Source organism: Pagrus major, chromosome 13, assembly GCF_040436345.1.
Source record: "Pagrus major chromosome 13, Pma_NU_1.0".
In the NCBI taxonomy this organism is placed as follows: Eukaryota; Metazoa; Chordata; class Actinopteri; order Spariformes; family Sparidae; genus Pagrus; species Pagrus major.
The window spans coordinates 6,648,468-6,907,929 of record NC_133227.1 but is presented as its reverse complement, the minus strand read 5'-3'; the positions used below and the strand labels follow the sequence as shown (position 1 = coordinate 6,907,929).

At 40.3% G+C, this 259,462-nt stretch overlaps 11 protein-coding genes across 13 annotated transcripts; 6 read left to right on the top strand and 5 right to left on the bottom strand.

The window, feature by feature from the left end:
• Positions 1-48,003: 48,003 nt before the first annotated feature.
• Positions 48,004-71,913, bottom strand: cxxc5a (CXXC finger protein 5a). 2 transcript variants are annotated; one of them, XM_073480144.1, is made up of 4 exons: positions 71,827-71,913; positions 71,619-71,682; positions 61,073-62,061; positions 48,004-49,095 (listed from the first exon to the last, which is right to left on the bottom strand). In XM_073480144.1, exons 3-4 carry the CDS (start codon positions 61,853-61,855, stop codon positions 49,051-49,053), a joined length of 828 nt encoding a protein of 275 aa, XP_073336245.1. In that variant the 5' UTR covers positions 61,856-62,061; positions 71,619-71,682; positions 71,827-71,913; the 3' UTR covers positions 48,004-49,050. The 2 variants fall into 2 exon arrangements, with proteins under 2 accessions (XP_073336245.1, XP_073336246.1); XM_073480145.1 differs by lacking the exons at positions 71,619-71,682; positions 71,827-71,913 and having other exon boundaries at positions 48,004-49,092; positions 61,073-61,953.
• A 10,717-nt stretch (positions 71,914-82,630) lies between these two features.
• On the top strand, positions 82,631-111,319 carry ppp3ca (protein phosphatase 3, catalytic subunit, alpha isozyme). The gene is made up of 14 exons (XM_073479713.1): positions 82,631-82,682; positions 90,563-90,763; positions 94,666-94,790; positions 94,917-95,028; positions 95,936-96,081; positions 96,183-96,322; positions 104,213-104,290; positions 104,431-104,525; positions 105,715-105,840; positions 106,319-106,396; positions 106,828-106,912; positions 107,102-107,199; positions 108,725-108,775; positions 111,141-111,319. Exons 1-14 carry the CDS (start codon positions 82,631-82,633, stop codon positions 111,317-111,319), a joined length of 1,566 nt encoding a protein of 521 aa, XP_073335814.1.
• Positions 111,320-115,218: 3,899 nt separating this feature from the next.
• dnajc18 (DnaJ (Hsp40) homolog, subfamily C, member 18) lies at positions 115,219-121,837 on the top strand. The gene is made up of 8 exons (XM_073479650.1): positions 115,219-115,722; positions 116,540-116,708; positions 116,938-117,083; positions 117,796-118,002; positions 118,214-118,326; positions 118,677-118,786; positions 118,904-119,076; positions 120,015-121,837. Exons 1-8 carry the CDS (start codon positions 115,596-115,598, stop codon positions 120,137-120,139), a joined length of 1,170 nt encoding a protein of 389 aa, XP_073335751.1. The 5' UTR covers positions 115,219-115,595; the 3' UTR covers positions 120,140-121,837.
• Positions 121,838-123,828: 1,991 nt separating this feature from the next.
• Positions 123,829-132,904, bottom strand: brd8a (bromodomain containing 8a). Its single transcript, XM_073479490.1, has 20 exons — positions 132,870-132,904; positions 132,317-132,413; positions 131,727-131,796; positions 131,546-131,595; positions 131,272-131,436; positions 131,095-131,175; positions 130,916-130,980; positions 130,170-130,315; positions 129,789-129,980; positions 129,478-129,568; positions 128,992-129,141; positions 128,524-128,630; positions 127,461-127,950; positions 127,298-127,341; positions 126,894-127,162; positions 126,612-126,704; positions 126,433-126,501; positions 125,661-125,943; positions 124,106-124,150; positions 123,829-123,888 (listed from the first exon to the last, which is right to left on the bottom strand). The coding sequence occupies exons 1-20, from the start codon at positions 132,886-132,888 to the stop codon at positions 123,829-123,831; spliced, it is 2,586 nt and encodes an 861-aa protein (XP_073335591.1). The 5' UTR covers positions 132,889-132,904.
• Positions 132,905-137,547: 4,643 nt separating this feature from the next.
• gng8 (guanine nucleotide binding protein (G protein), gamma 8) lies at positions 137,548-138,246 on the top strand. The gene is made up of 2 exons (XM_073479491.1): positions 137,548-137,631; positions 138,118-138,246. Exons 1-2 carry the CDS (start codon positions 137,548-137,550, stop codon positions 138,244-138,246), a joined length of 213 nt encoding a protein of 70 aa, XP_073335592.1.
• A 1,057-nt stretch (positions 138,247-139,303) lies between these two features.
• Positions 139,304-143,430, top strand: tmem45b (transmembrane protein 45B). The gene is made up of 6 exons (XM_073479660.1): positions 139,304-139,393; positions 140,701-140,898; positions 140,992-141,204; positions 141,418-141,602; positions 141,908-142,050; positions 143,192-143,430. Exons 2-6 carry the CDS (start codon positions 140,709-140,711, stop codon positions 143,301-143,303), a joined length of 843 nt encoding a protein of 280 aa, XP_073335761.1. The 5' UTR covers positions 139,304-139,393; positions 140,701-140,708; the 3' UTR covers positions 143,304-143,430.
• Positions 143,431-143,508: 78 nt separating this feature from the next.
• Positions 143,509-153,413, bottom strand: nfrkb (nuclear factor related to kappaB binding protein). 2 transcript variants are annotated; one of them, XM_073479658.1, is made up of 26 exons: positions 153,328-153,413; positions 152,776-152,928; positions 152,468-152,669; positions 152,235-152,362; positions 151,989-152,160; positions 151,598-151,702; positions 151,445-151,518; positions 151,288-151,369; positions 150,986-151,181; positions 150,785-150,896; positions 150,567-150,693; positions 150,392-150,469; positions 150,232-150,308; positions 149,767-149,813; positions 149,188-149,248; positions 148,909-149,083; positions 148,684-148,790; positions 148,388-148,511; positions 147,726-147,805; positions 147,408-147,604; positions 147,029-147,299; positions 146,768-146,947; positions 145,878-146,609; positions 144,811-144,917; positions 144,483-144,618; positions 143,509-144,251 (listed from the first exon to the last, which is right to left on the bottom strand). In XM_073479658.1, the coding sequence occupies exons 2-26, from the start codon at positions 152,899-152,901 to the stop codon at positions 144,111-144,113; spliced, it is 3,837 nt and encodes a 1,278-aa protein (XP_073335759.1). In that variant the 5' UTR covers positions 152,902-152,928; positions 153,328-153,413; the 3' UTR covers positions 143,509-144,110. The 2 variants fall into 2 exon arrangements, with proteins under 2 accessions (XP_073335759.1, XP_073335760.1); XM_073479659.1 differs by lacking the exon at positions 153,328-153,413 and adding an exon at positions 153,117-153,242.
• A 1,239-nt stretch (positions 153,414-154,652) lies between these two features.
• LOC141006892 (ryanodine receptor 1-like) lies at positions 154,653-203,916 on the top strand. Its single transcript, XM_073479187.1, has 108 exons — positions 154,653-154,711; positions 158,630-158,749; positions 158,847-158,945; positions 159,539-159,613; positions 159,747-159,825; positions 159,907-160,019; positions 160,106-160,205; positions 160,291-160,387; positions 160,752-160,826; positions 160,913-161,069; positions 161,171-161,335; positions 161,444-161,565; positions 161,666-161,852; positions 161,978-162,113; positions 162,251-162,346; positions 162,674-162,792; positions 162,949-163,082; positions 163,209-163,450; positions 163,578-163,770; positions 163,878-164,094; positions 164,174-164,278; positions 164,381-164,484; positions 164,572-164,655; positions 164,772-164,931; positions 165,038-165,180; positions 165,242-165,261; positions 165,343-165,533; positions 165,622-165,796; positions 165,911-166,119; positions 166,231-166,589; positions 166,681-166,810; positions 167,014-167,174; positions 167,502-167,664; positions 167,757-167,843; positions 167,932-168,158; positions 168,264-168,702; positions 168,778-168,976; positions 169,091-169,191; positions 169,243-169,359; positions 169,459-169,659; positions 169,814-169,925; positions 170,039-170,182; positions 170,605-170,878; positions 170,981-171,095; positions 171,259-171,391; positions 171,483-171,577; positions 171,654-171,789; positions 171,901-172,087; positions 172,196-172,307; positions 172,417-172,537; positions 172,717-172,886; positions 172,988-173,208; positions 173,296-173,386; positions 173,491-173,631; positions 173,717-173,880; positions 173,980-174,058; positions 174,292-174,381; positions 174,466-174,606; positions 174,690-174,767; positions 174,857-174,932; positions 175,016-175,139; positions 175,480-175,595; positions 175,712-175,779; positions 175,872-175,993; positions 176,148-176,197; positions 176,381-176,441; positions 176,998-177,124; positions 177,223-177,334; positions 177,434-177,515; positions 177,622-177,752; positions 177,842-178,162; positions 178,252-178,492; positions 178,638-178,725; positions 178,824-178,916; positions 179,372-179,386; positions 182,464-182,634; positions 182,759-182,818; positions 182,933-183,067; positions 183,350-183,462; positions 183,576-183,672; positions 183,763-183,872; positions 183,983-184,034; positions 184,132-184,206; positions 187,510-187,609; positions 187,717-187,796; positions 187,880-187,956; positions 188,077-188,150; positions 192,287-192,367; positions 192,469-192,557; positions 192,901-193,029; positions 193,108-193,212; positions 197,633-197,714; positions 197,817-199,138; positions 199,303-199,385; positions 199,854-200,013; positions 200,119-200,205; positions 200,418-200,687; positions 200,816-200,946; positions 201,052-201,094; positions 201,174-201,307; positions 201,388-201,448; positions 201,567-201,713; positions 201,800-201,934; positions 202,024-202,180; positions 202,766-202,830; positions 202,913-203,013; positions 203,088-203,139; positions 203,277-203,916. Exons 1-108 carry the CDS (start codon positions 154,664-154,666, stop codon positions 203,370-203,372), a joined length of 15,054 nt encoding a protein of 5,017 aa, XP_073335288.1. The 5' UTR covers positions 154,653-154,663; the 3' UTR covers positions 203,373-203,916.
• Positions 203,917-212,562: 8,646 nt separating this feature from the next.
• On the top strand, positions 212,563-221,647 carry sms (spermine synthase). The gene is made up of 11 exons (XM_073480106.1): positions 212,563-212,715; positions 214,471-214,591; positions 215,181-215,268; positions 215,778-215,842; positions 215,941-216,116; positions 216,200-216,354; positions 216,469-216,558; positions 218,207-218,321; positions 218,411-218,490; positions 218,904-219,019; positions 220,102-221,647. Exons 1-11 carry the CDS (start codon positions 212,670-212,672, stop codon positions 220,130-220,132), a joined length of 1,083 nt encoding a protein of 360 aa, XP_073336207.1. The 5' UTR covers positions 212,563-212,669; the 3' UTR covers positions 220,133-221,647.
• Positions 221,648-223,900: 2,253 nt separating this feature from the next.
• Positions 223,901-240,509, bottom strand: LOC141007289 (uncharacterized). The gene is made up of 25 exons (XM_073479635.1): positions 240,504-240,509; positions 239,507-239,581; positions 238,772-238,798; positions 238,448-238,563; positions 236,496-236,569; positions 235,296-235,366; positions 235,159-235,196; positions 234,446-235,048; positions 232,499-232,629; positions 232,331-232,409; positions 230,543-230,670; positions 230,398-230,452; positions 229,753-230,237; positions 229,462-229,663; positions 229,117-229,273; positions 228,600-228,764; positions 228,309-228,431; positions 228,141-228,186; positions 227,949-228,052; positions 227,705-227,829; positions 226,537-226,908; positions 226,161-226,444; positions 224,533-224,634; positions 224,228-224,371; positions 223,901-224,013 (listed from the first exon to the last, which is right to left on the bottom strand). The coding sequence occupies exons 1-25, from the start codon at positions 240,507-240,509 to the stop codon at positions 223,910-223,912; spliced, it is 3,816 nt and encodes a 1,271-aa protein (XP_073335736.1). The 3' UTR covers positions 223,901-223,909.
• Positions 240,510-242,462: 1,953 nt separating this feature from the next.
• gabrr3a (gamma-aminobutyric acid type A receptor subunit rho3a) lies at positions 242,463-252,744 on the bottom strand. Its single transcript, XM_073479810.1, has 9 exons — positions 252,602-252,744; positions 251,845-251,957; positions 247,972-248,039; positions 247,657-247,880; positions 246,529-246,611; positions 245,673-245,810; positions 243,848-244,000; positions 242,909-243,102; positions 242,463-242,765 (listed from the first exon to the last, which is right to left on the bottom strand). The coding sequence occupies exons 1-9, from the start codon at positions 252,742-252,744 to the stop codon at positions 242,463-242,465; spliced, it is 1,419 nt and encodes a 472-aa protein (XP_073335911.1).
• Between the last annotated feature and the right edge of the window lie 6,718 nt (positions 252,745-259,462).

Below are 259,462 nucleotides of genomic sequence, written 5' to 3'. Positions count from 1 at the left end.
TCATGAAGAAAGTGGTCAGTATGCTGATTCGTTGATATTTCTGAACTAATCATTTTTAATGATTCATTAATATACTAGTATGTTCTCAGTAATTCATCGTTATCAATTATTAAGTCCTCAGTTCAAAGTTATACCGAGATAACTCGTTTATGATTCATTCATTATCAAGTTGTTCCTGATTCAGCTTTTCAAATGGGACTATTGTCAGTACCTCCTTGTGCCAATTGTCAAGTGAGCGATGTCCTTAGAAAAAAAATGTAGAAGAGTTTTTCTTGCTATTCAAGAGTATTCCTATCAATTTAGTTATATGGGTGTGGGGTGCACTGTCCACTTAAGCTGCCAAAATAGAGGTGATAGCTTCGTGTTATAACCGTTCAAGGTAACCACCTAATTTTTCTCTCCTACAGAATTTTGCGTCTTTGCATATTTCCAACGTGTGAATATGTGTCCATTTCTGAATTGGCATTTAATACATTTAGGAGCGACCAAGACAAAGCCTGCCCCTTAATAATGCTCCATAATGAAGCCTCTGTAATATTTGAAATTGTGTCTCTCTATCAGTATCACAACTCAGAATAGTATGTGGATCTTCTCTAACTGATATGTCCAGCTGCAGCACATAGACCTGCATGCTTCACCAGGGCCAGTGTAAAATTTGGATTTGAATTTCAGCAGCGCTACACATCCACCCCCAGTTTTGTTATTACTGTGCTCACACATTTTCTTGCTTAATTTTGAGTCGTGCTCTCCAAGCTTGCAAATGAAATTTAAATGTTTGCTGATGCTAAAATTGTGAGGCACATTTTCACATCGGTATCAATGATTTCCATTGCAGATCGCGGTTACCTTGGCTAATGTTTGGCAGCTGGCTAATCTGTTTAAAGAAAACCTCCACTGTAACAAATCAGCCCACTGGGGTGAATAAAAGCAACACTCCTACATTATATAAGTTGACGCACCACTCGGTGATTAATGATGAAGTGAGAAATGTCCTCTGCTGCTAGGCAGTATCTTCATTAACAAAATTTAGACAACAAGTAGTGTTTGCCAGTCATTTATCTGGCAGAATAAAGTCCATTTTGTGGGTGTGGGTGTTGAAGCAAGAGAAGCAGCTGTGTCAAAGGAGCAATATGTCAGATAAAAGTAATTCAGCCTGGTAATTCAAGATGAGAGCGTTTATGTAATTGCAAAATGATACATTTCCTACCTGTGGCTCTCTTTTAAAAGGCAATGAGATGGAAAGTGAGATCTATATACACACATAAACATGCACATGTGCACACAAATGTTCAGAAAGTACAGAGAGTACTGTGGTGTTTCTTTGCACAACAATGGCAACAGAGGACCTGTAAGGCAATACTCTGTTAGAGTACAATAGGGTTCAGCAGTCACTGTGTTCAAGGTACACTGTGTAAGTGTGTGTGTCCTAGTGTGGGTTATGTTACAACATTCAATTGTGTAGCCATTTCAGAGAAGTTCGGAGGACAGTGATTCATCACGTCTCTTTCTTTTCTCAACAGGCTGCATTCGCAGACACACGCTGTGCCGTCATCATCACTGTATTTTTCTTTTTTGGCAAACTTTTAGTTAAGTTAAAGTATCATTGCCAGATACTGTTTTTGTTCAACCTAAGTGGGTAAATACACCTGGAACCAGAGGTGCCCCCACTTGACCCTGAGATCAAATCCTCACAGAGATCCCTCTGTTATGTTTACTGGTAAAACAAAAAAAAAAGGGGGAAAAAAAGTGCTTGTAATTTTTGACATACAGTCAGCAGGGAAGAAAAGCCAGGCACATAAACACGTGTACTGTTTATGATCAGATTTACTGTCGGCTACTCATCCAGGAGACATGCAACAAAAACACATCATGAAACATTTAAGCTTCCATACTGTACACACACACTGTAGGTGCTTGTGCAACACACTGCAAAATGCTGAAGCACACAACTGCGCGATGCCGCCTCTGTTTCCCAATGAGCCCAACAATGGCTGGGGCTGTTCTCTGATGCGCAGAGACATCGTCGAGCAGTTTCCAGGAGATATCTGTGGCGAGTCCCTTGGTATGCCCCCCCACCCCACACCCTACCCTCCTCCTCCCCACACACTTCTCCTCTTCATCCACAGAGCCTGGCCACTGCTGTCGTCAGGGCCCTCCGACGGGAGATAAAAAAAAAAAAGAAAGAAAAAAAGAGAGGCTGTTGTCGTCTCCTTGCAGGAGAGATGGACGCCTGTTTCTCTCCTCTTCTTTTTTTTTACTGCCTCACTCGCTTCACACCCACAGAAGGGGAAGTGAAGGGGGAAGAGAGGATGGAAAACAACAGTGTGAAGAAAAGAAAGAGAAAGAAAGAAAGCTATACTGCGTGCTGTGGCGTTCCACCACACCGCCAATACCCCCCCTCCACACACACACACACACTCTCTCTCTACTCTTCCTCCACCACCACCACCAGCGCCATCCACAGCACCCCCAGTAGAGAGAGAAAGAGCGAGAGAGGAGAGAAGAGAGGGGGGCCGGGGCCATGTGATACGCAGAGCATGCGGGCACAGCTTCACCCCCAGGCAGAATGAACGGGGGCCTGCTGTGTCTCTCCTGCATGATTAATCTGGCTGAGGGGCAGGAGGACTGCCACAGCCCTGCCTGCATTAACTCCCTACTCTCCAGGTCCGCATGAACACACACACACGCACATACACACACACACGCACGCACACACACACACACTCTCACACACCAGCAGTGGAGGCATGGTCAGACACAGGTTGATATAGTGCTTCGTGTTGTTGAAGAACAGTGACTGGCACTGAAGTGGATTCCTATCGAGGATATCAGATTCTGGCCCCATTAAGTTTAACTGTATACTTGTCTTTTGCCAAGGGCGCCGTCTCACTGTCGTTCAGGCACTGACACGACACTAATCCTTCTGCATGTCGCCAAACTGTAAAGAGCACCATGGTGTGAGGCCGCTCGATAGTGTTGGTTTCTAGGTAGTTCTGGGTTTCTGTGACTCATCCTCCCATGTGACCTCTGTCTCCCAGGCAACATTGTGGATGTTTGCTGGTGCTGGTCTCATCTTTTGTGTAATTCATACGAGGCAGATGGTCCAGGAAATGTGGCTTACTCTTCAAAATTCTCCCAGACAAAGAGTATTTGGCATGTGATGGTCAAATTTTCAAATCACCGTGACAGCTTCTGAGGATCGCACAGCAGGCCTGTCATATTGTCTCACAGTATTACACTCAGCTAATGTAGACATGATACCGGAAAACAATGTATACTGTAACCCTGTACCCTCCCACGGCTACTGGCAGGATAGACCGTCCTGGAACATCTGAGCTGTAAAGCAGGAAGTGTTGTGAGGACCGGCTATTGTGCAACAGCGGAGGAGACCAAGCATCAAAAGGCAGGCATAGGGTTAACATCCTGCAGTCCGCTCCACATTAACTGGAAAGGAATGAAGTGTCAAGCATGTTTTCGCCACAGCGAGACGGTCAAAAACCCTAGCCACCCTCCTCCTCCTCCTACTCCTCCTCCTCCTCCCACCAACCAGTCACCCCTCAAACCTTCTCCCCCACATCACCCACACGCCTCCCACTCCCAACAACCTCCCACAGCCATGACCAAATTATTTTCCAGCCTCCCGAGATTTGCCTTGCCAGACAAAAATCTGCAGCGCAGTCCTGATTCAGTGCGCAAGCACACTCAGCCTTCCCCTCTTCTCCTGAAGCCACAAAATCAGTCTTCTTTTCTACCAACTTGGCCTCTTCGTGTCCTTGCTTGACAAATAAACAAGTTGCCTTTCCGTGTGTTTACTTTCTTAAATTGAACAGTGGCTTGTCGAAGTGCTATTGTGCCGGAGTTACATGAATCTAAACGCAGGTATGCTGCTAACACAGGTGTCCAGGTTGGACGGGGCTGAATGAAAAGTGTTGAATGAGCAACAGTGACGAGCACAAGACAGAGGAAGAGGACGGACACTCAGTGATTGAGCGAATAAGTGAAAAGGGGGGAGCGGAATGAGAGTGAGGAGAGAGACAGAACGAGGGAGGGAGAGAGAAAATAAGCCCCACCAGTGAGCAGGCCACACAGCCCTGCCAAACTGCTTGAAAAAAAGCCCCCTCTGTTTTATTTATAGTGCGCTGTATCCATGGCAACCAGAGAGGTCAGGCAAGCTGGGCCTGCGCTTCACCCTGCTCTGGGGATTAGGATTTCACAGAGGTTCTCAGATGTGAGGAAGGTGGGCTAGAGCGGCTCGCTGCTCGCCAACGCAAGCCCTCCTGCCTTTTGGTGAAGTCTGGGCCCTCGGAGGGAGGAGAGGGGGAGCAGCAGAGAGTCATGGGAATACTGTGGGAACGGTGGTTTGTGGCGATGGGGCTGGGGAGGAAGGGGACTGGCACGGAGGGGAAATGCATGTTAGCAGTCGCATGCAGAGGCTGTTTTGATTAGGTACCGTCTGTCACACGAAGGCTCGCTGGAGTTTATTTTGTTTTTTTGGTTGGTTTCTTTGAGTTGAAGTTCCAAAAAGGTTGTGCGAGGTCATGGGAAAGTTTCTTTTTTGGCAAGTTACATTAAACTGTTATATACATTAGATTAATGTTACTGGTAATACGTGAATATATAAGTGGAAGTGAATGAAACTGAGTTGTTTTCTTTGCCCTGTTCTCACTATCACTTTGCCAAGCCGTTTCTAAGAATTGAAGCTAATTTACCCCCTTCCTTTTTAAAAAAAAAAAAAAAAAATTGTGGGTTTCTTATTTTCATCCCAAGGAACACTCCTTCCAAAACAGCTAAGCCAGTTGGAATGAAGAACTGGGATGAGAGAAGCAGAGAGAGCGAGCGAGTGAGTTACAGAAGAGATGAGGGAAAAGCTGATTGCCCTCCAGGAAATGCATGGTGTGACTACAGCAGAGACCTCCAGATTCCTCCTGGGGCAGAGGACGTGCGTTGCTAGGAGAATACTCTTTCAGGGAGCATGTGTGAAAGGACCTTAAGAGCCATGGAGAGAAAAAAAACCTGTAGTCCATCATCATCGGGGACTAGTAATGACTTCCCCTGTCTCTAGGGGGCACCATCAGCACCTGAGTCACAGGACCAACTGAGCCAGCTTTCCCTCACTGGAACTGTGACCAATCCAACATTGGTGGCTGCCAGGAATAGGCACATGATCGTTGTAGCTGCCTCCGAGGTGATCAGTTTGTCCTCCTTAGAGCCGAGGATGGTTTATGAGGGGGGTGGAGGACAAGGCGAGGCAAGGCGTTCAAGTCGCTAGAAAAGCTAGCCAAGTTTGCGCAGCGCCAGTCGTCAGCAGCTGGTTTTAGATGGTGAAGAGTTTCTGCTTTGGAGTGAAACAAACCAAAATAAAGTGAGTTGGAAAAGTTTTGAGGTTCAGTACAAAGCATGTTGTTCCAGAGACTCAACATGGAGACAAAGCAGGAATATCAACGCCGAGTTCAGAGATCAGGGAACAACGATAGCACCAGATTACAGAAAAATGTTCCCACACATACCTGGGCATAAGTGTCCACACAGAGAGGTAGATAACAGAGAGTGGCAGATAAGGGGGTTATTTATTCAATAAAAATAACCATTCAGTTGAGTGAAGACCTTGATATGTGAAGCTCCACCACTTTAAACTTTAAACCACCACAAAACTCATTTTTGCCAACTACTGAAATTACTCGGTTATTGTGTGTATTTTTTATTGTCAATCTATGAATTGGGAGCTTGGAGTTGTTAGACCTGTAGCTCAAGGAAAATGCCCCCCTGAAACACCATTCAATTATATATAATGGTCCATCATACTTCTTTAACTCAGACGGAGATGAGTGGTTAACCTCAGAACCTGGATCCAAGTTTGAAATGTGATGTATACATTTCCTTTGATTGTTCAATACTTCAGACTTTTTGCGGCATAATAACCTAAATCAGATTTAGTGGAAACTGACACAGGATGTGGAGGATGAATATTTTAATACTTTGGGGACTAAAGGTGAAGAAATCTCTTTTATCACCTATTTGTGTTTGGCCCTTGCCAGTGTTGTCATGCTCAATATAAAATGATATTACAGTGGCCAGTGTAAGGTATGTTCATCCTATTTCAGCCTGGCACTATACTAATCTGTCTCTGCAGCATACTGTAGCAATGCAGATGCAATATAGTGTCTCTGTGAGCAATAAGAAGACTATATGCTATAGGTTGTAATGATATTAACACTCAACCAGGTTCACGGGAACTGAGTTATGCTGCACATTACTGCAAATGGTTTTCGGGGGAGTCTGTCTGTGTGTCCTTCAGTCCTGCAACCAGAGCACCCAGGATCAAGCCCCTCTATTGACTCACAGCCCACCTGCTCCAGGCTGCTGTTCTGCAGCTGACCCTGCAGTCTGACCTCCCTGTGCAAGACAATTTTAATCCACCACATTTATTTATTTATTTATTTATTTAAGATGCAGAAAATAAATGATGTGATTTAATTTTTTCTGTTTCTGTTGTGAACAGCTGTTGGTGTTTATTCCTGGGAATGATCCTCTGTGTTGCACAGGAACTGATTCGTTACCAGAAGCAACAGCAGCAGGTTCTTTGAAATCAATAGAAGAAGAACTCAGCAGTTAGCATGAGCACTAATGGACGCCTCGGTGAACGGAAAGAAAAGAAACTTAAATTCAATGGAAAAAGAGTTTCTCAGATATTCTTTCAAAAGCCAATCAGCAGGAAAGACCTTGCAAAGCATTGTGTGTACAAAGAACAAGGGTGTTTTATTATATGTTTCTACTGGTGTCTACTCTGCTGATCCATCAAGGCTCAGAAATATTGTTAACAGAGTGACAGCGCTTTTATGTGTGAGTGCTCAGCAGCACGGGGAGATGAGGCAGTGGTTTGGGGGTCTGAGGGGCAACAAGGTGATGCAGATCTAATTACTGGAATACACATAAGGTTCTTTTGTGCACCAAGTCTTTCTGATAAGTGGAGCCCCTCATATCTACTCTTACTGAACATGCATAGCTCTGTGGAAGCAACTTGATACAGATAGAGCTAGCAGCGCTGCACCGGTTCGACAGCATTCACCTTACTTCATTTAAAACCCAATAGTTCTCTTCACTTACGGATTTGTTCTTCTACCCACACCAACTTTTCGAAACTATTTGAATATCTGTGATCTCCAGGCTACTTCTTTCTTTAAAGTTTTGATTTTTTGTTCGATCTTTTTCATTTATTTATTTATTTTTATTGGTTCATGCTCAGGAAAGGATTGATTTAAAAGAGTTTTTTTAAACTCGTAATTAATTTCACACATGCATATGGGGGACTAATATTTGGAAATAAAGTAGAGGCGAGTACAGGGCTTAAAAATGTGCTTAAAAACTTTTTAAAAAAATTCCTCTTCATATTCCTCTATTTCTTATTTTTTTAATTTTTTTTTATTTTTAATTTTTATTTTAACCAGCTGACTGTTCTGTGTTGTGTTGTATATCTGTTAAGTGTTGTTTTGTGTTGTGTACAACTGCTCCATGTGCCTTGCCTTGAATTCCCCCCCAGGGACAAATAAAGTTTTTTGAAATTGAAATTGAAATTGAAAAATAGCTTATTAGTATTGTTTTGTATTGTTTCAGCATTGTTCATAATTCATTAGATTACATTTCTACAATATGTTTACCTGGTAATTATTATTTATGTGTTCATATATGTTTCATGTTTATATTTACTTATATAGTTTGCACTAGAATTTTCAATCCAGTTTTGTATCATCCAGTTATTTATGTAACTGTTATCTAGTTGTTTATATAGAAATACTTGGATTTTATTCAATACCACTCCTTGACAAATAAATCTATTGATTTAATAATATAGGAAAATGTATTTGTATGTCTATAGTACAATAATTTACTCTTTTGTTCAGTTGGGTTGCAAGTTTTTTTCTATTTAAAATAAGACATCTTGTGACTGCACGACTTTAGAGTGAAATGTCCCCTTTCTGTGTTTTGGCCACACTCCTCCCTGTTTTTCCTTCTGTCCGTCTCTCTCATTGGTATTGTCCAACCGTTCTGTTGATGTCTCTCTCTGTTTTGCTCATTTTTCTTTTTCCCTTCCCAGCACAGGGGGTTTGGGGACTTGTGTTGGTCTGTGGAGGCAGGCTGCAGCCAGGGCTGTGAGGGGCTCAACTTGGTTCTGCTCTGGTTCTGGTGCTGGCTGACCAGCAGGCCCCCGCGGCTCAGGCCCAACTCCAGGACGGGCAGTAGTGGAACGGACAAAGGACTTCATTCTCTATGGGGGGGAAGAGGAGGGGAGGATGGTTGGATGAAGGGGTGCGTTAGGAGATGAGGAAAGCGAGAGAGGGAGGAGGATGGGGGGGCTGGCGAACCAAGCGCAAGGGGTCTTATCCTCCCGGCTCAAACACATGCCACCAGCTGCTGCCCCCTTCCTGTGCTTTCATTAAAAAGCCTCCCTGTGCTCCGCGGGGTAATCCACATGCTTTACTGAAAAAGTGTGAGGTAAATACAGTATGTCTATCCATTTCTCTGCCTCCACCATCTCTGCTTTGCCATCTCTTCTCCTCCGCTGCTCCCTCTTTCTATCTTTCTATGATGTGCTCTGCTGGGCAGTGGAGAGGAGTCCATTCTCTGCATATGTGTGTGTGTGTGTGTGTGTGTGTGTGTGTGTGTGTGTGTGTGTGTGTGTGTGTGTGTGTGTGTGCGTGTGTGTGTGTGTGCGTTTGTGTGTGTGTGTGTGTACCTGTACGTGCGCCCATGGAGTCTGTCAGACTCTCAGCGTTTCCAGCAGTCAGCCCAGAGCCAAGGCAAGCATTGCCAGAGGGAGTGCCTGCAATGTAGGGCGCCCAGCAAGCTGGACGCAGGCAGAATATCAACGCCACACGGCAGACACTCCTCCCAGCAGCCCACCTGCTGACTTACGTGATCCAAATGTGAGGAGGAGGAGGAGGAGGGGGGTGGGTTTAGGTGGGGAGAAGGTAGTGGGGGAGGATAGGCTGCAGGAAATTGCCAGGTAGTTTCCAGACCCACTTCCCTGTGTTGCGCCCAATTAATCAGGGCTACATCTGTGTTGGATGGACCTCTACCCCAAGGGGAGGGGGTGGAGCACAGACGTTTGTGTTTTTGTCTGTATATGCACACACACTTTGTGTGTGTGTGTGCATGTGAGTGTGTGTGTTCATGCTACCTGTGAGAGTGTGTGTTAGAGTGAGTGAAGAGGGGTTTTTGTGTGTTTTGTGAGTATTTGCCGGCGAAGATGGGAGGAGGTTGTTGATGCAGGGCTTATTCCAGCCTCACAGTCAAAACTACAGTCACGGACATCCTTCTCTGCTCCACCGTCCTTCTCCTCCTGGTTTCAGTGTCAGCGAACCCGCTCCCCGACCTAACACATTCAAACACACACACACACACACAAACACACACACACACAAACACACACACAACCTTCTCCGCTTTGCTGGGCCTCGCCAGGAGAAGGATCATTTTTCAGCACCTGTGTAGCTCAGTGCCTGTATGTTTACTTCCTGAAGCTTCTGGCACACCTGGACCTGAGCTACCCCTCCTTCTTTCATCTCTGCTCTCCAGCTTTTCCCCCCTTCTCCCCTGTTTGGCTGTTATGTCTCCAGTCTCTTTCCAGGTCTATTCATATGAATAACAAATGAAATTGAATAATGTGAGGCCAGTCAGTGTGTAAGTTTCCACAGAGAAAACAGCAGCCTCTGCTCGTTTCGCTCATACGTACTTGTGTCTGATCGGATGCACAAATCTGTTAACGTTACAGTTTTAGTTTGACTATCCGTACAGCCTGTCAATATCGTATGTCCTGACATCTCTCACCTTCTGAATGCGGCGTGAGAAGGATCGAAAAGGTTTGATTTGAAGAGTGTATATCATTTCACAGCAGTCTTTGGTAAGACAGTGTCTGCACTTTCTGTAATTCAGCGCTCTAAATCAATTGATTAAATCAGGCTTTTCAGTTGGAGAAAATCTTTGGACTTCACACAATAAAACTACGAGGACATGTCCTATCGTGTCTTGGTGCGTATTAATACAAGTGTGTGTGTGTGTGTGTGTGTGTGTGTGTGTGTGTGTGTGTGTGTGTGTGTGTGTGTGTGTAGCTCACAATCCTGTGTGGAGGCCTGGCATAGTGTGGTGCAGTGCAGAGTGGAGAGGAGAGACAGCTGCCCTGACAGATGCCGGGAGGCAGGACCCCACTGGGAAGCAGAGGGAGGGAGCTGGCACTGTCTCACCCCAGCGGAAACACCATAGGCTGCAGAGGAAGTGGGCAGGGGGACAAACCAGGGGCTCAGTGTGTGTGTGTCTGTATGAGTCTCTGTGTGTGTGTGTGTGTGTGTTTGTGGGAGAAAGAGAGAGAGCTACTTTGAGAGGTCCTTAGCAGTTGGTCATGTATGTATGTATTTATATGTCTGATGCACACACACAGAGCAGTATACAGCATACAGCAAGTCCAACCAATCAGGCAAGCTACGCCCTCCATGCTGTGCCCATATTAGCCCAACCTCCACTGATAATGTGTAGGATCAACAGACTCATGGGCTGATCCACAGCCATGCTCAACAGTGGAAAACACGAAGTAATGAATCTTTGTTCAAATATGTTTTCATTGCATTTTGATTAAGTTTTCCAGTTCTGCAGTTTAATTTGATGTCTCTAAAATGGCATACATCACAAAATGGCATACATTGAAACTATTGCCCCCTGAAACACTATACTACCCATAAAACTATTTTTGTATTGTACTGTCTTATTGTAATAATATATACTAGCCCTGTGCCGTCTCAGTCCCAAACTCCTTCTCTAGCGGTGTCTTCACCAACACTTCCCTGGTTCCGGAGCTCCCAGTCCGCACCGCTAGCTGCATGGCTAACTGAGCTAAGTAGCTAATGACAGCAACTATTGGCAATAGTTAGCAGTTACTCTGGGGATATGTTCAACCCTATTTGTTTGGAGTATGAATTCGACAGGTGGCAATTTTTTGTATATTGCACCTTTAACCTTTTATAAATTATTATAAACATCAGTTGCAACTTCACAACAAACAATTGCTTAATATATAGTTATAATAAATAACTATTAAATAATGTGTAATTAACTATTAATTTGCCATTTGTGAATGATGGCTTTTATAAAGTGTTACCTGATATACTGTATGTCTTGACAGGGAGTTGAAAGGACAAGGTTATCAAACTGGAAGAGAAAAGTGATTTGTTCAAAATGAGAATGAGACCAGATGATCATGATTGTATGCATTATAAAACTTATTGGGTTAAGACTGTGGTTTGGCTTCGTGAAACGGGCAGTATGTCAGGTCAGGATGTGTGCAGAATATAAAGGTTAAACTATTAATTAAACCTGGTATGGCTCCGTTAACCTTGTTTTCAACCCATATTTTTATACCAAGCTTTCTTACAATTACAATGCATATAAAATGGTGTTACAATACATAGAAAGCATTTTGGGGTACACATAAACATCAGTAAGTAACAGAACAAACAGGATGACAACAAGAGAGTCAACATTATAACACAATCAGCACGGTGTTCATATTATATAAATAATATCAGTGTAATTAAATAAAAAAAATCTTTGAGCAACAAATAAAAGCCTCCTCATACTTCTTCTTTTACTTCCATAAATGTCTGAATGAACTGAAAGTGACACTTTTGCACATACTTAGCAAGCCTCAGATTTGAAGCAGCAGTCCTGGAATTTACATTTCACCACTGTTATGGATGACGTGAGATCATGCCTTCTTCAAAATGACATAAAAAATGCACCACGGCCTGATCTGTAGTCTGCTTACTAGCCAGTACACCAGCACACTGTTCATATCTGGTCCATACAGCAGTGGTTGGTAAATCATACATGTCCTTATGTATGCATCCTATACTGTACTTTTAATGCTTTTAGTAAATATTACTTTTCTTTTAATTTGACCATGTTTTGCGTTGCATTGTGATAACGACTGATATCTCTTAATAAATGTCTCTGGCTGTGGAGCTTGTAATCTGTGCTGTATTGTTACTCCAGAATACGCTTCAGATGTTCTTTACTGTCAGGCTGCACAGGTTTACACTTGAGTTGTATGTGGTTTCTAGCAGGATGACAGACATGCCACAACAATTTACTATAAATAACACAATGACACAATGTAAATTTGTTACAATTCAAGTCCTACCAATTGCATGCAGAGGGCATCAATACAACTTAAGACACACAGATCGTATCAATCTCAAGAGAACAAAGTGGTCAGCCAACTATGAACCAAGAAAGCTTCCCTCTGTCTGTTAATTGGTTAATGGCTAGTTCAGTGGTGCACATGATGGTTAAGGTTACAAAATGTGAAATTTGACGGGAAGTAGGGACACTGTGGAGAACAAACAAATATTTTAAGCCAAAACACAATGTTTTACTAACCCTAACCAAGTGTTTTTTGTGCCAAAACCTAACCGGGTTAAGGTTAAGCACAGCATTGTGACAACATAAAGTTGAAAATTAAGACTAAAGAAATTTTTAAAGTTACAACATTTCTATGGTTTGCAGAAATGTACATAACCAACATTTATTCTGAGTCTATTTGAGTTACGTGACCTGCCTGATCTACCAAGAGGTTTAGCAGTTCAGCAGTTTAGCATCATGAATATTCTAATTTCAGAGTTTTTAATGAGACATGTCATGTGTAATTGGTATATTAGGCGTATATATTTTCTAATTCAAGTATGGATATTGTCAAATTCACAATGTAAATAGATCATATGTTATCTAGACACAATCCACCTATTACAGTGTACAATGAGAAGACATGAAGAATGTGTGGAAAGCAGCTGCACACACCGATCTATAGCCACAGCTGATACTTTTGATCCGGTCAAACGAGATCTTTAGCGTGGTGCAGTAGCATTACATAGTCACAGTGGTAAGTGTAACCACGGCCCATAACGTTCATCAAGTTGTTTTTAAAAAAGTTGTGAAAAGAGTTGACTATAGCCAGACAGCAGCAGGTGGCCGCTCTGGTCTGAGCGGTGGAGGCAGTAGCACGGCATGTGGGCAGCTGCCTACTCAGTGTCACTGACCAAAGACCCTGAGTACTTTGAACAAAGTACAAAGCATTGATTCAAGTCTTTACCTTTAGTCTTTGATTAAATCAATTCACAAGATCCAAAAGAAAATCAAACACCTGATAAAAAAACTTAACACCTTTAAAAGAATTGTTGTTGTCACTGCTTTGTTTTATCTTATTATCTCAATGAATTATTTACACATAATTTCACCTCCTGCTCAAAATAACTATTAATAACTATGGAGTGTTCTCCTTTGCAAGAACTGAAAGTTACAGGAAACAGCTGTTTTGGTGTGATGTGTGTATATGCCTATCTAGAGGTGTGTTTGTGGGTCTGTACGAACTCTTTAGGGTGTGTGTGTGTGTGTGCGTGCGTGTGTGTTGCTGGAGGCCTGGTTTGCATGCAGTGTGCAGAAGACTAATGCAGCTGCAGGGCCTGCACAGTAGGAAGTGTTGCCATGGTGAGCCGGGCTTTCGGGACCGGGGGAGACCATCCTCGTAGTCCACATGGTCGTTGCAGCTGTCTTTGCTATGTACATTCTAAGTATTCTGCATCAAAATATGAATTATACTACAATAAAAAACGTTGATTAAGTCCATGCGACACTGTGACAGCTGTAGCGGTAATGGCTACGTCAAACTGAGCTTCCTCCTTCCTGCCTGTCTCAGACACAGCAGCTGACAGAGGAAGAAGTCCTCGGAGATCATGTCCACTGGGACCAGTGCCACAGAGGCACAGCCCACAGAGAGCCACAGTGACACTGTCCAAGCACAATGTGTCTGTTATAGTCATCCATGTGTGACGAGCTAAGGAAGGGTGATCTTATGAGGTTTTTGTTTCTCAGAGGGGCGTCAAAGAGAAGGCAGTGTGTTGGACAAATATGTGCAAACACTTGAAGGAATAAAAGAAGATTTTAGGGGAATGCACTTGTTAGCTGTACTGCTGAGAGTTAAATGAGAATATCGACACCGCTCTGTATGTAGCTGGAGTCAGACGCCTGTTAGCTTAGCTTAGCACTAATGCTGGAAAAGGCAAGCCAGGCTCGGCACCTTTTAAAGCTCAGTAATTATGCTAAGTCTAGTGAGTTAGATGTAATGTGTGCAATTTGTCATATGTGGATAGAGCTAGCTGTTTCTCCTAGTGTCCAGTCTTTGTGCTAAGCTAACCGGCTCACCCATTTTAACCAAGACATGCGGGTGGCATCAATCTGCTTATAACTCGTAGAATTAAATAGTTGAAGTTTGTTGTTTTAAAGCTAAATTCAGAAATATCGAGATACTCTTTCAACATTACCTTCATTATTGTATTAAGTGAGTCTTCACCTTCTTAAGACACCACAATATTCTCAACCTGGTTCAGGTCAAGAGCTCTGAGGTCTCATTCTGGGCCACGAAAACAACCCAGGGATGTGAAGGAAGGCAGGTGAAAAGGGAGCTTCACTATATAGACGTGATGAAATAAAAGCGTGCATAATTATCTCCATCTCAGCTGGTGACACAAAAGGCCTATGTTTAGCAATTTCTCAGCTGGAAGAAAACACATGCTGTGGGCCTGAGAGGACTCTGTTACTACGTGAATATGTGAACACACGTCTATATACGACTATCTCAGACTCTATTTGGGTTTTTCCTCACTGACAAAGCAACACCTCCTGGCTTTGTATTTGTTTTTAATAAAGAACTTTCGGTTATTTCTTTTTTGAATTGGCATTTCGTCTTTAAACACCTTCATAAGACGTTAAATTGGTGCTGATATTTCAAACTTGGTTTCCTGTTTGATTGTTCCCACCCACATAATAAAATTACATTTCTCCTTACTCAGCAGCTATTATTGTTGTATCAGTTTTAATATCATGTATATTATTTAGTCGTGGCTCTCAGGACTCTTGTTGTTGAAAACTTTTTCACATTTGTTATGTGAAAAGGAAAAAGTGCCTCAGTAGTATTAGAACATCAAAGAAGGTATGTATCTGTAGTCTATTGCTGTAAAGGATGAAATAACTAAGAAGTGGTGTTATTTTACAACATAGTTTTCTGATCACAATATGCAATACAATTAGTAGTCAGTAGTACTATAACTGAATACCAAAATGACTTCTTCATTAAATTTCTCACCTCTGAGCTCCCCATCTGGACCTTTGTGGTCATAAAGTAAAATCCTGAATGATGAATGCAGCAGCTCACAGGAAAATGAGCAAGGAACATGCTGAAAATCCTCTCGGCACAAGGCGCAGAACGCTTGTCTGCAAGTGTTTCTCTTTGGGCCTGTCAAATTCAATATTTTATAATAATAATCTAAATGTGACAAGTAACTGATTTAATTAACTAATGTTGTAGCGGCTTAAAAGATACGAGATTGGACAGAAATACAGCACTCAAGTAAAGAACAAGTAGGCCGAAAACAGTTACGGAAAATAAAGATTTTAAAGACATCTCTACTTCTGTTTTCCTCAGTTATTAAAGGACCTGAGGCCAATGAGGCCAAGATGTATGGAAGATTTAAAATGCCCAACAAAAAACAAACAAACAAAAAAAACGAAATAAAGTGAAATAAAAGATACATCATTCTATGTATTTACTTTTTATATATGAATTCACTGTCATAATGAAAAATTCATGCAGTAACTATTATAGTGAATTGATTTCAATGTTTTCATAATATTATGGCACAATGCAATCATACAATAGAAATACATATGACAAAATGTTCTCTATTTCTCTTTGTCAGCAGAATCAGAGAACACGTTAGGGCTCACTGTAGCTCTGACTGAAAAAGAGGGTAGCAAATGGGAAAGTATTTCGAACTTTGACTAAATAGGTTCACTTACTAGCCTTTTCTGAAGCATTCAGCCACAATGCATAGCCTTTATCATTAGACGGAGTTGGCTCAGTTGTCCTTACATCACATGTCTGGACTGTATTGTGGATTGTTTCTTGTCAGCAGTGCCAGATGACCTTCTAACCACGAGTTGATGTCGAGTGTGGAAATTACTGAAGATGTTACAGTCTGACTGTAGGAGAAAGTGTAGGTGCGGTGTTAATGTGAGACTGCACCCTCACCCAGCCTTTTCTCTGACGTTCAACCTGCAATCCTCGCTGGCACCCACCTCAGTTCAACAGTGCGTGTGTCAGACTCAGACATGGTATGACAAAGACGCTGAGCACATGACATTATCACAATTTCAGGTGAGATTTGGCCATTCTGGCAAGATTTCAAAACATGACTCATGCTGACTCACTCCCTGGTCTCTTTATTGAGTCATTGCCTGCAGAGGTTTTAGTCTAGTGTGCTGTCGAAATCTACGATGAAGTTGCATAATCTCTTCTGAAACTCAACTTAAAAAAACAAATGCCCTAAACTTACATTTTATTGGGAAAAAATACATATTTTAATCCTAGTTCAGGTTATTTGATTCAGGGCAAAACAGACTTTAGTCAATTTGTCCCTTGAGTTTCATGTCTCGGGCGTTTCAAGTCTATTAACAATTCAAATCAAGCATCACCAATCGGATCTTATACCTTATATACATAAATAGTGACTGTGAGGTTTGGCTTATGGGTCATAGACCATAGACATCCTATTAAAGAGGTGATTTTTAAATAGCAGGTCTGATTTCAGGGGCAATTAAAATGTATTTGTCATAACCTATAATTAACCCTTCCTAAGTCCCACCCAATTTTGGTCTGTGCTCCAATAACAGTTGAGCAGGCAGATGAACTTCCCCATTTCCTATTAAATGTATGTGCCATGTGCTGTGATCGTCTGTGTTGAGAAGTTAAGAAAATGGTTAGATTGTACCTCAATACCAAGTGGGAGGCGATGTGTTTTTCCCGTCCCCAAAACCGAAGACAAATTTTGTCCGATGTAAAGAGTAGATGAGGCTGTGCTGTAGACCTCACCATCGCCTGAACATCAAAACCATCACCAAGGACACCTACATCTGTTCAAAGGTATCATTACGATGTAAAGTCACAAGATTGTCACAGACACATCAAACTGTATACAGACACATCTTAGGTTAGCTAATATCAGCAAAATGTTATAATATATGGCTTGAGACAGCCCAGCAGCTGGGATACAATGAAGACGGTAATCTATCTGATATAACTGCTAATTATAGTTCTATATTTATTATTTATAAAAATTATGTTTTTTTGTAGAACATTTTTTATGTTTTCAAATAAAGTTCTTACATAATGCCCCTTTAACCATCTGTGTGTCGTGTCTTTCTCAAATATATTTCTTAGAATTTGTATTTTGTGGTTTTCTAATAGTAAATAGAGTCACTCTTCATTTTAAATACGATTTATAAACCAGAGTTAATGGCCAGGATACAGAGAGGAGGGCTGCACCCTCATGCAGTGACATGTGGTCCTGAGTGACAGCAGGTAGCATGTCAAAGGCAGGAAAAAAAATGAGCAGGGACCTTGTTTATTTATATGGTCCCACACGCATGCACACACACACACACACACACACACACACTTCTGTCCGCATAAAATCATGGTAACCTATTAAGTCTGTCTCTGTGAACAGAACTGTATGAAATCCTCAAATGACACACCGCTCCCCACAGTGATATTTTTGGTGACCACTGTCTCGTATGTGACCACCGTCCACTCAGGATGCTGTGTATCTAGAGCTGTGACACATGAAAGGATGTGAAGCTCTGAGGTGATGTGAAGTGCTTGAGCAACTGGCTAGCACCCAAGTCTTGAGTTTTCTCATGCGTAAAAGTCAACATGGCATTACTGCTACCACTGGCAAAATCCTACACAGTGCAGTTGGACTGGAGCAGGTAATGGCTGAGAGCTCTTCTTCACTGAGGTGCTCACATAACAGGAAAAAGGAAATAAAAAGGATTGGGGGATTTGTTTTTTTTTTCTTGTCTAAAAATGCAGCTTTATGACATGCCAAATGAGACATTTTTTAATATAAATTCTGTCTTGAGAAACTCCCATTATAGAATATAATCGTGTTCAAACTGACTGCCCTGACTGACTGAGCTCTGATGGAAGCTGGAGCTGAGTCTGCATATTTTTGAACACATCTGGATCGACCTTTAGACATTTTTTCTGTCAGTCTTGTCTCACCATTTTGGCCTTGTTATTTTTCATGTTTGTCGCGGATTTTAAGGTAAAATATGTATCACACTTTGTAAAGACATATAATCCAATTCTACCGGAGCTGCTGATATTATATTTTATCGTGTCGGATGAGCAGTGATGATGATGATGATGATGAGGGAAACAAGAAAAATACTTTACAAACATGAGCACAGAGCTAAGATTCAAAATATGCATTGCACCCCAATGCGGACCAATAATAATTCAGCACAAAACATTTTACGCTAATTTGAATTGGAAACAAAGCGTACATTTGTCCCCCTTGAAATCGCAGAAATGTCATACACCCCGCTGCAAGCATCAAGCTATTGAGACTTAATGCTGTCAATTGTGATGTAAAGTTGTCCATTGTTGTATAAAGGTGCATACTATGATGTATGGCCATTTGTTTGTGCATTAGCATATTGGATATTTTATAAGAACAAGTACATTTCTTTGTTTTTGTCTCCGGACAGAATGAAATATAGCCATCATGAGCCGGCACAAAGGAACAATACAAACAAAACAAATATTAATCAATTCTAGAAAGAAAAAAAAAGGACTTCCTTCCACAATGATTTGTTGTTTTGTGATGTTCAGGAAGCCTTTTTGTTCACTTCAACTCAGTGGTGGGTTGAAGTCACTGATTGAACATTTCATTTTCTCAAATGTCTCCAATTAATTCAGTCTGCCGTTTGGATGGAAGCAGGACGTTCGCCTAGAACATGTGGGGAGGCACAGAGAGGCTATGAAAACTGTTGACAACATTAATGTTACGTGTCCACAGGATCTGTCAATTACACGCTTCCCATTCAATGTTCATGTAAGCAGCCTTCACGCTATGTTTATAGAGATGGGGCTTTACGTTTCCTGCTCCTTATTTGCCTAAAGTTGAGGTTGAGGCTACTTTGTGCTAATCAGGTGCGTCCAAAACGACTCACCGCCTTTGGAAACCAACGAAAAACTATGAAAACTAGCCGTTGTTCTAAAAAAGCGAAAGACTTAGCAGCTGTGTCACTTATTTCTCTCTTAAAATGTTTTCAGGTGTGTTTTTGCTATCTCTGACCAAATTGTTGCATTGGGGGTAATGTAGTTGCCAAATTTTGACAAGAAAGAGGAATGCGTGGAAGAAAAGTTTCTTTCGTTAGGCAGTTGATAATTTCCTTAAAGGACTGTCCAACGTGCACAATCGGATGTCGCCATGTTGGTGCTGTTGCTGGAACATCATAATTAATGTTGCTCCATTAATCCCTCCAGGATCACTGCAACTGACCTTGATCATGTTTTTGTAATGTCACTGGGGAAAAGACAGGAAGAATGTTGTCCTTTCAAACAGGTGTTTAACTTCTTGAACGGGTGTATTTCCACCCAAACGTTTTCCTCAACCCAACCAAGTATTTCTCTTGTTGCCTAAACCTAACCAAACACAGACAGAAGACAGAAGAAAGGGAAAATAATATGTGAATTTAGTGTAAAAAGTAATATGTGAAGAGTTTAACACGCAAAGAGTCTTACACGTAACCCATTCAGCCTTGATGGCTCGCTGCAGGTGCGGGCTTTGCTGCTTTATCCTAAGTTGAAATGATGTTCCTGGAGCAACACCAACATGAGTCACAAAGCTATGACATCACAACAGTGTGATTGGTCAGTTGCAATGACGGTCCTGGAAAAAATGTTTTAGGAACAACACCAACAACAGCAGGGATCAGATAGTCCGTCCAACATGACTCCAATAACAGTTTTACGTATTAGCATCTTTTCATACTGCGATGATCACACAATTTTACAGTTTGATGACAATGATGTTTAGACACTGACCAACATTGTCAATCCGTATCTTGCCGTCGGGTATGCGTGTGTATATATACACATTCCCGAATGTTGTGTGAGAGGACAGACTGCAGCAAAAGTACTGTAGGGACATTCACACACACATCTCCTCCCTGCACTCCTGGGGGAGGATCCATTCCCTTCCAAACACACACCATCGCCTGAGGGGCAGAGTGACCGCTCAAGCAGTGCCTGCCTCAACACACACACACACACACACACACACACACACACACACTCACTCCCACACACATACACTAGAGGCACGTTCATGTAATGCCGTTGCAACATTCGAGCCAATTGATTAGAGGATACTGAATGCCAAATGGACTGACCACCTATTAATGATTAGCAGCTAAGCGAGCTGCGTGACGCTGCTCTCCAAACAAAGGGTGAATTTAGCTCAACTGCTGCACAAGATCACACTTTTTTTTTTATAACATTTGAATACAATACACTTATTCATCCATCATTTATCCATTTCAAAGTCAGACCACTTGTTCCTGCTGTCTATATTGCTTTTGTGAGCAGAGCTGACAGCATCATTAGCTCTTAGAAAACAGAAATCAGCCCTTACTGTAAGAGCCCGTGCACAAGCACTCTCTTTACTCTCTTTACTCATTTGCCTTGCTGTTTATATCTTTGTCTTGCTCTCACTTTGTAATTCTACTCTCTCTTTCCTCTGCCTCTCTCTTCTCTTTTTATATTATGGTGTACACCTCCTCCATTTCTGCCTCATCCTCACTGGCTTCTTCCCTACAGTCTCCCACTCTTTGCGGGCCTTGTGCCTGACACCTTCCCCAGCCCTTTGACATGCTCCACTTCATGTTACGACCATCGCACGCCACCCCGCTGCCTTTTGTGAGCGTGTGTTTATGCGTGCGTACACATCTATAGATGCATACGACCGTGGTTTTTGCGCAGGAGGTGAAGAAGAGAGAATGAACAAGGAGGGAGAGTTTACGCATTTAGCCCGAGTTTGTTAATAATTAATGTGTCACAGGTTTGCAAAATTGCCTCCCGCTCCCTCCGCTCAATCCTCCCTTCTTCCTCTCCCCCTCTGGCTTTCCTTTCTCTCGTTCACTCTGTCTTCTCTCCACCTCCCTCGTGGCGTGGGCTACCTCACCCTCTCCGTCTCAATCTTTCCCCAAACACAATGCTCAGTCTGGTGCTGCTGCTGCTGCTGCTGCATGCTCGAAAGGAAGAAGAAATGCTAATATAGTTGAGGGGGAAACAGGCAACAAGCGTCCAGCCAAGATGCCCACCATGGCTCCATCTTCCTGACCAACAGTGTGGGCAGTCCTGGTGACAGTGTGCTGCCATAACAACAGGGAGATGTCAAGCTCACAGAGAAATTTGGTACCAGTGTCAGTGGAAATTTAAGGTGCTTTCAGAGGCTCAAATATCTGTGTTGCAGAACCTGCTGATGAGCAGCGTGTAGCCTTCCAGTTAGATTTACACATGAAACAAACCACTCATTCGTCTAAAATTTAAAAGCCTACCATCACGACTAAATGAAAGACATTATGGTCATGTCTCTGCCTCTCTCTCCTCTCACTGCAGTGCCCGTCACTATGCCAGCCGTCTAATGCTTCAGGGTGCTGGACTGCGCAGGCGGCAGGTGACACGGATTTCAATAAAAGGGATTATAGATGTGGGGACTGCAGAGAGGAAAAACAACACATTCATGTACGCATTTGGGGCAAAAGCATGCCTGTGAATACGCAGAAGGCACAGTAGATTATAAACATTTTATTTTATTGTGCACAAAGTGATTTAAATTGAGGAGAACGATGATGAAGCTGTACATTTCTCAGTTATTACACATCCTGGTTTAAAAGTGCAAACAATAAACAGTATGAGAGGTAAAAGTCTTGACACATCCTAAAAAATACATCCTCTAAGGACCTTTCTGTGGACAACTAAAAGGTCATATGGATAATATTTTTATGTAGACAAATCATTTAAAAAAACAAAAAAAACATCTACAGAGCTTGTAGAAAGCTGCAGAATAAAGATATCCTTTCCTGAAAACATTATTATGATTGTGAATCAATAATTTACGATTCACTTACGATAGTGAGCATTAGCAACGTTAGCATCACCTAGCTAACATTTGAAACCTTAGCCGATATTAAAAACACCAACATTCTCCCAGTGCTCTGAGTTACCAGTCCAGGCGGTGTCAGCTAATACGACTGCTAGCTGCATGGTTAACTGAGCTTACTTGCTAATGGCAGCTATAGGTAGCGGCTATGTTTGGAGTTATTTAACCCAGTCACCAGATATACAGTGCTGTAGGGGTGTTTAATCATTTTTAATTATATCGTAATTATAGTGGAAGCCAAACTATTAATTTATGTGTTTAAATATATACTGTCAAAAACACTCATTACACCTTAAAGTGGCCGAGGCCATTATTTAGTTTGTGCTCTAATTATGTTTGGACACATAGAGGCCAAGCGACAGCAATTTAAATGAAGAGACTCTCAAGCTTTCCTTGAAACCCTTTACAGTGTGTTCACTGCCAGGTGCTGGACTTATGGGTCTCAGTAGGTGGACAGAGGACCGCAGTGTGACCTGCTCAGGACAGCTGCTGACATAATGAGGCCAGTAAACAAGCATCTGTCTCCCCCACTGAAAGGAGGACCCACTCAGACCAGGTCATTGCTCTTCCCTTCTCCCTCATTGTTAGGGATGCTGCAAATGGTCAAACTGGTGACAATAAAAATAAAGAAGATAAGGTTACAGGCCTCTCCTTGTTGTAAAGTTACTGTGGATGTTTGTGATATTCTTAATAACCACTTATACAAGGAGGAGTTTCTTATGTTCTTTTTCAGTACAGATCTGCTCCATATGTATATAATTATGTCTTGTTTATTTCCACCTGGGATGTCTGGGTGGTCACAGCGTGCTTGTCATTGTTAAACAGAAACTTCTTAGACGTTCCTGAGTTTGAAGACTATAAAATAAACAAAAAACAATTGTCATCCTGCCACTGGATCACAGAAGATAATATTCGATATTAAGGCTCAAGTAATACATCTGCCAAAACTGAAATCATATTGGGCATCCGTGCACTGCATTGTGGATGAAAAATTAGTGACAAAGCTGGGTTTGAGTCTTTCGATGTATTGTCATTGTTTTATAAATACAAAAAGCTGTTTCCATTTACTATGAGTCTGTATGTTGGTATGAATTCATGACTCAGTGAGCCAGCTGGCTAGTTTTTAAATGTCAACTTTCCATGACGATTACAGTATCTGTTTATTGTATGAGTGAAAACAGGTTTTTATTTTTTATGCTAGTACATTTTTATGGCAGTATTAGTTGTTCACATCATGGCTTTCATGAAGAAACTACTAGCCCTTCCTTGCACGGTGGCCAGAGTGGATGGATATTTGGAAGCCATTTTGAAGGACTTAAGCTGGGATACCATGCCCCAGCTAGCACGCGGTCGATCCCCAAAGCCTCCTCCACAATTCCATTTGATCATTATCTTTGTGTGCTTTTGTCATTTCGAGAGTTGGCATCATAAATACAAAATGGCGGAGGGATAACAAGATGCACCAAGTACCTCTGGAATAACTGTGAAATCCTCTTATTCTCAAAAAAACCTAGACCGGTGAAAAATATTTTTCAACTCAGTAAGATGTTTGACATTAATCCAGATGTTACTCTTTTTTTTCATATATATTTGTTTCTGTGTCCACTCCAGTGGACGCTATGTGCCAAAGGGTATGTTCTTCCTATTACGATCTGCCCTATTTATGTTTTATTTAAAATAAGGATATCATTTACACTTTATTTATTTACACAGCTGTCACGTTTTATCTAAATATACTGTAGGCTCAATATGCAGTATATGCACTTAAGCGCATAATGTCCACTGGAATGGACAGATGTATTTTCAATCACAGAAAATTCATGTGATTTTTTTTTTATTATTATTGAAATCTGGTAGGAAGTATTTCTAACATCTCTTATTTAGTTGAAAAATATTGTTTTTACTTGTCTGTTTTTCTGAGAATAAAAGGATTTAACAGTTATTCCTGATTCACTTTTCATACCATTGATGCAACATAAACAAAGGTTACCTTGTGATTTAAATATTAAAACATGAAAAGGATCAACTTTAAAATGTTCAAATGTGCCAAATAGATAAATAGTAGTTTTGTTGTCCTTGATGTTTTATGACAATTTTGTCATATTTCATTGAAAAGAAAATTAGTTGTAAAAAAACAACAAACAAAAAAACAAACTTGTGATTAACTCGTAACTTCTTTCAGTCCTGTATTGCCTTTCTGCATTACCATTTGCATTCAACCATACATCTAAATAATTTTATTTAAAAAAATAAATCATAAAGACATAGAAATATAAATGACAGTGTCTCCCTTGCCTATATTATCAGCAGGCGCTGTCACTGCCACTGGAAGCATCCCACAGTACGAACCGCACAGCTGTTTGTTTTGCTTTAAAAAGATCATTTTTCGCTGCACCTGCAAGCCTTTGCATCACCGCAGCACCGCCCTGCTCAACAGAAGTGAGTCAGCGGGTGGGAAGGGGAGTGGATATTTTTAAAACTTTGACATATGATCTTGAAAGAAGGTGACGCCGCATCATGAGATCTAATTTTGATTTCCAAATGATTCACATAAAAGGAGGCCGAACGGGGGAGATTCATTGCTCCATGAGACAAGAAAAGGGGGTTGAGGTTGCTGGTGAGTGAGGGGAAGGAGAACTGTTGAGTCTTTTCCTGTAGTATGACTCATTGTTGGCAACCTGACTCTCCACTCTGATTGCCTTGTTGAGCTGGCTTTTGGCTTGGTGGCATTCTCTCTATATCCTCTCCTGAGCGCCTGCTCCGTGATATTCATGAGGTTTCTGAGCTCCCCGCTCATCCTCGATGCAGCACTGTTGAGAGTCATCTTTGGAATATATCAATTATCATCAAATATTATAACTTCCCTCTAAAATTTCAGCCTAGATTGACAGTCAGAGGCAAACAGAGTTACTGTTTTGCCTCAGAAACAACACTTTTATCCTGAGAATGACAAGAAACATGCAGATTTAGTCATTAGACGTACTGTATATGTACATATACTTCAGAATGAGTTTTATCAGTGGAAGGTAGGTGAGCCATATTTGCTGTGCAATGGCATATAAATGTGACTTTACAATGCAAAGAAGAGCGATGATGAGGAGCAGGTGGACTGAGAGCTTTGGAAATATAAAGCACTCATGGAAAACAACCTTAGTACAAAAATCTAGATCGCAGACTGAATTTTGGGAGGGTGGGGTGTTACAGGAGCAGCATTTATAGGTGTAGGGTAGAAGAGTAGGGGCTGGGTGGAGAGCTAACCACAGAAGCAGGAGAGGGAAGCAGAGCGTAGAGTACGAGCGGCGTGCAGGGCTGGAGCATCGCCTGGAGGTATGTGGGGGTGCGGTTCCCTCGGCAGCTCTGTGCGCCTGCACCAGGGTTTACAATCCATTACCAACGACCACAGGCTGCCAGTGGATGGAGCGATGCACAGACATCGACAACACAGAAAGCAGCAAGGTCTGTCGGCCTGCATTTAAACCAAAATGTGATTATGCATTTGTTTGTTAGATCATTACTGGGTGTAGATAAGAAATGTGATGGCCTCTAAACATGCAGCATTGTTCAGCATTAGTGGAACATATCTCATTGACTTTTCTTTTTTACCATTTCTTAATCTTTTTGAATCAATCTGATAGTAACCGTGGAGCCTTTGTTGTTTTGCTTCTGTGGGATACATATTATATTTAAGCTTGAAACTACATGAGGCCTTCACTGCAGTAAATGAATTAAAAACTCTATTGAAGAACCAAAATCTTTATCTTTAACCTTTATCCTCACATCATATATATGTAGCTGAAGATCACTTTAATTAGTAAGAGTTTGTTAAAATTGATTCACAAATGAATTAAAGGATGTGTAAGATCTGTATTCATGCTACTACTGTATAACATTAAAGGGGCAATTTGTAAGATATGGCCATATTTTGTGTTTAAAGCATCCAGAAATAAACTGACAGTATCGACAGAGTGTGAAGAAACAACAGTGTTGGAGTTATGTCAAAAACGTCTATGTACTGTGTTGCAGAGATATCTACTGAAGTTAACATGCTAACTAGCTAACCCCAGCCCTTCCGGTGTCTAAATACCACTTTGTGCCACAAGAGGCAATCGTCTGACAGCCCGAGGTCTCGCTCATAACAAACTCCAGGGCCACTGGCTCCGCGGCCATGCGCTAATGAGCTAATGGTAGCTAGCAACAGCCGATTCTAGTGAGCAAAGAACAGCCGTCAAGTGACGGTTACTCTGGTGATTTGCTGCCCCCTATGTTTTTTGGAGCTACATTCGAATTCTGGATATATTTCACAAAACCTTAATCAATAGATGTAAAGTCAAAGTTAAGTTTTTTTGAATGGGTTTTGGGTACATAATAAGGTACATGGTTACCACACACTTAAGATGTTTACACGTTTTGTGTCACAACATAAAATACATCAAAAATGTCCCACAATTGAATGATAAAGTGCTTACATGTCTTAAAAATAGCAGTTGTTAACATGTGATTAACACAAAAACGTGCTTGATAAATGTCTTATAAAGCATGACATTATTTGTTAACAGTGAAATAACTATTAACTAAACTTCAAGTTTTCATTTTCCTTATCTGTATATCATTCTCAGAAAGCATCTGTTGTGTTGGCAAGTGATTTATTTGTTTAAATTATTGATTTCGTCAGTGGACACACAAAACTAGCTAACTTTGACACACCACCATCACTAACTGTTTTGCACTTTAACGTATTGGGAGTGGGCACATGCTAAAGGCTAAAATAGTGGCTGTATTTTTCTTATCGTCAACAAGTCCCATCAAAAGAGCAAAACCAACAATGAATGTATCCTACCAGTGTTGGATGACATGCGCCCTCATTAACTCGAACATGACCACTAGATTACTTTCAGTCGATCTCTCATACACCGTCCTGCTACGCTGCCATAAATACTCCCGAGCACCAAAGCTGTGGCTGAAAATAGTCCCCAACAAACAAGCTATTTACCCTGGTTTAAAAAACGTCTGCTCAGAACTACAGAGTCCAGCTGCTTTAGGAAATGGTTGAGCTGTTTTTTTAAAAATGAAACTATATATTTGCACATTTATGCTTTTGTAGGAACCAATGAGCCTTGGGCTGAGAGCCACAAACTGACTGTTGAAGTCAAGTATTGAGAGAAAGGCTGAACCATCGTTGGTTTTGGTCTTGTCATTGAAATATTGACAGTATATCGCCAACCTTATCCTTTGAGACTATCACTGAACCTTAGTCAGCCTGGAAGTACAAACAGTAGGTTGCATAAGAAAGAATGGTGAGTGAAAAACCATGCAGAGCCTGTATGCAGGGAGCAATACACCAGTATTCATTCACAAAATTAACATTTTAAGTTTAAAGTAGAAGAAAACAAATCAGTGGTTGTAAACGTGTGTGTGTGGGTGTGTGTGTGTGTGTGGGTGCAGAAAGCGTTAGGTTAGAAAAGCTTGGGGCAATCTTAAGGTGTTTTCTTCCAAAAAAGAAAGAAGCTTTTTGGTAAACAACTCTGCCAGCTTGAGCCACAAATACCATCATGATCCCATGTACAGTACAACTGTCTCTTTATTTTCAACATTCAAACTAAAATTGAAAAATTAATGAAAACGATTCAAAATTGAAATCTCTTTTGTAGTGTTTCTGCATCATTCACAGTGTATAAATGCAATAAGCAAAACGCCTCGGAGTGTTCGTAAAAATGCAGCGCCACTATTCATGCCTTGTCATGTAAACTAGCCAGTGTTATTCTACTTGTCAGTACAAAATGGAGAAAATGGAAGTGAGCCGTGTTGAACAGACAAGCACGACACCAGACGATGTTAAAAGTAATGTATGGAAGCATTTTGAATTTGAAGTTTTGCAGTAAAATCACAACAACAAATCTGAAGCCACATTAAGTACTGGAGGCATCAGGAAAGTGCAGAACAAGGTAACGGGCGAGGCGACGTCAAGTCCATTTGAATTCAAAGATAGTGTCACTATAAGTTTATCGTCACTTTACAAAACAGGATTGCACAATCCTGCAAGTTCAAACTTTAAAGTTCAGGTAACAGATTAAAATGGTTGATAGTTCAGATTTTTCAGGTCAAATAAAAATAATCTATGATGATAAATCCAATGCTGAATGTCTTCTGTGATTATTTATCAATTTTTCAGTGCTCAAAACAGAGTTAATGTTGTTAAAATGACAGTTAGTTAGCCGTACACTGACAATCCCATAATGACTCGGGTTGTGCCTGATTGTGAGCCTTTAAAAGGCTGTACAATTTGGACTACTGCTGTAATTAACTGTAATAAACTTGATCTTCTCTGCTTTGATTACTCACGATGTAGCATTACAGGCTTCCATTAAAAGTCAGGTGCCGTAAAACAGTTCATGAGCATTATTATTAACTATTGCAGGAGCGTCGGAGAGATAATAACATTTGTTAGTTGCAAACGAACGTTTAAACATGAGTCTGTTCAAAGTAGGCAATACAATAGAACAAAGTATAAAAAAGTAGAACTAGGAAGAAGTCTACAGGAAAATTAAATTATATTTACAAGGAAGATATACGATTATGACATTAATACATTCATAAATAGTACATATATGCATATGTGCATAAGTATATATACACATACACAAAACATATATGCTGTATGTGCAGTATCGGTGTAAGAATCCGTATTAAAATTTTGTTCCAGTTTGATTCTACAATCTGTCTTATTTTCGATCTATATTGATATTCACGATTAATCATTATTGTGTCAGTTTCTATATCATCTGAATTTTGTAAGATGTGATTACCCAGCATGCTAGCAGCTCATTGAAGCTGTGTGAAGCACAGGAGTACTAATGCTAATGCATGCTGACAATAAAAACACCGGGTTCATCATCGTAATTAAGCATGTTAGCATGCTAACATTTTCTAATTAGCACTCAACTCAAAGCAGGCTACAGCTGAGGCTGATGGGAGTGTTGTTCATTTTGCAGTCACCACAGTCAGTAGGATTCATCCTCTGGGGGACCATGAATGTCTGTGCAAAATTTAATTGCAATCCATTCAATAGTTGCTGAGATATTTCAGTCTGGACCAAAGTGGTGTACTGACATTGTTCATCCCAAGAGCCAGGCTGCAAACATGGCTAAAAAATCATGATCCTCCTGTCCCTCCTGATCGTGTTCTTGCTATCATAATAAATTGAACAACCTGGTTCTTAGCAAACAAGAGACAAAAAGCCACAATTGCCATGGGATGCTAGTTTTACACCTCAGCTACAATTACTGTTACCATCGCCAAACAAAAAACCTTTACAGGTCTTCTTTCTTCATTCTTCAGAGGGGCCGAGAGAGAGTTGCACAGACTCCAGGAGAAGGTCAAAGATGCATCGCAGTGTTTTCCCATTTGACCGAGACCTGGAAAAATAAGTCAGATAGAGACAGTGGAAGCAACATAAAACAGAGCAGAGAATGATGAAACCCGGATGGGGACACGAAAGCGGCAGGGTGGGGGGCATCTCATCGAGGCATAATTGGCAGTCTTTGTCAAAGGGGGCCTTTGATTTAACAGGCGGGTCTGGTGACTAAACCACTGGAGTGCAAACAGTGAGGAAAGAGCTGCGGCCGATCTGGAGTCTTCTGGCCGGCCACCCCTCCCCCTCCGTCTCTGTAGACAACTGGCTCACAGCCTGTTTGCCTGACTGCTTGCCCCCAAGCCACAGTGCATACCTCACACCGCCGTGGACAGAGCACACTGCTGCACACTTAACACAGAGCCATTATCAATTCTTCAGCATATTAACAGTTCATCTCATTCAATGACGGCCGGGAAAACTGCTGAATAAAAGTTCTCCTGCTATTTTTAGAGACAAACTATAAATCTTTGGGTATCTCAGAAGGCATATACAATGAATTTATTTTGTATAATTTTTCTTGTTGTTTTACCAGTTAGCTGCTGCCACTTCACATCGCTATATTGTGTCCTCACTACATAGTGTACAGAGATGATCATTGACAGTTGTCTTACAGGTTAATGATGATTTGTAGGTGTTGCATGTCAACAGTAGTGTAAGCAGCAGTGTTATAACAGGGTTGACAAATGAAAATAATGTAATCATAATCATAAACAAAAATGCTGGTGTTACTTCATGGTTTTACTGTAGTGCATGTGTCCATGTAGTGTTCATCATACAACATCAGTTGTTTCAGCCAGTGGCTAGTAGGTTTAGCTGGTAGCATGGTACAGCCAGGTGTTATTGTCCCAGTTTTAGGTTACGTTAGCAGCTCAGCGAGTTGTGGGCAGTTTGCAGTTTTTTTTTCTAAATTAGCACATAACATTACACAACATCTGAGAAATTGTTACAGAAACCTGGCTTTTTTTTAATGACAGCTGTGTTCCACTCAGAAATGGTGGGGGCCGCAAAATTGCATAAAATATAAATTACTACACAATGTTGCTTTAACTATTGACATAACATGATGCAGATACTGTAGACCTCATCATGTCAAACACCAAAACAAAAGAAAATGACTATTTGTTTGATACAATTTGATGTCTGGAGTTAATCAAGTTTGATACATGCATAGTATTCATAGTAACTGAAACAGTCAACAAGCAACAAAAAGTACGTATGCAGCATTTCAAGACAATATGGTGCACAAGAATCTCCATGTCTGATACACTCCAGTCCAAATGGGACAGATATGCTGTTAACTATTGGAGGAGAGATTTAAAAATAAACATAAATCAATACAGACGTCTTCTCACATTAAGACAAGGTCCACTTTTATCTAAAAAAAGAGTGCTGTGTACCAGGTATCTCTAATAATAAGTCCAGACACCCACCATCGAGGGTTATGAACAGATGTCTATAGGTTGCATCACCTCAGCATCTAAAACAGAAAAAACTAAACAGAATCTAACGCTTTCCTCTCAGTTTTCTCAGGGATCAATGCATCCTGTTCAAAACTGTTGATCATACATCACTGACAACTGCACACTGAGACTTGTGGAAGGAAGTTCTGAAACCACCCACAGGTTATAGAGTCTCGGCCAATAAATAACAACCTGAGACGTAGACGGAAATGATAGGCTGCACCTGAACTGACCAAGTGAAGTTAGAGAACCTGAGCTTCAGTATATTTAACCCTTTTACATAACAATCAGGTTGTATATGTCAAGCCTTACTGGTCTCTATATTTTCCCAATATGTGTGCGCTTTGCCACATAAACATTATACTGTGTACTTATGTGTTAAAACCAGTTTGCCATTATTTAGTCCCGGAGTGAAAGAGGTGCTCGTGCTCTAGTAATAAGGGAGCTAAAAGGTGGAACAGAGGAAGGGTGGTGGTGATGGGGGGTGGCAGGGCGTGAGGCTGCGTCAAAGCTATGATTAGCGCCGACCAAGCTACGCTCTTATTGATTGGCACAGCGGAGACACTGGGCTGCCTTCCACCACACTCTAATGAGAAGCCCTGACCTCCACTAGTCAGCAAGGTCACCAAAGCCTACTGTAATTGCACTTTCCCTAATGGCGTCTGTCACGCACGCACTCCAACCCCAGTAATGACAATTACCATAATGTCACTGGGCTCCACTGGGGCCTTCCAACCATCCGTCACTTTGGGAGATAGGATGTTGGTCAACCGCTGCCAGAGATTCAAGGGGTGTAACGGCGAATTTAACAGCATCTGAACTTTAGTTTCTATTATTCATTATGGTGTTTAGATCATTTTCATACTGTGTTTGTCTTTTGAGTTGAAGCCTGAATAGGGTTGCCTCCTTTCACTTGTTTCCAATTGTTCTGATTGAATGTAATCTTGCACCCACACATTAGTCAAGCACCTCTCTTCCATTTTTCCCACAATAAACATATTTTGATAACAAAGCTGACTATCTAGTGCAGAAACACCACTAATAAAGTCTCTAAAGAGGCTCACGCATCACTGGTTTTCACAGTAATTCAAGCCTCTCCAGATTGTTTGACCATTTTTTTTTTTTGAACGGACATAAAAGTAAGATGGACGGTGGTCAAAGGATCACAGTCATGGTGCTCAAACTGACTGGATGCATTAACTAATGTGCACAATTTGATGCTCATTTGGCAAGTAAGGGACTCGAAGCAGTGGCTGCAGCAGATCCGACACCTGCATTTTACCACTGCGGTGAGTAAAGTTGCTGCATCCGTGGCAAAGGTGGGTTCAAGAGTGGGTCGGGAGGTGGAGATAAGTAGGGGCGGTCTGATGTGATAATTCCCTTTAATGGGTCAGTGTCAGCTATTAAGAGAGAGCGAGGGAGCGATGCCAGGGAGGAAGACACTAGACTGTGTGAGTTGTGTTTCTGCCTTATCTTGTTACCGTTCCTGGAAATATAGGTGAAATTACCGTGAACACCTATCCCAGTCTGGCCCGAAGTAGATTCAAAGCTGCTGTTGAACCATTTGGAGTACAGGCATGGTTTTGAGAGGTAATATGCTGAGTTTTTCTTCTTTTTTTTTCTTCCACAAGCTCTCAGAAGCTCTGTAAGTGCTTCTGGTATTAATCTGTAGCAGTTAGGGTGGGGGTTGCATAATTTACAAGTTTATGGCTTTAAAAATGTAATAAACTATATAGTGCTGGATTTGATTTTCAACTTTTTTTCAAATGTTTGCTGGTTATTTCACAAATCAACATGTAAAGATTTGAAATCTGCATTTTCACCTTTGATTTGTTTTTGTCTTCATGCAGTTGCAAGCAATAACTGTTTTAAATACTTTGGTGCCTTCAGGTATAACCCAGTATCCCCAGGAATAACATGCATACTGGACCATTCTACACCTTTATGATTTACTTTCAATGCCAACATTCAGTACCAATGCCTCTCGTCTAACCCCTACCATAACCGAGTGTCTTTGTAGCTTGACCTCAACTATACAGTTGCCATGCCAAGAAACTGCAGAAAGTGAGACATTTAAAAACCAAACAAACCTGGCATTGAATGTAAAAAGCCTCTTCACTCAATGTGGCAGGGCTAAATAAACAAAAAGAGAGAAGAGAGTCTGTAAAAGAGTCTGAAGCTGATATTTGAAGGTGTTTTTTAATCAACTCAATCGCCAGTATAAATGTTGACAATGTACGTTTATGCAAACCGTGTGTATGTGGAAACTTGAGAATCTTTACATTACTTTAGGTTAAGGGAACAGTATTTTGAAATCTGCATTTTGTGCGATTCGGCACAAATCTGACTTCTGAGTGCAACACCACTGTTGCAATTACAAATCTCAGGTCTGTAACAATTTGTCACATGTAATGTAGGTGCTGACTACAAACAAAACTCTTTACATCATAACAATGTTATGTGTTGAAAACTTGTATGTTGAAGTAAACATGTATGTAACGCTGTGATCCTACCCTCTCACTGAAGTTACATAGTGCAGAAACAAGTGATGGGGGGGCGGAGTGGCTGAGACTGACACCATTCACTCTATTACAAGACACTGTGCCATCAACATGATTCTGAAGCTGTTATTTTAAGGTAAAAAAGTTATCAATATATACTGTTGATGACTTCACAGGCATTTGAAAAGTAGTTGTTTCCATGGTATTTGCAGTTGGGGGGGTTGTACTGTAAGTTTGTCATTTCATCATATTTACACCATCAGTCTGTATGTGTGCCTCAGTGAGTGTCAGACTGGGAGGTGATTGGCCCCCAAAGAGTTGTGAAATAGATCTGAGGTTATTGAGTGTGATTGTCACAGTTTTTCATTCACCTGATAAACCTCACACATGGTTTCCGACAGCATGGCACCTCTGTTGTTCATGTACAGTCGTCTCTCCTCTCATGCTGTTGTTTTCTTACTCTACTCTTCATGATCCTCTGCTAATTAAAGCCAATGAATGGATTTTGGAGCTAAAGATAGTTACTTTCACTTAGCATTATTGAGAAGCCAATATTTTGTCAAAATAGAGTTTTTAGTACAGTTTGTTTGTTTGTTTATTCCCACTTGATTTCCTCAGTAAGAATATTGGGTTTCCAGTAGAACAATGCCAAATGGCTCTGTGGGTGTTTTTTAATGGTCTACTGTGTTTGGCTTGTGTTTGCTATTCAGTTACTGTTGAAAAATCAATGTTTCTTTTCCATTTTTTCCTAATGTGCCGTACCATGCATCATGGTCACTCAGTCTGTTTTCATGAGAAATGGGTTTTGGTTCAAATGTGAAGCTGTTATTTAAGTTGCTCTAGCGTTAAGTCTTAAAGGCCTTTACAGTCTCTGAGGAACAATGATGGGCCTGATGGTCTCGCCATAATCTGTTACCCTCCTCTTCTGTTTCTTTTTGGTAACAAAGAGTGTGAGTTGTTTTGTTGATCAGTGGGGAAAACTGCTCCGATAATCATGGAATAGCAACAGATGTCACACCGCCATTATTCCGCAGCAATTTTGGTCTAATAACAGCTGCACGGCTAGCGCTAATGATGTCTTTCATGAAATTATGTGACAAATTTCTTTAGATAACGTGACCAAAGTATTAAGACTGCAGCAAGGATTGCATATTAGTGGGCCAGTCGAGTAAACACATTATAGTCTCCACCTCTGGTCCCTGCTCATGTATGGAGACACGAATCCTCATCGCATGCCGACATACAGAATTAGTTTGTTTTGAAGGTAAGACGACATCATATTTTTAAGGTTTCAGTATGCTTTGCTGTGCATTGTGGGATATGTTATGTTAATAAGATGTTAACCTAATCTTACACACGTTCTTACTCATGTCTAGTAGTCTGTGAAAGCATCTCATGGGTAAAACAGTGGTTAGTTAAAGGTTAATAAACTATTTTTGTAAGGAGGAGCGCCCTTTCTACGAGGACGAACCCATTTAATATAACGAGTGCTGATAGAGTTATATTTGGGCATTAAAGGCTCTGCTTCTCATGTTTCACTGAAGCCAAATTCAAGTGTGCTAAGGGACTGTATGATAAAAAAAAAAATATGACTGAGGGGAGGGTGATGTCTTTTTAATTTTTGCTCAAGGGACGTTAGTCTATATTTGTCAGGAGAGCAGAAAAGGGTCTTTTAACTTTTTCTCATCCCAGAAGGCAGCAGCAAGTCTTTATTAAAATACAGATAGTGGCTGGATTTGAACTATTTTGTTATATTTTCTATAATTATATTATTTTCAGATATTACGGGAGAGTATTGCAGTCAAGGGAAAATAATAATGCTGTGGCAGGCCTTGCTTTTTTTATAAAATGATATTTAAAGCAGCCACAAAGAACTTTAATCGTAGTTTATTCAGGCAGTTTTTCATCCCCTGTGGACAAAAGCGGTATGAGCTCCACCCCCCTCTAGTAAAGACTTTTATCTGGCTAGGCCGACACGTGCTCGCTCCCGACTTGTCAAATTTGGCATTTTTGCCTGTGGCCCTAAGCTTCAAACTATGACGCTCTTCCTACCCCTCAAGTGTCAGTGTTGCACATGAATGGCTCCATTGGAAAGTTAGCAACAATACATAATATGCAACGTCTGGTAACACTGTCAAAATAAAACATGCTGACAAACAGTTTGCTTAGTATGACAGATTATGACTTTCAGACTGTCTTAACTTTGTCAAACGATTGTGGTTTGGTTAGGTTTAGGCAAAAAAAGCTTGGTTAGGGTTAGTAAAAGTTCACAATTTGGGTTAATGTAACTAGTTACATAAGTGACTAACCTCATTCTCATAAAGTTCGTAACATTGGTTATGTCAATTATGTACGCTCACTTCCTTATGTTACATAAGTATGAACGTGAATGACCCTCCCAACCACCACAGCAAACCCCTAACTTGGACGTTCTCGCTCTTTGTACTACTGCACAAGAGGGGCGCTTCAAAAAGTGATGCTACAGGCATAGCTACAGGGTCAAACTTAGAAGTGTTGGGCCACTGACCAGGCTGCAGTATTTGAGCGAAAACAAGCTGGCTAGGCTCACATTTGATTTGAAAGTGGGTGAAATAGAAAAACAATGTATTTTTAACACTATTTTTCTTTTTTAAACAGCTGTTTTTAGGATATACGTCAATAAGGTAATGTATCTGTGGCTATAGCTATAACGGCATATACCTGTAATATGACGACAGTGAAACAAGATAAACTTTGTTTTAGTGTCGTACCACCAGACTACAGAGCAGCTTCTTTCCTAAGGCGGTGAGACTCCGACATAAAAAATAGATTTCATATTTTAAGGAATAATTTTCACACAGTCGCTGAAGAAATGTATTGGCTCAAACCTTCACAGATTACACAGAGGAAGTATTGACATCTACCTGATGACAGTTAACTGGACACAGCCACCGACACGTTAGGAGGAGATTGATTCTGTGTAAAACCAGAACCAGTGCAGACAGAGTGAGGCTGCAGGAGAGCCTCACAAACACCAATCATCATCATCACCACCATCATCATCATCATCATCACCATCAGTAGCAGCAGCAGCAGCGTCAGTGTGAATATGCTGCAGGAACGAGTGTGAGCCAGTTTTCCGTTAACAGACAGACTTATTGTCAGTCTGATTGTAACTTGCGTGTGCTCATGGGTCAGCTGATGGCGTGCATGACTGAGTGTCTCTCATGAACTGCTGCATGCTCCACTATGTCAGAGTTTAGACTTTTTAGACTTAATCTAGCCCCATCTACAGGTGAATCAGACGGAGTTCTGTAGCCTAAACCTGGAAAACTATCAATTAAAATAATGATATCATTGATGCAGCCGGCATAGCTTAAGAGTTTAGTGGAAATGTACTTCATAGTAGCGTGAGTCGCAGTTTCTCTCTGAGATGAATGGGCGTTTTTGTTTCTTTTAGCTAATGAAAAGGCTGAAACGACATTTCTGCAGACAATAGGCCACCACAGCCGCACGCATACCCGATGAGGGCCTAAGGTTTATGCCGTTTGGCAGAAAACGTGCGCTCTGCCCCTCAGATTTACTGCTGTGTCTCTAATTTCAGCAGGTTCACGCATTTAAGCGAGAGCCAGGGTCATAAAAAAAACAGGAAGGTAGAAAGAAAAAGTAAAAAAAGAGAAGGCCTGGGTAGGTGGTAGCTAAATCAGTAAGAGCACAAAGAGGCAGGCGTCTGAGAGGTATTGACCCTCCATTGATCGTCAGAAGCTGCGTGGAGGTATTGACCAGATAGAGGAGAGACCCAGGGAGGCAGCACACAGCTCCACCGCCGAGAGAGAGGGAAAAAAACTGAGAAAAACAACCATATACACTGCCTACTCTGACCTTGTGGGCCATCGCTGTCCTACAGCCCACACCACTCTACCCCCACCTCACACACACAGCTATGTGTGTGCGTGTGTGTGTGTGTGTGTGTAAGACAGAGACCCCTGCAGAGAACTATGCAGAAAGCAGCTTTATCTCATTGAGGCCATTTCCTATCATGCCTCTTCCGAAGCTTGCACTGTAGAGCCGGTAAACACTGCGGCAGTTAAACCGTTCACAGGGCCTTCAGCTACACACACACATTGATCCCAGACACCTCCATATGTAAAGTATGGCATCTAAAATCTTTAAAATATTTGTTATGACCCTGCCTTTATAAATTATAACAGAGTAGAGGCATGTTTCCAAGCTGTGACCAAAAGACTTTTTTCCGAAACGAAGCATATTTTATACAACATAGTTCAGTGCAAACACTAATTCAGAGATGACAACAGGTGAAGCAGCCATTTTCCCGGAGAAAAGGTGGTGCTCATGCAGTAATTGGCAAGCAAACACTGGTGGCAGAGAGTTGGATCATTGATGGCAGCATGGTTGATTGCGGAGGTGGAGGTGGGGGGTTGTTGTCTCGTGACAAAGAGGAAGCAAAGAGAAGACACAGAGCGAGGGACAGAAGGTGAATGCAGGATTTTGCCACTAATGCTGGTCAATAAGCAAGCATTATTTATTTGTATACATGCATGAATGTGTATCAGCACCATGCAGACATACAGGAAACTGAGCTTGCAGCTCCCTAAACCCAGGAAAGTCATGGGGTAAAAAGCACGGGGAGAGGAGGGGGGGTCATTAAAGTGAAAACCAGGAGCCACATGGGAGGCAGAATTTTAAATGACTCCCCTTGTAGCAAGACCAGCCCAACAGAAGGACTAAACCCCTCTCCCTCCGTCTCTCTCTATCCATCTCGCTCTCTCCCTCGCAGAGATGCAATTAATTCGGATAGAGCGTGCCAAGTGTGCAGAGATAGAGCGAGCGGGATGCGCCCTCGCACATGCCGGAGGGAGGACAGTTTCGCATTCCCCAGAACAAATACAGATTTGGGGGCTTTCGGTCCAGCACGTCGTGACCAAACTTCATCTCATCATTTCCACCTTGTCTCTCAGAGTTTTTTCATCCAGCACTCAATCCTTCAGCAGCACCCGACAGAAAAAAAAAGAAATCCCAATTCCTCCTGCACTGCTGCAGTAACACCACCCAAACTTTTTAACACCTACCACACTCACAAGCCAATCAGTTAAAATTCTGCATTAACCCAGATTTCACTCTGAGAGTGTGGAATTGGAAAGTACTCGTGTTTTTTCGATCCTCTCCTCCAAAACACTGTTACCCAGCTGTTGATGTTTCTCAAGGCCAGGATCGTCGGACTGCAGGTGGGAGTGCCAGGGGTTGGGGATGGTGTGGTGGAGTGTGAGTCATGTCATGGTACACAAAGCACGTACCATGCAAAGTGCAGCAGGGAGTGTAGCTCAGGGCCAGGGAGGCCATCGATACCAGGGAAATTGATCGTAATCAACCAAGTTACAGAGGCTGAGCAGGGATTGGCCGACGACTATCTTTCCCCTCTTCTCCTCCTACTCCCTCCTCCTCCTGCTCCCCCTCCTCTGGTTTTTCCTTCGCCTTCTTCCTCCATCTTATACTGTGTTTCCTGATGCAGTTTTCATCCAGGGTGAAGAAAAAAACTGTTAGTAAGCATTTAAAAAAGCAGACTGGGATGTAAATACCTCAGAACATGCAGTGGCAGATGTGTATGCTTTGCTCATCCAGACACAATTCTACACAAGTTGCTATGTTTTTTAGTTCTGTTGCTTCATTTTGTTGATTACAACGTGTGTCACATCCCCTCTGTCTGCTTGATCAAAACAAATCAAAGAGGAACCACACAGGAAGGGAAACTGCTCTTGAAAATCGTCCGCATCTTCTCTGCTGCGGCTTCGCTATAATTTCTCATTTGAAGACAGTGGCATACCTGGCAGTGCAGCTGCACCGTTCAAAACGCTGGCCCAATTATAGCATAACACCTAGCCTTATGGTTTCCATGGCTGCGCGATGCATTTTCCCGCGGGACGCACCGTGGAGAAACGAGTGTCTTATCAACCATCACCCTGGTAATAACACTCCCTCCAGCCTTTGCCGCATGTGTCAGACCTTAACGAGAACCCTGGGTGAAATCTCTCTCCCAGTCCAGCCACAGCCATTGATTTGGACTTAATCTGTTCCCACGTGTCCTCGTGGGTGTGTTTGTGTGTGTGTGTGTGTGTGTGTGAGAGAGAGAGAGAGAGAGAGGGAGAATAAGAGAGAAAGTCAGGGAGAGTATGCATGGTTTTGTGTCTGAAAGTGTGTGTGTTTATGTTTGTGTATGATTTAGTGCATGAGTGAGTTTTAAACCTTGTTTCTTGTTCCATTCATTGTATTCATTCATGTGTGTAAGTCTGAGCATATGTGTGTGTGTGTGTGTGTGTGTGTGTGTGTGTGTGTGTGTGTGTGCATGTGTGTATGTGAGTGTGAGTGTGTATCTTTGCCTCATAATTGAACAATGGGTATTATATTTTCATGTCATATTATAGGATGCTGTTGTTTGATTCGTGCTGTGCTGAATAACAAATCAGTGGAGAACTTAATACTAACATGTCATTGTTTTGCCTTTTAAACTTTAAGTCTATGTGCAGAGTGTTACCAAACTAAACTAGAAGAGACGTCTATACTCAGGAGGTTGAAAATTATTTACTGAGATCCATTTAGTTTCACTGCAGACTCAGACTCGATGGCTCTTGTAGTCCAAGGCTGGAGCTCTTGGCGGTGTGTACTGCAGGGGTACATCTCAGTCTGCCTGAGTGTACAAACAAATACATATTAAACCAGCTCTTTAAACCCTATTCAGTGATGACCTCGTCCTCCCGGTTAGCCCGAGGCGGTATACAGCCCTGTCATGTGCCTGGTATCCATATTTGCAGGTCTTGTTTATTATAAATTTCACAGTTCACTTAATTTCAATACATTTTTATGAGTTAAGATACACATTGTAATGGATTGTGCATTAAAGATCCCCTCCAGACATGTATTAAGACGTATATACAATAAGTCTGCCAAGAACAATAATGTGTATCTGATGTATTTTTTGTGTAAAAAAAAAACAACTAATTAAAATACTTAAAAGGCCTCTACTCCTTCTACCTCATTGAAGAGTTTACAATACATATGAATATGCAAAGATTTGTTGAAGTATTTAAGTTAAAAGGATCACCAGAAAATGAAAATTCAGTCATTATCTACTCACGCTTTCTGCTGATGGAAAGTCTGGTGAAGTCCGCAAAAACATTTCATTTCCTAAACAACTGAAGCAGATGGGAAAAAAGCAATAAAAGAAACCTTAAATGGCTCCATACAGTTCATCCAATGTAATCTAAGTCTCCTGTGTTAAAACAAGTCCCCATCTGCTTCAGTTGTTACGCAGAATGGTGCAAACTTGATTTGCTGTGAAGCTGCTGGACTACGAAACTTTCAATCGGCATGAGGGTGAGTAGATGATGACTGTTTTTTTCATTTTTGGGTGAACTGTTCCTTTAACCGCTAGACACAAGTCCATTCTCAGTGTGTGTGTCACTGGAGGCTTCTAGTTTGTGCATCACTCTTGTGTTTGCTGAATACTGGACCAGGATTGGCTACCAAACTATTTGTGATGTCACAAATCGTGCTTGTAGCCCCGCCTCTTAACAGCAGATTTTCAGTGAGCACAGACAAAATTTACACTTTGAGCAACGAACGTGAAAACATTCTTCAGGTGTCAAACTCTGCACGGACATCATTCTGCACAGTGAAGCTCAAACATTCAACTGTAGGAGCAAGAAGAAAAACACACTGTAAAGTTGAGGGGGGCTTTAAAACCCTCATCACTGTGGCTGTTATTCACAGTGTGTTACATGTAAAGTCTGTTGTTGTCCAGCTCTATTAAAGCTAAATCTATTGTCCATTTTTATAATGGACAAGGCCGTTTCAGGGGGTCTTCGGTCTCTCAATTAGCCAACTAAATCATTTCATTTTGGAAGTTTCAACATTCACTACAATTCTAACAATGTTATTAAACTGAATCATTTTGATTGCATTCGATTTTTAAATAGTCTAAATTATGTTTTACTGGTAAAAAAAAAAAAAAAAAATGGCTTAAAGGACCCTCTGAGCGAGGTCACTTGTAAATCGTCCATAATTTCCTTTTTGTTGAACATGCCCTCAGACATCCCTACAGCACTGCTGCTTATCAATAATGTATTCAAATACTAGAAACTGATGGAGAAGGAAGTCCGTAACTTTTATTTCACTTGTGAATTTTTAGCATGTGAGATGATCCAACGGTCAATTATTAACTTCCTTAAGATGTCATTTACACTGTTGTGTTGTGTGAAAATGGAATAGCATTAACAAAAGTGTTCAGGGTCAGTGTCTTTAGTATCACTTTGAATGAAAGCACACATCCGATCACAGAAATATCTTTTACTGACGATACCAAAGCCAGGTTTTTAATCTAACATTTCCTGTCACTGAGCATATCATGTATTTCTTTCTTAGATTATAAAGATGGGGTTTATTTGTCCATAAACCTGTGTAAAGGAATGAAGGTCAATCAATACAATGTGGCATATTCAGCAAAGGAAGTCTTTCAGCTCCTCACAGCAGCTTCTTGTACTGTAATAATTTGGATAGAGCAGGCAGCATGGTTTTTCCTTTTTGTGTGTGTTTTACAGTTAATCGTCACCACTTAGAACTAGCAGTTAAAAATACTGAAACTGAACAGCTCTCCACTGAAGTCAGATTGTCACCCGCTCATATTTTTAATGGGGTTTCGGCAAAAATACCCACAAAAAGCTCTTTCCTGTTTCCATCTATTTAGCGTTTCAGGTTAAAAAGGTACAACTGATCTTCAAATGAGAGCTCGGCATGACTCGAACACTTGTGACTCAAATATGGTTTTAGATATATTGTGCGTTCATTAAGGCAGCATTTGAAAATGATTTTGATATCCATTTTATATTATACATTTACTCTGCAGCAGGAAGTACTATAAGCACAATCTCTGCAGGTACAGTACACTCTAGTTGTACTATTGAGATGCTCTCACAACTAAAATAACTAAAACAATGACACGGATGGTTTCTTAAAACAACAGCTCAGGCAAAAATAGTGAGCATGTGTTAAGCATGTGTCAACACCGTGCTACTATTTGAAAGAAAGGTGAGCACAGTGAGTAGAGTAAACGCAGGTGTCAGCGTTTATAATAAGCGAGTGAAATCAACATGTTTGTAGTAATATACAAGCAGCTGAAAGATATTTTGTCTCAACCAAATATACCTGTGTGGAGGGATGCGTGGGTGGGAAAGTAAACATTTTATTCATTCATCCCTGTAGTGTGAGTTATCCTTTGCTATTAAGCACATTTTCCTCAAGATGAAGCTGTTCTCACTGGAAAATGTTTTTTTTTCAATATGAAATCAGATGTTAGGCTATATGTTTCTGCTATACTGTATACAACATGACATGTGTGATATGTTACATCATAGTGAAACCACACTCATACATGTAGCCTAAAATTAACCAACTTTAAAACTGCACTTAAGTAATCAGACGACAAATACAAATGTGTAGTGAGTCTAGTGTATTGAAAAAATGGCCAAATTAATCATTAAGAATGTATGAAGGGAAGACAGAAAAACTATTTAACTCTATGAGAACTTATAATTATTTTTACCAAATTAAATTTACGCAATGAACCATAAACAATGTGCTGTTGCTTCCTTCGTTCACTCTTGTCCTTTACCCTACTTTGACATGCAGATGAATGACAGCAGTGAAGAAACAAATTTCAGCACAGTTTCAACAAATTCCAGCTTGTTGTTAATTTCACACAATAGAGGTGGCTGATGGCACAAATGAGACCTGTTCTTTTATTCATCCTGTGCAGCGTATGACAAGTTTCTAATGTGACCAACATCTGTCTTCATTTCCGCAAAGCAAAAATACCTGCTGGAGTTTCTTTCTAATAAAAACGCTATTATTCCTTTGAAAGGCCTCGAATCCATTCTGTCTGGTGAGTTATGAGCTTTAATACAGGTCATTTCAGGTTAGTAGAAGCACAGTCCGCTTCTCTTTGAACAGTCTTGTTGTAACAAAAACAAAAGGTGGAAAAACATATCTAAGTTTGCCAAGCAGCATTGAAGCAACAGCTGGGTGACAGCCTCCTCTCTAGTATCAGTTAAAAGGTCCTATTTATAAGAAACATTTTTCAGCCTCGTTCCCAACTCGTCAATTACTGATGTTTTGGGATTGTAGGTCAGGTCGGCCGCCATCCCAGAGCATCATTATTTGACAAGCTGGGAATGAGAAATCGGAGCTTAAATGTGTCTAACGTGAGCCACAGTCAGTCAGCTGTGCTCTTGAGTGCTGAAGAGTGTCGTGACTGTCTGGGTAAATATTGTATAATCATAATCACTATCCGAGTTCTTACATGTCATACATATATACTGTGCACTCAGCTATCAAATCAGCTGAATAGAGAATGCACCAATTTCAGAAGATCGATACTTAACAGGAGTATTGGCTGCATTGATTTTTCTGTGGTTCAGCATACCAGCTGTCATCATGCACACAAGTGGGGCATTCTGGGAAAGTGGAACGTCACCTAGCAGTTAGATGATTGGTCATTTCCTGATGATATGGAAACTTGAAAGTGGATTCCACAGATTTATGAGTCTAGTATTACTATTATTATAGTCAGTCAGTCAGTTTTTGTCATGATTGAACTTATAGTACATACAGTATAGTGCTAAAACATGTATGAGTATAATATGTGTTATCAATAACCCACATAGTACCTAGTTACTACTAATCTATTTCTTTAGTTAGATAGTGACAAACTGTATTCTGGGTTTTTATACAGGGGTTAATGCTAAATTATATAACGTTTTTGTTATTTCATTGAAACTGAGAAAGATTTCAATCTGGCTACCTTTGTTGCTACAACATTTAGCATCGCAACCATCACCATGTTTTCCTAGTGTACATCTTTGAGCAATTAGATAACTTGAAGGTACATTTTGGGTAAATTGGAGTGATGTGGTAAACACTTTGTACCAGTAAACCAATTCAGTTGAACATTTTTTTTAATTGGCAGACTATGATATCAGTTGAAAATACTAATTTTAATACAGTTACATCATATATGACCTTTGTTTGTGCTGCTCTAACTACTTTGTAGAACACGTCCTGAGACAGATGAATCACGTGAGACAAACTTTTTCCCTCATAGAGAAATAAACGTGGTCTCCTCAGACAGCTGCAATGCATTCACTATTTAATAACTGTGTCATAGAGAAAAATACAGTCTAGTCTTTGCACATGCAGTTTGACACTAGTCACACATTACGTTCCTCACTGTGACCTGACTTTTAATGGTCATCCAGTAAAACCAGGGTTGCCGCTGACTCTTCAGCTCTCCGGCCTGTGTACTCACTTGCAAAGCTCGTGTTTCTCTTCCCGTTAGTCGCGTTTTACAAGCAACATTCCTCCCTCCTCAACAATTGGACTGCATCAGCTCCTGCTATCTCCCCGTTGGAAGAAGGTGGCGAGCGAGCTGAGAAGGGGCCAGCCTGTGCAGGGGCATTTGGATGGGGGAAGGGCATGTCTGCTGGCAATGAGGGTGAGTAGATCAGTGCTGCTCAGTGTCTGTGAGGCGGTGATAAGATTCCAGGATTTTCCCAGTGTGACAGGCCTGCTCACCAAGCCGTACACCCTTCTGCATGAAGACAACCGCCACAACGTGACCCCCCCCACACACACACACACACACACACACACACACACCCCAACCCCTCCCCAACCCCTGGGCTGCTGCTGCTACACCTCAGCAGGCAGGAGCCACAGTCACCTGCAGCTCCACCCAAAACCTCCTCACTCAAACTGAAAAATCTTAATCCGACCAATTTCTCAGTCTCAGGTGTAAAATGTGAAATAAAAGTACATGAATGAATTTCTACTTTCCAGTCGTATGCTTCCACACTATTCACCGGTCGTGCTTGTCTCTTTCTTTCTCTCTGGCTCACTTCTCTTTCTTTATCTCTGCCTCCTCAGTCCCCCCCTCCCCACTCCCTCTCCCTTGGATGGCAGGTCAGGCAGTGAGCTGTGCGGGCTCAGAGGAGGTAAGGACGCCGCGGTGCACATTAATAATGAAAGGCCTCAGCCACCCCCCCCACCCAGACACACACACACACACACACTCACACACTCACACACTCACGCACACACTCCCCCCATCGCCATGGCGATGGCACTAGCCCAGCACTGTCACCGGGGGGGAAGCTGGGAATATAGCTACACTCTCCAACCCTCCGCTCGCCAAGCTGATCACGAGCTCGTACACAAGCCCACCATACTGGGCCTTCCACTGTGGATATTCACTAATTAAAAACACTCAGCACCACGGCTGCGGCAGAAATCTGCATCTACTTCCCCACCTGGATATGAAAGAGTGACTATGTAGCTGTGAAAAAAAAAAGAAAAAAAATCACTGAGAATCATCACTTAGCAGGAAATGGAAATTCACTCTAGTGTCACAGACCCGAGGCATTAGAATCAGTAATTACACTAAGACCCATGCGAGATTGACCACATTTTGGAAAGCTTTTTAAATCAGCACTGCTTTCACTTATCCACGTCCTTATCCCAAACTTCACTCCCTTCTAGACATCCAGGCTTGATCGAGGCTTCTTCAGGATAGCCTTAATGCAAGCTCAGCGCGTGGCAATGTCAGAAAACACACGCAAACGCGTGAAACAAAAAAGAAAATTATGAAAAGATCTTCATAGATTTGACAACACGTGCAGCATTTAGAGAGAAGGAAATACAGAAACACTGCAAGTAGCAGAGACAGACAGAAACTGTTTGCAGGAGTGATGCACACGGCTGGGACACATTATGGTTTGTGACTCATGAAGTTATTAAAGTCGGCTATCTGTAAGTAGTTTTTTCGGTAGGACAACAAGCTGGTCCATTGCTGTGTGCAAATACCCAGACTACAATACTATTAAGTATGCCAGAAACTAGTCTCTTCCCTTTCAGGTGGACCACCGCAGGATCTCACTTTAGAAAAAACATGTATGGTAGTGAATGGGGAGAGACAAATTGACTTATTTAACAGATCATTTTTTAACTCAGAAAGTTTGTCATAAAAATGATCAAGTATAGGAGTGTAAAAGTATGTAATCTGAAAGACTACGCACCCAACGGTCATGAAAGTGACGTCTAGTTTAACGATCACCAAAAACCTGTAACTGAAACCTTGAAGAGTCCGTCCCAAAATAAGCTAGCTCAAAAACTGACTTACTGACTCTCCTTACGCTAAACTGCAGTTATCAGTGTGACCAGACTTGTTGTGATTTTCACCTTTTTAATACTTTTCCTGTGCCGAGGTGACAGCCATGTTGGTGTTGGTGACGTACGTTGAGCGAGATGATGTAGATCCCAGAGTGGTTTCACACAAGACGAAAGTGTATTTTGTGATCTTTGTGACAAACTATGACTTTCTTGGCTTGCAAAATTATCATTTCAGTTGAAAAACATTATATGTGACACAATGGAAATTGGATCAAAAATGTGTTTGTCTCTCCCCACTGTCAACTGTACAATGATTTTCAAATATAAGGCTCCATGGGACACCTCAGAGGGGTTGGGACTGTGTCTCTGTAGTCTGTCAAATTCCCAAAACACCAGGATGTACTTTATTCAGTTGAATTTATCATTGCATACTTTTGTCTTTCTACTTCATATTTCGTGCTATGGACTGTGACAGATGTTTGAGAAAGAGGGTCAAAGTTCAGGCTGCAATGTTGGATGAAGTAGTATGTCTCAGTACACACTTTGTAAGGGCAGCTGCAATACAAACTAAAAGTACAAAGAAAAAGTATACAAATAATAAATTGGAATGCAGCCCCAGCACTGTTTGGGTGTGTTCATCACTTTTTAGTGTCCCAGTTGTAATCTGCAGCATTTTTCTATTTGGCTCTGTTTTATCTGTTAGCAGTTTTTTCTAAAGATGTTTTTCTTAATTTGCTTGTGTTTTCCCAAGTTGCAGTGTGTTGAGCTCTCAGGACCAGTATACTTGTATAGTGCATAGTTCTGACAACAAATATTACCTATTAATGATTTTCTGCTTGTGTTTTCCAACTGTAAATGTCGTGGAGTAGGCGGAGTGTCACAACGATCTTGGAGAGGAGTTTAAAATCATTAAGGAAAAACAACATTTGGGAGGTTTTTTTCAGGAGGTTTCATGCATTTTTGAAGAAACACCGCAACCAAATTTGTTCTTATTCAAACATCTTTTAAATCATTTTGGTTACATTTTAGCATAGCAAGGCTCCATCAGTCAGTCCACTATAGGAAGATGTTACATAGGCAGTGAGAGAATTATCTCAGTCAAACCAACATCACGGCCCGATTCACTTTCAATGAGTCCTGTTTGTGTCGGAATCAATGATATTTTCCTACATCATCCAATTATAAAAGAAAAGGGATTTTTTTTCTTTTTCAATTCATCAAAAAACTTGTACTGAAAGTTTTTGTTTTTGTCAAACCAGCTGTTTTAAAAAAGAACATGCAAATAGACAAGTAGACAAACATCAGAATTGTAAATTTTGACACGAATACATGCATTCCTTTTTATTCACAAAACCAGTCCAATTTTCTAAACGAATACAAAGATTGGTTATTTTTAAAAGCTGTAGCTACCCAGCAACATAACAAAATCATGAAAATAGAACAAATAAACAAACAAATAAAAAAAAAAAAATGTAATCTTGTCTCAGTGCGTTCAGTAGGGTAGACTCAGAGCAAGTGCTGTCTCTTAATGCTATTGCCCTGAGCATTATTGGCACATGCTCAGTCGGGCCACAGTAACATAAGGCTGCCAGTTTCACTAAAGGAACAGTTTGGAAATGCAGAGGAGGGCTGATTGAGGAGATTACAGTAGTGACGGCTCTGGCGAACAGCGTCTTCAACCCAGTGAAGAGTCTCTGGTGATCTGCCCAATAACATGACTGTTTCGTTCAGATCTGAGATCCGTGGCGTCAAGATCTTTCGAAGATTTGACCACCGATCTGTCTGAAAAACTATCCTCCTTCCAACGAAATGAATCATAAAGTAGACGAGGGTTTTTAAGTAACATGATGGTGAAGAATTACAATAATGTTTGCCATTAGCCACTAGTTTTGAAATATAGCTGTAAATTTACATTCTCTACACAAGTACTGTATCTTTCCACACATGAACAACATTAACACCAAACACAGAAATTAGTTGATTGTCCACACTCAGTCCGTCATTTCTGTTTCTGGCAATGAACAGTTCCATGTTTAAGCGACAGAAAAAAACCTGCTGGAAAAAGGACAAAAGGTACCAAAATGGAAACATAGAAAAGGGAATGAAAATTGCCATAGATGCTTTTCTTTACGCTTCATTTTTGGTTCAAGGAATAAGTAGGTGCATCCATTACCCGATTGATTTTTTTTTTTACTTGTTGCTGTTGTTCTGTTTTGTTTTTTTGTTGTGTTTTTTTCTATCGTTTTTAAGTGTTGCTTGTTTTGTTTATTAGCCAGTGTCTGTTTCCGGAGACAATCCAGGAGTTGGCATTGCACTTGATGGCAGAGCTTTGGGTAGGGAGTGGAGGAGGAGTCCTACTGGAACCACCGGAACGCTGCTCCTGTAGGAAGCATCACCTTCTTGGAGAAACAGAAGACAGGGAGGGAGGGGAGGGGAGGGGGTGGGGGAGGACGGGAGAGAGAGAAGAGGAGGTTGGAGTTGTTAATGAAAAGCAGCACATTTTTATAAGTGTTTGCAAATATAATCCAAATCAACTGCTTCGCTGAGAAGCTACAATTTCTTCACACCTTTACAGAGACGCAGACTTGTTGTTGCCTTTCCACATTTTCTGTTCTGTCCTCAATTTAAGGCTGCGGCTAATGATCATTGTCATTAGCAATTAATCCATAAATTGTTGGGGATTTTCTTTTTAGTTCATTGCTTCATGTACAAAATGTTAAAGTGAAAATTTGAAGAATAAAGTGTGAGTTCATTCATTCATTTAGTCTCTAATGGTTACATGAAAGCCTTTACAGTTGTGCCACAAATTGAGCCGTCTTTTTCCAGAGAGGTTTCATAAAAGATGGCAGAAAAACCCACGGTGAACACAAGGCTTACAGGGAACTCCACAGCACTGTGTCGGTGCTGCATCCATTGTCATTCTGCTATGGGGAGGAGAAAAACTTTCACCTTTTTAGCTGTTCCGAAAAATGAAAGGACGTTTGCTGCCTTTTCAACATTACTAGTTAATGTTAATTAGCTTTGAACTGGAGAGAAAAACACTTCATAAATACTGGCATCTTTTAAGGTGGAACATTTTCTTGCAATGTTACTCAAAGCATGAGCTGACGTCGTCAATCAACCAGCACAATTCAGTTTGTTTCTTGTTTGTTTGATTGTTTTTGTTGAGTTTTTTGTTAATGGCTCTCTTTAAAGACAGATGCTCTAGTGATGATCGGATCCTCAAGTGGTTAAAAAGTGGTTGATGGAGGGGCGGGCACTCACAAATAGGGGGGCCACTGGGATGACTAACAATTACATCAAGGGGCCATGGCCCCCCATTGGGTGCTGTCACTTGCCATTTTCAACTAGAAAACAGTAACAGGCAGCCTGCCATTGGTTTCTGATAGAGGCTGATAGGGAATCGATCTAACGCTGATGGTGTCATTATTCTATAGACGTTACATTGTGCAATCAATGTAATGGTTACAGCAAAAGACACTGTGTAGCAGAATTACACAACAGACAAAAGCAGAAAATCTTTACATTTTAAAGGTGGAACCAGTGAATGTTTAGTATTTTTAGTTGACAAATTACTTAAATGATTCATGTCCAGCAACTAATCAATTAAACAGCTAAACTCTATTCCACTCTTTATCCTTTAATGAGTAGTATGTGAGAAATCTCTACACCCCTCCTCTCCCCTCAGCACCACCACAGGAGCGGGCTTCAGTCCTGGCTTCACATAAAACCCGATATGCCACATTTATTATTTAACCACCACACGCATGGCTCTCCCACACCATCACCAGTGATTATGCCGCTCTCCCCTCCCTCCGCCCTCTCGCACCGTGGCTATCTGTGTGTCTGATTGCACCGAGCAGGATCGGCACACATGCATGCAGCTGCAGGGCTCAGCAGCGGCCTGCCAGTCAGGAGATAGAGAGCCGCCCCGGTCCCCGGAGCTGCAGCACGGCTGGCGTCCTGCAAAGTGCAACTCGATTCTGCAGCGGTGCCTGGAGCGAGGCAGGAGGAGCTCGGCAAACATTTATGCACCCACACACACTCTCACACCAAACCAATATGTATTCAAGTACAGTCACACACCTCCACACACGGTGGCACGTTAACAGACACTCACAATACACCCCCGAAATCACACCAAACAGCGAGACTGTTAAAATAAAATTTCGCATACAGATTCAGATACACTTTTTCCAGCAGTTATCGACAGCAGAAGGTTTAATCAGGAATCATCATGCTGTGAGTGCGAATACAAACACACACACTCAGGCATACAATCCCAACTATCTGATGGAAAAGGAAAGAGAAGAGGCACTGTATGTCACATCTGCATATTTGTATTGCTTTTAAAAAGTTTACAATTCAGTCTAAATTCTAATGAAGAAATAACGCATCACGTGAACACAATCAGACTTCATTCTGTGCGTCTCTCCAGCACAGCAGTGAAATTATGAGTTTTTCAACAAAGGCAGCTCAGAGGCGGAGGGCCCATTAGTTTCGAGAAGTTTGTTTGAAACCAAAAACAATAGCAGCCCTAATTACTTTTCAGACCCACTTAAACCATTCCTCTACCATTGAATCAGCAGTGCAGTGCTCTTTTGAATGCTATTGTTCATATCTGGACATGAAACTGAGTGGCGGCAGGGTTCGTGCTCCGCAGGTTTCATTCACTTTCATTTTGAAAGTTAACTCCCGCTGACACAAATGAAACATTTTTGCTCGGGTAAAAAGACTTCAAACAAGGTAATTACTCCGGTGATCTCAGCCAAATATAGCCCACACTGTGCTTTATTTGTTAAATTGACTCAATCAGGAATAATCTGACAGCATAGACACTGAATGCCACGGCGCTGCTCATTGCCCACATATGCATGTGCCAGTTCACATCAAACTCTCACATCTATTCCTCAAAGATGGAGCTAATGTTTCTTGATGGATGTTTCTGGTGCTGCTTTTCCTCCTCCTCTAAAGTTACTAATAAATACACACGAACTGAAGCTTTACTGTATGCACACATGATTCTTTTTGGCTTACATGAATATTAATAAGAACCACAAACCTAGAAGTTAACAGCCAACATATTGCCAACATATTTTCATGGTCTGTGTGTTAAGTATCGTGAGCCCGTCATCCATCTCTGATGACCTTTCTGCAGCAGCAGCACTCAGCTGTTAAGAAGACAGTCAGAGGACAGCAACATCTGGCGCTTCCACAGATGTCAAAAACCTGGTAAGGGCTGGACTGACCATGACGTAATGTGTGGGAGGAAAAAAAAGGAAACAACACATCCCTCTCGACCGAACCGTAAATGCTGTTTTTCCTCATTATCAAACATGAGCAATCAATGAAAAAATGGCAGCAGTTCAGGAATAGAAAAACCCTTCCTGATTGCACAGGTTCAAACAGATGGGATGTGTGGGCGTGAAGTGGCCAATCACTAAAATCGATGGATGTGTTTTTTCAAACAGGGCAAGCACATTTGTCTTAGTATAGCACAATTCGTGTGCAACATACCAGGAAAGTAGAGGAAGGAAACATCCTTCATTTTTCAGACTAACAGCTCCTTAAATGAGCTATAACCACCCTGACTTATGGCAGCCCTTCACAGTACATTACATGTTGTTATGTGTTACTGATGCAAAGGCCACCGCCGAGCGTTCTTGCTATTGTTTCCACGGCTTCATCATCAACAGTTGTTACATTACATTGTGAGAATTCCCTCATGGACACCCACATGAGAAACACAAACTGACACAATGAACGCAAAGAATCTCCACATGCAGCAGCGCATGTGGGATGTAACGCTGTCTGCTGCTCACACGGAGCAGAGAAGTTAACTTTTGAAACAACTGAATCAAAACACCGATGACCTCCAGCTGGCATAAACACTCGCTGCTTGTCTGGCTGAATGTGAAGCATCTCCCTCAGCCATTTGATTCATATGCAGATATATCGATACGATTTCTCTTACTGGACCAACATATACATCTCATAGCCGGGGCAGGAACATTAACATTCACAATCTCAGTTATTAGTTCAACCCATGAGTGTTATAGTTAATTACACATGCTCTGGTTACTGCTGTGAATAAGACTGCAACTAATGATTATAATTATATTTGTTGATTCTCTTTTGGTGATCAGCTCATCGTTGCAGCTGTGGTTGTAAATATGCCGGACCTGATGCCATTTAATGACTGTATTTACATATTGACAGTATTAGTGAGTGATGGACCACATATTAAACTACATTTTGAAGTAGCTTGCTCGCAATTCAACTACATTCATATTTGCATAGTGATTTAAGTAGTTAAATTACAATTTAACCATTTTTTGTGTGGTTAACAACTGAAACTACAATTTGGGGCCATTAAAGGAAGCAGGGAACGATTGCTTCTCAACTGAATTTAGTAAATTCAATTGAGTAGCCTTTCCTTTCTGCCCAGTCGGCAAAATATGTTGGCAGTTAACATTTCTGCTTTCCTGTTGGCAGGTGAAGGAATGGTGGTGGGGGTACGGGCGAGAAGGCTGCTAAGCCAGTGACCACTGTTTTGAGACTGTGTTTTAACATTTGTAAGTGTGAAACCAGTGGATATTTTTATGGAGACCTCAGAAAATTTACAGCCATGTTTGCGTCAAAACGAACATTTTTGACAAGACATCAGGACGTCTCTAGCCATGTTTCCCTAAACCCAACTGAATGTTTTTTGTGTCAAAACCTAACTTGACCATCAGCACACCATTTTTACAATACTAAATTGAAAATTAACCTAAAGAATCGTAAAGAAATGAATAAGTAAAGTCTCAACATATCAGTGGTTTGCAGGAACATACATTGCCAACATTTATTCTGGTGACTGGTTTTTATGTTCTGACTTTGAAAAAGTCTTTTCCTTCAGTCAACACACGCTAAAAAACAACCCTCTACTAACTTATGCACAATTAAAAAACATGATCTCAAACCTCCCTGTTTAATTGTGTAACTGGTTTGGATGAATATTCTTTATCTTGTTGTGTTTTGTTCTATTTATTTTTAACTTGTCTGTAACTTGACATCATTGTAAATGAGGGCAATGGCAATGGTTCCTTAACTATAAATAAATTTGAGTTGAATTGAATTTTGTAAGATGTGTGCATCAAAATCTACATTTTATTTTAGAGAACCCTAGCTACAGAAGTTACATACTGTACATTTAACCAAATTAGAAATCTTTCTCCACTCCAGTGGAACATCAGCAAAGTAATTGGTAGCCTGAAAGCTTCAAGATTTCAAAGTAGCTCCCCTGCACTGCAGCCACTGACATGTTGTTATATGTATTATATCACAGATGTCTGAATGACAAGTTTTACATGCTGGTCTTTTGACCTAAGTCATCTCTTACTGGGTGAACATTAACCTGTTCTCTGTCACTCTTTGAGTAAAAGGTCGTTTTATTAATCCAGGCACCAGCCCTACAGTACGACACCTCAGCTGTCTCACTTTCTGTCTGCCTTAGCCTTCTCTGTCCACTCCAACTTGTCCCTCTGTCTGCCCAGCAACTTGCCCACACATCCATGTGTCTCGGTGTCAGTCTGCATGCCTGTCAGTTTGCATGAGCCTCTTGTGTCCTTGCTGTCTGGTGTACGGTGTCTGGGAGGCGGGAAAGACCACAAGGGAATATACTGCTCCCATATCAACGTCTGATACTGGCAAAGTGGCCCCCGATGGACAACACTAGTATGCTCAGGTGTCTGATGACAAAGAAGCAGGGTCTTTGACACAAACAATGGTTTTCATTACAAAATATATTATTCAATAAGCAGACAAAGACAAAAACTCACCTCCTGTTTGAGCTATTTTCTACCCACCTCACTGGTACAGTACATCCTGAGCGTACAGTGACATACAAGTAAAAACAAGGTACACTACAACTTCCTAACCCCGACTCTCCTTCTCTCAGTGCTGAACAGCATCGCTGAGACTGACACCACTGGAGGGTATTCAGACATCGAGCAGAAAGGAACTGCCTTCCCACTTACTTCTCTCAAATGTAGCATTCCCAGAATAAATCCAGACATCTTCAGCCAGTGAGCTATGAGGTGGCAAAGGCCTCAGCATGCTAACTCCCCCTCACTTGCCAATTTTACGCTCCTCTTTGAGCTGCCATGAGCTTTCAATGGAAACCGTCAACACCCTTAAAATAAGCACACTGCTGCTGGACTGCACTTGTGTACCAACGCGTATACGCTCGCAGGCTCGTGCAGGCACACACCGACATAACGTTCAACACAAATGCAGTAAAAACAAAGTCCATCATCCAGTCTTTTGACTCAAAACACTCAAAAAAATCTGAAAAACCGACTGCAAGACACATGTTAAATAAGACGTCATGCCCCTTTAGAGATTGCAAAGACGGGGATGTGCCGCTCTGTCTTTGATTGGAGGGGAGTGTGACACTCGGGGGCTGTTTGAGCTACAGCTGAGGCTCACCGCACTTACACCATCGTCTGCACAGGTGCTGCACAAGTCGACCTGAATATGCATTAAAGGGGAGCAGGTTTTTCTCCGACAGAAGCCTCGTTCAAAGACAATGGATGACGGTATTACATCATCTACTCATTATTGACATTTCGGATTTACTGCTGACTCTCTGCTCCTCCTGACGCAGCACATCCTCCATGAATCTCACCCTCTGACATTTAGCTTGTACTGATGACATCACGCTCACCGACAGCGCGGCCCAGGCTGTATTCTCTGATCTAATCACCTGCTGAACAAGAGCTGTTGACTTAATAACAGAGCCATTTGAGACAACTACTAGACTGCTAATGGGAAATGTATGAGTGCACGAGGACAAATAAAAAGGCAGGCGAAATTGAAAGTGTTGTACTACTGTCAGAGCTGCGTACAAGGGGAAAAGTTGATACTGTTGTACTGTAGAAAATCACATCTGGAGCAAAGAGGTAACAGGTTGCAGACCTCTGTGATCATTTCCTGATTGAATGAGAATAGCGGTCTCATTTGGAGTTAAAGGGGCTCTATGTAGTTCTGGAGCAGAAATTCAAACTCAGAATTTTAATATTTACAATATTAATGAGGTAATAATACAAACTCTGAAATATTTATTTTTGCAATAACTGAATAAATAAGCTGTTCTCAGAGGAAAATAAGGTCCCCAGAACACTGTTTGAAGCTAGAAAGGTGGCAGGGTCCGCCACATATAAACAAAGTAAAACAGTATGAAGTTGTGTTGTCCTTTAAGGTCAGTTTGTTTATTCAGTCATAAAAGAAGAAGAGAGTTTGTTTATTTAGCTTGTTTAGGCATAAAAAATGAAGATCTTTTTCTTCTGACTAAAATGTAGTTCCCCAAAACTACATAGTGCACCTTTAAAGGGGCAGATCACCCCAAAATCAAAAATACATATATGTCCTCTTACCTGTAGTACGATTTATCCACGCAGATCGTTTTGGTGTGAGTTGCCGAGTTTTGCCGATGTCTGCCTTATCTTGAATGTAACAGAGCTAGATGGCACTCGGCTTGTGGTGCTCAAAGCGCCAAAATATACATTTGAAAAAACTCAACAGCAATGTCTCTTTCCAGAAATCATGACCTGGTTACTCAAGATAATCAATAGACCTTGTTGTGAGCATGAGGGGACTATTTTTTTTCTGTATCACCGCAACCAGGGAAGCATGCAAGCTAACTAAGGTCGCTAACATTACAGCTCAGCTGAGAAGAAGGGTATTAATGTTTACATCTCACGCTGGCACGAGCACGAGCCTCTTGTCCATGAGTAGATGCATGCTATCGTCTGCGTGGTGACACGGGTGGCGGGTGTAGTTCGGTAGAAATAAAATAGTTCCTACACGAAACTTCTCACAACAAGGTCTGTGGATTATCTTGAGTAACCTCATCATGAGACATTGCTTGCACCACAAGCTAATTCCATTATACTCCAGAGAAGGCAGACATCTCTGCGACCTATATCTCCAAACCTCGGTAATGCACACCAAAACAATATAGATGGATAAATTGCTCTACAGGTAAGAGAAAGATATGTATTTTTGGTTTTTGGTTGAACTTTCCCTTTAAAGCCCATTTATTATCAAGATGTATTTTGTTAAGCTGCTTCTAGTCATTCTTAAAATATGAAATTTATAGTGTCAAGATGAACTGCATCATACGATAAATATGTCCAAAATGTGCTTTAAGGAACATGAATATAACCAATCGGTTTATAAAGCGACATCAGAGGAATATTCCAGGGATTATCGTGTCACAAAGATTTTTTTTTTCATACAGAGGGTTGTCACATGATTGAGCCTATGGTTTGATTCATGCTCTCTGTGTGGGTAGATGTGCAGAAGCTGCACACCTTGGCACAAATGTTTCTTGCCTCTCCCATTGCGATCTCATGCCAAAGACCTTCAGCACGTCTGCGACACTGAAGAAGACACTTTCAGCTCTCTAAAATAGACGCTCGGGTTTGTTCATGTAATGTCACATTTCATCTGCACAAGGCACCTGTTGTTTTGGTAATTAATGAGACCCCGACCATTAATGTATTCACATTTCCATTTGACGAATGGGCCAACTTTAGTGCAACATAATCCGCATTTTGACAAAGTGAAAAACATTAAAAATTGATGCTGAGTCTGATGGACTAGTTCAGGAAATGTTTAAATCTGAGAGCTGTTTACTAGGAATAATGTAGAGAAGTGTGGCCTGCTCAGCAAGCACCAACTTTTAAAAACACTGATATTATCCTTTAATAATATTCATTAGTCAAACTGTACAAGTAAATTAAGTTTCCAGCAGAGATTAGCCTTCTCATTTCTGGTCTGAAAAGGGAAATTACTTGACAGACACGTTAAATAAATTAGAGAAAAATGCGTGCAAGGTAATTACAGCACATACAATTACTAATGTCAATAATCAGACTGCTATTATACTTGGTACTTGGAGGCTTGGCAGGTTTATGGTACCCTGGAGTTTCTTTCATATGAGGTGGCCACTGGCAACATCGGCAGACTGTGACGTTACGAGCAGCATGATGACCTATATCAACATCAACATTCATGAATATTCAAGCCCCCTCGGGTTTGGCATCACTGGTGTGAACGACTGGTATTAGGCTAACTGCCATGACAACATCAAATGCAAGTCATAAATTAGAATTAAATTCCTTTCTGTTACAGACATTGTGTCGTACCACCTACATAGCAAGCTGACACATTTCATCGTTTTCCTGAATCATCAACAGAGACAAATGAAGCCTCTCATTAATTTGCAGCTGAACAATACGGCGCTGAAAAGCGGCATGCCGATATTCAGACGCACCAATTTTATTCTCAACTTGTGAGGAAGTGGCTCAAGACTAACGTTTAATTAATTCTTCAGTTCCACACTATCAGATGTCAATGCCATGGATCCTGAATGTTTTAACTTATATACTGTAATACAAATGATATACACCTTATATAGTTGCCAACCATGAGACCTCGAAAATAAGTCTGAAGTCTGGGGGTCCCTCTACAGTGCAGAAAAAAAGGTTCTTTGTTTCCTGCATTCTGGTGACTTTTAAAGAATGAAAATATTAAAATAAAAGGTCTAAGTAACCTACGCTGCAACAACCTTTTGATGTGAAATACTTAAAAATTTTACTTTTGTTATTCTTATAGTATTATATGCCCCACTGGCGTGAATTGTATGATTCTCTGGCATGAACTAATATTCATCAGCTCTCATTTATTCATTCATTTTTTTAGAGAGTTTGTGCACATCACTGCCGTATATTTATCAGCCTCTCAGTGGTGAATGATGTCGGTGCGACCCTTGTAATCAGCAGAAAAAGGAGAATCCAAAAGGGGAAAAAGGTGCGGAAATCTGTTATAAATTGGGCAAAATACAGGAGGACAATGAAAGACGAGAGTCTGGCAGGATAACCGAGAGGACTGGCAAGTACATTTCTTATCTATTTAGCACTGCAACCAACAAGTATTTTCATCATTGATTAAATGCTCATCACAGCCAGCAAGTATTTGACATTTTTGCTTAAAAGATGACTGAGACGAATAATGATTTGTCACAATAGTTGCCAATTAATTTCCTTTCGATCAGCTAATCGATTGATCTGCTAATCTCTGCAGCTCTACATTATTTTTTTTTTAGTGTATTACATTTTTGAATGTGCTTTTCTTTGTGCTCCATGCAGCCGTTGGTTTCCATTTGTTTATGGTGAGCATTGCCAAAGTACAAATAATTGTTTTGTGATCATACACAGAATTTTCACACAAGTATGTGCTTACAACTCAATGCAAACTTGACTCAGACATGATCTTCACTGCGATGATTTACACAAGCCAATAAGCCCTCCACATTAAACATCTAAATATTTGCTTTCTCAAAACGACACAGCACTTCCTGATGTGACACCTCTATTGACAGGAGGACATTATTTGCCTGTGCCTTCAAAAACCGTAACAAATTACTGTTTAAAAATAATAAATCTGTTTCATGACATGGCAGTGATTATAATGAAGGTTTGGGTAGGTTTATTCACAAAAACTATTTGGTTTGGTTGGGGGAACTTAATGGTTTGAGTTAAAATTACTTCCTCATAAAACGTTTGGGGGCATAATATGGTTGGGGAAAGATGGTGGTCATGGTTAAAAGAAAATCTGCTTTCTCAGCCAAGCAATTTATCTCTACCTCCTACCTATACAGAATCGCTGTAGAATAGCGTCACCTACTTTGCTCCTAATGTCAAGTCACAATTCCTACAGCTGCTGGAGGGCTTTGTCAAGTGAATGTAAACATTTGTCATTTGGGGGCTTTTGCTGACACAGATTTTCATGTAGACCAAGGTGATTGGTCATTGAGAAAAAACATTTTAAAAAAGCAAACACTGGGGTATGTTTTTTAAAAGGGTCAATTAATTATATTCAGGCCTACTTACAAGATGATTTGTAGTAAATGGGCTAAAAAAGGGTTAGGGTTATGCACAAACATGAGAATATGTGCAGTTATTTTCTCATGTTGGTTGTTATTTCGGTTTGAGTTTGGGAACGCTTAAGTTAAAGAAGAGAGGAGAAAACAGAATTGAACCTGTGGCAAAAACATGGTATTGTCCAGTCCAATTTAAAGCTCCATGAACATCTATTCACTGAGCTGTCACACTGTACTGTGTTTGTATCACTCAAAATTCTCCAATAACCAACTTTCCCTTTAAGGAGCCCTTCACTATGGATGGCCAAAGTCAGCACATGGGCATGGAACAACCAACATTTCAGCCTACAAACTAGGGGCCAAGCTGTCACCCTCAATCAACATCACAAAGAGAAAGAAGTAAAGCCATTAGCAGCTTGAAGCGCATATCCAGTTTGTGTCAATTAGACCAGAGGCCTCTTCACTGGTTCATGTTCACACTGTGTTACATATTTATCAATTGATTACGTAATGCCAAAGTGACACTATTACCCATTGATCACAAAAGTTTATTTCCTTTGAGATGGAACATCTGCTGGAATTGATTCATGATTGGTCGCTCTGTCATCACAGCCGGGGTTAGTTAGGCTGCCGAGTGTGACGGAGGTAGCAGACAGGAAGTTTGTGGAAGGCCATTTAGTTGAGCAGGAGTGTCACCGGAGAGAAGGACAGCGGCAGCAAAAAGCGGGTCGGCACATGTGCCACACTGACACCTGGTGCTCCAGATGACAGCTCTGTGGCCAGATGGACCTTGTTACGCGCGCACACACATACACAAAAATACCCACGCGTGTACACCTACACACAAACACACACTGTACACATATTCACAATTACTGCCACTCTGCCTCGACATACATTTTTACATCACTGCCCGATTACAACATATGCACAAGGAAGCGTGAGGAGGATGTACATGTGCTCCACTGAAGGGAACACATAATAGAAAAAAAATGTAAACATCTTGTTTTGGCGAGTGAATTAGCCCTCCAATTGAAAGATTGGGGGTTTTCACAGTTCTGCTGGACAGATTAAAGAGACCCCATGGTGCATGCTTACCCTACACAAACCCACCACACTCCACACCACCTGTCATTTCCCTGCTTGTGGAGCACCATCCCACCAAAAAGCCCCCCTGTACTACTGTCCTTAAAGGGAAATAACATTCAGTTTGAAATGTTTGCACATCTCTCTGGTATTTATTAAACAGTTTTCCAGTTCTTTGCTGTCGATCAACTCCAGATTTAAGATCCCAAAAAGTCAAATCTATAGCTTATTTGTCTGGTTTCTCACCTGGAGGTAGCTGCATTGAAGCCGTGTTGCAACACTTCAAATCGAAACCCTTAAGCTTATGTTTTGGGAGTGACCCACTAAGCACTGACACATCATAACCACCACCCTCTTACCTCCAGAGCAGCAGAGGGCTTCTTCTTCAGTTCCTCACATTTGCGAAACTTGCAGATCTGGTGGCCCGTTTTGCGATTCCGGCAGCTGCTGCATTGCTCGCAGTTAATCCGCCGTCGGCAGGGTGGGCACATGCCGCAACGTTTTCGCTTCTTTTTACCGGAGTTGATAGCAGAGGCCAGCTCGCTTTGCGCCGGGTACTCGGCCAGGCCGGCCATGTGTAGCGCGCTGTCCGCCAGAAACACTCCAGCCGGCGTCATGATGAAAAGCCCCGGGTTGAAGGGGAAACCACCCCCTACTCCATATGGGAAGTCAACGGGACCACCTACGGCGTCCGTGACAGACGTACCCTCCAAATCGCTAGCCCCCGAGCCTGCGTCTCCACCGCCAACTCCCACTCCCATGCCCCCAGGCAGGAGCATGTGCTCCATACCGGCCCGCTTTAACAGTGCTGCTGCCTGGGCAAAGTGCAGCAGGCCATTCTGTCCCTCCAGAACCTGTTCTAGGGTCCGGTCCAACTTGGCTGCTGTCAGTGCTGAGACAGTGGGCTGGGGCTGCGGGGGTGGCTGAGGCTTGGCCGATTGGCTCTTAGTCTCATTGTTGTTCGTGTGTCCATTGGTGGTGGCAGAGGAGACCGCTGTGTACTGGGAGAGGGTACGGGAGTTCTTAAGGCTCTTACTGAGGGGCTCGCTGATGATGCCACTGCGGTTCCGGCGCTCTATAACAGGAGAGTCCGGTTTGCAGCTACTCCGCTCCTGGTCCTCTGTCCGGCCCCCCTCCGACATGGTCCAGAGCGTACGTGCCTGGGTTGGGGATGAGGGTGGAAAGGGGGCAGGGGTGAGCGAGGAGGGGGTCTCGGTCCGTTCTGTGCCCCGGAGAGAGAGTGGTGCCTCACCTCGATGGAGCAATCAACCAGCCGACAACAGGCAGGCCCCAGAGCCTTCTGCCCGCACTACAGCTCAGCCCTCATCCACGGTCTTCCATCTGGAAACTTTAAACAGGGAGAGAAGAGAGGTCAATTACTGATCACTGATCACAAAACTCAGCAATCAAGATAATTTTTTCCAGTTTTATTCAGTTTTGGGTCAAATCGAGGCCTTTGTTTTTGTTTTTTGGTGTCTAGGGCTCAACAGAAACAGATTGAACACAGCACCTTTTAAGTTGATATGGGAACTTGTTTACACATCCAGCAGTTATGGAGCAGCTTTATGAATTCAAGACATGTTTCTGGTCATCTGATGAACCTAAGTCCAGCATTCACTGCATGTGTTTTAGCTCCGTTTTTGGTCTCCACCAGCTGCTGAGGTAAGTATCTGGCTTTTCAGCTGCTAAATTCCCCACTACGTTCCCCAGCTAGTCATTTACTAGTGTTTGGTGCTGGGCAGTTACAAAATGAGGTCATATTTATTCGGATATATGTCAAAGTATTCAAACAATTGAGTTAAACACCAAAAGACAGTACCTGTATTCAGATAGTTTCTACCACAGAAAAACAATTAAAACTTTAATTATTCCTCTAATTCTTCACACATCAACCCACAACTCAAACTGACCGGTGAGGAAACACCTGCTTCCCTGGAGCTTCTCTGATTGGTTGGCAAAGAAAAGACATTGGGAAGCTCGGGCAGTCAGGAGCCTCATCTTGTTATTTAAGTCCAAGAAAAGCAAATTCATTGTGTTGTATTTCGGACAAAGTGTGTTTTGGTAAACTGAACAGTATCCTGACTAAAAAGTACTTGTTTTATATCCTCAACTAAAATACTCCGAGTCCTAACGTCTGCTACAGGCATATGCACATTTCACACTTCACACTTAAATATTCAAAAATAGAAACATGTGATTTTGTGAGCAAGATTATCATAAACACAAACATAGCTTTTGGTGTAAGCTGTTTTATACAGAAGTCCATGTCTTGATCTGTTACCTTATTACCTGTGAGGTAATTGTACCCAGGTGGACCCTGGACCTCTTTGACATATCACTCTGCTGCATCTATGTGATTATTACTATATATTTTAAAGTGAGGTTTATCATGGTTTAAATCTATTCCATCAGGATTTATCTGTAATATTGTCCATTTTAAACACATTAAGCACTATTTTGAGACCAATCTTATTTGGAGTGAATGCTTTAAAAATAAACTGTACTGCCCTGACTGCAGTTTAGCAATGTTGCTTTCATTGACGAACAATTACATGCTCATTGATCTGAGTGTACAACCTTGATATGCAATAAGCAATATCAGACTTTCCCACACAACAATCTGAGAAGCTGCTGAAAATGTAGCCAAAAGCCCAGAGACAGAACAAAGGAAGTTGATTTTCTCTCCATTAATTTGTGAATTTTTTTTGACTGCTGTAATTTTTCTGTGTCAAACTTGTCCTGGAATTATTTTTTATTCTATTAGTTTTAAAGAGCAAACCTGTTGAGCAATGTAATTAGGCAAATGTTTTGATCAAACGGAGTGGTGGCGCTTATGAAGAGGGTTCACAAGGTTAGTAATGGGAGACTCTCCACTGGACAGAGATGCGTGCACCCACGGGCGTTTTAGCGTAAGATTCCTGTGACTGCTCATCTATGAAAAGAAAAACTATGCCGCTATTCTCCTGACCTGTCCATGTTCACAAACAAGCCTACCACCTCCCACAGAAAAGCTGAGGAAATGGCCGGGCCAGTCCTTATAAGGGAAACAAAGGGAAAGGGAGGGGAAGAGGATGGAGGGGGGGGGGGGGGGGGGTGTCTGTGCAGTGTGTGGAAATTGGAAGGCCAGAATTAGTGGGAGGTAAAGCTTCAAAGGCAAGAGCACAGCCCCCACATTCTCACCAGCTCAGGGGGATGTGGCGCCAGCGAACCAGAGCCAGCTCCGCAGCCCCTCAGCCCTATAGTTTCAGTTTCTCCGTCTACAGCACTGACCAGGGTCCGGTTTCCTGAAACCATCTCAAACTAACTGCATCTCTGCTCAGCTGTGGTTGGACGCATAATGACACTGCAGAGTGATGCATGAGGGACTTGAAAAATGATGTACTTAGTGGTCAGTCATGAATATAATGTTGTCAAAGGAGAATTTTAGTCAGATTTGATTTTATTGTACCTACTTGTACAACAAAACTATGTTTTGATTTATCATAGCCTGGGAGAATATCCAGTTCTGATCCAACTGCTTCATCAATGCTCTAAATACAGTAAATGTGCGAAAAGACTTCAAGTATTCCACCTAATTAATCAACTGGCATGTTATCAATAGCTAAAATAAATTAGTCCTCAAGTTGGCTACAAACTGCAAACAGTTGCAGAAATATCACTGATCGGCTGTAACATAATAATTCAGGGGAAAAGAAGGTTTTAAAAAAAGGTAAGTCCTTTAAATGCGCTGAAAGTGTTGATGATCTTGACAGTATAGATGTGACACAATACTTTCTTATACCGCTGACTTGCTTTGCGTCAGTCCCAGCAACACCTACTGTGCATGACGATAATGCAGTGACACACACACACACACACACACAAACACGCTCCTGGTTTCTTCAGTCAAATATTAATAATTTGACAAATAACTGGGATTTTCAGGTAAGTTCTATTTTCATTTGTATTGTACCTGAACACATTCGTGTGACAAGCATGACTGTGTTATGTAAACTGATAGTATGTTTATGGAAAACAAGCAGATAAATATGGTACTATGTAAACACACACAGAGTCTAAGTATTTAATGACCAACGGATATTCTATGATGTTGAAATGTTTCAACTAATTTTAATCATTTTATATTCACGTAGAGAGTGATTGTTGTGTATGTATTAAGTACACAAATCATATACTTAAAGGGTAAATTCATCCAAAAATGAAAATTGAGTCATAATCTAATTATCTAACCCTCATTCCGATGAAAAGTCCGGTGAAGTTTTGTAGTCCATAAAACATTTCTTGAGCTTCACAGCAGAACAGCGTTGCAGCATTCTCCTCAACAACTGAAGCAGGTGGGGACTTGATGAAAAATGTCCCCATCTGCAAAAAAGAAAAAAAAAAACGAATGCAAAAAAAACTCCATACAGCTTGTCAAGTAGCTCCGCGATCCTAAATTGATTTGAAAAGACAATAACACCCTTAACATGTGGTCAAGCTCGTCTGTCCACTTAAGATGGGGTGCATCGGCTTTGAAAAAGGTTGTAAATCACATCTTTTCACATCAATTTAGGATCTCAGGGCTTCTGGAGTCTGGGATTATGCCAGACAAGCTGTACGGAGCTATTTAATGTTGGGTTTTTTTGGTTGTTTTTGATCTATCCCCATCTACTTCAGTTGTTTGGGAGAATGCTGCAACACTGTCTTGCCGTGAAGCTCCAGAAATGACTACACTTTCATTTTTGGGTGAACTGTTCCTTTAAGTAATGCTTAATTAATGCATGACTCATGGTGATTTAAGGCATGAATTAATGCAGTATCTATCATGAATTCCTGTTGCTAACCATTCACAAATGGTAATGACTTGCTGTGTATGTATGCTATTATGTAATTAGATCATCGAACATTAATTCAGAGTTACTTCATACACTAACTGATGTGCTTCAAGTTAGCTAGATTTCAGTAAATGACTTGATGATCTAGTGATGATCTATGAAGTGTGAACTAATCACATAAAGTCATATTAATGAATAATAAATAACTCATCATGAGCCATACATTAGTTTAGCATTTCTTAAATATATGATTTGAACTCATTATAAAGTTTTACCTTTCATTTCCACGCATGACAAACACAAACCAAACCACTCTGAGATGATCAGCTGATGTACGCAGATTTGTATTTGACATGCATACAGGTTGTCTTTGGTCAAACCTGGCATTGTTGCTTTGGTGCTCACACACCGTGTAACAAATAAAAGCAGACACCTATTTTAGCCTCACACTCACCCTCCTCCGCCTTCCATCCCCCTGACCTATCAGTCACACTGTTTCCATCATCATCAACCCTGAGTATGGCGTATAGTCTTTGGCTAATCACGCTCTTAACTTCCAGCGTCATGGCTCTTCAGATCCCTTCACCACATCATTTACAGCAGAGGTTTTTGTCCTCATGTGAACTGTCTCCTGAAACACAACTGGCTCTGCTACAGAGGGTGTCAATGCCATACAGCTGAAACCAGATATTTAGTGTTAATTTGTCCTTTCAGCACGTTTACTCATTTTCCTGTGATGTTACAGACTTAATGCTGTGGTTCATATTAACATCTTACACCTCGGGTTTCTGTGAATTGCCCTGACAAGAGCACCTTAACAACTAGTCACATATTAAAGCTTGTGAGAGACACATCATTTCTCGCACCTCGAGCTGTCTCAGCACAAAAATAGGTGTAAATTTCAGCTATGCTGGATATTTCCCAGAGTCCTTCTTGTTTTTTTGTTAATCTATCCACAGACAACATGCTGCTGCACAGGATTAGCGGACGTAGATAAAGATCTGGATATAAATGGTCTGAATTATCAATACAGTCCAGCGACTACGTGCGTGAAGCCTTTCTCAGATCGACCAATGAGCTCAGCCGAGCACCTGCAATCACTAAAGTAATTGGTGGCCTCTTGTTTCGGTAAATTCAAAACTGCAGCAGGAACAGTAATGGTGCATTAGTGAGACTTTTTGTTGCTTTGACACCTGACCTTCATTATGAGCGTCTGCTTTGTTATTTTTTTTAACACTTTTTTTTACACTACAACCTGAGTGCTGGACAATTACTTTAGTTTAGAGGGTCAATAAAATCCTTTAGCTTGTAGCCCGACAAAATATTGACCAGCCTGAGGAGGTATAACACCATGTTCTTGATGTGATTATAAATGTTGCAGTTCATTCAATAAAGACACTCAGTGGAAATCTTGACATTAATTCGAGCCTGTTCTGTTCAGCGGCGCTCAGTAACTCTGTCACTTTGTGGACACTTTGTCAACAACAGCTGATCTGCAGAAGCTGTGAATTTCAAAGCATAATGTTCGAATGTGGTTAGCAGAATGGTGATATACGATATTAATATTCAAACAACTAATAGCTTATAATTGAGTATGGGTTCACATATACTGTAGCTGCTGTTCCAGTGAGCATTTATAAGAAATTTTATCCAAACAGCCTCATGAAGTGAAAATACGCAGAGTGCCACGTGAGTGTGAAATGTGGTGGATTTATCCAGGATATTTCAGCTCTACAGAATATTGATCTTTTCATAGAAATTCAGCTTTTGCTGTCCCCCTATTGGCTACTTGACCACGTTGCCAGAAAATAGTTTCACCCCGACCTGTGTAGATGTTTGTTTGTATCTAATCATTTACACGATATTAATTGAAAAGTTCAACATTTACGCTCAACGTGACAATATCGATACTGACGTCTGTGCGCTAAATATGAAGCTTCAGCCAGGAAACGTTTAGCTTAGCTTAGAATAAAGGCTGGAAACAGGGGGAAACTGTTAGCCTTTCTCTGTCCAAAAAGTAAAATGATCCACCTACTAGCAGCTCTACAGCTTTAGAGCTGAAGTCCCTTTCACACATCCAGACATCAATCGTAGGAGCTTTATGTGTGAGTGCAAAAGTCTGAATCAGTTGGCCCGGACTTCAGTCTGCCAGCTATAGTACAAAGTCTGACTGAGTGCATGTGTGAATACAGCAGGACATCATTGATATCACCTCAAAATCACTCATCTCTACAGATGAGTTCTCGTCCTCCTGATTGCTCTACCCAGGCACCACCCTCCACCTAAACCAAACGGAGTATTTCCAGTAGGTTAGAGCGTGTCTGACACTGACAATCTCCTGCTATGTGCTACGTTGTCTGGAGTTCATACGTGAGAGCGGCTTAATTAACACGTTATACCTTGTTTTTTAAATCCATAAGTGTAATAACAACAATTTGCCGTTTAACACAGAGTTATCCATCCATCATCTATAACCGCTTAACCTTTACTGGTCCGCAATCAAGGCTGACATTAGGAATGAGGCGTGCGACACCCTGAGCAGAGGGTAAATAATCATTTACGCTTAGATTCACACCTACGGGCACTTTGGAGTCACAAATTAACCTGCGTGTCTTTGGACCGTAGAAACCCACACAGACACAAGGAGAACATAAAAACTCCACACACAGGTGCCAGGCAACAGTCCTAGCTACTGCATCACAGAGTCACATTTAACATGAGGCGACGTGTTGAATTATTTCTTAGGCAGGACCAGATGCAGGTGAACCAGTGTAGACTCCATTAAGATTCTGGTCCGAGATAGTAATGGCGATTGTCTTTTTTGCTGGTTGCTAGCCAGCAGTATCTTCATACTGAGCGTGCAGACATGTGAGCGGTATCAGTGTTTGCACGTAACTCGACACTTTCTTACAGCCCACTATTCTCAAACTCTGGTACGAGTACTGCTGGTGGTACGCGGAGGAATCCCAGATATGTTTTTTTAAAATGAAAAAACTTAATTTAAAAACACAAGTTAAAAGTATCAAAATACTGTAGAATTTCGAGTCAGAATACTTAAACTGAAATGTAATCTGAAATACGTTTTGTCTCCTGTGCATACATATGTCATGGGCTACTCATCCATGATTAACTAAACTCAAACTGTGATGGCAAGACAGTAAGTGGAGCTAAAATGAAAGGTTCAAAAACACTACAAACATGGCTGCAAATGGGAGCTAATGGGAAGAGAGGTGCGGCACAGGATGAGAATATTTCGAGCAGCCCTGATGCAACTGATAATGATGACAGTGAATCGAACAAGGGAGCTAGTGGCTACAGCACCCGCTAACTTCAGCAGCAAACGGTGCAGAACAGTAAATGAAGCTGAAGAGAGCAGGTAGTTGGTCTGGTTTGATTGGTCATGATGGAGGTACATGGAGAGCCTAATATCTTCTGAGGTGGTACACGGTGTGAAAAGTTTGAGAAACACTACTTCAAGCCGTGTTACGAGTGCCTGAAGCAAAGCTGGTCGTAACACCTAAACAGTGCTTCAAAACAGTTCAAAAATGGTTCAAAAACCCCCAAAACAAACAAACACGTTCAATCTGAAACCGTTGGTGAGTTAAATCATACTCAGTATGGATTACACGGTACATTCACAGCAATACGAATGATAGGTACAGCCACAGTGCTGCTGGATGAATGCTGTCAGCACAATGATACTTGTGTGAGCATGAACAGCTCGTTTAACATTCACATGCAGCTCTCAGCTTGTAATAACTTTTCACAGTTACCTCGTATGGACATTTTTTTCCACTGAAGTGCCTGATTTTATACCAATTGTTGAGCTAGGATGCAAAAAAAACAGACGTGTGTATAAAAATAAATGTCAGTCTGCAATATATCAACAGCTGACTGATGGATGAACGGTTGGTCGGTTCAGTCATTGACTAGTTTGATCAATAGGTGATGGAGGAAAGCATTTAGGGCCAGAGTGTGTTTATAGTTCCCATTGTTTTGGAGCTGTAGTCCAACATGATATTATGATGTGAATCATATCATAATCAAAATACCAGAAATTTGGGATCACACATTGACTTGGACCCAGAGAACGAGCTACGACCATTAATTAAAGGCTAACTTCACCAATTACACACATTAAAATGTTTTTTGTGGCTCCAGAGGAAGCTGCATGTAATCTGATAAATTGCTTCCACTGATGTCACTCAATAGCTAAATTGCATTGTGGGTGATGTAGATGTGTTTTTTTTGTTTTCATGTTTTTGAATAGCAGTCCTGTTGGACTATGGACAATTTGAAGACAAATGATGACAAAATCAATACAGCAGCACCAGAGATATTGCCGTTTTTATTCCACGCATTCGTCTTTCTTTTCAAAAACTGCCTACATTACCCACAATGCAAATTAGCCTCTGAGTGACATCACTGGAGGCAATTGATTAGATTACTCGCAGCTTCCTCTGGAGCCACAAAACACTTCACACTACTTTTTTCACGTATGCAGTCCTACTCCACAAGACCTGTAAACACACTTTAATGCGTCAAATATGTGGAGTTACCCTTTAATTCAGTTTGGGACTGTGGTGTGTGTGAATGATGAATTCATGGTTCAATCCTGATTTATTAAAACATTTTTTTTAATAAATAAACAAATGTCCCAACTAAAAGCACAGACCCGCGTGTCACTGGACAATGAACCTGAAGTAACTCTTGAATAACTTTCCTCCACTGACGTCACTGCACGCGCAGGTGCCAGGTAATCTCAGTCAGCTTTTTAACGGTGGTAGTGGTGGTGGGGGGGGTCTATCTATCTATCCATCTAATTTCCTGCAGGGGCTATGAGGCGAGCTGTGGAGCAGCTGACTGCACCTCTGGAGAACACTTAATGCATTAGTCCAGGCGATGCACGATGCAAACACAGCGCCCCCAACCATCACCACCACCACCACCACCACCACCCCGGTGCAGACGCGCTGTCTCCGTACTTGTCTACGGTGAGCTCCACATTCTCCATTCCTCCCACCTCCTGTCGACTGACGCGCGCACACGGACACGCACGCACGGACGCAGAGGAAGTTAAAAAGCCCGGTGACAATAATTAGACTCACGGCTTCATCCATTGTCCATAGCCTGCTGGGTCTTATTCCCCCTAATTAGGGCTATGCACACAAAAAGTTCGGGGAGAAAAACAAGCCCGCCGCGCATACTGTGACTCCAAATTATTCGCAAACATATGGAGCACTTGGAGCTGAGACACTGGCGGTGGCGGATTGCAGGAGGAGGAGGAGGGGGGGCTGTAAATCTCCGGGCTGCGCGGTGAAAGCTACCTGGCAACTTTCTAATGATGAGAGAGGGGGGGGGACGACACAGATGAAGAAAAATAAGAAGACATTTGGAATAAAAGGGAGATCAGCCCTTCATCCGTCTTTACGCGGGTGGGAAAACTGATGATCTATTCTGTAGTTTGCGTTTTTTAAGGGTGAAATAAAAGTTTCGATCAGGCGGGGTGACGATCACGCAGAGTCTGTTGTCAAATGTACGCGTGATCCGGCTCTAATGCGCGTCGATCATGTCTTTCATTAACTGGAAGCGTCAAGTTTAGTGCGCATCATTAACAGCTGATTCACAATAAACCATCGGGGCTGTCGCTTCAGCCGATCCGTATCAGCGCTCGCGGCGACTTGCCCATTAAATCAAGAGAAATGAAGAAAAAAGCTGAGAAAAGATCATCCGATCACCACACACTCATTCAACCTTTGTTAGTCATTTTCTTTTTTTCTCTTTTTCAACAGTACAAGCGGATCAAAATAGCTGTCTTTTGTCTGGACTCGGTGATCTATGAGCAGGGAGCCTATCTGCGGTACCAGCATATGGTCTGCAGTCGCGCATTGGAGGGGAAGAGCCCCGGCTCAACCCCGCTATAACTTGATCCTATAAGAAAGATGACATCCCAACTTTCGGCAGACTTCAACAAAGTATGAACCCCACCAGCACCACCACCCCATCACACGCACACCTCCCCCCCCTCCCTCCCTCCCCCTCCATGTATCTGCATATTTGCAAACACGGGCCCGTTTTTATTCGCACCTACCAAAGCGGATCCGAGCAGAGGGGAGGGCTCCCACAGTCCGAGCGGTCCGTCTCTCTCTCTCAGCCTGCCGTGCAGAATGGTGACAGAAGAAGAAAAAAAAGAAAAAGGGCAGAGGGGGGGAGAAAAAAGCTTATTCTCCGACAACACAATCCTGCAGAGTGTCTGCCTGTTAGTGACAAACGTGGAAAGAAAAAAAAAAAATATTCACCCTCAGTTATTTGGGAAAAAGCGTACTTTCTCTGAGGCTGAACGCGTGGGTTCCCCCAGCTTTCTCGGTCCTCGCAATCCCACCTCTACATCCCCGCTTGCAGAGAGGAACATGCAAACACATTTCATAGATTTTTGGAGCTTCGCGGAAAAACCGAAGTGGACTTCTGTGCGGCGCGCGCGCTCCAGCTGAGGCAGTAATAATAAAGGCGCGAGGGAGGCCGTCGGGTTCAGTGTGACTTCAGGACAGCTGAGGGTGGGGGGGGAGGGCTGGTGTTTCACAATAAAACTGATGGAGGTGTTATTAGTTGCGTGCTTCTTCAATCACGTGGTTATTTAATTGATTCAAAATAACTTGCTGTCTTTTGATTTTTTTTTTCATTTCTCACTCGGGTTGTTGAAGCGAGTTAAACGCTGCCCGGATGAGCGGTGATCTCTCGTCTTGTGACTGGGATTTAAACATGAATAAAAAGCTTTAAAACAAATAGAGCGACGTGTGTGTTTTAATGTGGCACCTCTCAGACCAAACGAGATGAACTCGGTCCACCCCGTGCGTGTATTTCTGGCGAGCGGAGGTTATCCACAATGCAAGGCGACAGACGTGAGTCTCATCCCGCGCTCGCTCCTCCTCTCCCTCAGCCCTCAGAGTCCACTCCACCTCTTTCGGCCGGCCTGTCTGCTGGCAGGCGGCCAACCCAAGTGTGTGGAAATGACACCGCCAGGGCGGCAGAGATTTTCCTTCATTTCTCTCCTTCCCGATCGCAGACTGGCTGACATTGGCTAGAAAGTGGAGCAGCTCGTCAGGGACAATCAATGCGAATCGATCGAGCTGTGCGGTTGAGGCTCCAGAGCTGGAAAATATCGCGGCAGCTGAAGAGAGAGAGGGGGGGGAGAGAGAGAGAGAGAGAGACAGAGAGAGAGAGAGGAGGGGGTGCTCGACCAACTCTGTCAGTAGCCAACCAACCTCCCTGCAAACAAATATGCTCTGGCTCTCATAAACATGACACTCACTTAGTAAATACTAAAGTTAAAAAGCCCCCAAATGTGTCAATACGCACGGGAGCTGTGCGCCAAACACCCGAGAAATCCACCCTAAAACAAGCGATTTCGTATTTTTTTCACTGAGTGTAATTAATTTACATTTAGAATAATGATTATAATAATGTTTCACTTGTTTCTAAGTTTTCTCACTTGTCTCAAGAAACTTATCTCACCAATCAGATTCTTTTCTTTTTTTAAGCTGGAAAAACCTGGTTGCAATATTTCACAGCTTCATAATGGCCGTGTTATGACTGAACGATGAGGCAGAGCATCATTAAAGCCAAAATGTGTGACAGCACACATCATCCATATTCATGTGTTTTAAGTTATTACTTATGTCTTTTTTTTTGGGGGGGGGGGGGGGGGGGGGGGGGGATACTTTCAATCCATTATGAACTATTTGAGTGAATGTGATTAATTCTGTCCTAAAATTGTAAGAAAATGTCTTCAGATGACATTTATTCTCAACGCCAAGTAATAATGTTCTCTAACTTTCCTTCCATCAGTCAAAATGAAAGAGTGGGTGTCATCATTAAAATATGGGTATCTTATTTTGGAGTGTAACTCCTTAGCTACACAGTTTGTGTTTAAAATCCAAATTAAACCCGCCCCATGATGTGTTTGGCTGTGGGTTACTTTAACACCTCCACAGAGCTGTTCCACTTCAGGAACATGTGAAAATGTTATTTTTCCTCGTAGGCTTCTTCTTACCATATGAGACCTTTTCTGTTGTATAACACCTGTTGCACTGTTTTTTTGCTGTTGTTTTTTTTGTTTTGTAAAATCACCACCTGACTGGTATTGTCACAAACAGGAAGTGATTGTCACGGGTTTGTTGCAAAAGAAGAAGAATTGCAACATGGTCAGATGATTCAAAAATGAGCCAAAGGGGAACGAAATAAGTGAAAGTGTCCTCAGAGGTTTGTTAAATCTCATTATCAGTCCAATGAATTTCCATTGTTGGGCGAAAAATCCTCAATACCCAAGTAAGAAATATGCTCGCTTATATATGTTATAGAAGTAAATATGCATAAAATATAGAAGATAAATGTAATCGGCAGATCAAAAAGTAGCTGTAAACACATTCAGGCTACACATCACTTGGATATGATGTGATGGTAGCAAAAGCAATGTCCCCTTGTGTGTTTCCTGTGTCACATCTGTGTTGGCTTTTTTGTTTGTCTGTTTGCTTGTTTGTTTGTTTTACTTGTAAACTGATCCCTTCGGTCTCAGATTAGAGGACTTTTCAGAACAGGCCCACCAAAATAAGCAACAGGGGTCGGGGTGTGAATGTGATCAAACAACACATTTCCAAGTGGAGAGAGAATAAACGCGATGCAGCAGAGATTATGTTTTTTTCTTCAGCGCATCGGGCAAAAATGTTGATATTATATCTGCAAAACTTTCGGTGATGACGATCCTTTTTTCCTCGTCTGCATGGATGAGGTTCCGTGGTGAATGTTGGTGGTTAGATAAAGTTGAAAAACTGGTATTTAAGTCAAATACCAAGATGCACCTTAAGTACCTGTGATTCTTGCATTTGGGACTTTAACTGCCATTAAGTTGCATTTATGACAATGAATCATATGAGACGATCACAACTACAATTGTAGCTTCAGTTTGAAAGATAAAGGGTGTATTTAATTAATATATAAATGTGTTAAAGGCAGAGTTCATATGATGTTATCCAGAACTCTTCTATTCTGTTCACTGCTCTCTTTGAAGCATTAGGTCGCCCCAACACTGCATGAATCCTGGGGAAAAAATGGCCGCTCTCTTTGCCTCTTTTCTTTTCTTCAAGCGTTTTTCATCGCTTGGTCTGTTTGATAGTATGAGCCATCACCGGGATTGCTGAAATTGGTAGCTTTCCCTGTTCTGCCATTGCTGGTGTAGGTATCAAAACAGGAGGATCCTGCTCTCTGCACGTCTCCCGAGCAGACAGGACCGCCTCTCTATGGAGTTCTCTGTCCTGATTGGATAAAGTGGGCAGGGATACCAGAAATGTTCTTTTCTCTAATACTGCATGAGCAAGAGGAGGAAGAGAGACGTGGGTTACTGACAAACACCCTGTAACAGTGATTACTGTCAGATTATAGAGCTGTTTGATAATTATTTTAATAAAAACATATTTGACTTACAGCAGCTTTAATGGGAGCGTCATTCATTTTGCAGATATTCAAAGTATTTGACTGATTGACATTATGAAAAGATCACAAAGATATTTATTTAGTATTCAGGGCATCAATGTGTGTACCAAATGTTAGTGGGAATCCGTCCAGTAGACACTGAAAGCCACCTCATGGTGGCGCTAGAGTATTTGATATGTAATACAGGTTTTGGGACATTGATATCAATATTAAGTTAGCACTCACTTTGTGTAAACATATGGATAAAGAAGCCTTTGCTGCAACCCCACCATCGGCCTATCTATCTATCTATCTATCTATCTATCTATCTATCTATCTATCTATCTATCTATCTATCTATCTTTATTCTTTTGTTCTTTCTCTCAGCTGATTTATTTTACATTTTGCTTCTACATTTCCTGAATGCTTCCTCGCAGGATTATAGTTTTCACCGTCATTACGTAGTCACATGGAATGATGTCACACCAGCAGGAATCATTTTGCCTCCATAAAACCAACCTTGACCACATTCTTTGGCTCTTTTGTCACGTTCAGTGAGTCCTTCCTTTTGACCTTCTAAAGTCCTCTGTCTCTGGTTTGAAGCGGACGAATATTACATTGTCGCCTGCAATCGTACGTGTCTTTCATGGGTTGAATAGAGGGTCAAATAGAAAAAGCACGTGAGAGCAGGGGAGTCATGCATGGATAGATGGGTAGGAGGAAGCAGCAAGCTGTGACTCTTGGACATGTTCTGGTGGGTGCACTGAACCCCGGAGGCTGCAGCCACACTCAGCTCTTTGTTGTTTTCGTTCTGCACAGGGAGGCAGGGTACTTTCCTGAGCTGGGGAGGAGGATTAGCGTTGCACGGCCTCCATCCCCAGCTGCACACATGACCAGCGCCGTAGGAAAGCCCCCGTAGACGGCCCAAAAAGAGGTACGTAAGGGATGATGGGAGCAGGGCGAGACGTGAACATCAGCCTTCTCCAGCACTGAGGAATGTTGCAAGGCCTGTAAACTCTCCAAATGATCACTGCAACACACTTTCACTTTCCTCGCTCCGCCAGTTGTTTCTACAGCCTGTCAGCTTGCAGATTTTATATTTGCTCTCAGCTCAGCAGCACAAACACAGAGACGTTCATTACTTTTCCTTGACATCATCAGACCACCCCCAAATGTACAGTAGCTCTATGTATCAGCTATAAAACCATGATTATTAGTTATGATCTATTCAGTTTTTCATCTCGTTGCTGAGCCCTTAAGCCACGGGGAACTACTATTGAATTATATCATGTATAATAAAATCACATCTACTGGCAACAAACAAGGTGCTCGCTCTCTCCTATTGGCTCGTCTTCGGTGCCAGGTGATGTCACTTCCCATTGAATACCACAGATCATCTGTCACCAAAGATTTACCAGCTGTTGGAGCAGCGGTGTTCCAGTTGCTGTTTCTTCTCACAACTTCCAGGAAGTCACTACCCAGAGAGAGAAACTGTTCCAGCGCATAAAAACCGCAACATGTTGTTTTTGTGTGTCACTTTCTGTACGGATTAGACAAACAAGATACAATGAGGGAGCTTAAAAGGGGCAGTTAGACTTATTTCTGAGCCTCAGAGTGAGCCAGGTTAGATGTTTCCACCACCCTTCTCATTTCTTCCTGCTGCTTCCTTCATGCTAAACTAAGCTGAATGCCTCCAGGCTCATATCTGAGAGTGGCGTCAATCATCTCGAGCTAAGTGAATAAGAGTATTTCCCAAAATGTCCAACAACAAAAAAAAACATCCTTTAACAAAATCAGTGAATCCAGAAGCAATTGTTAGTACAATTATCTTGCCAATTTGTATGTGTGTATTTAAAAATACTGTACTTACCAAAGTAATGCTATTCTACGGAAGCCCTGATGGCAAGTGAGAATTTATTTTTGTGATCCATTTTCGAGTGTGAATCGGAGTCTAAATTGTTTTCTCTCTAACTTGTTGAGAACAGGAGAAAACAAATGGTTTTGCCAGCCAGGATATTCTTTCCATGTTCCTTATTATATATATATATATATTCATCTGTGAAAACACATGAATTTTTTGTTCTGGGAGAAATTTTTATTTTTCATTTTTGAAACGGAGAGGAAAAAACATTTTTCTCCAGGAAAATATACAATTCTTTTACACTTAGTTTCACACAGGAAAAAACAAATGTCTCTCCGGAAATTTATTTTCACATTCGCACATGAAAAAAACAAAAAAAACATTTCCCTGTTGTTTTTTTTTGTTAGTTTTTTTTTTTTTTTTTTACTTGTTTTCACAGATGGAACTTGATGAAAAATGATTCTTGCAAAACCTTTTTTTTCTCCACCAGTTGTCAAGTTATAAACACAGGAGAGGAAACAATTTCGATCAGACTTGGATGGATCACTCTGTAAAAAAAATAAAATAAAATAAAAAATCCTCACTTGCCACTCAGGTCTTCTGTACTATTCTTATGCTTTCTGCCATTAGACAGCACATAAGAAATGCACATAAGCACACAAGATTAATGTATCCATGCTCAACACACTTGTGAACTGTTTCTATTATGAGCCAAGACATTTAGCTTATGATGTAATTGAATCGTACACAACAGGGCTTGTGATTTAATTAATGGTCTGTGCTGTTGACGGGACTGCGACTAAGAAACTGTGAGTTAATTATGTGGGAACTTGAGGCTGGATAAGCTTCAGTGTAAAACGTTGGAATAGACCATTTCTTAGTGCCATTTTCTCCTACCGTGGTGCCAGCGCAGCATGCCAGCAACAACAGTATTTAAAGGAGGGGTCAACAAATGCAGCTGCCAACAGGTCATTGCCACTACTGCAACACTGCACACTTGAGAACCACTTGTTTTTTTTCAAGTAAATCTCATTTAAAATTTGGTGTGCACACTTTGCCTCTGTACACGTGACATGCGCCTCCAAGAACATGTCACTTGAAAGCAATGCAAGGCTAAATCAGAGTTGGCAGTTAGTCCTTTTTGTGTGTTATACATAATAAAATGTGGCCCAAGAATATTGGTCATTTTGGTTTCTGTACAGGACTGAGAACCAGAGCACAAGCACGAAATCCAGTGCAGTTTCCCTCTACTTTCATCACCACCCTCTGGTTTATCTCTCCCAGCAGTATTGGCAACTTCAAGGACACACCATGCGCACCTAGGAAGGGTATTGGACACTCTGCTATCAATTGAGTCTCTAAAGTGTGAGAGATTCTGTCGTGTGTTTTCCCATCTCACTGAACAGGCCCGAGTCAGTCACGCCTTGTGTGAGCCTCACAGCTCCACACTGCAGAAACCGGCTGCCTGATGAGCAACACTGGCTCCATTACTCGAGATTTATTACTCATCCTGCCACTAATCACATGCTCAGCCTCATCTGTCAGGAAGCAAGGGGCTCTATTGTCTTGAATGACAGTACGAGGACAAAAAAGCACGACAAAATCACATCAACAACAGTTTAGCTTGCACCGCCAAATAAGTAGTGTCACTGCTTTCTCAAATTATCATGCCTCGAAATGTTAAGAAGCAAACACTGCCCCTTCTGTGGAAGTACCAGCCAGCCAGCTGTTGCTGTTGTTGCGGTTAAATTCAGGGTTAGGGCCCCATCTAGTGGCTAGTCTTCACAGAAGCGTCAGGAAAAAAAAAACTCTTAGTGATTGTTTCAGCAGTATAAAACTCAATGCTTCTTCCTCTTCTTGAGAGCTTTAAAAGTAAGATAGGGTAATGGTTCTCTCACACCCTGTTGCATTCAATGATGTCCTACTTGTGAAACGAGCATTTATATGTTTGTAATGAATGTTTTGTTTGTGAAAGTTTTACAAACATCAGCTGCAACTTTTTAATAAACATTTGCTTAATAAATGGTTTATAAGCATTTCATTGTTTAATAACAGTACAATAACTATCAACTTAAGTTTAATTAACTATAAATTGACCATTTATTACTGATGGTTATTGTTATGTTGTATTGCTATCCATTACAACAGTGTTATTGACGCAGTCAGACCAGTAATAATTCTACTTTATGTTTATTATTTAGGTGGTGGTGGTGTTGTACTGGTGTGCATTATATTAAAATATTCTGCCCCTCTCATGTATGTAAAGGGGGGTGGACATAATATCAGGAACATCTCTCAATATAATGCAGTCCAGTTCAACACCACGGCAAACTACAAACTCAATAACGATGTTAAATCAATGCCTGTCTGACAGTGTCCATCAAACCTGAACATTACTATTACTACTGTTTTAGTCAGGTCATATTAAAGTGCTCAAAACATAGTGTATACATTTTAGGCTGTAAAAGGCCTAATCTGAAAATCAATGTTTCAATTAGAGGTACAGTAATATATAAGAATCCATCCGTCATTAAGTACCGTATCCATTATACATCCATCTTTAGTGAGCATTGTTTTGTTTGTAGTACTGCTCTGTATATGTATGAAGCCCATGTCCGCCAGTTAAAGGAGAAACACATGATGAAAACTTAAAGTTGATGTGCTTATAAGACAAAAAAAATCTGAAATTGAGGGTCAAAAATTAGATAAGAAGTTGAATTTATGAGATAAAAGTCAGTATTATGGGATAATAAGTCATGCTTATGATATAAAAAGTTTAAAGTACAAGATAAAAAAGTCAAAACTGTGAGATAAAAATCCCAATCATGGCATAAAAAGATTTATCTCATAATTTCGACCTTATATCTGAAACTATGACTTTGAATCTCATAAGTTGAGCTTTTTGTCTCAAAATTATGACACTTTTTTTTTTAAATTAAGGCTAAGTTGTTGTTGTTTTTTCATTAACAAAATCAGACCTGCTATTCTGCAGCTCTATTGCTGATCACCTTGGGTAAACATCTAGTGCCAGATTGCATTTTTATTGTATTGTATACGTTTTCTCCCAAAGGTGTGAAACATTTTATCTTTGGGATTTGTTGCTTGGGAGTGTTTGGTTAAACTGAACTGAACTAAACACAGTGTACAATGTTCACATTGTGCCTGAACACCACCAATGTTATACTAACTGTAGTAAAGCTAACCACACTGTGTTACTAAACAGATACCAAACTAGAACCGGAATTAACTTGTGTAATATTTTTGTCCATGTGATGTCCTGCACGGTGTGTTATCAACTCACCATCTTAATTTTTTTTTTTAAATGGATGGCGCGAGCGAAAACTCAAATTCAAATAAGCTTTATTTGCATTAATTTTCAAGCTATTGACAAAGTTTATCTACATAATATATTATGAAACTAAACACACGATGGAAAGATAGCAAATATACTTTAAACACACAAATTCTTTCACAGATGTTACACTCTGTATTCCTATAAAACGCAGCTGAGGTCCTGTTGGACTTTTAGAAAAGGAAGAAGAAAACTAAGAACAGGGGGGAAGCAAAAGGAAAGCAAGCAAGAATGCAATGCAACTAAAAACACTGTCCAACATTACAACTTTTTCAGAGCTGTTAACAAGAGCAGCATTGTGACCAAAGGCTTTATTGCCAGGAGCAATAATGAAGAAGCCACAGAGAAACACTGAAATGAGTCATTGTCATGTTTTGGACCAGAGGTCATGACTGTAGCTGATAGTGGTGATTAATGTTATGATGATAAAGACTCTGAAAAAAAAAGGTGAAAAGAGCAGAGAGGAAGCATTATCACCTCTATTGGTGGTCAGTAGAAACTGCAGCAGACACAGAGCTCTGGGTACATTTACACATTCATTACAATGAACTGTGGACTCTTAGTGGAGACAGATTGCCTTAAAATACCATGTAAGCCTTGAGTTGTGTTTTTTAGCAGTTTTTTTTAGCCTGCCAATTTTTACTTTGTTTCTCACAGTGATATGATGTTTCTAACCAGTGTTCATTTGTCAAAATACAAATAAATTAAAGGTTATGGCTGTAGTTTGTGTAAAGGTTCTGCATAGATGTGTTGGTATCACTGGCTCACAAAAGATGAACAAAGAACAAAAAAGGTACAGAGCTGTCTCTGCCTCATGGTTGGCTGAATGAAGAATGCCATGAGACCTGTCAGCCATTTGTTTGCAGTCAACACAACAACTAGTATTTTGGGTTGTAGATGGCTACCAATGTTTGTGAATTCTTAATTTTGTTCATATGCATCCAGTGGAGGACATTGAAGAGATGAGACAAAAAGTCATGATTATGAGATTTAAAAAGTCATAGTTATAAGATAAAGAGTTATCATTATGAGATAAAAAGTCATGACTGTGACATAGAAAGTCATAATTATGAGACAATCAATTATTAAATAAAAAGTCAAATTATGAGATAAAAGGTCATGATTATGAGATTAAAAGGCATAATTATTAAATAAAAAGTCATAATTACCAAATAAAGTCATGATTATGAGATAGAAAGTCAATTATTGAATAAAAAGTAATGATTATCATATAATAAAGTCATAATTATAAGATAAAAAGTAATGATTATGAGACAAAAAGGTAATTATTATATAAAAAGTCATTATTATTAAATAAAAAGTCATAATTATGAGACAAAAAGTCATAATTATGAGACAAAATGGTAATTATTATATAAAAAGTATCATTTGGACATTAAAAAAGGCAGACTTATGAAAAAGAAAGTCATTATTGTGATAGAAAGTCAACCTTTATCTTCTTAATGCAACGTCTTCATCTCATAATTATGACGTTTTTATATCATATTTCTACTTTTTCATTTCATAACTATGATTTATTATATCATAATTCTGACCTTTCTTTTTAAATCGAATAATTATCCCTTTTTTATAATGTCGACATTTTATCTTATAATGACTTATCATGGGATTTTTTTGTTTGTTTGTTTGTTTTTTTGTTTATCAAATCCAAGTTTTCATCGTTTGGCAGAAATGGTCCTCCATATATTGACATCTCCTAAAACTAAAATGACATCACTTCATCTCTGAAGCTAACAGTTCATGAACGTGTGCGCTTGTGTTGCCAGTTTGATCGCCTCAGTTTGCACGAACATGACGCTTTTGTCGCCACCAAGTGAAATCTTCTGCTGTCATCGCAACGATCCGACTGCCTCTAATGTCCACGTGCACGTGCGCGCGCGTACCCCCAACGAACCTGTCCGGTCATCGCGAACGTTCCACGTGAGGCCCGCGCGCTCTCATCTTCGGGCGTACCAAAAAATTTCGAGAATACCGAAACATGGCGCGCCGTGCGTGCGTGGGGGCAACCCCGTCTCAGCCTCCATCTGATGGCAGCATCAGGCAGTCCCGTGAAACATTTGCGTGGGAGTTCCCTTCACCGCCATGTCGGGATAGTGCACATCTCTCCCTCCCTCCCCTCTCTCTCTCTCTCTCTCTCTCTCTCTCTTCTCTCTCCGTGCATCCTCCCCCACATTAACAGCTTAGCACAGCAGCAGCAGCAGCAGCAGCTCCTACAGCATCCAGCATCCATCCATCCCTGCCTGCCTGGGGAGCAGCAGTCCTACCCGGCGCAGCACCGACGCACGGAGGGGGCGCATCATCTAAGTGATGCCACAGCATCAGTCGCGTTTCGCCCACAAATCCTGCGAGTAGATCCTAAAAGGAGGGAGAGAAATCGCTTCAGCATCGAAGACATCAACTGCCCATGAAGATGTCTAACGCTGACATCTTAAACGCCACCGAGCGGATGGTGAAATGTAAGTTAAGCCTGCATTTTGCGCTCGGTTACGGCTGTTTGGGTATTACATAACGTGTCAAGTGTTCAGCTCCTTGTGCTCCGGCAGAATGTGGCCTTTGTGTTCATGTCGTGCATTAATGGTGTGTATGCGGCCATCAAGTTGTGTTCGTGCTGATGGTAGTGGGCTGCTGCTGCTGCTGCTGTTGGAGCTTTGATGTTGATAAACAATCCGGTTTTCTTTGCTGCACAGCCCCCACGAAGAGCTGGGCAACAGAGCTCAGAGGCAGAAGATGTTTTTTTTTTTCTTTTCTTGTTATTATTGCACACATGTATTCATATTTTAATCTCTGCTGTCACGATTTGACTGTATCTTGGCATCAGCTCGGGTAGGCATGACAGGGGAGATGAGGAGGGGGGGAAAAAACAGCTGAATTGCCGAGCTGGTGGTGGAAGCTGGGGCAGTGATGCAGCAGGATTTCACAGGCTGTGACAAGGGGCCAGTGGAAGAGGAGGGATGAGGGCATGAAATTGACATTTAATGGGGTGTATTTCTCCAGGAGTGAGTCATGTTTTAATTTAATTGGGGGGAAAAAAAAGAAAAACAACAAAAACACAAGTCTTTAAGGAATCCCAAAAGCGGCATCAGTAGATGTTGGAGGTGCAGGCTGCTCTGTCAGAGAATTACTGAGGATCCAACTTGGATCGATGGAGGATGATGAAGTGCTCACGGTTGTGCCATAACTCGTTCAGCCCTGCTCATTTGGACCGTGGATCAGCTCACAGTCGGCAGCACTGTGCCTGAATATATTCACGTTCAGTGTGTTATCGTAATGGCCAGGCAGCTCAGTCAGCATTAACAACTTGTCCTTTAGGCTACAGAGTTGTAGAAACACGGAGTAATGTGCACTGTGAGATACACTCATGTGACAATGACTCCAGGCACAGCTAATATCCTCTATGTGTGTGATGGTACAATAGATAAAGCTTTATTTATGAGGGTCTGGATGCTGTAAGAAGGTGCTTTATCAGAAAGGGACCTTAAAGGGGCACTATGTAGAAGAAATGGAGAAGAAATTTAAACTCAGAATTTATATATTACCAATATTAATGAGGCAATAAAACAAACAAGCTGTTCTCAGAGGTCAATTAGGTCTCCAGAACACTGTTTGAAGCTAGAGAGGTGGCAGGGTCCGCCACTTATAAATAAAGTAAAACAGTGGACTGAAATTTCTTCCCCAAAACTACATACTGCACCTTTAACCTCAATTTTCTCAGACTCATGTTTACTGGAGCACTTCATCATCAATGCAACATAACAAATTATTAAATAATTTCCGAAGACAAACTGATATTGAAGTGCATCAAATAAAACTGTGTATCCCAAATTCTAAAAAAAAACCTGACACATCTCATTATATTTGCCCTCTTAGTGCATTTGGGCTTATTGTCTACCTCATTGTACCAGGACGTTACCGTATATCCAAAACGGTCCATAAAACCGCTGCACAGTAAGTCATGTGTCAAGCGTCATGTCCATAATAAGAGTGAGACATTGTTATTCAACCCAGTATCATAGCAGTTTGTGAAATAGTGATGAAATATAGGGTTTGTGTACATGGACACAAATTGTCCCTTTAAAATTGAATTAGAAAATTTTTGTCCATGTTCATGAATCCAAAAGATGTAATTCAGTCACTATTCCACATAGCCGAAATGACAAAGTGAATCCTACAGATTACATTTTGCGACTGTTTCGCAAACTACAAATATCTTTTTCGGACCTTAAAAGGTCCTGGTGCTGGAAGCCGGTCATTTGTCCGTTTTGTAGCTGACTTCATTCCTAAACTAAGGTTAGAGAGAGGCAATCAATAACAAGTATAAAAAGTCACATCCTGTGGACTGTCGTGGAAAGTCAAACCTGAGTCCCTCATAAAGAAATCCACAGTTCAGCAGTATTAAACAAACGTCCGCAGGCTTTATAGGCAACCGAGATAGAAGGGGGAGGTCTCATTTTTCACGTCTCTGAAAAATCCGCTCACATATGGCCAATAAAAAAGTGATTAATACATGTAAATTGCTACAAATTATTATATAGAGCCCCTTTAACTCAACTCTAGCACTGCTAGTGTAATATTTAGTGAAGGAAACACATGAAGAAACAAAGATAGTCACGCCGAGAGTCATCAATTGTTTTGTATTTCACAAACTGCCATGACACTGTGTTGAGTTATTTGGTCTTGTATGTTTGAACAAGATCTCACAGCCTACAGTACAGTAGATAAAGCTATTGTGGTTATTCTTTTGGCAAAGCTTTACTGACATCCAGGAACTCAAAAATATACCAAACAAAAGGTTCATATCAACTAAAATGAAGCGCGGCCAAGAATTCTGAGTCAGGTTTCTGCTTTTGTAACATGGTCACGTAACATTTAGGATTTAGGGTGTGAAACACTCCAAGCAGTTCTCCCATGTTGAGTTAAATCATATGTTTTTGTTTCTTTACCTTTCTAAAAATGAGTCTCATGTGTGTCTTTAAATTCCCATTCATCTGATCTTTTCATAACACCCTCATTTGCCTTGTTGGTCAAATGTTGTCACTGTTGTGTCGAGAAAGGCTTGACATTGCTTGACTAACATGAATTTTCTTTTTGTCACTCTCCTGTTCCTGTATTCCGCTTTGAAAAAGTAGTAAAAGCCTATTTTTTTCCAATCCCCACAAGGCTGAGAAGTGGAAAAGATATGAGATGCAAGAAACGTGAATCATGCATCCTTCAGGTGATCAAAGGACACTATCAAGACAAACTGTGATTTTGATGAGTGGAGACTGACATTTCTTGCAGTTGTGGCGTGCGGTGCTTGTATCAGACTACAGAGTCGCTGATACTACCAGCTACTCCAAGTTATTTTTATCACTGGATACATATCTCAAACCTGAACCTCAGCAAGTTTCTCACCCGTTCTCTCCTTAACATGTTTTAACCTGACAGAACATATCTTAAGAGATATAATAACTGCTGCTCTGTGCATTTTGTTTTCCAAAGCACTGTCACCGCTGTGTGGGCATCAAGAGGCATATTCAGGTCAGTTATTTCAGGGAAGAGGCCTTTAGTACACCTGTGAACTGTCTTACCTTATTAGAAAATGAATTTCTTCACATTATGACTTTGATATTCATATTTGTCCTGATTTCACAGACACAGCCGCTGCAATCTGAAAGAAATGCAGTACACAGATCTGTAACAGCATCATCCATTGTTTGAAGTCATAAAAACTGCTTCTTTAAATAAGTAATTATGCAACAATATGAGATATAATACATCGGTTTTAAAGTCAGCAGGCCTGACTGGAAGGCTTAAACATCAGCTCCAGATTTGAAATATGCAAACTGATTCCAACAAGACTTATGTTGACATTAATAATTTACCAAATGTGACGATGGAGCAATATTCGGCAGCATACATCTGATTTTATCTACATGTTTCAAACGTCACATTTTAGCTGGTGGAGCTTCAGGGTGTGCGTGAGGAAAAAGCGACGAGACTCTCGTGGCATTATGTTAAAAGCTTGACATTTGGGTCTGTGTATGTTAATTGGACCTCTTATAAATGCATACTGTCTAGTTAGCCCAATCAGATGAAGCCACTCAGCGTTTCCAGACTGAACTCAGGGTCGCTCATTAGCAACAAAAAACCTGCCACAAGCTTTATTTTTTTTTTCGAGCTTGCAGAATGGAGAAACTGCTCTTATGGAAAACGTGTTGTGGCGTAATAAGGTGTCCATTATAGACTCAGACTGATTCTTCTCAATAGAGCAGGAACATTTTGACGTGTGTCTACTGCATGAGCGATTCCAACAGCATTTATGTGAACCTCCAATGCAAATTGCAGTTTTCCATGGCAGCACTGGCTGTACTCCAACAGTCAGCTGCTGCTGCTGCCGCTGCTGCTGCTGCTGCTGCTGTTGCCCGGCAACATACAGTATTTCATAGTTCAACTCTGCTCGGGTGCCGAGCAGAAGTCAGCTTTTCATCTCATTTCATCTCACCATACATCTATATGAGTGTGCTGGTATGTCTGCGTCTACACGTTTGTGTCTCTGAAATGCATCGTCGCAGATCATTTGTTGAGTATCTGGGTTGCTTTTTTTGTTTTTCTTTGTTATTATTGAGTTTGATTCTTTGTTGCTCTGAAAAAAAGCAAAGTGTAATGGTGCTATGTCCTTGTCAAAGCATCTGCATGTTGCTCCATTTCAGATCATTTTACTGCTAAAGAAGGTGCCGGCAGATTGAAACAAAAAAATAGGAGTTTTGTGTGTCAAAAAGTAAAGTCATTTACGGAAACTGTTCATTTTAGCACCATGTCACATGTTTAAATTAAGGATCCTACACCTGTGTGTTTAGGTAAATGCCCTCCTGTTTGAAGATACTTTTTCTTGAGTGTTATTATAGCTCATGATCTCATTCACTTCCTCTCAATTCAGCCAAATATTGCCCTGTGAAGGTGATTCATCACTGCATTTAACGTATTTTGCAAAGTTGCATCATGGTGCAGTCAGGCTGCCAGCATACTGTTTACGTTAATGTCAGGAATCAAAGACATAACATTGCAAATTCAAACTAAAGCTTGAGTGGTGACCATGCTGAGTGTGTGCTAGCTGGTAAAGTGTCAAAGCACACATCGCCATCACAGATACACACTGCACACTGTGACAAATTTTTAGTCCCATTGAATTCACTTGCTGGGGCTCGCCTCATTATCCCAGGAGCAGCGACTTTGAGATTTCTCCAGTCAAACATTCATTATTAAAGAGCATGTTGATCATGTTCAGTTTAAGCCTCAGCTTTGAGACTCTTCCTTTGTCATCTCTTCGTTTGGCACAGCTGAGTGGCCCTGTTTGCTATGCACTGCAAAAATCTGGCAAGCCTTCCCTTACTCCTAGATATACTACTGCTGACAGCTTGTGTTATGTGTACATATGTGCAGGGATAGAAAGAGTACTAGAATGTTTCACTCAAATAAAAGTACTGTTACTTTAAATGAACCTCATTTAGGTAAAAGTAAAAATACTTGTCTAAAAATGGTGTCAGATAAAAAGTAAAGAGTAGGTCATTATTAAAAGGGGTTATATATGATGATGTGATTTGTCATATGATAGAATTGTCACACTAAAGATGCCGATAAGGCTACAAATTAAAGTGCATTTTATCATATGGACAAGTTTATGGGTGTGAGCCCTGATATGCACAACTAGAATGGCACTCAGTAGAGTGCATACCTTCGCCAAGCCCCAACAGTCCCCTTTAATTCAGTCAAGCCTAATCCAATATCAAATAAAAAGTACCAGCCACTGAAAAATGTCAGATTGTTTTTTTTCTTTTTAGCAAAATCTGTGCATTTTTACCCTACAAAATAACGAAAATGTGGAAAAACTCTGTATCTTGCAATGTTAAAGTAAGTGAGAAAAATGTTCTTTATCAGCACCAAAAGTTAATGGGGTCTATTTTGGACTGAGACCCATCCTCCATCCAAGTTTTGTGGAAATCCGTTCAGTAGTTTTTGTGTAATCCTGCTGACAAACCAACCAACCAACAAACGGACATGCAGCTAAAAAACATAACCTTCATGGCAAAGGTAATAAATTCCTTTTCTATTATGGATATGTATGTATGTGTATATGTAGCTTGTGCATAAAACTGATTACCAATTAATACAAAGAATTCCTCACATGAATTAATTAGAAAAGATGACAAAATGTAGATAATTAAAAATGGCCAACAATCAATAAGAAGAGCTTTGGACACCTTGGCAGGTGCAACAATTTCAGGCGACATAAATTAAATAACCTGCTTCGTAAACATCAGTATAAAGCATCCAAAAGGCAATCAACACAGAGATATAAAGACAGTTCAAACCCGACAGCAGCTACAGCTAAGTTTACACCGTGTAGTCACACACACACACGTTGCTATGCTCTAGGAGGCAGCAGTTGTTGACATCCTCCTCTGTTGAGTGAATTAGTTTGTTGTTTTACTCACCCGTCTGAACATCATTCTGCAAATCTCAATCGTCTCATTTATTCTCAGTTGTAATATAATCAGTCCACTCTGCCTCTGTGCCCCACTGCACTCCTCCGATTTAAAAAGGTTTTGAGCTAAATGAGAGTCACCGCTATGGCAGGGATTGTCACAAACAGACATGAGGCTTCAAACACCTCAACGAAGGTAGAACTTCTTAAGCAAACGTTGAAGTAACCATGGGAGGATCCACCATGAGCATATTAGCATTTAGTAGGTAAACCCTGGCCTGGCTGATTACAAGGGTTGATAGTCCGAGCGGTATCAGTGTTTTTTTGGCCGATTGACAATAAAATAGATTAATTTAGAAAATGTGCTCCTTTGGCTCTCATGCAGCATTTTCTCTGTCTATAGTCACGGCCACATACAACACTATCTGATTGATTACATGTCACAAGTAGCAGCCTATCAGCACTGAATAATCTGCAGAGTAACTAGTAACTAATTGAATTAATGTAGTGGAGTGGGGGCATTGAGTAGCAGGAAATTAAAATACTCAAAGATTTTCAGTTTTACTAGAAAATATCAGTTATCAGTGTCCTTGATTACAAATAATCGATATCCTATCGGGGCCATTAGTTGATCCCTATCCATCATGCACCTGTTGATTATGCAACAACATGTGTGTTTGTTGTAATCCATGTATGTAATCCATTACCTGCACCCCTTCATATGCAAGTGTGTGCTTGTGTCAAGCCATTCCAGTGAATTCTTCAACTGGACCTCATGTGACTTCTTTCTTCTTTTCATCTGAATTATTCACAGCTCCGACACTTAGAAAGAGTTTTCTGTGTTAAGCCAGATGATCTGTAGATTAATGTTAATACACGGAGCCACGAAAGCTTTTGGTGACAGCACACACACACACACACAGATCAGCATCAGATCTAATGAATAACCTTTGCTGCCACGGAAGTAATGATCTGTGGTTGGATTTCACAGTTTCACAGCCAGTCTGTTGGGTAGGTGACTGGTGCATTTTAATGGCCATGGGCTTTAGCAAGCTAGAGAGAGTGCTGGATGAACAGAGTGCTTAGATGTTTGCTGAGTTTTATCCAGCGCTCAGAAATACTTAGCAAGTAACCACACATCTGTACTAGAAAAACTGTTATTAACTGACTTTGGACTTTTCGTGTGTCAGTCTGTTCCATCTGCCTGATGTACTGATCTTGCCTACTGCCGCTTACACATATTAAAGGTAGAGCCGACGATCATAGCAGGGATTTGAGAGCCTTTTATTTCAGTGTAGAGAATTTAGCCACGCAGTATTTAATTGTTTGCTTTACAAATATGCATTACTGACATATGGGAATATAACAATATGTATGCAACATATTTAAAACACACTGCAGAAACAATCTGCGTGTGAGTGATTTGCACCAGGGGGGGAAGAAAAACTCATTTGTGAACATAAATGTCTGTGAAGAATAATGGTGTTTGACATTCCTATGTCCTGTTTAATTCAAATCAGCAAATGGCTTCTCATACTTTATTGTCCCTCTGTATATCAAGCAATGCTATGTTTATAAAGATGGTTTTCATGCCAAAGATGTACACACACTCAACAAAGATGGACGGAGGCAGCAACAGCAGCAGCAACAGCAGCAGCAGCACAGTACTGCCTGCGGGCAAAGCATGGATGGGGTTTTCTCAAATAGGATTTCCACATGAATTCCTTCATGATATGTTGTCTTTGCCACTGTTCTCTCAAAACATTGCAAAAATAGTCGAGAATTAATTGTAGCCATAGTAACTGTGATGTCCACCCCCCCAACCACACACAACACTACGTTTAAATGTACCGTGTGCCTGTGCTCTGTCCTCAGCTGTCCCCTTCCCTCTGAGCCACCGACTCACATTGAAGGAAGTGTTTGACTGCGAAGGGAAACCCCGGGTGGACCTCCTGAAGGCCCACCTCACCAAGGAGGGCCGCGTAGAGGAAGCTGTGGCACTTCGAATCGTCAGTGAGGGAGCAGCTATCCTGCGCCAGGAGAAAACTATACTGGATATCGAGGCACCAGTCACAGGTAAACTCAACTTGTTAGAGACACCTGGCGCTTGACATTAAGATGTATTGTGTTACAAAGCCATCTGCTGAAGTTAGCATGCTAACCACGTAGCCTTAGCCCATCCTGGTCCTGTGCACTCCCCTGGTCCCCAAGTTCCCAGTCCGAACCGCTAGCTGCATGGCTAACTGAGCTAACGGCACTACAGTTAGCAGCAGTTAGCGGTTACCCTGGTGGTATGCTGAACCCTATTTGTTTTGAGTATGAATTTGACAGGCGGCCAATTCTTGCATGCTGCACCTTTAATGATGGCTGCATTACATTCAGTTGAGACAGTTTCAGGCCTGAAAAAGGCTTTAAGGAGCATGTAGAAGAGAGGATGACAGTGTGGAAAGAAGCATACGACTAAAGAGGGGATGAGAGGATGAAGACTGGTAATGCTGCTGTTTGTACCTGTAGTACAGAAATAAACAAGGCACCTTACTGGAGCACAAGCAGAGATGAAAGACAGATAATAGGAATCTACATGAATGTATTCTTACTGCAGGAAACTGTCACTTTCAGGTTGAATCATCATTATCTTGTCAAGTGAAATAGGCCAAGGATATTTCAGAAACACCAGATCTTTCATTAAAAGGCCTCTCATCCAAGACTAAATCACCGGTCTGTTGTTGGTGGGGCTTTTCAAGTAATGTACTTTAGACTACCGCTCTGCTTTGACTCTGAAGAGAGCATCATTGGGTCTTTCTTTCAAATACATGCTGGCTCAAAGTAATCCTGCTCAACACATGTAACTGAGTGAAAGCATCAGTGTAAACAGCAGTAGCATGTGGCTCAGGGTTTAAAAGCTATGGTTGTTCAGTTGAAAAAAAGGCGTAACATCTTTGAGTAAAGCAGCAGCATGAACACACTATACATCAATATAAAAGGCATCAAACAAAGAAAACAAAGAAAAATATGAAGTGCTAAAAGCATCTGCACCTGTCAGCAGATTGTTTCTCCTTCTGATCCACTACAGTGTGTCCTAGTTACGTAAACATGTCTGAACCGGACACAAAATGTGTTCATATAACAGGTGAGAGTAGGTAAGTAATCAAGTAACGTATTGAAAACACTATTGTGGAGCTGTTGATATCAAAACTCAGGTATCATATTGGCAATAGTATCAAAAAATTCAAATGGGATGCCCTGGCAGTTTTTGGGGTGTGTCGACCATGGTTCAATTTAAGACATAGACTCTCTCCTGTGTTTCTGGTCTCTATGTCTGTCATAACTGTGGTTATTAACAAAAAAATTCGAATGATACCTCATCCTTAGTGCTGAATAGTGCTGGGTTATCTGGCCAAGAAATAATATCTCAATCTAATTAATTGCAATCGCGATCCAAGATCTAAACTGAGCTTGTTTTTCTCAATTTTGAAATGCCTGTAGACTATCGGCAGACTTGAAATGAAGAAATGAAATGAAATGAAGTTCTCCATTTGCACCATTAATTCACAATATAGTTTGCCAACGGCCCATCAGCAGGCCGTTCGCCTCATTCGCATGACAATACAAAGAGGTTAGGCACTGTACACAACTTCTCAGTTTAAATGAGAACGCATGCCATATGTCCTTAGAAAACTCAGATTCTTGTGATTCGATTATACAAACCATTTGGATAAGATAAGATTTAGACAAGATAAAACCACATCAGGCACGTTCAAACAAACAAACAGAACGTAGAAAGTTTTGGCACCTCACAAATGAAGCATCTGGGTGTTTCAGTAGTGAATCAAAATCCAACAAAAACAGTCTTCTCTTATTCCAGTGGTCCAGTAGATCAATTTTAGGAAAAGGCTTTTCATCCAAAACACAATATTCCATGCATCTGTGTTGGCAGATGCATTTATCTGTCAAAAAACTCATTTCACTGCAAAACCCATTATGGTTCTTTGGTTCAAGTTCCTCATCTAACTCGTCACTGTCTATAACTTGCTCTGCTTTATTTACAACACGTCACCCAAGGAAAAGCCATGTGAAGTAATTTGTCCAATCAGCATAGCCATCGACTTGGTAACATCACTCTGTTGGTTTGTTCATGTAGCGTGGATCTGCCAGTTAATGAGGTCATGTGAACCTAGATCTAGTACCTAGATCTCTACGTTTCACCTGAAAACGACACTGAAAAGTAGATTACCCACCCTTAGTTCATGGTATCCATCAACAAAGTAGGTCAAGTACAGTATATAGGGCAGACAAATTGAGTCCTTCATCCCATTGATGGATATTTTTTTTTCATCCAGGTTAACCTAAAACTGTGGGGCATTAAAAATAAATTAGACTGTATTAATTGTCTTCCTTGTAACCAAGTACGGTGTTTAACCGACACAAAGGTGACAAATGGATGAAATTGCACATGACTTGAGGAGAAGGCTCTTCATCTTGACTGGCTTTAGGAAAATGGAGGCTTTATGTATTAAGCATGAAATATGGATGATGAACTGAGTATTGTGTGCGGGCATTTGCAAGTGTGGAGGTCTGTTTTCTGTCTTTGTGAGCTCGAGTTGTGTTTGAACGTCTCTACAGCTGTGTGTGTGTGTGTAGTCATATATTATGTTATGTTATTAGTTATGCACTCGTGAATCTTTACTTGCATGGATGTGTTCTACGGGTGTTTGTGTGTGTGTGCGCGCGTAGGTATGTGTGCATGTGTGCGTTTGATTGCTTTAGTCACACAAGCAGTCTCCCACTCACATTGCTCTAAGCTTTGAGTGGGTGAAGGCCACTGTGGAGCTGATAGGGGAGACAGAAAAGAGAGAGGAGATGGAGGATGAGTAGGAGAGAAGGAGACAGAGGAAGATGATAATGAAAAATTGAAGGCAGTGAGGAAATGAGATGTAGGTTTGCACTCCAGCGCCATAGTGTTCGCTGCGAAAAAAGTGTGCGGCTCCCTGGGGGCTTGAGCTTTCTCTACCCCTTCGAGATGAGAGCTTCTCGTTTTTCTGCGAAGGACAGAGGCCTCTCAGCCATAGAAATACCTCAACACAACGATGACCTGAGGACAAGAGAATTTGAAACCATTATGTTCTCAAATTCAAGCGTTTAAACTATGTAAATACAGGCAGTATAGCTGTAATTGCAGATTAAATATATATTCTTGCTGCAGGAATATGCATCTGCAGGAGTATTGTTTTCATAACTCACTGCCTCCTCTGCCGCTTTACTGACTGATAAAAGTGCGTAATCAATGTGAGACGATAGCTAATGCGTTCCAAGATTGCGTTTCATCCAATGTCATTGGTCAATACTACAAGAAAAAAATAGAATTGCTTCTGATACTGAAATCTTGTCCATTTCCTACATCTTTTGCATTCATATACAGATATGTGTCAGTTAAGATTATTCTTTATGTAATAGTTGACAGATTGTGGGACCCAGAGTGATAATGAAGAGATGTGGACATGAATATAGCTCGATGGTTCTTACTAGCATACATGCTCTGTTTCGTTGTGTTTGCACCATATTGTTATTTAAGGTGGTGCTTATGGTTACATAACATCTATATTTCATTCATTATACTTCATTATTAATGTGACTCCTCTGATATCTTAATAGCAGCAACAGCAATCAACACACCGCAAACTTTATAAAATATGAATTATTGAGACAGTTGAAATACAGATATGAACACAAACTGTAGCATCTCCATGCAGATGCACTGCCCACCTGTCCGTCTATTTATAAAGCTAACCTGTTAGCAGAAAGAAAAGATGCACACCTCTGATACGTCTACTACAGTGCTGCCACGAGATCCTGTTCTCTGCTGTCTCTTTTGCCTTCTGTCTTCAAAAATTGTTCTAAAAAACAAAACGATGCAGACAAAGATATTCTATTACGTTCTTTGATTCCATAACGTTTGCTGTACTTTGGTTGTTTTCCAGTGTGTGGTGACATCCATGGGCAATTCTTTGATCTTATGAAGCTGTTTGAAGTGGGAGGATCACCAGCCACAACACGGTACCTGTTCCTCGGGGACTACGTTGACCGTGGCTACTTCAGTATTGAGGTAAAAGCATCAGAATGTCTTTTAAGTAATTCATGGGGGAAACAAACCACAGATGGCTGATTTATACTGAATTGTGAAGGTTTTATCGCACTGAATAACACTTTATTCGTGTCTTTGTTCCCACAGTGTGTTTTATACCTCTGGTCGCTGAAAATCCTCTATCCAAAGACACTATTTTTACTTCGTGGAAATCATGAATGTAGACATTTGACAGAATATTTCACCTTCAAACAAGAATGTGAGTAGCTCTCTGTGTTTATCATCGTTTTAATTTTTGTTCTCTTTGTCTTGCTAATGTCATGTGTAGCCTGTAGCACTTTATGTACTTTATGTAGATTACAATTAAAGCACCTGTCTGTAAAGACTGTTCATTCTGTACGACAGCCCAAACAAAGGGGATGATTTTCTGTGAACAGTTAAAAATGTATAGCTGAAAGCAAAACACAGGTACTATGCCTGTTCATGTGCACACATAATAATTTAATAAAATGATTTCATATTAATATTTGATTACTTTTAAGCATAATTATTCATATATAATCATTTTTATTATGGTACATAATGTGTCTCAAAAGAACATTCAGAAGCTACTGTCTACTTACGAAAGTACTACTTTTGTAATGTTGTGTTGTTTAACTTATATGAACAATAATTATCATAATAATAATTACAATAAAGGTGCAATATGTAAGAATTTCAATTTAACACTTCAAAATTTTAATGATCCACAATATATGAGGAAATTACAGAGTCGACATTATGCCAAAGACATCTAGCAGTGTATTGTGTTGCAGAGATATCTATTGAAGTAAGCATGCTAATCAGCTAGCCCCTAGCCATTTTGGACATTAAGAGGTGATAGTCTCATAATATATGGCACCTTCCATACATAAGATACAGCTCAAAGGGTTTTACAGTATAGCATTAAAAAATACAAAAAAGAACAAAATATCCAATAAAAGGCAGAGAAGTAAAAGTAGTAATAAAGAAATGTAAACATACTACATGAACTAAAAGCTTGCCTCAATAAGTAGGTTGTCAGTTGGTACAAATCAACGTGTCATATTCATTTTAGATGTAAACGTACTTGTTCAGTCACACTAACACTTCTTTATTTCATTGATTGCATGTCTGTCTTCTGTCAGGTAAAATCAAGTACTCAGAGCAGGTGTATGACTCATGTATGGATGCATTTGACTGCCTTCCCCTGGCTGCACTCATGAACCAACAGTTTCTATGTGTCCACGGTGGACTCTCACCTGAAATACACACCTTAGACGACATTAAAAAGGTAATAACGTGCTGTCTCAGCTATTCCAGGTCTGACTGTTCATTGGTTGTTTGTGTTTGGGGCCCTTTTCTAGACTTACATTTCTGCTTTTTTATGTTAAGTTGGATCGGTTCAAGGAGCCACCAGCTTTCGGACCCATGTGCGACCTGCTGTGGGCTGATCCTCTGGAGGATTTTGGCAACGAAAAAACCCAGGAATATTTCAGCCACAACACGGTGCGAGGCTGCTCCTACTTCTACAGGTGAGCTGTTTCCTCTTCTTCCCTGCAGCAACTCCAGTCCTTTGGGTTATTACAATTTGAACACTGTTGTTGCCCATACTGAGATACGTGAAAATGTAACCGCTTTGAAATCCAGATTTACTAAATGATACAGTGCTGTGTTGCTTTAAATGCACCAGTAGTCTGAAACTTTGTGTTTTTGCCATCTTGCACATGATATACTTCCTTTAGCTTGACCCATCCCATACGCTAATGTAATATATGTACATATAAGAAATACCCATATACTGTATGAAATATATGTACAAACCATATCTGAAACCTCGTAGAAATTGGAACAATTTCATGTATTGACATATGTGTCCAACCCATACAAATGAATATGTTTATGTATTTAAATGACATATATGTCACAAATGTAATTATTTATGCATATGTATACATGTTTAATATACAAACCATACATATATGCATAGAATATTATTTACATATATATGAAAAATTCATCTTATATATTCTTTTAATATGTAAATATACATATTTTGCTATGGGTGTTTCTTATACTGTATGTTATAAACTATCTTTACATTTATGAATAACATATGTATGTACATATATATATATATATATATATATATATATATATATATATATATATATATATATATATATATATATATTTCTGTATGGGATGTGGCTCATTGAAGGTCTGTAATTAGGGGCACTATGTAGTTTTTGGAGAAGAAATTTTAACTCAGAATTTGAATATTTACAATATTAATGAGGTAGTAACACAAATTCAGAAATATTCATCTTTTCCATAAGTGAATAAACAAGCTGTTCTCAGAGGAAAATAAGGTCCCCAGAACACTGTTTGAAGCTAGAAAGGTGGCAGGGTCCGCCACATATAAACAATGTAAAACAGTATGAAATTGTGTTGTCCTTTAAGGTCAGTTTGTTTTTTCAGTTTATTCTGTCATGAAAACGAAGAAAGTTTGTTTATCTAGTTTGTTTAGGCATAAATAAATCAATAAAGATAAATCCTGGCTCATATATGGAAAAGCAAAAAAAGTAAACCCATGTTGGTTGATGTTGAACTTGTCACGCCTCTTCTCTTCTGGAAGAAAGGTAATGACATGCATCAGAGGACAACAACCCGAGTATCAGTGTTGATGAGATCTAATTTAATCTTTCAAGAGAGTTGCAGGAGAACAGGGTGAAATCTGAGTGTTACACAGAAGACTCGCACTGAATTGTTTTAATGTCAAAAATGGTTGTCGAGATTATACATTTTTAATAGATAGCAAACATTTATAGCTACCTGAGAAAAACCAAAACGAACAAACCAAACATGAGACGCACATTTAACATACCATAACGGGAATAAGGAACCTGAATGATTCAATGAATGAATAGTTAAACATAGGCTTAAAGCCTATAGAGTGGCTTTAGAGCCTTGTGGTGAACACATCTGATAAAAGGTTGTCTTTTTGACTTACAGAACAGATTGTTACAGACTGAGGATTAGCCGGGTGAACCTGGAGTCAAATAGAAATAGAGGCAGAGAGAGAGAGAGAGAGAGAGAGAGAGGAACAAAATCTAAAACATAATAGCGAGGCAAATTGGGAACGGGTTTGTTATGCAACTCTTCAACCTCCATGACAGAGCATGTAAAAGAAGGAGGAGTGAGCACTGTCCTAATATTGCTGTGAGATGGAAGAGAGCTGTGGAAGTAGTAGGTGGTGGTGGTGGTGGTGGTGATGGTGTTGAGGAGAAGAGATTAGGCGGCAGTTGTGGTGAGAGTTTTCTTAATGAAGGTTCAGAACAGTACGTTAAGAAATGACATCCTGGACGGTGTGTGCAGTATAGCTGCAGTTCAGATTCACATAATAACCCAACTGTAATTCTCATTTTGATTGTTGTAGTTGCGGGTACAGAGTAAGGTAAGGAGACGTTTAAACAGAGCATTTCAGACAGAGGGGGAATACAGTGCTGCTGGACAGTATGAAAAAATGAATGTGTTTTTTTATTAAAGCATGTAAACCCTTTCTAGTAGTAACCCCAAATAAAATTATGAACCTGAAATTGAGCATAATATGTCTCCTTTAATTCTGAAACAAATGTCTGAAATCTCAAAGTTGATTTTATTATCACCATGAGATGAACTGACACAACTGATTGCTTAGTTAGAACAAGCAAAACCACACCTTGATAAAGCTGCCACTACGGAGAATTTCGTATAGAGCGGAAAAAAAAGCAGGTGATGGGTCTTAACTTCCCCTCTCACCACTAAATGGTCACTGAACAGAAACCATCTATTCAGAGTGAGAGAGGAGCTTAGCAAGGATTATTCTGTGGATGTGTGGAGGATGCTGCTATAATAGTCATCTATCTCCCCATGGCTTTGTTCTGCCTTCACTCTCAAACTTACCTCTCCATCATTATGACTCTTGCCAACTACACGGTATGTATGCAGCTCAGAGAACCACATTCTCCTGGGGATTTTTGTGAAATGCAAGAAAATCTATCTGAAATGGGCGTAGTTATATGCAGGTTGAGAAAAAAGAAGATGCATTAAAATCAAATCAAATATATTGCATTTATTTGACTTTAAGCTGCATTCTGACAATGACTGATTGTTGAGAGACTTGAACTGTACATGCAAACCCACACTGATATATTGCAGCCTTATTAAAATCCCTTATTAGAATCAATATGTAGCATTTTCACCAGCCACACCACTAGCCATACCATTGTGCCCTCCTCAGAGTTGAGGAGGATGTTTGAAATGGCCAGGCATGGCTTCTGTTGGTTCTCCTGTCATATTAAACCATAGTTTCATGGTAACAAAAGCCAATTAGATGCATTGGAGAATGTTGATTCCTTTATGACACATTATGGCATTTTCCTTCTTCTTTTAAAGACACAAGATGAAAAATCTTCCTAACAAATCCTTCACTGTTTTAAAGAGGTTTTGCCTTCACACTGATCAGCCACAGCTTTAAAACCACAGCCAGGTGAAGTGAATAACATTGATCATGTGCTGTTGCCATTAGAGAGTGTAACTGGTCTGTAGTGGTGTTTGGGTGGGTGGTGCATGTCAATTTGCACCCATATGAATGGTAGGACCCAAGGTTTTCCAGCTGAATATTGCAACAGAATATTGTAACAAGATAACTGACATTATCTACTTTACCGGTCAGTAGAGTCCGACCAACACTCATACAGATACAGATATTTGGGAGTAACACAATTAGATAAGATGGTATTCTTATAGACACAGAATATACTGTATACATACATACACATACATTTTTGCAAGGTTCCTCTTAAATATCGTTTAATAAGTAATAAATAAGTTTAATTCTATTTGGATTTTAGCCTTCACAGCAATGTATTATTACAATATCGAAACACCAACTAACCAAGTCTCAATGCTTGTGTACTAATTAGAGAAATGATAGGGGAATACGGTTTAATATTGGGGGGACATGAATGTGATGACCACCAGGCTGACAGATGGATTTTCTTAAGGGAAAGAAAAAAAACCCCTCTTAGTTTCACACTCACGACACAGCACTTCCATCTCTCTCTGTCTCCTTCACTCATACTCACTTGTCAGATTTCTCGCTCTTTCTCTCTCTCTCTCTCACTCACAGGCTCACCGACACATAATTGTGTGTTTTCACAAAGGGGAGAGAAGGAATGTGAGCCGCAGGAGAGCGATGTGTGTGTATACTGTGCTCCCTCGCACTAATCAATAGATACCATTAGAGCGGACACAAAATAAATGAGTACATGGTGTACGTTGGGGTCTAATTGTTATTACATGTCATTTATGTCAGTACTGTGCTTTGCAGCTGTGACAAACGTTATCCCTATTTAGTGTGATGCAAATATTGCCCTTATTTCAAAGGTGGAAATTCATTGTGTATAACAGTTTTAGAACATTTCTTGAGACCAGCTTTTGTTAAGGTGCACTGTAAGCCATAGTGGAAGGAGTTTCAGCATCATGTTGGTGTGTAACGCAGCTCCTCCTGTCATTCATATAGCGGCCACCAAGGGAATGTTAGCCATGTGACCTAGATGTATGAGGATGGCACAGTTTCGCCCAGGTGCTCAGGGCACAGCAGTCTCCTTGTTTTTCTTCCGGCACAAACCTTTGAGCTCTTAAATATTTTAAACACTTGTGAAAGTTTGATGGGACCGTGGATGGAAGAAAGAGCCGGAAGAAAGGATTGTTGCTGGGGAGGATGTACTGTATGTTTCTGTAAGATAAAAGTGACCGGTGTTGAAGCGTTTAGTCAATTAGCAGTTGATGGTCAGAGAAGCAATTAAACAATTTTGATAAGTTCATAGAGTTCAAGATCATATATAAAGACAAAACACCTTCAATTTGATACTTTTCTCCAGTTTATGTATAGTAAATATTTTAGAATGTTGATCAGACAAAAGTCAGGAGAGGGAAACATGGCTGATGTGTGTGGCCCCAAAACAATCTGGGGGGCAAGGGGCCCCTGATGGCCACTAATATGGGCACTGGGGCTATATTAAAGGCCCCCTCAGTAGGGTCCCTTCAAGGAGAGAGGGAAAAAAGCAGCAAAAAAACAATGGATGATTTTAAATGACATTTCAGGAAACCTTCCTATGGGGGCCCACCATGTCATTCCCAGTGAACTACCATTGCATCGCTGAAGTTATTTAATTATTGACCTTGGTTTTTATTGTTATTTATATTTGAAAAATTTGAAATTAAAAAAAAGTTCGGATTTCATAATTCTTTTAGTTGGTGTAAGATTATTAATGGTGATGAATGCTGGTTAGGGGGCTCCTGGAAACGTTCGCCCGACAAATCGCCACTGGAAACACACAGTTTGAAGACGTTAACCTTGAGCTTTTGGAAATAGTGATGGACATTTACATCATTGTCTGTCTTTTTATTAGCCGAAAGCACTGTGAATGAGTCAGATTTTTAATTGGCAAATGTATTGATAACAAAAATAAGCATTAGTTGCAGCCCAAGAAGTGACATTAAATTCTGATTATATCAAAGACAGCCGACAGTGGTAATAATTGGTTATCTGTGTTTACATTGTCTGCTGGGCTTCATGCAATGTGCGAATAGGTTACTCAGAGTATCTCTGTTTTTCACTGTGTTAGTCTTCGAAATGGGATTACACAGTGTGTGTACAGTTAATATGGATCATTGCAAACAGTAATTAGCAGTTCGAGACTATAAGAACTGTTTTCTGTCTCTAAATGACAGCACGGAAACTTCCAAAAGAGCAAACTCTCACAGTGATAAAATGTACTGAACAGTTGATGCATGCAGTGAACTCAGGGACGTGTCAGATTTACATTTGACATATTTGGGCAGATTCTTTCAACCAGCGACTCTTTTGAGTGTTGGCTTCATTAGTGCTTGATTCAGAGCTATTTTGAAAGGAAACACAATCTTTGGTCAACAACTATCAAAGTAATTACAGATGAAATAACACAGAGAGATAGTTAAGATTAAATACCAATCAAGCAAACTTTTGATAACATCATCAACATCGTTAATAAACAACACATGTCACGTACATGTCTGGAACACAGCACTAGGAAGAAACAAAGGAATCACAAAGGACTTTTCCAAACTCATGACCCGTAGGCAAGTGAGCTGCTGCTGAATTCAGGGCATTAATAATTGCAATTTAAAAGAGCTAATCAAACTATAATGTCTTTTTTTTAACCCAGGAGACCCAATTTAAGGGCATGATACAGCTTCTGAATGACATAACACAACCTTCTAGGTATTACATAACAACTGTGGTGAGAGCTATTAAATGGTAGGCTGCCTTCACACAGCAGCTAGAAGTGTCCCATTTCTGATTTTTTTTTTTGTCCTTCATGTGTGACACAGGTCCAATGTTTTCACTGTTTCTTTGGAAACCGATTCTGGCAATAAATCTGCTCCATATGTGATCTATAGCTATGCAACTGTAGTCTAAACTGTCTCATAGGATGGTTTTAACATTTTTCTCCACACTACAGTTCATTGTCCACCTGGTCTGTAAAATAGTGGAGGATGACTTCAGCATGCAGCTAGTGGAGAGATAACAATATCACAAGTGTAATTAGTTTTTGGGAAAGGGTTCGTTTATAAGCAGCACTAGAGAGGATGTACTGCAATTAAATCGGTCTTTGATACAGGTAGGTAATATTGGTGGGTTACATAACAGACTGTCTAATGTTGCAACCACAGCAGGGTTTTTTTTTTTGAATGAGGCTCATTTAAAGTGATATTGTTATTGGCCCTCTGGAAATATATCTCAAAGTTGAGTACATAGTTGCGCAGTGTAAAGTTTGTGTTTAGTGAGTCTTGACAAAAACAACGGATTCAGACAGTAACACAAGAATTCATCAATTCATCCACAGTTGGATAAATACATGAATGAATGAATGAATCTGTTGCCCTATATGAATAACTCTCAAAAATCAAAATAATAACTATAACAATAAAAGCCTTGAAACAGAGAAGATTATTAGGATCAAAATCACAGCGACATAAAACAATTGCAGCAAGTTGAAGGTGAAATATGCTGCAAAACAATTCAGCCCATAATATTCAATACTGACATAATCATATTTCACCACTTCACACATAAACAACACACTTATTATAGCAAATATTTATATGCTCTAATGTTCAAAAAACATGTCAGTTTTCTCATACTGTCCACTGCTGCAGCACCTCTATTAAGCCTCTGTCTGAATGCTCCGTTTTAGTGCCTGTCTCTTTAAGGACCCCCCCCCCTCCTGAAAAGACTAGTCTGTTTCAATTGCCGTTGACTGTATAGTTGTGACATCACAACGTTACGGAAGTCCTGATGGCTCGTTTAAAGGCTCAGCTTCTGAATGTGTTAATTTCACTAAGGATTGAGTGTTTTGATACTTTCACTGTAGCCTATTTTTGTAACACCTGGAAATGTGGAAATGCCGTAATCATAAAGGACATGGAAAACTCACTTTCTACAACAGGGGGCCTTTAAATGGTTGGAGCATAATTTAACAACCAACAGACATCGAGACATTGTCCAGCAGCAGCAATTAGCCGGTTAAGTGAATGCGTGATCACCAGCATCTTAGTGCGCAGTAAACCCTTTGATAAAAACTCTGAACAGCACAGACAAAAATCTTCACTTCTGGCTCCAAGTACATCTTTGTTGCTGACAGAATGACCGATGAACAGAGCTGTGAAATTTGGGCGGCAGCAGCGGGAAAGGCAAACTAAACGAATCATTCGTTCACAAAGTTGTCCTGAGGCAACATAATCAGATGGTTTAAGCAAGTTTGCAGCAAATGATTTTCAGCAATAACAGAGCAAAGGAATGGGAGGGGCACTAACAGCCTAAATAGACCGCTTTATTGTGAAGGGTGCATCAGATATACATACTGTAGGTAGCAGCTACTTAATGCCATGTGTGAGTGTTGCAGCGTCCTCAGTTGCCTCCCTGAGCCAGCTCACAGGCTTCACTCCCTTTCAGGCATTTTCCTGTCAGGTTAGAGCTGGGGGGCAGGAAGCTCGACTGCCACTGACGCCGTTAGTGTGTTTTTTAGTGCAACAGGTAGCTGCTGGATTGGTTTTTCACACCCTTGCATCATCCTCAGCAAGGCTTTCATAAATGCATTTAAATCTTTGTTCATTCTCTGGTTTAGTGAAACTGTATGTGAAATTAGTAACCTGCAGCTTAAATATAGCTGTGTTGTGTGACAGAAAAACTTATTTTTTAAATTCTGTTGATTTTTATTGCTCAATTGAATTGACTGGTACTCTGTCATACTCTGCCGCTGCTCTTTAATTTTACAGAACATGAAAATAGTTTTCCGTGATGTCTCTAAACCCAATTTGTATTCACTCTTCTCTAGTTACCCAGCTGTGTGTGAGTTCCTACAGAGCAATAACCTATTATCAATCATCCGGGCGCATGAAGCACAAGATGCAGGGTATGTTACCCCTACAGCACACATAAAAAGACACACACTCACACACACACACACACACAAACAATAATGGATACATTTACATATACTAACAACAAGCTTTGCCCTTTTTCTGTTTTTACCGCCACCTGACTGCCATGAAGCTACCGGATGTACCGTAAAAGTCAGACCACTGGATTCCCATCCCTCATAACCATCTTCTCAGCACCAAATTACCTGGACGTTTACAACAACAAAGGTCTGAAAATCTTTTCGTTCATTTTAAACTTGTTTTTTTTTTCAGTTAGCTTTTCTGCTTGCATCTGTTTCATATTTTTTTAATTACAGAAATGGGCCTAAGCGATGTTAAGCTATGTAAAAAAACATATATTCCTGTTGAAAAAATGCAATATATCATATAATTTCTACGCCGATGTAAAGTGGCCTTCTCCCGACTCATCTATTAAAATGGTTTCGGCGGCGAAAGACTGGGGTGTATGAGTTAATGTAACTGCATTTAGCTTGTGAGCAGGCATAAGAATGCATCAGGGAGCCCCCGTTTGTTTGTGTTCTCAGATCTGTGTCTTGGTTGCTATGGGCTATGGGAGATGGGGAGCGTGGGAGGGACTGTCGGCATCGCTGACTATCTCCATGTGGCTTTATCCCTCTTGATGTAACAGTGTCAGCAGTCCTTGGCCTCAGCTAGGCCATCTAGTGGTTGAATGTCTAATTTTCTGCGTTGTCTCTGTTCTCACACATACTGCATGTACTGAGGGGGCTGTGTGTGGAAAAAGAAAACTGGGTAACATCACAGAAGATGAATACATTTGAGGAGAGCATTTAGGAAACATTGTTGTGCTTATGGCTATGCAATGAAAAAATGCTGCACAGTGCACACGATAAGACAAAATGTTATGTAAGTGTAATTTTACCTTTAAGCAAAAGTCATCAAAATACATTAGATTCTATTAAACATTTCCTACAGAAGCATTAAATAATTTTGGAGCCAGCTATAGACCAAAAATGTTGGTGATCAAGTGTGTGAAGTGAATGTATGAAGTTAAATGGCACTAAGTACTAAAAATTTGATTGATAAGAGACACATGCTCCAAATCAAATAAGCATCACTCCTGAGTTTGAGTTGTGGTCAAGGTTTGTTAAGTTTGTTGTCATTTAATTATTCTCGCCACAACTGCTCCAGTCATCAGTTTGTTTGCAGGTATCTCCGCATAATGTGCCATGAAAGGACTGAAGCTTTGCAACCCTGTCTCTGCATAGAGCACATAACACAATATGATCCTACTTAATAACTATTTTTTCTTTGTATGTAAAAAAAAATGCATGTTATCTAAATGTAAAGCCTTCTATAAGTGTCACCAGGCTATAAGATTCTGCAAGATTTCAGATGAAAATGTTCCTCTGCTGTCTCTCCTCTACTTCACCAACAGCTGCTGTACTCAAATATGAAAATAATGTCATGAACATCCGACAGTTCAACTGCTCACCGCATCCCTACTGGCTGCCCAACTTCATGGATGTCTTCACCTGGTCTCTGCCATTTGTCGGAGAGAAAGGTATTAAGTCCTCTGACATCTGTCAGGTGTTTTTAATTGAACTTAACATGACGGACCCGACAAAAACAGTTTGACAATATTTCTGTCTACAGTAACACATATCAGCAGTTGCATCATTTAGTGTAACGCCTGCATCACAGTGTTGCCTTGCCTTATCATAGATCACCTCATAGTAATAGACGAAAGGCTTAACTAGTTCCAAAAATTTACACATGAACTTGCAAAAGCTATTGTTTCACCTATACTTTCTAGTCTGTTATTCACTCACATTTTAGTTTTTGTTTGATTTACCAACTCTGAGAAAAATATCTTCTTACACCAACCCTTGGCATTAACTGAATTCAGCTGAAAGCTGCAACAAACTATATGGTTCAGTGTTGATTCACAGTGGGATCGGCAGCACAATACCGCATCCAAAACTGTTACCTCCTGTTACCAATGACTTTACATCTTTTCCCACACTTTGTTTCTTCCCCAGTCACAGAAATGCTGGTGAATGTGCTGAGCATCTGCTCTGATGATGAGCTCATGAATGAAGAAGATGAGATCTTTGATGGTAAGAAGTTTTGTGAATAATGATTAAATAATTCATTATTTGTTCCATGAGTGCATTTTTGGTTCAATTCAGACTCTATACACTAAACTAGGTCCTTGATGGAATGAGATCTGCATATGTTGACTGTTTACATCCAAGCTACTCACACTGAGGATTTTAGGATTCTTTTGCTTGTGCCACGTTTGTTTGAAGTTTGGCTTCTTTCCCAGGAAAAATCAAAACAAAATATGAAGTAAATTGTCACTTGATCTTGATATGTTAACCACGTAAAGCATCCAAGTACCCCAATCAAGAGTTCCATATAATCAGATAATTGATTGCATCATAGAACCCTACAGACCGTTTGTCATGCATTACATTGGCTTATAATGAAAGTATTGATGGTATCAAAGAAGTCTATAATGACATTATGTATATTCATTTCTTTTCAGCCAATGCAGCTGCAGCACGCAAGGAGGTGATCAAAAACAAGATTCGTGCTATTGGGAAAATGGCCAAAATGTTCTCAGTTCTCAGGTACACTTTGTGTGTGTGTGTGCATGTGTTCAAATCTTTAAGCAGTGTTTCTGTGTGCACGTGTGTAAAGTGAGTCCTTGTCAGTGTACACACTCTTGTCAAACTGAGAGCATAAAGTTTTTTTCCCCAGTTTGATCAGGGTTCAGTGAAGTTTTCTGACCTGTTTGCCTGTCTTTGTGTTTTCTGCAGAGAGGAGAGTGAAAATGTGTTGACGCTTAAGGGCCTGACGCCCACTGGCATGCTGCCGAGCGGGGTTCTCTCTGGAGGCAGACAGACACTGCAGAGTGGTGAGTACAAGGCGCAGCATACGCCTTTTCTCTACCCTCTACTCCATCTTGTTTGTTTCATTTCTTCATCACCATCTCAGTCCCACCATCGGTCTAACCTTTCTCTTTCTCTTTCTCTTTCTCTCTCTCTGTTTTTGAGCCTCTCGGCGATGCTCTGATCACATTTAAACTACGCAAGAAAAACGTAACGTTACAGACCCCACCAAAACAGTTTTTCAATATTTCTGTCTACAGTTACACATAACAGCAGTCACATAATAAAGTGTAGCGCTTGCATCACAATGTTTACAAGGACTTGTTGCTACTGCTTTATCATAGATCCCATCATAGCACCAGACAATGCTTTAACCATTTCTATAAGTTAGTGTTGTCACGATACTGGAATTTCTAACTTTGATACAATATCTTGAAAAATATTTGATACCATATTCGATGCCATTGAGGATATCACATTTTTGATTTTTATTAAAAGATAAATATAACAAGGGTTGTGTACTGTGTGTTAAGCACAACAGCATTTACAATAATTTTGGGAGGAGGCAGGCCTACGTGGACACTGCAGTGGTGTGTGTGTGTGTGTGTCAACTAGCTGTTCGAGGGAATAGAGAGAAAGCAAAGCTGAAAATTAGTATTGAAATAGTTTCAAATATTCAGTATCACTATCTATTGATATTTCAATATTCTTGACAATACTACCATAAATTCACACATAAACTTGAATTAAGAACCTATAGGCGGCAGGAAAACAGACTCACACCAACATAACACTATCTGCTCACAAAGTTGTTAAAGCTAACGTGTTAGAAAACAATTGCCTCCGTCCAAATCCAGAGAATAACATGGGAATTTCTTTTGGAGTCCTCAGTCTCACTTCCCAATCTATTATTCACTTGCATTTCAGTTGTTGTTTGGATTACCAACTCTGAGGAGAATATGTTTCTTTTTAGCACACTAGATGTTGTATTTTCTTCATGAGCCCCTCCTTTGCTTCAGTACTCCAACCCTTGGCATTAACTGAATTTAACTGAAAGCTGCAAGGAATTGTATGGTTCAGTGGTGATTCACAGTGGGATCGGCGGTACAAGCAACCACAAAAAGCAATTTGATTTGGTGTTAAAATCAAAAAGTATTTTCAAATCAAGTATGCTGACAACATAGCAAGATCAGCCTTAAACTAGCAGAAAACTGCAAATATTTTACAGACTGATGTTTTAAAACACCTAGTGCAAGGTCAGAACCAGTAATCTCTGTCCTTCTGTCTCAACTCAACCTACCTATCACTCTTCCTGTCTCAATATCTCTGTCGCTGTCTCTCTCTCTCTCTATGGATCTATCCTGAAACTAGTCTTTATTGACACTAATTCTGTCAGTATTAATGCATGGCACTCCTCTGACTTTGGCTGCATTGCCAGTGGACATGTATATCTCATCTGTCCTAACGTGAGCCGCTCGTTTCGCTGGAGGGCTGCATTTAACATTTGCATGGCTTGATCAGGAGTAACCTGCTCCCCTCCTCCCCCCTCAGCCACCATTGAAGCCATTGAAGCCATCGAGCCGAATGATGAGGACGGAGAAGGTAAACCTGTGCCCCAACTCCCACCCCTCTCCACATACTGTTAAGGTTTCCTGCTACAGAGGCCACCTGACAGCTCATGCACACAACAGCTCAAAAAGAAATAACCATCAAGCAACATTTCATAGGACCGTTTGATGCTGCTGGCACTTTACTTTGCAGTACCATTGAATTAAATCCAACAAGATGATTGGATTTTACTGTTTACAGAAAGGGGATCCATTTAGAACTGATAATGATGTTTTATACAAGAAGATAAATGGTTATTTGTAAAGTAGTCCACCTTATGCACAGCAATTATTTTGAAAGGAATTGTTTTCTAGTGTGTGCCTTAGTGTTGAAGTGGAAAAACGTCTCACAATTGGCAGTATTTGCAGGGTGGAAATCTGGTAAAGGATCATGTTCTTGTCAGTGTTTGATCGAGGGGGGAGGGAACTGAGGAGAGAACATGAATTGTAACACACTTAATGCACTACTGTGCATTTCATGGTTCCTCTATGTGTGTCAATCTACTACCAGCTTTCACCCCCCCTACAACAAGCTAAGAGAGGCTTAGCACCAACAGTCACTGGAATTGGTCATTACTATAAAGAGAGAAAAATGCTCCATAAAATAGGAAAATCTTTTTAGTACATCAAGATATGTTCATTACCAATTCAAACACTGCAAAGTCAAGTGCTGCTAAGAGATGCATGCCTAAAATACTTCATTGTTTTTTGGGTTTGGCTTGTAAATGGCCTCCATCCATTTCTTAAAAGTCTTGCATGCACGAGAACAAGAAACGAGCAGAGCATCAACATGAAATATGCATCTTGGATCCTCAGTTCCTCGTGACATGTCTGAGATAATCATTGTTCACGAACCACAAAGCCCCAGTATGAGACAGCAATTTACAGCACAGGCACAAATATTCTTTTTCCGTTTACATGTACTGCATATCTTTTATTGAATATATCTAGCAGGGTGGTCGACATTTGCATTAATTGTTTAGAAATGTGTTTTGTATTTTTCCAAAGAGGGTAAGATAAAAATGAAAAATGTAATACAAAAGGTTCAAGTCACAATGATATAGACTGTGGGCATCTTTCTGATTAAGTTGATGTATTTTCTGTTGATACTCGGGTGGGACATGTAAAGTGAGGAACTCTCAAATGTGTAAAACAACAGGATATCAGTTGAGGGAGAGATAGTTTTACTTGCTGAAAGACTCTCCTACACATCTTTTTTTTTTTTTTTTTGCTTTTTCATAGTTAGAGCTAATACAAGTGCCACAAAGAATCTTTGAAGTGTCTACTCTGCTGTGCTACTCTGTATGCTCTCGGTATACTCTGCTATTCCGGCACTTTTGTAAACGGTGAAATTCAAAACAACAATGTGGCATTTTAAAGCATACAGTACATTTAGTGTACATGTTTCGGTTTCTTGAAGACGTTTCACCTCTCATCCAAGAGGCTTCTTCAGTTCTAACTAACTGGCGGGGAGTTGCAGGCTTTTAAACTCTGTGTGGGAGTGTCCTTACAGAGTCGTTAGGGCCACTTGTGGGTCGTTTACCCAACCGGCCTTCATGTGGGTTGCTAGGGCTAGGTGAGCCCAGCTGTGAATGGTTGTTAAGCTGTCCGGGGAGGGAACTCAGTACTGCATTGTAGGTGGGTGATACAGTAGGTAGTGTAGTGCGCACTACAGCATCACAAGACACTACAGACATTACAGACTACACTCCGTGAGGACACTCCCACACATGGTTCGAAAGCCTGCGACTCTCCTCCAGTTAGTTAGAACTGAAGAAGCCTCTTGGATGAGAGGTGAAACGTCTTCAATAAAATGAAACACGTCCAGTTGCCTACGATATAGCACTTGGAAACATTAATTGTGTCTTTTTTGGTGGTAATACCTGGGAAATAGCAACAAGATTTGATATTTTGGGGGTTAGACACAATATGAGATGAAATCAGAAATATCATAGGTGTAGTGCTGCCGGAGTGTCTGTCATGCAAGAGAGCCAAAAAAAATAATAACAGAAAAACAAACAGAATGGTCAAAGATGTTATATTGACATTTATGGTGTGCTGATTGATTCCTGATGTTAGCTCATGCTTTGAGTAACATGCAAGAAAATGTTCTACCTTAAAAAATTATATTTTTTAAAAAATGATATTTTTTAAGGCTTTAACTAGTAACAATGAAAAGGCAGCAAAACATCCCCCTAATTTTTTGGAACAGCTTAAAAGTTATTACTTATAACAAGTATGAATGTAATCACTCAAGCAGATGTTTTGGTCTGGTTGGTAGCACTACACCACTGGAAATATTATTAGATTGTGCCATTACAAAGTGAGCCTGATACCTTTATATGTGTTTCTCTTTGCAGCCATCCGTGGATTCTCCCCCCAGCACAAGATCACCAGCTTCGCGGAGGCTAAGGGCCTGGACCGCATCAACGAGCGCATGCCACCCCGCAGGGACGGGGTGAACCACGTGGGTCAATCCATGGGAAAAATGAATATGTCAGAGGCGAACGGCACGGATGACAACAGCAACATCCAGTGATGTGCTGTCTGGGCCTCGGAACCGTGCTGCTGTTGCGCTGTGCAGCAAGACATTGCCAATCGGGAATTCAGGCCTCAGAACAGAGAAATAAACCAGGCCCACAGACAGAACATGAAATCTGCAGTAAAACTAAAAATGGGCGAAAAAGGTCATTTTTTCATGACGGTTTGTCATCGCACAGTTTTGGGGAGGGGGTAGCTGGGGTTTACAGCTGAGGGAGGGGATAAGGAGAGGCCAGCGGGCTGCAGTTGACTGGTTGAGAGTTGTTTCTGCCCGTTGTTCCCTTTCTCAGTTCAATTACAGACTGAATTGTTGGCGGTTGTGTTGTTCTGAGTGCCGACAAACGTCTGCTCTTTCATCACAGGGCCTGACAGAAAGCATAATTGCAGTATCCACGCCACACAAATCATTTTACTGTTTCATCAAGTGTTTATTATGAATCACTCACAAATTCACTTCATGAGGAAACTAATCTTACGTGTTTACCTACATGTGTTGCTAGTATTAACGAGTCACACCACTTTGTGAGAGATGAAGTGAAAAGGAAAGAAGCAAAATGTGTACCTCTTAAAACTTGGAGTGCAATCTTACCAATGGACTTAAATTTATTGATTTACCTTGTAGTAAGATGCCATCATGCTACGAGAGAAAGAGGACAGGATGCTCACGTGTGCTCACACCTCTTGGCGTCACCACCGAAGCCACTGCAGATCAGACTCCGCCTTGGGTATGTCTCACTACTCTCCAGGACTGCTCCTTTCCTCGCCTCCCTCATTATCAGTCATCTCCTAGCAAGACGTAACTTGGAGCGAATGAGGAAAGAAAGGGAAGGGATGAAAGGAGCATTTGGAAAATTTGGTTCAACTTCTTACTGCATCACAGGTTAAACGCCAAGATTTCATATCCCCAAAAGGAAAACACTATCCCATATGAAGGTGCAACTTCATCAACATCCAAAAGTAGATTTCAAAGGAAAATATTTCCATCCAGATCATCCTTGTAGTTATTTTCCTCCCCTTCATTAAATAATTAAATAGTTAACATCAGAGAAGCACTGCATTTGATCAAGCTATACCTCACACATGTTGTGCGGTTCACTCTCTGGAAAGAATACACTTGAGCATCCTCTATTGAAGGAGGCTTTGGATCGTGGCTTTATCTTCTGCATTGTTAAGGCCGGCAACAAAGCAGCTTTAACACCAGTTTCTGGACCACAAAGGAGAAGACAGAACATTGGGGACATACCCGCCTGTCACACACTACCTGATTATTTCTCACCTGCTTGTTGCGTAAGAGAAAGCAAAAGCATATTTGCGGTCACTCAAGTATACAATTGAGCCCTTTGAGTTTTTGCACTTTTTGCTACGCTGCAAATTCAATGAGATTTCGTGACTAAGAGCTACACAAGTACTATATCAGAGTGAGAAGGAAATTCTACAAATTTGTGAATGCATACGACTGAAATATGTTTTGTTTAAAGAGTATTTAACAGCCAAAGTCAACAGCCACAGTGTCATTTCCAATAAGCAGGATTAAATCCATCTTGAAATTAATTTAAGGGTTTCAGAGAATGTATCCTGACCAGAATTGAGTTAATTAATGCTACTTTTGGGAGCAAATGTGATTTATTTTTCACTAAATTTGATCTGGGATGAAATGAAAGTTGTCAAACGGTACTTCCGTTATTAAAAGTGAGCACGTTGTAAAGCAGAAATTTGGATTATAAATCCATCCATATTGCATCTGAGTGTGATAATCATATATCATTTCTTGTTTTACTATCACATTTTTTAACCTAATCTAATTCTAAAGTGCACCCACACTGTGATCATGATAAAACATCAATCCCCATGTCCAAATATTGTGTCAGAATACCAATGGCATGTTGCACTGAAGGGGTTATTTTGACTGATAGAAGAAGAGAAAAAACTAAATTAAAACAGGAAATATTCTGGTTCTTGCAAAAACAAATAATTTGGTAATGTCAGTACAAGGAAGGCACCAACCTCGAGCGACACACACTATCACATAAATTTCTAGAATTTCCTTTCATACATTAATATTTTTTCTACTTGATATTTCATCTTTCTATTATATGATAAAGGTACGTGAAATAAGGATGGACGAAAAGTGATTTCTAACACAGCATCTATGGTACGGAACGCATCAATGCATGCAATTAAGTTCCTAATTGTTATGTGAGATTATAATTGTGATAGTTGTGTTTCAAATAGTAAACTTGAATTATTTTATTTTTGAATTATATTTGTAGTTTGATTTGTCTTGTTTTATAAAATTTTATAAATAGGCTTCCTTTGATTGTTTTTGTCCATTTTTTTCATTCTGTTATTTATTACCACTGCTTTTTAATTTTATAATAATTTATTGTATGCAGAGATGCCCTTCTAAGGTGTGAAGCCTTGTGTTTATTTATTTTTTTCTGTTGTACTGATGTACAGAAAATGTTCAATAGTGTGAATGAATATAATCTCAGTGAAAAGCAACTTTCAGGCTGCCAAAGCATGATAGCATGGTTTTCAGATGTAAATGAATTGGACACAAAGAAAATCATGTGTCAAACTTACGTTTAACAGGAAACATTGTACTCTGGTTATATTTACTGCTGATATTATTATTGTTACAATTTAGCTTATGGTTATTTTCCTTCCTCTGTTTCTGGTTCTTGTATGGTCTACATGCATATTTCAACAAACAAATATAATGGATTTTATCTTGCAACATTTTTTATTATCTATGGAAATATGTTTTCGCATTTGACTTCCTAAATGATGCACACATTGTAAGCATGCCCTATGGGACAAATCACAGTTTTTTACTCTTGAATAAAATATGCATGAACAAAAAGTGTGTTGCATAGTCTCTCACTCATTTATGGAAGTATTAATGCTAATTGAAACTTTCACCCTGACTTACATCCAGATACAACCCCTCATAAAAGTGTCTTACTCGTGTACAGTGTACAGGCCAACCAAACATTTTCACTACACTTGAAGTTGGTTTCTGTATCAGAAATATCTAGTCTATCTTATATCCTGCCAGAATGTGTCTTTATCACAATGACCAACTGTTCAACAGATGAAGACGGTTTGCCATTTTATGTAATCCATATTAGCTAAATGTAGCTTGATTTAAAGGTTCAATACGTAAGAAATGGCTACCGTCAAATTCATACTCCACAAAAACAAAGTCCATGTCAACAGAGTAACTCCTAACTGCTGCTAACTGTATCTGCTGTTAGTTAGCTCAGTTAGCCGTGCAGCTACCAGTCTGGGGCGTGATCCTGGAGTCGTATTATGCGACAGGAGGTTAGCTAATTAGCATGCTGTACAAAGATGTCTTGGACAAAGTCAGAACTGCTATTCCTTCACATTCTCTTGATAATTTTAGTTAAATTAATACATATTAATACAATACAAATAAATACAAACTGCAACTTTAACTGGGCTATTTTAGATTACATTTTATAACTAAATTGTAAATTAAAAATATCCACTACATCCGTGTAGTCCCACTGCAGTCAGAGGGAGCAATGTGCCACGTGATGGCTAGACTAAATAAATGAGCCAGCTAAACCATCTATTTTGTATTACTTTCCTTCATAGGCATGTGAATGCATCACAAGAAAGTATCGGAGGAACGCCTTTACTGAGAGACCTTGAATGCACCATCACTGTACACCTGCTGATGTTACTCAAATTTATGGGTTTTCTATTATGTAACACACATGAGAGGCAATGGGATTTAAAACAAAACTAATTGCCTTACTTGCTAACAAACAGAAAACAAAGTAGAAAACATTTTGACTTCATATAAGTGGCGGTTTTCGTCAGATTTCACAGCTTGCTCGCTTACTCGACAGGAAGTGACGTCGCTTCTGCCTCGCCTCCACCGCTTGTCCATCACAGCTGAGGGGGTCCGGTGAATATCAGTGGCCCTTAAAACACTGCGAAAACCTAGACAGCAGGAACAGTCCCTCTTTCAGGCCATCGGCTTTTTAAAAAATGGACCGTCTGCAGGCCTGTTCACAGCCTGACAACAAGCGCCACCGTCTGCGAACCGGACACCGCGAGGGACTCTGAGTGACCGCGGGCTCGCGCCTAGCTAACGTTACGCAGCTGTCTGAAACCAAAGCTAATCGGCTACCTGACGTTAGCTATAGCCCCTCGCTTTGCCATATGATATTGTCGCACATTGCACAGGGACACTCTTCTATCGACAGCGACTGTATCAGCAAAAACGAGCCCGCAACGTTGACATGGACAAAGACGAAGCAGACCGGCTTATAGAGAAGGCGAAGCTGTGTTTACGGTCCGGACGGAAAGATCGGGCGCTGCAGTTGCTGTACGAAGCCCAGAATATTCACCCCAGCACCCGGGCCAGAGGTAAAATAGCTGACGCACATTCTGCCATGGCAGTCTGACAGGCTAATGGTTGTCATGTTAGCTAACCTATGCCAATATATTAATTGTAGAAAATGCATTTTCAGGTTTTAAGAAGTGTGCACCGAATTGCTATTTTTAGATGAGAGCAAACATTAGCTAGCTGGGTAAAGTCTGCATGCTGAAATTTCGGGCTGCAAAGGCTCCCTTCCCCCTTACAGACAGCACCACAGACTGAGGTATTCAGATCTCACTGTCTGCAGTTGCTTTATCTTGCCTAATAGCTTTTGCAGTAATCTCATCATAACCAGGATTATTCAGGTGTCATAGGTAACTACTTTTAAGACTGCATACACGGGGCTGTTGAATGCAACAGGATCCATCTTGCAGCATTTTTAGCAAGGAGTGAAAAACTTGAGCACAATTAATATCACTCTACTCAACGGAGGCATTGTTGGGTGACATGTCAAAGGAAAACCCCAGAGAAGCATGAGACTGAAGTGAGTGTAAAGAGTCATTTGCCATTTAAAAATCAAATACTGTGACCCTTCACTTCACCAGATCTCAACACCTCTGGGAGATTTTGGAGTAATGTGTTTTGGATGAATGGTGTTCATCCCTCCAACTGAGTTTCAGAGATGTATCAGTGTCAAGAAGTATTGAAGCTATTCTGGTGGCAGGAAGATCCTGTTGTTTATTTCTTTTAGTATGCCACCAATCTGTATGTTCAGGACCTACCTTATAGACTTTTGTTGGCCAGTAATCATAATTTCCACTGTGATTTTGACTCTACTGACGTTGACTGTGTCCTTGTTTGCAGTGCTGATAGATGCCATAGTAAGGAATGGAGGCACCGCTGCTCCAGAGGCAAACCACGTGCCCCCGCCGACAGGCTGGAGAGACGAGGACATTGGAAACCACGAAACGAGTAACGCGGGTGGTGATGAAAAGAAGAGCTACACCGAGGATCAGCGGCAGGGTGTTCACAGGTGCACACGGTTTCTTTACCTCTTTTACATGAGTTTCTCACACTGTTGGGCAGTGACAGACTGACCCCTGCCCTTGTTCCTCGCCATATACTGCAACTTGTGCTCTGAGAAACCTGGCTTTTTGCTATAAACTGGTTAAAGTAAAGAGAGTGATTTTAAGAAAGAGCACCTCTTTTAGCTTTAAAGTCCAGGCACCTGTTTTGACATCCATTATGCTTTGTTATTACAGGATAAAGAATTGCAAGGACTTTTATGAAATCCTTGGTGTTACGAAAAACGCAAGTGATGAAGATTTGAAGAAGGCATACAGGAAGTTGGCCCTCAAGTTTCACCCCGACAAGAACTTTGCTCCAGGAGCCACAGACGCTTTCAAAGGTATGAGTGAGGAGAAAGGAAAACATTTTTTTCTGTGAGCCACAATGGTGACAATATATTTTTATTGGTCATTGTTATTGTATCCAAAAACAAGAAAATACAGTTTTTTTTTGTGGGAGTGATGTAACTGATGCCATGACAAACCTTCATTTTCTTAGTTGCCACCACTCAGCAGAGCTAGAGGTCATCATGTTCGTACAGTTTTCAGCTGGGTATAGACTTGAAGCCGGTCATCCAACTTTACCAGTTGGAATTAAGTTTAGAAATGTTTTTGTCATACAATTGTCATTACTTTATAGCAGGGGCAAAGTAGCAGCCGAGGTGCAGAGGGAGAGCCATGGGGCAAGGAACTGCATTAGGTGAAGGGGACAGGTGCATGCCGGTGTTGTAAAAACAACACAAAGTTAGTTATTCTGGCTTGGCCAACAGATTTCCCCATACACCAACACAGTCAGCAGACAGAGGGAGGAGTGATCACTGTGTCACACAGCTGAGCTGTGTTAAAACTCATAGTGCCCAATTAGTTCAATAAATACTCGTCTGCGTCATAACAAAGTCAAATCTGAACACACAGACATGACACACACATTTACAGATTTGGTGTGACTTATACTTCAGAGGATGTCTTTATCTCTGACATCCCCCAAAACAAAGTAATAGAGAAGGGGTGAACTAATACCTTTACTTGATCTTATCCCCCTTCTCCCAACAGCAATAGGCAATGCATATGCAGTGCTGAACAATCCAGAGAAGAGGCAGCAGTATGATCAATATGGAGATCAGTCTGCACCTTCGGCAGCACCCCACCACTCCAGCCACAGTCGCCATGCACACTACCGAAACTTCCACAGAGACTTTGAGGCGGACATTTCCCCTGAGGAACTCTTCAACATTTTCTTCGGAGGAAGGTTTCCCACAGGTGAGTGGTTGTGTTGGTTGGACAGTGAGTCATGGGTGATGGAATTTCAATTTTACAGATAAAATAGTGCAATCTGTTATTATTACAATAATTTATTATTGTTCGTGGTATTGTTTTATTTTGTTGCTTGCAGCTGTAGTGGAAGTATATTATCTCCTGACTTTGTGGAAGTGTAGACGCTATAGAACAGCGTGTGTTTGTATCTCTCCAGGAAATATTCACGTGTACACCAACCAGGGAGCCTCCTACTCTCAGTTCTATCAGCCTCGTCGTCGACGTGCTTATGAGAGGCGCGAGGAGGTGGTTGAGGACAACCAGAGTCAGGTCAGTGACTCACAAAACATAAAGACAAATTCCTGTTAACCAACCACAGTATTATGCCTGGATCTTCTTGTGGAGATCTGGCATTATTTTAATCATTAACACACACTGGAGAGAACCAAAGTAAAATGGATGTGGTTTTAACATGGCTCCAGCCTTCTAGTGACTGTTTCCCATAATGTTTGATTTCATGTCGTACATTTACTTTGCTCATAACTGAAGTGCCTTTGTTGCTTTGAAAGATTGCTTCAAAGACACAGAAGTACTGTGCTGGCATGAGTACAGTGTATCACTGCAGCCTACATACAGTATTGTATGCTTTGTAATCTGTGCTGATTTTTATCTTCCCACAGAACACCTTCACAGCGTTCCTGCAGCTTCTCCCGGTGCTGGTGCTAATCCTCATATCAGTGTTTACTCAGATGATGGCCACTAACCCGCCCTACAGTCTCTTCTATAAGCCGTGAGTCTGTCGTGCCAGCAGCCTTGCCACAGTGACATTTAAACATATCCATGGCACCACAGTGTTTGGCACCATCATTTTCACTGAATATATTTTAATTGTGTTTTTGGGCTTCAGGGCCATGGGGCTGGTGGTGTCCAGGGAAACGCAGCACATGGGTGTCCAGTACTACGTGGATAAAAGTTTCGAGAAGGAATACCGTGGAGCTGCGCTGGACGAGCTAGAGAAAACCATTGAAAGCGACTATATAGAGCACCTGCAGAACAGCTGCTGGAAAGAGAAACAGCAAAGTAAGCAAGCAGGGGGATGTCTATCAAATTGGCATATGACCATGTACCAGCACGATAAACCAACAGCAAAGCCTGTTAGAGGGCTAAATAGAGGGCACACTCATAGAACTGGAGTTACAACCAGTAAATACTATTTCAACAACAAGATTTTACTCAACAAATGGAAATACTACCTGCATTCGGTGCTTGGCTGGTGCAAAATACAATGTTATGATAGTAGAAGGCTAGAGGTTGATAACTGTCACCCATTGGCGATGACCAGACCTAAGAATTATCTGACTTCACTAAAGCTTAAACTGTGGTTTATATACAAAGTTTTTTTTATTGTTTTTTCTTTGACATAAGCAGACCAACTGTTTAAGGCATAGTGCAACATTTTGGGGAAAATGTTTATTTGCTTAAGATTGATACTACTCTCGCATCTGTATGGAAATTAAAGCAGGAACTTCCTGGAGTCTGTGCTGGTTGCCTGGCAACTGGTCCTATCGGCACATAACCCCTCCGTTAAACAGCAAAATTTTTCAGCTCAAGGTAACAAATAAGTTATACCCTGTGTTCCAATACCCCTGCTACTGTACTATTTAACATAGCAGAAAAAGATCTGGTGTGTCAAATGCCAAAAATACCAGGAATTCCTACTGCATGCGGTACAATCTGGAACACAACTTGGATGTGTTGTGATTTTTAAAGACGCTAACAAGCAGTTTTTGTAACCACCAAGTCCTTATGCTACGCGAAGCTAACTGCTAGCTAAGGCTGCTGGCTGTAGCTTAATATTTACCGCACAGACATGAGTGGTATTGATCTTGTCATCTAACGCTTTTCTAGAAAGCAAATAACTTTATTTCCCAAATAGTCTAACTATTCCTTTTTAAGTGTAAACAGCTGTTGTAAATAGTTGATGTCTTGTTTTTGTGTTATCGTGTTCTCCTTTTCAGAATCAGACTTGGCAAACCTCGGACAGCTGTACCGAGATGAACGGTTAAAGCAGAAGGCGGAGTCAATGAGACTGGACAACTGCGAGAAGCTGCATCGATTGGTCGGGCGTCAGAGAGGCAAATGAGGACTGTTTGAGAGGAGAACACAGTTTCGTTACAGACTGAAATGCATTTTATTAAAGTGTGTAATTTATCTAATCTGGCCACTTTGTAAAGAAATCTCTTTTAGGTACAGCGCAGTCAGTGGGAGGTCATGCCGCTAGAAACAATGTGCCTTCTCTCCTCTTCGATGGCAGAAAATAAGAGTTGCGTGTTCGCTGCCGACCGTGGCTGTTGTGGCAAAAGCATCGAGTGCAAACTCACTGTGGCAGTGTGTGTACGATGTCTCTGAGCCTTTAAACTTTCTTATAGAAATGGCATGACATACGGGGTCTCCCTTTGGGGTTATGAAGTCAGTTGTATGTTCACACATACATGTTTAGGTTTTTGTAGTTTACCTGTATTTATTTTCTTGAATGTTTTTGTGTCCTTGCTCAAATTTTAGGTGTTATTTATTTAATAGTGAATAGAGTGAATGTTATTTGAGCAACTTGGCTCATTTTTAATTTTTTTTCTGTAGGAAGTAATGAAGTACAGTGACTTAAATAATACGGTAGTCTTTGGACAAATCTGGAGGATTTAATTATTACTGACAAATCAGACATTAGAAAGGACTTAAACATCTATACTGTGGTTAATCAGGCTTTTTGACCTCTGGCACTGTAGCAACAAGAGGAATAGTAGAGTAAAATTTTAGAAAACATCACATATTTCTGATTATTATAAAAAAAGAAGTTGTACTTGCCAAAACACAAGCTGTCTCCTACAGTAGAGCTTCCCGCTCCAGGCACTACTGCTTGCATATATGTTTGCTGCGTCAGTCATTAAAGCTTCCGCTGTTCAGGAACCAGTGTTTTAGCTGCAGGCATATGTTTGAGGTTAAGTGTGAGGAATGACTGCTAAAAGAGGCCACGTTTTCAAGAAGTAGTTTTGATGTCACAAGCAGGGAGTCCACTTTAACCAAAAAGCCCATCACAGTCCTGCACAGTGTTCCGTATCCCTATTTTTGCCTTGGCTTAAATAGCATGCAATAGCTTAAACCCTCCTCAACCATGCACAGGCTCCAATGGGTTTCATTAAAACACTTTTCAGCCCATATTTTAAGACTTTTATAAATCAGTCAATCTTTTAATTTATACTGTTTTATAAAGAAGATCATTTGTTTTGAAAATCTCATCTTGAACAAAGATTGAAAAAAGATTGAAATTGAAATATCTGTGGACATCAACAACTATCTCCCACAGAATTGTGACTTTTCCTTTTAGCTCTTGTCACGAGTTGGACGCTAACTTTGTGGAGTTGTTAAATATAGTTCTTTAAACCAACCAGAGATCATTCAAACCCTATACAGACATCAATACTTGTTGCTGTGCACTAAGACTGCCAAACTGCCTTAGCTGTTCTCATAACTGGTGAAATATTCAGGTTCATCTCAAGCACTTTTAAGTTCATATTTAATCCTGTGTTCCATATTGTTAACGTTGCATGCACCCTAGTGACAGTGTTTTATTAGTTGCGTATTTATTTTTGTGCAAACACGTCTTCACGACTACTGACACACTAAATTATTAGAATATTCAGGTTCCACGCTGTAACTCACAAACATGTCAAATCTTTACTGTGATACACAAAAATCAGGTTTTTTGGTATCAGTCAGTGTGGTAGTACACTTGAGCGACATGTTTTCAGCCAAAAATACAAGAAAATTAAAGATGTAAGCAGAATGTTTGGCCTGTGTGACTTATTTTTTCACTCTTTGAATGCTTCATGTGTTTGCCAGCAAATGACAGAGGCAGAAGACACATTTATGTGCAACATATTTAGTGACAATTTAGTAGTTGTTCAATACCATCATTACATGATATTAACTGTTAACTTTGGTTTTAGTTTCTGCATGTTCATGATCTCAAGGAGGGCTAATAGTCAATCGAAGACTCAAGAGTTCTTCAAAACTTCATTACTGGTGCTGTACCAGATCAGGATCTTTGTTGAAGATTGTGTGTCCTATCTGTGTGTACATCACTATGAAAACATCAGGGAAGCTCTCTTTTAAACACAGCAGCGGTAACTTATTTCTCTTCTAATGTTTAACTCTTTAACAGCTTTGTGCCATGAAGCCACTGCTGCTTAGACCCATTCCAGAGAAAGTCTTCATGCTTTTCCCCAGTGACATACAGTACATTAAAACAAATATCAAATCTCAACTATTTAAATTCTCCGTAGGAAGATCACTATTTTTCTCCCCACTGGTCAGCTAAGAAGTGGCAATATGTAAGAAATTTAGTTTAAAAAAAAAAAAAAAACGATCAACAGAATGTGAATAAAAAGTAGTTTTGACATTTTTTTCTCAATGTATTGTGTTGCAGAGATATCTACTGAAGTTAGCATGCTAACCAGCTAGCCCTGTCCCACCCTGGTTCAAAGGTCCTGTGCTAACGGTGCAAACACTTACCCTGCATTTCAATAAACAGTATACCAGATGTTGGGACATACTTAGTATAGATGTAACGTGCAGTATGAAATGCAGTATGCCAAAAATACCAGGATGTCCTACTTCATCCGGTCACATTTTGCAGTATGGAAGCCAGCATGCTTTTCTGGCTATTCTGACCCATAATCCTCTGCGCAGAGTAAGATACATCACGTGTCACAGTGTGTCACACAAATATAAACAAAGCCGAGAGAGCACGAACATGCAACAGCTCATTTGACTGAATGACAGACACTGCAGTGACAGATGAAAGCACATTTAAGTGTAAGTACTACGTTCTCTGCACTCTAAAACGTCGAGCTCAGGCTGTGACAGATGCAAAAGGGTCAAAGTTCAAGGTGAACTGTCATGTAAGGTTTGATTTAGCAAACAAATGCAATTGGCTGCAGCTGTGGTGTGTTTTGTGTCGGTATTGTGAGAAAACTTTTTGCAAATTTAATATAAACATTGTGGGTTGAAGGCTCTTTTTATTTATTTTATTTTATTGTTCAAACAAGTCCACAAAACAGTTAATTAACGTGACGTCTTCTCAAAAATACTTAAAATGACTCAGAATACGCATGTACTGTAGGTAATGTTTCACAGGAAGTGTAGCATAGATCAAATCAATCACAAACAATATAGCCATGTTTAAAAATGGTCAAAAATGTTTTAAAAATAGAAAACTTAAAAAAGAAAAAAAAGAAAACAGATTTTTTAACAGCAATTAAAATGTTTTTGAAATTATACCGTGCCCCCTGATTCATTCAGAAATTCTCGGTTATTAAGACTCTGGCCTCTGGTTTTACATTTCATCACCAACATGGAATATTTCTTCAAGTCAGCCATCTGAAATTCAACCAGGACCCCTGCAGACTTAATTTCATCCCGTTTTTTAGGCTAGGAGTAACATTTATCTTCATTTCTACAACCTGATGTAACTCAAAGCAGACTGAGTCTTACTGTTCTGCAGCTACGTCTGAAAGGTTTGACCTAGTCTTTCTGAATGCCTCATTGTAATCTGGGATTAAACAGTATGTAATCCATGTCTGCATGGCTGTCTCAGAAGAAATGAGCTTCTCCACGAAGCAGTCTACCCATTTAATGTAGAGTGCAAGTGAAGGTTACGCTGCACATTATGCAGGGTGAAAATCTGTGCAAATGATGGAGAATAAGTTCAGTCTCGTGGTATTACACCTTTCACCTCACTCGAGGACACAGCTGGATCTTTTTCAGGCTGTATATTCACTTCTTCATCTTGAGGTCAGCTTCTATGGCACAACGGCGCCCTCTGGTGCCGCCATACTACGGTCAAAAAGAGGAAGAAACAACAGTGTGAGACCACACTTAGTTTGTGACTGAACTGACAGTGTGTCCCTTGACAAACAAATTGTGCTGCAAGATATTAAAGTCATGTATGACTGTTATCACTGTTTGAGTTCAGCTCTATATGAATGAGTATGAAGTTTACATTCTATTTGCTTCAGGGAAAAAAGACAAGAAAGAAAGGGGAAGTACTTACAAAAAGAGAAAGGAGGAAGGCAGGAGAGGACATGGAGACAGTGTCCTGTAAGAGGAAAATTATGGATATCAGAGCTGCGATTTAAAGGTGCACTGAAAGTCTCAAGAGGAAGCAAAATAATGCCAAGAAAAACACCACACACATTATATTTAGCACAAGGAAAGGTTGAAATGAGCTTTAGGAAAAATACTGTAAGAGCATATTTCATAATGGTATGTTGACATGTGGCCATTTTAAATGTTTACAATTCACCTCCTGGCTGCACTGCAATCACACTACTTAGCCACTTGAAATATCTTTTAAAGAAACATTCCAGCATGTTTAGCTCATTAACTAGATAATACTACAGACACGTATTCTTGTCAAACATTTTTCAAAGCATAGCAGTAAGTTTTACAATAGTCTCCTACTTTTCAGTCAACTACTGGTTTCATTCATTCATGTTTAATTTGTCACCGAATATTTAGGAGTGTGCTGTTACATAACCTTCCAACAAAGCGTCTGAGTAACCAAGGGACAAATGTGGAAATCTTTATTTCACATAACATGTTTTGGTGCAGGGCCTTCATCAGGTTTAGTTACAGAATGTTAAATATTGAGTCAGCCTTATTTGTTTTTTCTTCTTTTTTTTTACATTATTTCGGCCTTTTTCATGGCTTTATTTTGACAGTTCAGCCGAAGATAGGCAGAAAATGGGAAGATGACATGTAGCAAGGGGCTGCTGGTCGGTTTTGTACCCTGGGCAGCTGTGGTGAGGACACAGCCTCTAACAGATGAGCTAGTGAGGCACCCCAGCCTTATTTGTTCTGTCAAAGTTACATTATTCTGGTATGGTAATGTAGCTGTAATGTAGGGTCAGGAATTCTGTATATGTGTCTTCGAAATCTCCAACAACATAAGTAGTTCTTTACAATATCATGCAAAAACAATGCCAATGTCATACTGACATGAAATAGCTTGGAATGGAATAGCTTTCTTGAATGTAGAATATCATTTTAAAATCTTACTGCATGCTTTGGTAAGTAGTGATTATATTATTACATTATTGTCTACCATTTTCCAAAGCATAACATGGTCATTTCTTGCTTTCCAGTCAACCATTGGTTTGTTTGAGATACATTCACTTATCACTGCAGTAAACCATGTATTGCTTTTTTGTATAGTAATGCATTCAAAGAGTAGAGTCAACTAAAAAAAATAAAAAATTTGCATTCATTAACTGACATCTAAAAGTCAGAGCCATAAGATGAACAAGAAATATGGACATTGTGAAAGGGATAATTTGGTGGATTCCTGCATAAAAAGTTGATTTCTGAAAAAAAGATTTTCGCTATGATGGATTCCTGATTACATGACTTCTGTGAGTTGATTCTGACAGCATACAAAACCAATGGCTCCTTGAAAGAATATCATTCTATAACCTAATGTCATGCTTTGGAAAATGGCGGGCAGATCTACTCCAGCATCACTTTCTTCTACCTTTAAGTCAGCCTGTTGTCTCACCCTTGTCTCTTCTTCTGTACTCTCTGCTTTTGTCAAAATTCTAGTGAAGCACCTTGTCAGTAGAGTCCTGTTTGCGTGTGCTCTCACGGCCCCTCAGGCTCTTGGCGCTGATACCAGACTCTGATGTCTCCATGATGAGCTGCGTGGCGAGAAACTGTTGGATCTGCTCCATGACGTCGCGCTGCATCTCCAGAGCCATGTGGTACACATCGTGATCCAGGCTGTTGTACATGACCGCATTCTGAAACATCAGCATGATGTCCCTCTGGAACTCGGCGGTGGTCCGTATCAAACCCATCTCGATGTTCTTTTTTATGGTGGCCAGGTCCATGGGCCTGTGAGAGTGAAGAGCACAGAGGGGAGTGAGGAAAAGAGCCCACCAGTTAGCTCTGGTTCATGAACCGGTTCCTTTCAAGATGATTTGAAACTTGGGGCTATCTAGCTAACCAGCTCGCATTTCCACCAATTTTGAGTGGAACTGTAATCAAGGATGCGTCGTTAATGGAGGGCCTTGCAAAAGAAAAACACAAGCTGGGACCCAACTTTTCCGGTTCGAAACTAATTTATTTTTGTCAAAATACCCCGACCAGCTCAAAATGACATGTACGAACTGGAACAGAACCAATACCTTGCTGGTGGAAAAGAGATATGTGTGATCTGAAGAGGGCTGATGATTAGTAAATGTCAATAATCAGTAAAACAAGGTTGTTTTTCTTAAGATTTTCACTCTGCACAAGCAACATTACAAGCAACCACTATAAAAACTATTAGTGAAATGAAAATAGCCATAAAATCTGACCATATAAAATATATCCTGTGCTTACCTGTGCACAATACTGTGATACCCAGGTGCAATTTCATCTGTTACTGGCTGCAGGAAGACGTTTGCATACCTACAACATGTTCACATAGATTATATGTTTTAGTAATGATACAGAGAATGGAAATATATCAGAATCTGAGCATCTGTGGCTTGAGTAACTGTAAAGAGTTATATTCTGACCGGTGATTGGCCGCCGCACGCCACACCAGCATAATGGCTTTCTTCCAGATCTTGTGAGCCTGTAGAGCTTCCAGATCCTCGCTGCACACAGAACTGCACAATGAAAGTATGTTAGGAAGAAGGCGGGTCAAACGGAAAGTATTATCAAGCAAAACCTGATTTGCAGCATGACAGAGTGAGAAATGAAAAACAAGTTGGTTACACAACATCATAAGCACTATCTGAGTTGCAACTTCGAAGGTTTCATTCCTTCCTGTGCGTGCCTGAATGTGTTTCACTCACAACTGCGACGAGGCGGGGCTGCTGGGGATGGAGTCTGCGGCCGTGTGGAGCTGCAGAGACGAGGACGCCGTGTGGAGGCTGTATCCGTCCTCGCTCTCGCTGGCCGCTGGTTCTAGCTCGGTCTCCCCCTCTGGCTCTGACAAGAATACCTCCGCCCCATCGCCCTCTTCTTCCGCATACACCTCTGGCCCATTGACCTCATTGTGCACTTGAGTCCCTGAGGTGTTCCGTCCTCGCCCAACACTTAATCCGTTCTGCCCCTTCATCTCCTGTAAAGAAGGAAAAAGATGCAGAGAGATTCATACGGAGCTCACCGTGCAGGAAAACTGTGGAGCTACGCACTTTGCATTTCAGTACAGCATTTACAAGCATCATGTTCGCTCTGTCCTCGTTGGGTGCTATACCTTGGGATGCCTTTGTGTCAGTGGGCTATCTTCTAATACTGAGTCTGCCAAGATAGTAAAGATGAATAATAAGAAGGAAATGGTTATGCAAAATGCATAGTTGCATGCAAACGGCATGTAATGAAGCAAGTGAGAAATAGTATTTAAGCATGGGTGTGCATACCTCCACGGGGTTTATCAGGTCTTTGATGTGCCCACTTTTCACTCTCACATTTTACGGTGACATCCAATGAAATCCGGCTTTTCTGGTGCACCATCTCTCCAGTCTCTCTCATTGCCTCAGGCTGCAGAGGTGCTCCAGTGTGGCAGTGCTCCAAACTCTTTGAGTTACATGAGGATGAGGAGGTGGGAGGAAGGCCCCCCAGTCCCATGGGGAATGCTGTGAGACAGTTATCTTGACTGTTGCACAGAGAGGAGAGTGAAGCTGAAGTTCCACCCTGACCCTCTAACACTTCTGTCTTCCCCTCCAGGCTACTGTGAAAAGACGAGGACTGTAAGGACTGTGGGACCCCTGCGGGCACAGCGGCGTGACACCCATGGGGCTGGAAAGGCCCGGTCTCCCAGGCAGCGGACAAAGCGTGACCGTTCTCCTCACACAGCGACAGAGCAGCCTCAACTGCAGCTGCATCCAAGGCTTCTGCACTCTCATCCGCCTGTAGAAGAAGAGATAGGACTCTACAATTTCAAGAATAATCGAGTTTTCCTTTCACAGTCCACCATGTCCCTTATTCTCAGCAGTGACGTTGGTCAGTACACTGTTGTCACTAGATTAACGACCAAAATGAAAATACCCACATTTTACAAGAACTCAATTTTCCTTTAAAAGCTCATGCAGGCATTAAAGATGCTTTATTTTATCTGGAATTTATGAGTTGAGGAATGCAGATAAGACATTTAATAATATTAAGGTTCAGACATGGTATGGTCCACTTTAGGGGTGTCAGCAATTGTATTACAAGATATAATAAAGGATGTATTAATGTTTTAACCCTCCCCATTCTGTTTCCTTTACCTGTTTTGGAGGGATCCAAGTATAATTACAGGGGGTCAGACACCCCCAAACTGGAACCATGATGCAATGTTGTGTTTTAAAAGGTGAAAATGGAGGGATCTGAAGGCTAATTCCAGTCTTGTTATAGTCTAAAGGGCATTTTAAAATGAACTAAAAATGTTTGTGATTAAAATAGATCATGATGTTATTTTTTGGCCAGATTGCCCAACTCTACCTTGTCCTCAATGATGGCGATAATGTCCCCCACTGTCTTCAGGTCCAGCTCATCTCCCATGTAGGACACAGTCACATCCTCCTCACTGAGATCCGACACCTTGTCCTCTGCAGAGACAGGCTGGCATCCAGGGGGCACAGAGGGCACCATCATATCCATCTCTGCAAACAGACAACGACTGATTTTATACAGTTATTTTTTCCCAAGATACAATTTTACACTGGAAGTAGCAGCAGTAGCAGTGATTAAAAGCATGGCAGTAAATCTGAAGTCATTGTTTGCTGCTATCTTGGTTTACCGTTACCTTTAACATATGTAGCTATAACATAATAGTACACCACTGAAATGGCCAACAAAGTAAGGGTCTGAAATCATCTTGCTACAGAACTGTTGATATTATGGATGTGAGGAGGTTTAGCCTGTGGATTGAGTGCTCAGCAGTTTGGATGCGGGTCAAAGTGGACAGACCTGTACTTGCTGAGGCGGTAGCATCAACGGGAACAGGCGTGGTGGCAGAGAGCGGAGCACAGGAGCCTGAGTCTGCACTGACCATGAAACCTAATGGGGCAGAAAACTGGGAGGGACCCACCTCCAGGAGACGAGACAACATCGGGGCACCTGCCATGCAGACATTCGTACACATTAACACACATAATGCAGAGTGCAGAGATCCAGCTTAAGATAATAATAGCATTTTTGAAAAGACAACATACATTGATTTTAACAAATATAAAACATTTTACCAATAAAGAAAGAATGCCTGTACACAGTATTTAACTGATTGGAATTAAATCTTATGCAATCAATTATTTTGTGAGATGCTTGTTTAAAATTTCACATGAATTTTCTGTTGAAAGCTCTCAATAAAAATGCAGTGTATACACTGTGATTCAATAATGTAAACAAATATTCATGAATTATTCAAATGGGGTGAGAGTATGTTTGCATCTGTACCTGTTGCCTGTGAGAGAGGCTGACCAGGCGGACACAGCTGCAAGTCATGTGCTCCTGTCATATTACCAGTGGACATGTCACCCTCCCCGATCTGGGTAAACACATACACGCATGTCAAACAGTTTACATGTATTTTGTCAAGTCTCATTATTAAAAAAATCTTTTTTTCTGATACACACACAAGTTAATATTATACAGTATGTTCGTGTTCATGATGAGATGAAGAAGGGATGCCCTGCAGAATAGAAAATATTAATTACAGAGCTTGGCACTGTTGGCATAAGACAGTGTAAGAAGTCCCCTCCACATACCAGTCTGGAATTTGTAGCCAAAATGCTGCCTTTCTTCAGTAACTCTGACAGGAGGGGAGATGGTGGCGGTGTGGCCTTCTGGCCCAGGAGCTTCTTTTGGGTGGGGTCATCCAGAAGTGACCCGTGGCTCATGTCATCATTACCAGGAGCAGAAGACTCAGGAATTGTCATTAATCTGGTCGATCCTGAAGCCTAGAGACGGAGCGAGGGGAGCATGAAGTTAAACTGCCATACCAATCCAGGAATGCTTTCAATGATCAAAGAGGAATCCACTCTGTAAGTGTCTCTAATGTGTTCCTGAGAATTGTCAGGACATAATCCAAAACATAATTAATGAAATCATGATCTAATTAAAACACGTTTGAGCTTTCAGTGACTTACATTCTTTATCGGTGTAAGATCCAGAGTCAAGCACTCGAGTGGGTCACCTGGTGAGAACTCCTGGCTTGGGGAGCTACAGCCTGAGGAGGGCGAATGCATGATGATGCCGGGCACTCGTTTAGGTGTGTTCTTTGCCACCTGTCTGGCTGGAAGAGGGAGGGGCAGCAGAAAGACGATTTTCTTATCACTCACACAAAAGCTGATCTTCAACTTTCTTTCTTTATATTTTACATGAAAAAGGTGCAGTGATTATCCTACTTTTAGTAGTACTTTTTCAAATCTCTTGAGCCTATTTGGTCAATTAATGCTGACACAGTTTACAGTTAGCATGCTCACACTTACATTTTGACCATTTTAACAATTTAAGAAGCTACTGTGCAAAACAAGCTACATACTAATCTTTCACATTCTAACTGTGAGCATGTCGGCATTCAAAGAGCTCAGTGTTGCTGATTTATAAGACGTATTTTTCCCTGTATATTTTGTTTATCAACTCTACAGTAAAACTGTAGAAGCAGCTCAGCTTCATCAATCAATCTACTACCACTCAAAGCTCTTACACGTCCAGCTGTGGGTGAATTATGGATCATCTCTCTAGCAAAAGGGCCAAGAGATTACACATGGAACAGCTGAGGATGTTTCAACTGAACTATTTCACTTAGTTTTCCAGAAGAAAGCTAATTATGGAGCATCCAGTACTATATTGATGTTTCCCTCAGAACACCCCTTAAAAGTGAAGGAGATACCCTGATAAGCAGCATCTGTGTTTTTTCTTTTCAACTCTGCTTCGTTCTCCTCCAGTTTCTTCTTCCTGAGAGACACACAAGGCCATTTATTAGTCTAACATCTAAGCATTACATGAAGAAAAAGAGATATACTGTATTCTTTTATAAACAGGCCAGATAGAAGATTTGCTGTCTCTTACTGCAGAATTTCTTCCCATAACTCCTGTAGTTTGGAATCTAAATGTCCCGCTTGAATCAGTTCAGCCTCTCTCTTCAGCTTCCTGTGAAAACGGCAGCACGTCAACCAGTCACATCGATGCAGTTCATGATGCAACTGCTTTTTGTTGTTCATGCTATTCGAAGCAATGCTTGCGTACCTGTGCTTCTCCTGTGTTTCTTTGATCAACTTCTTCAGTTCATCGATCCTGTCAGCTGTCAGCCTGCGTACTATCACATCCTCTACAGTCTCTACCACTTCACCTTTCTCACCACGCTTCCGCCTGAGGGCAACAAAAGCAGTATTAGTTTGATACATGGTTTTTCTGGTATAAACCGTCAATGCATGTGTCAAACAGCGTAAAGCTAAGTCATCTTTTTTAGCTTGCAAGGCAACATGAGCAGACTTGAGGTAAATTTCATTTATGCGCTCACTTTGGGGCCTCTGTTGTTTCCAGGAGCTCAGAGTACTTGGAGGCGCAGTGCTGTGAAGAGCCAAAAGGAGATTTAGGAACAGCTTTGTGACAGGGCAAAATATAACGTGGCAAACCTGCTGAAGAGATCATGAATTTGGTCTCTGTGTTCTTCAGTGGTGTGTGCTTGGATTTCATCATACCTTTTGAGAGAACCAGTCAGGTGGTCGCCCAGATTCTGCGAATGGTTTGATGGCTCGACTGACGGATACCCTGTTGAGATAAAGATGATCCAAGACGAAATGCACTTTAAAAGACTTCAATTGCAAAACAGCCTCCTATTTCTGTCCTGGTTTATTATATTCTTAAACGTTTTTTCTCCCCTCTATGTCTATTTTATCCATATATTTGTTATTATATATTTTTGGACATCGTGTAAATCCACGCAAAATATATGCAGAAATAAAGTCTGCATGCACTGGACATCATCAAAGATAGCATTGCCAGTCCTACACACCTTCCTATGGTTAATTCACCTTATTTGCATGTCTTTTGACAAAGAAAGCAAACCACAGCATCCCCACTCTGAAGCACATACATATACGTTGGCAATGATGCCAACGACAGAAAAACCCTTATTGATTGTATCTAATCTTAAAAGGTAATCTTAGGTAAAAGGATGAATCATATCATATTCCTGCATGCTCAAACTGCAAATGACTGTATATGACTATATCATAAACCTATGGCACACAACATTTTGCACATAATAAAGAATCACTGGCACCAGTACCAGTTCTGGTCTCCACTCTTCATGACAGATGTGGCCAAACACAGCTTCTCCCTCACTGACCATGGCTCTGTGGGTCCAATGACAAGCAGCTTGTGTTCTGCAGATGTGGAGGTGTGGGGGGGGGCAATGGACAGGACATGATACATGCTTTATACAGTTAAACAACGCCTGTAGAGTATATCATGCATGTTCAACTGACTGCCTGCTGCAGCTGTCGGGCCTGGTACCGACAAGCTCAGGAGAGTGTTAATCTCTTGAGTTTGGCTTCATGTGTATGCCACCTAAGCTGCCCATCATGCCAGCAGCTCACCATGGACGCGTGCAGTAAGCAAAAAGCACGTCGTGTATACAGTTGGTGGCGAGCAGGAATCACCACTAGTGACAACAGAGCTGTCAACTCTTGATGACAGCCATCAATCCTCGCAGGCTCCCCCGCAGCGAGCGGCGGCTGCCGTGCAGGAAGTTAGTAGTAATAACATCAACAGTACGACACACTCGCCGCTAACTGATAGCATGTCATGACATCTGCTAGTTATATACCGACGCTACTCACTTCCAACCCCGTTTGCCATCTTCCTGTCATCCCGACATCCCATACATCTTGGTGGATAGAAACCGAGCAGTTAGTAACGCTGGCGCGGTCCGAAAGCGACACACATGAAATGATGGACGTTGATATCAGTGAGCGTTGCGTTGTGGATGTTGAGGCTTTCACGGGTTTTCTCTCTAGCTAGCTCACGCTTGTGTCGCCGTTGTCCGTGAAAGTCTCGTGTGTCTCAACGTTAGCTATTGGTAACTTAAAGATTAACTCGCTAGCTCGAATGCTATCAATGGCTTTGTCTGTGAAGACTCGCAAACTGTTTAAAATATGCGCTGAACCCAACGGAGTCAATGCTACCAACTGAAAGCCAGGCGAGAAAAATGTAGCTTACAGTAAGCACTAACGTTATTTATCATTTTTAGCTAGCAGCGGACTGTTCGTACACGCCCACCACTGTAGCTTAATGATGGTACGACCCTGGAAGCTGTTGAATATTCTTAACTTGGTTAACCGGCTCGTTTGGGGGGTTTATACAACAATGCCTCTTCTCTTTGGGCTTGAGAACAACAACTATAACTAAAATAATAATAGGAATACCAATAATACATGTAGAAATGTTAGAACAACAACCCCTTTTTAACCAAAGATGCTAAATGTAGGGAGGATATTTGATGCCACTATTGTGGTTAGGCTAAAATGGAGTAAAACAAATTAAGTCAATTAAATTAAATAAACTGAACCAGTACTGTGAATACTTGTTTGCCAAAAAAATCACTTAAAATCATGTCTAGCTTTATTATATTGTGGGGAAACTCTTTAAATGTATTGTGATTTCAGTGTGTCCAGTTTTGTGTAGCCTTCATTTATAGGGAAGATTTAAGTGCCAAACAAAAGAAAAAAAACAAAGTGAGACTTTACTATTAATATTATTATCATTATTATTTTTTTGTATTTGTTTTTTACCTAGGCTTTTTGTGTTAATTAAAACGTGTTAAAAGTACATTTATTTGGTTTTTAATAATTAAATTCTTTGTTTTAGCTAGCATGCATAGGTTACATGCACACGACCCTGGAAGCTGTTAAAAACTGGCTTGTTTTCGGGGTTTTATACAACAGTGACCCTTCTCTGTTGGCTGTAGAACAACAACTACAACAAAAATAATAATAGTAATAACAATAATACATGTAGAAATGTTAGATCAACAACCCGTTTTTAACGAAAGATGCTCAACATGGGGAGGATATTTGATGCCACTATTGTGGTGAGGCTACAATGGAGTGAAAACAAAAAACTTAACAGTAACTGTATACTTGTTTGCCAGACAATCCACTGAGGACTGAGACTCCACTACCCTAATAGTAAATAGGTAAATATGATGAGAAAAGAATAATGATAATAAAATGAAAACATAGTATAAAGCAGTATGTAAGCAATATTGTGTAAAGCAATAAATGTTTAAATGGTAATATGTATGGAATAGCAGGGATAAGGTGCATATACATATGAAATATACATTTCCGAAATACAGGCAACAAAGCAATAATTGTGCAAAGGCAATACGTGTACATATAATATAAATAGCAATAACAATGTATAACATCAAAAATGTATGAAAGCAATCAGAACTCAGAAATTATACCAATAATATTTCCAGTGACCACCTGTAACCAGCGTTCTGACTTTGTGAAATGCTTAGTGGGCTTTATCATATAATACCAGTGAGTCTGTCAGATGTTACGCAGCAGGTGCTACAGACTAGAAAAACTGGTTTGTATGATGAGGCAAAACAAACATCCAGGGGGAACTGGGGACCAAACAACTGCTGTGGATGTGTCCAGATTTTCCTGTGTTGTAATTCCACATGACAGCTTTATCTAAAGAATTATAGCCATGGTTTATGAAAAATGTGATATTTTCTTTTCCCTCAAATTATTTTTTGTTATAAAATGCAGCCACATTGACCTCAATGAATGCGCCATACAAATTAAAATAAATGCTATAACAAAAACATTGTCAAGGATTACTGTTGAACCATTTCATGTATCTCTGTGCAGTGTGCACACACACAACTATTGTTTTTATCTGAGAGACTTGAGCAGAAGTCATGAAATTGATTTGCTTCTCCTGTTTAGTTAGCTGTGGTGGAAGTGATCCTGCAGCTTCTTTAAGTTGTGTTTACCGATTGGTCTACACATTTTTTTTTTTAAACTCTAAAGAGAAAAAAAGTTTGGCTAAAGACAGATGTCTGTAAATGTTAACTTGAAACAAAGAAGTCTTGCAAAACAAGTTCATCAGTCTTGGTGTGATATGACACTCTGCTCTCCTCTCTGGTTTCATCAGTCCCGTGATGTGCTGCTGTCTGCCACAACTTCCTAGTATTCATTCTGTTGTCTGCTCTGTGATTTTCCTGATATACCTGACCTTCCCCGCCTATCTGCTCACCTGTTCCTGCTCATTAAACAGGCCAATCTTTCACCCGCACTCTGCCAGATTGTCTAGTTTGCATCCACCCAAGCTTTCCAGCCTTTGTTTTGCCTGCCTCACCCTCAGATAGGTGATTCTCTGCCAAACCACTTTGTTAGTTTGCCTGTTCTGAGTGACTTCCTAGTTGTGACCCTTGCCTTTCTTTTGATTTAGTAAATGTGTTTTTCTGAGTCATTACATCGTCATAAATGAACAGCATGAGTCATGCTGGTTGGCTCGCAGGCTAGTAAGGACAATATTTATAAGTCCTAACTTGAACCAAAGAATTTGAACATTCTCTCCTTGAATTATGCAACACTACACTGGGCAAATGATATTTTTGGGCCCTTGGTGACAGAGGTTGTTTAAGTGAAGCAGCAGCTCTTTTTACTCATATGGTCCCACATCTTTCACAGAGAGAGACCAATTACTACTGGGAAACAAATGTTAATGAGGCACTTGACATTTAACTCCATAACACTGCCACTTTGTCCCCTGCTGTGGAGTGGAATAACTGTCAGCTCTACAGGAAAGACTGGCATCAGTGTAGAGGATCGCTACAGCCTCAGACAAATAATTATGTTGTCTAAGAAAAGTCACATTTAGACAAAAACTCAATCACTTGCCTTGCAAAGTTAGTAGTGGATATATTTCATGGTAGCAACTGATCTTGTCCTGTTGTAGAAAATGATGGGACTTTGTCAGAGAAACAGCCACAAGTTGTTTCTACCCCTAACCTACAGCTAAAATCATAAACAAATGAAAAGTACAATATGTGACAAAGAATAAGAACCAAAGATTACTTTCTTTTCTGTGTCAGACTATACCTTGCAAATAATTTAGACTCTCTTTTCCAGCACATAAAATAAAATAATTATCTTGATGACTTTTATTGTGAATTCTAGCCAAAAATTGTGTTAAATAACAAAAATTATACTTATTGAGTGTTAATCTCATTAAACAAGCTCAATACACATCAAATGAATGCACATCCAAGTATTAAAGATTAAATTTGTCTAAGAATTAATTACAAACAGGAAAATTAATTAAAGTCATGGAGAACAACACTGCCTATTCTCTTGAGAGCTTCCTCATTACAGCCAATGTATTTTCATGTTGCCGTCAGGTCTTATGTGATGTCTTTTCATGTCTTTAAATTAAATGCATGATTTCATATTTAAACATAATCCCTATTTGAGCCCTTTCAAGATATATTCATATTTTATGTTCCATCCAGGAACACAAGCTCCTGGGTTATCTCAGGTAGGTGAATGATGGAGACTCCAGAGATGAAGGTCACACCACATGTTGCCTTTAACTGCTGCACTGAGCCCATCCTGGGGGCAGAACCACAGGTTATTATTTGAAGGAGGCAACCAATTGAAGCCTTCCTCCACATCTTTGCCATTAATCTCACTTCATTTGTTACAGTAAGTTGGTGCGGAGAGCCCTGTGGAAGACAAGCGGACTTTCATTCCAGGAACCCAGTTGCTGTTGGTCTTTAGGTGAGTGATTTTGTGATTATTATGACTTGAAATCTTATAAAATATAATTTTGTACATATTCATAGAAACATCTCTACATATTTCTGCATGTCTGCCAAGTATGAATTATATTAGTATGTAGACATTTTTCATGATGATGATAGAACTGACTTATTAATTCCACACAATAACTGTTTTGTTGTTGACTAATGATGCTTTTCATTCAGTGCTCTCTAAGAGATTGATCTTTTGCATCAGTCTATGCAGCGGAGCAACATAACAGCCGCTGTGTAGAAACAAAAGATGGAGTTTTAATAATACATAAAAAATCTTTGTATCTGCAGTTTTGTACAAATGTGCTCTAAAAGCACAACAAGTTCATTTTAATGTTAGCTGTATTTACACTCTCAACTAGCGGATGCCCTCCCCTGGGGGAGCTGCCCTGCCTGCCCTCCTCCTTTGAGACCCTCCCTGTGCCACGCACAGCTGAGACCCAGGGAGCAGAATTAATGAGCAAATTGAAACAGACTCCAACCATGGCACAGATACCTTCAATGAATTGTCACATGCTGTGTTTGCTGTGTGTGTGTGTGTGTGTGTGTGTGTGTGTGTGTATGTGCACTCTAGAGTTGCAACCATGTTTGTGTGTTTTCTTCTACTTCAGTGATGCATAGCTGTTATCTCTTGTCCATCAAATTTATGTTTGCTGCAGGCTGGCTGACTTCAGCGAGAAAAGTGCAGGATGTCCAACAACATGGCCAAGATTGCAGATGCTAGAAAGACAGTCGAGCAGTTGAAACTGGAGGTCAACATAGAGAGGATGATGGTGAGTGAGCACATGACGGAACCACAGAGCCGATAATGATGGAAAAGTGGAGATTTTTTGTGACTCAAAAGAGATATAGCCTACTTTTATGTATACTCAAAGGGTAACCTCACCAATTTTACAGATTTAAGTGTGTTTACAGGTCTCGGGGAGTACTGTTGCATATGTGAGAAAAGTAGTATAAAGTGTTTTGTGGCTCCAGAGGAAGCTGCATGTAATCTGATAAATTGCCTCCAGTGATGTCACTTTATAAACAAATGATCAAAATCGATACAGCAGAACCAGAGATATCGTCTTTTTATTCCACGTATTCTTCTTCTTTTTCAAAACCTGGCGCCTACGTTACCCACAATACAACTTAGCCGCTGAGTGACATCACTGGAGGCAATTTATCAGATTACATGCAGCTTCCTCTACATAACTTAAATTCTCCTTCTCTCCCCTTTTTGATCCAAACACAAATACTAACACAACCTTTCTGTACAGGTATCCAAAGCAGCAGCTGAGCTGATGGCCTACTGTGAAAGTCATGCCAAAGAAGACCCTCTAGTGACGCCAGTACCTTCTTCTGAGAACCCGTTTCGAGAGAAAAAACTATTCTGTGTTATACTATAACCCCCACAAGTACGAGATAAATGTCTACGCATTATATATTATTATAGGGCTGTACAATTACTCAAAGAGATGGCGTGGCCAACAAATCTTGTCCTCCACATGTAAGAGAACATGATTTTTAGTACAGACTCGTCATACCATTATGATTTTAAAGGTGCACTATGTAACTTTTTTAAAGGCCTAAACAGACAAAAAATGTGAGCTTCCTATACATGGAATACAGCTTGAAATAGTTTAACATTTTAGATGTACTACATAACCAAAATAGTTACTTAAAAAAGTTACATAGTGCTCCTTTGATAGTTTTTTCAGTGAAGAAGATAGTTGTGATGTATATGATCATTCTTGTTAGCTGTGACTCATCCCAATCATAATATCTGTCAAATAAGCACAATCTGATTTAAAAAATAATAATAATTTTACCATAGTGTGCAGCCCTATATTATTATATTACTATTTTGATGTGTGAATTCAATGTGAGCTTTAATGACAAACATTTTTTAACAACATTCAGTTTTGTATTTGAAGTAGCTCTCTGGCTTTACCTGAGGAATTATCATCATTTGACCATGGCAATGACGGCAATAAAGATTCCTTGAGAACGGGTGCAAAGTTCATTTCAGAGCAGTACTGCTGCCTCTCCTTGTGCACACAGTTTGTGTCTGAGCTTAGGCATTAACTCAAATTTGAAGGAAGTAGTAAGTTCTCACTAAATATCTTTTAAGCTCTGAAGCTTCTTTTTTAATGGAATTATTGTTTTAGACTAATTTCATGTCATGGAAAGGCAAAATAAATAATAGACCTGTTGTTATATAAATACTTCAGCTACACGATGACATGTGTCAAAGAAAATCTCCTTTTTTTTAACTTAATAAATGCCTAAATAAACAACATGATCTTTAGTCTGGTATTGTTTTTCTGCTTGACTGTCACAGCTCATCCCCAGGAGGATGTCCCTTGTTCATAGAAACCAATGCAAATGATGGGTGGGGCTATACGATGATGTCAGTACAGGTTAGAACTGCACTGAAGACAACAGGTGTGCACAGTTTACACAGAACCAGCATGCTCTCAAACTGACAGCTGCCAGCACTGACAGATTTCCCAAAAGCTTCTCAATCTTTTGGAATTAGCAGCAGAGCGGAAGGTATGTACAGTCTGTTAGCTGTGTTTTCCAGCTGTGACAGGAAAGCTTCATTTTCACATTTAGTAACTGCACAGGGGCTGTTGTATAACAGCTCGCCTACATTATGCTTTTAGTGATATTTGTAGTTAAAGTTTACAATCTCCTGAAGACTCCATCTATACAGACCTGTTCCTACTGATAATTTATATGAAGACGTGTGAGGCTGAAGAGGGAAAGGAAGAGATGAGTAGACTCATCAAGTCAAACAGGGCTAGTCAAGAAAAACTTGTCTGACTGCACATGCAAATGTTGAATACACCCCTGCCTCATGTCCACAGATACTGAGGACAACAGCAGGAAGTTACATATAGGACATTTTGAAAGCAGTAATTCAACCGTTAACATAAAAAAAAGAGAAAAAGCGTGACATGATTCTATGGCTCTAATCTTTATATTTCACACAGTGGCACCAGTGCATTGAAAGCACATTGCTCACCTTTTCATGCGTTATCTGTAACATTTTAGTGAGTGCAACCAATATGGCTAAAACTGAGATGTTAGAAATGGGTTAAGTGCTTTTTTTCAGTGTAAGTTGACAAGACAACTGGCCTGTTTGATTTGAATTTCATGTTTGCAAGACAAATGAGCAACAGAATATTTATTTTTTCCATAATTGAATAAGCAAGCTGTTCTCAGAGGAAAATAAGGTCCCCAGAACACTGTTTGAATCTAGAAAGGTGGCAGGGTTCGCCAAATATAAACAAAGTAAAACAGTATGAAATTGTGTTGTCCTTTAAGGTCATCAGTCATTAAAGATCTTTCTCTTCTAATTAAAATTTCCCCAAAAAAACATAGTGCTCCTTTAATGTATCATTAAAACTACTAGTGGTTGACATGACTGATGTTTTGGTTGACATTAACTCCACCTCACTCAATGACATTTTAATTTGAGAATATTTTCAGCCTTTTTGTTAATGCTTTTCATAAATATTTGGCAAAATGATACTGTATACATGAGCTGGTTACCTAACCATGATGACATTTTACTTTGCAAAAGCCCTTACATGCAAACAATCTACCATCCTGTGACTGTGGTTATGTCATTGTCAGCAGCTATTTTTGGCCTCTCTTCCTTTAAATGACACTCGATTGCTTGTAATCATTACAGAGCTCAAAACACCATAAAATAATGCTCCGAGCTTGTACTTTGACCTTAAAGTGGAGTCACACATTTACAGCAGTAACAACATTGACCCACAATAAAAATGTTGTTTTTCGCATTAAATGAGTGTTATTGACTACTGAGTTGTATTTTCTTATGTTTTCAGGCCTAACAATGGCCAACTTCGGAGGACATGCCATTCCTGGCTCCTTTTTCCTGATCTACGGCTTTTGGTTGACAGTGAAATGCATCCTCCACCACTACTGGAGGACAAATCAGCCTAAAGGAAGGCAAATCATGCCACCTTTCTTCAAAAGAATGGAGTATACTGAGGGAGGATTTATAATCTTTGCTTCATTTGTTGGTCAGTTTTTCTCTCAATTCATCTGCACACAGTTCAACGTTCTAAAACCTGTTCATGACTCATCTCATTTGGCCTCATGTTGTCCTTTTCCAGGTATTATGGTTGAACAGTTTGTGGTGGATGGGCCACATGCCCACCTTTATGACAGTGAGAACCACTCATGGGTCAAGCTGATGAACTGGCAGCACAGCACCATGTATCTGTTCTTTGGGCTCGCTGGGATTGCTATTGTTGCCAATACTGCATCCACACTGGTACCGGCTGGTGTTGACCGCCTTGTCATCTCCTTGGCTCTTTTTGTTGAAGGTATGTTTTTTAAGTTAATATTTTGAGATATTAAGACATTATTCTGAGGTATTAAGTCATTATTCTGCAATATGAAGTCATTATTTTGACATACTGTCACTTTTCTGAAATACAGAGTCATTATATAACAATATTTTAGTTATCTTGAAATACTTGACACCTACCTCTGTCACGTGTTTGAGTCATGTTTTGTGTTCGACTCTCCCATGTCAGGGTTTCTGTTCTATTACCACGTGCAAAGTCGGCCCCATCTGGATGCTCACATCCATACCCTGCTGCTGGTGGCTGTGTTCAGTGGATCGGCCAGCACCATGTTGGAGGTGTTCATAAGAGACAACATTATTCTGGAGCTGCTCCGAGGATGCCTGTTCATCCTGCAGGGCTCGTGGTTCTTCCAGGTGATTAGCAAAAATGAGACCCATGTATACACTTAAACAACAAGGAATACTTAAAGGAGCCCATTTGCTAGAGCTTGTGTATACATTAATGTGTATAACCTTTTTTTTATATACTCTAGGCTGTCAATAGCTGTCATTATATATTTTAAAAGCTTTATCTGCACCAAATTAGTTTATTCTTACCCTCTTGTAAGAGATTTGAAATCGGTCAGCCAAAACCTGCCCGCTTTTCAAACACAATGTCTGCTTTTGTAAAGACAGAATGTTTGCAGTTCACTCCTTCATAACACTATGTGTCATTTCAGATTGGATTTGTGCTTTACCCATTAAGTGGACCGCAGTGGGACCTGGAACAACATGGCAACGTCATGTTTGTCACAATGTGCTTTTGCTGGCATTTAGCAGTGGCACTGCTTTTGGTTGGCACCACTTTCTCTGTGGTTTGGTTGTAAGTTCCCTTTTCTTTACCTACACACTTTAGAACTAAAATGATTTAAAGGAGACATATTATGTCAATTTAAGACCTTTTACATGCACAAGAAACTATATAACACAATGAATGAGTGGAAACAACTGCAAAAGCGTAATAGGTCCCCTTTAATGTGCCACGGGTATAGGTTTTATGCAGAACAAGGTAAATAACTGATAAACATTTGGATTAAAATACATTATAGTCGTATGGTTTAAGTAACTCACTTCTTCATTTCCAGGATACATATGATCTCACAATTTCACTTCAGTTTTCCACCATAACATGATGAGGTGGATTCATTCTAGGGGGAAATTTTAAGGGCAAGTAAACAATAGCAGTTAAACTACTATAACATGAGCTTGTCTGTCTCCTGGCAATGCAGAGACAATCAGCCAAAACAAAGGATGAAATGGGCTTGTTGCCTTTGTATTACGTATCTTAGTAATTTAGGGTGCTACCTGTCAGGAGCTAAATTTTGGGTTCACAGAGCTCTTGGACTGTTGCTAGAAGACATTTTGAGTGCTCTCTATATGTGCTAGATTAGCCTCCTTCCTGGTACAAGGAAACCCATTTGATTGTATTAATGTTAACATAATCTAGAGAGCATGACACACATACATGAACAAATATACAATAAATCAGTTGATAACAGTGTGTTTGTTCTGCCTTCCTGTACTGTAAATTAGTGGACCTGCTTTTCAAGATACCCTGTGAAGTTTTTATAGTCAACATGGTTTTGTTTACAATAAACATATCTCACCAAGATGCACGATATGCTCAAGACCTACTAAACATGTTGAATGAGTATTTAAATGTTTTGAAACCTGTATTGTTTCCATCAGGTTGTTTTCCTCTGTTTTTATTGATGCATTACTGGTTGGCAGAAAATGTGTATCACATTACCCTCATACTACTGATGCACACATACTGTATGCACCAATAGTGGTCAAAACTGAGAACTTGGTTTAGGTCTTCTAAGTACATTTTGGAAATTTGTCTTTCCTCACAAGATACTGTTTGTGAAAACACTTACGAAACCAATATATCGACATCGTTAACTTTGATGTGCAATCTTAATGTTGCTCACGTGTTTCCTTTTTTTTTCTTGTGCCAACAGCACCATGAAGCGATTCTCAGGAAAGGGACGGGACATAGAGATCGGAATGCGAAATACATCCTCCAAATCAAGCTCCCAGAAAGCTTTGCTTGAAGAGTCGGATGAAGAGTGAATGCATGGTTATAGTTGTTTTGAAATTGTTCTTATTTTTCACTATGCTGATGTGTCTAAAAACAAATCTGCTGTTTTATGTACTTCTGATGTTTTTGTAAAAAAATAAAATAAAAAAAAACAACCCACATCTGTTGAAATATGATCTGATATTATGGTCTGTTAAAGTATTTTATGTATGGAATGCTATAAAATAAAACACCGGATAAGAGAACAAATAATGTATTAAAACACAAATCAACAAGTCACAACATTCAAATAAATCAGACAGACATCAGTCTAATTCACTTTACATTTGTTGATATTAAATCACACATTTAAGGAAGTGACAATTTCAGAATTTGAATTATTGGTTCCAACAAGTTTTGATTTCTGGTTATATTTAGGTGGAATATCAACTGATCAGCTGGGCTTTTTCAAGTTTGTCAACAGCTGAAAGAAAAAGTAAATCAGGATTTCTATGCAACCTGATTGTAGTTGTCTACAGCCAGGTGAGCTGTTTTATACTATATTTTTAACTTTAAACTTTGAAATGTAGTGACAGTTTTTAACATACTGGTGATGCTGCCAACCCTGCAGAGATCAACATCCTCCCATAGAGTTTACAGAGAAGAATTATGATTCTCGCTTTTGTGGGTATCATCCACAAAAGATACAAAGCCAAACTGCACGCTGCAATAACAATAACTTCATTTGTAAGAGTAGAAACAAGACGAATGAGCCTGAAAAAGCTTGAGAACAGAAGTACTTCAACGACCAAATACAGGCACGTATATCGTGCAGTGGACCTATAATTCATGGCAAGAGATCACTGTTGAGGTGCGGGCGGGGGATCGGGTGCACATTTGGGCGAAGGTGCTGTTGTGACTACAACTGTGGAAACAGACTTTGGGGAGCCTGTTGCCATGTGCTGCTGGAGCTGCTGGGCCTGAACGGTCTGGATGCGAACCTAAAGAAATTGAAACCATCGAATAACATTAGGGTTTTTTATGAAGGTTTTGGTGGCAAATTACATTGACTGTAAAACACAAACAGCAAAAAAACATTTAGTGGTTATTATAACATAGCTGTGTCTTGTATAATAACAACATGAAACATTGAACATTGAACAGGTGTTATAAATCCCCTTTTCTTGACAAAACTCTCTTTTGCAACTTAAAAAAGTGAAATATAAGCCCACCTGTGTGGCCTGTCCTTGCTGCTGAAGCTGCTGGAACTGCTGTGCTGTGACAAAGCTGACTGGTTTGTTCCCTGCGATCAGCTTCGTGCCAGCAGGCATGGTGGTCAGGATGATGTTCCTGCCCAGACTGCTGAGACTGCTCAGACAAGAGAGGAAAAGCACATAAACATGTCAGTCTATCAACCGTCTAAAGAAATACAGATAAATAAAAATAAATATATTTAAGAGGCTCCTAAATGAATAACTTTACCACTTCAGTTTAATAAATAGTTGCAATTCTCAGTAAGAATGATAAAAAAGAAATAACATAACGCACGATGACACTTACTTTGTGTTTAGACTTCCTTTCACAATAGGCGTGGTCACAACGCTCTTGCTCTTCAGTGGTTGGTTGAGGACAGAGAGGGGCACAGTTATCCGTGCAGGTAACTTCCCCTATAATGTTGTCAGAGTAAGTACAGAAACATGTTTTAGGAGAGCTTCTTAAATAAACAACGCAGAGGGAATCACAATACACATGTCACAGCAGTCATTTAGGTATAAATAACTACAAATGTATAATTCACAGTTTAATTGATTTACTAGGTGGCAGCAGGCTTGGTGTTTGGAGAAACTGAGATAAAAGCTGATGAGTTCCTCTCAAATGAACTCTGATTCTCTCTGGGGGAAACTGTGCAAATCAATAAATCAACTATTCAGAGAGGCTTTTGGGAGGAAGCATCTAGTAGATTTGTTCTCCGACAAGGAGATCTGATATCTCGTGGCCTCGGTGAGTAAACATTTGGGTGAATCTGCAGAACAATATATTGCTTAGAACACTACCCTTTTTTAACATCTCTTGAAAAACTGTTTGTTTGTACAAGGCTATTGAGATTTTCTGTAATGTAAGAGATGTGTTTGTGGTGTTAGAAAATATTTTCCTTCTATTAAATTGCTGGCTTTTGTCAGCGGGGAACTGAAGGAGCACATTAAATAGTGTTGCAGTGATTAGCAGATTAATGAATTAGTTGAAAGAAAATTAATTGTCGTCAAAATAAAAAAGCAGATTAATTGATAATGAAAATAATCGTTAGTTGCAGCTGTAACCTGAAACATAATTTCCTTACAGGAAGCGACAAAGTGACACAAGACAAAGAACAACCCAACAGCCCCCCCTTGAGGCAATGCTGCTTCTTAAATGTACAGCCTGAAAATAGTTTGACTCAACTGACTAAACATGAAATTGAAACATCCTTTTAAGTGGAGCTAAAAATATCAAAATCAAAATATTAACATTCTCTAACATGTACTATGCCTGTACTACCTGCCTCATCTGATGGGAATGATGGCCAAAACTACACATAAAAAACTCGCAATTTCCTGAAAATATATTCAGAAACTGAACAATCCTCTTACCGTTGTGGTAGTAACCACAGAAGCAGGGACCTGCCGCACTGTGGCTGTAGCTGTTCCTAGCGTCAGAGGTGAGCCCGAGGCTCCAGGAGCAACTGTGATCCCTTTCGCACCAGCCACAACACTGGCGGCCATGGTCACGACATTAGCACATGTAGATGCTGTGAGTGGTTTACCACCAGTGGTGGTCGTCATTGTGATGGTCTGACCCTGTTTCTGTGGTATAACACCGAGGCCTGGCATTATTCGAATGGTGGCACCACTCTTGTCCGGGGAGGACACGGTGGTGAAGGTCCTAGATTTCTGGTCAGCCACACTGACGGCCAATGTCGGCATAAGGCGTATGGCTGTGTCACCTGCAGCCTTCAGCAAGGTGGAGGCAACAGTCCCTGCTTTAGTGGTCTGTACCTCCCCTGTACAGGATGTAGCAACAGAGGCAGAAGAAGCTGAAGGGTGTGGTGACGTCACATGGAGAGTGGCGGATATGCTCTTGCTGCCTGTGGTGGCAGTGGTCAGGAAGTCAGGAGTGAGTTTGACAGTCGCAACTGGGGATTTGGCGAGAGTTGCCATCATGTCTGGGGTGATCCGCAGCACTGTCTGGCCTTTAGCATCGGTGGTGATGGAGGATGGTGGAAGACGGAGGACATCTTTACCCTGGATGCGCAGGTTTGTGGCGGTTATTGGAATTCCTGCTCCTCCTGGAGTCTTCATTCCCAACTGGCCAGTGATGGACACCTTTAAAGGAAATAAATGTTAACATACCAACAGATAAATCTTGTGATCATTAACATGGTAAATTACACGTATTACTCATTTAAGAATATGGATTTTTCAAAGGGATCCAAGAAGTTGCCAAACTGAACAAATATCCCAGTAGAAACAAGCTGGTTCACCTGTTTGATATTTGGGCTTGCGACCCCTTGCAACACAGCAGGGGAGGCAGGGTTATTAGCCGGGCTACCGGGTGATCCAGTTTGAGGTTTGGCCACAGCTACGGCCGACACAGACAGAGTGGTCGGCACCTGGACTGGACTACTAGCAGACTGACTCCTCAGAGGTACAGAAACCACTGCCTATTGATATACACAACAAAATCCAGTTATTTATACATTCACAATATGCACAACAATAAAAACAGTGCTTAATCTTGCTACCTGTGAAATGCCCTTGGCTGCCACCGACACCGGCATCCTGATCTGGTGAGGGGTCTGATGTACCATTGTGGCCTGCTGACTTCCTGCCGAAGAAACAAGACCAGACTGAGTGGAAACCACCCGCACCTGAGGGAGGGAGCCTGCCGCCAGGTGACTCACTATCCTGGCCGCGTGTTGGGATGTGACTGGCTGCGAAACAGTTGGAGCAGCCTGACTGCTGGGTAAGATGGCTCCCAGCTGGGGCAACGAAGGAGGGGACACAAGAAGAACACTGGAAGAGCAAAAAGGAGCAGAAGCAATACATAAGAGACAGATGAAACATGGGTGTATGTACTGAACAGTATTAATATGAAGAAAAAAAGTCTTGTGTCACACTGACCCTGGGCTGGATTTGATTGTATCTGGGACTCCTGTCTTTGTTGGAGTGGTGGCTGTGCAGGGTAAAGGTGACTTAGGGGTTCCTGGTGTGGTTATGGTGGGTGTAGTAGGGGTTGGCGACATGGGATTGGAGCCAATATCTTGTCCTCCCTCCAGACACCCAGGAGTTTTACTGCCTCCATCCTTACTTCCAGACTTCTAAAACATAAACAGGGCTTGAGATTCATAATCAACAGCAGCAGCACAACTTCAACAGTGCCTTGCATACAGTATAAAAGCTAAATAGAGATTGTGATAAAAACGGAGGCAGTGGACCCACCGGCTTAGATGCAGGTTTGGGTTTCTGCTGTAGGGCTTTTCTTGCTTTTGCAGCAGCAGCTTGAGCCTGGTGGATCCTCTCTGGATGGGAGAAGGGGTTGTATGAAATGAAATAAATCTTCTATTTAGACATTTGTAGATATTAAAACTACATAATTGGTTCCTTACTGGCAGTCTCTACCCAAAAACTACAGGATTCAGGGTTTGTACAGGTTTTAAAGAGTAGAATTCAAGCACTTTCAACGCACCTAAACCAAAAATTTCTAATTTTTTAAAGCCAGAATTCATTTATAGCCACATGAATCAATATATATTGTTTATTTTTCCAGTGACTCATTAACTTTTGATTGTACGTTTTGATCATGATCATTTCATTCTTGCAATTTTCAATGCCAGGGGACAACAAACAAATATAACAACGTGATGGTTCATTTCAAATATTAAAAGATTTTTGGTTTACATACAGTAAGAGATTGTGTATGAAACACAAGATTGAAAATCAAGCATTTTTCAGGGAAAATATTCAAGTTCAGGCATGTTCCTAACCTTGAAAACATAACAGATTTAAGAAAAGAACTGAACAAACTTTCAAGACTTTGTACAAAGCCTGAGGATTAGAGATCTTTACACTTCTGCTCAAACATCAAGCACACGATTGCTTACCAAACTCCTCTTGACTGCGACTGCGGTGCAGGTAAATCCAGAGTTTGCGACCGATGTCATACTTCACACAGGGGTCTTTCTCATAGTGAAGTCTATCCAGAGCCCCACTGACAACTGTGTTCACCTAAATGGAAAAGTAAGCTCTTTACATAAAGGAAATGTCACCATAAGAAAACAACTGAGAAGGCAGCATTAGCCTTTGGAAAGTGGTTCTTGCACAGGCCAGTGTAAGGTCCACACAAAATGAATTACTCTGACAGAGTAAGTAAAAGAGGTACATGTAAAATATATCACACCTGTGCACTAGTGACATCTGGAGCAAGAAACTGTGAGTCTTTCAACAGCTCACAGATCTCTGCCCTTGTTCCCTCTCCATTGGGTAACCTGGCTGCTGCATCCCGCACTACAGAAGAGAGATGGGAGACGTCAGAGTCGTGTGACTGGTTTCCATTGCACACACTTAAAGCACCAGTTCCTCTACATCTTGACAATGGAGTTTAGAGTAAAACAGAAGGTCTGACCCAAAGAGAGAATAGTGACGTATGGTGGTCGGTCTGAGCGGAGTAGAGTGTGCTCCCGGGCTTTGTTGAGAGACATCTCCTTATCGAACACCCCTTTAACTGGCCCCACCACAGACTCAAAGCCGTGCATCCTGAAGGTGAAGGCTTTATGTGGCTGGTTGTATCGCTGCTGCTCCTGATAAACAAATACAAAAATTACATCAGCTTTGAGAGCTCATGTCCAGGCAAAAAATGCAAAACGTTATAAATAAGAAAAATAATTCCAGTAGCACAACAAACCTGGATTTGAAACACTTGTCTCTCATCTCCAGTGCTGGGCCGCACCACGTAATCAGTTGAACTGCTTGGTTAGAGAGATAACACTGTTACCAACCGTGATACTGCAACTCAAACTACTTCAGTGTGTTAATGTAAGGCTACAAATAACTGTCATCTTCAATCACAATGAAGCACATTCTTTTTTGGTGATGCAGTTGCTATTTAAAAGGGAGAGTTCAACCCAAAATCAAAAATACATATTTTCCTCCCACCAGTAGTTTTATTCATCCATTTAGATTATTTTAGAGATAGTTTTGGAGATATCAGCCATAGAGATGTTGGCTTTCTCTCAAATATATTGGAACTAGATGGCACTTTGTTTGGGGTGCTCAAAGTGCCAAATTAAACCTCCAAACATTTGAAAAACTCAATAGTAAGACCCATTTTCTTCCTACCAAACTACACTACAGGTAAAAGGAAAATTTATTTTTGATTTTGGGGTGCATCATCCCTTTAAAATACACTAAATTAAATTGGTAAATAACAAATTTATACTCCACCAGCAACCCAAAAAATGCTTCATGAATCACTGAATCTTACACTCTTGGTATGGGAGAGGTGATCTCCAACATGTCTTCATTTTCTGTCTGTGGAAGACAAAGAAGCCTGTGTAAATTTTGTCACAAATAAAACACTGGCAATCAAAAATAGCATTGTACAGTATGAACTAGGGCTGACTGATATGCCAAAAAAAGCAATAAAATAATCATATTACATTTATTTAGACAGATATTGCGGTTACGTAATGAGTCACGGAATTAGTGGGAGTGGTCATTTTTGATTTAATTTTCACTGAGAAAGATGATGTGACCTTTTCTGCAGTCTGTACCAAATTTCCTGGAGGATGTGACTCATAGGCTGAGGCATCTTTGTAACACCACAGTTTGGAGTTAACTTTTTATCAAAGAATTGCAGCTTGCCATAGGGCAATTTTGACAAGCTTTCAATTAATTGTTCAGCCCTAGTATGAACTGTATAATTATTGCTGAAACTGCAATATATTACCTTGACAACTAAATCTTTGGAGTCCAGCCACAGCTGACAGAGTGCGCTGACATCCTTCTCTGTATCCTGAGTGGGGCCTATAAGAAATGATCGAGAATACAATTAATCTGAATACTAAAAACTGTATCAACCTGGAATTTCAATAGTTGATCCTTCGTACCGATCCACCTCCATTGCTGAGTTTCATCGGAAAATTCCACAAATGGAGAAAAGCCGCTGGGGAGCGCCATCATGCCATCTGATTAACAGATATAGAATGTGGGGAAAAATACATGAATGAAATGAGGTGGAAAACTAAGTCTGACATTTCAGTATTTGCGACTACTTCTACTTACCTTTAGTCTCTCCTGCAAGAAACTGCAGGGCTTGAAGAACCAAGTCAGACCAACATGGGACAGCTGAAAACCACACGTTGAGGGAGCTGGCTGGAGACGACTGCCACAGTTGAACTTTATCCTCCAACTGAGGGATCAAAATGTAGGCGTCATAATGTTTTTTCGGAACCATGATGAATTTTACAATATGTATGTGAGACTCTGAAATGAGTGCATACCATTGAAGTACTGGAAAGGTGTTCTGTCCTTAAGATGTTCTCCAACAAGCTGAAGAAACTTACAGCTATTTCCTCTACCATAACCGGGCTGCTCTGACACTCCTCCACAATCCTGCAATAAAGATGGTTCTTTCCATTACACACACAAGCAAACACACAATTATGTAAATATTCTTGACACCAGCGTGGTGCTATACTCACTCCTCCTTGATGTTAGGCAGTGGAGTAGACGGTGTGTCCGGCAATGAGTTGATGATGTTCGCTGGTGGAGCGGATGGGGTGTCTGAAGGTGCAAGAGTTTCACAGGGATCCTCAGATTCCACTTTTATTGTCCTCATTTTCTTCTTCTTTCTCTCATCTTTTATCTTCTTCTTAGGCAGAGACAGATCAAAGAGTGCTAGAAGAAAAAAAAAGGAAAAAAACATATCGACTGTGTGCCATGAAATCAACGAAACAAGACTTTGGTTTAGGACTTATGCTTATCTATCAATCTCTTTACTCACGCATAGTCCCCTTCCGACCAATATTTGTTCTTGAGAGTATGTCTCCAAGGTGGATATCAGAGGTCATCAAGTCTGGATGGTCCTGAGTAAATCAATCATTGGTGAAACACTGTACACATATAAACTAAACCATATCTGTGTTTATTTTCTTTCTTACTGGCTGTCGTTTCCTCTTCTCTCTGTGGTTTTGCAGCATGGCTTTCAAGTCCCGCTCCCCTAGTTCTAATTTTTCTGTGAAGAAAAAATAAATCTCTTTACACATTACATCTTTACATCTTTACACCTTCTCGATATTGCCAAAATCACTGACCGGTAGTCTTCATGTCTTGGGTGGAGAGGCTGGGAAGAACTCTGAGTGAGATGGTTGGTGTCGGAGAAGAAGGGGATTGTGGTGCCGGAGTCCATAATGATATGTCTACAAGCATATGCAATAATAATAATAATAATAATATTAATAATAATAATAATAATAATAATAATACTGATAATAAGACATGCTGCTGCATAAAAGCACTGATAGTCAGTTTAATACATCTGAATTTCATACTGATAATCTTGTAATGTTTCTTATTCATGTTTAAATCTCTCTTTATTTGACATCTTTTCACATTTGAATTTTTTTCACCCTTTTTTTCATTGTCACATTATGTACTAACGACTAAATCAGCTTGTGTTGTCTTATTAGGGTCGAGAAGACTGACCTTCATCATCAGATGAAGCATTGCTGTCCCCACACTCAGTTTTGACCTCCTTTAATATGCGGCTCAATCTTCTTCTCACCCTTGGCTCCCGCATTTCAGCATGAGTCTTAGATGGTAACTTTCTTTTTGGTGGAAAGTCCAGGCCATTGTGAACTGCGAACTCCAGCAGCTCCTACAACAGGAAGACACATTTAAACTACTTGAAAGTGGTCATGGGTCTTGTACTTAAAACTTTTATGAATATACCTTTCTGGAGACGAGGATCTGCTTCAACAATCTGTGGTAATACTGCTGAAGGGAGTACAACTGTCGCTTCCTCTGGGACTCGGCGCACAATTGTCTGTATTTGACCACCTCAGGATTGAAGTAACCATCTGGGTTGAGATAATGAGAGTAGGGATCACAAAGTGCCTAAAAAATTCACTCAGTGTGACTGAATTGTGTGTTGGTGGGTAAATAAGGGGATAACCAAGAAGCACCTCTGAATAGTTTTTGTGCAAGATGAAGGGGATTTCCAAAGTTAAAATCTCTGTTGTTGAATAGGTCACTGATGGTGCTGTCCTGCTCCGCAACATTGTTGTCAGGAAACTGTGGCAGAAACTGACGAAGGTGCTGCCTCTGCGAATCTGACAGAACTTCACTCCAGGTGCTTTCACTCATCACAGAGAAGAAAATCTCAGGCTGTTGCAAACAAAATAAAAAAATAATGTATTGTGTCTTACATTTGTAAACAACTGAACAAAGCATGAAAGACCAGCATTCCATCAGTGGGCCTCAGGAAACTCACGTCCTCTAGTAGGTCCTCTGGGAGATTCACTCTACAGTTCCCTAGCATGCATTCCTCTGTGATTTGTCCATCGTTTTCTTCTTTTGGATCAAGAGGATCTGTAAGCATATGGGTGAGGGCATCCATTCTCCTCCTCTGTGCCGACCTTTAAGTCTTCCACACAGAGAAACACATTTGAATACAAAGTCACAATCGTTTTAATCAGCGTACTGACGCTAACTGCAAACAGCGTTTGCTTCCAGTCATTCAACTTGCAAATGTTTATAAGATTTAAAGTTTTGAATGAGACTGGTACTTCAGTGCTACAAACAACAACGACAACAACATTGCCAAGCACTCACCAATGTCAAAACATTAGCCTCTTACTGTAACGTAGTGCTACTTAGCGAGCTAAGCTAGCAGCTAATAAGTTAGCAAAAGAGCCTGTTATAACGTATGGGTTGTTGTTTCTACCTTCAACACAAGGATACTTGTTCAACAAGAAATACTGGCAGGCATGCATATTAAGGCTTAGTGGATACTACTCGTTAAAACAGCAAATATAGCTCTTACCTGACACTGCTTTGTGTTTTGATGATGAAGAGGGAACTATTTCACCGACGCACCGTTTTCTTCTTCTACTGGAGTTGGATGCGGGCGCATCGCCCCCCCCGCGCGCGTTGCTGCCCTCCATAGACAAGTGATGCTTATGTGAACATGGTCATTTAGGTAAATACAACTTTAAAATTATACACAAACCTACTCATAACTTCGTTTATTTTAACACTGTGCTTGATACGTATTGTACTTAGTATTATTATTCAGTAATTTAGGTCGGAGAAGCCTTTATTGAACACATTCAATTTCACATTGTAGTTAAATGGGCTAAAGGTCGCCTGGCTAGCTAAAGATGTAGCTAACTGTGAAGCTACAGCTAACGTTGGTTATTGTTAGTAGATTGAATTTACTTTTATGTTATGTTTCCTTTTTTGTTGTTGTTGTTTTGGATATGCCTACATTCCTCTAAGCTTTTTTCATGTTTGTCTTGGCAGAGAGTGCAGGGAAGTTGCTGGCGCAGAAGCAGCAGATCCTACAGGGGCTAATTTACATTAACTTAAGGCTCAAGTTCGCCTCAGGTAGATTTAGATTTTCAGGCTTAATATGACTTTTTTTATTTCGCTAGCGAATGTACACCCATGCATTTTGCATAGCCTTAATATTTGACCTATATATTTTTCGCATTTAATGCTGAAAAATCAAGTATTTAATATTAAATTAACTTAAGTATCAAAAGCAATTTTTCTGGCAAAAAATGTACTGAAGTATCAAAAGCACAAGCAAAAGCAAATCATATTTATATATTTGTACCGGTATGTATATACAGTAAACAATGGGTGACTGATTAGGCCACCTGCCTGGACAATTATCAGATCCCATAATCAGCATTTTTCTGATAATCAGAATGAGTTATCAAAGAAATGTAGTGAGTAAAAACTGTAATATCTTTCTCCAAACTGTAGTGGAGTGGCAGTATAAAGTAATAGAAAATGGTATTATGAGAGTTCTCCCTTTAATGTCTTACTTTAATGTAAAAGTAATCTGATCATTTTAAATGTAACACCATAGTGCAAAACAAGATACTAGAGCCTTGGAACATCTGAATTGCTTGTTCAGCATTGTCAGCTGACTCCACCTCTTTATGATGTTGTAATGAGCAGGAATGAACAGTCAATCCCTCTGCCTCACAGCACAGTCAGAGAGAGGCACAGGACACACAGTGCCCTTCAGAAGCCTTCACCAACTTTGTCTTGCCTAATGTAGTGGGCATCTAGGCACCAGGAGGAGTTACAGAACTGTGACAAACCTTTTCCCATTTCTCTCAAGGCTTTGCTTTTAATGTCTTGGGAAGATGGCAGAAGGTGCAGATGGAGAGGAAGAGATTCAGTTCCTGCGCACAGTAAGTGATGCTGTCTGCCTCTTCTCATGTAGTTTCCAACTATACCTGAGCTTATTCAGTCAACAGTGAAAAAGAATTAGCTTTTTGTACAGTGAATTGTCGCCTTGTAATATATACAAACATTTGGTGTGTTGGGTTACTTTCTTTACATAGACTGAGCACAGATTGACAAGGACAGGTGGCTGGTTTTGTCGCCATTGTTATCTATTTATATCCCATGGGTACTGGATGTGTTACTGTTTTGTCACAGAGAAGAAAACTTCATTAATAGTGAATGGTATTGTTAACTATTGGACTCAATTGTACCAAGCTTACAGGTTTAATGGGAATATTGCAAAAGCAGAATAATGCTGATATGGTTGGTAAACTTAAGCAAAAATTCTTAGTCCTCCTGCTCCCTCTTGATGCGCCTGTTTGTTGCTTGATTATATTACAGATTAAGTCCTTTATCTCATGAGGAATCATCACCCATCTCCACCTCCCTTTTTTTGTTTTTTATTTTAGAAATAAATTACATCTGACAGGTTGCAGTGTCCCAAACTTTTGTTTGATTTGTGATTATTAAAGGACTTACTCGCTCAAATACACCAAATGAAATATGGGTGTGTGAGATGAATCCACAGGGTGTCATTTTGTTCTCAGGTCTTCTTCTACCACAGTGCCAATTTGTGATTTAGGCTACATGTACTTTCAATATCAATATCTTGCTATCAGGGATTTCAGTTCAAGTTCTTTTTTATTTTCACTAAATTGATTTTTGTTATGTTATAATGTTATAGTGATGTATTTAGTTCAAACGGTTTATTTTTGATGTTTACTCACAGCTAAGCTATCGGATTTCCCCATATCTGTGCCAAGCCTGCAGAAGGGCATTGTGGCCTTGCAAGCAGTCTACTGTGTGTAACACTTTCTATTTGGATAGACAGCGCTGATACTCAGCTATTGTAGATGTTCCACGTAGTGTCACTTGAGTTTCTCTAGACGATGGTAACCTTAGTCCTGATGTTAGCATAAGCCAGATGCTGATTATCTATAGACTGCATTCTAAGTATCACTTGAAGCTCAGTTCCTTGTAGCCACTTGATTGTAAGTTGTACATCCTGAAGTGTGACGGCAGTCCTTTTGCTTAAAGAAACATTCACTACAATTGTTTCTCGCAGCTACATACTTATAAAACATTTTTGGTTGTCATCGTGTAATGGTTTGTAACAGCGCTAAAGTGAAATATGTTAACAATGTGTCATAAAGTTATTGTCAGTCTGTTGCTGTTCACCCTGAACTCAGCCGAGTTCTATATTTACTGTGTGAGGATTAACAGGTTCAAAGCTTGCCCCATTTCAGCACCTGCTTACTTCAGTCCATGTGGTCACTCTACTACTGAAGTATTACTAACAGTGTTGATTATCAGATGCTGGTTTCAAAACATTTTGTCAGAGTTCTTTATAATAGTTCTTACAGGGCCAATCCTACAAAAACTGGTGGAAGTTGGATAAACACCCAGCTGTTAGTCTCATGTCGTCATGATTGGATCTGTCTTTCAGTGAGGCTGTCTGTCAGTCAGTTGGTGTGTCTGCCTGTAGACACATTCTTCTGCACACAGTAACTCAGGAACAGCAGGTGACAGAAACTTAGTACGTACTTATGTCGTATGCTATGCTAGTAATGTCAATTTGTTCAAGGGTCTTCAATATTTTGCTGATAGTAAACTTCTGACTTGATTTTCATGTCTACTATATAGGATAGATATTTCTGTAGCCGACATGACATGAGACTGATTAAGCAAAAACAGACTGCATCAACTCCCTTTTACACCACATAGACACAATACAAATTCTCTTAAATGATTGGGTCGTTATCAAGCTCAAGCAGAGCTTAATGACGAGCTGATCATTTGAATCAGGTGAGTTGGAGCAGGTAAACATCTAAAGCATGCAGCGCAGGGGGCAGGATTGAATGCTGCCTTAATTGAAGTGTCACTCTGCCCGCCTTGCTCATATTATGAAGAATAATTAATAATTTAGAAAATTAATTTTTTCAACTAAACATCTAGTGGACCTTTGGGTAGAACTGCTTCACTGTATTGCAGCTTTAACTTGAAAATAGAGTGCACGAGGTCTAGCCTTGTTTTGTTTGCGTGTTTCCCTCATCATTGCACATGTTTCTAATCTAAATTGGACACACTTGGATGTAAATTTAAATGTGTTAACAGCCTGTTTATGCCAAATTCTGCAGTGTGAACACTCTGATGCATAGTGCAGCCAGCACTATGCATCAGAGTGTTCACACTGCAGAATTTTAACTTTGTATATACCTGTTTAAATGAAGAAATATCAATTTACCAAGTTCACCATCTTTTCCACAACAATCACTTCAGACCTTAAACAGAAGTGAGAGTTGGGAGACGGTTTTCAGAATACCTACAACTTGAATCCATCATCAAAACAAAATTAACTTAAAAACCACTTGAACCTTTCAAAATAATTCATGATATAAACGTTCTTCCTCAACCGACTGAATAGAAATACATAAAAATATAACTCTTGACTGAAATTATATTTGTAACTGGCATGTGCCTTTATTTAAGGACACGAGTGAACCAGAATCTTTGGCAGATAAAAACGCAAACAGCTGAGCATGAAGTTTTGAGCTGAGGAGACTCAAAGTGAATTTGTAAATGTTCCTCTCCTCAGCAAGCCGACTAATTGCATTATCGAGTAAGTGCAATGTAGGCCATTTTTTTTTTCCCTGGCCATCAAATCCTGAATATCTGTTGCTTTCCCAAATGGGTTGTGTGAACAGCAGGTGCAGCAGCCTGAAATAGAGAGCTGGGTGGGGGAGTGACTGGTGTCATAAAGCCAGAGGGGTGGGGGGATTAGAGCTGTGCTGGTGACAGACAGAGAACTATATTAACAGACAAACACAAGTGAAGGTTAGGGTTAGAGTTGTTTAAGGAAACAGATCTTTTACAGGTTTCTGTTCTTTATGAATTGTCCCAAGTTTATATTACCTATGTATGCCACAGCGTTGTCTTTCTAAAGGTTTTTTGGACAAAAAAAATCAGAAAGGTCATTTTCACTAGCTGTGTTCCTTAACTGCCTCCTTGGTATGCAACCACCTCTAGCTTAGTTTATTTTGTAATGCCACCCCTTGCAAATATAGAGGCAATATGGGTCTTATGGATTTGGCCTATTAGACTCATAAATGGCATGTTTGATATATTTACTAGGGATGGCCTGGCCGGTAATCTGATCTGATATTCTGCATTTTTCCAAATATCGGAATCAGTGTTTGTTTGTTCGTGATGAAATAAAATAATCTGAATCTGCATAGTAACTAAAATTATCAACTAAATGTAATGTAGTAAAACGTGCAATGCTTTAAACATTTTGTGGAGTGGAAGTATAAAGTAGCTGAAAATAGAAACACTCAAGTAAAGTACAAATACCTCAATATCAAACTTAAGTAAAATACTTGAACATTCCATTGCTGGTTATTACACAATTTGACTCCCAGATTTAAATTTTTATTGCAAATGTGTGGTTTTATTGGTCTTCTTGATTACTAACTCTCTGTATCGGTGTCAGCCCTGTAAAAAACACATTGGTTGATCATTAATACTTACCCATGAAATGTAAGAGGCATAATGTAATCTAAGCTTTGCAGAATTAATTAAAGGGGACCTCCACCGATCACATCAAAGTCTGTGTACAGGACTTGCAGAGTGCTACAGTACAACAGATGTGCAGAAAGTTGTCAAAAGCGTTTTTTGTCTTCAGAAGAGGCTGCAAAAAGTGTAATAGATGTCATTATGTCCAGGTTGGGTCAGGTCATGCTAGTGAATCTCTGTTACAATTCAGTCCTCTTGCTAATGCCCCCGAAAAAACCCTCCTTCACTTTGGACTTGTTTTGTCTTTGTAGGATGATCAGGTGGTGCTGCAGTGTACTGCATCTATTCTGAAGGAACAGATCAAGCTGTGTCTGTCCTGTGAAGGGTTTGGCAATCGTCTGTGTTTCCTTGAGACCACCTCAAATGCTCAGGTAGTGAAAGGACATGGTGCCTAATGTATTTTATAGAATTTTCAAAGAACTGCAGTTGCTACTAATCACCTGGTTTTATGATTATTCTGTGTTTCAGAATGTCCCCCCAGACCTCGCTATCTGCTGCTTCATTTTGGAGCAGTCCCTGTCAGTACGAGCATTACAGGAGATGCTGTCCAACACCTCTGTGGATGAGGTACGACTCACACGTTGCCTCTTTTCCAGGGGATATATACAGTAAACAAATGCAATGTATTTTATCATTCAACAACTGAATCTTTGTGCTGCTTCTTTTCTTTTTTGACTTGACGCCACATGCTCCTACACTCTCTCACCTGCCGTAGGCTGTCGATCTGGACAAGTGGGTATGTTTGCACTGTCTTTATTGTCACTGTCTCACAAAATTTCTGTCCACTGCTTCATGCTGAAAGTTTGTGTCATAACTGCATTGCAGCTACCTTTCACAACCTCATTAGTACAACCTTCAAATGGATAAATAACAATAATATACAAAGAACATGACAAACACTAATGATGATCTAAAAAGAAATAGTAGTTATTTTTGGATGTTCTTCATAACTTTTCTCAGTGGTAGAATGCAACTTTGTTTTGCTCATTTGCCTCAACTGTTCTGAGTTTCACTGTCCCCTTGCTTGGTTTTACAATAGTAAGCTAGTAACATGGCTGTGGTTTTTATTTTTTCAATTGTTCAAAGTGACAACTTCAAATATGAACCTCCTTTCATCCATTGTACATTAAACTGACTCTGCTTCTGCCCCCTTCTCCCAGTCATCACAGGGTGGGGGTCATCGAACCCTGCTGTATGGACACGCCATCCTCCTGAAACACACTCACTCCAGCATGGTAAGCACATTTATAGTCAAATATGTGGCTCTATCTCGTTCCTCAAAGCAGCAGATCTACCCACAATCTCTTATTCTCTGAAATGTTTGTCATCTCATTACACTAACTTTTTATCCCTCTCTTTGTGCTGCAGTATTTGAGCTGTTTGACTACTTCGCGCTCACTGACAGACAAGTTGGCTTTTGATGTGGGCTTGCAGGAAGACTCGACAGGTGGCCCTGAACTTTAAACACAATATCTCCCACACGTGTCAATGTTGATTTCTGTATTCTAAATCTATTTGTCCACCACAGGAGAGGCCTGCTGGTGGACAATCCATCCAGCCTCCAAACAAAGGTCTGAAGGCGAGAAGGTCAGGGTGGGAGATGACCTCATTCTCGTCAGTGTTTCTTCAGAGCGCTACCTGGTAAACATGGCTTTATTTAAGTGCACCATAACTGACAATTTGTTGTCAGTTAATCTTACCGGTATAACCACCTGCGCTCTTTTCAGCATCTGTCCTATGCCAGTGGTGACTTGATGGTAGATGCGTCCTTCATGCAAACACTGTGGACCATGACCCCTGTGATGTCTGGATGTGAACTAGCTGAAGGTCTGTGATCTTGCTGATGAAAATAAAAGTCAGTTTTGTCCATAAAATTGTACACTCTCCTAGTAGTTTGACTATTTTCCTCCAGGTTTTCTGACCGGAGGGTATGTGATCAGGCTGTTCCATGGTCACATGGACGAGTGTTTGGCAATCCCAGCAGCTGACCCAGGGGACGACCAGCGCAGGTGACCAATATACCAGTAGATTACTGTACCAACAGATTTTGGTTGTTTAAGTTTTACACTTTATGTTACTTGCAACCATTCCCCAAAGCATACCACATGTTTTTCTGTATGTTTCCTGCATTATAAAGCGCGCTCTTGGTGCTGTGTGTCTTGCGATCATAGGGTCATAAGGTTCTTGAACACACCACAGAGGACTTTTTTCAGAGTGCTTGCAGTTTGCATTACTACATAATGAGGGAATAAGTGACAAATGTGTAAAGCCATAAATTAAACCATTGGCTGGCTGGAAGGGGGCAGTTTGTCAACCTTAAATTTCCTGATACGTGTTGCACATCATTCACTTGCGTGTTGGTTTTTTTTTCAGAGTTGCTCATTATGAAGGAGGGGCTGTATGCAGTCATGCTCGATCTTTATGGAGACTTGAGCCACTACGTATCGGGTGAGATTCTTGATTTCTTGCATTTAAAGGTCCAGTGTGTCGGATTTACAGTATGCTGATGCTCATTCATTTATCCCTGTTGGTAGTTGGAGTGGAGGTCACATTAAATGGGGCCAGTCTTTCCGCATACGTCACATAACGACAGGAAGATACCTCTGTCTGGATGAGGAGAAAGGACTTCTGTTGGTGGATGCGGAGAAGGCAAATTCCAAGATGTCAGCCTTCTGCTTCAGAATATCAAAGGTCATTGTCGTGCAAAGTCAACTGTGCCACAACTGTGTTTGAGAGCTAATTGTGAGGTATAGAGATTCTTGACATTCTCAACATTTTTATTGAAACCACAGGAGAAAATTGAAGTGACCCAGAAGCGAGATGTTGAAGGCATGGGCACACCTGAGATTAAGTATGGAGAGTCCATGTGCTTCGTACAACATGTTTCATCCGGCCTCTGGCTTACATATGCTGCTGTTGATGCCAAATCTGCCCGTCTGGGTCCTCTAAAGAGAAAGGTAAAGCAGAATTACACTTGATGCAAATATAAATCACCACTAATTGCTGGAGAAACAGTAACAACAATATATACATGTGTAATAAGAGCACCTGTGTTCAATCTTCAGGCCATACTACATAAAGAAGGTCACATGGATGATGCGCTCACTGTGGCTCGATCTCAGACCGAAGAGTCTCAAGCTGCTCGAATGATTTACAGCACAACAGGCCTCTTCAACCAGTTCATCAAGTAGCACTACTTCAGTTGTATTTCATACAAATCTTTGTTGATACCCATAATTCTTTAGATCCAGCCTGGTTTTCTCATCATTTTCTTTTCATGTCTCCAGAGGTCTCGATGCTCTGAGTGGGAAAAACAAATCTGCCAACCCCCCATCTCTGCCCATGGATTCAGTGGTTCTCTCCCTGCAGGACCTAATTTTCTACTTCCGACCCCCCGAAGAGGAGCTGGAGCACGAGGATAAACAGTTCAAGCTTCGCTCCCTCAAGAACAGACAGAACCTCTTTCAGGAAGAAGTCAGTCTACTGATCATTAAAATTTATAACAGATGCATGTTTGGTTGTAAATATATTTTGGTTGATTTACTTCCATTAAATATTAGTATTTCAGTTCTCTGTAAGATTTGTATTGCTTTTAACAGGGAATGATTACTCATGTCCTGGACTGTGTCGATCGGCTCAATGTCTACAACACAGCAGCCCACTTCTCAGAGTATGCTGGGGAAGAAGCCGCAGAATCTTGGAAGGAGATAGTCAATTTACTGTATGAATTGCTAGGTATGCCCGCCTGGTGATTTGTTCTATGCATTTATGGCGGTTTTAGATTAACATTTATGTTCCTGATACCAAGTCCCCTATCTCGTTTGTGACTTTGATGCATTAACAGTCTTTTCTGCTGCTCTTCCTTTGTGAAGCTTCTTTGATCAGAGGTAATCGTGCCAACTGTGCCCTGTTCTGTGATAACCTCGACTGGCTGGTCAGTAAGTTGGATCGTTTGGAGGCATCTTCAGGTAACTAAGACATTTGGATTTAAATGTACAGTGTAAATTTTGCTTCTTGTTTTTTTCTCTCCAAAAGCCAAAATATGTTAGATTGATAACATAACTTTGAATGATGAAAGCTTGTGTATTGCTCACTAGTATAAATGATCACTTTTGTTTTTTGCCATTTGAAACTGAATTTGATTTGTCACAAACAGCATAAAATATACATATGTAAAAGTAATATGATGCAATTTAAAAGAATATTCCTGCAACAATTTATAGTGTATTATTGTGCCTTATAAACATGTGCAGCCAATGTAAATAGATTTTTATACTCTTACATTTTTACAACAGGGATCTTGGAGGTGTTGTATTGTGTTTTGATTGAGAGTCCAGAGGTGCTGAATATCATTCAGGAGAATCACATCAAATCAATCATCTCTCTGCTGGATAAACATGGACGCAATCATAAGGTCAAGAACATTTAACATGCTGAGCATGTTGGAAAAACCTGAAAAGTCTGTTGATTGCAGTTCATATGTTCTTTAATATTTAAAATATACGAAGTAATATATCAAATCTGACGCTACATGACCTTCATGGTGTTCCTGTTTCCCTTTTGTTGTCAGGTCTTGGATGTGCTCTGCTCTCTCTGTGTGTGTAACGGGGTCGCTGTAAGGTCAAATCAGAATCTCATCACAGAGAATCTGTTACCGGGTCGTGACCTCCTACTTCAAACCAACATTATCAATTATGTAACCAGGTAGGTCACTTTGTATGAGCTTCAGTACAGGCTGAAAAAAAATGATATGCTCTCTGTTCTGTGCTGAAGCCCAGTTATCCAAACACCTGCTCTGAGTTAGGTATTTGCTTTGTAATCCTCCTACAGCATGAGACCCAACATTTTCCTTGGAACTTGTGAAGGATCCACTCAGTACAAGAAGTGGTATTTTGAGGTGATGGTGGACCACGCGGAGCCGTTCCTTACAGCTCAGCCATATCACCTACGTGTGGGTTGGGCTCTGACGGAGGGCTTCAGTCCTTACCCAGGTGGAGGAGAAGGCTGGGGGGGTAACGGGGTCGGTGATGACCTCTACTCCTACGGATTTGATGGAATTCATCTCTGGTCAGGTAACATAAAAAAAACTTGTCTTTTGAATGCATTTTGCTACATGATGCCAACAAGTTATACAGAAAAACGCCTTAATATTTCTTGTATATTGACAAACATGAGTTCATTTGCTCTATGTGTCCACAGGACGTGTTCCGCGTCATGTTGCCTCACCCAGTCAGCACGTCCTGGCAGCAGAGGACGTGGTCAGCTGCTGTTTGGATCTGAGTGTGCCCAGTATTTCCTTCCGTATCAATGGGCATCCTGTTCAGGGCATGTTTGAGAACTTCAACCTGGACGGCCTGTTCTTCCCTGTTGTCAGCTTCTCTGCAGGCATTACGTAGGACATTTATTGATCATAATTATATAATTTTCTATGTTTTTTTAATAAGTAAAGTACAGTTATGACATATGAGGCTAATGTCAGGTTTCCACTCCAACGGACAGGTTGCGATTTCTCCTTGGAGGGCGTCATGGGGATTTCAAGTTCCTCCCACCTCCAGGCTATGCTCCATGCTATGAAGCCGTGCTACCCAGGGACCGTTTGCGGATTGAGCCAATCAAGGAGTATAAGCATGATTTCGATGGAATCCGCAACCTGTTGGGACCAACTCAGTCCCTCTCACATACAGCCTTCACTCCCTGCCCTGTGGACACTATACAGGTAAAGTACTATTTCTTAATCCTATCTCTCTTTTTTCATCTTCATCTCTTACACTGCACTGAATATGTTATTCTTTCAGATTGTTCTTCCTCCTCATTTGGAGCGCATTCGAGAGAAACTTGCAGAAAATAGCCATGAGTTGTGGGCTGTTACTCGCATTGAACAAGGGTGGACCTTTGGACCAGTGAGTGTTTTCAGCATAAGTCATCCTTCACATAAAAAATGTTGTCATGTACAAAAACAATTTTCTAAAAAAGATCTTTGCTCGTTTTAAATCAATGTCAAGTTTCGTGATGACAACAAGAAGCTGCACCCCTGCCTGGTAGATTTCCAGAGTCTGCCTGAGCCAGAGAAGAACTACAATTTAGCAATGTCAGGAGAGACACTCAAGTAAGTCAGTTCCTTCGCTTAAACAACAGCACTGTCTTTTTTTTCCTCTCTTCATATTTTTAATTCCTCCTGTGGTTCACTTCAAAGGACTCTGCTGGCACTGGGGTGTCATGTGGGAATGGGAGATGAGAAAGCAGAGGAGAATCTGAAAAGGATCAAGCTCCCCAAAACGTGAGTTGCAAGGCATTTCATCTGTGAAATACTGTATTTCTTATATCGCATATATCGCTAATGGCCTTGTAAAGGCTCTCCAGGACCCATTCTGATCTCAAAGCATTGTTTGTTAGTTACATGCAGACTAGTGGATATAAGCCAGCCCCTCTGGACCTCAACCATGTCAAGCTGACTCCGAATCAGAACACTCTAGTGGAAAGACTGGCAGAAAACGGACACAATGTGTGGGCAAGAGATCGGGTTCGCCAGGGCTGGACATACAGTATTGTGCAGGTAACACCATCTGTTTTATGGGGAGGTCCCTATGATGATAATATATATGTGTAGATATTTTAATCGGTATCAAAGTTTATTATATTGATATTATTTTCTTATGTAGGATATAATGAACAAGCGCAATCCCCGTCTGGTTCCTTACAACCTACTGGATGAAAAGACTAAGAAGACAAACAGAGACACTGTCTGTGCAGCTGTTCGCACTCTAATCGGATATGGTTACAACATAGAACCACCTGACCAGGAGTGCAGTAAGTTTGCCCTGCTATCTACAGGCAGGATGGCAGGAATATATATTTTTCTATAGTCCTACAAGATTAAAGCAACGTTTAATGGAATCTACAAGCTTTTCTATTATTCTTTTCTATAATTACTGTCTTTCTGTTCATGTAGGCGGGGATGGACCAGGAAGCAGCTGTGGAAATAAGATCAGAGTGTTCAGAGCAGAGAAATCTTATGCTATCACACAGGGGAAATGGTACTTCGAGTTTGAGGCTGTGACAGTCGGGGAGATGAGAGTGGGCTGGGCCAGGCCTTGTGTTCGTGCTGACACTGAACTTGGTGCAGATGAGTTGGCATACGTCTTCAACGGCTTCAAGGTATGTGCAAGACTTAGTTTACATGCTTTTGAAGGATTTCAAAGCCTCTGTAATACCAAACGCTAAAATTTACAATGTTCCCTTTCAGGCTCAACGTTGGCATGTGGGAAATGAGCCGTTTGGTCGTCAGTGGCAGTCTGGTGATGTGGTGGGTTGTATGATTGACCTCACAGAGATGAACATCATGTTTACTCTCAATGGAGAAATGTTGATAAGTGACTCAGGCTCGGAGATGGCCTTTAAGGATATCGAGATAGGAGAGGGTAAGTACAGCAACAACTGACATCATATGAAGTTCCCAGGTAAAGACACTGGAGATCAGCATATGTGGGTCTGTTTTTCTGATGCATGTTCATGCATGTGTCAACCATCCCTAGGCTTCATACCTGTGTGCAGTCTCGGCCTGTCACAGGTCGGCAGGATCAACTTGGGTCAGAACGTCAGCAGTCTTCGTTACTTTACCATCTGTGGCCTGCAGGAGGGATTTGAACCCTTTGCCATCAACATGAAAAGAGACATTACCATGTGGTTCAGCAAGAGCCTTCCCCAGTACATCAATGTGCCTACTGAACATCCTCACGTAGAGGTATTGTGCATTACTTGCCACAGTGTTTGAATTAAATATTTCTTTGTCCCCACTATGAGTTGGGTGAATATTTTCAGATCACCAACAGCCCCACTTTCATTTATTCTTTAGGTGTCTCGGGTTGATGGGACGGTGGAAACTGCCCCATGTCTCAAAGTGACCCACAAGACATTCGGCTCTCAGAATGCCAACACAGATCTGCTGTTCTTCAGACTCAGCATGCCAATTGAGTTTCATGAGACCTTCAAAGTCCCAGCAGGGACCACCCTTCTCACTCGTGCCCTGACCATCCCTGAGGATGAGGTGGTAGAGGTGGACCCAGACTCTGACTTTGAAATACTCAAGAAGTCAGCGACTCGCAAAGAGCAGGAGGAGGACAAGAAAGAACCCTCTGTGCCTAAAGAGACCCCTGCCAGCAAAAATGGAGAGAATGAGAAGGATGCCTCAACTGAGAAAAGCAAGAAGAAAGGGTTTGTGTAGATTTATGGAGAGTGCAGGTTGCAGGTTGTATGGATTAAGAAGGCTACAACTGGGATAACATGCTGCTGTTTTTTTTTACAGATTCCTTTTCAAGGCTAAGAAGGCTGCATTAATATCTCCACCCCCTGTTGTTCCCACCATGCCCCGCTTAGTGGAGGATGTGGTGCCAGATGACAGGGATGACGTTGACATCATCCTCAACACCACTACAGTATGACTTATATTTGTATGGTTAACATATTCATAACCATATCATGGTTACACTTTGCTCATTTGAGCTTTCTTTCTGTAGAGTAGATACAATAATTAACATAGAATATTTTATTACATTATTTTTCAAGTTGAATGTGTTGAATCATCTTCAGCTGAATCTGCACTGATGTTAATTTCCCATCCATCTTCTTCCTTTACCAGTACTATTATTCAGTGCGAGTGTTTGCGGGGCAGGAGCCCGGTGGTGTGTGGGTGGGCTGGATCACGCCTGACTATCATCAGTATGACCCTCATTTTGACATGAGCAAAGTGCGAAATGTAACAGTCACTGTGGGTGATGACAAAGGCAACATTCATGACAGGTATGTTACTCTTGTAGACAAAGAAACAAAAAAAACCCATTGTGTTTTCATTTAAAATAACTGACATTCAGTTAATATATGCAATGTCATGATTTATTTATTTTTTTCTAAAAAAAGGCAGTTGCATCACACTTGATACCATGTGGCCTACCTTTTTAAAGAAGAATGAAAAATAAAAATGTAGATGACAAACCCATAAAACCAATGATCTGTTGATGTTTACAATCAAGACTCAATAGTCTAACAATGCCAAAGTCGTCAGTGCTGAAAACAATGTTTAGATTGAAAAATTAATCAAATCATGACACTTTTGTCTGTCTATCTCAGTATAAAACGCAGTAACTGCTACATGGTTTGTGGAGGGGAGTTCAGCAGCTCCCAGCAGACCCGAGTCAGTCAAGAGGATTTTGTCATCGGCTGTCTTGTTGATTTGGACACAGGACTCATGACTTTCACTGCTAATGGAAAAGAGATCAACACGTTTTATCAGGTCAGATAAGCTTCAGTCTGGTATTCATACAGTTCCTTATACAGTCTTAAACTCATAATTTAGTGCAACCATCTTAACTTCCCTTTTTGCAGGTGGAGCCCAACACAAAACTGTTTCCAGCTGTCTTTGTCCTTCCTTCCAGTCAGAATATGATTCAGTTCGAGCTTGGCAAGCTCAAGGTCAGTCACAAAAAGTCTGCATCAATCTTCAAAATCGAGACTTACAATTTCAAATTACCAACTCTGTTGTGTAACTGTCTTCCTTTAGAACATAATGCCTATCTCGACTGCCATGTTCCGAAGCGAACGCAAGAACCCTGTCCCCCAGTGCCCTCCTAGACTGGATGTCCAGATGTTGACGCCAGTGATCTGGAGCCGAATGCCGAACCACTTCCTGGCTCCAGAGACAGGACGTGTTAGTGAGAGACTGGGCTGGGTGGTACAGTGTCAGGAGCCACTCACCATGATGGCCCTCCACATCCCGGAGGAGAACAGGTCAGAGCTGCAGCACTCTGAATTTATCTGACACAGGAATTTCAAAAAATTGTTGCCGTGTTTTTTTGTTTTTTTAGCAAATTTAAACCCCTTTGCATTGTCTAGGTGTATTGACATCCTGGAGCTCTCTGAACGTATGGACTTGCTGAAGTTTCACTATCATACTCTAAAGCTATACGGCTCAGTTTGTGCTCTGGGAAACAACCGAGTGGCTCATGCTCTGTGCAGCCATGTGGATGAATCCCAGCTCTTCTACGCCATAGAGAACACCTACCTACCTGGACCAATGAGGAGTGGCTTCTACGACCTGCTCATCAGCATGCACCTGGAGTCTGCCAAGAGGAATCGGCTGGGAACCAACAAGGAGTTCATTGTTCCAATGACAGACGAAACGCGCACTATCACTCTGTACATTGAAAGATCTAATGCTTTGCCCGGGGTCGGCCTCACAACGTGCCTGCGTCCCAAACTCCATTTCTCCCCCGTTGGGTTTGTTGGAACAGATCAAGACATCTACACACTGAGTCCAGTCATCCCCTTACAGGTGAGGTTGAACAGGTTTGGCCTTTTAAGGGAACTCTTGAGCCACTAATAATCTTAAATCTGCTTCAATTTCCAGGTGCTGAAGACCAAGGCCCTGAACATGCTGACAGAGGCTGTGCAAGATGGAGGTCAAGCCATGAGAGACCCTGTGGGAGGCAGTGTTGAGTTTCACTTTGTTCCGATCCTGAAGCTTATCAGTACCCTCCTCATCATGGGCGTGTTTGATGACGAAGATGTCACACACATTCTGAAGATGCTCGAGCCCACAGTCTTCAGTGGAAAAAAAGCAGAAGAAGTCGGTGAGGAAAACACCAACTCAAATGAAGAGAAGGAACAAAAAGCACCGACAAAAGCAGGAGCGGTGAAGGAAGAAGAACGGGAAGCTGCAGGGGATGAAGAAGAGGAATATGAATATGAGGATGATGGCTTGGGTGAGGAGGAGGAGGAGGAAGAAATGGAGGAAGAGGAAGAATTAGAGAATGCAGAAGCCGTCATACCACATGAAGAAATGGTGGATCAGACAGAGCCAGTAAATGGCGAGAAAGGAGCTGAGGAAACAGAGAAGGATAAACCAGCAGAGACAGCTGGTGAGACTAAAGAAGAACAGCTAGAGCAAGGACTTTTCCAGATGAAGCTACCAGAGTCTGTGAAGCTGCAGGTATGACTGGTCCTTTTAGGATATACAGTAACAAAATGCTTCTTCCCAGTGATACTGTTATTATAGTATTAGTGATTCACTTTTCCTCTTGTCCTTTAGATGTGTACTCTACTGCAGTATTTCTGTGACTGTGAGCTACGTCACAGAGTCGAGGCCATCACCGCCTTTTCAGACCAGTTTGTCAGCCAGATACAGTCCAACCAGAGGCAGCGCTACAATGAACTTATGCTGGCCTTCACCATGAGTGCAGCCGAGACGGCCCGCAAGACCCGCGAGTTTCGCTCCCCACCACAGGAGCAGGTACACCCAGAATATACTCTTCAAAGAACAAATCATTTACTGTCATTAAGTCACTGAGTTTGTATTTTATTTATTTATTTTTTTTTCAAAAGTTAGATTTGCCATTTTGCCTTTCCAAAAATTTTATTAAATGAGCATACTTGCTGTTGCGTAGGTCAACATGCTCATGAACTTTAAGAACTGCGCTGAGGATGAAGAGTGCCCTGTACCTGATGAAGTCCGCAACGCTATGCTGATGTTTCACAATGCTCTGCTTGTACACTGCGGTGAGTCTTCATCCAGAGTGTCAAGTCTGTTGACACAAAAATTTGGAATTGACACTGAGGGTGGCAGCTTTAAATAAAAGTTACAGTATCTTAATAAAAAACTTCACTCTTAGGTGTTCATATTGAAGAAGAAGAACAAGAGGAAGAAGTGGATAATTCTGTCCGTGGACGACTGCGCCGTTTGTTGGAAAAGGTGAAGACTTTCCGTGAGAAGAAGGTAGAGGTGGAGCCTGAGCCTCAGGAAGACAAAAAACCAAGTGAGCCTCTCCAACTCCAATAAAACTGTCTTTTATTTTGAGAAAGTAGAAATATTTCACAATCGCCTTGTTAAGTGATCAAACAAAAAGAATATCAGAATATGAATACGAATCAAAGAGTTAAAAGAATCAGTAGCCACGATGAACACATAGCACAGACTACGTAACTCATAATTTAAGTATTCATTGTGTGACAGAAATCACTAGGCATGATAGTACTTATTGGTCATATAGCAGCACCATTGTTTACCCCTAGTTTAGCAGCTACACTGGCAGGAAAATGGCTGTTACCGTATTACTATTATGAATTATAAATAGAGGATTTATTTGCCAATGTGTTTTGTTCTTGGACAATACAGTGATGTGTTATCTCTGTCTTTTGTACTATTGTGTAACTCTTTATGCTTTATACTGTTTACCAGGCACACTGCAGGAGCTTATTTCCCACACTATGATCCATTGGGCCCAGGAATCATTTATCCAGAACCCTGAGCTAGTGCGTATGATGTTCAGCCTTCTTCACAGGCAGTACGATGGGCTGGGTGAGCTCATGCGTGCCCTTCCCAAGGCCTACACCATCAACCAAGTGTCAATTCATGACACCATGGACCTGCTGGAGTGCTTGGGTCAGATCCGCTCACTGCTTATTGTCCAGATGGGTCCAGAAGAGGAGAGGCTTATGATTCAAAGCATCGGGTATTTTAATTATTCTGAAGTTCTTGGCTACAAGTGAATTCTTTGATAATTGGACATGGAGCAAAAATCAAACTTCAACAACAATTTTTTTGTCTTCTTTAGGAACATCATGAGTAATAAAGTTTTCTATCAGCACCCCAACTTGATGCGAGCTCTGGGCATGCATGAAACTGTCATGGAGGTCATGGTTAATGTACTTGGCGGTGGGGACTCAAAGGTATATTTTTTATTCTACTCAACTGCACTGTAAGTCTGCTCATTGTACAGGTAGACCTTGCTTTATATTGCCACCAGGTAATAGACAAATTAGACTAGCACACGATTAGCACTAAGACAGACATTATATGTAACTTACCTTGTAACTTGCTTTCTTCCAACAGGAGATCAGATTCCCTCGAGTGGTGACAAACTGCTGCCGTTTTCTCTGCTATTTCTGTCGCATTAGTCGTCAAAATCAGCGCTCTATGTTTGACCACCTCAGCTACCTTCTCCAGAACAGTGGCATCGGCCTTGGTGATTGTCTTTGCCAAGTTCCAGCATTATTCTTGATGATTTATTCACATGTGGACTGTGATGAAACTGGACATTCTGTGCTATTCTCTAGGAATGCGGGGCTCCACACCTTTGGACGTGGCTGCTGCCTCTTGTATTGACAACAATGAGCTGGCATTGGCCCTTCAAGAGCAGGACCTAGAAATGGTAAAATACAATCAATGTTCACAAAAATGCCTTTTCCAAAATTCTTCATCTTTTAAGTAAACTGATATCTTTCCAGGTGGTGAAATATTTAGCTGGATGTGGACTTCAGAGCTGTCCAATGCTGCTGTCTAAAGGCTACCCTGACATCGGCTGGAATCCTTGTGGCGGAGAGAAATACCTTGACTTTCTTCGCTTTGCCGTATTTGTAAATGGTCTGATTTTTCATTTGCTACTCAAAGCAATATTTAATTATATTACCCTTTTTGTTTAGGTTTTTCTCCCTTGTTAATAACACTTAATATGGTTTTCTTTCCCTTTTGTAGGAGAGAGCGTAGAAGAGAATGCCAACGTGGTGGTACGTCTTCTCATTCGCAGACCTGAGTGTTTTGGTCCAGCCCTAAGAGGGGAGGGTGGTAATGGTCTGCTGGCTGCAATAGAGGAAGCCATCAAAATATCAGAGGACCCTGCGAGGGACGGTCCTAGTGTCAAGAAAGACAGACGCTTTCCCATGTAAGAGCTCTCAGCTTTGGTTTAGCCTTTTGATGGTATTTAATGAGGCACCAGAGAATGCTTTGTAAGTGTTGCTGTAGCAGAAAGCCACTGTCTTTTTTCTGGTAGGTTTGGAGGAGAGGAGCAGCATGAGGAGAACAGGGTGCACCTAGGAAATGCCATCATGTCTTTCTACTCTGCCCTCATTGACTTGCTGGGACGCTGCGCTCCAGAGATGCACGTAAGCTGTTTAGTAGCTACCATACTGGACTTCTACTGGAAAGAAAGATACAGATATAGCAAATCTAGTTGAAAATGTCTTCATAAAAAATGAGCTTTTGTCTCTACAGTTGATCCAGGCTGGTAAAGGTGAGGCTCTGAGGATCAGGGCCATCCTGAGGTCTCTGGTCCCTATTGAGGATCTGGTGGGGGTCATCAGCCTTCCTGTTCAGATTCCTTCTTTTGGAAAAGGTGAACACACTGAATTTATGAAGTTAGCTGGCTTTAATGAGTGTTTATTCTTTTAATTAACACAGAATATAATGTTAGTATCCTAACTCACAGTTATCAAGGTTTAACTAACTCACTCACTAGCTCACTTTTGTTTAATTTTGCATATTGTTAATGATTTCTCCTGTATGTTTTCTTAGACAACAGCATCATAGAACCAAAGATGTCAGCTAGTTTTGTGCCGGATCACAAGGCTCCCATGGTTCTGTTCTTGGACAGAGTGTATGGTATTGACAACCAGGATTTCCTGCTCCATGTGCTGGAGGTGGGCTTTCTGCCTGACATGAGGGCTGCTGCCTCTCTGGACACGGTGAGCCATAAACACTATGTATACATATAGTTGTGTATGGTCCTTGGAGAGAAATGCAGAGCAGGATTATGACCATACTATTGGATTTTTCTGTTCAACAGGTTGCTTTCAGCACCACAGAGATGGCCCTTGCTTTGAACCGTTACCTGTGTTCCGCCGTGTTACCTCTCATTACCAAGTGTGCCCCACTCTTTGCTGGCAGTGACCACCGTGCCATAATGATTGACTCCATGTTGCACACAATCTACCGGCTGTCTCGTGGACGTGCATTCACAAAGGCCCAAAGAGACATCATTGAAGAGTGCCTCATGGCTTTGTGCAAGTGAGTCTAATCTCATGGCAAACTTTTGATGTAATTTAATACTGCCAGGTTCATAGTTTAAGTTCTCTTTGTTTATCTTTCTTTCAGACATCTACGTCCATCCATGCTTCAGCACCTTCTGAGACGGCTGGTGTTTGATGTGCCCATTCTCAATGAGTATGCCAAAATGCCACTGAAGGTATGGGAACCTTTAACCATTTTAGATATTAAACAAAATATCCCTTTGCGTTCACATGTTCTTCTGTTATTAATTTTGTACTTTCAACTTTTTGCACCCTGCAGCTTTTGACCAATCACTATGAGCGGTGTTGGAAATATTACTGCCTCCCTAACGGTTGGGCCAACTTTGGAGTGGCATCAGAGGAGGAGCTGCATCTGACCCGCAAACTGTTTTGGGGGATCTTTGAATCGCTAGCACACAAGGTGGAGTCTCTGCACAGACTTTTTTGTTTTCAGTACATTAGATGGTATCTGGACATGTTGTAACAACTTGTTATTGTGTTTCCAGAAATTTGATGCTGAGATTTTCAAAATTTCAATGCCATGCATCTGCGCCATTGCTGGAGCCATTCCTCCTGACTATGTAGACGCCAGCTACTCCTCAAAAACCGAGAAAAAGGCTTCAGTAGATGCAGAAGGAAACTTTGATCCTAAACCAGTAGAGACCACGAAGTGAGAGGATTTTTGACGTTAGGTCTTTGAAGACATAAAGTATCTCGCTGTAAAATAATTGAACGCTAACTGTGCTCTTGATTCTTTCTCCAACCATAGCACTATCATCCCTGAGAGGCTGGATCCCTTTATCAACAAATATGCTGAATATACACACGACAGATGGGCCTTTGAAAAGGTAAAACCTTGTGTTTCACTCACTGTAATCACTCATAATATTTTAATACCATTCTTCAGCTAATTCAGTAGCAACATGCTTGGTTGGTTTATTCAGAACAACCATACATTATGTAATAGAAAGCATAGGATTTATAATTCCAAATGGATAGAGACTTAGCACAAGTAAGAAGGAAGCCATTGGATATTTGTGAGCATGAATAACAGCTGTAAAACATCATGTGTTTGTTTCAGATCCAGAATAACTGGTCATATGGTGAGGCGCTGGATGAAAATGCAAAAACCCATCCTATGCTCAGGCCCTACAAAACCTTCTCAGAGAAGGTAGGTTCACGCTGTGCACTGAATCTTCATGTACATTGACCTCAAGTCCCAGCTTCTGATCACTCTGACATTTTTTTCTGGCAGGACAAAGAGATCTACCGTTGGCCAATCAAAGAGTCAATCAAAGCCATGATCGCATGGGAGTGGAATCTCGATAAAGCTAGAGATGATGAAGAGTCAGACAAGAAGAAGACAGCATCACGTAAAATCTCACAGACTGCACAGGTATGGAGCCGTTGGATGAAATATACTAATACTAATAATGTTTTTTACTGTGTAGCATATAATGATAACTCCTTCTGTTCTAGGCAACCTATGACCCAAGCCATGGCTACAGTCCACAGCCCATTGATATCACACACATGGCTCTTTCAAGAGATCTGCACGTATGTAAAAATAGTAAATATTTGAACCTTCTGTGCCATAATCTTAGCATCTGATCAGTATTCAGAGTTTTATATATGTCTGTTCATAGTCTATGGCAGAGCAACTGGCAGAAAATTACCATAATACCTGGGGACGGAAGAAAAAGATGGAACTGCAGGCAAAGGGTAAGATTTTTTTTAGGGGGGGGGACCTGAAAAGAGATTGGATTTCATTTTCTTGAGTTTTGACTGTTCTTCTGTTTGTGTAGGAGGTGGAACACATCCCCTGCTGGTGCCCTATGACACTCTGACAGCAAAAGAAAAGGCACGAGATAGAGAGAAAGCTCATGAGCTGCTCAAGTTCCTGCAGCTTAATGGATATGCTGTCACAAGGTAGTAATGCAGTGGAAGAATTGATATATTTATTTAACATTCAGCAGGGAGTTGAATTTTTTTCCATTTCATGCAAACTGCAAACATAGTTTCTGATTAATGGATGCATGTAGCTGTACCATTCTGTTCCAAGTCATAGCAATGCTTGAAAATTCAAAAGATATTGTTTATAAAGACAAACCAACACATAGCAAGCAAGTTATCTTTAGTTTTAGGCAATGCTTTCTGTTTATGATCATAGACCCTTGACTAAAAAGGAACCAATTTTGAACGTTGCCTTTTGAAATTATGTTTTATGATTTGCAAGTACAAAATACAAAAAGTTAAACTCTGCTCTTAGGGGCCTGAAAGATATGGAGTCTGACATCTCATCCATCGAGAAGAGATTTGCATATGGTTTCCTGCAGAAGCTGTTGAAATGGATGGAAATTGCACAGGAGTTCATCGCTCATCTTGGTACTGTGGGGCAAGGATGAAAAACATAGACTTTGACATCTGATAGATCTGTGTTGTTCTAAGTTAAAGTAGATCTTGCCAGCATAATTGTGATACTATCATACTTTGCAATACAGAGGCTGTGGTAAGCAGTGGCCGTGTGGAAAAGTCTCCTCATGAGCAGGAAATCAAGTTCTTTGCCAAGGTGAGACTGTTGTGTAAAGCTAGAGTGGTCACAATTTTGAAGACCTAACTTGTCCTCATTGCTGTACTAAATGTAAAAACTCTGCCTCTCAGATCTTGATGCCTCTAATCAACCAGTATTTCAAAAACCACTGCCTCTACTTCTTGTCGACACCCGCAAAAGTTCTTGGTAGTGGTGGGCATTCTTCAAATAAGGAGAAGGAGATGATTGCTAGGTGATCTCCTTTCTTATTCACATGTAACACACACAGATGTTATGTTTGTATTCTTTTCATTTATCTTTTATCTTTCATTTTCCTCTTTTATCAGTGTTTTCCTTTTCTTTTTTTACTTGCATTTTCCTTCCCTTTCCTTTGCTTTGCATCTTAGTATCTTCTGTAAAATGTCTGCCCTGGTGAGACACAGAGTTTCTCTCTTTGGTAAGATACCAGTTTCTTTCTGAATCGTTTCCCTCTTTTCTGTGTTTCTCATATGTGGCTGTATTGTATTCTCACCCAGGTTAGAGCAAGTGCAATTGCATTTGTTTTATATGTGTATACAGTATGTGATGAACTGAATTCTCAAAAAGATCTCATAACAGCCTAACTGTATTGTACATGCAGGCACGGATGCTCCAGCAATTGTTAACTGTCTTCACATTCTGGCACGCTCATTGGATGCAAGGTTTAGTATTTTTTAAATTTTTTTCTCTCCAATATGTATCTCGTATTTTAAACCTGGGCCTCATTTCTACATGCTTTGGTGTGTAAATTACTAATTGGTACCAAAAGTTTTGGAACTGCTCCAGTAGATTATCGCAGCTGGCAGCTGCAAAATGGGCTGCAATGGCTGCGACGTAATTCTTAGGGGCAACTGCGCCAGTCAAAGTACTGTCTTACAGGGCTTGTTTTTGCCACTGAAAGGCTGAGAAGTTTCTTACAACACTGTGGACACGATCACCACAGAGATAAAGGGTTTTATTAAAGAGTAAGATTTTTTTCAATGAACCTGGAGCTGTTATATCACAACCTGCATTGAAAAAAATATTTTTACCTTACAAAACAGTGGAGTTGCTGTACTACTGCTGTCTTGATGTTATTGTGTGTCAGCAGAACTGACTGTAACACAAAATGATGTACGATCTCCCAGGTTTAAAAATACCAGAATTACCCTTGAAGATGAAAATGTTTTTTGTTTGTTTGTTTTTTTTCCTCCTAATATTTCTTATTTGCTTTATTAGGACAGTGATGAAGTCAGGGCCTGAGATTGTGAAAGCCGGGCTGCGGTCATTCTTTGAGAGTGCTGCTGATGATATAGAAAAGATGGTAGAGAACCTCAAACTGGGCAAAGTATCTAAAGGCAATCAGGTAAAAGGACACCATATTTGAAAAATGTTGCTATCCCTGACTTTTCCAAATTATCTGTTAAACATCTGAACTTATTCTGAGTCCATGATCCTTTATAGCAAGTGAAAGGCGTGTCCCAGAACATTAACTACACAACCATTGCACTGCTCCCAGTGCTTACTTCCCTGTTTGATCACATTGCTCAGCACCAGTTTGGAGATGATGTCATGCGTGAGTGCTTTCAAATCAGTACTATTTCTGATTTTACATGTTGTTTATATATTCATTCATCCTGACACTGCTGTACCTGTCACTGTTGCTTGCACACAGTGGATGACCTACAGATGTCATGCTATCGCATCATGTGTAGCATCTACTCCCTGGGGACTGTCAAGAATCCACATGTTGAGAGGTAACTTGTAAGCTGCACACATTACAAGTAATTACAAGTTACATGACAAGTAATTTAGAAGTAGATACTTGAGAGCATTTTATGCGCATCTCCTTTACATTTACAGGCAAAGGCCCGCTCTTGGAGAGTGTTTGGCTCACCTTGCAGCAGCTATGCCAGTGGCCTACTTAGAGCCCCATCTAAATGAATTCAATGCTTTCTCTGTCTACACCACAAAGACACCCAGGGAGAGAGCCAGTGAGTGCATTACTCTTTCCTCTGATTTGTTTTCTGTCTAACAAAATCTTGTTTCTGACTTTTCACTTCTTGTCCTATGAATCTCAAAGTCTTGGGCCTTCCCAATGAGGTCCAAGAATTGTGTCCAGACATCCCAGAGCTGGATGCTCTGCTAAAGGATATTGGGGACTTGGCAGAGTCCGGGGCTCGTTACACTGAGATGCCTCACGTGATTGAAATCACTTTGCCCATGCTGTGTAACTACTTGCCCCGCTGGTGGGAGAGAGGACTTGAGAACTTCCCCGAGATGGAGAGCCGCATCTGCACTGATGTCACATCAGAACATCTCAATCAGCTGCTGGGCAGCATCATGAAAATTGTGGTCAACAACTTGGGTATTGATGAGGCCTCTTGGATGAAGAGGTTGGCTGGTGAGCGCTGTTTTAAACTCTTTTTCCACAGAGTTCACTGAAGTGTGGTTTTGTACAGGTAAGATGACTACATTTGTTTTCTCTCTTAGTGTTTTCACAGCCCATTGTCAGCAGAGCAAAGCCAGAAATGCTCAAATCCCACTTTATCCCTACAATGGAGAAACTGAAGAAACGCACTTCAAAGGTGGTGGCTGAAGAGGACCATTTGCGGATGGAGGGGAAATCAGAGGGTGATGAGGAGGACGGCACCATACGTGATGAGTTTGCTGTCCTCTGCAGAGACTTGTACGCCCTGTATCCTCTGCTTATTCGATATGTGGACAACAACAGGTACAATACAATTACAGTTTTAAGCTGTGAATCCTAACTGGTTCTGGTAGAATTCCAACACAATGCACTCATCTTTTCATAAATTGTTCATTAGGCAAGCTTGTTGTGACTTTGGGAAGGCTTAAAGTACTTTGTGCTGCTGCAGGGCAAGGTGGCTGACATGCCCAGACCCTGATGCAGAGGAGCTCTTCCGAATGGTTGGAGAGGTCTTTATTTTCTGGTCCAAATCTCATGTGAGTATGTTAATTTGGCCTTTGAATGCATCCATTTATAGCAGCTCACATCCTTTGCTGTAGAGTATGTATCCTGTTTCTCTCTTGCCTTATTGTAGAACTTCAAGCGAGAGGAGCAGAACTTTGTGGTGATGAATGAGATCAATAACATGTCATTCCTCACTGCTGACAGCAAGAGCAAGATGAGCAAGGTGAGTTAATAAAAGGCAGAGCCAGTACTGCGGCAGGACTGGTTAAGTGTCGATTTCAAATCAGGCATATTGTGTAACAACTGTGTGTGTTCCTTTCTGGTGCCCTTATTTTTATCAAGATTTTTTAGTCTTTGTTATTTTACCATCCATTTATAAATGGTCATGTATTCAAAATATTGTATGACTGACTATAGTCCATCAAAGAAATCTAAGACATGAAGGCACTTACGCACCATGTACAGGATTTCAAAAGTTTCTGTTAGTTTGTGATTTTGTTTGTGTTCTGTTTTTAATACTCTTGTTTATTGGGCTTGGTTAAACATAGCAAAGTCTTCTATAACTTTTGGAGGGTTGATTTTAATTGGCAAATTTGAAAACGATAGCAGCTGTGTTAACAATATTCTCTCTTTGGCTGTCCCTTGTCCTCTTCTTTTGGTTTGCGGCTGGGTTTCCAGGGCGGGGACTCAGAGGTTAGACTTTGTTCCTGCACGACCGCTGTGCTGACCGCATGGCACCTCACTTTGGGGGAGCTTTTCATCAACCCCTCCAGCACACTGGCACATCTGATCCACATACACCCACAAAGACACATGCACACTAGTGTACTTATGCGCTTGTGCGCCCAGACACACACAGGAACATGCACATTCTATTCAGAGAGACATGACCAGAGACAACTATTTCAGTGACAGCTTTTCTGTACATGTAGCTCTATCTGCTGAGTCATGAATACTTTGCAGTCTTTAATGAGTGGAACAAAACTCAGTTGAGAATTTGTCATTGCTATAAATATAGTTATTCATATTAATAGAATATGTAAATCCTAGCCAGAAGTTTCTTCAAAGGAGCGACAGATGGAGACTTGTCTCCACTTTCACTGAGCCTCTGCACTTGTGCACTGGCACACATTCTTAGACTGGATCACTCCATGTCTAACACAAAACTACTGATTTATGCCTACATACTGTAGATTTTAACGAGTGTAAAGTTATACATAAGGGACAACTGCAATTAATATGCACTAGGAAGACATTCACATTATTCTCATAAAGGATCATTGGACAAACGGGCAGGCCCCATGTCTGGGCCATTCCCAGTCCTGCCAGTGTGTGAGGGGGGGAGTCTGGAGGCGCTTGATGAAAGTACTCAGCTGTAGAGTTGGGCTCATGGCACTGGGCTTTACACCAAGCCCGGGGTGGCAGTGAAAGCACAGTGCCATCATCCTGTCACTGAGTTTGCTCTTTTTTGATCATAGTTGAGTTGGAGTCTTCTAGTATGTCTTTTGTTTCTTTTTGTTGAAGGATGGTTGACCTGTAGCGTTTGTAATGCAGCTTTTTGCCACTAGGGGATGATGTTAGTCTTCTCTGTGCTCTTTCTTCTCTCCTCTCTGGAAATTCCATTTCACACCATGATTTAGTTTCCCTAGTATCCACACTAACACAAGACTTGATGCTTAACATCGCTGAAGTAGATATCTGGTTCCCTCTTTAGAATGTGCTCAAAGTGACCATGTACCTAACCTACACATTAATTCACTCTTTTGACCTAAATTATTCCCAAAAATGCTTTGCATTGTTTCCTCTAAACTAGTCTTCCATAACACACTTGCATCTGGCTCTGAACTGAAGCAGCAGCAGTGGCTTGTGTACATCTGGCACTGTTAGTGTTTGTTATACAAATATATAATATGATAACATTTCTGCATTAAAATGTTTAAAAAAATAATCACAAGATTTTTGTAATATATTTAGTTGAGTCACGTATTTACATTATCCCAAATGTTTCCACTAATGTTCAAACCAAGAGAAATACATGATTTTACTCAATGTATCGGTGCGTTTCTTTAGTTGCTATAACCTAGGGGAGGGAGTCACAGAGTGATGACGGAAGTCGGCAAACGTGACTAAACGTAATGTGAACAACTCCCATGATCCCATGCTAGTTAGCCTTTTTGTTTTGTTTTGATGAAAGACCCCTATCGGCATAAATAACATACTCTGCATTTTTACCATGCCTCTGGGATAAACTTAATTGTACATGTCAGACAATGACATCCTAACAAACACCTATAACGAAAAGTTTGCTGTTAGAGAGCCTGAAACTGGCCTTTTCTGTTTGTTTTTCCATCTTAATGGACCTGTCTGAGTGTTTCTGGTCCCAGGAAGTCAATTAAAAGACCTACCTGTAAAATCTAGCTGTTAACAAGGCAAGGTGAAGGTTTAGATACTTGGGCCACTTTAGTCAACACCAAATTATTTTTTTTAAGTGGCCAGTGGGCCATATTAGGTGCCTCTAGAACTTACTGTGAGTAATATGTGTATTAGAAGTATAAGTATCACTCATGAATATCGTCCCCAAGTTATTTGACGTTCTAAAATAGCACCCTACGCTTTTGCGTTAGTTGACGTTACTGTGTGATCCTGTTATCTACACTTCTATGGTTCAAGTAGAAAAACCGTGTGTATTCATTCAGCATGTATTTAATAGACTAAACATTCATATTACGAATTTAATTCATTTATATATTTTAAGCCCTCACATACATTTGCACATCTTGGAAGACTCCAGAAAGAGCAGATGACAGAAGGACTGAACTCTGACCGAAACAGAACAGGAGTTCAGGAGGCGAGCACAGGGACAAATCCCATAGACAGCTTGTTTTACAGTAGTTGTGTGATTTTAACAGCCTGCTGCTAATCTGTCTAACTCTAATTTCAAGAGTTTTGTTCTGTAACATCATCTAACATTTTAATCTTTCACCAAGGGCTGCACTTGTTACGGAATTTAATTCACATTTAGAGAACGAAAACATATGAGTCTGTTTTAGCTATTTATCCTGTTAAAGGAATGCTGGATGGGTTGTCACTTGAATGAAAAATGTTTTCTGTTTGCATGTTTTGTAAATGCAATTTCAGTGATTTACTCTATTATCAGACCCTTTCCTTTCAGCTTCCCAGCTATATCCCCACTTTGCCCTCACATTTTCACTATTCCCTCTACTTACCAGTCTGAGCTCAGAGAAACAATCATTTAATATCTGAGGAAAAACAGGAAATAGACATCCAAATGCAAGCACCTTATTCACAGTAGCATGTTTGATAAGAATCCCCATTGAATGTAGCTGGGCATTTCAACATGGAGAGATGTACTGTTACTGCATAATAGACAGTGTGCAGTCATTACTAAAAGGTAGGACGATGTTAAATTGTCAGTACGTAAAAAATCACCAAGGTTTGTTATGAGTTTTAATGACTGCTGACTGTGTTGACAAACTCATTTTATGTTTACTGTATATTGATGTGATATATGGGTTTATACTGTGTAGCATTAGTTGTATTTCTTTTCTTTGTGCTGTTGCAGTCATTCCTAGCATTACTGGAAAGAATGTGTAATTAGTAATGAGGGCTTATATCCATGAAAGTGACTGCCTGGTATTGAATCAAGGCTGACATGTGTTTGATGCAAAGCAGTTTTAACTGTGGTGTCATACCTGTGGCATTTTATGAGATACTGTGAATGCTTTGTGCTATATTGTCCTTTTTCTCAGGGTGGAGGCTCAGATACCGAACGCACCAAGAAGAAGAGGCGGGGAGATCGCTACTCTGTGCAGACTTCACTTATTGTGGCTGCCTTGAAAAAGATGCTCCCCATAGGTCTCAACATGTGCTCTCCCGCCGATCAGGAGCTTATCAACTTGGCCAAGATCAGATACTCTTTGGTATTTTTTAATGACTCTAGTAAACATCTGTTGTCTAATTTAATACAGTCACCATTCCATAACAGTTTTACCAACCAAACCATTCTTAGGGAGATAATGGTTGATTAAACGTTTTACTTTACAGAGAGACACTGATGAAGAAGTAAGAGAATTCCTGCAGAACAACCTTCATCTCCAGGGCAAGGTATAATTCCTGGACTGTTAGTCTAATAGTGTAATAGTGTTGTACCTTACAATATTTACCTCAGTGGAAACAGATTTGTAATGATTGAGTTCTTTATCCCTGCGTTGTGGAAAGGTGGACAACCCATCCATGCGGTGGCAGATGGCCCTGTACAAGGAGATGGCAGGAAAGGCTGAAGATGCTGATGCTCCGGTGAAAGTTGTCAAGAGAGTGCAGGAGGTTTCTGCTGTACTCTACCACCTTGAACTTGTGAGTGACCAGTCTCAGCCACATTCAGTGTAGTAGATGCATGTTGTTTCTCCAGCACAAAGTTTGAATTTGTCAAGAGGACTTTCTACAATCTGAAAGCATGAAAGATAATTTAAAAGAAAAGAGAGTAGTCCAGCTATCTGAACCAAATTAAGCTTTTGTGACAGGTGGTTCTTTTGAACTGCAGCATATAATATGTAAATCATATATAACTTTTCCTGATGTACATTAAAAAGTAAGCATAATAACACTTTTGGCCAATGTCTGCCTTCTCCGATATAGACGGAGCACCCGTTTAAATCCAAGAAGATGGTGTGGCACAAATTGTTGTCGAAGCAGAGGCGCAGGGCTGTAGTCGCTTGCTTTAGGATGACGCCACTGTACAACATTCCAAGGTGAGAAAGCTATCAGAACTTACATGTACAGTATGGGCTGTTCACTAAATAACTGCGAAAGATGTTCGAAAATGCAAACACAAGATCGTTCCGTTTTGTTTTTTGCATTACAGGCACAGAGCTTCCAACATGTTCCTGGAAGGATACAAACGCAACTGGCTTCACACTGAGGGTTATTCATTTGAAGACAGGATGATAGATGACTTATCTGTGAGTGTCATCTCACATCTGCTGCATCTGAATTCTTTATTTTTATTTTTCTGTGCCATTGCTCACCCTTCCTCTCCCTCTGCAACCCAGAAAGCAATGGAGCAAGAGGAAGGAGATGAAGAGGAGGAAAAGGAAACAAAACCAGATCCCCTGCACCAGCTTATTCTGCATTTCAGTCGAACTGCTTTAACAGAAAAGAGGTTAGACAGGTCCTCACTGATACAACCACACTGATGTCAGAAATGTGGTGTAAACACAGGGCGACATGTTATTTCTTGTTTACCGTTGTCTTCTTTTGTCCCTATTTCAGTAAACTCGATACAGATCATCTTTATATGGCATATGCTGACATTATGGCAAAGGTGAGTCATTGGATGTTGGCTACAAGTTGAGGTTTGTACTGTAAAAAATGTACTTTGAAAAACTCATCATTTTTCCCTTTCCTCTGAATTTCTTTAGAGTTGCCATATTGGTGAGGAAGAAGAAGGGGGAGAGGAAATGGTGGAAAATACTGAGGATGAGCTGCCCTTTGAGGTGCGACAGTCAGAACTGGTAATGGGCGGCCAGGGGCTAGGGACCAGGAACACAGTGGAGCGGTAGCTCTCAATGCATTGAGTGACCTCATCATCGGAACATTACCTCACAACCACATCTCTCTCTTTGTCTCAGTACCTCTGTCTGTTGTGTCTGTGCTCTGTCTCTTCTGTTTCTATGTTGTGCTTCATTCATTGTGAGTTGCTTCATTTAGAAACTCAAAGCTCCAATCCAGAGTTTTTTTTAATTGTATTAGTTAACATATGAAGAGTTCATTTGCAAAAACAGATAATCACCTTTCTTAAAATGAATAAACCCAGTCTGATTAATATCAGAGTGCACAATAAAAGACATGATTTTTGAAAATAAAAAACCAAGAGATATCTTCTCAAAACAACCCAACAAACACTTGACTGATATTCCATGGAATGCACTTCAAAAACCAAAAGAAACAGAGATAACTGCTTTTGCAAAAGAACGCTATTTTTTTCAAATCCCATTACAATTTGTGAGAAAAAGCTTTGGTACCTCTTTGACAAGCACTCCAAGACCTGTTCCTATTCCTATATCATTTTTGTGCCTTGATTCTGGATTGGGTCTAATTAGCCTGGATTAACCTAATGTAATTTAACATCAACAACAATAATAATAGTGATCAAAACACACTAATTATAACTCACTTTTTAAAAACAATTATCAACTCAGCTTGACGGACGCTATAAAGCACAATCAAAACAATGCCTAAGACTAATGCAGCCTGAAATCTTCCTGTGACACCACACTATCTGTTCCTCTGGAGCGGACTGCCAAGGTCTTTTATACTTTATGGTTATTCTGAAAGGCAACACCAGCTGCCAGCTTGCAGGCCTTTACTACATTCCTTGTATCAGGTTTTATTAGTCTCACACACTGCACTCATTGATACACCCAGTGCTAACTTCACTGTTTGAAGCAACAGGAGCTGAACTATTAAAGAACTCCAGTGAGATATTTGTTTGTTTGACCATAAACTTTGTGCTTTGTCCACACGTATTGTCGCTTTAAACTACTAAAAAATATAAATGGATTTAAAAAATGCCTTTGTGTGAGGGCTTATATCAAACTGGGGAGTTAGACATGCTAAAAGAGTGCACAAAAAGCTTTTAGACATTAGAAATGTCCTTTAAAAAATCAAATCTCTATTGGAAATGTCAGTGAATGTGATTTAACACAAACTCATTGACTAGTGATGTCATTCCTCCCAGTTTATATAGCTGTCCCATTTGTCTTTCTCTCTGTCTCTTTCTCCATTGCTCCATGTAATCCCTCTCACCCTCATAACACCGGTCTTCATTAACTGAATGCTACTGATCAATGTGCCCTCCCCCCACTCACATAGCATACTGACAGACTACAGTGAAAGCCAGTATAGAACAACGTTTAAAGTTATATATTCATACACATAGTCAAAGTTTTAAAAGTCCATTCACACACATTGTATAGTGCATAGTTCATTATCAGGTTTCACTAGATAGTCAGGACTGCAGTGTTAGTTTTAGGTCCAGCCGCGCGACACATAGTGGGTAGAGCATGGCCAGGCATACGTGGGTGGGTGGGAGGGGGGTGGAGTGTGGGAAGGGAGGGAGGGCGGGTGGCAGGGGTGGCAGGGTGGGGGGTTGTTTGGGTCAGGATGTGGGATGCTACAAGTTGATTTGTGATGTGGCTGATCAGAGGAATGTCAGTTTGTCCTCTGGATTCAGAGATATTCATTTATGACTGCCATTGTCATTCTATAAATGGCATTTCATTCCTAGTTGACTTCCATGTGCATTAGCACAAGTAGAAATGTATTTTGCGTGAATATTTCAAACCATTCTTAAGGCAAAGGCACAATACTATGAGATGCCAAAGAAATATCTCTGATGCAGTGGGATTACAGCTCTTGTCCAAAGTATCTTATTTGCAGGGATGCTGAAATCAAGACACTTTGGTAAACTGTATGGCTAAAATGTTAAGCCAATGGGGCTGTTTCCTGTAGTCTAACGCTTGCTTCACCCAGCAAACGTGAAGAAGTAGTGTAACAACTCCATGACTAATAAAGTGGGGTGAAAGAATGTGTGCAAGAGTCAGACAGGTCTTTAAATAGACAGCAACAACCAATAAAAGTGCTGCATTAAAGAGAAAAGAAGATAAAAATCCTTACTTTACTAAACTTAGTTTATTAAAAACTTAACAATTAATAGTTATTTTCTCTTGAAAGATTTCTTCATTTATATACAGTATGTGTGATACTACAGTTATGGGCCATTTCAGGAATGAAAGGTAAGTCGATTAGACATTGATAAGGTGAAAGGTTAGGGACTTGAGTGAAAGCAGAGTGAATGTGAATTGAAATTGAGAATATGAATAGATAGAATGGACAACTTTTTAATGAACAAACCTTTTTTTAACATTTAATCACCTGGAGCAATCAGCTATTCGTAAGTTCAAAGTTAGCTTAATTTTAATGCAAGTGTTTGCACTTCACAAACTATTTCTTGCATAAACATTAGTTGCTACTGAATATTATATCATAATATTCACCCTGTAAGTCCATGTTCACCTGTTTTGTAGCTAGTGAACCAACTTACTCACTACTTGAACCAACAAAAACTTATATTAGCTAGCAAATATATGACATGGTTAGAGTAAAGATTAAAAGAGATACTGGAATATGGTCTTCATATGGGACGTGAATCTTGAAAAATGCTTTTTGATAATGCAAATCTTGGAGATTTAAACTACATTTTATCAAAATAACACAACATACTTCAAATTACAAAACATGGTAGCAATATCATTTGGCTAATAATAAACACAACAAAGGTAAACCTACATTTACAAAAAATATATAAATATATTTTGTGTTTTTGTGTTTTCTCTGTATTTCTTGGAAGTTATGCCAGCTTGGGATGCCACAGCGACTGCCTGTTTACATAGTTCATTGCTCTTTGATTGGACAGTGCGATTCCAAGCAACGGATTTACACATTCCTAAAACAGCTTAGACTAGCTTTACTGGCCAAGACATTTCTTCATTTTTAATGGCTTTACCTGGTTTAATAAACCACTAGTTTGGAACTAGTAGTTACTAATAACTTAGGAGGGACTTTATGTTCAAAATTAGTAATAGATGTATGAGTAGTTGGCGCAACCCAATCCTGGTGTATTGAAGTCTGCCACTGAATACTTCATCAAATATCGGGGTCCACTCTATCTATTTAAATTCTCTGTCTGTGACATATACAACAGCGGCAAAAGCTCATAATGTTTGCATCTGCTACAGGAAAAAGAAATGGAGAAACAAAGGCTCCTGTACCAGCAGTCCAGACTTCATAATCGTGGTGCTGCAGAAATGGTCCTGCAAATGATCAGTGCCTGCAAAGGTAGTTTGGCTCCCCATCTTCAGTCAACACTTTTTGCCTCCAAACCTACCTGCACTATGATTGAGTTTGCCCTTGCTAACTTTAGGACTTCGAATTTTTTCATGCAGGTGAAACTGGCCCAATGGTGACTACAACCCTCAAGCTAGGTATCTCAATCTTGAACGGTGGAAACAGTGAGGTCCAAAGGGTATGTGTTCTGAAACCAAAACCTTTACAAGGTTACCTTTTAAAGTAGCACTATTAATGGATTATCTTCTCATTCTTCGTCAGAAAATGCTGGAGTACTTGAGGGATAAGAAGGATGTAGGCTTCTTTCTGAGTGTCCAAGCATTGATGCAGACGTGCTGGTCAGTTTTCAATACTGTACATGAACTCAATTTTTAACATTTGAAATGTAAAGTAACTTAGGTGTATTAATTCGAAGAGTGGGGAGTGCACATCTTAAAATAGGTTCATGTTCTCTGCAGTGTCCTGGACCTAAATGCTTTTGAGAGGCAGAACAAGGCAGAGGGACTGGGCATGGTCTCAGAGGAAGGCACCAGTAAGTCTCTATACTCATACACCGCAGCTATTGTTTAATGTTATCACGTAATAGAATATCTCCATTATTTGAGGCCACAAATTACATTGTTAAATACACTCACCTCACCCATCTCATTACACAATATGGCACACATTTGTCTGAATTTTCTGTTGACTGCTTTGCTGTTCCTTGTATGCCGCAACAGAGTCTAAATGTTGACATTCATTGTACCACAACTTTCAAGAGATTTGTGTGTCTTCCCTTGACTTTAGTACTGTGTGTGTCCAGAAAATCCCAAGTAGGTTCATTCTGTGTGCATGTAGATTAGAGTCAAGACATCATATATACTGTGGAGGGATAATTATGGAGTAGACAACTCTGTTCTGTCCAGTATCAGATTTTGCAGTATAGTGAGTCAGAATAGTCAAAAGTCAATGGTCAAGTGATGCTTTTATTAGAAACTGTAAATAAGGTTTTTGCCTCATCACCATTAACATAGAGAATCAATTAAAATAAGACACGAATTAATAGATGAATTTAAGACAGTCTGAGCATCTAATAATTCATCTATCATCTGCGACATTTAGTGTACAAATTTTAATTTAGTTGAATGTTAGTTTCCTAACATTAAATATTATTAACACTTGAATCACTTTAAATGATTAGATTTAGGCATTTAATTTAACTTTAATTAGTTTTTTTGTCCAGTAGTTTGACTTGTTGATTGGACTTCACCTACTCTTTTGTCATCTAATTCTGGAGGTTCATCTGAAGTTCTACCTGAATGAATTTGCCATGGAATGTTGTTAATCTCCCCCTCCTCATCTCTTAGTCCTCTACTGTTGTCAACACACTGATCCTCTCTCCCTTCCCCACGATCACTGCCACCTCTCCCTTGTCCCTCCTTTCATGGTCCTCAGACTTGAACCTAGATCGGGGTAAATCATGTTTCTGTCCATCTGCCTCTCTGCTCTCTTATTCCTCTTTCTCTCCCCTGTCCTTCTCGCTCCATCACCTCTTCTTCTAACACTGAACTTCCACCAAGAGAGGATTGGATGCCTCTGTCCATCTGTCATGTTCATAGCTCGTGCCCCTCCTCATATTTCTTGTTCATTTCAAAAGGCTATGAATGGAATCTGGTCTTTTTCTGCTCATGAAATCTACTAAAGGTGTGAGTGAAGCCTTCATGACAAATACTTGTCATAAACAATGATGGGACCCTTCACAACATTTATAACTCCTCGCCATTTTTCAGTCACGTTATTTACAGAGATGCTGTTTTAACCCTCTAGGCGCCAGAGTTTATTTAGGAAAATATTCCGTTTGGATTGTAAGATTTCAAAAGGCTGTAGCTTGGAAGTGATGAGAGATAAATTCATAGTGTAAATGAGAAAAATATTCATAATGACCTAAAGTTTGTGATGGGAGTAAATTTAATCATCTAATTTGCATATTGTGACGTCACCAGGTGACTGAAAGTAACTTTCAGTAAAACTGATTTTTGAACATATTTACACAGAAAAAAAATATTTATATTGTCATCTCATCCTCAAAATAAAGGAACAGGAGTTTGATTGGAGTAAATTTACTAATCTAATTTGTATGTCACCAGGTAAAAGTCAGTAAAACGGAATTCTGAACATATTTACACAGTAGATTTTTTTTTTTTCATCCTCTCATCCTCAGAGTAAGTGAACAGGAATCTGATAGGAGTAAATGTCCTAATCTAGCTTGTAAAAAGAAAAGAAAACTCTCGCCGTGATCAGCGTGTGTTGCTTGTGTGACAGTGTGCGCAGCTGCAGCATCGTCAGTCACTCGTCTCTGACGAGCGATCGTCATCAGAGGGCAAATCGTCCCCTTCTGAATCGCGATCAGCAAAGATCTGTGCAAGCACCTCATCCGCACTGTAAAGTCTTTTGGGCATTTTGTTTTTTATTACAAAAATCGCTGTCTGTCTCTCGATCTGTCCAGCACACTTCCGCCACCGCTCCGCGGCTCTCTCCTCTCCCACTCTGCCCGCTTAGCCGCTGCCGCTCCGACAGCCGGTGTCGGGTTTCAAACTTTTTTTTCTCAGGTATTTTGCATAGAAACACACCCCCAAATGACGTCAGGATTGAAGCTGAATCTATTGGCTATCTAGTGGTAGCAAGCAGTAACAGCACAAGGCAGTAGATTTAAAGATACAGGCTGTTTTAATGAGCAATGTTGCCTGTCGCAATAATGCGACTTTGGCGCCTAGAGGGTTAATCTTAAAATGGCTACAAACATTGTTGCCACTGCCGTCTCTCTTAATAATTAAAGTGCATCAAGCTTAAAAAAAACTTTTAACACTATAGAAACACTGTAGCGTGTTCTGGTAGATTTTTAAAATACATACTGAACTGAATCTTTTAAATTCAATACATTAAGTTCAAGCCATCAGAGGTGTGAATATTCACTGGCCTCACAATACAATTCGAGTAGAATTATGATTCTTATCTATTAAGCAAATGCACAACGAGCTTTAATGCATTAAAGAATCTAAGAATAGATCGCATCCATAATGTTCTATATTACAGCACATGGCTACTTTTTAAATATTTAATACAAACAGACAGATAAATCTGAACTTCTATTAGAAAATTATTTCAAAAATCAGACTACAACAGTCTACACTATAAAAACTACATCTTTTAAATACCAGTATCTGTGTGACCCACCTCACCACATAAACATTCAAATTTGTTGTATTACCAAATTATTTAATTGTCTCGATGACAATTTTACAAACAGTGTAGCATCTGCCTCAGTTAGTGCTTTCCAGTAAGTTAATACAATCTGAAATGTCCCCAGATGTCCACTTTCAAAATACAAGTGTTGAGCTACAATTCAATGCAAGACAGTGACAACAACGTAACTTTACAACCTTTGTCCATTCAAGGCCGAACATCAACAATCAACATTAGAAGGCTGTAATTTTGTGTAGGCTGCAAACTCCCGATTATGCTCTGTCACTGTATCAATGCAGAATCTTCCACATTTGCACAATGATGCATCTTAGAATCTGAAAATTTCCACAACTCTATAAGCCATGGGATTGGACTGCTTAGATTGAAATATTAAACAGTTCCACCAAAGTGCTAGTCCGTTGGAAGTCGTTTGCTTCAGAATGTGTCGTCCCTTTCTTTGATATACATCATTTGTGGATTCCCTCCAACATTTTGATGGACAATGCCCCAATCTCTCTGACATTTAACTCTGCTGCATTAAGGCAAAGTTTGTGTGTACTGCATGACTCTGTGTCTGTGTGTGTATTCATTACGGCCAGAGGTGGACTGGAATTTTAAAAGGGCAAAGATAATATAGACCATTTTAGTAGAATATTTCACAATGGTGCAATGATCTTAAAGACAGGATGATGCATCCTGATTTGATACTTAATCTCCATATTTTTTTAATTGTTTATGTTTGATTTAAAAAAGGGTAAAAAAAACAAAAAAACATTAGGAGGTTGAATGATCAGCCCACCAGTAAAAATCCAGATGACCATTTCACCCCTCAGTACTGCTGGTTTAACTTTAATCTTGTCTACCTGTACAACCTGTCTGTCCTGTCTACATGTACAACCTGTCTGTCCTGTCTATCTGTACAACTGCACATTATCGTCTGCCTAGTTTATACGTGTTGTTAATGTGAGTTTATGTCTGATATGTTTCTGTGTTACTTTTTCACTGCAAGACTTGTTTTTACATTAACTGTATGCATGTGATGTTGATGCCTCCTGTATGTTTGATGTTTATTTGATATATGTCAAGCCATTCTCAGACCACAGCCATTTGGTTAGCCTCTCATAATACTATTTTTACAATTTAGCGTGACTCATTATGTAATTGATTGTAAAAAAGCAACAGTCTAGTAATGTTTGTTTACCAGTAATCCAATGATTACTAACCACTAGTAATCCAGTGATCATTACTGGATTACTAAAATCCAATGAGAGATGATGGTAAGTTCAGCAATCAATATTATTTACTATTTTCACACTGCTTATACTCAGGCAAACTGTTTCAGTAATTACCAGTAAGACTTTTTACCATCGTATAAGTCTGATCTTAACCTAATTTTAAGATGTAATTTAACATTTTAATTAAATTTATTTTTTTTGTTTTTTCTAGATGAGAAAGTGATGTCAGATGATGAGTTCACCTGTGACCTCTTCCGCTTTTTGCAGCTGCTTTGTGAGGGTCACAATAATGGTGAGGATTACTTGTGTTTGACCTTCAATTCAAACCACATTATAAACTTAATTAAATTGTCAACGTTGCTACTTTTCAAAACAATCTCTTTTTTGATGCAGATTTTCAGAACTACTTGCGGACACAGATCGGCAGCACAACCACCATCAACGTCATCATCTGCACCGTAGATTACCTCCTCCGACTGCAGGTGCAACTTTTAATTTAGCCAAAGGGTGGTGCAAATGTCAAAGATACAAAAATGAAAGTTTTAAGCTCATTTCAGGGATTATATTGTCACAAATAATACATATTTGATCCAACTTTGCAAAACAACTTTGCCTTTGATCATGGTTTCCCAGTCATTTTGTAGTCTCCAAAGGCTCATCATTTGATAGCCCTGGTAGACACTGTAAGTATTCTGTATAAAGTCATTTAAATTAAGAAAGGATTTATGTGCCAAAAAATTAAACCTTTTATCCTGATAAAAATGTTCAGTGGTATTTTAATGAAATGAAAATACTATACTTACCTTACCATTTTTTTCAATCAAGGAATCAATCAGTGACTTCTACTGGTATTACTCTGGCAAGGACGTCATTGATGACCCAGGCAAAAAGAATTTCTCCAAAGCTATGACAGTGGCAAAACAGATTTTCAACAGTCTAACTGAATACATTCAGGTAACATTTTAATAAATTAGGCATTTACCCCAGCTGCCTGGTTGTTTACCATGTGTGTAACACAGTGTCTCTCTTCAGGGCCCGTGCACCGGAAACCAGCAGTCTCTGGCCCACAGCAGGCTGTGGGATGCTATTGTTGGGTTCCTCCATGTCTTTGCCCACATGATGATGAAGCTGGCACAGGTACGTACATACTTTTACACTTGATTATATTTTCTAATGAAAAACATTTTTTGCTGTAAACATGTAAAATCAAGGAAACACGAAATCATTGTTGCCTTTCTGCAACTTCATATGAGGATTGAGCTCACTGACCTGACATCTACACTTAGATCATCAATATTGATGCAATATAATATGTTATACAACTTTGATCTCATGACATATTTTATTTTCAGTGACCTTGACAGAAATCGATGGTAACCATGAAAGGCACGGTGCTATTTAGAGCCAAATGTTGCCCCCATTCTGCATTGATGCTCATTTTCTGTTTCATTTTGGCTCTCTGCTGTTATCATGAGTTTCACTGTGCATTTTGTTAATGGAAGTTCACTAAACGTCCCGTCATTGCCAAGCCTTCAGGAATGCTTTTGTCTTTCTGTGGATGTTTAGTGGCGTTTACCTCCACTGGGTACATATACATGTAAGATTTAAACCATACAGTGGCTCCTTACATGTGCATGAAAAGAACTAGTTGTCACAAGCCTAATGTAAACATGCTTGCACACTTTTAATAGGTGGCCAGTATACACTGCATATAGTACGCCTGAATATTTACAGAGGAAAGTCACTTCAGATTTCAGCAAGTATTTCAACCATTCATTTGTAATTCCTGAATGGGCTGGTTTTAAAGTGATTCTTCGCATTCACATTAATTCTGAATGGACAGAACTTGGTGATGGTGATGTCTGAATTCCATTTAGCTGCTTCACTTTCAGAGTCCTGGTATTGTTCACACTGTCACAGCTTACTGGGAATCGCATTGATTTCGGACTGCATGGAGCCAATTTATTGCTACAAATAAAAGGTCAAAATACTTTGAAGGAAATCACATGACTTTTCACTCTATGCAGTCATCCTCTATGGATGACTGAGGCTAATGGCGCATTTTAATTATTCGCATAGTGGATGCAAAATGCATGCATAACCCTTTAATCGTACATTCAAGTTAAGAGCCAAGCTATGCCTCATCCATACTGTAAGCTCCCAGCTTAGCATACGCTTAACACAAATGAAGCACCTAACATAAAATTACTCTCTCATGCTCCCTCACCTGATATTCTTACAAGTATAAGTATCATCTGTTTTGGTTTGCAGTCATCACATTTGAAGCACCATGGTAAACCATTGAACCGGGATACTCTAAGTGTGAAAGTCCAAAAACTAAACTCTAATAATAGCACAGTATGTAAAAGATTAGATGTAGTATTTAGTGTGGAAATATGTACAAGTCCAACACTGTTTTACTGTCAATCTAAAAAATATTTGTCATGCATAAGAGCATTTGAAAATGTGATAATGTTTAATTGTTTAACAACTGAATAATTTATTTATTATTTAAACTGTCTTCCACATGGTCAATGCAGGGTAAAGTATGTATCTATTTTATTTATCTATGGATGTGATATTGTGTTTACTAGCTTGTAATTGATTCAATGTTGGTTTTTCTTATCAGGTTGTTTTATATCCACCTGCTTTTTAAAAATTAAATAAGAATTCTCATTTTAAATGCCTTAATTTGAGGTTTGTATATTATGGAGGATCTAAAATGGCCACATTAAAACAAATTAAACAAATAAATAAAGATAAATACAATGCACATTTTTCATTGTATTTCATTTTCATGTCTGCATTAATGTGTCATAAGTAAATGAAATAATTTTGCTATTTGTCTTCTGAATGAGTCCATTTTCATTGTGACATGACTTTTTCATGCCACATTGGACAATTATTAAGTTGTATCGCATTTCAGTCTTGTCCAGCAGAGGGCAGCTTAAATCTGCCAGTATACTATATAATAATAATAATATTATACTTGTTATCATTTGTCATTTAATTTGACACACTAAATGCATACATAAAAATGAAATACATGAAACAGTGTGGATTGTGTTTCACTTTAATTCTTGATTGGTGTGTTTTAAATCTTCCATAGAAAATAGGACTCAGTGGGAGCCATCATTTCTAAACTCAATAGCTTTCCAAACAAAACTATTCACAAGGTTGAAGGTGAGTTGTTAAAAGGCAGGTACTTCAACACATTGTTGGGTTTGTTGTGAAGTCACAACATCCACATCTAATGAACCCATTCAAGTCATTTGATCAAACACACACTTCCTGTTCAGGGCCCATGCACCCAACAAAGATCTTTTTGAAAGGCCAGCTTTAGTTACATTAGATCACTTTTTTCTAGTTTAAAGGACTGACATTACCACACAAGCCTAGCCTGACTGACATTTAGGGGTGGAGGATTTCCACCTAAGCAGGCCAGTAGTGTTAAGAATGCTAGTAGAACTGATTGATGTCAGGAGGAGCCTGATGGAATCTGAAGTAATTCAGGTATGAACCAATATACCGTATATCCATAGGATTGGCTGGAACCAAGCAATTAATTGACATGGAGAATGGAAGCATTCCCCCTATAAACGGGCTTGACATTCCACTGGCACAATCAATTGGCAACACTCAACAGTAGCAATCCCCCATCAAAGTAGAAATACTTTCCCAATGAATGTCCATTCAGGAGGTTTTTGTGCTGTAGCAAGTAAGGGCTCGTCACACACCTTCGCCACATTCTACAGGCTTGATTTTACAGCTCCTCCATTAGCCCAATCAGTGCTTAGTGTCGCTGACCTATGAACTTGATTTATGCCTCTGCATGTAACTGCACGTTGCAGCATTCGGGTTCACAATGACATTTGTCCACCTGGTAAAGTTGCATTTTCCGGCTCTCCGGGTGCTTAGTGGCGGTGCTAATACTGGGGATTGTAACATGTAGCTTCCCCAGTAAACATACTGCCCTCTTCAGCTGTTGCAGTCCCACCTGACTAGCCAGATGCTGCTCTTCCTGGGTTATGCTTCTCGCTATCGCTGCTAGGTGTCTCTTGGATAGAGAGAGCGGACCTGCCAGATGTCTAAAGGGCAGGCTGCACAGTGGCAAACGCCAGTTTACCAAATCCAAGTTGTTCAAGCTTGTCTGTATGAAGAGGCAGCCCTCCCTGCAGACACTTAGACTCTCCGCTCTTCCTAGCTATAAAAGAGAACTGCAATAGGAACTTCTGATGGCTTTCTGATGCTACTCAGAGAACTATGGTTTGGCAAGTAACCTAAAGAGTTGTAAGTACCTGAAAAAGATGGGATTGTAGTGACTGTGTAGTGTGTAGTTACTGTGTGATTGAAATCAGAATGTAGAAGTCATTAATAAAGAAGACATAAACAGATCAATACTTGGATGATCACAAGGATACAAAGTACATTATTATCAGGTCAGGTCACATTTGTCTAAACACTCTTGTGGCACGCCAGCTGCTGCATACTAGACCATATAAGGCAGCAGGAATATGAAACAGCAATATTTTCCTTACTACAAAGTTTTGAAGTAATGTTATAATTAACAACAAACATAGCTTTTGCTGAATCAATTCATTTATAACAAAGAAGCAGGTGACTACAAAACTTCCTGAGAGACGGAAGACCTCCACTGTTGGAGTGTACACTTTAATATGAGATTATTTGGTGTTGGAATATACATTTTAATGTGACACCCACTTCGTGTGCACACATTTAACCGGGGTTACGATTCTGTTGCCATTTTCATTCACTAATACTTAACCTGAAGGAATATGCTTTTTTATTTGTGCTGTGTTGCTTTGTGGCTTCTGAGTTGCTTTTGTTCTAACACTATTTAAGCATTAATGTAACATTAGTACACAATATAACACTAGTATTACCCGTCCATCACAAACCATACAATATGAAGAAAATAAGATTGGGCCACTGGCTTAAAAATGTGGTCTATAGTTCCAACCATAGACTACATCCACTGATTTCCTGTTTTTCTGGATGAGGGAATTATGTATTGGCTGTTGGTGTAATGTTTGTAATGTAAAGCTTGTTACCTTTTTCATTGCACAGGCGGAAACAACAGTGTTGCAGATGAAACCTTTATTAATGGGTTGTTAGAAACAAAAAGCTTCAGCTATTAATTATAATAATTATTGTCATTAGCATTGAACCACTATTCAGATTAGAAAAGCTCTACGTAAAGCTGGAGGACATCACTTATTGACATTCAAGTTTTCCTAAACCCTTTTACAGATTCTGTCGGCATGAGGGTTTGGTTATTTAACTTCTTTTTGCAGCACCTTCTTTGTTGTGATTGTGACTGTATGCAGCACACAGTATTTTGAATGTACACCTCATATCATAACAAGTATTTGTGTTGCTATATAATTTTGTGTGATAACTGTTGACACTTTTGACTTGTGTTTTCCACTTCACCAGTGACCATTGCATTTCTATAAATGTATATGTAACGTTTTCAAATGATATAAGATCTATTGTCATTACTGTAAGTTCTTGTGCGTCTTTTTTACGATCACAGGACTCCAGCCAGATTGGTCTGCTGAAGGAGCTTCTTGACCTACAGAAGGACATGGTTGTTATGTTGCTCTCACTGCTTGAGGGTAAAAGAGTTTTTATCTGTTTGTTTGGTAATCAATAGTTGTCTTCTCTTCCTGTCTTGTCCTTTTCAAACTTCTGTTTAAATTCTATTCTGTATTATTCAGGAAACGTGGTAAATGGTACAATTGCCCGCCAGATGGTAGACATGTTGGTAGAGTCCTCCAGCAACGTGGAGATGATCCTCAAGTTCTTTGACATGTTCCTCAAACTGAAAGACATTGTGGCTTCGGATGCTTTCCGGGATTACGTCACAGACCCTCGAGGACTGATCTCCAAGAAGGACTTCCAGAAAGCTATGGACAGTCAGAAACAGTACTCCCCTTCTGAGATCCAGTTTCTTTTATCCTGCTCCGAAGCAGACGAGAATGACATGATCCACTATGAGGAGTTTGCCAATCGATTCCAGGAACCTGCCAAGGACATTGGGTTCAACATAGCCGTGCTGCTCACGAACCTGTCTGAGCACGTCCCCCATGACACCAGGCTACAGAACTTCCTGGAACAAGCGGACAGTGTCCTCAACTACTTCCGCCCCTTCCTTGGCCGCATTGAAATAATGGGCGCCAGCAGGAAGATTGAGCGCATCTATTTTGAAATCAGTGAAGTCAACCGCAGACAGTGGGAGATGCCCCAGGTCAGAGAGTCCAAACGACAGTTTATCTTTGATGTTGTCAATGAAGGCGGTGAATCAGAGAAGATGGAAATGTTCGTCAACTTCTGTGAGGACACCATCTTTGAAATGAATATAGCCTCCCAAATTTCAGAGCAGGAGGAAGAGGAAAAGGGGGAAGAAGATGATGAAGGAGACGAAGGTGGAGGTGAGGTAGGTGCAGGAGGGGGAGCAGGTGGAGGAGGCGATGAGGACAGCAACGGAGATGAAGTGCCGCCTGAATCGAGTTCTGCCTTTGCGGACTTCATAAACAGCATGATAAGCTTCTTCAGCATTTTCACCTTCCGTAACCTTCGCAGACAGTATCGCAGAGTGAGGAAAATGACCATCAAAGAGATTGTCGTGGCCTTGTCCACGTTCTTCTGGACCATCCTGATGAGTATTCTACACTTCATTTACAATGTGTGCAAAGGCTTCTTTATGATCATCTGGCAAACACTGTTTGGAGGTGGATTAGTGGAAGGAGCAAAAAATATCACAGTGACTGAGATTCTAGCAAGTATGCCAGATCCCACACAGGATGATGTGCACGGAGATGGACCAGGGGAGCCAAGGACAGGGGAAGAGCAAGACACTGGAGGTGTAACAGACACTGGGGAGACTGGGAGTGGAGAGGAGGAAGAGGAGGACACCCAGGAGAAAGAGGGTGGGAGGATACCAGGTATTGATGCTCCAGGTGGACTTGGAGACATGGGTGTAGAGGCACCTGTTGAACCTCCAACTCCTGAAGGAACTCCCATAACGAAGAGGAAAGTGGTGAGTTTTTTTAACCATAGGGTGGAAAAGAATGTATATAAATGTGAGGTAATTTACTGGTTGGTTAGCAGTCTAGTTCCTCAGTGGTAAACAATCCAGTTTTTAAATTAAAATAAGACTAAAATGTTGGTGGCTATTGTGTATGTTGTTTTGTTTTGTTACAGCAACCAGAAGAGGCTGATGCTAGCCAAAAACCTCCTGAGCCTGTTCCTGTAGAGGAACCTCCTCCAGAGCCTGAAAAGGCTGAGTAAGAGTCTTGAGTTGTTTTCTTGTCTATGTTAATTTGCCTTAAACCTATCTTCTTTCTGTCATGGTTCTAGAGATCAGACAAGACCTTTTAGCCAGATACAGTAAAATATATGACAATATACGTTAAATAAGAATATTTTACCTCAGCTGTTTGGGATGATTTGATGTTTGTTTTCTTAGTTCATAGCTTTGGATCATTTCCATGCAGACATTTCTTATGCTAAACAAAATACTGCACCATCCACATCACTACCAGTATATAATGTGCAGTACGCTTGTAGTATTACAATATGGTGTACAATTGGGCCACTCTATAGGGGATGTGGAGAGGAGAGACTAAGGCAGATATGGCAAATTCAAAGGGTTGCACATCTGCAGCAGTGGCAGCGGTAGTGCGCCATGATTTGATGTTAATGTTGATGAAATGCAGAAATAAAACAGTAACCCCACTGTGTTTGATTGTCAGCGTTGAAACCGGAGAGAAAGCAGAGAAGGAATCCCCCATCAAGGCGGAAAAACAGCCAGAAGAACCGAAGAAATCTGCCAAAAAGAAAGAAAAGAAGACAAAAGGGGAAGGAGGCTTCCAAATCTGGACTGAGCTGGAAACCCAAAGAAATAAATTCATGGTGACCACATTTGTTCATGTTTGTTTCAGAATTGATTTGCTACCATGCCACTCTTCACTTAGCAACTGACTAATTAGCTGAAAAATCTTCATCTCTCTTCTGTAGAACTACCTATCCAGAAACTTCTACAACTTGCGTTTTCTGGCTCTGTTCCTCGCATTTGCCCTGAACTTCATTCTGCTGTTCTACAAGGTAAAAAGATTATGTTTATATTTAAATCAGGATATATTTTACTTGAGGACTCTATAATACACTTAACACTAAATTGTTCTAGTGTTCTATGCTTTTAGCAAAAACAAACACCCACAATTGAGTTTTGTACTTAATTATGTCTGTTTAATAGACTGTGAGAGAGCTTCACTGTCCTGTACCAAGCTGACCTGTCTCTACGTTCTTCTGTTCAGGTCTCCGACACCCCGCCTGATGGTGAGGAGATTGAAGGATCTGGAATGTCGGAGGGAAGCGGGCTGTTCGAAGGCTCTGGGTTGTTTGAAGGCTCAGGAGAAGAGGCAGAGGGATCTGGAATGGGTGAAGGAGACGAGGACGAGGAAGACGTCCCAATTTATTTCTATTTAGAGGAGAGCACTGGCTACATGCAGCCTACACTGGCCTTCCTTGCCGCCCTACACACGGTCATCTCATTTATCTGTATTATCGGCTACAACTGTCTCAAGGTGTGTAAAATTTGACTAAAAAATTTTTTCTGAAAAACAAACTGTTCCTGAATTGCTGCACCTTGTACCAGATGTTTCCAAAGACTTGCACATCTCAGTTAAATGGCATTTGAAATTGTTTTCGGCAGATTCCACTGGTAATCTTCAAAAGGGAGAAAGAACTTGCAAGAAAACTGGAGTTTGATGGCCTCTACATCACTGAGCAGCCTGAGGATGATGACATTAAGGGCCAATGGGATCGACTGGTCTTGAATACACCGTATGTGGATAAAGAGATCATTTGTCTCATATCAGACGCTCTCTTGATAGTGTCAGGTTTTATTTCTTAATTTAAGTAATACATGGTGTCCCTTTTGATTCGCAGCTCCTTCCCAAACAACTATTGGGATAAATTTGTCAAACGAAAGGTGAGTTGTGTTTGATTTGGTTGGCTTTAAAATGAGCACTGTGGAGCAGGTTAATGTGTAAAGTAATGTCTGTGTTCAGGTACTGGATAAGTACGGAGACATCTATGGCAGAGAAAGAATCGCTGAACTCCTGGGAGTTGATTTAGCCTCCCTGGATGTGAGTCAACAACATGAGAAGAAACAGGAGGAACCAGACAACTCTGTGTTTGCATGGTACGGTACATGTTTCACCAACAAACATTAGATATTGCTCATTTCAAATGAATATCCACCAATATTGTATCTTTGTTTAGGGCGACTTCCATTGACATCAAGTACCAAATCTGGAAATTTGGTGTTGTGTTCACAGACGGCGTAAGCAAACCCAGATATATGTATATTGCACAATACACTATACTACACGATGCAGTAATATGTGAACACAACCTTACTTCTGAGAATTGAAATAACCTTCCTTGTTATCTCTTTGTAGACTTTCTTGTATCTCTGTTGGTACACGATAATGTCTTTGCTTGGGCATTACAACAACTTCTTCTTCGCCTGCCACCTGCTGGATATTGCCATGGGTGTCAAGACCCTGCGCACTATCCTGTCCTCAGTCACACACAATGGCAAACAGGCAAGTGCAAAAAAAAAAAAACTCAATTGTGTTATTTTTGCTTCAGTTTGAATGTACGAACTCTGTTTCCTTCTTGTCTCTGCCAGCTCATGATGACAGTGGGCTTGCTGGCTGTGGTGGTGTACCTCTACACCGTAGTTGCCTTCAATTTCTTCCGCAAGTTTTACAACAAGAGTGAAGACGAAGATGAGCCGGACATGAAATGTGATGACATGATGACTGTAAGTCACTGTTGATCTAGGAATGTACACTTTAATACAAGGTTGTCCACCCCACTTCCCAAATGACGTGTGTTTTCTGTACTGCTCAGTGTTACCTGTTCCACATGTATGTGGGCGTGCGTGCTGGTGGAGGCATTGGAGACGAGATCGAGGATCCTGCTGGAGATGAATACGAGCTCTATCGAGTGGTCTTTGATATTACATTCTTCTTCTTCGTCATCGTCATTCTACTGGCCATTATTCAGGGTAAACAAAATGCCGGCCCAGAAGACACTTTTCAAAATATACTTACTTGAAACTGTTTATGTAAGAAGGTGTCGACAGGTGATTAAAACCTCTGAAAATATCTTACATTCAGTTTTGTAAATATCAGGACTTCAAAAGGCATTAATTAGCTATAAATTTGATTTATTTGGTCTTAATAGCCACAAACGTTTTATCTAATTTCATTCATCCATCTTTAAATTCCTTTTTGTTAAAATGAGTCAAGCTCTTTTGCATGAAATTCCAAATTTCTGGCATTAGAAATCATTCAACCCAATACTGTCTTTTAGTTTATACTTGCACTTAACCTGCTGGCAAAATGTAGAAAAACCTAGCTCACTCTACTAATCATATTATTACATAAAGCCTACCTCTGTGTGGGACAACATGTACCTTTCTACTTATATCCAATGCTTGCTTATAAGAAAAAGATCATTTGTTCAAAAATAATTAACATTTATCAGGAGAAGGTCTTAAAACTGTTACATTCTCTGATACCTGTAGACGACCCTGGTTTAAGACATGTTTGACAGACTTTTAACACCTCTAATCATAATGTTGCTGCAGGTCTGATCATTGATGCCTTTGGAGAGCTCAGAGACCAACAAGAGCAGGTCAAGGAAGACATGGAGGTACAGTATAAAACTTTAAGTTGACCATTGCCTCCTGTCATGTATGGTAATGTGGTCTTAATCCTCATGTTCCTTTGTGCAGACAAAATGCTTCATATGTGGCATTGGAAGTGACTACTTTGACACGACGCCACATGGCTTTGAGACCCACACTTTAGATGAACACAACCTGGCCAATTACATGTGAGTGTACTTCCTTTGTGTCACAGTGTGTGCATGTACCAATAAAGAAATATTAACACGCAAATCCTTTTCAGGTTCTTCTTAATGTACCTTATCAACAAAGATGAGACAGAGCACACTGGACAGGTCAGTCTGGATTGTTTTACTACAGTTGTTGTTTTGTTTTATTATCAGGGTTCCTGCTGACTGATCACACAGTCTGCTCCTTTCAGTTTCTGTGTCCATACTCCTTCAAGTTCTTGTTCTTACATCCTCTGTTTTAGGAGTCGTACGTGTGGAAGATGTACCAGGAGCGTTGCTGGGACTTCTTCCCTGCTGGAGACTGCTTCAGAAAGCAATATGAGGATCAACTTTCCTAGCCAACAAGTACTTTTATACATACAGAGTGAAAATGACAACAATTGAACTAATTCTGTTCATCATTCCTGATTACCACAAATTGAATTTGTCATGAAAAATGCTAATAGTTTTCTTGAAAAATTAACAGCAAGATAATTACAAGAAACTTTGGAAATAAGCAGTTTCCACCACATAAACGCCATCTTTTAGTAGATGGCAAGAAAATACCAGTAAAGAAAGATGCTTTAAAATGCCAATGAGATTCACACCAAGTGTTAAGTAGTCATGTATTTAATCATGTCCATAAGTCAGTTTTGATTTGTTCACTGTTGACGAGGAGAAGATAACACCACTGTTTATGTGAGATTGTAAGAAAGTGCCTTTGCAGTAACAGAAGTTACATCTACTAGCACATACGTGACGGACTGTAATTGCCAGGAAATTAGCTTTTCACTTAGCCTTTCTATCTTTATATGTAATCAATAGTTTTATTCAAATTCATTCTGTACTTCCTTTGTGATTATTGTATCACTTTCACTTCTGCATATTTATGTGTCAATGAGTGTTTTTTTTTCTGTTTAGTTTTCTTCAGATACAGTAGCTTAAATTTGAATTTAAGTTATTTTATTTATTGTTTTTCAAGACTGAAAGTCTGTGATGATGAATAAATTCTGTAAAAGAAGCCTCGATGCAATGTGACATTGATTTGATCATGTACTCATTATACCATCATCTTTAACCACATTCCACCGCAGGGATTTTCCCAAGGGACCAGGAACATTTGGAGGAAATCAGTGTGATTCCTCTACAGGGTCTAAATTTAAGTTCTGGGGACAACAAACAGTCCCTGCTCAGAGGGTAGTACTCTACAAAAGTACAAGCAGTGCTTTTATCATTACATAGTCACATTGTCTATGCATAACATTGTCCTGTCATCGTTGTTGCATAGCTGTAGTTGAATCGTAGACAACAGCGAGCTGATGGAACCTTTTAGTTTTGTGATGATGATGTTTGTGATTGGTCGTGATATGACTACAGTGTCCTATCTATGGATGGTTAAATGTAGACCCTATATTCAGCATTTACAGGGTGGATTCAATTATTGTTCAGTGAAAAATGTCCCAATAAGTTCTATTGTAATTGGTGATTAGTAATGTTCAGTTAAGCTACACAAAGTACATGTTTGTGTTGATAGGACTCAATGTTGTAATCAGACAGTATAAATGCCAACTAAATGCAAAGGATTACATATGGAAAGACACAGACAGATTGCAAAAGACAGGACCCTCGAAGACCTGTTTGTCTTGTCACAACTGCTGTGGAGCTGTTGAAAGGTAAATTAAAACAGCAAATGGCTAGGGGGTTATTTGTTCACACTGAGTTTTTACAGTTTTTAAAGTGGATGAGAGAATGAGCCCAAGAGTTTTAGTGAAACTGATTTAAAATGACTTATAATTATATAAAACTGAATTGATATTTAAGGGAAACATTTTTTTTTTTTTTTTTTTTTTTTTTAAAACAAACAGTTGTAATACTGATGAGTCATTTTAAAGAGTACCTCTGCACACACTGCAGCAGTTTGCATGTAACATCATCATCACGGCCCATTTTCATACAAAGCTGTTGAACTGTGGCCCGGTGGAACATCCCGGCTGAACGCGGATTAAAGCTGAGCATTAAAACTCACATTGAGCCTCATGTGCTTTTCACCCATCCTGTCGTCAAACATTTTCCTCCAAGCCTGTTCGACTGGGACACCATCGGCTGTCGACATGAACGCTTCGAGGATCCACCACGGGATGCTCAGGATGTATGGTGAGCTCATCCTCTTCTTTACTGAACGTTTTGTCAGCATTTGTGATCGCCTCTCTTAAAACTAGTAGCTATGTGATAGCTGAGTTGTGCAACTCTCAGTAGGTGTTATTGTAATTTCCAAATCCGATGTCTGATCATCATTTATAAATGACCGTGCTTTAATTCTTTCAACATTGTATAACTTTATTTGGATTTCTGCATCATTGAGGTGTGATGATGTTGGATGATTGTTCAGTAGGACGATGAATGTATTTTGTGTCTCAGTCTTTGGCCAAACTCAGAAGAGCTTTGTTCCTAAATGATGTTGTTGCTACTAGAGATAACACTGCTCTTGAGAGCAAGTAGGTATGTATATAAATTACCCATTATCAACCAAGTTATCAGGATTTTTAAAAAAGAAAAAAATGTATGATACTAATGAATGAATGAAATGAAACTGTTTGGAACACCCAGGTTTAATCTCAAGCTGTAGCTGAAAATACACAAGAGATGAATATACAAGTCTAAATGTTAGTTGTTCCATCTTTTGTCACTGGAAAAATGGCACTTCAAAAACAAGATAATGTAACAAAAAAGAAAAAAAAAACATTGAAAACAAGGGGTTATTGCTTGTGTAAGATAAAAAGTAAAATATATATATGTATGCCAATGAAGCAAAGGAAAATTGTTGAAAACAGAGTCCCTACATCTCCAAAATTAAATAAATGGAATTGGTAATATTCTGAGTTTTGGCTAGTGTTCACCATTTCTTGGTGTTGTAATTCTTTTATGCGCTTTTAATAAAGTGTTCCCATGTGTTTTTCACTGCATGTATAAAAGAATGATTAGATCCAGATGTGGACACTGGTAAACATGGTCTGATTGGTCAAACCCCCACATCCCCAGCCCCCTTGATCCTCCAACCATGTGACCGCCTCTAATCTGTGCGGATGACAGAATGACAGTGTTCATGCTTTAATCCAACTGTACACTGCTCCTCCCATCATGACCACTGTCACCACGCTTAATATTGTCAATAAGCTTTTGGTAGTGGGTAATGATTAGGAATGTTTCTGATAGCATCATTCCTTTTTTTTCCAGGTGGATTTATTTTCAAACAGTGGAAGAAGAGGTTTCTGCTCCTAACAGCCGAGGGCAGTCTCCTTGTGTGCCATGATGCATCGTCTCCCCCTGGCCAGCTGGTGCTGTTGCAGAGCGATTGTGAGACAATTGTGGAAGGCAAGGAGATCCTAGATTTGCCCAAGTTACCCTCTGGTGGATGCAGGGATTGCTGCTTCGCGCTGATCCTAACCCAGAATAAATTCCTGCTGCTGCTGGCTGAAACCCCCACAGACTGCAGGTCACTGCGCACACTTTACTAAATCCTCTGCCATGTTCCAGTAGAATGATTTACTGTCCACATCTTAGAGTCAAAGAAAGTTCAACTGAGTATCTAAATTTACCACCAGTTACTTACGGGAATTCTTCCAGTATTTTGGGAAATGTACTTTTTCACAATTTTGCCAAGGGTTAGATGAGAATGTTTCTACACTGTCTGGACATGTTTGGAAGTCTGGAAACAGAGGGAAACATCTTAGCCTGGCTCCACTGAAGACACAAGAGTAGGAAGTCACCGATCTGAGCCAAAAAATAGTCCTACACATGACCACAACTTGTAGTTTATACTTTTCTGTTTTTAAACAAAACAGATATAAAGTGTTAAGTAGTGAGCTTGTAGGTGTTTTTTATTTACCTGTTCTGGGTGGAGGCTAGCTGCCTCCACCTGTTTCCACTCTCTATGCTAAGCTAAGCTAAGCTAACTGCTTATAGCGTCATTAAAGGATCTTAGGAGAGTGGTACCAATCTTCTCATCTAACTCTTAGCAAGAAAACTAAAACTTGTATTTTGTTTAAAAAGTTGAACTACTTCTTTAAAGGTGCAATATGTAATAATTTAAGTTTACAACATTCAAATATTGACTACAATTATCCACAGACACAGTTTTGACTTATGTCAAATACGTCTGTACTGTTTTTCCAAGATTTCTACTTAAGATAGCATGCTAACCAGCTAGCTAACCAGCTGATCCTGTCACATAATGCCACTCTGAGAACCCAGTCCAGACTAATAGCTGCACAGCTAATTGAGCTAACTATTTAAATGGCAGCTACAGTTAGCTGCAGTTAGCGGGTACCCTGGTGGTGATATCAGTTATGAGATGTAACTACTGTAAGTACATTTACTCAGGTACTGTACTTAAGTACAATTTTGAGGTACCTCTACTTTACTTAAGTATTTCAATTTTCTGGAAGTTTATACTTCCACTCCAATACATTTGGAAAATGTTGTACTTTTACTCCAGTCATTCGATGACTTTAGTTACTAGTTACTCTGCAGATTGCATGCAGCATCACAGTCAATGTAAAACAATCAGAAAATTACTTTTAATACTTAAATACATTTAATATGAGACACTTTACCAAAGTAATATTTTAACCAGATAGCTCTACTAAAAGGTGCTTTTGGGTACTGTTTACAACACTGGGTGATATGCTGCTTCTTATTTGTTTGAGGTATGAATTCGACAGGAGGCCAAGTCTTACATATTGCACTTTTAATGTTTCTCATATTGCTCAAAGCCCATCTACTTGCCTGCTCCTCCTTACATATTTGACAAGAAAAAAAGCCCAATCCTACCCAGATTCGCATATTTAACTGCTTGCATTTTTTCCATTTCTGCTGACCTTTAATCTCAGTGGGACATGCCACTCATCTTATATCAATACCCAGTATAGTGTGGAAGTGAGTGTGTTCCACATTATTATCAATTTCAGTACTTTACTGGCATTTCAGCATTGTTGATAGTCTTTTAAAAGAAGAGAGGAAGTGGAAAAGATGGTTAGCAGGGTGACAGGAGTCTTGAAGAATATTGTGACCCTTTGATCTGAGCAAGGGATGAAAGCTCCTGACCTCTGATTTTTGTCCAGACCTTTCCAGTCGTGTGCCGAGGTGTTTCAGTACCACACAGTATTCCAACGGCGAGGACGCCCTCGATCCCAGTGTTATAATATTGCATCATAACTTCTGTAATAGGGAGAATTTTCTCAGCTGTCTTCAAAAGAAAATTCTTCAGCACCGTTGTATTGTTACCTTCCATCCCTGTGGGGCACCAGTGTTAAGGATCAGAGAGCCTGTTATTAACACTGACCACCTGTTTCCTCCCCCAGACTGACTGAGCCATGTAGTCTCCATTCCTGTAACCTACCACTTAGCTCATTGGTATGCACTTCAAGTGATGTATTGATGGATGTATGATTTGGTAATTACAGAATCTTTTTTTTTTTTTTAATCACTTTTTAGTCAGTGGCTGAATGTGCTGAAAAAAGTGAAACAGGTGAGTTAATAAGACATTTTTATTATGTTCATTGTTTCGGAAATTATATTTGAAAGTGAAATTGAATTGAAAAGTGAGGCACTATTCATCCTGAAGGGAACATGAATGCATGTACTAAATTTAATGGCACCTATCCAATAGTTGTACAGTAAGACATAGCAATCAAGATCACATTATTTATTATTTACAGATGTATTTGTCTTCAAATGAGCAATTTGTAAGATCTGGCCAGAATTTTAGTTTAAAACATATTTTTTTAAATCAACTAAAATCATCAGCAGAATGTGAAGAAACACAGTTTTGATGTTATGTCAAAGACAACTGTGTACTTTCTACAGCCGCTGCTGATGTCCGACTCTCTGTAGCTTCTCTCCCGCTGCGCCTCTCCTGTCCCTGCCTGCTGCAAGTTGTTGTCACCGAATCACAGTCCTGGTCAGAGCCGCTGTAAATAACCTCCGTATTGTATCTGCTGTTGTCAAACTTCCCTCCATCTATATTGGAGGCTGTGTTCAGTCCCAGTTTGGTGTCCACTCTCATGTCAGGCTGCAAAGTCCAGTTGAGCTGGGCCCTATTGCCTGCAGTGACCCCTGTGATCTGAGGTCCCGGTCCAGACAAACTCTAGGGCCACGGCTAACTGAACCATGAGCAAGTTATATGACGGGAGCTAGCTATAGCCAAGGATAGCTAGCAAAGAGCAGCAGTTGTTGGTTACTCTGGAGACCAAAGCTACCATTAAATTCTGGCCTTATTCTACAAAAAACATCTTTAATCAATCGCTGAATGAATTCCTTGCAATTCTTGACAAATCCATACTTTTCATAAAGAGAATTCTTCTTTTATTTCCTACAGAGTCTCTCATCACCTCTCAGTCCTTGTAAGCGACATTATGTGCCACCACCGCGCATTACTCTCAAAGATCTGGTGCCTGAGCAAATCCTGGACAAAGATCCATCAACTCCACCAGTTAGTGACACCGAGGTATTCTCCCCAGGGCCTTGTGCTTCTCCAAGGGAAAGAGGTCAGTTTAGGGTGTGCGTTTTCTTGTTTGTGATTAATCCTGTTTATCAGGTTTTTGCATTGACTTCCAACATGTCGTCCAACAGGCAGGAATTCTCCCCGCTCAAAGTACTACAAAGGAGGTGCACATTCAGTAGGCTGTCTGCGCCACGGCACTATCAGCAATGCACAAGCAGTGAAGGCAGTTTATCTGCTGATGGGCGGAGCGGCGGCTTCCTCTGCTATGGGTTACTTAGGCACATGCTCGCTCTCTAATCTGGAAGCCAAGGCTCCTGACATGCCACTCAACACGGATTTCTCTCACATGGGACCAACGGGAGCGTTTCACACCGCTGGCCCCGCACTCGACTCCCCTCACTACAACAGCTTTGACTTTGAAGTGGGAGACTCTGATTTTGATGCTTTTGATTGTGGTGGTTTTACTTTTTAATGATATGGACAACTTTAATGATGCTGAAAACTTACTTGATATTTCAGCATGATTTGTCAAAATGGAAGGGGTTGGTCTCCAATTAGAGTTGATTTTTAAGGGGAAAATGTCGCTATGAAATAACTGCAGGATCATCATCCCCTTTTAGGTTAATATAGCCAACTTGTTAGCAAACAGCCTATTTTTACATCAAGCAGTTAATGAGCAACATTATCATTCATTTGGAGTTTTGTTTGTGGCGACGTGGCAAATAAAAGTCCGACATTCATTCTGTTTTAGCTCTGTGTTTGGTCTCCACCAACTCCTAAGCTGCTAAATGCTCCACTGTGTTCACCAGCTAGTCGCTAACTTTGTGTGTCTGCCGTTTGGTGCCGTGCTACAGTGTCACCATGAGTAGGCCTCGACTTTTTAGTTAAGTTCGGTGAAGTGAAAAGTTGTTGACGTGATTTTGAATTCTTTCATAAGTACTGTAACACCTGTGTTGTGATATGGACACTGTGATAATTTGTGCATATTGCTCACCCCTTGTATGTGCATTATTTGTCACGATAATTATTATCAACTATCAGTGATTGTGGCTGTGATAGGAATTTGTGAGAATGCATAATATGCTATGTACTGTATGTGTTTTAAGTCATGAATGAACCATATATGTGACTGACCGTGCTAATGAAACGAAGGGGAAAATTGCAACTTTACACACTTTTCTACACAATGCATCAGATTTTTTCTTAAGTTACAGTTACAGATGCTGGCTTCGGACGAAATAACTTATTGTCAACTCTCAGTGTCATCCACTTTTGTGCATGTCCTGTGTTTCTTTCAATATGTAGCTGTTATTGTGCTTTATATCTATGTTAGGTTAAAAGCAAATTTAAATGTCTATTTGAGCCCGTTTCACTGAATAAAACTGACACATGAATTTTCTTGCTTTTCTTCAATCTTTTTCGTATATTAATGCGAGCATAAATCAGTTACTAACAACCACGATATGTCCTGCGTGACTGTGGTGAGGTAAGGTAGTGAATGCAATCTGAATAACTTCCTGAGACTGTCATAAAACACAGCCACACATCTGCAAGAGGTTGCTGAGCTGCACAAGTGAACAGATAAGTGCAAGAACTGTGCTGCTTACACACTTAGACTCCTAGTTTCATATCACCAGTTTGTCCCCACATGCATTAAATCTATGTCACAGCACAATTAGTATACAGCATGCTCACTTCTAGTTTTGAAGTCTACCTGAGTCTGAAACTCTGTTCCCTGTTCCTGTTGGCAAAGGTGTGTTTACGCGATTTACATGCCAGAAACCTGTCCAGACTGGAAAGTTCAATCAGTTGCATTAAGTAAATCAGCAGCAGCAAACCCTACATTTTGAGTACAGTCTTGACTTAATGATATGATTTGAGTATTCAAAAGTTGCAAGCAAACTCCGGCACACTGTCTAACTTGCAAAAAGACAGTTTTTTGCAATGTTTCAGCACTAGACCTTAATCAGGCAAAAAAATCAACTTGAGTATTTGTTAAAACGTCCTTCTTCCGCTTGAGATGGTAGTTATGTGACGCTGCAGGCTGCGTTGCTGCTGTGTGGTCACTAGCACAGATTTGCATAAATACTCTTGGTCAAGACTCTGCTGTCCACTTACATCTGAAGGAGAAAAATCCCCAGTGTGAATCACCATTCACCTAGCCCTAGCAACCCACATGAAGGCCGGTTAAGACAACGACCCACAAGTGGCCCTAAGGACTCTGAAACTCGGAGCTCACATGTGTCCTTAACGACTCTGTAAGGACACTCCCACATAGAGTTCGAAAGTTTGCAACTCCCCTCCAGCTAGATAGAACTGAAAAGCATCTTGGATGAGAGGTGAAACGTCTTCAAGAAACTGAAACAAGTACAGTTGCCTACGATACAGCACTTAGAGTTACCAAGACCTGGATGACTGAGAACCTTCATCAACACTTCACCCAGCTTTAACCTCTCTCCATGCAATGTAATTCTACGGTGGGTCATGTATGGCCAATTTGGTGAGACAACTGGCTATGACATGCCCGCACTCAGTTGTGATCAGTCGCAATAAAATCAGCAGAAGCTGGCCCATGATTTAAATAAATCAGTTTGAATGTGTTTTTAAAGGTGAGAAAAAAAAAAGAAAAAATTGGATTTTCCAGCTCTACATAGCAGACAGCGGCAATTTTAATTCTTAAGTGTTGTGCATCTTCATAAAACACAAAGAAAGAAACAAAAAATCAATCATTTAATTCGTCTTACTTTTGGATCTGATCTCCAAGTTCAAGATGAACAGTGAAGAAGAAGATGCTCATTCTTAAAACCTACAGTATACTAAACAACTACGACCAATGAGTGGCTTTTGTGTCTCATTCTTAAGATTTGATTAATTACGTGTTTATAAAACCTAAAATGTAAATGCTGATAAAGGATCAATGTATTTTACTTTATCTGAACCGGGAGTCCCCTTCGCCATGTGCAGCGGAGGATTTCTCTCTCGCCTCGTGTTGTACTCTCTGCTCCCCTCGCTGCATCCTCCGAGTAGCCACGCCTGGTGCGGTGAGTATAGTGGGTGGTGGTAGCAGCAGTGGTAGCAGGGCCCTCCCTCTGTCTCTGCAGATAAATACTCGCAGCCTGCCTATTCCAGGCATGGATGACGGTTGCACCCAGACATGGCACTGCGACATTATACTCTCGACTTCAACCTCTCTACGGCAGGTAAGAGCGGCTGAATACGCTCAGCGCGGTCAGGTTACAGTCACTGCATCAGGGCTGCATGCTAGCTAGCTGGCTAGCCTGCTAATATCAACCTGCTAGTCTGTCAGTCTGCCCTTCAGAACACTAATGCTATATTGATTAGGATGAAACATGGCTAATAATGACACCTATTTATATATTTTTGGACAAGTTGGGGTTCAAAGCTTAAAGTTTTTGTTGGTAAATATTTGGTTTTAATGCCAAGTGCATGGTGGTGTGTGGTTAGACGTTACACTTTTTTTTTTAACTTGTCCCACTGCTCTGCGGCTCGATACGCCTCCGGCTAACAATGTGAATAAAGTATGTTCAATCCAGCGCGGTCGCACAGGAAGTGGCGAACTGTCGGCCATTTTTGTAGTTTTAAGGGTTAAAATCTTTGACTCGTGCTAAAGTAGAAATGGCACATTGTGGAATTACTCCACTACAAGTAAAAGTCCTGCATTGTCATATGACTTAAGTAAAAGTAGGTGTGCATTTTTAGTATTCAGATGTAGAAAATGATCCCTGATAGTGTAGTAAACTATTATGCAACATATGTATATGTTATTATACTATATTATACTGTATCTGTTTATGTTTTATTAATGTGGTACAATCACTGATACAATGATGTGGAATAGAGGTCGACCGATACGGATTATTAGAAATCAAGGAGACTGAAAGCTGATATTTGGGACTGATATTCATTTGCACTGAAAATGATTTTGTCAAAATTTCAAACAACCAGTGATGACATAAATAAAAACACTTTACTTAAGTTAAGTGAAGAACATGAGTAAAGTAACTTTATTTTACTCAAGTACTGTTCTTAAGTACAATTTGAGGTACTTTGCTTGAGTATTTCCATTTTCTGCTACTTTATACTTCCTCTCCACTTTATTTATTTGATAACTTTAGTTACGAGTTACTTTGCAGATTCAGATTATTCAGTGTTTATTGGCTACTATTTGTGACGTGTTACTAATCAGATAGTCTTGCGGGCGGGACATTGTGTGGGAGGATGCTGCATCACAGAGTCAAAGTAGCACATTTTTAAATTAGATTATTTTTGGGCAATCTGACAGAAAAAAATCACTGATACCGACTATCGGAAAAGCTGAACATCAGCCCAGATAATCAGCCAGGGTCGATAATCTGTCTACACCTAATGTGGAAGTAAAGTTTGACTGCTCCTCCAAAATCTCCTCCAAAGCACCTTATTAAAGCTAGGATGGGGCGATAAAATCAAACATCCCAGTATTTTTGACTCAATAGGCCCTTCTTCCTTATCGATGTTGCAACAATATTCTAGGGGTGACTATTGGTACTTTTACAACATACAAATACAATGACATTTCTGATAGATAATCATCAGTAACGTGGATGTAATGACTAACTAGGTACAGACAAGTATTGTAACAAGTAGAACAGCCTGGTAACTTCAGAAGATCACATCACTTTACTGTAATGCAGCAATGTAATGTATATAAGTATTTCTGTTTGTAAGTTGTATTTTTTACTTCAAGACAGACAGAACTAGTTGTTACATTGCAGATTAATATGTTATGCTATAATAAGAAAATAATAACAGCATAATAGATCCTTCTTACATTGTCATGTTGCTGCTATCTTATAAGGATCTGAGTACATATTTCACCACCGATGCAGAGAATGTATAAAGGATGCAGATTGATGTATTTTTTTCATTGTTCCATCCTCTGTGTTTTCTTTTCCCAGCTGACCCTGCTAAGACCGTTCCTGATCTACTGTCCATATTTAATGAGCAGGAAATGACAGAGACTGTCCATGACACAAATGGGCATGGATACCTTGCTACTCTTGTTGGCAAGAATGGGCGGTAAGAACAACATTTTTTGTGATCAGGTATTTGGAGTGTCTGTAGGGTATAACATGTGTCAGAATGAAGCATGGCTGCACCCGATTGAAGCATGGATTGTCCCAGAGAATGAGCTGCAGCTGAAACATCTCACCTCAATCTTCTAACATGTGGGAGAATTTTAACAATGTGTTGCTCTGTAAGCTCTGCGAAATTGCAAATTGCTTATCAGGGCAGGACAACTTCTCTGCATGAGCACCTGAAGTAGAAGACCGCAGAGCGTTACTGCAAGACTGCACCATCCTGTTTGTCCACACAAAGCTGTGATAAACAAGGGTCATAATTAAACGGAAAGCGTTTGTTAGCAGCAGTCACTTAAAATAAATTAGAAAAATGTCGCCATGTTAAAAACTACTGCTGCTACAGTAATGGATTACGCTGCAGTGTAGTGGATGTATTGAAGCTTTCCATTGTCCTTAACCCGTCCTTCAAAGCAACAGGGTGTGAGATTTTATTTTTTTTGGCAGAGTATCGATTTGGTGTAATGAAATGTGCTTCTCACTTTATAGCTTTGAGCTCATCTCTTTGTCTTTACCGCTTCATTTCTCAGGCTTGCTATTCTGCGTGTGCACTCCCATGGGTTGGTCACCATTGATCTGCAGTGTTACGAAGAGGATAACATTGCACAACTAGACAATGTAGGTTGTTTAAAATCAAAATACAGAATTCTTAATCCATTTACACAAAGGGAGTCATGTAATGCTGCTAACTTTATAGCTTGTCAGGGGATGTTATAACTGTTATCAGTCATAAAATTTAGTTTTACTGCATTGTAGTTGTACACAGTCTAAACCACCTTGTAAATGGACTTCCTGTAAACATAAAGATCTGTGCCAAAAAAATATTGTGCACATAAGAGGAGGAAGAGTGTTCAGCGTCATTGCCTGCCATGGTTGTTTACATGCCTAACGTGCCCAAACACATCCTTTCCCACACACAGTCCTGACTGACAGTCCTCTAGAAATAACCCTTTGGCTCTCATAGCTGTGGATCACTAGTAGATACACACAGACCATGATGAAACAGTCTGACTGCTGCACTGTTCATTTGTTTTTGCGTGAGAAGGCTGCACTATAAAGTATCCCTCTATTTGATTAAAATGTTTGTTCACGCAGCCTTTCATGGTGTTTCAATTGTGTGTCCACAGCTTTTAAATGCACTGGAAAAAGAGCTGAAGGTTCTCTTAAATGGCAATATTACGAGAGTTAAAAGGTCAGTATCTGGAGATTTCTTTCCAGGAAAAGTGATCGCCATATTTAATGCATGTTGCAGTAACATTGATTATTGTGTTTTTCACCATTCACCCCAAGGCTCCCGGCCCTCGTACGAGGAGCAAAGATTGACCGATACCTGCCCACAACTGACAAAAGAATGATTGAGTACGACATTGACCGGGTGGTGTATGAAGAAGATTCTGCATACCAAAACATAAAAATATTGCACTCGCAACAGTTTGGAAATATCCTAGTACTCAATGATGACATCAGTAAGTGTATACAACACTACAGTACACGGCATGTTTGTCAGTTTGATGATTTTAGTGTGTTAAATGATTCCTTTACCTTGCAGACCTGGCAGAGAGCGATTTTGCCTACACCCAAGCCATCATCGGTAGCGGAAAAGAGAATTATGCTGGAAAAGAGGTGCTGATATTAGGAGGAGGTGATGGCGGCATCCTTGCTGAGCTGGTCAAACAAAAGCCAAAGATGATCACCATGTTGGAGATATCCTTTATGGGTTCTGTTCTGCTGGCAATGTAGTTTTCTCTCACCGCATTTTACTAATGCCTATAACTGTACATCTGCACCTGATCGATCATTCCTTAACAGTTTGTGTACATTGACCAGAAGGTGATAGACGGGTGCAAAACACACATGAGACGAACTTGCGGCAATATCCTTGACAACCTGAAGGGAGACTGTTACCAAGTGAGTACTGTTACTGCCAGAAATCCTTTGCTCCCTCTTCACTGAGCCTTATGTTGCTGATCCTGGGGTCCTGTCGGGTTTTCTTGTAAACAAATCAATTTCAAGTCTTGTTTTCATACAGTGTTACTCACCAAACTACATTGTGTGTATTCTCAAGGGCTAACAAAGGTGTTTATTGCATTTCCATCCTTGTAAATCCAGCACTGTTCACACCCGCGTATCGTAGCTTTTTATTTATTTTGCTTGACTTTTCGTTTTTTTTTGGAGTGTGGCGTGAGATGTCTGACGAGAGTCAGTACAGCGAACTGTGTGGAGTTTTGACATTTCTGGCTCTTTGTGCACATGCAGTACTATCACTGGTATGACTGACAAACACTTTTCAAGATATGATCGTCAGCCAGTTTGGCCGAACAGAGCATTTGAACACTGTGTGAATACACAGACTCTGTCAGAGGCTAAATGAGTAAGTGACACTGTGGTTCCTAAAGCCTTTTGTCAGCAACTTGCTCACAGAAGCTCTGGGTCAGCTGGGAGATTTGTGCTAAACTCAAAGTATACACTTCTGCCTTCAAATCAGGGGATCCCGACACCTATAAAGCAGCTGGATATGACCTCTGGAAGGTCATCAGAAATGCCAAGACGGACTTCAGTGTTGAAGTGGAGTCCAGTTACTAAAGCTCTGACCCCCAAAAGGCTGCATCACGGAGTATAAATGAAGAAAAAGGGAAATTTTTCTGTCCACCGCATCGCTCCTGGACGAGTACAAAGCCTTTTTATGCTCCATCATTGCAGAAAGCACAGTGCCCGCCATGAATCAACATGTGGTCAGGGAAGTTGCAATGCTGACCCTATGACATGAGACTGTCCATCAAGAGGGTCAACCTTCGCAAGGCACTCCAACCAGATGGTATCGCAGGCCGGGCTCATCTGCTCCTCCCTTCCTGTCACTGCAGACCCTCCTCAGCTTGCATATAAACCAAACAGGGCCACGGATGACACCATCGCCTTAGTGACACACACTACGCTCACCCAACTGCAAAGGGAATACGTATGTGAGAATGCTCTTCATTATTTACAGCTCTGCATTTAACACCATCATTCCCTCAAAACTCGCTCTCTAAGCTAGTTGATCTTAGACTGGAGACCTCAATCTGCAGCTGAATATTCGACGTCCTGACATACAGGTGGTGAGAATAGGCAGCTACATCTCCGTCTTGCTGAATCCTCAACTCGTGTGTGCTCAGCCCCCTCCTGTACTCACTGCTCACTTACAACTGTGCTGCTACACTTAGCTCTAATATCACCTTTAAGTTTGCTGACGTGAGCATCTTGGGCCTCATTTCCCGTAAAACCTGGCCGAGATATTGGTTCTCAAAATTGGCTTATCACAGATGTTTCGGTATCAACATTTATGTGTCCTATATTTGCCGATTATAAAAACTTTTTTTTTTTTTTTTTTGGTAATTATAATGCAGAAAAAGATGCTTGAAGTGATTTTATAATTATTAAATTCCCAGTTACGTTTACTGTTTCAGTGCACGGTTTCATCTGAGACCGCAATGGTGATTGTTAAACTGTAAAATATTCTGCCTCTGTCAAGAAACTTGAGTGGAAAGTTGATTGATTCTCCTTGTCTCGTGCATTACAGATACTAGTTGAAGACTGTGTCCCTGTGCTGAAGAAGTACGTCCAGGAAGGAAGGATGTTTGATTACGTTATTAATGACCTCACTGCAATCCCAATATCCACGGAGCCAGAAGAAGGTTTCTGTAGTTTTTATATTGTCTGCTTTGTTACATAAATTCGATACAGAGACGTCATTGTTCAACTCATGTCTAACTGCTGGTTGTAGACTCTACGTGGGAGTTCCTGCGTCTCATCTTAGATCTGTCGATAAAAGTCCTGCATCCCTCTGGGAAATATTTCACACAGGTGAGTCTCATTCTTTTAGTCAATGATGAGTGTGGTAAATGCAAATGGTTAATATTGTGAATACATCCATACATTTGTTAATTTAACAAGAGATGATTATAGGTCAGACGGACATACTTTTTCCCCCCACCTCCACTAACTAACTTGACACGTGAAACTGCACTTTCAGAGTATCTTGCTTCATTCATTTTACAGTCAGTTGTCAATATTTGAGTGTTGAATTTAGTTTGAAATTGTCCAACATGAATTTTTATGGTGTAGAAAATCACCTAACGGGGAGAAGTCATTACTCATTTTGTTGTTGCTAAAAAAACAACACACCACTTCCACTCTCAACCCTGTAGTTATGGTTGAATAAACCATTCGCTACAGTATCTTGTGACATAAATTTATTTTCTGCTATTGGTTGTCAGGGAAACAGCGCGAACATGACAGAAGCACTGAGTCTGTATGAGGAACAGCTGGGAAAGCTCTCATGTCCGGTGGACTTCTCCAAAGAGGTGGTGTGTGTGCCCTCCTACCTGGAGCTGTATCCTTTTTATCAGAGGTTTTCATATGTTGTAATGCATAAAATGTGTCTTTACATACCCCATATACTTTTTTATACCCTAAAAATTTAATTATTCAATGTCGTATTACAATTAGGATCTTCTTTTGATAGATTTTGCCCTTTTTCTGTTATTAATAATAACAGCATGTTAATAGCTGTGATCTGTTGGCTGCCTGATCCTCTGAAGGGTCTGTTTTTCCACCCTGACGAGCTTTGTTGTAGTGATGTAACCACTGGGGCTTTTCCATGTGCTCCCTAGGTTTCACCCTGGCACGTCAGCCCAGCGCCCAGCAGGGATTTGCTTTTCCACTGCAACAGGGCTACCTACTTGAAGGTGTGTTTTTTACTGATGACGCGCTTGTCGAGTAGTGGTCAAAAGAGCGTCTGTAAATGCTCTTCATCCCCGCAGTATTATTGAAGAATCTGCGCTAATGAAGTTCCACTAATTCGTTGATAAACACGTTTAATTTCCTAAAAAAAATGGCAAAAAAGTTATATTTTAGTTATTTGAAAGCTTTTAGTTTGAAGCAGCAAAATCCAAAAAATATTGTGTTTTTCTCACAGTAACCACAGAGATTCAGTTAAAAAAGCACTGAGAGCTAAACACAACCAGACTTTTAAAAGCATCTTTCTCTCTGGTCTCCTGCATAAACATGAGGCACATTTGAGACGGTTCTGTTGCGAGACATCACAACAATCCCACTTGGAGGCGGGATGGGTGCGCTTTGACCCAACTCTGGAGATGGTCCATATTGGGTGTGGCACGGCTCAACTGGGCACTTGAAGCGGTTATGGAAAAGCAAATCAGTGGGGCATGGTATGACTCTGTGCAGCCGAAAGTGCCAGTGGAAAAGCCCCACGTGTCACAAATAGGCAATAACTTTGGCGACTAGCAGAGTGTTATTATAACCAATAGAAATCATGAACAAAAGTACAAAAAACAGACCCAAGTTGTGATAAAACTGCTATTAAACTCAAGATATAAGTTTTTCATACATTCTTAGATATGTTTGCATTCCCTCAAAAGTTGTTTTGTAAAATCCTTAATTGCACCGTGTCAGATGGGTTTTCTACACCGTGTGGAAGAAGTAAAGGCCTCCAGTCTCTCTGCTTGAGTCCCCAGCGGCTGGAATGTTAGCGCTTCTGCCCTTCTCTGCTGTAGCCCCGAGGGTGTGTTCAGACTGAATGTGACATGAAAATTAGAGGCAACACAAAGCTTGGATAAATGCATTGTTGTGGCGGCTTGAAAAGGGAGTGGATCTTGAGAAATATTACAAAACCAATAGCAATTTTACCAGTAGTTCATACTTCAACAGGCAAATCTCCCTCACAAGGCAGTCTATGCTTGTTGTTAGTAAGCTTCAGCTGACTGACTGACTACACGCAACGGTACTCTAATTGGATGTTTTGGTTAACAAGCATGGACTTAAAAAAACACTCCAGCTGTCTGGGTTTCTGTTCCTGGGAGAATTAGATGTCCCGGACAAATTGGAGGAATTCCAGTCAAAATGTGTTTACTGAGCTTAAAAACTACTTTCAAGAAGAATGCTGATGCTGTGCATCAACAACCCAATGTCTGTTTGACGACCTGGGAATGAGACTCAACAATCACTTATTCCGCCTTTAATGCAATTCAAACTGCTTAGTGGGAATTATTTTATGACCAGACAGATTTAAATAAGTCAGACTTCAACAGATTTTCCCAGTAAAATAAAGGTAATTACCAGAAACCCTGGTGTCAAGTTAATAAATCAAGATGAAAATGTACTTTGTGTTCAGTCTTAACACACCTTTAGGGGCACAATGACAGTTTTATGATCCCCAGTCTATGAACCCCATCCTACCCTAATCCTCCTTTCTCTTCCTGTTTTAGTTGTGTTTTACCATGTTTGCTCAACTTATCAGTTGTATCTGGTTTGTGTTACTTGATTTCGAATGTCCATTTGCATGTACTCTGAAGGAACTGTTAGATGTTTGAACAGTGAATTGATACACTGATAATGTGGTGTAACTCCTCTTACAAAAGGTGTGTTCTCTTGTTTCCTTTAGGTTGTTTTTCTTTACTTTGAGTTATGAGCTCAAATCATGTGATAGGGCAATCTATAGGCTCAGCACAGCTGAATCGAGTTGCTTTTAAGTTCTGTTTTTTGTTACTCCCTCTCAAATGTGACTTGATTCTTTCAGGTTGTATCGAGACAATGTGATCCTGTCCAGTGAGACTAACGTGTTTGAGTCCAAATGTGTTTTTAAAAGGGAAACGATTCCACCACTTTAATGCCACCTCTGTGCTTGTGCTGTTTATATGGCATGTTTTATTAGCACCTTTGTTTTCTCCTGATATATTTTAAGTTTTTTAAGACTGTATTAGGTGCATGTAAAGGACAGTGAATGTAGCTTGCATATAAAGTACACAGCACGTTTATGCGTGATCGACCCTGTGGGACTGAGTTACATTTATTTATTCAATATAATTTCACCAAATGCTGTTATGTCCCACATGAGATAATTTTTGTGACCATCTGCAATTAAACTGTTCTTGGGGGAAATGTCTAGACCTTTTTTTTTTTTACTCAGAATAAATAAATTGAAATAATAAATGAAAATCAAGGACGCCTTTGGGGTATTTTGAGAAAGCATGGTTTGCATGAGCAGTGTGCAGAAAAGCCGGGTATAGCATGTGCTGTTGATTGTTGTACACAGCTGTGTCATGGATCACATATTTTAAAACCAATGTGTTCTGCAAATGTGCAATAAGACTGAAAGAATTAGCTGAAATTGTCCCTTTTCGAGCAAAAATAGCCAGGAGAAAATTAGTTCCAGCATGTGGAATGTGAAGTTTTCCAGCTTGTCTTTGTTCTTAAATGATATTAAAGTAAATGTCTTCTCTCCCACAAAAACCAGCAATTTTGAAGATGTCCCCTCAGGCTCTGAGAGCTTTTTTCAGGCCAAATGATTAATCAGCAGATGAAAGAGTAATAAAAGTAATTGTTGCAGCTTCAAATCAGTCTTTTTCCTCCTCAGTTCTTCATATAAGGCAATGACTTCATACCTCTCACTATAACCTTGCTGTTGAAGCTTCACTGCTCAACATTACAACCTCAGTGCTAGGTGTTTGGTGTTGTGGATGAACAGGCCCTACACACCCACACCCTTGGCGCACCTTCACAGGTGTTTTCACTTATTTTAGCTGATTAGACATCCTCTCAAGTGTGTAGGCAAGTATGATTTGATTGGCCTCTTGCTTCAGGACGAATGGGCCTTTGCCACAGAGGGTATTTTGACATGTCAGCAGGAAAAGCACATGTAAATAGTAAAATTAACGCTGCTTCCGTTTTAAGGTTCTGTATCGTACATCTCAGCCCATTGTCACACAGTTGTGGCTTGGACTTAAGTAGAACAGAGACTTAATTACTGACTGTGCTTTTTCTACAACCAGACGTAAACATGTCTGCTCTGAAAATGGGCTGTGGCACCTAATTGTTGTTAGTCTGGCAACGACATAATTTAATTCCCAGTTCAGCTTTACCCACATTCAACTTGAGCAGAGGGCCAATTAGCTAGAATGATTTAAAACGGCTGTCAGGGTCTTTATTTAAGATTTAATGTGGATGTAGCCTCTGTGTTTATCAGTGGGGATTCATTTCCCCAGCACTGCTGCTCGGATCCTTTAAGAGCTGCATCAATCAGAGCTGACGATACAACCACATGACTGAATAATGCAAAATCTTGCTAAAAACATTGTATTTGCATGACACATTATAGCTACGGGTACAGCATGCCACTCACTTCTCAGCTAATATGGAAGTCTTCAGTTTTCTACCACACACCTGATAGAATACCTCTAATTATTTAATTAGTGTCAACCTCAGCTGAGAATAATGGAAATGCTGTAATATTAGCATGCTGACATGCTAAGCGCTAGTCTGTTTCTTAAATAAATTATGCTAAATGTGATCACATAATTCCTTTTTTCTTTTGGTCACTGCTGTCTTTTAGAGTGAGTCTTTAGCCCGTCATTTAAGTTTGATAGTTTCCTCTTGAAACCATTGTAGCTTAATTGTATGTAGGCAAGAACATGCAAACAGTAAGACATCTCTGTCTATTTCATTATACATTTTATTAACTACTATTTAGACATGTGGATGTATTTATAGCTTATGACATAGATTTTTATTTTTTTGCACTACTGTTACAGCCATAGTGCGGTACTATGGCTGCCCAAAGTGGGTTCGTGGGCCGAAGTTGGCCTGTCATGAGGTTAACTTTTAAAATTCCATAAATCCCAATAATGTTTATGCTATTTTTTTTTTCTTTTTGTGTGAGGCAAAATGTTATTAATAAATATGACATAACCTGAGCAGGGCCGGCAGATTGACATTGTGCAGGAAGTCAGACAATTAAGGGAACTAGTGATCCCGAGTACCATTTTGCATCTAAACAATGCACCACAAAACTATACATGTTTTTTAGTTTCAGTTTTGGGCCTCCAAGGGGAAAAGTTTAGCCACCACTGCTCTATGGTGTCTAACTAGTTTGTGAAGTTGTACAATATTGAATTTACCACGTATAAGACTGGACTGGTATCAGTCTGTTGGGTCAGCATCAGTGTATGCAACATACCATTAAAATATAAATACATGTTGATAGCATCTCTGTGCAAAGCATTAAGCTCATACGAATATAAAAAAGTATGATTGTAGGAAAGTTCAAACAATTAAATGTCATGTATAATGGAGGCTTTCCTGTGCTCCATTTCAAGTCATATAATACATGTGACATGGACGATACATAAATTACTTTATCAATTTACATTATATACAAGTATTTCAAAATAAAAGCCATCAAACAGTCTGTTCTGTCCTCTTTGGATCAGGGTGCTTGCTGGTTTCTGTACTGCCTGTTGATCTCGTTGAGGATCACATCCGAACTGGGGTTTTCATCAGCTGTGATTGTTCTGTCATCAAATGGACTTCCTGTAACAGCACTACTGTGTTAATTCATCACATATCAGACCATCACACCAAACCAAGGTACAAATACATATATTCTAAGAGCTGCAACAGGTCCGGCAGATTGAGTAAACCTTCTTGTATCAACAGTCTAATCTTCAAATTAGTTAAGAGTGGCTAAACATCTCACTATTAAGTGGCTGTGACTCAATCACAATGACAGACTGTCTTCACTCACCAATGCCGTTAATCTGCTCTGAAGATTCACTGACCAGGAAAGTCGAGGAGCTGGATGAGTTGTTGGACTTTGAGGACTGAAGAGATGTCAGTCTGGTCACTGATGCCTTCTTCATAGTCTTCTGTGTTGCGGTGCGACTCCATTCTGTGAAATAAAAAAACATAAGACAAAGGTTGAATGTTACATAATCGTTCACACATCACACATCTAATGCACTTGATCTTTTATTTTGAAGAAATAGAGGCAGAAACCACATAGAGGGCTACATGAGTGTGTAAATGAAATGCACTGTGAACATCTCTAACCTGAGTTCTCTGCTAGTCTCATCCTGCCGCAGCACAGGTAGGTCCTCCACTGCCTCCTCACGTTTTCTTTCGCCGCACAGTGGAACACAAATATAAAGAAACCTGCAGGACAGAAACAGCATTTTTTTTTTTTTTTTTAAACTCTTTATTTATAAGTCATTTTCATCTTTTAGTACAGAACAAAAGATAAATACAAAACATTGAACAATTACCCATATTCAAGGTCCGGGGGTGATCAATAAGTCCACAAGGCAAATATCATATCCAGTACGTGTATACAGTCTCATTCATTTGCTAAGTAGTCTTTCCATTTCTGCCACCGTTTTTCACCTAGATCTTTTTGGAGTCTGATTGAATATGTCATTTGCTCTAGTACATGTAGTTGTTTTACAATATTAACAAAAGATTCTGTAGTGGGAGCATTTTTCTGGAGCCAACATTTTGTGATGGCCTTCTTACTTGAAGCCAGCAAGACCCTAAGTAGGTACTGATCAGCTTCACTCAACCCATCTGGCATATTCCCAAGATAGAGAGTTGTGAACAATACATTCATATTAAAACATAGAACCTTTGAAATAATTTTTGTCACTTCACTCCAAAAAACTGAATGGAGGGGCAAGACCAAAAAATATGGGCATGATCAGCAAGAACCTCTCCACATTCTCTCCAGCAGGTAATTTGTGTACCAGTCTGTTTGGACTTCTGTTTGGGAGTTATAAAAAAACGAATTAAACTTTTCCAGCAAAAATCTCTCCAGGTCCAGGAGTTGGTGGAGGATGATTGTGTTGGAAACAGCATTTTTTGATGACACACCAAACCTCTTACAGTGTGGAGCCGAGTGTCTTGGGGACATAGAAAAGCACTTGAAAGCCAATGAAAAGAAGGAACTAAATGGACATTACAAACACAGCAACCAGTTAGTTTGACAGCCAGTGAGTAGATGTATGTAAACATCATTCACAGTTTGAGTTTGTCATATTAAATTATTTTACACTTGTCTGGATCTGCACTTTTGGAACAGATGATTTTCCTTTAGATGTCTACATTTTATGGCTTATTTTAAAGACAAAGTGAAGGCAAACGTTAAAATTATAACCTAAACCATCCACTGTAAACATCAATAACATTTTACAGGCAGACTCCCTCCATGAGTTTCGGCCTACTGTACTTGCCAAAGTTGTGCACACGCACATTTTCTTATGCAATGATGGATTACTACAGTCATTTGCCTCGTGAGCCCTTGCTTCAGTTTCATCTCCAAATCAAGGGGTTTAGATAATCTGGCTAAAGCGTTGGCATGTTTCCCCAACCCGTCTGTTGGTGTTTCTTGCCATCAGGCGGGTTTCATTGAAGTGCGTTTGCCATAATTGCAGATTTCAGCAATTCCTTCATAAAATGCTACAAAAAAAGCTGACTACAATGACGTACATAGTCTTGGTCAAACAGACACTTGTACTGGGTTTACTTTACTCAGTACTAATGTTTTCTTTTGAATCACTATTTGAGTTATTTACAGCAACATTATATAACTTTTTTACCTTAAAATAACAGCTTCAAAATATGTTTTATGGTACATTGTCTTGTAATAGGGTGAATGGAGTCTCTCACCTTGCAACAACTCAACTCACCTTGCAAGGAGTTAAAAATGGCAAAGAGGTACATGAATGCCAGGTTAACGGGCCCCCAGGCAAAAAAGGCGAAGCCCCAAGTGAGGCCCAGGAGGAGGGTTATCCCCGCCACACTGCGCGCATCCTGCAGCGTGCTGCGGTGAAGCGAATTGTGAGGGTTCTGCCTCTTTATCCGACACAGCTGGATCAACACCACGATGAACATGACGAAGTTGAACAGGAAAATGACGCAGAAGTAGGCCACCACTGCCACATAGAAAGCGATGTCATTTTTCAGCCAGCAGCTGTGGGAGAGGACAAGGATAGGAGGTGATTAAAGGGATTTTTTTTGTGCAGGTTTTATTTCATGCACCTTGTGGAATATTTTTGGACTCACAAGTCATCACTGGTGCCATCAGCAAACCTCCCATAGGAGACCAGGCCGTAGTTATTTTTGTCTATCGCGATGACAATAATGACCACAATCATCGGGACACCCCAGCCGACCAGTGAGAACTTAACCATGTAGTGTGATATGTAGCTGTTGAAGACTTTCACAAGGGCCAGGTACATGTGGACCGCCTCAAGTCCCATCCAGGTGAAGGTAGCCAGCAGGAAGTAGTGGAGGAACCAGGCGGTGGAGATGCAGAGGCCCTCGGCCTCCGGGTAGAGCGCCAGCCACGCGTCCACCAGGAAGACCAGGTTCAGCATCAGCAGGGCCAGGCACAGCTGGATCAGGATTTTGGATGGAATGTCTTTACGCAACTTCCTGCAGTGTTCAAATGGTTCAGACAACATAAAACATCTCAGTGGGTTTTAAAAGGTGCTGTGATAAAGTATCTGCCTCTTTCTAGTTTTCATTCTGAATTGCAAGTCACATGCATTTGTGAACTCTAGTAGTATTAAAACAGCAGGCTGAGAGACAAAATAGCATTACTTTTGTCAGTTTTTATATATGTTGTTGTCATGATCCTCGTTTCTTTGTACAGTCGCAATAACCGATTGCTTCTGCTAACTGTGGCTGATAATTTTCTGCTCACTACTGGTTTGAATATGAATTCAGCAGGTGGTCAATTACATACTTGCACCTTTAAAGGCCCAGTGTGTAGGAGTTAGGGGACTATATTGGCAGAAATTGAATTTTCAGAATCAGCTGAAACTATGAATTGGTGTGTTTTTGTTACCTTACAATGAGCCTTTTATGTCTACAGAGGGAGCGGGTCCACTTCAAGTGAGTTCACCATGTTGAACTGCCAGGTTGCTACAGTAGCCCAGAATGGACAAATCAAACACTGGCTTTAGAGAGGGCCTTTTGTTGTTTTTGTGTTTTTAGCAGCACTTGGAAGAGCGTAGGGGAAACAAGTTGGTTGCAATCTGTCACATCACCACAAGATAACACTAAATCCGACACACTGGACCATCATATGGCCAGAAACCAAAGTGTTTAAACTCTGATGACTCCTGGTGATGGATCAAAAACAGCTGCAGTGCCAGACAACAATGCATGCTTCTTCAATGGTAATTACTACATGTGGGATGTGTGTATTGTATCTTATGGCTCTCACCCAAAGGCCAAGTAGGTGAGGAGAGTGATTGACAGGAAGATGGCAGAGACTCCACAGCCGATATATGTGATGAAGGTGAGGATGGTGGCCTGGACACGACTGGTTAGAGGCTCTCTGGAGAGGTCCTGTAGGAGAAAGAAGAAAGCAAAACAAAGAAGTTAAGTGTTAAGTGCGATCAGAACTATTATTGGATCAATTTTAACAGAACATATGAAAGAAATGAGAAAAATAATCATCTCCTCACCAGCAAGATAGCAAAACTGGTTAAATGGTTGCAGCTACAGACCGTCTCGTTGTCTGTGCTGTTTCGGACGAAACAGCCACTTGAACTCCAACCACCTGATCCGTCTGACGGTAGGAAACACAGAAGAATCATATTCACATTTTTGTTTGTTCATATTCACTTAATTCTGATAAATATTGTTAAAAACCTTACCGTTGAATGTAAAGTCCCAGAAAACACATTTAGCCACAAAATTAGCCTGTAGTTTGGGAGAAGGCAGAGTTTGTATCAGTTTGTATCTCTAGTGGTACATCATGATGTTTTTTCTCTGTTGAGATTGACAGCAACTGTATTTTATATTCTGACAGAATATGGACTCACTGGAACAGGCTCTGTGTTCCTCAGGTGAATTATAACATCATCCTGCAGTCCTGTGATTGATAGGTTGGCCACGCTCGCGCCCAGGATCCCACTATTGAGTTTACGTTCTCCCAGTGATCTGTCCTGCAGGGCCATGAGGAGACAACACAAGAAACAAAAGTTTGTAAAGACAATGTTTCAGCATGTATTTTAAAATGCAATCAGTTTCCATTTAAACACTAAATCAGGGGTATAAGATTAAAAACACAAGCGAATTGAGTTTGAATGAGGATGTTTGATGGTTGTACAGACCTGGAACACTGTGCTCTTCTGATAGAAATTGAACTGGACTCTGGAGGCCTGCTGCTGCTCCTCTGAGGTGAGGTCCTGGGTCAGAGAGGGGGGCAGCCTGATGGAGCCCTGAGGGATCGTGGAGTCTGTTCGCACACTCCTTCTCAGCCTTGGATCCCCACGGACCTGCCACACAGATGGGACATGACATAGTTTTATAATCTTATCATGTTTTAAAGTATAATTTTAATCTGAAGAGTAAAAAGTGCATTTTCCTCTGAAATATAGTAAAATAGAAGTATTAAGTAGCATAAAATGTAAATATTCATGTGATCTACAAGTACTACTTAAACTTGATTTGAATGCACTTTGTTACTTTCCATCTTCGTTCATTTTAACTTCTGGTGCGTACAACTCTTACATGTGCTGTAAAATATCTGTAAAATATCCAGTATCGCCCAGACTAGCATAAAAAATGCTCTAATGTGTTACCTAATCCATAAGTCACACAGGTGTAATAAACAATCATTTCACATACCTGGACATTACTGGGGTCTGAGATGGAGAAAACTGTTCCCTGGAAGTTAGTACCATCTGCTGTTTTCACAGACAGAGCCACAGCTTCAGACAAGATGGTCTCAGCCGGTTGGTCGAGGACCAGCTTCAACCCCACTGTATCAACAATCCCTATGATCCTGACGAGAACATAAATTAAGTTATTACACGCTCCCTGCTTGGGTGCAGTCTGCAACAACATTGTCAATATAAAAAAAACATTTTGAAGTGCGAAAAAGGTCTGGAACCTCTGAGTTACACCTTCTGATTTCTTTAACACCACACAATATGTTGAATATGCTGAATGTCAGATAAATTCATCAGTAACCTGTTGGAGGAGGTGGCCAGCACCTCAGGAGAAGCGTCCAGTAGATTGCTGACAATGTGGACGGAGGTGTTTCCCAGCGCCAGACTGACGGTCGGGCCTGACAAAAGATCCTCCAGCTGAGACACCAGTTGTTCCACCTGGCTGGAGTTCAGGTTGGACACGTCTCTGGTCAGATCGAGCAGTGCGTTGGCTTGGCTGTCAGCTGGAGTCAACAACAACATGGATAAGAGATGCTCTGAAATGACACCTTAATGACGTAAATGTTGCACACAAATGTTGCTGATAACACACCTGATTGGGTGGTAGAAACAGACTCATTTGCAGTGGTTGTAGTCATGTTTTTGAGTGTTGTTGTCACTGTGATGTTAGCGCTAGCAGTGGTGGTGGTGGTATTCAGGGCTTCAGTTGTTGTGTTCAGTGGGGGTGAAGTTACTGTGATGTTAGCGCTAGCGGTGGTGGTGGTGGTATTCAGGGCTTCAGTTGTTGTGTTCAGTGGGGGTGAAGTTACTGTGATGTTAGCGTTAGCGGTGGTGTTGGTGGTATTCAGGGCTTCGGTTGTTGTGTTCAGTGGGGGTGAAGTTACTGTGATGTTAGCGCTAGTGGTGGTGTTGGTGGTATTCAGGGCTTTGGTTGTTGTGTTCAGTGGGGGTGAAGTTACATTCACAGACAAGGTGGTGGTGTTTGGTTGTGCGGTGGTGACATTTGGGCTGGATGTGGTAGGCGGCCGGTGTACACAACTCTCCTGCAGCAGCAAGGCCAAAGTTTTTCCATTGTGACTGTAAAGAAGGACAAATTAGGATCTTGGGTGAAAGTATTTGGAAACTTGTATCATGTTTACTGAGTTTGTAAAGTTGTCTTTAAGTTACAAACCAATTAACGAGGTGAGAATCGTCTGTTGCCAGACAAAGGTTAGCCGACGTTAGAGTCACTTCAAACCATGTGAACGGGGAGTTTAGTGGATTGTCGCTGACTGCTGAATTTCCACAAATTGCTGTGTGACACACAAAAAGAAATCACGAATAAGAAGTTTTACATCACACACTGACTGTATGGATTGTTGTCCTGTCGTTGATATACACACCTGTTCGGGTCACCAGTCCGTTGTAACTGATTTGTTTCTCAGACTGAAACACATTAATCAAAGCCTCCGACACGGCACAGATAGGAACCTGACGGGCAAAACGTAAAATCGCTCTGCAGCTTTGAATACTGGAATGAAAATTGAGAAGAACACAGATTAAACGTCAGATTTATCAATGCGTTGAAGTGTTACTCCTTCAGAGTTTTTAATATGGTTAGACTCACTTTGTTTCAATGAGTCCACAGGTCACACTGGCTTCCTGAAAGGGGATTTACATTTTAGTCAAACTGTCTCAAGTGAGAAACGTGTTCAATAAAAGAGGGTTTTTTATGCATTTTTGTGACAAGTAGCCAATTTCCTGAATAAAGTGCATTACTCAGTATTATAACATAACATGTCAGTTTACAAAATGTCTTTGGTGGAGTAAAAGAATGGCTCCAGGTGTCCCAAATGTATAGAAAATGCACAATTTCACATTTCTTATTGCCCTGGCTGAATATTGCTCACTGTGAAAATGGCATTTAATTTGGATTAGTTTTGCTTTATAGCCAAAATAATAATGATAGAAAATGTGAATGTTTAGGCAATATAATTACCTGGTATTCAGATGCAACGATGTTCAATGGACATGAAACACTGCAAAGGACCAAAGATTGTGATTTATTTAGCATTGGATGACGGTGTGTGAAGAACGTGAAATCTGTTTTGGATATGGTTGAAGAATGGGAAAACTCACTTTGGACTCAGAGAGCAGTTTGCTGGTTGTTGTATCTTGGAAATCTGTACCGATTGAAGAGATTATAGCTTGAGCTTCAATAATACACTGATACAGAATGGAAATATGTCTGCATGTTCTATGTGTGCGCATTAACTTACAAGGGATAAGACGAACGCAGTGCTCATCTCTGGATCTTGTATTGACATTTGAAAACTGTAGTATGCATCTAAAAAAAAAAAAAGATAAACAACATTAACTTCGTTTTTTAAACTGTATCTATCTAGATAACAGTCCGGTGGTATTTTGAGGTGATGAAGGACTCACCAGTTCCATTGCAGTAAGCAGAGCAGCTGCAGTTGTTGTTCCCCTGACCTGAAATCAGAGAAAAAGACAAAACATGTTGGTTTACTGTACTGTACTGTGAACAGAGACAGTAGTTACTTACTACCAGTCCTGCTTTATCACATTTTGCAGTATATATTGCCATAATTAAAAATTTGACTGAGGAGAAATAAGGGACAAATTGGGATTGCGCCATTAATCTACACATCTGACCTCACACAGAATGGACAGTTATTAGAGCTTTGGTTCTCTTTATGGTGTCGATATGATGCTTAATAATGTATAAAGTGTGTCCTAGGTGGTGAATTGTGCCTTGTCTCTGCCAGACGTAGAGGTTTGCTGATGAGCATCTTTTTTAATTTTACACATATCCTCTCAGTCTTCATATAGAAGAAACAAACAAGATATAACAGGTTTAATAAGTTAGCTTTAGTGGTGCTAGTAGGCAGATTTGTTACCCTTGTTTTACAATTACAACATGTGGAATACTTCCTTTAATTTGTTGGTTTGAAGATGTTAAAGGAAATGTTCAGAGCTCACCTGCACCACAGTGTGTTGAGTTGCTTTGCTGAACCACATATGCAGGCCCAGCCGCTTCACTGTCAAAAATAAAGCAACATTTGATTAAAAAATAGTGTGTAGCGACCAACAACCTCATAAAATGCTACATAAATGAAAAAAACATTTTAAAAAAAGAAAAGTAAGTAAGTTGTGCGGTTACATCTTACCATGATCCACCGGTTGGACCATTATAAATGCAGGCCTTCTCCTCTTCTGGACTGCTGTTGCACTCAGTTTGTAGTTGACCTGTTAACAGAAGGGTTGACAAGGCTGCATTATCATAACTTAATAGGTAGGTAGGTTGATTATGTATTTCAGGAGTACGCATCACTCACTGGTTCTATCAGCTTTTCTCCCCACCGCCTGGATGTCGGAGGAAGTCTTACTGGCCGCACAGAGCGTACGGAGGACACAACATGGAGGTACACTGTGCTTCAGCTTCAGCATCACAACACAGTTGGTGTTTCTGAAGTTTAAGGTCAGTGTTACCAACAAATACTTACTATACATTTGTTTTACTCGTTTAAAAAATAGTTTATGTTAGTTTACCTTATTGCGGTCTTCATGCTGCAATTCACTTCAATATCCTGTTAAAACATAAAACAGTCAGTTCAAATGATCCTTCTGTTCACGTACTGTAACTCACAGGTACACTTACATGCTAACTTACTTGAAACAGGCCAGTTGTGTTGTCATTACCACTGTAATGAAAAGTAAAACAACATTACTGAGCAACGACATTGACTTAAATAAAGGTTATATATCTTTTCCAATCCTATTCTGTAAAACAAAACCTTGCTTAACTTAATTCACCTGCAGTGTTTTTGCTACTGTAACGTCTGGTACGACCAGTGACGTTAGCTTACATGGCTGATGTTAGCTAGCTTAAGCCAGATATACAGTAGCCCGGGGTTGGAAGGTAACATGTTACAAGTAGGCTAACATTTTAAACCAGTAATATGCTTTTTACTTCGTTACATTTACCATTTATATCTTTGTGACAACTAGTGTAGCTTACGGAAGCCCTAAAGGGCCATGCATTCATACATTTTATTTCCTCTGTTTTCCCGTGATAAGGAGTTAATTTCATTTGTTTGCTCGAGATCTCGAGTTATTATCTCGAAATAACAACTGCTGTTTTCCCGAGATAACGGGATAATTTTCTCGAGATCTCGAGATAACGAAACTTTGTTTTCCCGAGATAACGATATAATTAATTCGAGATCTCGAGATAATGACTGTGATATGATAGGCCTGAGATTATGGAGACGCCCTGGACCTCGTAGCTGGTCAGCTATGTAGTTAACGACGACATCAGGCTCACTTGGATTGCACCGTCGATATAGCTAAAGCCTTGCTAACCGTCTTTTTAGATTACCCACACTAATGTGTATATTATCTGTAATAGCAAGGCATAATGCTATTTCAGCCTGTGTCAGGCCTTGATTGAAAAGATATGTGACGCGGTGATCGATATGCTCCTGCTCCTCTTACATTGCTACACTGAATGATGTTTCCTGCAATGATTTAATATACTACACTATCGTTTTGTTTTCTCAAGATCTCAAATTAATGATATCGTTATCTCGGGAAAACAAAGTTTCGTTATCTCGAGATCTCGAGAAAATTATCCCGTTATCTCGGGAAAACGACAGTTGTTATTTCGAGATAATAACTCGAGATCTCGAGAAAACAAATGAAATTAACTCGTTATCACGGGAAAACGGAGGAAATAAAATGTATGAATGCATGGCCCTTTCGGGCTTCCGTAGTAGCTAGCTAACGTTAGCTATGTTATTTTTTTCATGTATAACAATCTGATATGCTAATGACATTGACGTATCTTATAGCTAGTGGTTTGACTTTAGAAAGCAGTTAACCTAATGTAAGGCCAACTTCAACATTAATGTTACTTTCATAATTGCAATTAATTGAAAAATGTTAAAATAAGCTAAGATGTACTTTGAGTTGCAACTTGTGGCCACAGTGGCCCCTGTTCAGCAAGACATTTCATTCAACTTATAAATACAACAAATCACATAAAAGGTAGTTGTTCCTACAGTATTGACTTGTAGGAACCTGTCACTAACAAATATGCAATTTGAATTTTGAATTTTGTTTTTGTACTAAATGATTCGTAACATTAACAACAAGACATTCTACTATGACTAGTCTATACTGTGACAGTGTTGGGACCTTTGCCTTGTCTTTTATTTATAAAATAATTTATGAGAAATCATTGCAGTGATACCTGGCTTCTGTCACACTGCTGTGAATCTCACGAGCTATGCGTCTGTTTCCATTGGCATTTGGGTTCTTCGTTGGTCTGACCGGTCCTCCACTGCCAGGTGCCTGTTTGGTCACAGTTGTGCTGATGGTTTGTAACGTTGTTGATGTTGCAGCTGGAGTTGTGTTGTTGCTTGATAACGTTGATATTGCAGCTGGAGTTGTATTGTTGCCTGTTAACGTTGTTGCTGTTGCAGCTGGAGTTGTGTTGTTGCCTGTTATCATTGTTGATGTTGCAGCTGGAGTTGTGTTGTTGCTTGATAACGTTGATATTGCAGCTGGAGTTGTGTTGTTGCTTGATAACGTTGTTGATGTTGCAGCTGGAGTTGTGTTGTTGCCTGTTATCGTTGTTGATGTTGCAGCTGGAGTTGTGTTGTTGCTTGATAACGTTGATATTGCAGCTGGAGTTGTGTTGTTGCTTGATAACGTTGTTGATGTTGCAGCTGGAGTTGTGTTGTTGCTTGTTAGCACTGTTGTAGCTGTAGTTGTGTTGTTGCTTGATAACGTTGTTGATGTTGAAGCTGTAGTTGTGTTGTTGCTTGATAACGTTGTTGATGTTGCAGCTGGAGTTGTGTTGTTGCTTGTTAGCACTGTTGTAGCTGTAGTTGTGTCATTGCTTTGTATTGTTGTTGCTGTTGTCATGAGTGTCGTCTCATTTGTAGTATGTGGGGAAGTAGGTGGGGCAGTTGTTGATTCATTGTTTGGAGACCCGCAGCTCTCCAGGTTGTTTTGGAAAACCTGGATAAGCTGAGAAAAAGAACATAATACTCATTATATTAAGTCATAGGATATACATATTAAAATCTTGTATTTATTTGAGAAACTAGTCCAAGTGTCTCTACATACCCAGGCCTTGATTTCAGTTTCATCCTTCTCCTTTCCTTTGACATCCACAGTAAGGTCAACAAAGTAGTACACTGCCGTGAGAAGGAACAAAACAAAATAGTTTCGGAGGCAGTTAAAACAGTAATTAAAAATAAACTGTACTGATGTACTGAACCAAAAAAATGCAGGGTCATAATTCAACTAACCATTTCAACTGTGCCTGGTAAACACCAGCTGTTAGTAATGCAGACTTTCTGTTATAAATTTGTTGACTCTAAACCCGGAGCTGAGACGTCTAAAAACCACAGAGCACTTACACAACTGTTCCTAGGCTAAGTTGTACTCTCCTAAATTAGTAAACTGGTCTTAAGGGACAGTTTCACATTAGCTCCAGCTGAACTTCACAATGTGTTTTTACACAGAATGAGGACTCAACATTTACTTTGAAACTGCTTCAGGGAAGGCTCTCTTCACCGTCAGTACAGACAGGTAATTATTGGTCTGTCAGACTTCTTTTAAGACAGAAATGTGAAGCCATTGTCTGGTGGTGTTTACATTTCATGTTAGAAATATTCAACACATTCAACAGGAACAGCTGACGTTTGTCTTCTGTCGGCTTTTGCGATATTTACCTGAAGTCTGTACATTTGTTGTAGCAGGAGTAGTGGAAGGAGCAGCAGAGGTCTGATTACAGGAAGCCTGACCTAAGTGAAGGAAGACAATAATTTTAAGTCTGCATAGAATAAATGACAGAGCACTTCAAACTCAAACTTTAATGTAATAACTGCAGTTTAATATTGGTTGTGATCTACAGACATAAAACTATATGGTAGACACTGGCTAGGTTTACTGGTGATATTAATGATTGATATAGTATTTATATATAATAATTGGTAAAGAAATGCATTTTCTTTGTTTTGCCACTGTCATATTTTCTGTCTCACCCTACAAAGGAACTACAGCACTATGAAGTTCTGTCTGATTAGATGACACACAGCAATCAGACCAGAATAACAGGTTTCAGTATAACTAAGGATGGAAAAATAACACATTGTTTGTGTGTGTGTGTGTGTGTGTGTTGCATGACGCATGCCGAGTGACCGGCATGTCAGACGTCGTAGTTTATAAATAGTGGTGCAGAGTTGTCGGTCCAGATAAGGTGACAGATGCGGCTGCTCTATTGTCTGCAACCTTTTACTCTGATGTCAGAACATACTGTACCTATCAGTAGGATGACCAGCAGCTGTATCTGCAACCAGCGTAGATGTTTGACACATGAGCCCGACTTCCTCCCTCTGTAGCAAAACAAATACAATCATTTAGAAAACATGAAAAGGTTCAAGCTTTATGGACCATTCACACAACGGCCATTTTCCTGTGACGTCACACTCAGGGTGGAAAGCTTGAATGCGGGGATGATGTTATGCTGCTTTGTTGCAGATTCCAAGTCACGTAAACATAGAAACTCTAAGAAATTGTTGTCATTTCAATGTTTCCCAATTGATCAGCAACTTCAAAGACAATGGATAGTGAAAATCTGGAGGACATCAGGCCCTATTTCAAAGTAAAACAACACATTTAATAACCCATTAGCTAACGTTTGCATTCAACCACCTCCTAGCTAACATTACCATTTGATTACATCCGGTGTGTTTCACTTCCAGGCTTAAATACACGTGTCCAAGATGTGTGTTGATTCAGTTCGACAGTTGAGTTTCCCACCCAGAAAGTGTTGTCAGAGGAAAATGGCCACCGTGTGAATGCTGTCTATTGTAGTGACCTTTGTCTTTTGTTGAACAAGAGTTAAACAGGTGAAAGAGTGAGTCATACAAAAACCTTTTTCCATCACGCCCATGCTAATAAATGCTTTCTCTAGCCTTTACGGTAATTATATGTGTGAAAGCTGTTATCTTTGCTCCTGATCATTTAGTCCATTAATCATAACTTGCAAAGTCCTGAAAAACTGGATAATGTCAAATCAAATGCTTGAATGCATTCCTTTGAGTATAATCAGAGGTCAATATTACAGAACAAACACATTACCTTTATCACAGCTTTGGAAATTGCAAACACTAATATATACAGAGAGAGTAATACTGTAGATATTGTACTGTGTAGGCACACACAGTGGATGTTTGCTTTTGCCAGAGAGTTTCAGAGGTGTTTCTGTGTGTTATGACGCTGTGCTGTTATCAGGCAGTGAGTTATATAAAAGTGTTGTAGCAGAAGACTTGCATTGATAATCTTTCTAAACTTTGTTGGCTGATGTTATTGTATTTAAAAATCATACGAAAGACAGCAACACAATCCAGACTTAAACACCAGTTAATATGTGACCTGATTCTACAAATGAAAAGTTATTATTGAAAAATTAACAAGAATCAAATCAAATAGCAAAATGTATCCACTTACAGTAATATGATGTGATATATTAACAAATAACAGCCATATAAGTCAATTAAAAGTATTGTAGAACCACATAAATGACTTTAACACATTGGTGTTAGTTTTGTAAAATAAAACATTTACTACTACGACTACTAAAGCGACTTTTAATAACTTAAAAAAGTTTCCAACAAATGGAGCGATAAAGAAAAAACAGGCAAATAATGGAAGTTGATTGGATAAAAACATTTTGTTCACAAGTTCAGAAAGTGAGTGAGTACAAAAATGACTACTCAGGGAGGGAGAAGTGTAGAGAAACAGACAATCGAACACAGCCAAACAGGTAAGAACAGGAGGAAGTCACCGTTCTGTGTGATATCCAAAACTGATAGCGAACAAAGCCAGGCATGATGTCGTTCTGCCCCAAAAAATCCAGATGTCTGGTTTCTCTTTTTAGATGTAGATAGACGGGAACCATCCCAGTTTTGTTCAGCTGTTAAATATAATCTGAGCATCATTGTACCACCACAGTGTTGGTCTTGCATCGGCTGCATCATCTCGTATATTCTTAGACAGATTATCGGTAACTTCACTTAATAACTGACAAGATTAAACTGTATATTCATCAAAAGATATTTTAAAAGTGATTAGGTTAGCGGTTTAAATAAAGAACTAATGGAACTGAATTTGATTGAGCTCTAGATATATCTAAGGATAAATAATCCTTCTGCGATGGGTGAGATAATCTGTGATTAAGCAAAAGAGACAAACCACCACCCTAGCTTTACCTGAGAAGTGGGGCAAACATGTGCCGACATGAAGAACCATCAGAACAAACGCCAGGAGCACTCATGACTTCGTCTTCATTTTCCCGGTACATAACTTCCCCTGAGCCAAAACCAAACTTGAAAGCAAAACCACACCACACACATTAGATGTGCATTTTCTTCTCTTCACCAACACTGATGCTATTGTTGGTGGCAGACAGGCCGCTGGGTGAGTTTACTGTGAGAGTGTGTTTCTCACACAGGATCAGTAGTTGACACATGTGGCACGCCCCTGAAAGTCAACCCTAACAGCCAACAGGTGAACATTGCAGTGATTCACTTTACCTTTGAGGAAACCTCCAAGTTGTCCTCCTGAAGAGGAATTTAGGTGATTTTACGTCAGATCATGAGAGGCCCTCTGTGCTTTACTACCATCCAAAACAATCCCTGTACACCATTAATTCATTCATAGGTAATGAGAGGAAAGAGATTGATCTTTTCTGTTTGGTAGTAAAGGTGCGCCTCAGGGTGTGTCCTGTCTAAATGTGTTCTTTGTGTTTCCAGGGTTACACTACAGAGCTAAAAGAGTCCTGGCATTGAGACATTTACTGTTACGTCAGAAGAAGTCACACACCTGCAGCATTATACGTCTGTCTGTCATGTCATGCACCTGCTTATCAGGACTCTGGATGGGAGGGACTTGTCTGTCACATACCACCAGCTCTTCTTCTATTGTTGTGGCTCCTTAACCGGTATTTAACCAGACAGACACTTTTTAAATACAGTTACACCCTATGGAGTGATCACACACTCACCTGGGAGTGTGTATTTATGATATAGGACGGAACACTAAGATGATTTTTTAAAGTCATATCAATGGGATACCAAGAACATGATGATCCCCGTGGCATTCCTGAAAAAGAGAACTTCTGAGGGAGAAGTTTATTTTAGTGCTGCACCACCAGACTACAGAGCAGCTTCCTTTCTCAGGCTGTGAAACTCCTCAATTCTTTCTCTGCAATCCACCATAAAAAATTATTTAAATTCATGATTTTCAACGCAAATAATTCCCAACCATACCTGCTGACAGGCATGAAGAATAACTATAAGAACTAAAGAGAAGTCTCCAGTCTTCTTGCTGATTTTCTCCTTTGCCTAAGAAGGAGGTCATATGGTCACAGAGGCATCAGTATTGAAGCAAGGCTGTTTCATAACCAGCAAAAAAAACTAATGACGGGGAAGCAACTAATAGAAAGTTGAATTTTAGTGAAATAAAGGTCAGAGCGATAGCATCAGCAAACCCTTGTTGTGAAACTTATTGCATAGCGTTACCAAATAGATATAAAGCTGCGCCACAGTTTCCTGTAAAACAAAAAAAGTGTTACAAAATAAAAGGTGTAGTTCTCTTTTTATACACCAGAGGGAGTCAGAAGGCTCAAGATAACCACGGTGTGATGTCAGAGCAGATCAAAATAGTTTCTTTGAAGATCAACAACCTTTGAGCCTTTGAGTGGAGTCTTTATTCTGTTTGATATCAGATAAAAAAAGGTGAACATCTTTATGTGTTTAGTGTCTGCTACTGAGCATTGTTCATGATGTTTTTCACACACACTGTGAATATTTAAAACATCTTCACCAGAGGAGATCGCTGATTGCAGTCACACCCTAAATATAATTTAGTTGCATACTTTACATTTTGCATTACATAAACTGGGTGGTTTCAAGACTAAAGAAGATGCTTGTATTATTGACGCTCTGGCACCACACAGTGGAGGTTGTTTGTAACCTGTAACCGTGGGTTATTTGTGTCTTTGTGCAGCTTGGGAGACAGAGGCCTGGAGATCTGACAAGTTGAGTGAGCAGAATGATATTCATTTTCGTACCTTACCTTAAAGGAATAATTTGACATGTTTTGGAATGACGCTTCTATTATCTTGCCCCGACATTAGAAACCTGATACCACTCCTGTGTTTGTTAAAATTGCAGCTGTATCCAGGAAACAGTTGGCTTAGCTTGGCATAGATACTTGAAACATGTCCAAGCAGTCAAACTACCCCAAGGTTGAAAATCTGCCTACCTGCATCTCTAAAGCTCTCTAAGCTAACTTGTCGACAGCATGAGGTTGCTTTATTTAACGATTCCTTTAAAATGGCTTGTTTTTTTAAAAGAGAAACAACACAAAAGGCAAATACTCACCAATCGGTGCACAAAGCGCACATGGCAGTTTATCATGGGCCCCCACTGAGCCTTTTGAACAGGTCATGTTTCATCACCTCTTCATTGTAGTTGTTCATCACATTAACCATCAAGCAGCTCTGATGAAGTGGACGTCCTGCTGGCTTTATGTGCCACAGCACCAGGTTATGTAAGCAAATACAACTGACTTTATGGTACGTAATCCTCGCTCGCCATATTTTCTCCTACTCTCCAACCCTCATCTACTAATGACATAAATTTGTTTAAAATATGGTCCATTTTATTTATTATTGTTACACTATAGCATGCAGATATGAGGGATTTGAGAATAGCATACATATATGAATGTAATAATCTTTTCACTATTAGAGATATTAAATTATAGTCACTGGTGTCCCACTGAGACATTTATAGAATAAGCAATACCAAACATTCATTAATGGACTTGTTTATGTGTAATTAGTTGAGAACAACCTCTGTTGTGGTGCTTTCATCACAGTACTTGATTTGATACTCTGTTTTAAAGCAACAGTTTCTGAGTGCAACACCACTGTCGTAAATACAAATCCCAGTTCTGTAACAGTCAGTAGGTGCTAACTACAAACACTCATTATATCATAACACTGTTGAAAACTTGTATGTTGAAGTAAACATGTATGTAACGCTGTGATCCTACTCTCTCACTGAAGTCACATAGTGCAGAAACAAGTGATTGGGGGGGCGGAGTGGCTGAGACAGAGACACCATTCACCCTATTACAAGACACTGTAACTTCTGTTTGCAGTTTTTTGGTGAAAAAGCTCTAAAAACTCACTGTTCCCATCCCTATCCAGCAACAAACTGCAGACAGACCGAGCCCCATAAACATTGTGGAGCACGTAGCCAGTAAAAGAGGTGTATATTTCCATCAGGAGTTTGTCGAGCCCAAAAACAGAGCTTAAAGAAGAGTTATAGACCATATTCACATAGTGGCCACTTTTATTAAAGCCTGGAAGTGAAACGCACTGGATGTAATCGAATGGTAATGTTAGCTAGGTAGTGGTTGAATGCTAACGTTAGCTCATGGGTTATCAAACATGTTATTTTACCTTGAAATATGCCCTGATGTCCCTCTGGATTTTCACTATTAATCATCTTTTGAATTGCTGATAAATCAGGAAGCCATGAAATCATAACAATTTGTCAGATTCCATTTATACGACTTGCAATCTGGAACACAGCAGCAAAACATTACCCCAGCGTTTGAGCGTCCCGCCCTGAGCGAGACACTAACCTAACTCTAAATAAATGATGATTGGCATATTCTGGATACAACATCAACTTAAAAGATGAAGAAAATGTTTACTTCATGTTCCGCTGCCTCCGAGTGGGCAAAAAAAATCAATTAATGCTCAGAGAAAATGGACATAAATGTGGACAGAGGTGAACATATTTGATTTCCAGACAAGTGTGCAAATATATAGCTTGACACACATTGAGAGAGCATACATTTATTTTTCAAGATGTTGTACAGTAATGCACAATTTAATACTTTGTGTCAGATCAAGCAATAAAATAAAATCATAAAAATGTAAATATATTTGTTTGATTAAAACTTCTCTTATAAAACAGGCATGCCAAAAATACACATCAACATCTGCAAAAAAAAGCAGTCATTCAATGCAACAGCTGATCTCAAATTTCCTTCAAGTTACAGCCGAATACTTCTTGGAGAGAAGATATCTACGCTCATCAGCAGACTCTGTGCAAACTTGAGCTTATTGCAGCCTGTTGGTGTTACACTGTATAGTGGTGAAAAGTCAAAAATTAATCCTGTTTGTTCTGATGCATAGTTTATGTACTATGCATACATACTCCAGTAAATGATGTTGAAGAGCAGGTATGCCATGGGAAATATGACTCTGGAGTAGGAGTCGATCATGTAGCTGTTGCTCATGATGAAGCTGAGGTTTTGTATTACAGGGTGTTTTCGGCGTAGCCTGGTGCCTTCTGTGGGTCCGGAGACAGTGGAGTTTCGAGACTGGGTGTTCCTCTCTGTATTCGGGGTGCTGGAGGCCTCTGGGAAAGAAGTCAGGTCGATTTCATTGTCGTGGAAACAGCCGTCGAACGCCATAGCCTGGGTGGCATTGTAGGAGTTGGGGACCTGCAGCGACAGAGGGAGGAGACGAGAGTTAGGCTTTGAGGTCAGCACGCTCCAGATGGCAGGAATGAATTTTCTGTGGGTCACACAAGTCACATGGGATTTAAGGAGAAATTTGCGGCCACAAAAAGCTCAATATGAGTGACCTTCGCCCTCTTGAGCTTCTTCATCTCCTCCACTGTGGTGAAATAGTTGACAGCGGCGTACTCGATGACAGACAGAAAGACAAACAGGAAGCTTGCCCATAAGTAGATGTCTACGGCTTTGACGTAAGACACCTGTGGCATAGAGGCTGAAACACCAGTGATGATGGTGGACATGGTCAGAACCGTGGTGATGCCTGCATACAGAACCAGTACAACAGATGATGAGTATTAAATATGTTGCCTCGCACATAACACAAAAGTATGGGAACTTCAGGGGTGGGGCTTGCAGTGCTGAACATTTCTGATTGGTCAAGCACTTGCAGCGTTATATTTCTGCCACCATTTTTAAAAATCAGCAGCCATAACTCTGCTTTGACACATTAACATGGCGTGACAGGAGAAACCATTAGACAGATGGATTTATGACAACCAATTACATTATTGTTGCATAGCTGTGCCTAAAAGTGTTGTGTAAAAACAACTGTCACTCATTCATACGTCAATGAACAAATGTGTAGAATCTTCACGTCTTTACACAGACAACAAAGCGCTGAAGGAACATTTCTTCCTTGTGTCTTGAAAAATTGTTCCCGGGACAAAAAGTTCTGGGTACATAGGGCGGAAAATGCAGATCAGAAACACCACCGTACTCAGTGGTTTGGTATCCAATCAGCATAGCATCAATTAAATATCCAAATTGTATGGTACAACGTCTACACATGAATATGATACCTAATGCAATTGCAGTTTTCGAGTATACTCGTATTCGTAACGTGGGGTCATGTTACCATAGAGTCTCTGGGAAAATTACAGTTTATTTGTAGGTAAATTTCATATTGTATTTTTGATGCGCACCAGAAAGCAGCAGAGCAGCTAGACTTGAACTAGTGTTTTGTTTACTGCAAGGTAAATGGTCATATTAACATGTGGTCTCAGTACCCAGAGAGACACGGGCAGGCACGGCCCTCCTGTCTATCCAAAAAGACACCCAGGACAGCATCACCATCAGCATGGTGGGGAAGTAGGTCTGAAGCATGAAGAAGAAGATATGCCTCCTGAGAATGAAGTTTATGTAGAGCCGATTGTACCAACCTGAAACAGAGATAAATGGACAGAAAGTGGAGGTGGAGCAGGCGGGGTGAGTGGAAGCAGAACACAAGACAATCACTGTGCAGAATTGATGCACCAGAACCTGCACAGGATTGTGTAAGTTGTGAATCTAAGAATGTACAAGATGGATCTACAGTAAGAACCTTGAGTAATCTTTTTCTCAGGCGGATCTGTCTCGAGCTGAAGTTATATAACAACCCCTTGGCGCTTATACATCCCCACAAGATTATTTCACACTGAGAAGAAAATCTCCCTGGCCCCGTTCCTAGCTGTCTTTCTCACACTGGAAATGTGACAGTAGAAAAAGACTGGGCCCAGCCGTACAACTCTAGACTGTTTGAATAATAAAGCGATATTACTTCACATTTTAATTCCGTAAAAAGGGACATGATGACACACACTCAGGTATTGCTCTTTATCTCTATCTATCATCACATTTCCGGGAATCAGTAGCCTATTTCTGCTTCACTTCTGTTAAGTACAGTGTTTAAAGGAAAAGTTCAACATTTTGGAAACTGACCTTATTCACTTTCTTGCCATGAATTAAATGAGAAAATGTGACACCACTCTCATATGTTCCCTTTGAATATGAGCTGCCTAGGTCAGTTTAGCTTAGCTTCGTTTAAAGACTTTAAAACAAGGGGAAACAACAACCTAGACTCTCTCCGGAGGTGACAAAAATAGAGTGCTAATTGCCAAGCTTTAGAGATGCTGATAGTTGGATTTTGTTACCTTAGGACAAAGTCAGGCTAACTGTGTACCCCTACCCCAATTTGTGATGCTAAGCTAAGGTAACCAGCTGCTAGCTTCATATTGAGAGATATAAGAGTGCTGTCAATCTTCTTATTCAACTCTTATCAAGATTGCCAATTAGCGCATTTCCCCAGCTTATTCACCAGCATGAAATGTTGGCAGTTACCCATGTGGGTTTCTGCAAACCACAGTTCAAATTTGTGTGTGTCATAGGTCTACATACCATATTTACATTTCTATAATACATGCCATATCACTTTTACTTTACATGTTAATGGCTTTCATATCAGGAGGTGTTGGGGGTGGTGGTGGAGTCATAGGTGTTTCAACATTTCTAAGTGTGACACCACTGGACATTTTTTAAGGAGGCCTCACGTCAATTTCTTGCCATATTTATTGCGACCAATACAGATATTTGAAGCCAAAATATGATCATTTACTAACCCTAACCAAGCAGGTTTTGTGCCTAAACCTAACCAGACCATAAGCACAGTAATGTCCCAACATAAAATAGAAACCTAAAGAAATGTAAAGTTGCGACAAAAAGAAATGTACGGTTTCAAAATATCCGTAGTTTGCAGAAACGTGTCAACATTTATTCTGGTGATTGGGTTGTATTTCCTAAAATGTCGAATTATTCCTTTAAAGGGACCTACAGTGTTAATGTGTTACAGCAAAGAGACAGTCAGAGTTGATTCATTGAGGTGGAGGAGAGGTCATCAATTTATTTGCACTCATGAACCTCAGACTACCATAAACTAGTGTTTACTGTAGCTACCAGCAGATGTGAAAAAACATAAACATCTGAAACAGTAGGGTTTTTATATAAAATCAGGAGCTCTCTGGTTGTTCCCAAAACCGGGTACAGCTCAGAGAGCCCCAAAGCTCAAACCTCACATACCAGTACTGCTGTAGAAGGCAAGCCCAAAGGAAGGCTGGAAGTCTTCAATAAAAAACTGCGAGAGCACGATCTCGTCAGTCCTTAATGAATCGTTCCCGTTCTTCCAGTAGAGCATTAGGTCGTTCTCATTGTAAGCATCTTCAAGAGAGGGGAGAAGGGTGGGTTAGGGAAGAAGGATGGAGGGGAGATGACACCTTCACATGTTGCCTCTCTTTGAAGAGTCATGGATGTTTTTCTCAGAGTGGAGGAGAGAGCGCACAGAAATGGGACTCCCGACTCCCCTCTGAGACCAGGATCCATGCTTTATCCATGTAATCAGAAATAGAAATACAGAAATACAAAAATCCCCAAACTCTACATTAAAGCAGTCTCTATCGTCATTTATCATCAACTTCGAGTTCAGCGCGGAACAGAATGAAAAAAGAATCCAGACTAAATCCTGCACCAGAGAGACTGACATGTATAACGGACACAGATTGACCCGGTTGAGGATTAGGATTTATTCACTCCATGCTAAAATAAGATGGTAATGGTTACTGTGCACTGTGAGCTCTACAGTGGGTGTTTTCATCCCATCAGTACACAACTCAAAAAATATCCACTAGTGGTTCTGACCTGCAACATGGGTTCTGTTTAATAATTCAGTGAGCTCTGCGGCGTCACCAGCCAGTGCCTTTAAATTACAACTCAGTGCAAAGGTTGTGTAACATGTTTTTTCATCAAAACATGTCAAGCAAGCACATTATGTAAAGTGGATTTTGGATGTTTAATGCAACAAAATGAGCGTAATTCCTCTTAAAAACTGCTTTCAGGCGTCCACAGAAAAGCACTGTCCCATCTGTAGTTTGATACTCACAGCTCTCCAGCTCCAGAGAGCAGTTCTGTGTGTCCAGTGGGAAACTGCTGAAGTCCATCGAGCAAAGTGCAGTCACAGTGATCCTAAAACACAGCTCACAGTTAAAGAGACGCCAACATAAATCAAGCAATAATTCAGCATCAGCGAGAGCATTCACAGAAAATGTAACTGTAAGATGTCAAATGGAGTTTAAAGCAAAACTGTCTGACAGGCACTGTGGCTGCAGCAAGCTGTTAGGGATGAAGCCATATAATGGACATCTGTGGCTGAAATGGATATGATGAATGTAGTCTGAAAGCTTACCGGCCACCCTCTCATATTCCTCTCATTAAACCTCACAGTAACAGTCCAATGGACGGTTAATATCTTGGTTGACATCCTTTTCAAAGCATTTTAAATATTTAAATCGTGGTTCATTGAATTAGATTAATATGCACATTTAAATCTAAAGCTAGACTAAGTAGAAATGATCTGATCAGGTTAATGCTCACTTTACCAGTATCATCAGGGAAGTCTATTCCTTTGAGTTTATAAAAGCTGGTTCTGTAAATAGTGTGATCAAAAACGTTGATCTGAAGTTAAATTCTGAGGCTGTTTCTAAATAATAATGATAATAGCAACTTGTGATCAACTTATGTCAATATTAGGATTAAAAGAATCAACATCTGCAGAAGTTGTCATGGACATTAAACAACATTATGCTGATCATTGAGAGTCATCTACTCACAAGTCCATTGTTATCAGTGGACTTTAGTTGCAAACTATTCTAACTCTAATTTTCCAACAAGTAGATTGATATATTTATGGTAAAGTGTGTATAGTATAGTGTAGTGGAAGCTCAGTTGTGGTGGTGTTGAAGTCCTGTGACTGCGATGTAGTTTGTTTATAGCCTAACGTTAGCTTTTTACTTGTGCGAGTATCAAAAACTTGTGTTTACCACTGAACTTTTGTTCCTGCGATTCTTGTGCTGGTATGACTAGCAAACTCTAGCTAGATGCTGTGTAACAGACATGAGTCAGAGTAAATTAATCCAATTTTGCCAGATCAGATCCCAGATTAACATTATGATGTCTTCAAAGTGATGCAGATATTGGGACATGAGGGCAAATTCAATGTTTTAGTTTTTACCTGACACTGTAGAGAATATTACCATCAGGATAAACCCTCAGCATGATGTTCTCCATGGTTGTGTCATGGATAAAAGAACGCTTAGAGTGGACAAAGAACACGTCAGGAACCCAAATCTTCTTCACAAGACGTGCATCGAAGGTCCGACTCTTGTTGCTGCTGGAGGGGAAGGCCAGGCGATCGTCCTGCCAGTAATGCCTCAGGTACAAAGTCATGGTGAAGTCCTGGAAAACAAACAAAACAGTGGTGCTCAAGCAAACATTGAAAGGAGAAACTATATAGCGGTTAGACAACAGAGATCCTAGCAGCACGTACCATGTTTACTTCAGATATGCTGTCAATGCTCTCCACCTGAACGTCGATGCCAACAGGAATAGCTGAACCTGCAAAAGGTCAGATGTTGTAATGCATCAGCTTTAACCAACAGCTGGATCACTTCCTCCATGAATCATCTGTCAGCACATCTGCCACAGATTATCTATATGTCTAAATCCCACTGCTGAGCTATAAGATATAAGCCACATTTTACAGATGACAGAGGCAAAATGTAAATGAAAGTGATTAACCCGGCATCATGTTAGTTCTTAACCATGACTCAGCTTAGAGATGCACACATATCATGTTTTAATGAATATGGTAAAGTCGCATAATTTCATAAGTTAGACACAACTGACAGATGTAGTTCATACACAACCCCTCAGGTGAAGCAGTAATCCTCATCCTCATCTCTACAGCGACGTCACCAGCGTTAAAACTAAACCAACAACTAAAACAATTTGTAAAAAAAAGATAGTAGTTGACTGAGAAACAGAAAGGAAAAACAAATGAAATGATATTGTGTACTTGTGAAAATAAAATCAAAATATGCAGAAAATGTCTTAAGTTTTTGTCTTCAATTTGTTAAAATTTATCACAAAGTGTTCTGTTTTATTGTTATACCTTTTATCAAGAACCCCCTAAAACTCAAGTGTGCCAAACATTTGTGAGCTGTTCCCACTAGGGAAACTAACTGCACTGTGAAAAAAAAAAAGAATTAAGTATTATTTACGCTAAAATACCAGCAGCTGTGGTTGCAAAAATGTAAACGTAAAAATACGGTGACAAAATGTATTAGATATTACGGTATGCTTTTTTGGGGGGCAACTGTAAATTTCACAGTTGAGAACTGTTTTGTTCACAGTGAATTACAGTGAAAAACAGAATATTGTAAACTTGTTTACCGTAATTTGCTTTTGAAATAACAACTATAATATAAACTTGTTTACAGTAATTTTAACATTTTAAAATCAGCATATATTCTGTAAATCTAATTACAGTCTATTTCAGTGATAAACCCAATATAGCTGTATTAGACATTGTGGTATTTTGCCATGAATTTTACCTATTTTTAATATATTCACAGTAAAATTCTACATATGATGACTGTACAAATTTAAGTTAAGTACTATTTGACTGATTTAGGGTAACTGAATGTATCGGTATATACAATACTCTTTTCTATTTTATTGTCTTTTACTGTTGCTATTTGACAGTTTTTTACCATAATTTCTACAAGCAGTGTGAAACTAAACTGACTCGGGTACAAAAATTCAAAACTTAATTTAAAAAAATCTAGTGAAGAGTACAAAACTCTAAAAACTGCACTACAGGTCAGCTGCTCTCTCAGACGGCATAAATAAGATGCCACAAACTACTTGAAGGGTTTATACACATATGCTTTCAGAAGACAGTGAATTGTACTGCTGACATAATCTGCATTAAACTCCCCTGATGAGACCGTATAGATTGAGAACAGTTATATAATGTCTAACGTTAGGGTTCAGCTTTAGTGAAGGAAAAACACTAACAAAGTCTTTCAGCATTAGACAGCGAAAGATCCAAAGCTGATTTTAATGTACTTGTGAAATCTGGCCTGTGGGAGTAACTCTGGCTCACTACAACAACCTACATGGATATAAATATCTTGCATGTTACCTAGTCTACAACCCAAGTTGACTAACAAAACACCCATTAATTCATTAGCTTATGTTTGTTTAACTGCCTGTTTAAAGCCTTTCCCAGCATGCATTAAGGCGAACAATCACTGACACTTACAGTCCTATCAGTGAGTATTTTAGTTCACAAGTACTGTGAGAAAATGTACAGAAGGGGTCAGAGGGAGAGGCTGTGTGTGGCTGTGTTGCATGTGTCAGATAAGACAGAACAAAGAAGAAGAAGAAAAGCCAAAGAGGTTCAACTTGCACTTAAACCAGCGTAGCAGTCTGCATGACTAAACCCAAACTTTTGCTCATGAAATTGAAATGTTAAACGCTTTATTTATTATTGCCACCATATTGTATGTTGACATAAATATGCTTATGTCATCGTCCAGGGGCAGAATGCTGTAAACGTATGATGTGTGCTGCAAACATCCCGTTCCCTCTGTGCCATTATCTAATGAAGGTAAGCACTCAGAACCGTCAGTCTACCATAACAATGGAGTAGTGAGGTAGGAGGGATTATATCAGGCCAGCGAGGGCTCTGGAGGTCCTGTTCAATTTTTTTTTTTGTTTTTTTTACAGCGTTAGGTCACCGACACTCTTTCAATTCTTTGACTGGCATGACATTTTCGGGTATCAACAGACTTTAAACCCAATCCTGAGAAAAGAGATCAACTATAAGTCAAAAGGCTTTATGAAACAATCTGACCATGAGCGTCTATTACATTCATGATTCAGACACCGTCATCTCAAACAGGGTCAGTACATCACCGGATCTCCCCCAGATTCTCAAAATACTTCACTGAAAGTGGTTGATTTTTATATATTTTGTACACAAATAGAAATTTGGATAGTTTTTTGTTTTAAATTAACATAAATAGGCTATGTTTTGTTTCTGAGAGGTGTTCACACAATCAAGCCTTTCTCTCTTTTTAATTGTTGTCTGTGAGCTGCTGTAAAGGGTTTGGTCAGCCGGAAAGTCCTTGAAAAGTCTCTGAACATAATGTTGTTGTTTTTTTTAATATAATATAGAATATAATCTTAAGTCTTTTATTTTCACTTGAACTTTTTTCTGAAAATAATAATAATACTTGAGAATTAAAGTAGAGGCTCTCAACACAAACTTTTTGTGGAGAATCCAATATGTAAATTTGCTGTAATTTAAAAAAATTTTTTAATGTTTAAGGTATTGGTACCCTAATTAACAGAAAGATCTCAATGGTCAAGAGTTTTCAGACTAATTGGAAGTAAATGTTTACTCTTCACCTCCATTACATCTGTCATTTTAAACAAAACGAGCTGTTTGACAGGTAGATTGAAAGGTATCCACAAAACTAATTATTGTCTGAAGCAGATGGATATATTGATATGAGTTTGGAACTAGAATGAGAGTTCATAAAGGTGCAAACATTTCAAAACACTCAGTCATCACTGCTGGTTTTGCAAGACCTTACTGTTGACAAAGAAAACAAAATGATAAATGAGGTGAATGTGACACAGCAATGCAGGAAGTCTTCAACAGTCAACTGCTGACAGGACAACACCCTCACAATGTGTCTGTAGACACTTTATGTAAAGGTTTTTATATAAGACTGAATACTTCCGGTGTCATATGGTGTAACTTGTCTTACTGTAACTAAACAGCAGATAAGAGTTAAGACTCACCTGGAGTCAGGTTTGTTCTCAGACAGGACTGTTACTGAGCTGCATTCACAGCTTCCAATTCAGCCACACAACCACTTGTTGAGACCACAACCCTTACTGACCCGAGAAAAGGAGCCTTTAAGTTGACTTCGAGGTGAAATTGGAAAGGATTGTGACTTGACTCTAAATTTTTGATGAATATTCAATTTTTCTTGTATACTCAAATTAAAAACAAAAATCCAACCCTGTGCTTTGAGGCAGTGTATATCCTCTAACAGCAGGCTTTTGTCCTCCCCCACAGAATTAGGTACGCGGTTCAGATTATTTTATCTGTACTACTGGCTGCAGTCATTGTCTCACACGGCAGACAATCTAGGTCACTAAGGGGTTTTTTTTTTGGCAGGCGTAATACCAAAGACAGCACAGTAACCTACATTAACCTTACTGAGGGAGCCAGGAGAGCACATGGTTATGCAAAATAATGAGGAAAAATAAAACAGAGAGAGGAGAGGTAAAATTAAACAGACAGATAGTTAGATCAGGTGTGTTTTGGGTTTTTTTTTACCTCCAAAGCCCGGCCTCATTGCAAAGTCATGGTCTTCAATCCGAAGCAGCTGCTCAGACTTTATTAGCATAGACTTGGTGCTGTCCATCTTTTTCATCTTTAGATCCACCCGTCTGAAGACCAAAGAGAACAAATAACAGCTGGCATAGAAACTCTCGCTGTGGCTTCATCTTCCTCTTTCTAACACACGGACACACACTTAAAGCACGACTGACATCTGGTCGAGGGAGTTAGCGATGGTTAATTGGACTTTAGCACTCTTGATTAGATGTGAAGGCCTCAGTCTAAATGAAATGAAAGGGATTTTTTTTTACTTTCAGGGTATTGGCACTGATCTAACATGGTTGTAACTGGGTCAGACGGAGATATTGAGGCCTCTCTTGTATCCGTCTCATGAGGTGACCTTGCACCTGAGTTGGGTTTTATTCTAGGGACCAGCTGTCTTCCTTGAAATCCTCTTGAAGTGATTAACGTGAACCAAAAATGATGTAATTTGTCATTTTCCATTACTAAGTGATCAGACTGTAATAAATTCAATATCGTTTTTTCTTGAAAGGGAAATTCAGTCACAATCACCTTTCACCTCACATGACCCTATCACCTGCTCTCACCTTTCCAACCATATATGTGATGATATTGTAAAGTAGCACACAGAAAAGACTCAAAATAAAGCTGCCAGGTGCCAAAACCCCCCCTAAATTTTAACAGCAAAAGCTCCACAATTACACATCATATGAGAAATCCCACTTTAGCTCACCCTCCGTGCTTCTGTTTGGTGTTCTCTCCGACGTACATCTCCTTGTGTCTCCTCTTGTTTGGGAAATGGCTGCTGCTGAGCTGGGTGACAGGCCAGAACCAGGCCAAGCACATCAGTCTGAAGGCCAGGAGGGCCACTCTCATGGTTAGGCTGGGGCTGGAACGACGAGAGGAACCCAAACGTTCCTCCCACTGCGTCAGTGTCTCGCCCAGGGAATGCCACAGCTGTCCCCGTCCTCTAATGGCACGTCCATGTCCCTGCAGCAGCACTCATTCTGCCCCGCCACGCACACACCCGGCTACTACTGCACAATCCTGCTCTCTCATCTCCTGTAACATGGTAAACATCAGTCGAGATATCCAGTGCTTAGCTCCGGTGCTCAGGCAGGCATCCCCCCTTGGTCGAGTGTGCTTGTCACTGTGCCATCCCTCCGCTTACGTCTCCTGACACAACATGTTGCTTCCCACTGTCCCCACCCTCTGATTTAAAACCAAATATCAATTTATTCCTATAATGACAAAGGAATACCATTAATTCCTCTCTAATCTTCTTATCTGTGGTTGGTGAAATCTTTCAGTAACCCACAAACTGGAAGCAGCGCAGGGCGGGGAGGGGAGGGGAGGGGAGGGGGATAATACAACCAGCGGTTTCATCATCATTCTGACCAGATAAAAATAAAAAGCCTGTAGCCTACTTTTATGCACTGCAGGATTTTCCCTCGAGTTGAGCACGGTGGTGGTGGGAGGATGCAAGCAATCCCGTGGAGAGCAGACAGATGCAAGCATATGTCTGGGCCACATCTGCAAACATTGCACTTATGACTCCTGAGCAGACATTCATTCACGAGTCACGACAGAGGATGTGACTCCTAAACCAACGCTTTGAACGGTTTTCTGCTCTTTTAATATTAGGGGAAATAAAGGATCAGAATAATCTCAGTGGTTGGACAAATGTAACCATCCCATGCAAAGCAACATCAGTCACATTATTCAACTGTACCCAGATATTTAATACAATTATTCTGTTAGGTAAAATCATTACTATAATATAATTTTGTCCAAAGATATGTATAGGCCTATATAGTTTGTTTTTTTTAACACAAACAATCTCCTCTTGGGAAGAGTGGGACCAAATAAAACTAAAAGTAATTACTTGTGTTTTTTTTATGACTCCATATTGTCATATGTGTTATTTGCCTGTATTCATTTAAAAAAAAAGGGATAGGGATACTGTCATTGTGAGTGGTTGGACAAATGTAACCACGATCCCAAAACAACATCATTGACAGCAAGTCGACTGAGTATTGAACTGTATACTTTTTTGTTTGAAGTCAAGCTTTGTGGATTTGATCTCGTTAAAGACTACAAGATCCCCTAGACAAAATAAAAGTGAAGCTTCACAATACAATTGTTTAATCCCAAAATACACTGTAATCTAAAAAAAAAACAATCATTTCATCTCAAAGGTAGCATTTGTTGCAGTGTCATATGAATCCCTCATATGTGACATCCCGAACAAACTGAATGTTTATGATTGCATAAGTCACTTGTACGCATGGACACTAAACAGCTCTAGAAGCAGCTAGGATACACTGAAAGCACTGCAGCAGCTTCTCAGTGATTAGTAAGAGAGGGAGTAAAGCCGGTCGTCCACTTTTGTGTTTCTCCTACCAGACATTTCCAGGATGGTGATTCAAAACCTGTGACCAGAACTGACTTCTGTAAACCTTAGGCTGCCAATATGCCAGATATACACCGGACTGTTCATCCCTCAGACCTACATATACATGTGCTGACTGATGAAAGGATTCAATCTGAATGATTTCTAAAATTAAAGGAAGGCAACCATGATAACCCTCTGAAGCTACCTAATTTGAGATAACGTGGAAGTTGATATGATTTGGATTTTTGCACTGTTATCATTATTATTTCAAGGACTTGAAGAGTAGATTTTTCTCAAAATGTATCATTATTGAGACCATACAAGCAAAATAAAAATTTTGAAACACACAAAATATGATATAAATATTTTTTCCTTTGTAATGTTTGTATTGTACTGTGATGTCACCACTAAGCAGTCCACACATACATCTGATCTGCGGCATATTGCCTGTGAGTATATGTATGTTTCTATGTTAGATATTGCACAATAGCAAAACACAGCAAGCTATCCTGGGAACATGAAAATCAAGGAAAAATAAACCACTGAGATACTGGAAATGGATTAATAATGAATAATTCAAGTCTCAACAAGAAATTATGAGGAATAGCTTTGTAGGAACAAGCATATTTAATGATCCTGTACTAATAAATGAAAACCTGGAAGAGAGAAAGAGAAACTTGATAGAAATCAATGATGAAATCAAAACATGGACAGCATGACTCCACTCTAGTGGCATGGTCCCTTTAATCTGGGATTAAAGTTGATTGAGGACTGACATGAGCAGTTCCATCTTAAAGAATCACGCACGTGGATGTTGGTTCACATGTACATGTGACCCCACAGCTGTCTGGCATCTCATCTATGCTCTCTCATTTATGCCCTCTAGAGGTCATCATCTGTCAAAATATGCCAGTGACTGTGTTGTGCATTTGTATTCACATGTAGCCACATTTATGCTGCTTGTGTTTATGTCAAACTATCAAAATAAAAGCATTATCTTCTATACATTCAAAACTTGTAACTTTCCTCACCATCACTGAAAACTGTTTTTGAGATAAACTGAAATCACTAGTACCGTCACATCCCTCCGTTTTCTACACTCTGTAATGCCTGTAAGGTCACTCAAGTCTTGTCCTGTTTTCTTCCTGTTTGGGATAATGTTAAAGTTTCTAAATGTTACGGTTTACCACAATTTCTTAATACTTGCATAACTTTTTCAAAACTCTTCATACAGTCTGCACAACAACAGTCACTGTGGACTAAACTGTGGATCACTTTTCATCGCACATACACAACATCAATCTAAACACCTGGACTGTTTTGTCACCACCAAAATTTGTGTATTTCACTCCATTTTGCACATTTATATACTTTTGTCAAAACCGTTAAATGCAGGTTCAAAACCTAAGATCTCTGCAATCACCTACATCCACATCTAAAAAGGGGGGAATAAAGCTACACTGACAACATTGACGAGGCAGAATCCAGAGCACTTTGTAATTATATATTTTTTTGTACTCCATGCCAAGATGCCATATACTCATTTGTGATTATGAAAGGAGAATTGGTTGTTACATGTGTTTTTCTGAACTGTTTCTGTAGAGGTGTTGTGAAGGAGGCTGGTTAAACTTTTACCTGCCTGGTTAATTAGTCAGTGTTAGGAAGGATGTAAAGTAGAGTCGCACAGAAACAGTTCACTGCACACCAGTGTGTTTCACACACATGCATGCCAAACACCCTTACACTATCAACAACTGAGATCAGGCCTCCTGACATGGCAGAGACACATGGATTCATGATTATGCTGCTTATTTTCTTGGAGAAATTGTTACTGACAAACTCAAAAGGTATTGTAATGTTCAACATCTGTTCCTATAATTCATAGATGAATACGTTATTCTTAACAAAGGGAGTTAAATAGATGAGATGCTTTGAAGAGTTACTGCTGTGTATAATCTGCATGCACTATTTATGAAAATGCTAAAGTGCCTGAGCTGTGATTTATTTTTGTTTCAACATTCATCAGCCAGTTTTAAAGGGGCACCTTGTAGTTCTGGAGAAGAAATTCAAACTCAGTATTTCAGAATTTACAATATTAATGAGGTAATAATACAAACTCAAAGTTTTATTTTTTCCACCAGTGAATGAACAAGCTGTTCTCATAAGGGAAATAAGGTCCCAGAACACTGTTTGAAGCTAGAAAGGTGGCGGGGTCTGCCAAATATAAACAGTAAAACAGAATGAAATTGTGTTGTCTTTCAGTTTGTTTATTTAGTTTGTTTAGACATTTAAAAAAATCAGTCAGTAAAGATCTTTCTCTTCTGATTAAAATGTCTTCCCTAAAACTACATAGTGCACCTTTAACTTCTGAAATTCAAAAAGACTGGACAGCATAAGATCAAAGTCAAATGGAAATAAAGAGAAAATAATGCATACAAGTAAGTGTTTCTTCACAGTTCTGGCAACTTTACAACAAGCTGAGTGTGGATGAGGATTTGTCTCTTTGAAAAAGACGTTCTCACCATGTAATGGTGCACAAAGTACCTCATTGAGTGTGTTTGTGGACGCATTTCATTGCGAAAGCACAAAGCACTGATACTATTCACACATTGATGATTTCAATTTATTCGTTATATTATATGTAAAGCCCAGGGAAGCCACAGGAAGAGCACGGCCCTTCTAAGCTCCTGCACAGAGCATTTTCATTTCATTTATCTAAGAAACAAGTCACTGCGCTGTATCTCTCTAAAAATGACTTTACAGCCCAGTAATTATATATGTCATGTAATATCAGTTGTGTTGCCTTTGAGCAGCACTATGTGTCAAAGAGGTGCACAGACAACATTAGTTTGCGATGATATTACCACAGCTGCAGTGAACTCAGCTGCACTGTATCCTCACAGCACTACTGTAACCCAGTTGTGACAGCTGTGAACATCTGGGGCCAAGCAGTGGGCAACCATTAGGGGTGAGAAATGTGACTCTGATAAACAACAATAATCTTAATCCTAGTAAAACAAACAGCTCAGATGTTTATTATACAATTAGAAATAGAATATAGAAATAAGAGCTGTTTTTTTTTTTAGACATGTAGCATGTCTCCTTAGTGCACTATCATGCTGTTGTGAATGATACAGTGCAAAATTCCTAATTCTGCCACACTAAGTTGTTGTTGTGCAGCAGCAGATGTGTCTTTGAGGTCGAATGCAAAAATACTGACAGCATGAGCAGTGCAGCAGAAGTGATCTAATGAAAAACACAATAATGCCGTTTTTTGAGGTCATATCTGGACATATATATAGTGCAGTATATATGTGGCTTCTGACATAAAAACCCAATCAGGGTGTTATATTCAATCCTATTAGATTATAGAGCTGGACAGTTCAGCTTCCTCTAAGCTGTTTGTGAAGTCTGTTGACAACAAACCCAAAAGCCACAGATGTGGCAGGAAAAGGTTCCAGAAGTTGCCTGTAAGAGTATGTAATTATGAAGGAAAATTGGGGAATTTATGGTTATGTTTCTTGTTTTTGTCATACTTAGAGTAAACATCAAAGACAAATTAAAACATGGAATGTACACATCTTAAATATAGCTGGAAGATTGGTTGTTACTCACTATTTATATAAAGAGGACATACATTATTTTACCCTTTTAATTCAGCAGTTCATTATTTAATTAAATATCAAAACAATGCTAATAATGGACAATGAATCTGGGACAGATAGCATTTACTTTGATTTTAATCAACTCTAAATTTTTAAGTTATAATGACAAATATATAAATAATTCAGCGCTCTTGATTCTTAACGGCAGCTTTACCATCTCAAAGTCTTATTACCAGATGCCAACGTCACCTGTATCATCCCTGACGACTGCATCCTGCCCTGCAGCTTCAGACCCACCGGCACTGTGGTGATCCACTGGTACAAGCAGCAAATCCCTGTCCACAGCTTCTACTACAACAAGGATCAGTTTGGACTCCAGAACAAGCACTTCAGTGGGAGGACTTGCTTGTTCAACTCCCACATCCCTCATGGCAATGCCTCCCTGCTCCTCAGGAGGGTCAAAGTTCAAGACAAGGGCAGATACAAGTGTTACACGAGCACACGGAAGGGCAACCAGGAGATCTTTGTCAACCTGGAGGTCAAAGGTCAGCACAATTAGAAAGCAACAATTAGATATGTTGCCCATTCTTCTTGGTCTAAAATTGATGAATATAGCACTGATGAAGGTTCGAGTGCTGAAGCGTCTCCATTCATAAATTACCCTCTAGGACGTGACAACAAGGTGGAACATTTCTTTCCACTACTGCCCAGCAGACGGGCTCCTGCTTGTGAGTGACAAAGCAGTTGGTACTGACAATATAACAATTCCAGGTTAATTATCATGTTATCAAGGTATTCGTCATATACTTCCTAGTACAATGGGTACTAATCCAACTTTTATGAAGTTTATAATGTTGATTCAACTTATTTTTTATTTGGAGGATTCAGTCTGCTGCTGCTGAACTGTAAGTGTAGCCTGTTTTTATGGATAGGAAGGACATTTCATTCATTATTGGAATGTCCTGGCATGAGGTTCAGAGCTGGAGCCAAAGCAGCACTGATTAAAGAACACAGAATTGTTGTATTTAAGAAGTTTTTCTAACAAATCCTGACAGGAGGCTAATTCAAAAGGATATACATAAAAAGAGTGTATCCAAGGGGAGTTACTGATTAGTGATTAGTAAGAAGGGCACTGCAAGGTCTTTATGAATCCCTCTATTGCAAAATCTGGCTAATAGTCCAGGTCTCAATTTAAAAGCTTTTTTTTCAATTACAGCAAGTGTCTGCAGAGCCTGCAGCTTACACCAGCTGAGGTCATGTTAGCTGTCTGCCCTGTAACCTTCAGCTGTGAAGTTGAGAAAAAGTTTTCAGGCAGTGTGGCAAACTGTAAAACAGATATTAGGCCTTAAAAACATCTTATTATTTTATTTATCAGCAAAAAAAATAAAAAATACTGCACTCTGCCTGTAGATTTTTGCAGTATACTTCAGTATCTACCAACAAAATGCTGCATTCTTATCTGTTTCATTTAAGAAAATTAACTTTAGCTTAGTTATTATTTACAGTTTATTTACTAGCTGATAGGAATCAAGTTTGTTCGGCTAAGTTTCTGTTTGAGTGGCCTATTATTAACAGGCATATTCATAATGAAACC

Excerpts from the sequence above, each read along its gene's own strand:
- cxxc5a (XM_073480144.1), bottom strand. The coding sequence starts at position 61,855 with ATGTCGGAGGGGGGCCGGACAGAGGACCAGGAGCGGAGTAGCTGCAAA. Across the intron at positions 49,096-61,072 it reads AGCCCTCTGCTGCTCTGGAG|AAGGTGATGCTTCCTACAGG; the intron begins GTAAGAGGGTGG and ends TGTTTCTCCAAG.
- ppp3ca (XM_073479713.1), top strand. The coding sequence starts at position 82,631 with ATGAAGATGTCTAACGCTGACATCTTAAACGCCACCGAGCGGATGGTG. Across the intron at positions 96,323-104,212 it reads GGCTGCTCCTACTTCTACAG|TTACCCAGCTGTGTGTGAGT; the intron begins GTGAGCTGTTTC and ends ACTCTTCTCTAG. Across the intron at positions 107,200-108,724 it reads CAGACAGACACTGCAGAGTG|CCACCATTGAAGCCATTGAA; the intron begins GTGAGTACAAGG and ends CTCCCCCCTCAG.
- dnajc18 (XM_073479650.1), top strand. The coding sequence starts at position 115,596 with ATGGACAAAGACGAAGCAGACCGGCTTATAGAGAAGGCGAAGCTGTGT. Across the intron at positions 115,723-116,539 it reads CCCCAGCACCCGGGCCAGAG|TGCTGATAGATGCCATAGTA; the intron begins GTAAAATAGCTG and ends CCTTGTTTGCAG. Across the intron at positions 117,084-117,795 it reads AGCCACAGACGCTTTCAAAG|CAATAGGCAATGCATATGCA; the intron begins GTATGAGTGAGG and ends TTCTCCCAACAG.
- brd8a (XM_073479490.1), bottom strand. Across the intron at positions 129,981-130,169 it reads ATCTTACACCGATAAAGAAT|GCTTCAGGATCGACCAGATT; the intron begins GTAAGTCACTGA and ends CTCCGTCTCTAG. Across the intron at positions 126,502-126,611 it reads CGTGCGGCGGCCAATCACCG|GTATGCAAACGTCTTCCTGC; the intron begins GTCAGAATATAA and ends AACATGTTGTAG.
- gng8 (XM_073479491.1), top strand. The coding sequence starts at position 137,548 with ATGTCCAACAACATGGCCAAGATTGCAGATGCTAGAAAGACAGTCGAG. Across the intron at positions 137,632-138,117 it reads TCAACATAGAGAGGATGATG|GTATCCAAAGCAGCAGCTGA; the intron begins GTGAGTGAGCAC and ends CTTTCTGTACAG.
- tmem45b (XM_073479660.1), top strand. The coding sequence starts at position 140,709 with ATGGCCAACTTCGGAGGACATGCCATTCCTGGCTCCTTTTTCCTGATC. Across the intron at positions 140,899-140,991 it reads AATCTTTGCTTCATTTGTTG|GTATTATGGTTGAACAGTTT; the intron begins GTCAGTTTTTCT and ends GTCCTTTTCCAG. Across the intron at positions 141,603-141,907 it reads AGGGCTCGTGGTTCTTCCAG|ATTGGATTTGTGCTTTACCC; the intron begins GTGATTAGCAAA and ends GTGTCATTTCAG.
- nfrkb (XM_073479658.1), bottom strand. The coding sequence starts at position 152,901 with ATGGATGCCCTCACCCATATGCTTACAGATCCTCTTGATCCAAAAGAA. Across the intron at positions 152,363-152,467 it reads TGCACAAAAACTATTCAGAG|ATGGTTACTTCAATCCTGAG; the intron begins GTGCTTCTTGGT and ends ATCTCAACCCAG. Across the intron at positions 150,897-150,985 it reads CTGCCTAACATCAAGGAGGA|GATTGTGGAGGAGTGTCAGA; the intron begins GTGAGTATAGCA and ends TCTTTATTGCAG.
- LOC141006892 (XM_073479187.1), top strand. The coding sequence starts at position 154,664 with ATGGCAGAAGGTGCAGATGGAGAGGAAGAGATTCAGTTCCTGCGCACA. Across the intron at positions 165,534-165,621 it reads ACGTCTTCAACGGCTTCAAG|GCTCAACGTTGGCATGTGGG; the intron begins GTATGTGCAAGA and ends GTTCCCTTTCAG. Across the intron at positions 201,095-201,173 it reads ATAAATTTGTCAAACGAAAG|GTACTGGATAAGTACGGAGA; the intron begins GTGAGTTGTGTT and ends GTCTGTGTTCAG.
- sms (XM_073480106.1), top strand. The coding sequence starts at position 212,670 with ATGGCACTGCGACATTATACTCTCGACTTCAACCTCTCTACGGCAG. Across the intron at positions 215,269-215,777 it reads ACATTGCACAACTAGACAAT|CTTTTAAATGCACTGGAAAA; the intron begins GTAGGTTGTTTA and ends GTGTGTCCACAG. Across the intron at positions 216,355-216,468 it reads AGATGATCACCATGTTGGAG|ATTGACCAGAAGGTGATAGA; the intron begins ATATCCTTTATG and ends CAGTTTGTGTAC.
- LOC141007289 (XM_073479635.1), bottom strand. Across the intron at positions 238,564-238,771 it reads ACTTGGAGGTTTCCTCAAAG|TTTGGTTTTGGCTCAGGGGA; the intron begins GTAAAGTGAATC and ends TTTGCTTTCAAG. Across the intron at positions 224,372-224,532 it reads GAGACTAGCAGAGAACTCAG|AATGGAGTCGCACCGCAACA; the intron begins GTTAGAGATGTT and ends TTTATTTCACAG.
- gabrr3a (XM_073479810.1), bottom strand. The coding sequence starts at position 252,744 with ATGAGAGTGGCCCTCCTGGCCTTCAGACTGATGTGCTTGGCCTGGTTC. Across the intron at positions 248,040-251,844 it reads AATGAGGCCGGGCTTTGGAG|GTTCAGCTATTCCTGTTGGC; the intron begins GTAAAAAAAAAC and ends GACCTTTTGCAG. Across the intron at positions 242,766-242,908 it reads AGAAGCTCAAGAGGGCGAAG|GTCCCCAACTCCTACAATGC; the intron begins GTCACTCATATT and ends CTGTCGCTGCAG.